The 274961-nt window shown below is 55.8% G+C and overlaps 22 protein-coding genes across 28 annotated transcripts; 10 read left to right on the top strand and 12 right to left on the bottom strand.

Annotated features, from left to right (window-relative positions):
* Positions 1-10773: 10773 nt before the first annotated feature.
* Positions 10774-16362, bottom strand: LOC309435377 (uncharacterized protein; the record flags this gene model as incomplete). Its single annotated transcript, XM_082043552.1, has 8 exons — positions 10774-10778; positions 12171-13679; positions 13838-13945; positions 14600-14726; positions 15399-15560; positions 15611-15653; positions 15773-15959; positions 16347-16362. 8 exons carry the CDS (start codon positions 16360-16362, stop codon positions 10774-10776), a joined length of 2157 nt encoding a protein of 718 aa, XP_081899678.1.
* A 9126-nt stretch (positions 16363-25488) lies between these two features.
* On the bottom strand, positions 25489-27849 carry LOC309435383 (uncharacterized protein; the record flags this gene model as incomplete). Its single annotated transcript, XM_082043564.1, has 3 exons — positions 25489-26885; positions 27062-27169; positions 27816-27849. 3 exons carry the CDS (start codon positions 27847-27849, stop codon positions 25489-25491), a joined length of 1539 nt encoding a protein of 512 aa, XP_081899690.1.
* A 10845-nt stretch (positions 27850-38694) lies between these two features.
* Positions 38695-53950, bottom strand: LOC309435392 (uncharacterized protein; the record flags this gene model as incomplete). The annotated part of the gene is given in 7 exon segments (XM_082043576.1): positions 38695-39880; positions 39882-40710; positions 40888-40995; positions 41655-41781; positions 42661-42703; positions 42823-43009; positions 53917-53950. Coding segments are annotated over 7 exon segments (2145 nt in total). The 3' UTR covers positions 38695-39063.
* A 690-nt stretch (positions 53951-54640) lies between these two features.
* LOC309444280 (uncharacterized protein) lies at positions 54641-58566 on the bottom strand. The gene is made up of 4 exons (XM_082061959.1): positions 58410-58566; positions 57611-57737; positions 56853-56960; positions 54641-56694 (listed from the first exon to the last, which is right to left on the bottom strand). Exons 2-4 carry the CDS (start codon positions 57735-57737, stop codon positions 55127-55129), a joined length of 1803 nt encoding a protein of 600 aa, XP_081918085.1. The 5' UTR covers positions 58410-58566; the 3' UTR covers positions 54641-55126.
* A 5072-nt stretch (positions 58567-63638) lies between these two features.
* On the top strand, positions 63639-71460 carry LOC309435399 (uncharacterized protein). The gene is given in 7 exon segments (XM_082043589.1): positions 63639-63824; positions 64090-64923; positions 64927-65143; positions 69215-69384; positions 69648-70503; positions 70825-70863; positions 70968-71460. Coding segments are annotated over 6 exon segments (2130 nt in total). The 5' UTR covers positions 63639-63824; positions 64090-64158; the 3' UTR covers positions 71051-71460.
* An 876-nt stretch (positions 71461-72336) lies between these two features.
* Positions 72337-74551, bottom strand: IL18BP (interleukin 18 binding protein). Its single transcript, XM_082070639.1, has 5 exons — positions 74514-74551; positions 73618-73686; positions 73387-73452; positions 72913-73042; positions 72337-72767 (listed from the first exon to the last, which is right to left on the bottom strand). Exons 1-5 carry the CDS (start codon positions 74533-74535, stop codon positions 72581-72583), a joined length of 474 nt encoding a protein of 157 aa, XP_081926765.1. The 5' UTR covers positions 74536-74551; the 3' UTR covers positions 72337-72580.
* Positions 74552-77530: 2979 nt separating this feature from the next.
* On the bottom strand, positions 77531-95081 carry RNF121 (ring finger protein 121). Of its 2 annotated transcripts, none has more exons than XM_082059868.1 (9): positions 95004-95081; positions 89976-90013; positions 87372-87513; positions 86369-86523; positions 85149-85256; positions 84210-84330; positions 82602-82735; positions 78996-79097; positions 77531-77892 (listed from the first exon to the last, which is right to left on the bottom strand). In XM_082059868.1, exons 1-9 carry the CDS (start codon positions 95058-95060, stop codon positions 77772-77774), a joined length of 978 nt encoding a protein of 325 aa, XP_081915994.1. In that variant the 5' UTR covers positions 95061-95081; the 3' UTR covers positions 77531-77771. The 2 variants fall into 2 exon arrangements, with proteins under 2 accessions (XP_081915994.1, XP_081915995.1); XM_082059869.1 differs by lacking the exon at positions 95004-95081 and adding an exon at positions 90599-90724.
* Positions 95082-95513: 432 nt separating this feature from the next.
* XNDC1N (XRCC1 N-terminal domain containing 1, N-terminal like) lies at positions 95514-105075 on the top strand. Of its 5 annotated transcripts, none has more exons than XM_082043293.1 (11): positions 95514-95652; positions 97198-97299; positions 97499-97637; positions 97731-97886; positions 98572-98735; positions 98901-98977; positions 99078-99280; positions 99675-99759; positions 100451-100581; positions 100947-101142; positions 104683-104839. In XM_082043293.1, the coding sequence occupies exons 2-11, from the start codon at positions 97255-97257 to the stop codon at positions 104702-104704; spliced, it is 1218 nt and encodes a 405-aa protein (XP_081899419.1). In that variant the 5' UTR covers positions 95514-95652; positions 97198-97254; the 3' UTR covers positions 104705-104839. The 5 variants fall into 5 exon arrangements, with proteins under 5 accessions (XP_081899419.1, XP_081899423.1, XP_081899421.1 ...); XM_082043295.1 differs by having other exon boundaries at positions 95516-95669; XM_082043296.1 differs by having other exon boundaries at positions 95516-95652; positions 97213-97299.
* NUMA1 (nuclear mitotic apparatus protein 1) lies at positions 101891-125352 on the bottom strand. Its single transcript, XM_082043292.1, has 25 exons — positions 125189-125352; positions 123375-123447; positions 122943-123031; positions 121726-121805; positions 120988-121070; positions 120827-120907; positions 120285-120369; positions 119771-119903; positions 118544-118692; positions 115973-116090; positions 115242-115359; positions 114207-114347; positions 113905-114027; positions 109970-113149; positions 109327-109368; positions 108284-108544; positions 107964-108182; positions 106837-106994; positions 106537-106753; positions 105471-105753; positions 105253-105389; positions 104524-104694; positions 103650-103751; positions 103406-103576; positions 101891-102067 (listed from the first exon to the last, which is right to left on the bottom strand). The coding sequence occupies exons 2-25, from the start codon at positions 123414-123416 to the stop codon at positions 102032-102034; spliced, it is 6219 nt and encodes a 2072-aa protein (XP_081899418.1). The 5' UTR covers positions 123417-123447; positions 125189-125352; the 3' UTR covers positions 101891-102031.
* Positions 125353-126171: 819 nt separating this feature from the next.
* LRRC51 (leucine rich repeat containing 51) lies at positions 126172-163810 on the top strand. 2 transcript variants are annotated; one of them, XM_082075989.1, is made up of 6 exons: positions 126172-126236; positions 126714-126808; positions 128048-128235; positions 128318-128466; positions 128546-128692; positions 163796-163810. In XM_082075989.1, coding segments are annotated over exons 2-6 (561 nt in total). In that variant the 5' UTR covers positions 126172-126236; positions 126714-126732; the 3' UTR covers positions 163797-163810. The 2 variants fall into 2 exon arrangements, with proteins under 2 accessions (XP_081932115.1, XP_081932114.1); XM_082075988.1 differs by lacking the exon at positions 163796-163810 and having other exon boundaries at positions 128546-128890.
* On the bottom strand, positions 129050-133326 carry LAMTOR1 (late endosomal/lysosomal adaptor, MAPK and MTOR activator 1). Its single transcript, XM_082075990.1, has 5 exons — positions 133181-133326; positions 132001-132143; positions 131324-131401; positions 131106-131232; positions 129050-129597 (listed from the first exon to the last, which is right to left on the bottom strand). The coding sequence occupies exons 1-5, from the start codon at positions 133220-133222 to the stop codon at positions 129505-129507; spliced, it is 483 nt and encodes a 160-aa protein (XP_081932116.1). The 5' UTR covers positions 133223-133326; the 3' UTR covers positions 129050-129504.
* On the top strand, positions 138395-140964 carry LOC309447194 (transmembrane O-methyltransferase homolog; the record flags this gene model as incomplete). The annotated part of the gene is made up of 3 exons (XM_082067589.1): positions 138395-138656; positions 140323-140519; positions 140599-140964. 3 exons carry the CDS (start codon positions 138395-138397, stop codon positions 140962-140964), a joined length of 825 nt encoding a protein of 274 aa, XP_081923715.1.
* Positions 140990-145007, bottom strand: ANAPC15 (anaphase promoting complex subunit 15). Its single transcript, XM_082076297.1, has 4 exons — positions 144777-145007; positions 141541-141600; positions 141276-141413; positions 140990-141197 (listed from the first exon to the last, which is right to left on the bottom strand). Exons 1-4 carry the CDS (start codon positions 144894-144896, stop codon positions 141150-141152), a joined length of 366 nt encoding a protein of 121 aa, XP_081932423.1. The 5' UTR covers positions 144897-145007; the 3' UTR covers positions 140990-141149.
* Positions 146163-154273, top strand: LOC309446513 (folate receptor gamma-like). Its single transcript, XM_082066327.1, has 5 exons — positions 146163-146271; positions 146413-146569; positions 150591-150779; positions 152399-152534; positions 153906-154273. The coding sequence occupies exons 2-5, from the start codon at positions 146417-146419 to the stop codon at positions 154175-154177; spliced, it is 750 nt and encodes a 249-aa protein (XP_081922453.1). The 5' UTR covers positions 146163-146271; positions 146413-146416; the 3' UTR covers positions 154178-154273.
* On the top strand, positions 156438-175617 carry INPPL1 (inositol polyphosphate phosphatase like 1). Its single transcript, XM_082075987.1, has 29 exons — positions 156438-156674; positions 161598-161661; positions 163062-163212; positions 163290-163401; positions 163484-163621; positions 163705-163795; positions 164629-164718; positions 165746-165844; positions 166556-166706; positions 166893-166999; positions 167352-167454; positions 167538-167734; positions 171024-171141; positions 171411-171507; positions 171597-171735; positions 171817-171916; positions 172008-172096; positions 172189-172270; positions 172372-172461; positions 172562-172675; positions 172769-172857; positions 172954-173041; positions 173140-173295; positions 173377-173461; positions 173751-173906; positions 174002-174761; positions 174888-175015; positions 175370-175460; positions 175498-175617. The coding sequence occupies exons 1-28, from the start codon at positions 156493-156495 to the stop codon at positions 175458-175460; spliced, it is 3867 nt and encodes a 1288-aa protein (XP_081932113.1). The 5' UTR covers positions 156438-156492; the 3' UTR covers positions 175498-175617.
* Positions 175618-178930: 3313 nt separating this feature from the next.
* Positions 178931-188832, top strand: LOC309441343 (uncharacterized protein). Its single transcript, XM_082055976.1, has 5 exons — positions 178931-179048; positions 179728-179854; positions 181056-181163; positions 181414-185310; positions 186295-188832. The coding sequence occupies exons 2-4, from the start codon at positions 179728-179730 to the stop codon at positions 182136-182138; spliced, it is 960 nt and encodes a 319-aa protein (XP_081912102.1). The 5' UTR covers positions 178931-179048; the 3' UTR covers positions 182139-185310; positions 186295-188832.
* A 5404-nt stretch (positions 188833-194236) lies between these two features.
* On the bottom strand, positions 194237-199008 carry LOC309438063 (uncharacterized protein). Its single transcript, XM_082048970.1, has 5 exons — positions 198624-199008; positions 198352-198513; positions 197551-197677; positions 197170-197277; positions 194237-196991 (listed from the first exon to the last, which is right to left on the bottom strand). Exons 3-5 carry the CDS (start codon positions 197675-197677, stop codon positions 195691-195693), a joined length of 1536 nt encoding a protein of 511 aa, XP_081905096.1. The 5' UTR covers positions 198352-198513; positions 198624-199008; the 3' UTR covers positions 194237-195690.
* A 7973-nt stretch (positions 199009-206981) lies between these two features.
* Positions 206982-211573, bottom strand: LOC309438041 (uncharacterized protein). The gene is made up of 5 exons (XM_082048949.1): positions 211489-211573; positions 210821-210907; positions 210067-210193; positions 209326-209433; positions 206982-208820 (listed from the first exon to the last, which is right to left on the bottom strand). Exons 3-5 carry the CDS (start codon positions 210191-210193, stop codon positions 207442-207444), a joined length of 1614 nt encoding a protein of 537 aa, XP_081905075.1. The 5' UTR covers positions 210821-210907; positions 211489-211573; the 3' UTR covers positions 206982-207441.
* A 13980-nt stretch (positions 211574-225553) lies between these two features.
* LOC309437809 (uncharacterized protein) lies at positions 225554-229595 on the bottom strand. The gene is made up of 3 exons (XM_082048533.1): positions 229473-229595; positions 228746-228853; positions 225554-228575 (listed from the first exon to the last, which is right to left on the bottom strand). Exons 1-3 carry the CDS (start codon positions 229588-229590, stop codon positions 226018-226020), a joined length of 2784 nt encoding a protein of 927 aa, XP_081904659.1. The 5' UTR covers positions 229591-229595; the 3' UTR covers positions 225554-226017.
* Positions 229596-242250: 12655 nt separating this feature from the next.
* LOC309438074 (uncharacterized protein) lies at positions 242251-271226 on the top strand. Its single transcript, XM_082048981.1, has 6 exons — positions 242251-242387; positions 242568-242666; positions 243292-243418; positions 244039-244146; positions 244316-245692; positions 270850-271226. The coding sequence occupies exons 3-5, from the start codon at positions 243292-243294 to the stop codon at positions 245608-245610; spliced, it is 1530 nt and encodes a 509-aa protein (XP_081905107.1). The 5' UTR covers positions 242251-242387; positions 242568-242666; the 3' UTR covers positions 245611-245692; positions 270850-271226.
* LOC309444419 (uncharacterized protein) lies at positions 254349-260389 on the top strand. Its single transcript, XM_082062212.1, has 4 exons — positions 254349-254433; positions 255059-255185; positions 255812-255919; positions 256422-260389. Exons 2-4 carry the CDS (start codon positions 255059-255061, stop codon positions 257720-257722), a joined length of 1536 nt encoding a protein of 511 aa, XP_081918338.1. The 5' UTR covers positions 254349-254433; the 3' UTR covers positions 257723-260389.
* On the top strand, positions 266431-271226 carry LOC309435410 (uncharacterized protein; the record flags this gene model as incomplete). Its single annotated transcript, XM_082043602.1, has 5 exons — positions 266431-266487; positions 266598-266759; positions 267424-267550; positions 268155-268262; positions 268445-271226. 5 exons carry the CDS (start codon positions 266431-266433, stop codon positions 270763-270765), a joined length of 2775 nt encoding a protein of 924 aa, XP_081899728.1. The 3' UTR covers positions 270766-271226.
* Positions 271227-274961: the final 3735 nt, after the last annotated feature.

Here is a 274961-nt window from a genome sequence, read left to right on the forward strand (position 1 = left end):
CACAGACTCTAGAGAGGAATTTACCAGCCCTCCAAAGCTGGGAAACTTCTTACGCTGCCCCCAGGAACTGAGCTCTGGGACAGGTGGTGGGTATATTTTAGATGGTTCACTGAAAACTAGCAGGGGGATCTGCTGATAACTTTCCCTCTTGACCTTTTCAAAACCCTGGTCACTTTCCTGGTAGACACAGGAGCCAAAAAATCTGCTTTGAATTCCGAAACAGCAGACCAGAGTGGGATTGTCCCCCACAAAAAACAGACGTGGGTTACTGATGTGTTTGAAGACTCCAAGCCCCAGCCCACGGCTCGAGTAAAGCGTTGGCTGCCTGGAGACATCACCCCCACTGAGACCACTGTGATATTGGGAACTCCTACAAATATTCTGGGGTTGGATTTATTGCCAGGGAAAGCCTGGATGGATTCTACAGGTGGGGAATTGAAGTTCCGGTCTCTGGCAGTCATGATGAGGTTTTTGCAAACTGCTCCTGCCATTCCCCCATCCAAATCCATGGATGTGAAACCCTGTCCCCTGGGGCTGCAGGTGAGACAAGGGATTACTGCGGTTATTAGTGAACTGCAGGAACAGGTCCTTACCTCGTTGAAGTCGCAATTTAATTGATGTAAAAACCACCCTGCAGCAAGCAGGGCCCTAAGTCACTACTCTGCCACAAACCCCCTGCGGAGCCTGATCCAGCACCCAGTGACACCTGAGCATCCAGTGATTCCTGAGCACCCTGAGTGCCCCCTCCTGTGAGGGCAAAAAATCATGGACTCCACACAATCCAATATGAATTGAAGTGAAGCCATTTGTTACAGAAACAAGCCTCCTTACATATGCAGTTATTCCTTGATCATGCGTCCATGCTCCAAGCGTGCATTAGCTGATTGGATATTGTCCATGTTCACGAGCTGTTCACGCGCCCGAATCTCACTGCTAATAAGTCTGTTGATTTACATCTCGTTGGGGCCCTGTTATTGTAAAACTGCCTCACTGCCACAGCAGGTCCTGTTTTCAGCTTTCTGAAGTGATCTTGACATTCCATTAGGCCAGGCTAGTTCAGTAACAAATCTCCATCTAATAGAAACCCATCCACACAACAACCTCAAGAAAATCCCTCAAATCCCCCACAATTCCCCCTTTTTGCTTTTGAACCAGCCAGGCCTTGTTTCCAACATGCTGAATCATCTTTGAAATACACTGCAGCATACAACATATGATTAACAACAATGATTACAGTTATATATAATGTAGCTAAGCCTTACATAATGAGATCAAACAACTTCCCACCTATTTCCAATATTTTAAACCATTTGTCAAACCTGAATTCTACTATGGCAATTTTATTAACATGCTGTTTTATTTTGTCTAAAGTACTATGAATAGATTCAGAAGGATCAGACAAGTTAATACAACACATTTTCTCAAATTCTTCGCAAACATGACCTAGAGTTAAAAGATCTATAACTGTGCAACTTTGTAGAGTACCATGCCTAATAGCATCAACATCCACTATTAATTGAGTTGGTATCTCAGAAGTTAGCTTAGCCTGTTTAAAAGACCAAAAGCTTAACTTTGATATGTCTCCTAAAGCTTGGCCAGCTGCTAGACTAGGGAGAAGGAGTGCAGTAGATATTGTGGTAGGAATGTCCCATAATCTTACCTCATTTTTGCATTGACTATCTCAATGTAATATCACCCTTTTGGCTCTCCTGCTGCTTGTTCAAATTGCCATTCTCCACCACCTGCTTGCTAATAGGCTTCTAGACCACCAGGTCTGTGAGCATCTATAGCACTGAATTAGGATCCAGGGTTTACATCTGAAACAGTCCTCACAACTTCTCTCCCTCCTGTCCATCTGCATCCATTGAATCTTTGTTGTCCTTATTCAGCCATGGCTTGACCCATTTCATGGGAATCCACTTCGATCCTTGGCCTGTAACGACACAAGCATAACCTTTTCCACAAGTTATTAATTGATGTGGCCTTTTCCATTGAAACAGACAACAGCAATTAAGAACATTAACTGTGTCCTGGGGTGCTACCTTCTCATTCTCAAAGAAAATTGAAACAATGACCATACCAGCTATGAAAAAGAAAGGTTTCTAACTGCATGAAGAACATTAACTCACTTTCAGTCAAACCAGAACACCAAGCAATATAAAGAATCGGGTGTCCACATAAAATCCTTGGCCGTAAACGGATATAATCCTGTTACGGTCCAACCTGGGAAAACCAAATCCAGAAAGAGTCATTAATTATACCCAGAGTAAGGTTAAGACACAAATGAGGTCAAATGCCTCTTAATTAAGGAAATGATTAAACACTTCTGAAAATGGATTGTTTGTATATTACAGTAAGAAAATAGCGATAGGACAGGGAGAACGAGACAGGAAAGGAGGAAACCTTGCAAGCAGTGGGGATAGATTTGCAAGACACACTCACCACCATGGACGGATCCAGCGGTGTTTTCTCTCTAGTAGGCGGGGTGGTACGTCTCAGGAAGGCAGCTCGTCCCTCACTTACAAAATGACTGACCCTTACATCCCTGAGAGGTACACACGTAATACCTGTCAGTGGTGGGGGTCTCCAGATCGTGCGTACAGTCTTTTACAAGGCATTTGGGGTCTATTTTGGGGTGTTGTTTCCTGGGCATATACTGCCTGGTCCACACATCTGTGCATGCTCTCAGTCCTGGCACACTGGTCCCGTGTGGTACTGTGTGTGCCTCGGCAGGTGAAGGTGATCGCTTGTAGCCAGGTAAGTCCCCTGTTGCCTGGAGCTGGGCAGGTTCCCTGTGGCTTGTGGCCATGCAGGTGTCCAGAAAAAGACGTGACTGTTCAGGACAGAGATATTTAATATAATATATGGTCCCTGACACCACTTTATGGCTCAAAGCTGTTGTTTCTTTTTCCATGGTGGCAGGAAAGTAGTGAAAACAGCTTGGAAAAGAGCTTAATTTTATACAGTCTGTATAACTGTGGCTAAGCCTGGTATAACATCCCCCTGCCGTGAAGGGGCTATAAATAGCATATTTCAAACCATGAATCAAACAGGCAAAGAGTAACAACAATACAATAGCACATAACTATAGCACAGGACCAGGTAGCTGCAGAACACAATACCACGCAGCAGCCCCTCACAGCTCTGTTAGATGCATTAGAATGGGAGCAAATCTTGCGATCTGAATTGGAAGAATATAAGCGGGCAAAATATTAACAGACAAACCTTGATTCTGTTCCAGACATTGAGCCTGTTCTACCAGCCCAGCACAGTGGCTGAGGAACAGGGTCTTAAACTCCTGTATCCACCTAAAGAATTGGAAATTACCCAAGAAGTATCTTATCCCCAGAACAAGCAGGCAACCATGAGGCCGCTCATTAAAACTCTCCGTCTACTGATAACAGCCAAGAGGGGGCAGCTCTGCAAGTTGCCACCCAAACAATACCATTCCCTGTGGCCAACATATCAGAGACTCAGGAGAAATACGGTACCTTAACCCAAGAAACAGAAACAGAACGTGTTTTAACTGGTGCCAATGAAGTTTTGCTCTCAGAGAAGGAAGCACAAGGGTATTGGGAGCCTGGTGTGCTTCTGACTGCTAATGATCAAAGAGAATCGTTAACTCAACGAGCCGCCTATTGGGCAGGGGAGGTGGACCCTTTAGAAAGGGGAGACCCAGTATGCATTGAAACCCCCACTGTAAATCACCGAACTGAAAATTTACAGAAGTCTGCCTGCCTCCAGTGTCACGGAGGCACCCCGAGGTCAATTTAAGGGACAACAGAGTCCAAAACAACTTTTATTGAACCGGTGAGAAACAGGGTTTTAGCACTCCAAAAGTGACTTAAATAAAGGTTCGGATATCAGTTGAGGAAAATTATTAAGGGGCAGCAACTAATACAACAGGCAGTCCACAGTGTGCATGCATGTGGCTTCACTCAAAACAATGCTGGAGCCGTCCCTGAGCCCCGGAGAAGTACGCACTTGCCTAAACACGGTGCGGGATTATTTTTAAACAGATACATGTACTCGTAGTGAGTACGGGAAGTGTACACTCGTGATTGCGCGAGGGTAAATTTATAACACACTCACAATCCTGCGAGGGTTAATTTACTTACACGTGCAAGTGTGCATGGAACCCTACACGTGCTTATGTGGAAGCACGGGAGGAAAATACACTCGTGATTGTGCAAGTGGCTCTCAGCGGCCACTCGCGATTGTGCGAGGAAATAATTTATACACGTGCTCGTATTGAGCACGGAAAGTTACGCGTGCAAGTGTGCACGGCAGGAAAATACACTCGCGATTGTGCAAGGGGCTCTCGGCGGCCACTCGCGATTGTGTGAGAGTAAATTTAAAGTACACATGCTTATGTGGAAGCACGGGAGGAAAATACACTCGCAATTGTGCGAGGGGCTCTCGGCGGCCACTCGCGATTGTGCGAGGATTAATTTTACACGTGCTAATATTGAGCACGGAAAGTTACGCGTGCAAATGTGCACGGAAGGAAAATACACTCGCGATTGTGCGAGGAAAATAATTTAAAGTACACGTGCAAATGTGCACGGAAAATACATGTGCAAATGTGCACGAAAAGTATAAATATAATCGCAATTCCGCGAGAAGTTTTACTCACACCCGTGGCGGCGAGGCAAGCGCAGTCTCCATCCCCGGGGAGGGGGGCTCTCTGCGGCAGCATCTTGCTCGTGCTCCGAGGGACCCACGACAATGGGCGGAGTCTCGACGAGAGTCCCGTTTTTATACTGGCTGATTAGATCTGACTGTAGGCATTCTAGAAGCTTCTCTGCACCCCCACACTGGCTGTGAGTGCCCCTGAAGCTTCCAAACATCCCCCACACTGGCTGCAGGTGCCCAGCGGCTCATGGCACCTCGGCACTCCCTTCTCCTAATGGCCCTGGCCAGGGTGCTCTGGGGCCAAACAAAAGAAGCTGTTGGCCTCAAACAGCAGAGAGAGCGGGAGATGTGCCTACTCCTTCCATACTGAAGGAGGGAGGGGGAGAGAGGGGGGTTTGCATTCTGACACATCCAGTTAATTCACAACACGAGCCTGCTTCCCCAAGAGCTTCCCTGCTGTTGGTAAATGCAGATCCTGCGGGGCTTCCTGACACACTGAAACTGCATGTGACGTGGCTGTGGGACCTTTTGGGGGATGCGCCGTCTCCACGGGGTCGGGGTGTTGTCCCCGGGGTGGTCGAGCTGTGGCTTGTGGGGAGGTGGCTCAGGAGCTTAATTGTGGCAGCATGGGTCTGATGGGGGGAGTCACAAAAACTGCTGTACCCAGAGTGGAACAGCAGGTAAATCAAACTCCTCCCCTAGGTGTCCCAGAGACAAAGAGAAACCTTTTGTGGGCTGAGGGAATAGGGAATCACAGAAAAACAGAATGTTAGGGATTGGAAGGGACCTGGAAAGCTCATCCAGTGCAATCCCCCCATGGAGCAGGAACACCCAGATGAGGTTACACAGGAAGGTGTCCAGGCGGGTTGGAATGTCTGCCGAGAAGGAGACTCCACAACCTCCCTGGGCAGCCTGGGCCAGGCTCTGCCACCCTCACTGGGAAGAAGTTGCTTCTCGTATTCAAGTAGAACCTCCTGTGCTCCAGTTTGCACCCCTTGCCCCTTGTCCTGTCACTGGTTGTCACCAAGAAGAGCCTGGCTCCATCCTCCTGACACTCACATTTTATATATTTGTAAACATTAATAAGGTCCCCCCTCACTCTCCTCTTGTCCAGCTCCAGAGCCCCAGCTCCCTCAGCCTTTCCTCCCACGGGAGATGCTCCACTCCCTTCAGCATCTTGGTGGCTGCGCTGGACTCTCTCCAGCAGTTCCCTGTCCTGCTGGAACTCAGGGGCCACAACTGGACACAATATTCCAGGTGTGGTCTCCCCAGGGCAGAGTAGAGAGGCAGGAGAACCTCTCTGACCTACTGACCACCCCCTTCTCATCCACCCCAGGTACCATTGGCCTTCCTGGCCACAAGGGCCCAGTGCTGGCTCATGGTCACCTTGCTGTCCACCAGGACCCCCAGGTCCCTTTCCCCTACTCTGCTCTCTAATAGGTCATTCCCCAGCTTATACTGGAACCTGGGGTTGTTCCTGCCCAGATACAACACTCTACAGTGGTGTCACCAGCAAACTTGCTGATAGTCACTCTATTCCCTCGTCCAAGTAATTGATGAATATATTGAATAATATATGCCCCAGTACTAACCCCTGAGTCATTGCACTAGATACAGGCCCCCAGCTGGACTCCACCCCATTGACCACAACTCTTTGGTTTCTTACCTGCAGCCAGTTCACAGTCCATCTCACTACCCGGTCATCCAGACCACACTCCCCCAGTTTAGCTGTGAGGATGTTGTGGGAGACTGTGTCAAATCCTTTACTGAAATCAAGGTAGACCACATCCACCACTCTGCCATCATCCATCCACCTCATTATGCCTTCATAAAAGGCTATGAGGGTGGTCAAGCACGACTTCCCCTTGGTGAAGCCATGTTGACTGTCCCTAATGACCCTCTTATCCCTGATATGCCTTGAGGTGGCACCAAGGAGAAGTCATTAAATCAGTTTCCCAGGGATGGAGGTGAGGCTGACCGGTCTATAGTTACCCGGGTCCTCCTTCTTGCCTTTTTTGAAGACTGCAGTGACATTTGCTTTCCTCTAGTCCTCAGGCATCTCTCCCGTTTCCCAAGACTTGGCAAAGATGATGGAGAGCGGTCCAGCAATGACCTCAGCCAGCTCCCTCAGCACCCATGGGTGCATCCCATCCGGACCCATGGATTTATGGATGTCAGGATTGCTTAATTGCTCTGTGACCCAGTCCTCATCAATCCAGGCAAACTCCTCCATTGTCCTGACTTCCTTTGGGCCCTCAGCAGTACGGGGCTCCTCAGGACAGCCCCCGGCAGAGTAGACAGAGACAAAGAAGGCATTCGGTAACTCTGCCTTCTCTGTATCTTCTGTCACCAGGGCACCCACCTCGTTCATCAGTGGGCCTACATCGCGCTGGTGTTAGTTTTATATTCCATGTATTGGAAAAAGCTCTTCCTGTTGTCCTTGACCCCTCTCACCAGGTTTAGTTCTAAGGAGGCCTCAGCTTTTCTAGTTGTCTCCCTACATCCTCTGAAAACAGCCTTATATTCTCCCCAAGTGGTCAGCCCCTCCTTCCATGATCTATAAACTCTCCTCTTCCACTTGAGCTTACCCAGCAGGTCCCTGTTGAACCACACAGAAGGGAATTCCCCAAGATGTAGTAGTTGGGGAATGAAAGGCACTCCATAAAAATGAACTGCTCACTTGGGGGTTATGAAAGCAGAGCCCCGAGCCAGTGGGACAGCAGTTGTCCACGAGACACCCACTATTCCTGAGGGTGGGTAAGAGACCTGCCGCCCCCAGTCAGTGAGCCGGGGGGTGGCCAGTGCGTTCATTTAAAGAGGCTCACAGAAAGTGTTAGGGTGGTCTGCTGATCGCCTTCCCCCTTGAATGCTTTACAATCGATCCACCGCTGCCAGGGTGGTCCAAGACTCAGCCAAAAATGAGTTCAATGGGTTGCCTCCGACTTGTTGCTTTCTGTCCCCATGCCTCTGCTGTTCTTCCAGGGAAAAGGTAAAACAAGGACTCAGGAACCCCGCTCCATGTACTGGACGACCTGCCCTCATGAAACTACCCACCATTGGCACTGTACCCCTCGTTTTAAAGACAACAATGAACATTTATGCATGGAAAGCTACTAACACCCATGGGAAAGAGCATCAGATCAGCACTCGGGGAATCACCCCTTCATTTAAAAATAAAAGAAAAAAAAGAGGGGGGAAGTAGAAGTTGCCTTAAAATAATATTGTTATTTTGATGTTTGGGGATTTTTATTTTGTATGTTTGCTTTCTTTTATCTCACAAGAGAGAAATGGTGTGGGGCAAGTGTATATTCATATGTTGCATAGGCCTAGCACTGTTTTTGCTAGTGTGTAACCAGAAATACACCTAATTTAGCTTGGGAATTGAAGCAAGGTTTCATATATATTTGGAACTACTTTTGCAATGATTGGTTTGAGTCTTAAAAATATTAAAAAATCAGGTAAAACAATGATTAAAGAAACACAATGTGGAGAATAATCAAGTCCTCCTCTTCTTGAATATAGAGACAGCGATGGAAAAGTGATGGGACCTTGATTGAATAATTCAAAACTTTGCATCAACTCCTGAGCAATACTACTCGGGGAAAATTGTGCAATCAAACTTGTTGTTAGTACTATAATGTTACCCCAGTTCCTATTCTTTGTATTATAGCACCAAACTGAAGAGCTCTTCCAGGCAATGCAGCCGTAGGACTGGTTTGACAGCTTGAGGCCTGGACCTTGGTTCAGCTCTCTCCTAGAATCATTGGGACTCACAGACTGGGAGAAGTGGCTTTTAGATATTGCTATGATGTTAATTTGTGGTTATTTGCAATTGATGCTTGGCATCGCTATTGTAAAATGCGTGATTGTGCAGCTCCTATCTCCACTAGATGAAAACTACCTAGACAATGTTTGAATTCTATCTCCCTCTTCCCTTTTGTTCTTATCTTTTCTATACTTTATCTGTCATGACCAAATCTCTGCCCTGGGGGGGAGTGCACAATGTTTTCAGCCACAGGCTGGAAAATAAAACTGTCCCATCCCAACAGATGGCATGAGGGACGAGTTAACTCTGAACGCGACACGCGCCCTGACTCAACAGATGAGACCCGGTGTGAGTTAAGTCCAGGTAATTCTGCGCAGTTATGTGAAGTGAATGACAGACAATCACTCCAGGGGTTCAATTCAGTTATGGGTTTTACTAAAAGCACATGCCGGAAATACTAATGACAGTGATTAGTGACTTGACAAAAGTATTTTATGATATCACAGAACTTATCAACACATTAACAGCAAAAGTCCTTCTAAGAGCAATGGATTGGCAAACTCTAGCAGCTATAATGCAAAACTTAACAAGACTGTAACGGCAGAACTTAAAATGATGTTACTCTTATAAATTCAAAACGAAGAGAGAGAAAGAGAGTGAGAGAGAGGGAAGAAAAACTAAGGTATAAGTGAGAGTGAGAGAAAAAGATATCACCACTTACGGAAGGAGAGGCAAAGAAATAGGGATATAAAATGAAAGGAAAGGGGAAAAGGAAAGGCAAAGGGAAAGGCAAAGGCAAAGGGAAAAGGAACGGGAAGGGTGAGGGATCCAGCCACTGTTATGGCTCTGCAGTATGGATGATGAGACTTGTATGATGATGTGTGGCCTTTCGTGTCCCGTGGCGAGGCTGTTGGGGTTTGTAGTTCCTCTGGTGCCTGGTCCGGTTTCCACGGGGCGGAAGAGTCCTCAGGCTGGTGGATTCCCTGCCACTGCTGTTTTAGGTGAGGTTTTTTTATAGCCCTCTTAGTAGAGGAAAGTCTGGGGGAAAAGAGGTGACTGCAAAAGACTGACAAGGCTCAACAAGTCTAGGGCCATGTGGAAGGGTCTCAGCTTTCCCCCTTTGTGTGCCAAGCTGGGCTTATCAGAAGATGGAGCTATGTGCCCTCCAGCACATTCCCCACCTCTGGTATCAGCCAGCTGGCCTGGGGTCTCTTAGCTTGTCATTGACATGTAAACCACAGTTCACCCTATTCTGAATGTGCCACCTCCTGCTACAATGTTTGAGGCATGATTGCTTTCAGCCTTTGACAATCCAGGGCTGGAGGAATTAGTTTTGCCACAATGTTTTGGCCATTATCCTTTTCAGTACATGACACAGGTGCTCCATGGATAAAATGTATAATTTTTTTATGTTATGTGGTGTTATATTGTTGTAACTCCTTCCCTGTTTAATTCATTGAAATATGCCATTTATAGACACTTCACCACAGGGTCATGTTATACCAGGCTGAGCCTGAATCCACAGTTATACAGACTGAATAAAATTACGCTCTTTTCCAAATTTACCTGTTTTTGCTACTCCCCTGCCACCATGGACAAAGCAAAAAGCTTTGAGCCACGGGGTGGTGCCAGGGACCATATTTTGGGTTAAATGTCTCCAAGTTTGTTTGATCCTGTCTCTGCTGTGAACGGCCACATCATTTTCCGCAAACCTGCACGGCCACGACTCACAGAGAACCTGCCCAGCTCCAGGCAACAGGGGACTTGCCTGGCTACAAGCGATCACCTTCCCCTGCCGAGGCACACGCAGTACCACACGGGACCAGCGTGCCGGGACTGAGAGCATGCACAGAAGTGCGGACCGGCCAGTACATGCGATTGCCTGGGTAACAACATCCCAGAATAGCCCCCAAATGCCTTAAAGAAGTCCGTATGACCATGCAATAGCACATGCACAACCCAGAGGCGGCCACCATCAACAGGTATGATGTATGTACTCTCAGGGATGTAAGGGGCAGTCATTCTGAGTGTGGAGAAAGAACTGCCTTCCTGAGACGCAGCGCCTCGCCTGCTACAGAGAAAACGCCGCTGCATCCATCCATGGTGGTGAGTGTCTCTCGCAAATCTATCCCCACTGCTCGCTAGGTTTCCTCCTTTCCTGTCTCCTCCTTCCTGTCCTCACTATTTCCTTATGCTTGATGTGCTCCTTTGACTGACAGCTACTTTTCTACATGCAGTTAGAAAACTTTCTTTTTCATAGCTATCAAGGTTATGATTTGTAAGGTTTGAGGCAGCTGGGAAGGGGGTCATAGATAAGACAGACTTTGACTGACATCCAGACTGATCAATTAGGATATTCCATGTCATTAGCGTCATGCTTCATATTAAAGGACAGTTAGGATCTGACGGCTGGCGGCAGTCAGGATGGAGTTGGGGCAAAGTTGGGACAGACAGGGATGGAGACCCGTTCTGGTTCTGCTCCGTTTTGGGAGATTCTGTTCAGGAGCGTCATCAGTTCAGCTTTTTGCCATCCTGCCGTGTTGCAGTGGCTTCCGGGACTTTCAGCCTTTTGTACCTGTTGATAGTTTGTAGCTGCTTTGTTTTGCTAAAATAGACACAAGTTCAGTGAATGTGAGCAGATCTTTGCAAGACACAGTTGAAGATTTCGGCAAATTTAGCTCTTAGGTAACGCAAATTGGACAGTATAATAAAAGCCACAGAATCTCATAATTCTAAGTGATTCCTTCTATTTAAAATGTATTTATTTAAGCTAAACACCTGATACAGAGCTTCAATGGGGATGATCCAGTGATCTGTGTAAAACTCATGGGATGAGATAAAGGCGGTTTCATAGGACAGAAGAGGAAAGGAATGATGAGAATGATGATGATGATGTAAGAAAGCAAGTGATGCACAACAAAACCACCCACCACCCGCTGACCTATGTCCAGCCTGTCCCTGAGCCACGGTCCCCCCATTCCTCTCCCACCAGTTTCTATACTGGGCATGATACCATATGGTAAGGAACAGCCCTTTGGCCACTTTGGGTCAGCTATCCCGACTGTGCCCCCTCCCAGCTGGCAGGGCACCAGAACCTCAAAAATTCTTGACCGCTCAGCCACAAATCAAAAATCCATGTATCTGCAACATTCTTTTAATTCTCAATCCAAAACACAGCACTATGCCAGCTACTAGGAAGAAAATTAACTCTATCCCTGCAAAAAACAGGACATCCCCCCACAGCCACTCCACAGCAGCCCCAGCGCCCCACGGGCCCCTCAGCAGCAGATTCAGGGGGTGCCGGGCTGCGGAGGCGGCTGCAGGCTGGGGGTGCCGTGGGTGCGCTGGTGAGCCAGCATGAGACTCTCCTTCCAAAACCGCTTCTCACAGACACGTCACTGGAAGGGCTTGGCCTCTGCCGGCCCCCCTCCTGGGGAAGGACCCTCCCTCTTCTGCTGGACATCGTCTGGCACAACCCCTGGGCCCTTGTGCACACACTGGTGTCTCTTGAGGCTCTGCTTCTCCTTAAAGCTCTTGCCACAGTTGGTATAGGTGAAGGGCTTCTCCCCGGTGTGGATGCGCTGATGGATGGTGAGGTCTCCCTTCCTCCTGAAGCTCTTGCCACAGTCAGTGCAGGTGAAGGGCTTCTCCCCGGTGTGGATGCGCTGGTGAGTGATGAGGGTCCACTTCTCCGTAAAGCTCTTGCCACAGTCATTGCAGGTGAAGGGCTTCTCCCCAGTGTGGATGCGCTGGTGGCTGATGAGTCTACATTTCTCCTTAAAGCTCTTGCCACAGTCATTGCAGGTGAAGGGCTTCTCCCCAGTATGGATGAGCTGGTGGATGATGAGGGTCTTCTTCCGCCTGAAGGTCTTGCCACAGTCAGCGCAGGTGAAGGGCTTCTCCCCGGTGTGGATGCGCTGGTGGATGGTGAGTCTACACTTCTCCTTAAAGCTCTTGCCACAGTCAGCGCAGGTGAAGGGCTTCTCCCCGGTGTGGATGCGCTGGTGGATGGTGAGTCTACACTTCTCCTTAAAGCTCTTGCCACAGTCATTGCAGTTGAAGGGCTTCTCCCCAGTATGGATGCGCTGGTGGATGATGAGTCTACACTTCTCCTTAAAGCTCTTGCCACAGTCATTGCAGGTGAAGGGCTTCTCCCCAGTATGGATGAGCTGGTGGCGGATGAGGGTCTTCTTCTGCCTGAAGCTCTTGCCACAGACATTGCAGCTGAACGGCTTCTCGCTGGTGTGGATGCTCTGGTGGCTGATGAGGGTCTTCTTCTGCCTGAAGCTCTGGCCACAGTCATTGCAGCTGAACGGCTTCTCCCCGGTGTGGATGCGCTGGTGCCTTAGCAGGTTCTGCCTCTCAACAAAGCTCTTGCTGCAGTCCGTGCAGGTGAAGGGCTTCTCCCCAGTGTGGATGCGCTGGTGGATGATGAGGCTCTTCTTCTCCCTGAAGCTCTGGCCACAGTCAGTGCAGGTGAAGGGCTTCTCTCCAGTGTGGATGCGCTGGTGCCTTAGAAGGTGCTGCCTGTGGACAAAACTCTTCCTGCAGTCCGTGCAGGCAAAGGGTTTCTGTCCACTATGGATGTGCTGGTGGGTGATGAGTCTCCTTTTCTCCCTGAAGCTTTTGCCACAGTCAGTGCAGGTGAAGGGCTTCTCCCCAGTGTGGATCCGCTGGTGGATGATGAGGCTCTTCTTCACTGTAAAGCTCTTGCCACAGTCATTGCAGGTGAAGGGCTTCTCCCCAGTGTGGATGCGCTGGTGGATGATGACACTCTTCTTCTCCGTAAAGCTCTTGCCACAGTCATTGCAGGTGAAGGGCTTCTCCCCCGTGTGGATGCGCTGGTGGTTGATGAGGGTTGACTTCCTTCTGAAGCTCTTGCCACAGTCACCACAGGCAAGGGGCTTCTCACCTTTGTGCACACGCTGGTGCTTCAGCAGGTGCTGCTTGTAGATGAAGCTCTTGCCACAGACAGTGCAGTGGAAGGGACACTCACACATGCGGCTCCGCACATGGACATCCAGCGACATCTGGTTTTTGAAGCTCTTGTTGCACTTGGGGCACGTCAGATGGCTCTTCTCCAATGGCTGGGGTTCTGGGAGGGAGGAGGGATGGGGGAGTCCCAACTGGACCCCCTGGCTCCCGCCTGGCTGTCCACAGGCTGAGCCCCCCTGACACCTCACGTCAGGGTTTGGCATCCCCGGGAGCAGGGCGGTGGGTTCTGGCAGCCCCTCAGGAACCCGCTCGGTCTCCCTCTGCGTCCCAGGGCTGACGGCTGCTGGGGAGGAGAGACCACGGTCAGTGACAGGATGGTCAGGTGGGACCCCTCCCCATGGGGAGCAGCACGGGTACCCTGCCAGCCCCACACTCTTCCTGCAGCAAGAGGACAGTGCAACCTGAATCCCCCACCACCCCCATGACCCCCCAAATACCCACCTGGCACAGGGCTCTGGTGCCTCTGCTGCTCCCCAGGGGCGTCTGGCACACATGGTGTCTCTTCTCGCTCTATCTTGCAGATGATCTCTGGTTTGACGCTGGCCCAGCCTGTCCGGGGCACAGAGAGAAGCCCCCTCTCCCGCACTGCTGGGACAGCAGCACCGGCCCCCGCACCCACAGCCCCAGCATCCCCCCCACCCCGCTCCTCTCTCCTGTCCCTGCCAGACTGTGGCTTCAGCCCCCACATCCCTGCACCTACAGCCTCCTCTCGCCTCGCCCCGTCACCTCGGCCACTCTCCTGCACACAGGACACCTGGGAACAGCTCAAAGCTGCGCCTGGGAGGTTTAGACTGGATGTGAGGAAGCATTTCTGTACTGAGGGGGTTGTCAAACCCTGGAACAGGCTGCCTGGAAAAGTAGACAATGCCCCAACCCTGTCCCTGATGAGAGTCATTTGGAAAACTCCCTCGACAACATGCTGAAGGGGCTGGGCTGATTCACTAGAAAGACAATAAATGATTCCTCCAACTGAAAGAGCTGTTCCATCCCATCCCATCCCATCCCATCCCATCCCATCCCATCCCATCCCATCCCATTCTCTCTCCCACAACCGGTCTCCACCGCAGGCTGCCTGACAGGGTAAGACCTGCAATTGCAACCACCACATCAGCGCTTGCGCAGCATGTTCAGAGGCTCCAGCTCAGTTAAAGAGCTGAATTCTGGGCACATACCCAGCCCAACATCACCAGAGAGAGCCCTCACCCAGCGAGGCGACCATCTGGTAGTTCTCCAGCATCACCTCCCGGTAGAGCTGCCGCTGACAGCCCGACAGCTTTGCCCACTCCTCGGGGGAGAAGTAGAGCGCCACGTCCTCAAACGTCACCGACATCTGCAGCAAGAAGCACACCCGGCTCAGCACACCCCACCGCATGGTTGCTAAACACCTCTGCTGAAATCCTGCTGCTCCCAGGCTGGGCCCCACTGATACCGGCAGCTCTGGCGTCCTGAGGGCAGTGCCCAGATAGTTTGGAGCATGCCAAGAAACGGAAGGGATAGGACAGAGGGTCAGTCTTGGCACAGCCATGTGGCACAGCAGGGTCACCGGGGGGCTCACTCAGTATGTCCCTGGGCAGGGGGACACCCCACCAACTGTGCTGGAAGAGGAGCAGGGCTGGCAGACTTAGAGGCCAATTTCCCCTCTGCATGCCCGATTAGGAACCCACACTACAGCAGCAGGGACTGTGGCCTGTCCCACACCCATGTCACAAGCCAGATGACCCACCAGGAATGGGCACGGCACCGTGACACAAGGGCTGGCCCGAGGCCTGGCAGCAGGCACGCTCCTGCCTGCCCCTGCCCGTGGTGCGGCTCAGCAGGCAGGAACGGGAGCACCCTGCACCGCACCAGGTCTCAAACCACTTCTCTCCCACACTGTCCCACACCAACTGGAGCTCCAGACCAGCTGCTCCCACAGGTGTTTTCCTGCTGCTGCACCACAGCACCACCCACGGCAATCCCAGCCCGCGGTGTCCCCAGAGCCGGGGCCGTGCCTGACCCCCACCTTGCCGCAGCAGCCTGGAGCCCGGTGCGTCGCTGCTCTCGGCGCGGAGGTGGAGGCCCGTGCAGGTATTGATCCGGGAAGAGGGCGGCGGGATGCTCCGGATTCCACATGAGGAGCCTGTCCCGTCAGCAGCCGCACCAGCACAGCCAGGACAGATGGTCCCTGCAAGCACAACATTTTCACGAATAAGTCAGGGGCACAAATTCACTCACCTGCCCACAGCTGCCTTCCCTGCACCCCGAGCCTCCACAGCTACTGGGGAAAGGACCGACCCAAAGAGCGTCACCCACCAAGTCGGCCGGCTCGCGGTAATGGTGAGAAAGAGCCGTGAAAAGAGGAGTTTTGGAAGCTCCCAGTACCCAAACCTTCCCTACCTGCGCCGGGGCCGCGCCGCCAGCCCCGCACGGACAAAGGCGGCGCCGGGAGCCGCCGGCAGCGTCCGCCCGGGAGGGCCGCCCGCCGCCGGGGCAGCACGGGAGGTGTAGTCCTGCCGCTCCGCCCCGCTCGGCTCGGGGGGGCGGGCACCGGGAGCACCGCTGTGTCCTTGCGGCCCCTGGCCCCCTGAAACAAAGAAATAAACTAATCAGCAAAGACAATTCTGCTGTGAACAGGCATTCTTTATTGACGGTGCTGGGGAACACGGGGAATTATTCTCCAGAAGTGCTCCAACCAATGAATACTCTTGCATTGCTGATATTCACACAATTACTACATATTCATTACAACTTTTGGAAAATTTTTATGTACAATACACCTCTACTAATGAATAACTGATGAAGTTAGTTATCATTGATTCTTACAATACATCTCTGAATTACTATTCAAACATAAGCTAAGCACTAATCTGCACAATGTTTTCCTTAATCTTCTGTCTCCCTCTTGTCTTGCAGAAGGATCTAAAACTTGAAAAAGATCCCTTTGTTTATCAGACGATCAGAAAGCATTTACCGTGTCCATTTACCATGTTTTCCTACAAGGGGATATCAGCCAGAGTGCTGAAGAAAAGAGCACTGGTTTGCAGATGAAACCATCACCTCCAGCAGGAGGTCATGGTAACCCAGGGTAAGCCAGATCTTGACCGCTCCCCATTGATGAATTTTCTAAGATATTTTAAAGCTTGCCTGACGCCAAAAGGATACAGCTGGGCCTCAGGACATTGGTTGTCCCCAGCCAGTGTAGCAGAATATATAAGGCACTCAGCAAAAGAAAACCCTTTTGAGCTCAGAAAGGGGAAGGCAGTGAGTGGTTTATGGTGTTTTGGTGTTTTGGGAGCCCCATTAACAGCTACTCAGAAAGACAGACAAACTGAGCAGGAGGAATTTCAGCCTAATAGCATCAACAGCTGCTATTAATTAAGTTAGGACCTCAGAAATTAGATTAACCTGTTTAAAAGCCCAATAGCTTAACTTTGATATGTCTCCTAAAGCTTGACCAGCTCCTAGATTAGGGAGAAGGAGTGCAGTAGATGCAGTAGATGCTATGGTAGGAACGTCCCATAATCTTACCTCATTTTTGCTTTGACTGTGGCTTAGCCTGGTATAACATCCCCCTGCCGTGAAGGGGCTATAAATAGTGTATTTCAAACCGTGAATCAAACAGGCAAGGAGTAACAACAATACAATAGCACATAACTATAGCACAGGACCAGGTAGCTGCAGAACACAATACCACTCAGCAGCTCCTCACAGCTCTGTTAGATGCATTAGAATGGGAGCAAATCTTGCGATCTGAATTGGAAGAATATAAGCGGGCAAAATATTAACAGACAAATGTTGATTCAGTTCCAGACAGTGAGCCCGGTTTTACCAGCCCAGCACAAGTGGCTGAGGAACAGGGTCTTAAACTCCTGTATCCACCTAAAGAATTGGAAATTACCCAAGAAGTATCTTATCCCCAGAACAAGCAGGCAACCATGAGGCCGCTCATTAAAACTCTCCGTCTACTGATAACAGCCAAGAGGGGGCAGCTCTGCAAGTTGCCACCCAAACAATACCATTCCCTGCGGCCAACTTATCAGAGACTCAGGAGAATTACGGTACCTTAGCCCAAGAAACAGAAACAGAACGTGTTTTAACTGGTGCCAATGAAGTTTTGCTCTCAGAGAAGGAAGCACAAGGGTATTTTGCGCCTGGTGTGCTTCTGACCGCTAATGATCAAAGAGAATTGTTAACTCAACGAGCCGCCTATTGGGCAGGGGAGCTGGACCCTTTAGAAAGGGGAGACCCAGTATGCATTGAAACCCCCACTGTAAATCACCGAACTGAAAATTTACAGAAGTCTGCCTGCCTCCAGTGTCACGGAGGCACCCCGAGGTCAATTTAAGGGACAACAGAGTCCAAAACAACTTTTATTAAACTGGTGAGAAACAGGGTTTTAGCACTCCAAAAGTGACTTAAATAAAGGTTCGGATATCAGTTGAGGAAAATTATTAAGGGGCAGCAACTAATACAGCAGGCGGTCCACAGTGTGCATGCATGTGGCTTCACTCAAAACAATGCCGGAGCCGGCCCTGAGTCCCGGAGAAGTACGCACTTGCCTAAACACGGTGCGGGATTATTTTTAAACAGATACATGTACTCGTAGTGAGTACGGGAAGTGTACACTCGCGATTGCGTGAGGGTAAATTTATAATACACCCACAATCCTGCGAGGGTTAATTTACTTACACATGCAAGTGTGCACGGAATCCTACACGTGCTTATGTGGAAGCACGGGAGGAAAATACACTCTCGATTGTGCAAGGGGCTCTCGGCGGCCACTCGTGATTGTACGAGGAAATAATTTATACACGTGCTCGTATTGAGCACGGAAAGTTACGCGTGCAAGTGTGCACGGCAGGAAAATACACTCGCGATTGTGCGAGGGGCTCTCGGCGGCCACTCGCGATTGTGCGAGAGTAAATTTAAAGTACACGTGCTTATGTGGAAGCATGGGAGGAAAATACACTCGCGATTGTGAGAGGAAAATAATTTAAAGTACACGTGCAAATGTGCACGGAAAATACACTCGCAAATGTGCACAAAAAGTATATATATACTCGTAATTCCACGAGAAGTTTTACTCACACCCGTGGCAGCGAGGCAAGCGGAGTCTCCATCCCCGGGGAGGGGGGCTCTCAGTGGCAGCATCTTGCTCGTGCTCCGAGAGACCCATGACAATGGGCGGAGTCTCGACGAGAGTCCCGTTTTTATACTGGCTGATCAGATCTGACTGTAGGCATTCTAGAAGCTTCTCTGCACCCCCACACTGGCTGTGAGTGCCCCTGAAGCTTCCAAACATCCCCCACACTGGCCGCAGGTGCCCAGCGGCTCACTGGTGCCTCGGCGCTCCCTTCTCCTAATGGCCCTGGCCAGGGTGCTCTGGGGCCAAACAAAAGAAGCTGTTAGCCTCAAGTAGCAGAGAGAAAGGGAGATGTGCCTACTCCTTCCATACTGAAGGAGGGAGTGAGAGGGAGGGGGGGTTGCATTCTGCCACATCCAGTTAATTCACAACACGAGCCTGCTTCCCCAAGAGCTTCCCTGCTGTTGGTAAATGCAGATCCTGCGGGGCTTCCTGACCCACTAAAACTGCATGTGACGTGGCTGTGGGACATTTTGGGGGATGCGTGGTCTCCACAGGGTGGGGATGTTGTCCCCGGGGTGGTCGAGCGGTGGCTTGTGGGGAGGTGGCTCAGGAGCTTAATTGTGGCAGCATGGGTCTGATGGGGGGAGTCACAAAAACTGCTGTACCCAGAGTGGAACAGCAGGTAAATCAAACTCCTCCCCTAGGTGTCCCAGAGACAAAGAGAAACCTTTTGTAGGCTGAGGGAATAGGGAATCACAGAAAAACAGAATGTTAGGGATTGGAAGGGACCTGGAAACTCATCCAGTGCAATCCCCCCATGGAGCAGGAACACCCAGATGAGGTTACACAGGAAGGTGTCCAGGCGGGTTGGAATGTCTGCCGAGGAGACCCCACAACCTCCCTGGGCAGCCTGGGCCAGGCTCTGCTACCCTCACTGGGAAGAAGTTTCTTCTCATATTCAAGTAGAACCTCCTGTGCTCCAGTTTGCACCCCTTGCCCCTTGTCCTGTCACTGGTTGTCACCAAGAAGAGCCTGGCTCCATCCTCCTGACACTCACATTTTATATATTTGTAAACATTAATAAGGTCCCCCCTCACTCTCCTCTTCTCCAAGCTCCAGAGCCCCAGCTCCCTCAGCCTTTCCTCACACGGGAGATGCTCCACTCCCTTTAGCATCTTGGTGGCTGCGCTGGACTCTCTCCAGCAGTTCCCTGTCCTGCTGGAACTCAGGGGCTACAACTGGACACAAGATTCCAGGTGTGGTCTCCCCAGTGCAGAGTAGAGGGGCAGGAGAACCTCTCTGACCTACTGACCACCCCCTTTCTAATCCACCCCAGGTACCATTGGCCTTCCTGGCCACAAGGGCCCAGTGCTGGCTCATGGTCACCCTGCTGTCCCCAGGACCCCCAGGTCCCTTTCCCCTACTCTGCTCTCTAATAGGTCATTCCCCAGCTTATACTGGAAACTCGGGTTGCTCCTGCCCAGATACAAGACTCTACAGTGGTGTCACCAGCAAACTTGCTGATAGTCACTCTATTCCCTCGTCCAAGTAATTGATTAATATATTGAATAATACATGCCCCAGTACTAACCCCTGAGTCACTGCACTAGATACAGGCCCCCAGCTGGACTCCACCCCATTGACCACAACTCTTTGGTTTCTTACCTGCAGCCAGTTCACAGTCCACCTCACTACCCAGTCATCCAGACCACACTTCCCCAGTTTAGCTGTGAGGATGCTGTGGGAGACTGTGTCAAATCCTTTACTGAAATCAAGGTAGACCACATCCACCACTCTGCCATCATCCATCCACCTCATTATGTCTTCATAAAAGGCTATGAGGGTGGTCAAGCACGACTTCCCCTTGGTGAAGCCACGTTGACTGTCCCTAATGACCCTCTTATCCCGGATATGCCTTGAGGTGGCACCAAGGAGAAGTCATTAAATCAGTTTCCCAGGGATGGAGGTGAGGCTGACCGGTCTATAGTTACCCGGGTCCTCCTTCTTGCCTTTTTTGAAGACTGCAGTGACATTTGCTTTCCTCTAGTCCTCAGGCACCTCTCCCGTTTCCCAAGACTTGGCAAAGATGATGGAGAGCGGTCCAGCAATGACCTCAGCCAGCTCCCTCAGCACCCATGGGTGCATCCCATCCGGACCCATGGATTTATGGATGTCAGGATTGCTTAATTGCTCTGTGACCCAGTCCTCATCAACCCAGGCAAACTCCTCCATTGTCCTGACTTCCTTTGGGCCCTCAGCAGTACGGGGCTCCTCAGGATAGCCCCCAGCAGAGTAGACAGAGACAAAGAAGGCATTCGGTAACTCTGCCTTCTCTGTATCTTCTGTCACCAGGGCACCCACCTCATTCATCAGTGGGCCTACATCGCGCTGGTGTTAGTTTTATCTGCCATGTATTGGAAAAAGCTCTTCCTGTTGTCCTTGACCCCTCTCGCCAGGTTTAGTTCTAAGGAGACCTCAGCTTTCCTAGTTGTCTCCCTACATCCTCTGACAACAGCCTTATATTCTCCCCAAGTGGTCAGCCCCTCCTTCCATGATCTATAAACTCTCCTCTTGCACTTGAGCTTACCCAGCAGGTCCCTGTTGAACCACACAGAAGGGAATTCCCCAAGATGTAATAGTTGGGGAATGAAAGGCACTCCATAAAAATGAACTGCTCACTTGGGGGTCATGAAAGCAGAGCCCCGAGCCGGTGGGACAGCAATTGTCCATGAGACGCCCGCTATTCCTGAGGGTGGGTAAGAGACCTGCCGCCCCCAGTCAGTGAGCCGGGGGGCGGCCAGTGCGTTCATTTAAAGAGCCTCACAGAAAGTGTTAAGGTGGTCTGCTGATCGCCTTCCCCATGAATCCTTTACAATCAATCCACCACTGCCAGGGTGGTCCAAGACTCAGCCAAAAATGAGTTCAATGGGTTGCCTCCGACTTGTTGCTTTCTGTCCCCATGCCTCTGCTGTTCTTCCAGGGAAAAGGTAAAACAAGGACTCAGGAACCCCGCTCCATGTACTGGACGACCTGCCCTCATGAAACTACCCACCATTGGCACTGTACCCCTCGTTTTAAAGACAACAATGAACATTTATGCATGGAAAGCTACTAACACCCATGGGAAAGAGCATCAGATCAGCACTCGGTGAATCATCCCTTCATTTAAAAAAAAAAAAAAAAGAAAAAAAAGAGGGGGGAAGTAAAAGTTACCTTTAAATAATATTGTTATTTTGATATGTTTGGGGATTTTTATTTTGTATGTTTGCTTTCTTTTATCTCACAAGAGAGAAATGGTGTGGGGCAAATGTATGTTCATATGTTGCATAGGCCTAGCACTGTTTTTGCTAGTGTGTAACCAGAAATACACCTAATTTAGCTTGGGAATTGAAGCAAGGTCTCATATATATTTGGAACTACTTTTGCAATGATTGGTTTGAGTCTTAAAAATATTAATAAATTAGTTAAAACAAAGAATAAAGAAACACAATGTGGAGAATAATCCAGTCCCCTCTTCTTGAACATAGAGACAGCGATGGAAAAATGATGGGACCTTGATTGAATAATTCAAAACTTTGCATCAACTCCTGAGCAATACTACTCCGGGAAAATTGTGTAACCAAACTTGGTGTTAGTACTATAATGTTACCCCTGTTCCTATTCTTTGTATTATAGCACCAAAGTGAAGAGCTTTTCCAGGCAATGCAGCCGTAGGACTGGCTTGACAGCTTGAGGCCTGGACCTTGGTTCAGCTCTCTCCTAGAATCATTGGGACTCACAGATTGGAGAAAATGGCTTTTAGATATTGCTATGATGTTAATTTGTGGTTTCTTGCATTTGATGCTTGGCATCGCTATTGTAAAATGTGTGATTGTGCAGCTCCTATCTCTACTAGATGAAAACTACCTAGACAATATTTGAAATCTATCTCTCTCTTCCCTTTTGTTCTTATCTTTTCTATACTTTATCTGTCATGACCATATCTCTGCCCTGGGGGGGAGTGCACAATGTTTTCAGCCACAGGGTGGAAAATAAAATTGTCCCATCCCAACAGATGGCATGAGGGACGAGTTAACTCTGAACGTGACACGCGCCCTGACTCACCAGATGAGACCAGGTGTGAGTTAAGTCCAGGTAATTCTGCGCAGTTATGTGAAGTGAATGACAGACAACCACTCCAGGGGTTCGATTCAGTTATGGGTTTTACTAAAAGCACGTGCTGGAAATACTAATGACAGCGATTAATGACTTGACAAAAGTATTTTATGATATGACAGAACTTATCAACACATTAACAGCAAAAGTCCTTCTAAGAGCGATGGATTGGCAAACTCTAGCAGCTATAATGCAAAACTTAACAAGACTGTAACAGCAGAACTTAAAATGATGTTACTCTTATATGTTCAAAAGGAAGAGAGAGAAAGAGAGTGATAGAGAGGGAAGAAAAACTAAGGTATAAGTGAGAGAGAAAGAAAAAGATATCACCACTTATGGAAGGAGAGGCAAAGAAATAGGGATATAAAAGGAAAGGGGAAAAGGAAAGGGAAAGGGAAGGGTGAGGGATCCAGCCGCTCTTACGGCTCCGCAGCATGGATGATGAGACTTGTATGATGATGTGTGGCCTCTGGTGTCCCGTGGTGAGGGTGTTGGGGTTTGTAGTTCCTCTGGTTTCTGGTTCGGTTTCCATGGCAAGGCTGGTGAATGGAAGAGTCCTCAGGCTGGTGGATTCCCTGCCAGTGCTGTTTTAGGTGAGTTTCTTTATAGCCCTCCCAGTAAAGTCTGGGTGAAAAGGGGTTATTGCAAAAGACTGAAAAGGCTCAACAAGTCTAGGGCCATGTGGAAGGGTCTCAGCTTTCCCCCTTTGTGTGCCAAGCTGGGCTTATCAGAAGATGGAGCTATGTGCCCTCCAGCACATTCCCCACCTCTGGTATCAGCCAGCTGGCCTGGGGTCTGTTAGCTTGTCATTGACATGTAAACCACAGTTCACCCTTTTCTGAATGTGCCACCTCCTGCTACAATGTTTGAGGCATGATTGCTTTCAGACTTTGACAATCCTGGGGCTGGAGGAATCACCTGTGCCACAATGTTTTGGCCATTATCCTTTTCAGTACATGACACAGGTGCTCCATGGATAAAATGTATCCTTTTTTTATGTTATGTGGTGTTATATTGTTGTTACTCCTTCCCTGTTTAATTCCTTGAAATCTGCCATTTATAGACACTTCACCACAGGGTGATGTTATACCATGCTGAGCCTGAATCCACAGTTATACAGACCGAATAAAATTACGCTCTTTTCCATACTTACCTGTTTTTGTGACTGTCCTGCCACCATAACAGAGAAGCAAAAAGCTTTGAGCCACGGGGTGGTGCCAGGGACCATATTTTGGGTTAAATGTCTCCAAGTTTGTTTGATCCTGTCTCTGCTGTGAACAGCCACATCATTTTCCACAAACCTGCACGGCCACGACTCACAGAGAACCTGCCCAGCTCCAGGCAACAGGGGACTTGCCTGGCTACAAGCGATCACCTTCCCCTGCCGAGGCACACGCAGTACCACACGGGACCAGCGTGCCGGGACTGAGAGCATGCACAGAAGTGCGGACCGGCCAGTACCTGCGATTGCCTGGGAAACAACATCCCAGAATAGCCCCAAAATGCCTTAAAGAAGTCCGTATAACTATGCAGTACCACATGCGCAACCCAGAGACGCCCAATTTCAAGAGGTATGATGCATGTACTCTCAGGGATGTAAGAGGCGGTCATTCTGAGTGTGGAGAAAGAACTGCCTTCCTGAGACGCAGCGCCTCACCTGCTACAGAGAAAACGCCGCTGCATCCATCCATGGTGGTGAGTGTCTCTCGCAAATCTATCCCCACTGCTCGCTACGTTTCCTCCTTTCCTGTCTCCTCCTTCCTGTCCTCACTATTTCCTTATGCTTGATGTGCTTGTTTGACTGAGAGCTACTTTTCTTCATGCAGTTAGAAAACTTTCTTTTTCAGAGCTACCAAGGTTATGATTTGTAAGGTTTGAGGCAGCTGGGAAGGGGGTCAAAGACAAGACAGACCTTGACTGACATCCAGACTGGTCAATAAGGATATTCTATGTCATTAGCATCATGCTGCATATTAAAGGACAGTCAGGATCTGACGGCTGGTGGCAGAGTCAGGATGGAGTTGTGGCAGAGTTGGGACAGAGACCCATTCTGGTTCTGCTCCGTTTTGGGAGATTCTGTTCAGGAATGTCATCAGTTCAGCCTTTTGCCATCCTGCCGTGTTGCAGGGGCCTCTGGGACTTTCAGCCTTTTGTACCTGCTGATGGTTTGTAGCTGCTTTGTTTTGCTAAAATAGACACAAGTTCAGTGAATGTGAGCAGAACTTTGCAAGACACAGTTGAAGATGTCAGCAAATTTAGCTATTAGGTAATGCAAATTGGACAGTATAATAAAAGTCACAGAATCTCATAATTCTAAGTGATTCCTTCTATTTAAAATGTATTTATTTAAGCTAAACACCTGATACAAAGCTTCAATTGGGCTGATCCAGTGATCTGTGTAAAACTCATGGGATGAGATAAAGGCGGTTTCATAGGATAGAAGAGGAAAGGAATGATGAGAATGATGATGATGATGTAAGAAAGCAAGTGATGCAGAACAAAACCACCCACCACCCACTGACCTATGTCCAGCCTGTCCCTGAGCCACGGTCCCCACATTCCTCTTCCCCCAGTTTCTATACTGGACATGATACCATATGGTAAGGAACAGCCCTTTGGCCACTTTGAGGCAGCTGTCCTGACTGTGCCCCCTCCCAGCTGGCAGGGCACCAGAACCTGAAATATTCTTGACTGCTCAGAAACAACTCAAAAATCCATGTATTTGCAACATTTTTCTCATTCTCAATCCAAAACACAGCACTAAACCAGCTACTAGGAAGAAAACTAATTCTATCCCTGCAAAAAACAGGACATGCCCCCACAGCCACCCCCACACCAGCCCCCAGCGCCCCACAGGCCCCTCAGCAGAGATTCAGGGGGTGCCGGGCTGCGGAGGCGGCTGCAGGCTGGGGGTGCCGTGGGTGCGCTGGTGAGCCAGCATGAGACTCTCCTTCCAAAACCACTTCTCACAGTCACCGCACTGCAAGGGCTTGGCCTCTGCCGGCCCCCCTGCCGGGGAAGGACCCTCCCTCTTCTGCTGGACACCCTCTGGCACAACCCCTGGGCCCTTGTGCACACACTGGTGTCTCCTCAGGTTCTGCTTCTCCCTGAAGCTCTTGCTGCAGTTGGTACAGGTGAAGGGCTTCTCCCCGGTGTGGATGTGCTGATGGCTGGTGAGGTCTCCCTTCCTCCTGAAGCTCTTGCCACAGTCGGTGCAGGCAAAGGGCTTCTCCCCAGTGTGGATGCGCTGGTGGATAGTGAGTCTACACTTCTCCGTAAAGCTCTTGCCACAGTCAGTGCAGCTGAAGGGCTTCTCCCCAGTGTGTGTGTGCTGGTGTCTGATGAGGGTCTTCTTGTGCCTGAAGCTCTTGCCACAGTCATTGCAGCTGAAGGGCTTCTCCGTGGTGTGGGTGTGCTGGTGCCTGATGAGGGTCTTCCTCTCCCTGAAGCTCTTGCCACAGTCAGTGCAGTTGAAGGGCTTCACCCCGGTGTGGATGCGCTGGTGGATGATGAGGGTGTTCTTATGCCTGAAGCTCTTGCCACAGTCATTGCAGCTGAAGGGCTTCTCCCCAGTGTGGATGTGCTGGTGCCTTAGCAGGTTCGCCCTCTGGACAAAGCTCTTGCTGCAGTCCATGCAGGCAAAGGGCTTCTCCCCAGTGTGGATGCGCTGGTGGATGATGAGTCTCCTCTTATCCCTGAAGCTCTGGCCACAGTCAGTGCAGGTCAAGGGCTTCTCCCCAGTGTGCATGCGCTGGTGCCTTAGCAGGTACTGCCTCTCAACAAAGCTCTTGCTGCAGTCTGTGCAGGCAAAGGGCTTCCTCCCCATGTGTATGCACTGGTGGATGATGAGGGTCGACTTCCTTGTGAAGCTCTTGCCACAGTCACCACAGGCAAGGGCATTCTCACCTTTGTGCACACACTGGTGATTCAGCAGGTGCTGCTTGTCGATGAAGCTCTTGCCACAGTCAGTGCAGTGGAAGGGACGTTCACGCATGTGGCTCTGAATGTCAGCAACCAGCGACCACTGTTCTTTGAAGTTCTTGTTGCACTTGGGGCATGTCAGACGGCTCTTCTCTAATGAATGGAGTTCTGGGAGGGAGGAGGGTTGGGGGAGCCCCAGCTGGACCCCCTGGCTCCCACCTGTCTGTCCACAGGCTGAGCCCCCCTGACACCTCACGTCAGGGTTTGGCATCCCCAGGAGCAGGGTGGTGGGTTCTGGCAGCCCCTCAGGAACCCGCTCGGTCTCCCTCTGCGTCCCAGGGCTGACGGCTGCTGGGGAGGAGAGACCACGGTCAGTGACAGGATGGTCAGGTGGAACCCTCCCCATGGGGAGCAGCACAGGTACCCTGCCAGCCCCACACTCTTCCTGGTGCACAAGGATCCTGCAGTAAGAGAACAGTGCAACCTGAACCCCCCACCAGCCCCATGACCCCCCAGATACCCACCCGGCACAGGGCTCTGGTGCCTCTGCTGCTCCCCAGGGGCGTCTGGCACACAGGGTGTCTCTTCTCGCTCCATCTTGCAGATGATCTCTGGTTTGACGTTGGCCCAGCCTGTCCGGGGCACAGAGAGAAGCCCCCTCTCCCGCACTGCCGGGACAGCAGCACCGGCCCCCGCACCCACAGCCCCAGCATCCCCCCCACCCCGCTCCTCTCTCCTGTCCCTGCCAGGCTGCGGCTTCAGCCCCCACATCCCTGCACCTACAGCCTCCTCTCGCCTCGCCCCGTCACCTCGGCCACTCTCCTGCACACAGGACACCTGGGAACAGCTCAAAGCTGCGCCTGGGAGGTTTAGACTGGACGTGAGGCAGCATTTCTGTACTGAGGGGGTGGTCAAACCCTGGAACAGGCTTCCTGGAAAAGTAGACAATGCCCCAAGCCTGTCCCTCTTTGAGAGACATTTGGACAACGCCCTCGACAACATGCTGAAGGGGCTGGGCTGATTGACTAGATGGATATTGAAGGATTCCTCCAAGTGAAACAGGCTGTCCCATCCCATCCCATCCCATCCCATCCCATCCCATCCCATCCCATTCTCTCTCCCACAACCGCTCTCCACAGGAGGCTGCCTGGCAGGGTAAGACCTGCAATTGCAAGTGCTACATCAGCGCTTGGGTAGCACGTTCAGGGGCTCCAGCTCAGGTAAAGAGCTGAATTCCGGGCACATCCCCCAGCCAACATCACCAGAGAGAGTCCTCACCCAGCGAGGCGACCATCTGGTAGTTCTCCAGCATCACCTCCTGGTAGAGCTGCCGCTGACAGCCCGACAGCTTTGCCCACTCCTCGGGGGAGAAGTAGAGCGCCACGTCCTCAAACGTCACCGACATCTGCAGCAAGAAGCACACCCGGCTCAGCACACCCCACCGCATGCTTGCTAAACACCTCTGCCAAAATCCTGCTGCTGCCAGGCTGGGCCCCACTGGTACCGGCAGCTCTGGCGTCCTGAGGGCAGTGCCCGGACAGTTTGGAGCATGCCAAGAAAGGGAAGGGATAGGACAGAGGGTCAGTCTTGGCACAGCCGTGTGGCAGAGCAGGGTCACCGGGGGCTCACTCAGTATGTCCCTGGGCAGGGGGACACCCCACCAGCTGTGCTAGAAGAGGAGCAGGGCTGGCAGACTTAGAGGCCAATTTCCCCTCTGCATGCCCGATTAGGAACCCACACTACAGCAGCAGGGACTGTGGCCTGTCCCACACCCACGCCACAAGCCAGATCACCCACTAGGAACGGGCACAGCACCGTGACAAAAGGGCTGGCCCGAGGCCACTTCTCTCCCACATCACTTCACATCAACTGGGACCCCAGACCGGCTTCTCCCACAGGTGTTTTCCTGCTGCTGCACCACAGCACCACCCATGGCAATCCCAGCCCGTGGTGTCCCTAGAGCCGGGGCCGTGCCGGACCCCCACCTTGCCGCAGCAGCCTGGAGCCCGGCGCGTCGCTGCTCTCGGCGCGGAGATGGAGGCCCGTGCAGGTATTGATCCGGGAGGAGGGAGGCAGGATGCTCCGGATTCCACACGAGGAGCCTGTCCCGTCACCAGCCGCACCAGCACAGCCAGGACAGATGGTCCCTGCAAGCATAACATTTTCATTAAAAATCAGGGGCACAAGTTCACTCACCTGCCCACAGCTGCCTTCCCTGCATCCCGAGCCTCCACATTTACTGGGAAAAGGACCGACCCAAAGAGCGTCACCCACCAAGTCGGCCGGCTCGCGGTAATGGTGAGAAAGAGCCGTGAAAAGAGGAGTTTTGGAAGCTCCCAGTACCCAAACCTTCCCTACCTGCGCCGGGGCCGCGCCGCCAGCCCCGCACGGACAAAGGCGGCGCCGGGAGCCGCCGGCAGCGTCCGCCCGGGAGGGCCGCCCGCCGCCGGGGCAGCACGGGAGGTGTAGTCCTGCCGCTCCGCCCCGCTCGGCTCGGGGGGGCGGGCACCGGGAGCACCGCTGTGTCCTTGCGGCCCCTGGCCCCCTGAAACAAAGAAATAAACTAATCAGCAAAGGCAATTCTACTGTTAACAGGCATTCTTTATTGACGGTGCTGGGGAACACGGGGAATTATTCTCCAGAAGTGCTCCAACCAATGAATACTCTTGCATTGCTTATATTCACACAATTACTACATATTCATTACAACTTTTGGAAAATTTTGATGTACAATACACCTCTACTAATAAATAACTGATGAAGTTAGTTACCATTGATTCTTACAATACATCTCTTAATTACTATTCAAACATAAGCTAAGCACTTCGCTTCTGCACAATGTTTTCCTTAATCTTCTGTCTCCCTCTTGTCATGCAGAAGGATCTAAACCTTGAAAAAGATCCCTTTGTTTAGCAGATGATCAGAAAGCATTTACCGTGTCCATTTACCATGTTTTCCTACAAGGGGATATCAGCCAGAGTGCTGAAGAAAAGAGCACTGATTTGCAGATGAAACCATCATCTCCAGCAGGAGGTCATGGTAACCCAGGATAAGCCAGATCTTGACCGCTCCCCATTGATGAATTTTCTAAGATATTATAAAGCTTGCCCGATGCCAAAAGGATACAGCTGGGCCTCAGGACATTGGTTGTCCCCAGCCAGTGTAGCAGAATATATAAGGCACTTAGCAAAAGAAAACCCTTCTGAGCTCAGAAAAGGGGAAGGCAGTGAGTGGTTTATGGTGTTTTGGGAGCCCCATTAACAGCTACTCAGAAAGACAGACAAACTGAGCAGGAGGAACTTCAGCCTCTGCAAGAGTTAGTTAAATCACTGCAAATGGAACTGGAAGCAGAATGGTTGAAGCAGTGACAAGCTGAGAAATCGTTAGCTGATGAGAAACTGATGCCAGCAACCTTGGAGGGCAGCCTGCAGGGCGATTTTGCAAGAGAACAGGAGTTGAAGTTGGAACTGGCTGGGGAGGAGGAGGATGTGGAGAGCAAGCCAGTGTCCCTGACCCAGAGACTGGCAAACTGGGCCACAGGGCTCCAGTCCTTGGAGAGAGGAGACCCCCTCCCCATTCCCACCTCTGGGCTAAGGCAGCTCACCAGGAGTATACAGAAGGCCACCTGCCTCCACCTGACGAACGACAAGTGTTTGGCTCCTCACCAGCCCTCTCCAATGCTGTTGTTTGCTAACCCAGCTAGGATGACCCCCTTGATTAGAGGATTACCGGACTAATTAAAAAATATAATTAGAGCTGGTACATGGGGTTTGTTGGGAATGGGGTGAAGGCTCAAGCAGTGGTCCGCAGAGATAGAGGATAAAATTCCTTGCCCCCAAGATAGAGCATTGAGAAATGGATTGTGGAAGGGAGGTCTGGATAAAGGTGTTCCCCAGGAATGAATGGATGCCAACCCCTCCCCAGCTGACAGCTCCTTGTGAAGATTTGGAAACCAGTAGATAAAAGTCAGCCAAGAAAGGAAAACAGCCCTATGGACACTGTACCTCAGAGATGGGCTGTTCCACAGACTCTAGAGAGGAATTTACCAGCCCTCCAAAGCTGGGAAACTTCTTACACTGCCCCCAGGAACTGAGCTCTGGGACAGGCGGTGGGTATATTTTAGATGGTTCACTGAAAACTAGCAGGGGGATCTGCTGATACTTTCCCTCTTGACCTTTTCAAAACCCTGGTCACTTTCCTGGTAGACACAGGAGCCAAAAAATCTGCTTTGAATTCCGAAACAGCAGACCAGAGTGGGATTGTCCCCCACAAAAAGCAGACGTGGGTTACTGATGTGTTTGGATGGTCCAAGCCACAGCCCAGAGCTCGAGTAAAGCATTGGCTACCTGGAGACATCACCCCCACTGAGACCACTGTGATATTGGGAACTCCTACAAATATTCTGGGCTTGGATTTGTTGCCAGGGAAAGCCTGGATGGATTCTACAGGTGGGGAATTGAAGTTCGGGTCTCTGGCAGTCATGATAAGGCTCCTGCCCTTTCCCCATCCAAAACCATGGATGTGAAACCCTGTCCCCTGGGGCTGCAGGTGAGGGAAGGGATTACTCCGGTTATAAGTGAACTGCAGGAACAGGTCCTTACCTCGTTGATGACACAATTTAACTGATGTAAAAACCACCCTGCAGCAAGCAGGGCCCTAAGTCACTCCTCTGCCACAAACCCCCTGCGGAGCCCGACCCAGCACCCAGTGACACCTGAGCATCCAGTGACACCTGAGCACCCTGAGTGCCCCCTCCTGTGAGGGCGAAAAATCATGGACTCCACACAATCCAATATGAATTCAAGCAAAGTCATTTATTACAGAAACAAGCCACCTTACATATGCACTTATTCCTTGATCATGCGTCCATGCTCCAAGCGTGCATTAGCTGATTGGATATTGTCCATGTTCACGAGCTGTTCACACGCCCGAATCTCACTGCTAATAGGTCTGTTGATTTACATCTTGTTGGGGCCCTGTTATTGTAGAACTGCCTCACTCCCACAGCAGGTCCTGTTTTCAGCTTTCTGAAGTGACCTTGACATTCCATTAGGCCAGGCTAGTTCAGTAACAAATCTCCATCTAATAGAAACCCATCCACACAACAACCTCAAGAAAATCCCTCAAATCCCCCACAATTCCCCCTTTTTGCTTTTGAACCAGCCAGGCCTTGTTTCCAACACGCTGAATCATCTTTGAAATATACTGCAGCATACAACATATGATGAACAACAATGATTACAGTTACATATAATGTAGCTAAGCCTTACATAATAAGATCAAACAACTGCCCATCTATTTCCAAGCTTTTAAACTATTTGTCAAACCTTAATTCTACTATGACAGTCTTATTAACGTGCTGTTTTATTTTGTCTAAAGTACTATGAATAGATTCAGAAGGATCAGACAAGTTAATACAACACATTTTGTCAAATCCTTCACCACCATGCCCTAGTATTACAAGTAAGAGATCTATAACTGCACATCTTTGTAGAGTAGTATGCCTAGTAGCATCAACATCTGCTATTAATTGAGGTAGTTTCTCAGAAGTTAGCTTAGCCTGTTTAAAAGACCAATAGCTTAACTTTGATATGTCTCCTAAAGCTTGACCAGCTGCTAGACTAGGGAGAAGGAGTGCAGTAGATACTAGGGTAGGAATGTCCCATAATCTTACCTCATTTTTGCATTGACTGTCTCAGTGTAATATCGCCCTTTTGGCTCTCCTGCTGCTTGTTCAAATTGCCATTCTCCACCACCTGCTTGCTAATAGGCTTCTAGACCACCAGGTCTGTGAGCATCTATAGCACTGAATTAGGATCCAGGGTTTACATCTGAAACAGTCCTCACAACTTCTCTCCCCCCTGTCCATCTGCATCCGTTGAATCTTTGTTGTCTTTATTCAGCCATGGCTTGACCCATTTCCCGGGAATCCACTTCATCCTTAGCCTGTAACGACACAGCATAACCTTTTCCCCAGGTTATCAGTTGATGTGGCCTTTTCCATTGAAACAGACAACAGCAATTAAGAACACTAACTGTGTCCTGGGGTGCTACCTTCTCATTCTCAAAGAAAATTGAAACAATGACCATGCTAGCTATGAAAAAGAAAGGTTTCTAACTGCATGAAGAACATTAACTCACTTCCAGTCAAACCAGAACACCAAGCAATATAAAGAATTGGGTGTCCACAGAAAATCCTTGGCTGTAAACGGATATAATCCTGTTACGGTCCAGCCTGGGAAACCCAAATCCAGAAAGAGTCATTAATTATACCCAGAGTAAGGTTAAGACACAAATGAGGTCAAATGCCTCTTAATTAAGGAAATGATTAAACACTTCTGAAAATGGATTGTCTGTATTTTACAGTAAGAAAATAGCGATAGGACAGGGAGAAGGAGACAGGAAAGGAGGAAACCTTGCAAGCAGTGGGGATAGATTTGCAAGACACACTCACCACCATGGACGGATCCAGCGGTGTTTTCTCTCTAGTAGGCGGGGTGGTGCATCTCAGAAAGGCAGCTCGTCCCTCACTTACAAAATGACTGACCCTTACATCCCTGAGAGGTACACACGTAATACCTGTCAGTGGTGGGGGTCTCCAGATCGTGCGTACAGTCTTTTATAAGGCATTTTGGGGCTAGTTTGGGATGTTGTTTCCTGGGCATATACTGCCTGGTCCACACATCCATGCATACTCTCAGTCCTGGCACACTGGTCCCGTGTAGTACTGTGTGTGCCTCGGCAGGTGAAGGTGATCATTTGTAGCCAGGTAAGTCCCCTGTTGCCTGGAGCTGGGCAGGTTCCCTGTGGCTTGTGGCCATGCAGGTGTCCAGAAAATGACGTGACTGTTCAGGACACAGACATTTAATTTAGTACACGGTCCCTGACACCACCCTATGGCTCAAAGCTTGTTGTTTCTTTTTCCATGGTGGCAGGAAAGTAGTGAAAACAGCTTGGAAAAGAGCTTAATTTTATACAGCCTGTACAACTGTGGCTCAGCCTGGTACAATATCCCCCTGCCATGCAGGGGCTATAAATGGCATATTTCAAACAGTGAATCAAACAGGCAAAGAGTAACAAGAATACAACAGCACATAACTCATTAAAAAGTGTGTTTAACTCTTGGAGCACCTGGAAGCCAAGAGGAAGGATTGACTTCCCAGCTCTTCCACGTTTGGACAGGAACACAGTCTAGCTGTCATATTCCCATCATGATTTGCTTGACAACTTGACCATTGTCATCTATCTTCAAACAACAATTAAAATCCTTTGGTTTACTACAGACTCGCCCTTTTTCAACTGACAGGTAATTGAATACCACCGGGTAACTGAGAACCACGCCATGTTGGAAAATCGCTATTAACATCTGTGTGGCTTGATCTGAGAGCCACTGCAGAGAAGGAGCAGCCTGTTCCAGGCTCTGGCACCCTCACTGGCAAGAAGTTCCTTCTCAAATTTAAGTGGAACCTCTTGTGTTCCAGTTGGAATCCAGTACCCCTTGTCTTACCATTGGTTGTCACCGAGGAGAGCCTGGCTCCATCCTCCTGACACACCCATTTTATATATTTGTAAACATTAATAAGGTCCCCCCTCAGTCTCCTCCAAGCTCCAGAGACCCAGGTCCCTCAGGCTTTCCTCACATGGGAGATGCTCCACTCCCTCCAGCATCTTGGTGGCTGCGCTGGACTCTCTCCAGCAGTTCCCTGTCCTGCTGGAACTGAGGGGCCACAACTGGACACAATATTCCAGGTGTGGTCTCCCCAGGGCAGAGTAGAGGGGCAGGAGAACCTCTCTGACCTACTGACCACCCCCCTTCTCATCCACCCCAGGTACCATTGGCCTTCCTGGCCACAAGGGCCCAGTGCTGGCTCATGGTCACCCTGCTGTCCCCAAGACCCCCATGTCCCTTTCCCCTACACTGCTCTCCAACAGGTTATTCCCCAACTTATACTGGAACCTGGGGTTGTTCCTGCCCAGATACAAGACTCTACAGTGGTGTCACCAGCAAACTTGCTGAGAGTCACTCTATTCTCTCATCCAAGTAATTGATGAATATATTGAATAATATATGCCCCAGTACTAACCCCTGAGTCACTGCACTAGATACAGGTCCCCAGCTGGACTCCACCCCATTGACCACAACTCTTTGGTTTCTTACCTGCAGCCAGTTCACAGTCCACCTCACTACCCGATCATCCAGACCACACTCCCGCAGTTTAGATGTGAGGATGCTGTGGAAAACTGTGTCAAATCCTTTACTGAAATCAAGATAGAGCACTCTGCCATCATCCATCCACCTCATTATGTCTTCATAAAAGGCTATGAGGTTGGTCAAGCACAACTACCCCTTGGTGCAGCCATGTTGACTGTCCCTAATGACCCTCTTATCCCTGATATGCCTTGAGATGGCACCAAGGAGAAGTCGTTCCATCACCTTTCCAGGGATGGAGGTGAGGCTGACCCGTCTATAGTTACCTGGGTCCTCCTTCTTGCCCTTTTTGAAGACTGCAGTGACATTTGCTTTCCTCCAGTCCTCAGGCACCTCTCCCGTTTCCCAAGACTTGGCAAAGATGATGGAGAGCGGTCCAGCAGTGACCTCAGCCAGCTCCCTCAACACCCATGGGTGCATCCCATCCGGACCCATGGATTTATGGGTGTCAGGATTGCTTAATTGCTCTGTGAGCCAGTCCTCATCAACGCAGGCAAACTCCTCCATTGTCCTGCCTTCCTCTGGGCCCTCAGCGCTACGGGATCCTCAGGACAGCCCCCGGCAGAGTAGGCAGAGACAAAGGCGGCGTTCAGTAACTCTGCCTTCTCTGTATCTTCTGCCACCAGGGCACCCACCTCGTTCATCAGTGGGCCTACATTGCCTCTGGTGTTAGTTTTATCTGCCATGTATTGGAAAAAGCTCTTCCTGTTGTCCTTGACCCCTCTCACCAGGTACAATTCTAAGGAGGCCTAATGCATGGAAAGCTACTGACACCCATGGGAAAGAGCATCAGATCAGCACTCGGGGAATCACCCCTTAATTAAAAAAAAAAAAAAGATAGAAAAAAAAAAGGGGGGGAAGTAAAAGTTGCCTTATAGTAATATTGTTATTTTGATATGTTTGGGCATTTTTATTTTGTATGTTTGCTTTCTTTTATCTCACAAGAGAGAAATGGTGTGGGGCAAATGTATATTCATATGTTGCATAGGGCTAACACTGTTTTTGCTAGTGTGTAACCAGAAATACACCTAATTTACCTTGGGAATTGAAGCAAGGTTTCATATATATTTGGAACTACATTTGAAATGATTGGTTTGAGTCATAAAAATATTAGAAAATTAGTTAAAACAAAGAATAAAGAAACACAATGTGGAGAATAATCCAGTCCCCTCTTCTTGAACATAGAGACAGAGATGGAAAAATGATGGGACATTGACTGAATAATTCAAAACTTTGCATCAACTCCTGAGCAATACTACTCGGGGAAAATCGTGTAATCAAACTTGTTGTTAGTACTATAATTGGACCCCAGTTCCTATTCTTTGTATTATAGCACCAAAGTGCATTCCAGGCAATGATGCCGTAGGACTGGTTTGACAGCTTGAGGCCTGGACCTTGGTTCAGCTCTCTCCTAGAATCATTGGGACTCACAGATTGGGGAAAATGGCTTTTAGATATTGCTATGATGTTAATTTGTGGTTTCTTGCATTTGATGCTTGGCATCGCTATTGTAAAATGTGTGATTGTGCAGCTCCTATCTCCACGAGATGAAAACTACCTAGACAATGTTTGAAATCTATCTCCCTCTTCCCTTTTGTTCTTATCTTTTCTATACTTTATCTGTCATGACCAAATCTCTGCCCTGGGGGGGAGTGCACAGTGTTTTCAGCCACAGGGTGGAAAATAAAACTGTCCCATCCCAACAGGCGGCACGAGGGACGAGTTAACTCTGAACGCGACAGGTGGAGAGGAGAGGAGAGGAGAGGAGAGGAGAGGAGAGGAGAGGAGAGGAGAGGAGAGGAGAGGAGAGGAGAGGAGAGGAGAGGAGAGGAGAGGAGAGGGATCCAGCCACTCTTACGGCTCTGCAGCATGGATGATGAGACTTGTGTGATGATGTATGGCCTCTGGTGTCCCATGGTGAGGCTGTTGGGGTTTGTAGTTCCTCCGGTGCCTGGTCTGGTTTCCTCGGCAAGGCTGGTGGGCGGAAGAGTCCTCAGGCTGGTGGATTCCCTGCCAGTGCTGTTTTAGGTGAGTTTTTTTATAGTCCGAATAGAGGAAAGTCTCGGGGCAGAAGGGGTGATTGCAAAAGACTGAAAGGCTCAACAAGTCTAAGGCCACGTCAAAGGGTCTCAGCTTTCCCCCTTTGTGTGCCAAGCTGGGCTTCTCAGAAGATGGAGCTATGTGCCCTCCAGCACATTCCCCACCTCTGGTATCTGCCAGCTGGCCTGGGGTCTCTTAGCTTGTCATTGACATGTAAACCACAGTTCACCCTATTCTGACTGTGCCACCTCCTGCTACAATGTTTGAGGCATGATTGCTTTCAGCCTTTGACAATACAGGGCTGGAGGAATTAGTTTTGCCACAATGTTTTGGCCATTATCCTTTTCAGTACATGACACAGGTGCTCCATGGATTAAATGTGTTCTTTTTTTATGTTATGTGGTGTTCTATTGTTGTTACTCCTTCCCTGTTTAATTCATTGAAATATGCCATTTATAGACGCTTCACCGCAGGGTCATGTTATACCAGGCTGAGCCTGAATCCACAGTTATACAGACCGAATAAAATTACACTCTTTTCCATACTTACCTGTTTTTGCTACTCCCCTGCCACCATAACAGAGAAGCAACAAGCTTTGAGCCACGGGGTGGTGCCAGGGGCCATATTTTGGGTTAAATGTCTCCAAGTTTGTTTGATCCTGTCTCTGCTGTGAACGGCCACATCATTTTCCGCAAACCTGCACGGCCACGACTCACAGAGAACCTGCCCAGCTCCAGGCAACAGGGGACTTGCCTGGCTACAAGCGATCACCTTCCCCTGCCGAGGCACACGCAGTACCACACGGGACCAGCGTGCCGGGACCGAGAACATGCACAGAAGTGCGGACCGGCCAGGACATGCGATTGCCTGGGATACAACATCCCAGAATAGCCCCAAAATGCCTTAAAGAAGTCCGTATGACCATGCAATAGCACATGCGCAACCCAGAGATGCCCACCATCAACAGGTATGATGTATGCACTCTCAGAGGTGTAAGGGGCGGTCATTCTGAGTGTGGAGAAAGAACTGCCTTCCTGAGATGCAGCGCCTCACCTGCTACAGAGAAAACGCCGCTGGATCCATCCATGGTGGTGAGTGTCTCTCGCAAATCTATCCCCACTGCTCGCTAGGTTTCCTCCTTTCCTGTCTCCTCCTTCCTGTCCTCACTATTTCCTTATGCTTGATGTGCTCCTTTGACTGACAGCTACTTTTCTTCATGCAGTTAGAAAACTTTCTTTTTCATGGCTATCAAGGTTATGATTTGTAAGGTTTGAGGCAGCTGGGAAGGGGGTCATAGATAAGACAGACCTTGACTCACGTCCAGACTGATCAATAAGGATATTCCATGTCATTAGCATCATGCTTCATATTAAAGGACAGTCAGGATCTGACGGCTGGCGGCAGTCAGGATGGAGTTGGGGCAGTGTTGGGACAGACAGGGACAGAGACCCATTCTGGTTCTGCTCCGTTTTGGGAGATTCTGTTCAGGAGCGTCATCAGTTCAGCCTTTTGCCATCCTGCCGTGTTGCAGTGGCCTCTGGGACTTTCAGCCTTTTGTGCCTGTTGATGGTTTGTAGCTGCTTTGTTTTGCTAAAATAGACACAAGTTCAGTGAATGTGAGCAGAACTTTGCAAGACACAGTTCAAGATTTCAGCAAATTTAGGTACTAGGTAATGCAAATTGGACAGTATAATAAAAGTCACAGAATCTCATAATTCTAAGTGATTCATTCTATTTAAAATGTATTTATTTAAGCTAAACACCTGATACAAAGCTTCAATTGGGCTGATCCAGTGATCCATGTAAAACTCATGGGATGAGATAAAGGCGGTTTCATAGGATAGAGGAGGAAAGGAATGATGACAATGATGATGATGATGTAAGAAAGCAAGTGATGCACAACAAAACCACCCACCACCCACTGACCTGTGTCCAGCCCGTCCCTGAGCCACGGTCCCCACATTCCTCTTCCCCCAGTTTCTATACTGGACATGATACCATATGGTAAGGAACAGCCCTTTGGCCACTTTGTGGCAGCTGTCCTGACTGTGCCCCCTCCCAGCTGGTAGGGCACCACAACCTGAATAGTCCTTGACTGCTCAGCAACACCTCCCAACATCTGTGTATTAGCAAAATTTTTCTCATCCTCAATACAAAACACAGCACTAAACAAGTTACTAGGAAGAAAATTAACTCTATCCCTGCAAAAAAAAGGACATGCCCCGACAGCCACTCCACAGCAGCCCCCAGCGCCCCACGGGCCCCTCAGCAGCAGATTCAGGGGGTGCCGGGCTGCGGAGGCGGCTGCAGGCTGGGGGTGCCGTGGGTGCGCTGGTGAGCCAGCATGAGCCTCTCCTTCCAAAACCGCTTCTCGCAGACACCGCACTGGACGGGCTTGGCTTCTGCCTGCCCCCCTGCTGGGGAAGGACCCTCCCTCTTCTGCTGGACACCCTCTGGCACAACCCCTGGGCCCTTGTGCACCGGCTGGTGTCTCTTGAGATTCTGCTTCTCCCTGAAGCTCTTGCCACAGTTGGTGCAGGTGAAGGGCTTCTCTGCGGTGTGGATGCGCTGGTGAGTGATGAGGGTCTTCTTCTGCCTGAAGCTCTTGCCACAGTCATTGCAGGTGAAGGGCTTCTCCCCAGTGTGGACATGCTGGTGGATGATGAGACTACACTTGTCCTTAAAGCTCTTGCCACAGTCATTGCAGCTGACGGGCTTCTCCGCAGTGTGGATGCGCTGATAGATGGTGAGGTCTCCCTTACTCCTTAAGTTCTTGCCACAGTCACTGCAAGTGAAGGGCTTGTCCCTGGTGTGGATGTGCTGGTGAGTGATGAGGGTCCGCTTCTCCTTAAAGCTCTTGCCACAGTCGGTGCAGGCAAAGGGCTTCTCCCCAGTGTGGATGCGCTGGTGAGTGATGAGGTTCCGCTTCTCCTTAAAGCTCTTGCCACACTCAGTGCAGTTGAAGGGCTTCTCCCCAGTGTGGATGCGCTGGTGGATGATGAGGGTGTTCCTATGCCTGAAGCTCTTGCCACAGTCAGTGCAGGTGAAGGGCTTCTCCCCAGTGTGGATGCGCTGGTGGATGATGAGACTACTTGTCCTTAAAGCTCTTGCCACAGTCATTGCAGCTGAAGGGCTTCTCCCCGGTGTGGATGCGCTGGTGGATGATGAGTTTACACTTGTCCTTAAAGCTCTTGCCACAGTCAGTGCAATTGAAGGGCTTCTCCCCGGTATGGATGCGCTGGTGGATGATGAGGGTGTTCTTCCGGCTGAAGCTCTTGCCACAGTCAGTGCAGTTGAAGGGCTTTTCTCCGGTGTGGATGCGCTGGTGGCTGATGAGTGTACGCTTCTCCCTAAAGCTCTTGCCACAGTCAGTGCAGTTGAAGGGCTCCTCCCCAGTGTGGGTGCGCTGGTGCCTTAGCAGGTTCTGCCTGTTGACAAAGCTCTTGCTGCAGTCCGTGCAGGCAAAGGGCTTCTCCTTAGTGTGGATGCGCTGGTGGATGATGAGGGTCCACTTCTCTTTGAAGCTCTTGCCACAGTCACCACAGGCAAGGGGATTCTCACCTTTGTGCACACGCTGGTGCTTCAACAGGTTCTGCTTGTAGATGAAGCTCTTGCCACAGACAGTGCAGTGGAAGGGACGCTCACACATGCGGCTCCGCACATGGACATCCAGCGACATCTGGTTTTTGAAGCTCTTGTTGCACTCGGGGCATGTCAGACGGCTCTTCTCCAATGGCTGGGATTCTGGGAGGGAGGAGGGGTGGGCGAGCCCCAACCGGACCGCCTGGCTCCTGCCTGGCTGTCCGCAGGCTGAGCCCCTCTGACACCTCACGTCAGGGTTTGGCATCCCCGGGAGCAGGGCGGTGGGTTCTGGCAGCCCCTCAGGAACCCGCTCGGTCACCCTCTGTGTCCCAGGGCTGACGGCTGCTCGGGAGGAGAGACCACGGTCAGTGACAGGATGGTCAGGTGGGACCCCTCCCCATGGGGAGCAGCACGGGTACCTTGCCAGCCCCACACTCTTCCTGGTAGATGGGGAACCTGCAGCAAGAGGACAGTGCAACCTGAACCCCCCACCAGCCCCATGACCCCCCAAATACCCACCTGGCACAGGGCTCTGGTGCCTCTGCTGCTCCCCAGGGGTGTCTGGCACACATGGTGTCTCTTCTCGCTCCATCGTGCAGATGATCTCTGGTTTGACGGTGGCCCAGCCTGTCCGGGGCACAGAGAGAAGCCCCCTCTCCCGCACTGCCGGGACAGCAGCACCGGCCCCCGCACCCACAGCCCCAGCATCCCCCCCACCCCGCTCCTCTCTCCTGTCCCTGCCAGGCTGCGGCTTCAGCCCCCACATCCCTGCACCTACAGCCTCCTCTCGCCTCGACCCGTCACCTCGGCCACTCTCCTGCACACAGGACACCTGGGAACAGCTCAAAGCTGCGCCTGGGAGGTTTAGACTGGATGTGAGGAAGCATTTCTGTACTGAGGGGGTGGTCAAACCCTGGAACAGGCTGCCTGGAAAAGTAGACAATGCCCCAAGCCTCACCCTGTTTGAGACACATTTGGACAATGACCTCCACAACATGCTGAAGGGGCTGGGCTGATTGACTAGATGGATATTGAAGGATTCCTCCAACTGAAATAGCTGTTCAATCCCATCCCATCCCATCCCATCCCATCCCATCCCATCCCATCCCATCCCATCCCATTCTCTCTCCCAGAACCGCTCTCCACAGGAGGCTGCCTGGCAGGGTAAGACCTGCAATTGCAACTACCACATCAGCGCTTGCGCAGCATGTTCAGGGGCTGCAGCTCAGTCAAAGAGGTGAATTCTGGCACAATCCCAGCTCAACATCACCAAAGAGAGTCCTCACCCAGCGAGGCGACCATCTGGTAGTTCTCCAGCATCACCTCCCGGTAGAGCTGCCGCTGACAGCCCGACAGCTTTGCCCACTCCTCGGGGGAGAAGTAGAGCGCCACGTCCTCAAACGTCACCGACATCTGCAGCAAGAAGCACACCCGGCTCAGCACACCCCACCGCATGGTTGCTAAACACCTCTGCCGAAATCGTGCTGCTGCCAGGCTGGACCCCACTGGTACCGGCAGCTCTGGCGTCCTGAGGGCAGTGCCCAGATAGTTTGGAGCATGCCAAGAAAGGGAAGGGATAGTTCAGAGGGTCAGTCTTGGCACAGCCATGTGGCACAGCAGGGTCACCGGGGGCTCACTCAGTATGTCCCTGGGCAGGGGGACACCCCACCAGCTGTGCTGGAAGAGGAGCAGGGCTGGCAGACTTAGAGGCCAATTTCCCCTCTGCATGCCCGATTAGGAACCCACACTACAGCAGCAGGGGCTGTGCCCTGTCCCACACCCACGTCACAAGCCAGATCACCCACCACGAACGGGCACAGCACCGTGACACAAGGGCTGGCCCGAGGCCTGGCAGCAGGCACGCTCCTGCCTGCCCCTGCCCGTGGTGCGGCTCAGCGGGCAGGAACGGGAGCACCCTGCACCGCACCAGGTGTCAATACACTTCTCTCCCACACTGTCCCACACCAACTGGAGCTCCAGATCGGCTGCTCCCACGGGTGTTTTCCTTCTGCTGCACCACAGCAACCACAGCAATCCCAGCCCGCGGTGTCCCCAGAGCCGGGGCCGTGCCTGACCCCCACCTTGCCGCAGCAGCCTGGAGCCCGGCGCGTCGCTGCTCTCGGCGCGGAGATGGAGGCCCGTGCAGGTATTGATCCGGGAAGAAGGAGGCGGGATGCTCCGGATTCCACACGAGGTGCCTGTCCCGTCACCAGCCGCACCAGCACAGCCAGGACAGATGGTCCCTGCAAGCACAACATTTTCATGAAGAATCAGGGGCACAAGTTCACTCACCTGCCCACAGCTGCCTTCCCTGCACCCCGAGCCTCCACAGCTACTGGGGAAAGGACCGACCCAAAGAGCGTCACCCACCAAGTCCGCCGGCTCGCGGTAATGATGAGAAAGAGCCGTGAAAAGAGGAGTTTTGGAAGCTCCCAGTACCCAAACCTTCCCTACCTGCGCCGGGGCCGCGCCGCCAGCCCCGCACGGACAAAGGCGGCGCCGGGAGCCGCCGGCAGCGTCCGCCCGGGAGGGCCGCCCGCCGCCGGGGCAGCACGGGAGGTGTAGTCCTGCCGCTCCGCCCCGCTCGGCTCGGGGGGGCGGGCACCGGGAGCACCGCTGTGTCCTTGCGGCCCCTGGCCCCCTGAAACAAAGAAATGAACCAATCAGCAAAGGCAATTCTACTGTGAACAGGCATTCTTTATTGACGGTGCTGGGGAACACGGGGAATTATTCTCCAGAAGTGCTCCAACCAATGAATACTCTTGCATTGCTTATATTCACACAATTACTACATATTCATTACAAGTTCTGGAAAATGTTGACGTACAATACACCTCTACTAATAAATAACTGATGAAGTTAGTTATCATTGATTCTTACAATACATCTCTTAATAACTATTCAAACACAAGCTGAGCACTTCGCTTCTGCACAATGTTTTCCTTAATCTTCTTTCTCCCTCTTGTCATGCAGAAGGATCTAAAACTTGAAAAAGATCCCTTTGTTTAGCAGATGATCAGAAGGCATTTACCATGTGCATTGATTAGTGATGGGTATGTCCTTTGTAACTTCTCACAGTATGCATTAATTTAGCAGCTTCTCTTCAGGACAGGACACTTGAATTGCGATCAGAAGTGGGATACTCGTTGAGAAGCGGTAAAGAGGTTTCCTACTGTTAGCAATCAGGACACATAACCACGGGCGTAGTTATATGCGGTGCTTTATTTCAGCGCTGGGAAACCAGGGGTTCGCACCCAAAGCTGGCTTCGACCACTGATTCGAACTCCACTACATTTATACAGTTTGGTTACATACATATTCATTAGACTTACAACGTGTATACTGCATATTCATTAGGTTACACAATTATTTCACAATATGAGTTACAACACCTTGGAACTATCCTAAGCATGCGCAGTGTCCTCTGGTGGTCGTTTTGGGGGTCTTCAGGATGAAGTAAGTAGTCTTCATCACTAGTGTACTTTTCACCTTTCATCACAGCACATGCGCACTCTTCACAAAATTATATAAATTCTTGGATGATAGTAAATGTACCTTCTCAGCACATCCTATCTTCTCGAGATAAGATAAGTACTAACTTTTAGTTCTCTAAAATATGAAACTCATATACAACCTGCATAGTTTTTAAGATAAGGTAAGAATCTTGGATACAGTTTACGAAGCAAAATGCAGCTAACTATAACACTACAAGGGGATATCAGCCAGAGTGCTAAAGAAAAGAGCACTGATTTGCAAATGAAACCGTCACCTCCAGCAGGAGGTCATAGTAACCCAGGGTAAGCCAGATCTTGACCGCTCCCCATTGATAATTTTCTAAGATATTATAAAGCTTGCCTGACGCCAAAAGGATACAGCTGGGCCTCAGGACATTGGTTGTCCCCAGCCAGTGTAGCAGAATGTATAAGGCACTTAGCAAAAGAAAACCCTTTTGAGCTCAGAAAAGGGGAAGGCAGTGAGTGGTTTATGGTGTTTTGGGAGCCCCATTAACAGCTACTCAGAAAGACAGACAAACTGAGCAGGAGGAATTTCAGCCTCTGCAAGAGTTAGTTAAATCACTGCAAATGGAACTGGAAGCAGAATGGTTGAAGCAGTGACAAGCTGAGAAATCGTTAGCTGATGAGAAACTGATGCCAGCAACCTTGGAGGGCAGCCTGCAGGGCGATTTTGCAAGAGAACAGGAGTTGAAGTTGGAACTGGCTGGGGATGAGAAGGATGTGGAGAGCAAGCCAGTGTCCCTGACCCAGGGACTGGCAAACTGGGCCACAGGGCTCCAGTCCTTGGAGAGGGGAGACCCCCTCCCCATTCCCACCTCTGGGCTAAGGCAGCTCACCAGGAGTATACAGAAGGCCACCTGCCTCCACCTGATGAACGACAAGTGTTTGGTTCCTCACCAGCCCCCTCCAATGCTGTTGTTTGCTAACCCAGCTAGGATGACCCCCTTGATTAGAGGATTACCCGACTCATTAAAACCCTGTGCTGTACAGATCCAAGACTGACTGAGAGCCACTCCAGTGGGGTGGGGTGGTGGGCAGGCAGATGAGGTCTCACTTGGGGAGAGATTGCACGAGAATTTTTAATTACAGCTGGTACATGGTGTTTGTTGGGAATGGGATGAAGGCTCAAGCAGTGGTCCGCAGAGCACAGACAGAGGAGAAAATTCCACACCCCCAAGATACAGCATTGAGAAATGGATTGTGGAAGGGAGGTCTGGATAAAGCTGTTCTCCATGGAAGGGGGTCTGGATAAAGGTGTTCCCCAGGAATGAATGGATGCCAACCCCTCCCCAGCTGACAGCTCCTTGTGAAGATTTGGAAACCAGTAGATAAAAGTCAGCCAGGAAAGGAAAACACCCCTATGGCCCCTTTACCTCAGAGATGGGCTGTTCCCACAGACTCTAGAGAGGAATTTACCAGCCCTCCAAAGTTGGCAAACTTCTTACGCTGTTCCCAGTAACTGAGCTCTGGGACAGGCAGTGGGTATATCTTAGATGGTTCCCTGAAAACTAGCAGGGGGATCTGCTGATAACTTTCTCTCTGGAGTTTTTCAAAACCCTGGTCACTTTCCTGGTAGACGCAGGAGCCAAAAAATCTGCTTTAAATTCCAAAACAGCAGACCAGAGTGCGATTGTCCCCCACAAAAAACAGACGTGGGTTACTGATGTGTTTGGATGGTCCAAGCCCCAGCCCAGAGCTCGAGTAAAGCATTGGCTACCTGGAGACATCACCCCCACTGAGACCACTGTGATACTGGGAACTCCTGCAAATATTCTGGGCTTGGATTTATTGCCAGGGAAAGCCTGGATGGATTTGGCAGGTGGAGAATTGAAGTTCGGGTCTCTGGCAGTCATGATGAGGTTTTTGCAAACTGCTCCTGCCCTTTCCCCATCCAAAACCATGGATGTGAAACCCTGTCCCCTGGGGCTGCAGGTGAGAGAAGGGATTACTCTGGTTATTAGTGAACTGCAGGAACAGGTCCTTACCTCGCTGAAGTCGCAATTTAATCGATGTAAAAACCACCCTGCAGGAAGCAGGGCCCTAAGTCACTCCTCTGCCACAAACCCCCTGCGGAGCCTGATCCAGCACCCAGTGACACCTGAGCATCCAGTGATTCCTGAGCACCCTGAGTGCCCCCTCCTGTGAGGGCGAAAAATCATGGACTCCACACAATCCAATATGAATTCAAGTGAAGTCATTTATTACAGAAACAAGCCTCATTATATATGCAGTTATTCCTTGATCATGCGTCCATGCTCCAAACGTGCATTAGCTGATTGGATATTGTCTATGTTCACGAGCTGTTCACACGCCCGAATCTCACTGCTAATAGGTCTGTTGATTTACATCTGGTTGGGGCCCAATTATTGTAGAACTGCCTCACTCCCACAGCAGGTCCTGTTTTCAGCTTTCTGAAGTGATCTTGACATTCCATTAGGCCAGGCTAGTTCAGTAACAAATCTTCATCTAATAGAAACCCATCCACACAACAACCTCAAGAAAATCCCTCAAATCTCCCACAATTCCCCCTTTCTGCTCTTGAACCAGTCAGGCCTGGTTTCCAACACGCTGAATCATCTTTGAAATACACTGCAGCATACAACATATGATTAACAACAATGATTACAGTTATATATAATGTAGCTAAGCCTTACATAATAAGATCAAACAACTTCCCACCTATTTCCAAGCTTTTAAACCATTTGTGAAACCTGAATTCTACTATGGCAATCTTATTAACGTGCTGTTTTATTTTGTCTAAAGTACTATGAATAGATTCAGAAGGATCAGACAAGTTAATACAACACATTTTCTCAAATTCTTCGCAAACATGACCTAGAGTTAAAAGATCTATAACTGTGCAACTTTGTAGAGTACCATGCCTAATAGCATCAACATCCACTATTAATTGAGTTGGTATCTCAGAAGTTAGCTTAGCCTGTTTAAAAGACCAAAAGTTTAACTTTGATATGTCTCCTAAAGCTTGGCCAGCTGCTAGACTAGGGAGAAGGAGTGCGTTAGATATTGTGGTAGGAATGTCCCATAATCTTACCTCATTTTTGCATTGACTATCTCAATGTAATATCACCCTTTTGGCTCTCCTGCTGCTTGTTCAAATTGCCATTCTCCACCACCTGCTTGCTAATGGGCTTCTAGACCCCCAGGTCTGTGAGCATCTATAGCACTGAATTAGGATCCAGGGTTTACATCTGAAACAGTCCTCACAACTTCTCTCCCTCCTGTCCGTCTGCATCCATTGAATCTTTGTTGTCCTTATTCAGCTATGGCTTGACCCATTTCATGGGAATCCACTTCGATCCTTGGCCTGTAACGACACAAGCATAACCTTTTCCACAAGTTATTAATTGATGTGGCCTTTTCCATTGAAACAGACAACAGCAATTAAGAACATTAACTGTGTCCTGGGGTGCTACCTTCTCATTCTCAAAGAAAATTGAAACAATGACCATGCCAGCTATGAAAAAGAAAGGTTTCTAACTGCATGAAGAACATTAACTCACTTTCAGTCAAACCAGAACACCAAGCAATATAAAGAATTGGGTGTCCACATAAAATCCCTGGCCGTAAACGGATATAATCCTGTTACGGTCCAACTTGGGAAAACCAAATCCAGAATGAGTCATTAATTATACCCAGAGTAAGGTTAAGACACAAATGAGGTCAAATGCCTCTTAATTAAGGAAATGATTAAACACTTCTGAAAATGGATTGTCTGTATTTTACAGTAAGAAAATAGCGATAGGACAGGGAGAAGGAGACAGGAAAGGAGGAAACCTTGCAAGCAGTGGGGATAGATTTGCAAGACACACTCACCACCATGGACGGATCCAGCGGTGTTTTCTCTCTAGTAGGCGGGGTGGTGCGTCTCAGAAAGGCAGCTCGTCCATCACTCACAAAATAACTGACCCTTACATCCCTGAGAGGTACACACGTAATACCTGTCAGTGGTGGGGGTCTCCAGATCGTGCGTACAGTCTTTTATAAGGCATTTGGGGTCTATTTTGGGGTGTTGTTTCCTGGGCATATACTGCCTGGTCCACACATCTGTGCATGCTCTCAGTCCTGGCACACTGGTCCCGTGTAGTACTGTGTGTGCCTCGGCAGGGGAAGGTGATCATTTGTAGCCAGGTAAGTCCCCTGTTGCCTGGAGCTGGGCACGTTCCCTGTGGCTTGTGGCCATGCAGGTGTCCAGAAAAAGACGTGACTGTTCAGGACAGAGATATTTAATATAATATATGGTCCCTGACATCACTTTATGGCTCAAAGCTGTTGTTTCTTTTTCCATGGTGGCAGGAAAGTAGTGAAAACAGCTTGGAAAAGAGCTTAATTTTATACAGTCTGTATAACTGTGGCTAAGCCTGGTATAACATCCCCCTGCTGTGAAGGGGCTATAAATAGGATATTTCAAACCATGAATCAAACAGGCAAGGAGGAACAACAATACAATAGCACATAACTATAGCACAGGACCAGGTAGCTGCAGAACACAATACCACTCAGCAGCTCCTCACAGCTCTGTTAGATGCATTAGAATGGGAGCAAATCTTGCACTCTGAATTGAAAGAATATAAGCGGGCAAAATATTAACAGACAAACCTTGATTCTGTTCCAGACAGTGAGCCTGTTCTACCAGCCCAGCACAAGTGGCTGAGGAACAGGGTCTTAAACTCCTGTATCCACCTAAAGAATTGGAAATTACCCAAGAAGTATCTTATCCCCAGAACAAGCAGGCAACCATGAGGCCGCTCATTAAAACTCTCCGTCTACTGATAACAGTCAAGAGGGGGCAGCTCTGCAAGTTGCCACCCAAACAATACCATTCCCTGTGGCCAACATATCAGAGACTCAGGAGAAATACGGTACCTTAACCCAAGAAACAGAAACAGAACGTGTTTTAACTGGTGCCAATGAAGTTTTGCTCTCAGAGAAGGAAGCACAAGGGTATTTTGCGCCTGGTGTGCTTCTGACTGCTAATGATCAAAGAGAATCGTTAACTCAACGAGCCGCCTATTGGGCAGGGGAGCTGGACCCTTTAGAAAGGGGAGACCCAGTATGCATTGAAACCCCCACTGTAAATCACCGAACTGAAAAGTTACAGAAGTCTGCCTGCCTCCAGTTAATTCACAACACGAGCCTGCTTCCCCAAGATCTTCCCTGCTGTTGGTAAATGCAGATCCTGCGGGGCTTCCTGACCCACTGAAACTGCTTGTGACGTGGCTGTGGGACCTTTTGGGGGATGCGCTGTCTCCACGGGGTGGGGGTGTTGTCCCCGGGGTGGTCGAGCTGTGGCTTGTGGGGAGGTGGCTCAGGAGCTTAATTGTGGCAGCATGGGTCTGATGGGGGGAGTCACAAAAACAAAAACTGCTGTACCCAGAGTGGAACAGCAGGTAAATCAAACTCCTCCCCTAGGTGTCCCGGAGACAAAGAGAAACATTTTGTGGGCTGAGGGAATAGAGAATCACAGAAAAAGCAGAATGTTAGGGATTGGAAGGGACCTGGAAAGCTCATCCAGTGCAATCCCCCCATGGAGCAGGAACACCCAGATGAGGTTACACAGGAAGGTGTCCAGGCGGGTTGGAATGTCTGCACAGAAGGAGACTCCACAACCCCCTGGGCAGCCTGGGCCAGGCTCTGGCACCCTCACTGGCAAGAAGTTGCTTCTCGTATTCAAGTAGAACCTCTTGTGTTCCAGTTTGCACCCATTGCCCCTTGTCCTGCCACTGGTAGTCACCAGGAAGAGCCTGGCTCCATCCTCCTGACACTCACATTTTATATATTTGTAAACATTAATGAGGTCTCCCCTCAGTCTCCTCTTCTCTAACTCCGGAGCCCCAGCTCCCTCAGCCTTTCCTCACACGGGAGATGCTCCACTCCCTTCAGCATCTTGGTGGCTGCGCTGGACACTCACCAGCAGTTCCCTGTCCTTCTGGAACTGAGGGGCCACAACTGGACACAAGATTCCAGATGTGGTCTCCCCAGGGCAGTGTAGAGGGGCAGGAGAACCTCTCTGACCTACTGACCACCCCCTTCTAACCCACCCCAGGTACCATTGGCCTTCCCGTCCACAAGGGCCCAGTGCTGGCTCAGGCTCATCCTGCTGTCCCCAGGACCCCCAGGTCCCTTTCCCCTACTCTGCTCTCCAACAGGTCATTCCCCAACTTATACTGGAACCTGGGGTTGTTCCTGCCCAGATACAAGACTCTACACTTGCCCTTGTTCTATTTCATTAAATTACTCCCCGCCCAGCTCTCCAGCCTGTCCAGGTCTCTGATGGCAGCACAGCTTCCAGTGTCACCACTCCTCCCAGCTTGGTGTCACCAGCAAACTTGCTGAGAGTCTCTTTGTTCCCTCATCCAAGTCATTGATGAATATATTGAATAATATCGGCCCCAGCACTGCCCCCTGAGGCACTGCACTAGATCCAGGCCTCAACTGGACTCTGCCCCATTGACCACAACTCTTTGGTTTCTTTCCTTCAGCCAGTTCACAGTCCACCTCACTAACCGATCATCCAGACTGCACTCCCTCAGTTTAGCTGTGAGGATGCTGTGGAAGACTGTGACAAATCCTTTATTGAAATCAAGATAGTCCACATACACTACTCTGCTGTCATCCATCCACCTCATTATGTCTTCATAAAAGGCTATGAGGTTGGTCAAGCACGACTTCCCCTTGGTGCAGCCATGTTGACTGTCCCTAATGACCCTCTTATACCTGATATGCCTTGAGATGGCACCAAGGAGAAGTCGTTAAATCAGTTTCCCAGGGATGGAGGTGAGGCTGACCCGTCTATAGTTACCCGGATCCTCCTTCTTGCCCTTCTGAAGACTGGAGTGACATTTGATTTCCTCCAGTCCTCAGGCACCTCTCCCGTTTCCCAAGTCTTGGCAAAGATGTTGGAGAGCGGTCCAGCAATGACCTCAGCCAGCTCCCTCAGCACCCATGGGTGCATCCCATCCAGACCCATGGATTTACGGTGTCAGGATTGCTTAATTGCTCTGTGACCCAGTCCTCATCAACCCAGGCAAGCTCCTCCATTGTCCTGCCTTCCTCTGGGCCCTCAGCGGTAAGAGGCTCCTCAGGACAGACCCCGGCAGAGTAGACACAGACAAAGAAGGCGTTCAGTAACTCTGCCTTCTCTGTATCTTCTGTCACCAGGGCACCCACCTCCTTCATCAGTGGGCCTACATTGCCTCTGGTGTTAGTTTTATCTGCCATGTATTGGAAAAAGCTCTTCCTGTTGTTCTTGACCCCTCTCACCAGGTTTAATTCTAAGGAGGCCTTATGCATGGAAAGCTACTGACACCCATGGGAACGAGCATCAGATCAGCACTCGGGGAATCACCCCTTAATTAAAAAAAAAAAAAATAGAAAAAAAAGAGGGGAGAAGTAAAAGTTGCCTTATAGTTATATTGTTATTTTGATATGTTTGGGCATTTTTATTTTGTATGTTTGCTTTCTTTTATCTTACAAGAGAGAAATGGTGTGGGGCAAGTGTATATTCATATGTTGCATAGGGCTAACACTGTTTTTGCTAGTGTGTAACCAGAAATACACCTAATTTACCTTGGGAATTGAAGCAAGGTTTCATATATATATTTGGAACTAAATTTGAAATGATTGGTTTTAGTCTTAAAAGTATTAGAAAATTAGTTAAAACAAAGAATAAAGAAACACAATGTGGAGAATAATCCAGTCCTCTCTTCTTGAACATAGAGACGGCGATGGAAAAATGATGGGACCTTGACTGAATAATTCAAAACTTTGCATCAACTCCTGAGCAATACTACTTGGGGAAAATTGTGTAATCAAACTTGGTGTTAGTACTATAGTGTTACCCCTGTTCCTATTCTTTGTATTGTAGCACCAAAGTGAAGAGCTTTTCCAGGCAATGCAGCCATAGGACTGGTTTGACAGCTTGAGGCCTGGACCTTGGTTCAGCTCTCTCCTAGAATCATTGGGACTCACAGATTGGGGAAAATGGCTTTTAGATATTGCTATGATGTTAATTTGTGGTTTCTTGCATTTGATGCTTGGCATCGCTATTGTAAAATGTGTGATTGTGTGGCTCCTATCTCCACTAGATGTAAACTACCTAGACAATGTTTGAAATCTATCTCCCTCTTCCCTTTTGTTCTTATCTTTTCTATACTTTATCTGTCATGACCAAATCTCTGCCCTGGGGGGGAGTGCACAATGTTTTCAGCCACAGGCTGGAAAATAAAACTGTCCCGTCCCAACAGATGGCGTGAGGGACGAGTTAACTCTGAACGTGACACGCGCCCTGACTCACCAGATGAGACCAGGTGTGAGTTAAGTCCAGGTAATTCTGCGCAGTTATGTGAAGTGAATGACAGACAATCACTCCAGGGGTCCAATTCAGTTATGGGTTTTACTAAAAGCATGTGCCTGAAATTCTAATGACAGCGATTAGTGACTTGACAAAAGTATTTTATGATATCACAGAACTTATCAACACATTAACAGCAAAAGTCCTTCTAAGAGCGATGGATTGGCAAACTCTAGCAGCTATAATACAAAACTTAAGAAGACTGTAACGGCAGAACTTAAAATGATGTTACTCTTATAAATTCAAAACGAAGAGGGAGAAAGAGAGTGAGAGAGAGGGAAGAAAAACTAAGGTATAAGTGAGAGTGAGAGAAAAAGATATCACCACTTAGGGAAGGAGAGGCAAAGAAATAGGGATATAAAATGAAAGGAAAGGGGAAAAGGAAAGGCAAAGGGAAAGGTGAGGGATCCAGCCGCTCTTATGGCTCCGCAGCATGGATGATGAGACTTGTATGATGATGTATGGCCTTTGGTGTCCCGTGGTGACGCTGTTGGGGTTTGTAGTTCCTCCGGTGCCTGGTCCGGTTTCCACGGCAAGTCTGGTGGGTGGAAGAGTCCTCAGGCTGGTGGATTCCCTGCCAGTGCTGTTTTAGGTGAGTTTTTTTATAGCCCTCCCAGTAGAGGAAAGTCTGGGGGAAAAGGGGTGACTGCAAAAGACTGAAAAGGCTCAACAAGTCTAGGGTCATGTCAAAGGGTCTCAGCTTTCCCCCTTTGTGTGCCAAGCTGGGCTTATCAGAAGATGGAGCTATGTGCCCTCCAGCACATTCCCCACCTCTGGTATCAGCCAGCTGGCCTGGGGTCTGTTAGCTTGTCATCAATATGCAAACCACAGTTCACCCTATACTGAATGTGCCACCTCCTGCTACAATGTTTGAGGCATGATTCCTTTTAGCCTTTGACAATCCTGGGGATGGAGGAATTGGTTTCGCCACAATGTTTTGGCCATTATCCTTTTCAGTACATGACACAAGTGCTCCATGGATAAAATGTATTCTTTTTTTATGTAATGTGGTGTTATATTGTTGTTACTCCTTCCCTGTTTAATTCATTGAAATATGCCATTTATAGACACTTCACCACAGGGTCATGTTATACCAGGCTGAGCCTGAATCCACAGTTATACAGACTGAATAAAATTACGCTCTTTTCCATACTTACCTGTTTTTGCGACTCTCCTGCCACCATGGACAAAGAAGCAAAAAGCTTTGAGCCACAGGGTGGTGCCAGGGACCATAGTTTTGGTTAAATGTCTAAAAGTTTGTTTGATCCTGTCTCTGCCGTGAACGACCACATCATTTTCCGCAAACCTGCACGGCCACGACTCACAGAGAACCTGCCCAGCTCCAGGCAACAGGGGACTTGCCTGGCTACAAGCGATCACCTTCCCCTGCCGAGGCACACGCAGTACCACACGGGACCAGCGTGCCGGGACCGAGAACATGCACAGAAGTGCGGACCGGCCAGGACATGCGATTGCCTGGGATACAACATCCCAGAATAGCCCCAAAATGCCTTAAAGAAGTCCGTATGACCAGGCAGGAGCACATGCGCAACCCAGAGACACCCACCATCAACAGGTATGATGTATGTACTCTCAGGTATGTAAGGGGCGGTCATTCTGAGTGTGGAGAAAGAACTGCCTTCCTGAGACGCAGCGCCTCACCTGCTACAGAGAAAACGCCGCTGGATGCATCCATGGTGGTGAGTGTCTCTCGCAAATCTATCCCCACTGCTCGCTACGTTTCCTCCTTTCCTGTCCTCACTATTTCCTTATGCTTGATGTGCTCCTTTGACTGACAGCTACTTTTCTTCATGCAATTAGAAAACTTTCTTTTTCATAGCTATCAAGGTTATGATTTGTAAGGTTTGAGGCAGCTGGGAAGGGGGTCATAGATAAGACAGACCTTGACTGACGTCCAGACTGATCAATAAGGATATTCCATGTCATTAGCGTCATGCTTCATATTAAAGGACAGTCAGGATCTGACGGCTGGCAGCAGAGTCAGGATGGAGTTGGGGCAGAGTTGGGACAGACAGGGACTGAGACCCATTCTGGTTCTGCTCCGTTTTGGGAGATTCTGTTCAGGAATGTCATCAGTTCAGCCTTTTGCCATCCTGCCGTGTTGCAGTGGCCTCTGGGACTTTCAGCCTTTTGTGCCTGTTGATGGTTTGTAGCTGCTTTGTTTTGCTAAAATAGACACAAGTTCAGTGAATGTGAGCAGAACTTTGCAAGACACAGTTGAAGATTTCAGCAAATTTAGGTATTAGGTAATGCAAATTGGACAGTATAATAAAAGTCACAGAATCTCATAATTCTAAGTGATTCCTTCTATTTAAAATGTATTTATTTAAGCTAAACACCTGATACAAAGCTTCAATTGGGCTGATCCAGTGATGTGTGTAAAACTCAGGGGATGAGATAAAGGCGGTTTCATAGACAGAAGAGGAAAGGAATGATGAGAATGATGATGATGATGTAAGAAAGCAAGTGATGCACAACAAAACCACCCACCACCCGCTGACCTGTGTCCAGCCCGTCCCTGAGCCGCGGTCCCCTCATTCCTCTTTCCCTAGTTTCTATACTGGACATGATACCATATGGTAAGGAACAGCCCTTTGGCCATTTTGGGTCAGCTGTCCCGACTGTGCCCCCTCCCAGCTGGCAGGGCACCAGAACCTCAAAAATTCTTGACTGCTCAGCAACAACTCAAAAATCCATGTATTTGCAACATTCTTCTCATTCTCAATCCAAAACACAGCACTATGCCAGCTACTAGGAAGAAAATTAATTCTATCCCTGCAAAAAACAGGACATGCCCCCACAGCCACTCCACAGCAGCCCCCAGCGCCCCACAGGCCCCTCAGCAGCAGATTCAGGGGGTGCCGGGCTGCGGAGGCGGCTGCAGGCTGGGGGTGCCGTGGGTGCGCTGGTGAGCCAGCATGAGCCTCTCCTTCCAAAACCGCTTCTCGCAGACACCGCACTGGAAGGGCTTGGCCTCTGCCGGCCCCCCTGCTGGGGAAGGACCCTCCCTCTTCTGCTGGACACCCTCTGGCACAACCCCTGGGCCCTTGTGCACACACTGGTGTCTCTTGAGGTTCTGCTTCTCCTTAAAGTTCTTGCCACAGTTGGTATAGGTGAAGGTCTTCTCCCCGGTGTGGATGTGCTGATGGATGGTGAGGTCTCCCTTCCTCCTGAAGCTCTTGCCACAGTCAGTGCAGGTGAAGGGCTTCTCCCCGGTGTGGATGCGCTGGTGAGTGATGAGGGTCCACTTCTCCGTAAAGCTCTTGCCACAGTCATTGCAGTTGAAGGGCTTCTCCCCAGTATGGATGAGCTGGTGGATGATGAGGGTCTTCTTCTGCCTGAAGGTCTTGCCACAGTCAGTGCAGGTGAAGGGCTTTTCCCCGGTGTGGATGCGCTGGTGGCTGATGAGTCTACACTTCTCCTTAAATCTCTTGCCACAGTCAGTGCAGCTGAAGGGCTTCTCCCCAGTATGGATGAGCTGGTGGCTGATGAGGGTCTTCTTCTGCCTGAAGCTCTTGCCACAGACATTGCAGCTGAACGGCTTCTCGCTGGTGTGGATGCTCTGGTGGCTGATGAGGGTCTTCTTCTGCCTGAAGCTCTTGCCACAATCATTGCAGCTGAACGGCTTCTCCGCGGTGTGGATGCGCTGGTGCCTTAGCAGGTACTTCCTCTCAACAAAGCTCTTGCGGCAGTCCGTGCAGGTGAAGGGCTTCTCCCCAGTGTGGATGCGCTGGTGGATGATGAGGCTCTTCTTCTCCCTGAAGCTCTGGCCACAGTCAGTGCAGGTGAAGGGCTTCTCTCCAGTGTGGATGCTCTGGTGCCTTAGAAGGTGCTGCCTGTGGACAAAACTCTTCCTGCAGTCCGTGCAGGCAAAGGGTTTCTGTCCACTATGGATGTGCTGGTGGGTGATGAGTCTCCTCTTCTCCCTGAAGCACTTGCCACAGTCAGTGCAGGTGAAGGGCTTCTCCACAGTGTGGATGCGCTGGTGGTTGATGAGGGTCGACTTCCTTCTGAAGCTCTTGCCACAGTCACCACAGGCAAGGGGCTTCTCACCTTTGTGCACACGCTGGTGCTTCAGCAGGTGTTGCTTGTAGATGAAGCTCTTGCCACAGTCAGTGCAGTGGAAGGGACACTCACACAAGCGGCTCTGCACATGGACATCCAGCGACATCTGGTTTTTGAAGCTCTTGTTGCATTCGGGGCATGTCAGATGGCTCTTCTCCAATGGCTGGGGTTCTGGAAGGGAGGAGAGATGGGGGAGCCCCAACTGGACCCCCTGGCTCCCCCCTGGCTGTCCACAGGCTGAGCCCCCCTGACACCTCACGTCAGGGTTTGGCATCCCCGGGAGCAGGGCGGTGGGTTCTGGCAGCCCCTCAGGAACCCGCTCGGTCTCCCTCTGCGTCCCAGGGCTGACGGCTGCTGGGGAGGAGAGACCACGGTCAGTGACAGGATGGTCAGGTGGGACCCCTCCCCATGGGGAGCAGCACGGATACCCTGCCAGCCCCACACTCTTCCTGCAGCAAGAGGACAGTGCAACCTGAATCCCCCACCAGCCCCATGACCCCCCAAATACCCACCTGGCATAGGGCTCTGGTGCCTCTGCTGCTCCCCAGGGGCGTCTGGCACACACGGTGTCTCTTCTCGCTCCATCTTGCAGATGATCTCTGGTTTGACGTTGGCCCAGCCTGTCCGGGGCACAGAGAGAAGCCCCCTCTCCCGCACTGCCGGGACAGCAGCACCGGCCCCCGCACCCACAGCCCCAGCATCCCCCCCACCCCGCTCCTCTCTCCTGTCCCTGCCAGGCTGCGGCTTCAGCCCCCACATCCCTGCACCTACAGCCTCCTCTCGCCTCGCCCCGTCACCTCGGCCACTCTCCTGCACACAGGACACCTGGGAACAGCTCAAAGCTGCGCCTGGGAGGTTTCGACTGGACACGACGAAGCATTTCTGTACTGAGGGGGTGGTCAAACCCTGGAACAGGCTGCCTGGAAAAGTAGACAATGCCCCAAGCCTGTCCCTGTTTGAGAGGCATTTGGACAACTCCCTCGACAACATGCTGAAGGGGCTGGGCTGATTCACTAGATAGACATTGAACGATTCCTCCAACTGAAAGAGCTGTTCCATCCCATCCCATCCCATCCCATCCCATCCCATCCCATCCCATCCCATTCTCTCTCCCACAACCGGTCTCCACCGCAGACTGCCTGACAGGGTAAGACCTGCAATTGCAACCACCACATCAGCGCTTGGGCAGCATGTTCAGAGGCTCCAGCTCAGTTAAAGAGCTGAATTCCGGGCACATCCCCAGCCCAACATCACCAGAGAGAGCCCTCACCCAGCAAGGCGACCATCTGGTAGTTCTCCAGCATCACCTCCTGGTAGAGCTGCCGCTGACAGCCCGACAGCTTTGCCCACTCCTCGGGGGAGAAGTAGAGCGCCACGTCCTCAAACGTCACCGACATCTGCAGCAAGAAGCACACCCGGCTCAGCACACCCCACCGCATGGTTGCTAAACACCTCTCCCAAAATCCTGCTGCTGCCAGGCTGGGCCCCACTGGTACCGGCAGCTCTGGCGTCCTGAGGGCAGTGCACGGACAGTTTGGAGCATGCCAAGAAAGGGAAGGGATAGGACAGAGGGTCAGTCTTGGCACAGCCGTGTGGCACAGCAGGGTCACCAGGGGGCTCACTCAGTATGTCCCTGGGCAGGGGGACACCCCACCAGCTGTGCTGGAAGAGGAGCAGGGCTGGCAGACTTAGAGGCCAATTTCCCCTCTGCATGCCCGATTAGGAACCCACACTACAGCAGCAGGGACTGTGCCCTGTCCCACACCCACGCCACAAGCCAGATCACCCACCAGGACCGGACACAGCACCGTGACACAAGGGCTGGCCCGAGGCCTGGCAGCAGGCACGCTCCTGCCTGCCCCTGCCCGTGGTGCGGCTCAGCGGGCAGGAACGGGAGCACCCTGCACCGCACCGGGTCTCAATACACTTCTCTCCCACACTGTCCCACACCAACTGGAGCTCCAGATCGGCTGCTCCCACAGGTGTTTTCCTTCTGCTGCACCACAGCAACAACCACAGCAATCCCAGCCTGTGGTGTCCCCAGAGCCGGGGCCGTGCCTGACCCCCACCTTGCCGCAGCAGCCTGGAGCCCGGCGCGTCGCTGCTCTCGGCGCGGAGATGGAGGCCCGTGCAGGTATTGATCCGGGAAGAGGGAGGCGGGATGCTCTGGATTCCACACGAGGTGCCTGTCCCGTCACCAGCCGCACCAACACAGCCAGGACAGATGGTCCCTGCAAGCACAACATTTTCATGAAGAATCAGGGGCACAAGTTCACTCACCTGCCCACAGCTGCCTTCCCTGCACCCCGAGCCTTCACAGCTACTGGGAAAAGGACCGACCCAAAGAGCATCGCCCACCAACCCGGCCAGCTCGGGCCAAAGCCGAGAAAGGGCCGCGAGAAAAAGGGATACTGGAAGCTCCCGAGTACCCAAATCTTGCTCCGGTGCCCCACAAGGGCAGCAGGAACATGTGCGGGCGTGTCCCGGAGGTCTGAGCACCCGGCCCGGCCCCAGCCCAGCCCTTCCCAGCGCCGGGGCCGCCAGGGCCGGATCCAGGGGAGCCCGGGCGGCTGGGACACGGAGCAGCGTGTCCGCGTTGCACGGGGGCCACGGGGCGAGCCGGGGAAAGGCCGGAGCGCCGGGGGGAGCCGGGCCCTAAGGGGAGTGCGGGGGGGTCCGGCAGGGCTGGGGGGCGGCCGGCGGAGGGGAGAGCACGGGAGAGCCCGTCGGGGCCGGGGTCCCCTCCGCCGGGACCCCGCGGGCCAGCAGCGCCCATCCCCGTGCCGCGGGCCCGCCGCCCGCCGCCCCTACCTGCGCCGGGGCCGCGCCGCCAGCCCCGCACGGACAAAGGCGGCGCCGGGAACCGCCGGCAGCGTCCGCCCGGGAGGGCCGCCCGCCGCCGGGGCAGCACGGGAGGTGTAGTCCTGCCGCTCCGAACACAGTCATTTTATCATTGGCTCGGACCTGTTTATTAATAATCTTAAATCCTTTTCTAGTGCCTCTGGACAAGGCCCCTACTCGCCAAGTTAGATTTTCTTTCAACATTGGCTTTTCCAGAGCCATTAGTCCTGGTAACAGAAAACTTTGTAATCCCTGACTCAGCTGTACTGCAGTGGATGTTCCTGACCACGTACCCCTGTTACTGGCTGTCTCGGTACAATGAGCTGCTGAGTTTATCCTGCAGCCAAAGAGCTTGTGCAGCACAACACAGGCCTGAAGTTTAAATTCAGGCTTTACAGCACAGGCCTGGGCTTTCAATCCCTATGCAATTCCCATTAACTGAGCAACAGCCATTCCTTCAGTCCCACCTACTTTTTATCAGTTTCTTATGGGGGTCAATGAACAACATATTAAACATCAGTCTATTATTTTCTGCATTTCCTGCATCCAAATCAGTCCATATTCTAGCAGTTTTTAAATACAGCCTCTCCCCACTTCACATCCATCACAGTATTTAGTTTTCTTTCTCATATCTCCAGCTAAGGCATAAATTCCAGGTGATTCAGAGCTTAGCAACTTACATTATTTTCTGGTCTCAAAATTATTGCGTAATGATAAGAACAATTTAACGTAGACTACTGTACTTCATCTCATTTTTCCAAGCTTCTGCAGAACAACATTAATTGCAATATAGTACTATAACTTAGAATCCCATATTCAGACCTGTGGCAGCATGCAAACCCCCCTCTCTCCCCCTCCTTCCTTCAATATGGAAGGAGTAGGCATGTCTCCCTCTCTCTCTGCTGTTTGAGGCCAACAGCTTCTTTTGTTTGGCCCCAGAGCTCCTTGCCAGGACCATTAGGAGAAGGGAGAAGGTGCCAGGGAGCCACTGGGCACCCGCGACCAGTGTGGGGGATATTTGGAGGCTTCAGGGGCACCCACAGCCAGTGTGGGGGTGCAGAGAAGCTCCTGGAGTGCCCACAGTCACATCTGATCAGCCAATATAAAAACAGGACTCTCGTCGAGACTCTGCCCTCTTGTGGCAGGTCTCTCGGAGCACGAGTGTAATAGACTTAATGATATATTTGTTAATCAAACCGTTCTAAATGGATATGTTATCAGTGGCTGTGAAAGCCGAGCATGTAACATGATATTAGTACATGCTGCTACTAAACAATGCAACCTGTGTGTAGTCTTTGTAAAAAACTTGTTCCACAGATACCCATAAAAGCCTAATTTAGTGTACCCTGCAGAACATTCAGTAGGAGACTGACAGCGATAAGGGCCCAGTTGCATCCTCGTGTGAACGAGATAACGGGGTCTTCAGCACAAAGCGGGAGGAAAACCAGCTCAAGCTGTTGGAGTCTTGGCCAAACCCAGCGTGCTAGGCCAAAGAAAAGACGTGCACGACAAGATGGACTGCAGCCTTCATCCAAAAGACCCCCGCCCGCGACCACCCGGAGACACTGCGCAGGCGCAACAGGAAAGAGCCAAAGGTGAAGACTATAGATATAATTCCTTGGAACTCATTTGAATAAGAACGGCCTTTTCGAGGCAAAAGTTATGAATATGTATAGGCGTTCCTGGAACAACCATGAGTACGTAATCCTTTACCACATTTAACCAAGCTTGCTGCTACTGGAAAGCGCGCCGTGGTGGAGCGCAGACTCCCCGGCCGCCCAATGCTGTTTTACCCGCTTGCCGCAATAAATTCTAAGCAATTTATTCCGACGAGTGCGTGCTATTGATCGTGATCGTCTATAACAACGAGCGAGATGCTGCCACTGAGAGCCCCCCCAGGATGGAGACTCCGCTTGCCTTGCTGTCACATGTGTGAGTAAAACTAACCCTTGCAGGATTGTGAGTGTATCTACTTTCTGTGCACATTCCCACGTGTGTTTATCCTTCCTGTGCACATTTGCACGCGTACTTCCCGTGCTCAATACAAGCACGTGTAAAATTAATCCTCGCATAATTTTCCTCCCGTGCTTCCACATAAGCACGTGTAATATTCCGTGCACGTTTGCACGTGTATTTCTCCTCGCAGGTTTGCGAGTGTACCATAAGTTTACCCTCGCAGAATCGCGAGTGTACACTTTCCATACTCAATACGAGTACGTGTATCCCTTTAAAATAATCCCACACCGTGTTCAGGCAAGTGTGGACTCTTCCCGGACTCAGGGGTGGCTCCGGCATTGTTTTTGGTGAAGCCATGTGTATGGAATCTGTGGACCACCTGTTGTATTAGTTGCTGCCCCTTAATAATTTTCCTCAACTGATAACCGAACCTGTATTTAAGTCACTTTTGGAGTGCTAAAACCCTGTTTCTCACCAGTTTAATAAATTGTTTTGGACCCTCTTGTCCCTTAAACTAACCTCGGGGTGCCTCGGGGACAAGGCCGTTTTTCCTCATTATCCATTTTTTACAAAGACCACAATCGAGTACGATATCATTTCAAACTTTCTTTTATCAGAAGAGGATCCCGCCACAAATTTACTCTAATGATGTGTAAGGATGCATCCTAAGGGGGATTGAGATGCTATTTCAGTAGAGGAATCGGTTCCCATTTTATAATTATCTCCCCAAATCAATTTGTTTTGGTACCTAATACAAATATGCAAAGAAATACCAAGCCTGTATACACTCAGCTCAAGTTCATCAATTCCTTCGCGTCTACGTGTAGCGGGTCTCTCCGAACATGGTCCTCAATGGAGCCGACTTACATGGAGACTTATTCAGAATACCAAGTGCATGCAACCAAATTTAAACATGCAAACCAAACACTGAGCTCAAATATGCAAACCAAACACTGAGCTCAAATATGCAAAATAAACACTGAGATCATATATGCAAACCAAATATTGCGCTCAAATATGGCCGAATGCCAAGTTCAAATATGCAAAGCAGTGCCCCATCTGGGTCGCCACAACCGTTGTCCTAAAACCGGGTTCTTTACCTGCTGTGCATACAAAAGAGCCGAGTTTAGCACACAGAGACGAGATGTTGTTTATTACTGAGTCGTGCAAGTCTGGGTGCTGGAACAAAGCCAACATACCAGCAAGAAAAGTAACAGCCGTTCTACACAAATTCTCGTTACTCCTCAGGAGCTAATTGGATACATACTTCCATATTGCATTGCATGATCCTTTTAGCATATAATGAGTAATATTCAGCCAAAGGACGCTTTATTCAACACTCTTGAGATATGCGTTGAAGCAAGATTCAACTAATTGTGTTGGCTTCCAAATGTCTAAAGCTGCAAGGTCTGTAGCGTCTGTAGTTCATGCTGAAGCGTTTCGCAAGTCCCTCTTTGTCAGACTCACCTAAACCTGGCAGGATTGACGTGTCATTGGATTAGCAATTGCAGACAGGATTCATTCTTTTGAGTGGTAATGACAACAATACGACAAATGTAATCCTTCCCCAGAGGTGATAAACAGAACCGCAGGGAGTACACAGGGCATGTAAAAATTCACCTATCCCAGCCATGTGAGTAAACGGAGCAACACTGTGACCAGCAACAACTTAACTAACGTAGTAAGTGTGTATTTTAGCACAATCCGGACAGATCTGTTCTTATCCCAATCCTTCCTGCCCCATGTTGGGCACCAAAAAGGACTGTGGTGCTCTAACCCCAGCCCGTCCCCAGCTGGCGACTGCAACCATGTGCTGCTCACTCATCCCTCTCCCACCTCTGATGGGATGAGGAGGAGAATCGTGAAACAAAAGGCAAACTTTGCTGGTTTGCACCAAAAAACCTCCCTGTCCTGTCCCAGACAGCAGCTCATGCTTGAAAGACAATAGCACTGAACTGCACGGCTCCAGAAAACTAAAGAGCACCCAGTCCCACCATGACTCCCCAGCAGCAAGTGAACAAGTTCAACCCCCCCAGCCACCCCCCAGCTCTAAACTGAGAATGATGCTGTATGGTGCTGAATGTCCCTTTGGGTAGTTTTGGGTCATCTGTCCTGGCTGTGTTGTCCCCCCAGCTTTCGGTGGGAATTAACCCTGTCCTGGCTGATACAGTACCCGTCAGAGAGGCTTCTCTTTAGAGCATGTGCATGTGGATCATCATTCCTGTGCCATCATATCATAACATCTTCAACTGGTACATCGAACCAGCACTTTCTTAAATATGTTCTCGGAGCGCCGATTGATCTTGGATTACACAAACTACCTCCACTTCCAGGGGTTTCTGCCCTTTGGTTTTGGTCTGTCACTTGGTTTCAGTTTCCATTGCAAATTAACGTTGCTTTAAGCTTATCATTTGCTTGGAGTCATTTTCAGTGGTGCCCAACGCCCCCCGCACTGTGCTGCAAGATAAGAGGGGGCAGCGGCTGCTCTGGGTGGGGGACAGTAAAAATAACCATGAGGATGGAGGTGGGGGCTGGATCTGGGCCCGAGTGATCCCGGCCGAGGCTGCTATAAAAAGAAAGAGCAGCCGCTTCTCGCCTCTCCTGCCAGCAGCGGGTGGGTGCCGAGGGGCTGGGTGCCGAGGGGCTGGGGAGCAGCACCCCAACCCCACACCCACCGCAGGACACAGGTAACACTTCCTGCTGGGGCTCCAGGGGGGGTTCATTCCATGGGTGGGAGGACACCACAGACCTGCGGGATGCCGGGGCCAGGGACACTTGCGTGTTGTCAGGGTTTAATGCAAGTAACGGGGTTGGAGGTCTCGGCCGGCACCGGGAGCTGTGCTGGGGATGAAACTCCGTGTGTGTTCCCTGAGCCCAGGGTGCTGCTTTTTGAATCCCCCGGCCCCACCGCCCTCCCTGAACTGACCATGCTCTCAATCCCCACCTCCCCAGCTGCTCGCAGAGGAACCGGCAGCTTCCCTGTGGCAGCTGGTGACGTCCCGTGGGGTGGCTCTGCTCACCATGGAGTATCTGGTGTTGGGCTTGGTGCTGCTGGCCGGGACATTGACTGCCGGCAGCCCCCTGCACCGGCGAGACCTTGGCCCCATCCAGGAGGTGGCACTGGACATGGCCCCCAACTCCTTCGACGACCAGTACCGGGGCTGCAGCTGCATGATGGAGGAGGAGCTGGAGGAGCTCAACCGCACCGAGTTCACCAGCAACAGCGTCTATGCCAATGCCTGGACCATCGCTGCAGCCGAATGGCAGAACCGGCAGGGCCACGTCCCCCAGACGCCGACGCTGCGGCCGGAGCTCGCCATCGCCCTCCTGGCGTACACCCAGGAGGGCCCCCTGTTCAAGGAGTTCAACGCGGCCGTGCGCCAGGCCGGGCGCTCCCGCGAGGAATACCTGCGCAACTTCCACTTCAAGGTGCTGCATTTCCTGCTGACCGAGGCCGTGCGCTGCCTGCGGGACACCCGGCACCACCAATGCCACCGCGTCTACCGAGGTGTCCGGCGCATCCGCTTCACCGCCCGCAGAGGGCAGTCCGTCCGCTTCGGCCAATTCACCTCCACCTCCCTCAGCCACGAGTGCACCAAGATCTTTGGCCAGGACACCGTCTTCTGCATGGAGACCTGCTACGGCGCCCTCATCAGGAACTTCTCCTCCTTCCCCGGGGAGGAGGAGGTCCTCATCCCGCCCTTCGAGAGCTTTGAGGTCACCAACGTCACCTGCAACGGGAGCACAGCCCTCATCCACCTCCGCTCCCAGGCTGCAAACAGCACCTAAAACTGCGAGTTCGAGTTCGTGAAAGGTGACGTCCCCGCGGGACGGTCCCTCGCTGCCACCGGGGTGCAGAGGATGGGGAGGCGGGGGGGCGGCCTCAGCCTACCAGCTCTGCCGGGAAAGAGCGATGGTGGGGAGGGCAATGGGGGTGATCTTGGCCTCGGGTGTGCCTGCTTGCAATGGGGAGCTTTGGCGGCACAGCACGGCATGGCAGAGTATGGTGAGGCGTGGCATGGCACAATATGGCACCGCACTGCCTGGCACAGCACGCACAGCTGCTCGGGGTGAGGAGCCGCACGGTGCATCAGCCGTGCAGACAGAGCTGGTTTCCTTTGCAGACAGGAGATGCCGGAGCCAGCCGTGCTTCTTCAGCGCAGGTGAGCCGAGAGCCCTCACTGCAGATGGGGAGGGTGACCCCGACCAGGTCCCCTGTTCCCCACCCCCCCGGCTGCCTCTGACTCCCCCTCTCTTGCATCCCCAGGCTGGAGCATCCCCAGGGACCCCCCACATCTCTGGGGGCTCCTCCTGGCAGCCGTGGCCCTGGCGGCTGCTGGGGGTCCCTGAGCCACGACGCCACCGCTGCCACCGCCCCACGGCGAGGACAAGGAGTCGGGAGCCACCGGCTTCACGGACACGGCGGGACAGGACGGGACAGCAGGAGGGGCTGGGGACACGGGAACAGCCCCTCTGCGGGGTCCAGCGCAGTGGCCACCCGGGCCCAGCTCAGCCCTGCCACGGTGCCACCAGCCCCGGGACGCGCCGGCAGCCCCAGGACACGGGCAGGGACTGGATGAGGCGTTTGGCAGCACCAGGACGGGGGCTTTGGGTGCAGTTGAGTGGGGGGCCTGTGAGGGGCTGTCCCAGGGCTGGGGGCTGATGGGGACCGGGGGGATACAGCAGGGCTGCTTTTCGGGGTGTCCCTGTCCAGCGCTCACCTTTCCCTGGCTCCCAGAGGAATAAAGACTCGTTGTGGGAGCGCGGTGTCTCTGGGGGTTTCTGTGGCTCCCTCGGCTGGAGGGCTGCAGCTGGGGTCTCCTCCAGCCCCCCTGCACATTGACAGCCCTCCCACATCCAAAGCATCTTGCAGAGCAATGCCCTTGCCCCGGTCCTGCTTAAAGGATCTGGGGGGGTTCTCCTCCTGGCATTTGTTCCCCTGCCTGTGCCATGGCTGCCTGTGGCCTGGGAAGGGAGTCACAGCCCCCCCAGCAGAATCACAGAACCCCAGAGTGTCAGGGGTTGGAAGGGACTTGGAAAGCTCATCCAGTGCAATCCCCCCATGGAGCAGGAACACCCAGATGAGGTTACACAGGAAGGTGTCCAGGCGGGTTGGAATGTCTGCAGAGAAGGAGACTCCACAACCTCCCTGGGCAGCCTGGGCCAGGCTCTGCCACCCTCACCGGGAGCAAGTTTCTTCTCATATTTAAGTGGAACCTCCTGTGTTCCAGTTTGCACCCATTACCCCTTGTCCTACCGTTGGTTGTCAAGCACCCCAAGGACAAGCCAAGTAGGGGGCTGCCCCATGGAGCAGCACGTGGGGGTCGGCAGCACTGCACTGGGGTCAGGCCTGACTCCCTCGGTTCCAGAAGAGGACAAGATGGACCCAGCTCTCCAGGGGTCCCCGCACCGCAGGGCTCCTCCTCACCCCCCTCCAGGACAGGGCGCAACCATGGGTCAGGTGTCCCCGGGGCAGGACCAGGGCTGCAGCGGCTCTGCAGCCCCTCACCAGCCAGGGAGGGGGTCAGGGTCAGATCCTGCCCTCCGTGGGCACCAGAGCCCCCTCCTCCCTCCCCACTACACGGGTGCCCTCTGCACATTTGCTCGCGTACTTCCCGTCCTCAGTACAAGCACGTGTAAAATTAATCCTCGCATAACTTTCCTCCCGTGCTTCCACATAAGCACATGTAATATTCCGTGCACATTTGCACGTGTATTTCTCCTCACAGGTTTGCGAGTGTACTATAAGTTTACCCTCGCAGAATCGCGAGTGTACACTTTCCATACTCAATACGAGTACGTGTATCCCTTTAAAATAATCCCACACCGTGTTCAGGCAAGTGTGGACTCTTCCCGGACTCAGGGGTGGCTTCGGCATTGTTTTTGGTGAAGCCATGTGTATGGAATCTGTGGACCACCTGTTGTATTAGTTGCTGCCCCTTAATAATTTTCCTCAACTGATAACCGAACCTGTATTTAAGTCACTTTTGGAGTGCTAAAACCCTGTTTCTCACCAGTTTAATAAATTGTTTTGGACCCTCTTGTCCCTTAAACTAACCTCGGGGTGCCTCGGGGACAAGGCCGTTTTTCCTCATTATCCATTTTTTACAAAGACCACAATCGAGTACGATATCATTTCAAACTTTCTTTTATCAGAAGAGGATCCCGCCACAAATTTACTCTAATGATGTGTAAGGATGCATCCTAAGGGGGATTGAGATGCTATTTCAGTAGAGGAATCGGTTCCCATTTTATAATTATCTCCCCAAATCAATTTGTTTTGGTACCTAATACAAATATGCAAAGAAATACCAAGCCTGTATACACTCAGCTCAAGTTCATCAATTCCTTCGCGTCTACGTGTAGCGGGTCTCTCCGAACATGGTCCTCAATGGAGCCGACTTACATGGAGACTTATTCAGAATACCAAGTGCATGCAACCAAATTCAAACATGCAAACCAAACACTGAGCTCAAATATGCAAACCAAACACTGAGCTCAAATATGCAAAATAAACACTGAGATCATATATGCAAACCAAATATTGCGCTCAAATATGGCCGAATGCCAAGTTCAAATATGCAAAGCAGTGCCCCATCTGGGTCGCCACAACCGTTGTCCTAAAACCGGGTTCTTTACCTGCTGTGCATACAAAAGAGCCGAGTTTAGCACACAGAGACGAGATGTTGTTTATTACTGAGTCGTGCAAGTCTGGGTGCTGGAACAAAGCCAACATACCAGCAAGAAAAGTAACAACCGTTCTACACAAAATCTCGTTACTCCTCAGGAGCTAATTGGATACATACTGCCATATTGCATTGCATGATCCTTTTAGCATATAATGAGTAATATTCAGCTAAAGGACACTTTATTCAACAGTCTTGAGATATGTGTTGAAGCAAGATTCAACTAATTGTGTTGGCTTCCAAATGTCTAAAGCTGCAAGGTCTGTAGTGTCCGTAGTTCATGCTGAAGCGTTTCGCAAGTCCCTCTTTGTCAGACTGACCTAAGCCTGGCAGGATTGACGTGTCATTGGATTAGCAATTGCAGACAGGATTCATTCTTTTGAGTGGTAATGACAACAATACGACAAATGTAATCCTTCCCCAGAGGTGATAAACAGAACCGCAGGGAGTACACAGGGCATGTAAAAATTCACCTATCCCAGCCATGTGAGTAAACGGAGCAACACTGTGATCAGCAACAACTTAACTAACGTAGTAAGTGTGTATTTTAGCACAATCCGGACAGATCTGTTCTTATCCCAACCCTTCCTGCCCCATGTTGGGCACCAAAAAGGACTGTGGTGCTCTAACCCCAGCCCGTCCCCAGCTGGCGACTGCAACCATGTGCTGCTCACTCATCCCTCTCCCACCTCTGATGGGATGAGGAGGAGAATCGTGAAACAAAAGGCAAACTTTGCTGGTTTGCACCAAAAAACCTCCCTGTCCTGTCCCAGACAGCAGCTCATGCTTGAAAGACAATAGCACTGAACTGCACGGCTCCAGAAAACTAAAGAGCACCCAGTCCCAACATGACTCCCCAGCAGCAAGTGAGCAAGTTCAACCCCCCCAGCCACCCCCCAGCTCTAAACTGAGAATGATGCTGTATGGTGTTGAATGTCCCTTTGGGTAGTTTTGGGTCATCTGTCCTGGCTGTGTTGTCCCCCCAGCTTTCGGTGGGAATTAACCCTGTCCTGGCTGACCCAGCACAGCACCCTTGACGGAGAGAAGCTTCTCTTTAGAGCATGTGCATGTGGATCATCATTCGTGTGCCATCATATCATAACAACATCCTCAACTGGTACATCGAACCAGCACTTTCTTAAATATGTTCTCGGAGCGCCGATTGATCTTGGATTACACAAACTACCTCCACTTCCAGGGGTTTCTGCCCTTTGGTTTTGGTCTGTCGCTTGGTTTCAGTTTCCATTGCAAATTAAAGTTGCTTTAAGCTTATCATTTGCTTGGAGTCATTTTCAGTGGTGCCCAACGCCCCCCGCACTGTGCTGCAAGATAAGAGGGGGCAGCGGCTGCTCTGGGTGCTCCGGGCGGGGGACAGTAAAAATAACCGTGAGGATGGAGGTGGGGGCTGGATCTGGGCCCGAGTGATCCCGGCCGAGGCTGCTATAAAAAGAAAGAGCAGCTGCTTCTCGCCTCTCCTGCCAGCAGCGGGTGGGTGCCGAGGGGCTGGGTGCCGAGGGGCTGGGGAGCAGCACCCCAACCCCACACCCACCGCAGGGCACAGGTAACACTTCCTGCTGGGGCTCCTGGGAGTTCATTCCGTGGGTGGGAGGACACCACAGACCTGCGGGATGCCGGGGCCAGGGACACTTGCGTGTTGTCAGGGTTTAATGCAAGTAACGGGGTTGGGGGTCTCGGCCGGCACCGGGAGCTGTGCTGGGGATGAAACTCCGTGTGTGTTCCCTGAGCCCAGGGTGCTGCTTTTTGAACCCCCCGGCCCCACCGCTCTCCCTGAACTGACCCTGCTCTCAATCCCCACCTCCCCAGCCGCTCGCAGAGGAACCGGCAGCTTCCCTGTGGCAGCTGGTGACGTCCCGTGGGGCGGCTCTGCTCACCATGGAGTATCTGGTGCTGGGCTTGGCGCTGCTGGCCGGGACATTGACTGCCGGCAGCCCCCTGCACCGGCGAGACCTTGGCCCCATCCAGGAGGTGGCACTGGACATGGCCCCCAACTCCTTCGACGACCAGTACCGGGGCTGCGGCCGCATGATGGAGGAGGAGCTGGAGGAGCTCAACCGCACCGAGTTCACCAACAACAGCATCTATGCCAATGCCTGGACCATTGCTGCCGCTGAATGGCGGAACCGGCAGGGCCGCGTCCCCCAGATGCCGACGCTGCGGCCGGAGCTCGCCATCGCCCTCCTGGCATACACCCAGCAGGGCCCCCTGTACCGGGCGTTCAACGCGGCCGTGCGCCAGGCCGGGCGCTCCCGCGAGGAATACCTGCGCAACTTCCACTTCAAGGTGCTGCATTTCCTGCTGACCGAGGCTGTGCGCTCCCTGCGGGACACCCGGCACCACCAATGCCACCGCGTCTACCGAGGTGTCCAGGGCATCCGCTTCACCGCCCGCAGCTGGCAGTCCGTCCGCTTCGGCCACTTCGCCTCCGCCTCCCTCAGGTATGAGAGCACCCAGAACTTCGGCCAGGACACCTTCTTCTCCATGGAGACCTGCTACGGTGTCCCCATCAGGGACTTCTCCTCCTTTCCCGAGGAGGAGGAGGTCCTCATCCCGCCCTTCGAGAGCTTTGAGGTCACCAGCGTCACCCGCAATGGGAGCAGAGCCCTCATCCACCTCCGCTCCCAGGCTGCAAACAGCACCTACAACTGCGAGCTCGTGAAAGGTGACGTCCCCGCGGGACGGTCCCTCGCTGCCACCGGGGTGCAGAGGATGGGGAGGGGGGGGGGGCGGCCTCAGCCTACCAGCTCTGCCGGGAAAGAGCGATGGTGGGGAGGGCAATGGGGGTGATCTTGGCCTCGGGTGTGCCTGCTTGCAATGGGGAGCTTTGGCGGCACAGCACGGCATGGCACGGCATGGCACAGTATGGTGAGGCGTGGCATGGCACAATATGGCACCGCACTGCCTGGCACAGCACGCACAGCTGCTCGGGGTGAGGAGCCGCACGGTGCAGCAGCCGTGCAGACAGAGCTGGTTTCCTTTGCAGACAGGAGATGCCGGAGCCAACCGTGCTTCTTCAGCGCAGGTGAGCCGAGAGCCCTCACTGCAGATGGGGAGGGTGACCCCGACCAGGTCCCCTGTTCCCCACCCCCCCGGCTGCCTCTGACTCCCCCTCTCTTGCATCCCCAGGCTGGAGCATCCCCAGGGACCCCCCACATCTCTGGGGGCTCCTCCTGGCAGCCGTGGCCCTGGCGGCTGCTGGGGGTCCCTGAGCCGCGACGCCACCGCTGCCACCGCCCCACGGCGAGGACAAGGAGTCGGGAGCCACCGGCTTCACGGACACGGCGGGACAGGACGGGACAGCAGGAGGGGCTGGGGACACGGAAACAGCCCCTCTGCGGGGTCCAGCACGGTGGCCGCAAGCCCAGCTCAGCCCTGCCACGGTGCCACCAGCCCCGGGACGCGCCCGCAGCCCCAGGACACGGGCAGGGACTGGATGAGGCGTTTGGCAGCACCAGGACGGGGGCTTTGGGATGCAGTTGAGTGGGGGGTCTGTGAGGGGCCGTCCCAGGGCTGGGGGCTGATGGGGACCGGGGGGATACAGCAGGGCTGCTCTTCGGGGTGTCCCTGTCCAGCGCTCACCTTTCCCTGGCTCCCAGAGGAATAAAGACTCGCTGTGGGAGCGCGGTGTCTCTGGGGGTTTCTATGGCTCCCTCGGCTGGAGGGCTGCAGCTGGGGTCTCCTCCAGCCCCCCTGCACATTGCCAGCCCTCCCACATCCAAAGCATCTTGCAGAGCAATGCCCTTGCCCCGGTCCTGCTTAAAGGGTCTGGGGGGGTTCTCCTCCTGGCATTTGTTCCCCTGCCTGTCCCATGGCTGCCTGTGGCCTGGGAAGGGAGTCACAGCCCCCCCAGCAGAATCACAGAACCCCAGAATGTCAGGGGTTGGAAGGGCCCTGGAAAGCTCATCCAGTGCAATCCCCCCATGGAGCAGGAACACCCAGATGAGGTTACACAGGAAGGTGTCCAGGCGGGTTGGAATGTCTGCAGAGAAGGAGACTCCACAACCTCCCTGGGCAGCCTGGGCCAGGCTCTGCCACCCTCACCGGGAACACGTTTCTTCTCATATTTAAGTGGAACCTCCTGTGTTCCAGTTTGCACCCATTGCCCCTTGTCCTACCGCTGGTTGTCAAGCACCCCAAGGACAAGCCAAGTATGGGGCTGCCCCATGGAGCAGCACGTGGGGGTCAGCAGCACTGCACTGGGGTCAGGCCTGACTCCCTCAGTTGCAGAAGAGGACAAGATGGACCCAGCTCTCCAGGGGTCCCCGCACCGCAGGGCTCCTCCTCACCCCCTCCAGGACCGGGCGCAACCATGGGTCAGGTGTCCCCGGGGCAGGACCAGGGCTGCAGCGGCTCTGCAGCCCCTCACCAGGCAGGGAGGGGGTCAGGGACGGATCCTGCCCTCCATGAGCACCAGAGCCCCCTCCTCTCTCCCCACTACACGGGTGCCCTGTGCATCCAGGGGCAGCTCCGTCCCCAGGAGGCGGGTGACACCGGGCAGCCTTCATGTGCTTTAATAAACCCTGGGGCTGTGGGCAGGTCCTGGGGCCAACCGGGGCAGCATTCCCGGCTCAGCTTGTGGCGTCAGGAGCCCCAAGCACAGCGGGGCCAGCACACGTGGGGCCATGCGGACCCCATGGCGAGGCACGGAGAGGCGCCCCCACGGAGGCGTCACGGCCCCACGCCGCAGCGCGGGGCCACGCGAGCTGGGACTTGCACGAGTCACGAGTTGCTTCCCGGTCTCAGCCCAGTCCCCCGCTCGCGGCAGAGCTGGGGGCCGGTGCCGGGGGCACCCACCGCACCGCCTTGGTGTCCATGCCGAGGGGGCTGAGCACCACGCAGGTGTAGTTGGTGCGCAGGTGCTGGGTGCTGAAGGAGCTGAAGCGCAGGTCACGGAGCAGGGTCACCCCCGAGCCCCGCGGCTCCTCCCTGCGGACCCAGCGGGGACCCGTCAGTGCCCACCCCCAGCTCCACCACAACCCCCGGGCTGGGGGACCCGGGGTCCCTGCCCCAGGCGGGGGCTGCCAGCCCCGCTGCACCCCTGGAGCCCCCTGACCCTGTACTCAGTACTCACAGCACTGTCCCCTCGCTCACGGCCCCGTCCCGGTGCAGCTTCTCCACGAAGGAGCCGTTTCCCAGCCAGTAGAGCAGCGTGAACTCGGGGAGGTCGCTCACCGCCTCACACGAAACCGTCACCTTCTCGCCTGGAGCCGAGGAGACCAGGGGTCTCGGGGGCTGCGAGAGTCCCCGGTACCACCTCCAGGCCAGGGGGTGTTCCCCTATCTCACCAGCACCCCAAAATCTTGGCTTGTGGGTGGAGGATGCACCCTGTACATCCACAGGGGCTGCCAGGGTCCCCGGTGCCGCCCCGAGGCCAGGGGATGTTCCCCCATCTCACCCACGCCCCAAAATCTTGGCTTGTGGGTGAAAGATGCACCCCGTACATCTGCAGGTGCTGCCCCCTTCCCGTGCCTCCCCCTGGCTGGGGGTGCCACTGCAGCCCCCCCACATCCCCAGGCCACCTTTGCGACACCCTGGGGTCACTCACCCAGGCGGGGGGGCTCTGCCGACAGCCGCAGGACGGTGATGTGGGGGGGCTGCAGGGCCGTGGCACCTGGAGGAACAGAGTGGGGTGAGGTGGGGGGACAAGTGCTGCCCCCTCCCCTGAGACCCCACATCTCTGGGGTGGGCAGCAGAGCAGGGTCCCACAGAGGTGATGGGGCACAGCTCATCATGGGGAGCTGGTCCTGCCCCACCGCCCCCAGCAGCCCCCACTTACCCATGTGGGGGGACAGCAGAGCCCAGCAGAGCAGGGGCAGGAGGACTCGGGCCGCAGCTCCTGGGTGTCCTGTGGGCAGCACTGGGGCTCAGCGCTGGGCACAGCGGGATGCTCTCCCAAGACTGGAATGGTCCCATCCCCCCAGCATCCCCCAAACCGGGGACTGTCCCCCCCAGCATCCTCCCAAGCCTGGGACTGGACCCCCAGCATCCCCCAGCCTGGGTTGGTCCTGTCCCCCCATCATCCCCCAAACCTTGGATGGTCCTGTCCCCCCATCATCCCCCAAACCTGGGATGGTCCTGAGCCTCCAGCATCCCCCAAACCTGGGATGGTCCTGAGCCCCCAGCATCCCCCAAACCTGGGATGGTCCTGAGCCCCCAGCATCCCCCAAACCTGGGATGGTCCTGAGCCCCCAGCATCCCCCAAACCTGGGATGGTCCTGTCCCCCCAGCATCCTCCAAAACTGGGACTGTCCCATTCAATATCCCCCGAGCCCAGGACTGTCCCCTCAGCGTCCTCCCAGCGTCCCCCAAGCCGGGGATGGTCCCATTTCCCCAACATCCCCTAAAGCTGAGACTGTCCCCTTCAGCATCCCCTGAATTCAAACTGTACCCTCCCCGCCCCAGTTTCCCCCAAGCCTGGGATGGTCCTGACCCCCCAGTACCCCCAAGTCCAGGACTTTCCACTCCCCAGCCTGGGATGGTTCTGCCCCCCAGCATCCCCGGACCCAGGACTGTCCCCCCCAGCATCCCCTCCCCAGGATCCCCACCCCAGCATCCCCCGAGCCCCTGCCCGGGGTCCCCCAAAAGTCCCAGCTGGTGCCCCCCAAGGCTGCCCCGACCCCCTCCCTCCCCGGAGAGCCGGGTCCCCCCACCCCGGTCCCTGGGTGACCGTACGGGCGGGACGCGGTGCTGCCATGGTGCGGCGACACTCGGGCCGGCGGCGCTTTATGGGGCGGCCCGAGGGGGCGGGAGCGTCGTGACTCACCGGGCCCCGCCCCCTGGCCCCGCCCCGGCCCCTGCGTGTCTGTGGGTCCCGTGTCCCTTGATCCCCCGTGGACGTGCCAAGTGTCCCCGTGTCCCCCCGCCCTGCTCTTTCCCATGCCCCGGGGCTGTGTCCCACCTTCCCTCGGGTCCCCATGTCCCCCAGGGCTGGTTGTCCCACAGCCACTCCAGAAGCAGCCTCCATGTCCCACCCACCCGTGGGCACCCCAGGGATACACCCCGTGTCCATGGTGTGAGGCGCTGAGCCAGGTGGTGGCACAGGTCTTGGGGACAGTCCCCAGGGCTGGTGGCAGCAGCAGCGAGCTGGGGGCTTCGGGGCCAGTGCGGGGGGACACAGGGACACGTCAGGGGGGTGAGGTGGGTGAAGGCCCCCTGGGACTGAGCACCCATGTGAGGCAGGGGGCGCCCTGGGTGCCCATGGTGTCCCCAGGGTGTCCCAGCCCTGGCTGCTCAGGGTGTCCCTGGGGTGTCCCAGCTCCTAGTACTTGGGGGTGTCCCTGGGGTGTCCCAGCCCTGGGTGCCTAGGGTGCCCCTGGGGTGTCCCAGCTCTCAGTGCTTGGGGGTGTCCCTGGGGTGTCCCAGCCCTGGGTGCCCATGGTGTCCCCAGGGTGGCCCAGCCCTGTGTGCTCAGGGACATTCCTGGGGTGTCCCACCCCTGGGTGCTCATGGATGTCCCTGGGGTGTCCCAGCCCTGGTTGCTCAGGGTGTCCCCAAGGTGTCCCAGCCCTGGGTGCTCATGGTGTCCCCAGGGTGTCCCAGCCCTGGCTGCTTAGGGTGTCCCTGGGCTGTCCCAGCTCTCAGTGCTTGGGGGTGACCCTGGGGTGTCCCAGCCCTGGCTGCTCAGGATGTCCCTGGGGTGTCCCAGCCCTGGATGCTCAGGATGTCCCCAGGGTGTCTCAACCCTGGGTGCTCAGGGTGTCCCTGGGGTGTCAGCCCTGGCTGCTCAGGATGTCCCCAGGGTGCCTCAACCCTGGGTGCTCAGGGTGTCCCTAGGGTGTCCCAGCTCTCAGTGCTTGGGGGTGTCCCTGGGGTGTCCCAGCCCTGGCTGCTCAGGATGTCCCTGGGGTGTCCCAGCCCTGGATGCTCAGGATGTCCCCAGGGTGTCTCAACCCTGGCTGCTCATGGTGTCCCCAGGGTGTCCCAGCCCTGGGTGCTCAGGGTGTCCCTGGGGTGTCCCAGCCCTGGGTGCTCAGGATGTCCCCAGGGTGTCTCAACCCTGGGTGCTCATGGTGTCCCTGGGGTGTCACAGCTCTCAGTGCTTGGGGGTGTCCCTGGGGTGTCCCAGCCCTGGGTGCTCATGGATGTCCTTGGGGTGTCCCAGCCCTGGGTGCCTAGGGTGTCCCTGGGGTGTCCCAGCTCTTAGTGCTTGGAGGTGTCCCTGGGGTGTCCCAGCCCTGGGTGCTCAGGGATGTCCCCAGGGTGCCCCAGCTGGGACAGAACCCCAGCTCCTCGCTGGCCTCCCCATCTCCAGGGGATGAAGGTGAGAAACCCCCCATGGGCCCCTCCAGTGCATCGCTCCAGCGCTTGACCAATGTGGGCAGAGGGACCCCAGAGCCCCCTCCCCATGGCGCAGTCCCCCCCAAGAGCCAGCCCAGGGCGGCGGGGGCTGAGCAGGAGAGCCAAGGGTCTGGGGGACACACCGGGGTCAGGCTGCGAAGCCATCGCAAGCCCCTTGGCCACCTCCGTCCCAGCACGGCCGGGCCAGGAGCCGCCCCCACATCCCCATGGGCACAGGCCCAAGGCACCACCTGAAAAAAAGCCCCTAAAACCCCAGCGAGGCTCCCGGTGGTTGTTATCGACGCTTCCCAGAAGGGCAGGACCGCGGCGGGGAAAGGGGTTATCGCCGGGACCTCTCGGAGCGCGACCCGTCCCCTTCCACCTGCCGGCTTGGGGACAGCGGCCGTGTCCCCACCGCAGGGCATCCCCCGCTCTCCCACATCCCCGAACCCAGAAAACCCAACCACAGGGTGAAACAGGTGGGCAGGGGACACAGGGAGGGTGCTTTGTCCCCAGCCCGGGACAGGGAAAAGACGATCAAGAAAAACCCTCGGCCACGTCTCCGTTTCCAGGACTCTATTTCTGTGTTTGGCACGACATCGCCGCGTGGTTTCACCCGCAGGAAAAGCAGCCGGGCGCGGCGGGTCCCCCCGGCTGACGCAGCCGCCGCCACTTCCCAAATCCCCCACGCGCCGGGAACGGGGGGACGCGGCCTCATGTCCCCTCGCCAGAGCCCGGCACCCTCAGGGGACACGGCTGGGAAATGCAAGTCCCCGCCAGCCAAAAAACACCCCGGCCTCTCCATGGGGTCAGGGACTTTGTCCCCAGATGTTGTCACAGGCTGTGCCCGCCCGCTGCCAAAAACCGAGCTCAAGGCCCCTCGCGCCGGAGGGACGGAGCCTCGGCAACGCTGGCGCAACGCCGGGGCGGGGAAATGCCAGCGCAGCCCGTGCCCTTCGCTCCGTCCCTGTCATCAGTGCCAAAGGAGCAAATCCGGCGAGGTGTCCCCGAGCTGCGGGACGGGGTCAATGTGCTTTCAGGCTGCTCTCGATGTACCGTCACCAAAAAGGGCGCAGGGAAAGGGCACCCGCTGGCCGCCGAGCCGCGGCACCGGGCACCGGCGCCATCCGCCGGGGAGGGACATAGGAAAGACAGGAGGGTACAAGTGTCACCCGAGGCAGCGCCCCCGTCCCGGCTCAGGAGAGCGCTCGGTGCCCCCGTCCCCTGGCGCTGGGCTCCGGCGCCCCGGGCAGCCCAACCCTGTCCCTGCTGCCCCGTGTCCCCTCCTCGCCTCGGCCCCTCTCCCTGTCACCTTCCCCGGCAGAAGGGGGAGATGGAGACGACCCCCCAGCCAAAACCTCGGCCGGCCGGGGGGAGGGAAACGGGACAAGCGTCTCTTGTCATCTGCAATAGAAAGTTTTAAATATGTTCATTAAAATAATTGCTTTTTCTTTTTTTTTTTTTTTTAAAAAAAACCAAACAAAATAGCCTCCCCCAGCCCTATGGGGAGAGGGGCCCCTCCCTCAGCCCCCCCAACGCCACGGTCCTCGGGGGCGGCCGAGGTGCTGAGAGGTGACGGAAGAAAAGCCAGCGTCCCCCGCTGCTGTCCCCTGCCCGGGGACGTGTCCTCTGGCGGCTCCCCAGCGCCTGCCCTTACTCCAGCCCCAGGATGTAGTTGATGCCCTGGACCAGGCCGATGATCACCGGCTGCCAGGCCACCAGGTACCGCAGCCAGTCCAGCAGCTGCCCGTACATGACGTGAGGCCTCTCCCAGCTGGGCAGGAAAGAGTTAAAGAGCCACGGGGACCACCGAGGAGCCACCCGAAGATGCTGGGGGACTGGGAATCTCCTGCCCCTCTGCTCTGCCCTGGGGAGACCACACCTGGAATATTGTGTCCGGTTGTGGCCCCTCAGTTCCAGCAGGACAGGGAACTGCTGCAGAGAGTCCAGCGCAGCCACCAAGATGCTGCAGGGAGTGGAGCATCTCCCGTGTGAGGAAAGGCTGAGGGAGCTGGGGCTCTGGAGCTGGACAAGAGGACACTGAGGGGGGACTCATTCATGGGATCAATATGGAAAGGGGGAGTGTCAGGAGGATGGAGCCAGGCTCTTCTGGTGACAACCTGTGACAGGACAAGGGGCAATGGGTTCAAACTGGAACACAGGAGGTTCCACTTAAATATGAGAAGAAACTTGTTCCCGGTGAAGGTGCCAGAGTGTGGCCCAGGCTGCCCAGGGAGGTTGTGGAGTCTCCTTCTGTGCAGACATTCCAACCCGCCTGGACACCTTCCTGTGGAACCTCATCCGGGTGTTCCTGCTCCATGGGGGGATTGCACTGGATGAGCTTTCCCGGTCCCTTCAACCCCTGCCACTCTGGGGCTGTGTGACACGGTGCTGGCGCTCCGCAGTGGCCGGCGAGGGCTGGTTGCACCAGGCTCACCTCGACCAGGGGGGATCTGGGGTGACAACAGGTGTCCCGCAGGACACAAGCTCCCGGTGTCACCATCTCCCCCTCCCGCAGGATGGACACGGAGCTGAGACCCCCACACACCGCGCAGGCTCTGCGGAGACTTGTGATCCCCACGGGAGCGTCTCGAGGTGGAAAAGCCAAACCTGGGGCTTGCGTCACCAACCGTGGCGACGAGGGGGACGGGGCGACAGTGTGGGGGGGCTGAGCCCTCCCATCACCGGGGGAAACACCTGTGAACATCTGTATCTCTCACCCAGAACTGGAGCAGCCTCGGTGGAGTGCACGGCCTCCCAGCTCCGTGCCAGGTGACGTGCCCTGCTCAGGGACAGGTTCACCGGGTCTCCGGCATCTCCCGGGCACGGCCGCACGCTCTAACCCCTGTTCCCCGCTTTGCCGACGAGAAAGGATACGGGTTACTGAACATCCGCTTGAGATCCACCTTCTCCTTGCAGTAGGGACACGTCTGCTTCTTCCCGACGATGCACCAGCCACGGATGCAGAACTCGTGAAACCTGGCGAGCAGCGCGTTAAGGGGAAACTGCCTCAGGCTGGACACAACCCAGCATGGAGAAAACCATCGAGCTTAAAAAAAGTCACCCCCATGCCACAGTGCCGGGGACAGAAACCATCCCCGCTGCGCGAGGGTGGCCACGTTGTGCAACGCTTTCCTAGAAGGTGCAGAACCTTCCAGGCACAGAGGAAGGGGATGGTGGGGCGGCCGAGGCGTCACGGGGGCTGTGACCAACACCCATGGGACACAAACCCTTCAGCGACGGGGCCCGGCGCACGCGGTCACACCGCAGGCGGGTTACACCAATGTGGCTTCAGGGAAGCTCCTGGATGCGAGCTCAGCGCCGGATGGATGCGTCCGGCTGCGAAACACCGCGGCTTGGAGCACCGGGAAGGTTTGTCCGAGCTCTGCAACCCGCCCGTGTTACCAAAGGCTCCTGCAAAGGCTTCTTGGGGGTTAACGATGCGTTTGAGGAGTTTCTCCCAGGGTCTGACTCCTGGGTGATGAGGATTCACCCGCCCCAAGAAGTCACAAGGAAACACGCGGCGGTTCCACCCCACGGCACAGCCCTGGGGTGAGGCGAGTGACAGGGGATCCCACGCACAAAGGTGTCACGGAGGCAACAGAAACTCCCCCAGGCGACGGCTCTGCTGCCCACACCGGGTTAATGAGCCACCGATCCCCCTCCCCAGAGTCGCCACAGGGTGGGTGACAACGGGGACAGGTCCATTGCTGGGGCCAGGCCAGCGGAAACCTCGCCAAAACAGTTTAAATTTAGCCGACGGGTTCTGCCAGTGTGACATTTGCTCAGGCCCCAGTTTGGAAACCACCTCGCTGGTGGTAACTCGAGTGGTGCTGGAGGACACCCCAGCACTGCCGCTGAGTCACCCCTGGAAACCCCCCAGCCTGGTCCCAGCCCAGCAGCCCCAGGGCTTTCGGTTTCACCACCAAGGGCTCATCCGGCAGCTCATGGGAGGGCTGAGCGGTTCCAGAGCACCAGGAACCACACGGTGTGGTGGGGGAGTTTGGGGAAGGAGGAAGCTGCCGGGCTGCGGCTGGAGCAGGCAGGACGGGCACAGACACACACACACAGACACCGTGTCCCACAGCATCCGCACAGCTGAACTGAGGGAGTGGGTCTGGACGATCGGGTAGTGAGGTGACTGTGAACTGGCTGAAGGGAAGAAGCCAGAGAGTCGTGGTCAATGGGGCAGAGTCCAGTTGAGGCCTGGATCTAGTGCAGTGCCTCAGGGGGCAGTGCTGGGGCCGGTGTTATTCAATATATTCATCAATGACTTGGATGAGGGAATAGAGTGACTGTCAGCAAGTTTGCTGGTGACACCAAGCTGGGAGCAGTGGTGACACTGGAAGCTGTGCTGCCATCAGAGACCTGGACAGGCTGGAGAGCTGGGCGGGGAGAAATGTAATGAAATAGAACAAGGGCAAGTGTAGAGTCTTGAATCTGGGCAGAACAACCCCAGGTTCCAGTGTAAGTTGGGGAATGACCTGTTGGAGAGCAGTGTAGGGGAAAGGGACCTGGGGGTCCTGGGGACAGCAGGGTGACCATGAGCCAGCACTGGGCCCTTGTGGCCAGGAAGCCAATGGGACCTGGGGTGGGTTAGAAGGGGGTGGTCAGTAGGTCAGAGAGGTTCTCCTGCCCCTCTGCTCTGCCCCGGGGAGACCACACCTGGAATATTGTGTCCAGTTGTGGCCCCTCAGTTCCAGCAGGACAGGGAACTGCTGGAGAGAGTCCAGCACAGCCACCAAGATGCTGGAGGGAGTGGAGCATCTCCCGTGTGAGGAAAGGCTGAGGGAGCTGGGGCTCTGGAGCTGGACAAGAGGACACTGAGGGGGGACTCATTCATGGGGATCAATATGGAAAGGGTGAGTGTCAGGAGGATGGAGCCAGGCTCTTCTGGTGACAACCTGTGACAGGACAAGGGGTAATGGGTACAAACTGAAACACAAGAGGTTCCACTTAAATTTGAGAAGAAACTTCTTCATGGTGAGGGTGGCAGAGCCTGGCCCAGGCTGCCCAGGGGGGTTGTGGAGTCTCCTTCTGTGCAGACATTCCAACCCGCCTGGACACCTTCCTGTGTAACCTCATCTGGGTGTTCCTGCTCCATGGGGGGATTGCACTGGATGAGCTTTCCAGGGCCCTTCAACCCTGACACTCTGGGACTCCGTGACACAGGCAGCGTGAGAGCAGGGGGCTGGTTTTTGAGGGATGTTCCGTGGGGCTGGTGGGGATTTCCCCCTGAGCAAGGCTCTTGGTCAGGACCCACAGCACTGGGGCTGGTGTGACACAGGCAGTGCACGTCAGCTGGACCAGGGACACTTCATAGAATCACGGAATCATTTGGGTTGGAAAAGCCCCTCAAGATCATCAAGTCCAACCATTTCCCACCCCATCCCTGCCCCATGTCCTGAGAACCTCATGTCCATCTGTCCAACCCTCCAGGGATGGTGACTCCAGCACTGCCCTGGGCAGCCTGTTCCAATGCCCCACAGCCCTTTGGGGAAGAAATTGTTCCCCACATCCAACCTCAACCTCCCCTGGCGCAACTTGAGGCCGTTTCCTCTGCTCCTGGCGCTTGTTCCTGGGGAGCAGAGCCCGACCCCCCTGGCTCCAAGCTCCTTTCAGGCAGTTCAGAGATCAGAAGGTCTCCCCTCAGCTCCTGTTCTCCAGCTGAACCCCTCAGGTCCCTCAGCCGCTCCCATCACACTTGTGCTCCAGCCCCTCACCAGCTCCGTTCCCTTCTCTCCACTCGCTCCAGCATCTCAAGGCCTTTTTTGGCGTGAGGGGCCCAGAATTCCCACCAGGATTGGCGGTTTGTCCTCCCCAGGTCCCAGCACAGGGACGGTCACTGCCCTGGTGCCGCTGGCCACACCACTGCTGGTACCAGCCAGGATGCTGGTGGCCTCTTGGCCACCTGGGCACACGCTGGCTCATGTTCAGCCGCTGGCACCAACACCCCCAGGGCCTTTTCCAGCCACTGTTCCCCATCCTGCAGCGTCCATGGGGTTGGTGCGACCCAGTGCAGGACCCGCCACTTGGCCTTGGTGAACCTCAGACAATTGGCCTCAGCACAAAGATCCAGCCGGGCCGGATCCCTTTCTTGAGCCTTCCAACCCTCATGCCTCACCACACATCACCAGAGCTGGCACAGCGGCAAACACCGGGCAGGCAGGTTCCAGCAGATTTGGCAAAGGCAGCCGCAAAGTGCAGCTCTACAGCAGCACGGCCAGAGCCGAGGGGGGAGCTGGGGCGGGGAAGGAAGAGGAAACAACCGCTTGTAACACACACGGAGGCGGCGAGGAAGTGATTTCAGGGACACGCGGGACGTGGCTTCTCTCCGTGCCAGGTCAGCGATGACACAGGCTGGGATCATGTGCGGCATCAGCAGGACAGCGCCGGGACGGGCGTTTTGGGGAAGCTGTGGGGCAGGAGCTCTGGCCGGCAGAGCCAGTAAGGCGAGAGGCTGGCGCCGGAGGAGAAGGATACACGTGGTTGCAGGAGAGGCGGTAGGTGTTCTCGATGATTCCCTCCTCGTTGACGTCCACTAAGATCTGCTGGCCGCAGACGGCGCAGACGCTGTCGGAGAGGTGCTTGGTGGGCATCCCCGAGGCGCTGTAGAACTGAGCGAGGGCAGAGCAGAGGGAGAGCGGTGACAGCGGGGGGCACACGCGTCCCGCCCCCGCAGCATCATGGCTAAGCTTTAAGCAGGGCTGGGGTCAGCGCCTGAGGAGTCCAGCCCCAGCCTTTTGGGCTTAAAAACCTCGTTAACAGGTCCGGCTGCGGGAAACAACTACAACAGGACAGGGAGCTGCTCAGTGACGTGGTGGCCCATCAGACCCCAGCCCCACACGTCCCCTCCCCACGCCGTGGACCTCCCCGCTCTGCTCCCCTGTGGGGCTGGTGCACCGTGGGGACGAGAGCAGGACAAGCTGGAGTTCACAGATCTGAGCCAAGATGACAATTTGGGGCTGGCAGGGGCAGCGAATACAGCGTGAGCCCCCACTCCCTGAGGCTGGGACAGAGCAGCTGTCCCCCCAACCATTTCAGAGCCAGCTGGCTCAGCACTGGCCCGACGCAGCGCACGGGGGTGCGGGTGTGCCCGCACGCAGCTCTGGTGCCACACGATCCAGGGACAGCCACAAGCCCCAGGTCACTCCTGCCGTGTCCCAGGTCCCACAGCCAGGCTGGGAGACAGATAATCATCAAGTATCTTGAGTTGGAAGGGACCCATTAGGATCATCGAGTCATAGAATCATGGAATCATTTTGGTTGGAAAAGCCCCAAAAGATCATCAAGTCTAATCGTTCCCCAGCCCTGTCCCTGCCCCATGTCCTGAGAACCTCATGTCCGTCTGTCCAACCCTCCAGGGATGGTGACTCCAGCACTGCCCTGGGCAGCCTGTTCCAATGCCCCACAGCCCTTTGGGGAAGAAATTGTTCCCCACATCCAACCTCAACCTCCCCTGGCGCAACTTGAGGCCGTTTCCTCTGCTCCTGGCGCTTGTTCCTGGGGAGCAGAGCCCGACCCCCCTGGCTCCAAGCTCCTTTCAGGCAGTTCAGAGATCAGAAGGTCTCCCCTCAGCTCCTGTTCTCCAGCTGAACCCCCCAGGTCCCTCAGCCGCTCCATCACACTTGTGCTCCAGCCCCTCCTCAGCTCCGTTCCCTTCTCTCTACTCGCTCCAGCACCTCAAGGCCTTTCTTGGTGTGAGGGGCCCAAAACTGACCCCAGGATTCGAGGTGAACACAGTATTTGGCATTTTTAAATGCCCACGTAGAGAACTATTTGTCAAGCAGGTGGAGGGGCTGAGCAGATCCTTCCACTCCTCGTTTTTTGTGCTTCCGGGGGTGAGGGGGTGCCCAGGGACACTTTGCTCTTAAGGAACAATTTCAGAGCAACTTGTAACGTCAGAAACCTCCCAGCGCAGAGATCACACAGCGAGGGAGGCAGCAGCCTCGGGGATCCCCCCCTCAAGCGGGGGTTGATGCACCTTTCTATATGGGCGTCACAAAAGCTTCTGCTTCGAGTGACACAGTTCAGACCCCCCCAAAAGAGGGGGCAGGACCCTGCCCGGGGGCCGGCGCAGCGGTAACTCACCCCGATCGTGGAGGCCATGTAATCCGCACACATCTCGGCAAAGTCCCGCTCCAGCACCCCATAGTAAAGGCCGTAGAAGAGGAGGGAGATGCCAAAATCCATCGCATCTTCTGGCTTGATTCTACAATAGAAGAGCCCAAACGACATCAAGAGGGGTTTTTTTTGGGGGGTGACACAGCCCACAGCATTAACCCTGTCACGGGAGTGGCCACCGAGGCAGTGGACGCGCGTCACCAGGAAGTGCCACGCACAGAGGTTCTTTGGGGTACCTGACCAGCCCAACCCTGTCCCCCCTTCGGGGACACTTCACCTCAGGTGTCCATAAGCAGTGTTTGATGGGAAACGTGGGTGTCACACCCCAGGTGTCCGATACTCGGTGCCCATCGCCCCCACCAGCCCCTGGAATGAGCAGCTGCAGTTGGACTGGGTGACCTTTGAAGGTCCATTCCAACCCAAACTATTCTGTGATCTCTCCAACCCCCTCACACACCAGCCCAGCTCCCAGTACGCGCCCAGTTAACACTTCCACGTCTCCGCAGGCAGCTGCCACCTCTGCTCATTGTTCTAGAGAAGGAATCAACGTCTCTAACCATGGGCCAGGGTCCTCTGCGGCCACAGCGGTCCCGGCTGCTCAGTACAGGTAACTCCATTGGGGTAGCAAAGAAAACCGTGGCTGTTCCTTGGCTGGACATGCATGGAGCGAGCGGGCTGCCCACATGGCTGAACTGGAACTGGGGCTCTCCAGCCACCCCAACCAGTTTAGGGACCAGCATCTGACCCGGGATCCTCCCAGCAGCGAGAGGACACCCCAAGAGTCTCTTTGGCCTCATTAATTAGCTCACTAAGACAATTGTTTTTCCAGAGGGGGAGCCAAGCCCTTATTCCACATGGTGTGTTACATCCCCCGCCCTGTGAGTTGAACCCAAAAGATTCACTCACCTGAATAAGAAGTTAAGACCGAAGAGTGTGAACATCACCGCCACGTACCCCACGATCCCAGTGGCATAGCTGATCTTGTATATTAGTAGAAACCATTTATAAACCAGTCTGGAAAGAATTAAAATAATTTAACTACTTTGGCCTGAATGAAACCACACCAAGCACCTCAAGAGTTTTACTTTTCAAACGCGGGTGTTGTTTGCAGACACTTCACCTGCCCAAACACGTGGGCAACAATGCTTTAAATTTCGAATCAAGCTACGGATCTGCTGCCACTGTGGGCTGAACATGGTCTTGACTTTCAAACTAGAAACCTCAGGATCTTTGTGCTGAGGCCAGTTGGCTGAGGGGCAACAAGGCCAAGTGCCGGGTCCTGCGCTGGGGTCACACCAACCCCATGGACGCTGCAGGATGGGGAACAGCAGCTGGAAAAGGCCCTGGGGGTGTTGGTGACAATGGCTGAACATGAGCCAGCGTGTGCCCAGGTGGCCAAGAGGCCACCAGCATCCTGGCTGGTACCAGCACTGGAGTGGCCAGCGGGACCAGGGCAGTGACCGTCCCTGTGCTGGGACCTGGGGAGGCCAAACCGCCAACCCTGGGGGTGATTCGGGGACCTGGGGGTTCAGCTGGAGAACAGGAGCTGAGGGGAGACCTTCTGGTCTCTGAACTGCCTGAAAGGAGCTTGGAGCCAGGGGGGTCGGGCTCTGCTCCCCAGGAACAAGCGCCAGGAGCAGAGGAAACGGCCTCAAGTTGCACCAGGGGAGGTTGAGGTTGGATGTGGGGAACAATTTCTTCCCCAAAGGGCTGTGGGGCATTGGAACAGGCTGCCCAGGGCAGTGCTGGAGTCACCATCCCTGGAGGGTTGGACAGACGGACATGAGGTTCTCAGGACATGGGGCAGGGACAGGGGTGGGGAACAATTGGACTTGATGAGCTTGAGGGTCTCTTCCAACCAAAATGATCAGCTGATCTCCAAAAAGCCGTGTTTCTCAGCACAAACGCCCCCGGTGAGGCCTCCAGCCTACGTGCTCTCTGCCCCTCCACCATCCGCTCGGGCGCCACGTGCACCGGGCTCACACCCCCCCAGAGCGCAGCGCTGCCTCAATTATGTGCTGAAGTACAAAGTTTAAGCCCACGATTCGCGGCAACGAAACTGGAAAGAGCTGCTTGTAATGGTTACCCCGGGGCTGAGGAGGTTTCCCAGAAACACCGGTACGAACCTGGGCGTTGTCTGTACCAGAGGTTTGCGAGTTGCCCTGAAGGTGACAAAAGCTGTGACCGCCGAGAAGAGCACCCAGATCACCAGGAACCGCCACCAGTTCAGCTTGATGGTGAAATACAGAGGCACTACCCACATCTGGAAGAGCGTCACCATCTGCAGGAACAGGCAAACACATTCGGGTTAAAGTTCACTGAGCGTTAGTTACAGGGATTGCCTGGAAAGGTTCGTTACGAGAAGGAAGCCAGAGGGCGGCTGGGTCGGGTGAAATCACAGGCCCTGGGTGGCAGCTCCACTCACTGGGCTGCAGGAACCATCAGACCCAGGGTCCTGGCAGCAAGAAGCCCCCGTCGCTTCTGACAATTCACCCACGAAATGCAGCTTCCCTGTGACTTTCCTGAGGAAAAGAAGCTGCGGGGAGACCTTAGTGCGGCCTTTCTGGACTGAAAAGGGGCCCATAAGAAAGATGGGGACAGATTTTTGAGCAGGGCCTGTTGTGACAGGACAAGGGGTGATGGGTTAAACTAAAGGAGGGAGATTCAGGCTGGATATAAGGAATTGTTGGCCCTGAGGGTGGTGAGAGCCTGGCCCAGGTTGGCCAGAGAGGTGGTGGATGAACCATCCCTGGAGACATCCCAGGCCAGGCTGGACGGGGCTCTGAGCACCCTGAGCTGGTGAAGATGTCCCTGCTCATGGCAGGGCTGGGATTAGATGACCTTTGAACGTCCCACCAACACAAACCTGCGATTCCACCCTCAGGACAACACCCGGGAGCTGTGTGTCCCATCCCCCGGTGTCAAAGCACTATGTAAAACCCAGTTACCAGCATCGCTTATAACAGAAAACATCTCCAAGGGCAGCCACCCTCATCCCCAAGCACTGTTGGGAGGCATCTCAACATCAGATGAGATGAGAACAACAGGAACACGCTTCTCTTCAGCTAAAAGCCTCCGCTAAATCAGCATCCAGCCTCGGAGAAGAACCGGCCGCAGCGGGACACTTACATTGTAGGAGCGCGGGTGCCGCTGTTTCCACTGGACCAGCAGCAGCTGTGCCACCACCAGCGTGGCGATGAGGATGAGGACCATCTCGGCGTGCATGGCCTCGTGCCCGCGGTGCTTGGCGTGCATCCGCGCGTGCTCCACCCTGCAACGACGGGGACACGGCGGCTGAAGGACGCGCTGGCAAACACCTCGGCACGGGGGACACCAGGAGGGAGCGTCGTGGAGATGGGGACCGCATGGCAATCCAGAGGAGAGAAAGGACAAGAGGTCCATAGGTGGATCCTCAGCCAACACAGTGCCCAGAGAAGCTGAGAAGCTTCTGGACTGTGTCATAACGGCCACAGCCAGATCCAACTGGGCTGTGAAATGGGGTCTCCAGCAAAGCCCCACTTGGAGTGGCCTTCTGGGAGCAGTGGGGCTGTGGACAAAGCCCCCCTTGGATTGGGACCCTATCTAAGGAGACTTCCCAAGACTGGGAGACCTCACCTGCTCCTCGGGGAGTGATTTTCCTCCTGGATATACCCTTGGGTGAGCCCTTGCCCCCCAGACCAAGTGATTATTTCTCCTGGTTTCTTATGTCTCCTAGTTCTGGGTTTTGTGGGTCAACACATTGTGGATGTTCATTATTCTTACGTGGCCATATAATCATAATAATATCCTCAACTAGTACCTGAATCTGTGTTTTACAATGTTGTCGGAGCGCTAAATAATTTGGATAAACCCCGTTTCCAGTTGGTTTCTTGGCTAAAACGTTCTGGTTAGAAAAAAGCCCATTTGGAGCTTGTTCCCTGTCCGAATTGACTTTGGAGATGTGTCCATGACACTGAGAGCAGCTCATTTCTCAACCATGAAAGCTGAGGCTACACCAAGCCCATCCCGGCGCGAGCGAGGTGGTGATACCTCACGGACCTGGAGCAGCCAGCGTGGCGCACACCTTCACATCGCTCACCCGGCAGCTCACCACGGCAACACCATCATCTTCACCGGGTGAGGAACTGGCCGGATGGTGGCACCCAGAGAGTAACGCACAATGGCTCCATGTCTGGATGGACACTGGTAACAAGCAGTGTCCCTCAGGGGGCTGGACTGGGACCAGTACTGTTTAACACCTTCAGCAGTGACATAGTGGGATTGAGTGCACCCTCAGCAGATGTGTGGGTGACACCAAGGTGAGTGGTGCAGGTGACACACCTGAGGGACGGGATCCATCCAGAGGGACCTGGACACACCGGAGAAGTGGGGCCATGAGAACATCATGAGGTTCAACAAGGGCAAGTGCAAGGTCCTGCACCTGGGTCGGGGTAACACCCGGTGTCAATCCAGGCTGGATGGAGGGATGGGGGGCAGCCCTGAGGTGAAGGACTTGGGGGTGCTGGTGGATGAGAGACTGACTGAGGGCCGGCAACGTGCGCTTGCAGCCCAGAAACCACCCGTGTCCTGGGCTGCATCCCCAGCAGCGTGAGCAGCAGGTTTGGGGGATCCTGCCCCTCCGCCCCGCTCTGTGAGACCCCCCTGCAGTGCTGGTCCAGCTCTGGGTCCTCAGCACAGGACACACATGGAGCTGCTGGAGAGGGGCCAGAGGAGCCACAGGAATGACCTGAGGCTGGAACAGCTCTGCTGGGGGACAGGCTGAGAGAGTTGGGGTGTTCAGCTGGAGAACAGAAGTTCCAGGGAGACCTTAGTGTGGCCTTTCCGGACTGAAAAGGGGCCCATAAGAAAGATGGGGACAGACTTTTGAGCAGGGCCTGTTGTGACAGGACAAGGGGTGATGGGTTAAACTAAAGGAGGGAGATTGAGGCTGGATATAAGGAATTGTTGCCCTGAGGGTGGTGAGAGCCTGGCCCAGGTTGGCCAGAGAGGTGGTGGATGAACCATCCCTGGAGACATCCCAGGCCAGGCTGGACGGGGCTCTGAGCAACCTGAGCTGGTGAAGATGTCCCTGCTCATGGCAGGGCTGGGATTAGATGACCTGTGAATGTCCCTCTAACCCAAACCATTCTGTGATTCTATGACCACGATCGAGCACCAATGCTCGACATCAAACCCTCAGCCCATTTCTGGAGCCACCAGCACCAATCCTGCGTCTCGCCCAGCACAGGAGAGGATGGAAGGGGTGGGGGGGTCACAGTTTACAGCCAGAAAAACCCACAATTCCCAGGAAAACGCTTTGTTCTGCACTGGGCAACCCCATTTACATCCTGGAACGAGGGATTTCCACACCAATGCGCTACAGGCTCCTGGGGTTTCTTTGCAGTTCACGTTGTTTAACCAAAAACCGAAGCAGAATTAAGACTGTTACATCCTCACATCTCGTTCTTAAGCTCGAGTTTGTGGAAAATTTAAGCTAGAGGAAGTTAGTTCCTGGTCTTAAGTTTGAGTTGTGTGTGGGGCGGATATCCAAATCTAACAAACACACCAAATTCTCTGATCTTAAGTCATCCTGTATAATTTAATCCTGAGAGAAGACTGGCCTTAGTGTGTTTTTCAACAAGTGTCTGGCTGAAATTGGGTTGGCAAAGGGAAAGGAAGGAATATTTAGTATGTAGTTTAAAAGAAGAAAATAAATAGTATTGTGTTTTGAGACAGGTCACCCCCCAGACTCACCTCCATCTCTCCTCCGGGGACAAGTGCGAAAGGTCAACCTGAGGAGAAAACAAATAACACTAAAGAAATCAAGCGCTGAGGTTTGGGAGCAGCAGCACCAGCCTAAAATGGATCATTTATTTATTTCGCCCTCCCCAAAGGGTGCAGATGCTGGTTTACGCCCCACACGAGCGAGGTTGTGCTGCCTGTTAGCACCGAGACGTCACCCGGCTCCTTCATGTCCCGGTGACACCCCATCTGTGCCAACAGTGGTGGTGGGGCCATCCCGTCAGAGCTTTAAGAAAGGAAATAATGGGTTCTGAACCTTTCAACGCCAAACCCCCTGACGTGCCCGTGGTGACACCGCAGCGTCCCCCTGCTCCTCCGGCACCCTTATCCCCTGCATTTTAGCGCCACCAAGGCTCTGCGCGATGTCCACAAGAGGAATTGCTTTAAATCCACGTTCCCAACCCAGCTGGGCATCCCCGGGCTTGCAGGGATGATCCCAGCGCACGTCTGGAACACGACAGAGAGCCCCAAATCCCAACAGGCTGCAGGACGGCATCTGCACAGCAACAAACCAGCGCCAAAAAGAAATCTGCAGAAGGAATCATGGAAGAAGAAAGATTCAGGGCTTGCTTTACTGATGCGGGTGGAAGTTTCTGCTGAGTGTTCAGGACGGTCTCCATCTGAGAGGTCCAAGGGACAGAAAGAGGCGGGCGAAGTGATTTCAAAGCTCCTCTGCGAACATCTGCTCAGCTCAGCTTGCGATCCCCCTGCACAGGCTGAGCTGTGGAATCACAGAATCATTTTGGGTGGAAAAGCCCCTCATGATCATCAAGTCCAACCCACCCCTGGCACTGCCCCATGTCCTGAGAACCTCATCTTCACGTCCAGCCCTCCAGGGATGGTGACTCCAGCACTGCCCTGGGCAGCCTGTTCCAATGCCCCACAGCCCTTTGGGGGAGAAATTGTTCCCAGATCCAACCTCAACCTCCCCTGGCGCAACTTGAGGCCGTTTCCTCTCGTCCTGCTCATGGCAGGGCTTGGACTAGATGTGCTTAGAAGGTCCCTAAACCCAAACCATTCTCTGATTCTGCAACAGAACCTCCAGCATCTCGCCTGGGGCTGCGCACACCAACACCGAAACCCCCAAACACCTGCGCCCCGTGTTTGCCAGCAAGCAGGCACTGAGCTGTAAGAAGAAACATCCAAACCAGGTCACAGCAAGGACGTTGTTATCGCAGCAAAGACATTGTTATCACGGTTTCCTGTGCACACCGGAGACACGTTCCACCTCACCCTGGGTACGGAGCCGCGGGCTCAGCTCCAACCTCCACCCTGTCGACAGTGCAGCAGATCCCTCGGGGCTGTTCCCCAAATTGGCTTCTTGCAGCATCGCACCCTCCACACTGCTTAATTATCCCTCGGTGGTGCTTAATTATCCCCCTGGGTGACGAGGCAGGGAAAGACGTGCGCGGCAGCGAGCCGTCCGCCCGCGGTGACACATCTGCTGCGGTCCCCGAGGCCTTGAGATGCAAAACCCAGAGCTGTGAAAATCCCCGTTGGCGCCGCTGGTTGGTGACGATCCGACGGCGGCTCTGAGAAACGTGCTCGGACAGCCTGAGCTCCCCTGTTCCCAAAGCTTCCACGTCCCGATTCATCGGCTCGGCCGCCGCGCTCCCTTCAAAACCTCAGCCAAACAATTTGTAGGTAGGACAGCAGCTCTGATAAGCGGTAAAAAATTAAAGGTGTTCTCGAGTCAGCGCTGGTGGATGCTGAGAAACCCCTCACTTCTCAGCCCAGCTCAGCTCCGGCGCCGCTCTGTCCCACCACGAGCTCTGCGCTGTCACCCAGGGGCTCCCCCTCGGCCCCAGTTTCCATCATGTCCTCGCTGAACGAGGACGCTTTACAGTCCAGCGCCTTCGATTATCACTTATTTTCTCCCCTGTGCTGTGGTTTCTGGTCTCTCCTCCCCCACGCTGGCTCGTCACCCGCCGAGGTGACACTTCCCTTCAGCGTCTTCCCAAATCTCCCAATTCTCCCAGCAAATGCTGAGGAAATCCCGCCGACACGTCACCAAGACGAGCATGTCCCCATAGCTGCAAGAATCCACAGCCTCGGGCACGATTTTCCCTCGATCGCAAGGACGGAGCTTCACCGCATTCCCCGGAGCTTCAAGTTCTTGAAATCACTTTATTAAGGGAGGCCGGGACGCGCCAGGCAGGAGGTCAGAGACAATGTGATGCCTGTTCAGATGTGACTTGGCAGAGCTGGACCTTCCACTTAACCCCTGTTGGATCCACACGCTCCCTTACCGAAAAAACTGAGCTTTGCTTCTAAAACTGAACAGCTGCGGCGAATCCGAGCGCCAGAAGTGACGCCAGGAAGCACCTGCTCTCACCACCAAGCGTTGCCTCTGCTTCTAGTTCGGGTTTTTGAACATTTTAACACCCAGTTTTTGGGGCCTTTTCTATTCCTGTCAGTGAAACTGAAGAGCTCTGCTTTTAAATCTCCTGTTACCAGCCCTCTGGCTCCTCTGGAATCCACGAACCACTCAAAACCCCAGTTTGCTCTGGGCGATGACCAGGAGAAAGTGGATATTTGTGACTAAAGTTTAATTCAGACACGATATCACGGCCTTTGGGAGAAAGTTGCGCCGCTCCCCGGTTTTCAGCAGAGGCTGGTGGCCCAAAGCCACCACGAATTCACGATCCCCATCACCGTGATGGTTGAAAGAATCATCTCCCTCTAGGAAAATGCAAAAGTTGCAGTTATATATAATAAAAATCCTGCTAATTGCCCGTTTTTGCAGTTCAGAAGCAGGGAGAGAGGAGGACGGGTCCCAGCTGTGAGCCGCCTGTAATCTCCTTACACTCTAAATCCGGGAAGGGAGGAAGAACGGGGCGAGGACGGACAATAAGCAGCTCCTGATTATTTTTCGTGTCGTGCAGCTCCGCGGTGTTTCGGGCGTCAAAAACGACATTATCCACCATCTGCTACGCACGGTGCTGGGCATAAAAACTGAGGATCCGGATGCTGGGACCTGATTGCATCTTCCCCGCAGCCCAAACTTCAGGATTTGTTTCATGTTGCTCATGAGGAACAACCTGGAACATTTGGAAGATAAATCTCCAGAGAGCTGAAAGTCCGGCCGCTCACCCGAGGCAGATTTTGAAGAGATGGGTCCTTTAGTGAACATTTTGCAACCTCAATTCCTCGTTTCTTCTGCTCGTAAAAGAGCGTAGGGAGCAGAGCAGCCCCGACTGATCAACGCTTCGGTAATTGTCAATAAAACCTCCGACGGCCGCCCGAGTTCCACGCAGGCAGAGCTGAAGCTGCGCAATTCTCGGCATTGGTCCAGCGAAACATTAATAAACCGCTTTCCAGATCCCCGCCGTTAACAGCTCGTTAGCGAGGAGGCTGCTGAGATCTCAGGATAACACAACAATACAGATTTTGTCCCGGCTGATGTGGGTTTTGCAGGGATAAAGCGCACGCCGCCTCATCCGCTGCCTCCTCACGCCGCCCCCTCAGCCAACCCACTGAAAACCAGGAATTTTGCTTTTGAGAAGCCACATCCTCCACATTTTTACAGGGAAGAGGTTTCCCACCCACCGCAGCCCCTGAACGAAGGTGCTCGCGAGTGGAAGAGTTCAAAGCCACCACTGAATATCTTAAAATATAACAAAGTGCGACTCGAGATGGACTAGGTTGTGGTTTCAGACGCCTGGTCAGCGGATTTGAGGCTGAATCCTCCAATTTGAGGCTGAATCCTCCCGCTTGAAGCCGAACCCTCCTGTGGCCCCGCTGTACCCGCTTTTCGGCAGCAGCACACGGCGCGGGGCGGACACACCAGCTCTCACCGGGTGGATGGACTCTCCTCGCTCGGCCACATGCGCAGGACGCTCCGCGGCTCCATCCCGCCGGCAAACTCCCCAAATCCCACCTGTCGCACCTGAGGATTTTTAAGCCAAACTGCTAATTCTGGAGGAAAAGCGCTGAGAACCGCCAAGCCACTGACCGTCTCGTTGCTCCCATGGCGCTGCCAGCTCCGCCAAGCAGAAGCGATTTCCCAAATTTGCCGATTTTAGGGTATCAGGAGAAGCTCAGGAGCACGAGGCAGAGGTGACAGCAAAGCCCAGGACAGCGGTGCCGGTCCAGTGGCACCGGCCACGCAGAAGCCGGGTCCCTGCTCCCAATTCCAGCTTTCCGAGCGGATTTTTCTTCCTGCTTTATAATTTTTCATCTCCAGGAGCACGGGAATGGCCAGAGCTTCGCTTAAAGCCCTTTACCTCACACAACTTCAGTTCCCCAAGGGCAACAAGCGCCGCTAATTACTAATAATCTCAGCGTGGTGACGGGCACAGCGCAGTGACAGGACGTTCCCTGTGCAGCTCCCGTACTCCCCAAATCCCCCCCAGCTCCTGTGCGGCTTTTCCAGCCACCAGTTTGACAATCAGGGAATTAACAAAGAGTGGAAATAATTCCCCGGCGCCGAAGGACCCGGGGGGTGTATCCAGGACCCCCCCCCGTAGCTGCCCCAGCGTTGGGGACTCGGCAAAGTCCTTCAAGGGGCTTGTCCTCCCCCCGGTGCTCAACACCCCGCACAGCTGAACCCTCCATTTCCCCAAAGGCTGTTCCTGAGCCCCCCACCATCACCCGCTCTGACCCCGCCAGGCAGTTCCCCCGCTCTCCCCCCAGCCCCAGGGGACCCCCCAAGTCCCTGCACCAAGAGCCCAAACGCCCCCAGACCACTCACCCCAACACTCCCCACACTCTTTTGCCCCAAAGTCCTACGAGACCCAGTGCCCCAGACTCCCACCCGCCAGCCCAGGGACCCCCAGAGCCCCTCAGGGACCCTCAGAGCCCCCCAGGGACCCTCAGAGCCCCCCAGAGCCCCAGTGCTCTGAGGGGCCACCCCGGACCCCCCGCCTCTCCCCGGCCCGGCGCCCCCAGATCCCCCTAGCAAAACCCCCGACTCCGCTCCGGCGCCCCCCGCCCCACAGCCGCCCCTTCCCTCCTCGTCTCCCCCATGGGCCCCGTTACCTCCTCCACATCGTGTTCGACGGGGCCTCCAACCTCCACTTCCAGCACCGCCGCCATCTTGCCCCCCCCCCCCCCCGGCCCCCGGGCGGCCAACTCCTTCCGCCAGCGTCAACCAATCGCCGGCTACGCCGCCGAGGTCTCGGCCAATCGCTAGGCGCGGCGCTTGCTCCAGCACCAATCAGAAGAGAGGAGGGGAGGGACAGCCGTCAGGAGCGCCGCTTGAGGCGGGAGGACGGGGCGAGCTGTCACGGCCCAGGGATCATCTGCCGTTTACCAGTTGCGGAGCAGGAAGCACAGTCGCGGTTACCACGGCTGCCTTGCACCGCGGGGCCGCGAGCGTGAACGCTGGAGGGCCGCGGGTGTGAACGCTGCGGGGCCGCCGCCTCCTTCCCCCCATCCCTTCCTGCAGCCGCTTCACGCTGTTTCAGAGGGAGCGCACATGGCAGACGCTCCCTTAGCCCAGGCGGTGACGCGGCGCTGCCGGAGGACTACGTGTCCCATCATGCACCGCGGCGGAGCGCCGCGCCGGGGGCTCGAACCGGGGGCTCGAACGCGGGGCGGGAGCAGGATCAGGGACCAGGGACCTGAACCGAGGGCCTGGACCCGAGCCGGGGGTCGGGAACGGGGGCGCTGAAGCGAGGAGGGAGAGGTGAGCAGCCCGCGGAGGTCAGGGGTCAGAGGTCACGCGGTTTGGGCGGGAGATTCAGGCGGCGGCTTCGCGATCGGTGAACGGGGTGAACGGGGCTGTGGGGGGCGGCTGTGGGGCGGACTGGGAGCTGCGGGGGGTGAGTGGGACTGGGGGGGGGGGGGCACCGGGGATGGGACGGGGGGGGGGGTGGGGAAGTTGTGGGGACACGGGGGGGGTCACAGAATCCCAGAGTGTCAGGGGGTGAAGGGCCCTCAAAGCTCATCCAGGTCAATCCCCCCATGGAGCAGGAACACCCAGATGAGGTTACACAGGAAGGTGTCCAGGCGGGTTGGAATGTCTGCACAGAAGGAGACTCCACAACCTCCCTGGGCAGCCTGGGCCAGGCTCTGCCACCCTCACCAGGAACAAGTTTCTCCTCATATTCAAGTGGAACCTCCTGTGTTCCAGTTTGAACCCATTGCCCCTTGTCCTGTCACTGGTTGTCACCAGAAGAGCCTGGCTCCATCCTCCTGACACTCCCCCTTTCCATATTGATCCCCAGGAATGAGTCCCCCCTCAGTCTCCTCTTGTCCAGCTCCAGAGCCCCAGCTCCCTCAGCCTTTCCTCACACGGGAGATGCTCCACTCCCTCCAGCATCTTGGTGGCTGCGCTGGACTCTCTGCAGCAGTTCCCTGTCCTGCTGGAACTGAGGGGCCACAACTGGACACAATATTCCAGGTGTGGTCTCCCCAGGGCAGAGCAGAGGGGCAGGAGAACCTCTCTGACCTACTGACCACCCCCTTCTAACCCACCCCAGGTCCCATTGGCTTCCTGGCCACAAGGGCCCAGTGCTGGCTCATGGTCACCCTGCTGTCCCCAGGACCCCCAGGTCCCTTTCCCCTACTCTGCTCTCTAACAGGTGATTCCCCAACTTATACTGGAACCTGGGGTTGTTCCTGCCCAGATTGAAGACTCTACACTTGCCCTTGTTCTAGTTCATTACATTTCTCCCCGCCCAACTCTCCAGCCTGTCCAGGTCTCTGATGGCAGCACAGCTTCCAGTGTCACCACTCCTCCCAGCTTGGTGTCACCAGCAAACTTGCTGACAGTCACTCTATTCCCTCGGCCAAATAATTGATGAATATATTGAATAACACCGGCCCCAGCACTGCCCCTGAGGCACTGCACTAGATCCAGGCCTCAACTGGACTCTGCCCCATTGACCACGACTCTGTGGCTTCTTCCCTTCAGCCAGTTCACAGTCACCTCACTACCCGTCATCCAGACCCACTCCCTCAGTTCAGCAGCGAGGATGCTGTGGGACACTGTGTCAAATGCTTTCCCGAATGCTTTACTGCTTACTGGATTGTGAGGCAGTTGTGGGGGCTCTTACTGTGGGAAAACAGGCGCGGGGGGGGGAATTGCTGGGATGGGGCTGGGGGCTCTGGGGTGACTGGCTGGGACTGCTGAGGTGGGTGGGATGGAGCTGGGAGGCTGCAGAGGGGCTGGGGGGGGTGAGTGGGGCTGGGAGGGGCAGAGGCTTCAACCAACCCCTTATTCCCCCAGGGATCCATCGCACAGGCTGCTCAGTCCCAGCAAAGTGTCATCCCCGGGGGATCCCCGATGGCCCCGGTTAAAATCAGCTACATCGTGTCCTTCTCCTCGCAGGTCTCGGGGTGTTTCCTCCAGGGTGGGGGGGCTTTGCAAAGCACAAGTGTCAGGCACAGCCTCATTAGGCAATGCCTGAAGGGCACTAATTACTGCAGATGGGTACAAATTACCTGCAATTTTTGTTATTTCTGGGGGGTCGCTGGCACAAGATGAAGGTGGTTATGGGGGGTGATGATGTCTCTGCTGTCCCACGCAGGACCCCAAGTTCCCAGTGGAGAATTTGCTGCGGGAGGACGAGCCCCGGCCCTGGCTCTGCTGCCCCCGCGACCGCAGCGGGCGGCTGCACGTGGAGCTGCAGCTGGAGCGGGTGAGTCCCATCGGCTACGTGGACATCGGTACGTGCGTCCCCTTCCTGTCCCCTGGCGGGGCTGTCCCCTGGACAGGGGTCAACAGCCCCCAAACCTCCTGTCCCTCCTGCTTTACCGCAGGGAACTGTGGCTGCGCCTTCCTGCAGATCGAGGTGGGACGTTCCTCGTGGCCGTGTGACCGGCCCTTCCTCACCCTCCTGCCCAGCGTCGTGCTGATGACGCCGGCCCAGTCCAAACTGGGCCAGAACCGCTGCGGGGTCCGGATGTTCAAGGAAGGTAAAGAGCGGAAGGGAAGAGGCCCGGGTGCCTGATGGAAGGGGATGGGGGGACAGGGATCACGGGTGTCCTGGAGCAGCTCCGCTCAGGACAAGAAAGGCCTTGAGATGCTGGAGTGAGTTGAGAGAAGGGAACGGAGCTGGTGAGGGGCTGGAGCACAAGTGTGATGGGAGCGGCTGAGGGACCTGGGGGGTTCAGCTGGAGAACAGGAGCTGAGGGGAGACCTTCTGATCTCTGAACTGCCTGAAAGGAGCTTGGAGCCAGGGGGGGTCGGGCTCTGCTCCCCAGGAACAAGCGCCAGGAGCAGAGGAAACGGCCTCAAGTTGCGCCAGGGGAGGTTGAGGTTGGATGTGGGAACAATTTCTTGCCCAAAGGGCTGTGGGGCATTGGAACAGGCTGCCCAGGGCAGTGCTGGAGTCACCATCCCTGGAGGGTTGGACAGACGGACATGTGGTTCTCAGGACATGGGGCAGTGCCGGGGGTGGGGAATGGTTGGACTTGATGGTCTGTAGGGGCTTTTCCACCCAAAATGATTCCGTGATTCTGTGCCCCCTTGTCCTGGCCTCTCCCGTGCCCTTAACCCCCCAAGGTTGTCACCTTGTCCTGCTTCTGGAGGGGGGACGGTGGCTCTGGGTGACAAGTGGGGGCAGCGCCACGACGCTGGTCCCCACTCTGCCCCCCCCAGCGGATTTCCTGGCGCCGGCGCTGGGTCAGCAGTGGGACCGGCTGCGACTCACGGGCAGCCAACCCTTCAGCAAGCACGGCAGGTTTGGGCTCTCCTTCATCCGGGTGCGCACGCCGCTGGACCCCCCGCACCCCCCACCGCCCCCCCAGCACCCGCCACCCCCGGTAGGTGCCTTGTGTCACCGGGGAACCCGCTGGGATGCCCGGTGACAGGGTTTCTCCTCTGCCACCACCACTTGTGCCCCAGCTGGGCAGAATCAGGGCTTGCATGCAGGGTGGGGGGCACAGGGAGCTTCTCCCCATTCCCAGGACCCCCCACTTGTCCTACAGGAAGACACTGACCCTGTGGACGCTCCCTGGCGCTCCAGCCCTGCTTTTCGTCGGACTTTCTATCCAGAACCGCGCTCGTACGTACCCGGGCTGGTCCGTTTCTGTCCCCTCACTGTGCAGCCGGGCCTGGGGCCACTTGTCCCCGAGCACAGGGACTGACGGTCTCTCTGTCCCCAGGAGCTGCGGGGAGGAGCAGCAGCTGAGGAGCCGCCTGCAGCAGCTGGAGCCAGGCGCCCGGAGCCCCGTGTGTCTCAGCCGCCCGGCGCAGATGGTGCTGTCGGCGGCGCGGAGCCGGGCACGGAGACCCAGAACCAGCCCAGGAGCGCCGGGGAGACACCGGGAGCTGCCGGCTGGGGACCTGGGAGGCCCCGCGGTGCCAGGTGAGCCGGAGCAGCCGGTGTGGGGCACGTTGTGGTGCAAAGAGCCTTCACGTTGTTGGTACATGTACCCCAAAACCAGCCCGAGGGGTCTTGTCCTGAGGGCTCTGCCCGTGTCTGCAGGGACCCCCGTTCCCCATCCTGGCCCCGTTGACCGTCCTTGGGACACGTCACCCTCCTCGTGGCGTGAGAGACGTGTGATGGTCAATCTCACAGCTGCCCTGGTTGCTGTCACCCACTTACTGGTCACACTGGGGCAGCAGGAGGCAGCGGTCACCAGTTTGTGTCACACGGGTGTTTTCCTGCCCGCAAATGACACCAGTTCAGGTGTCACCCGGCCCCTTCCATCATGAGATCCGGGTGCGGGGAGGAATCGCTCCCTGTCCCTGTTCCCCAGGGTCCGTGCAGGATGACGTCCCCGCAGCCCAGAGAGCCCACGGGCAGCCGGAGCGCAGGCAGCGAGTGCGCGAACCAGCAAGCAGGTAAATCCCGCTGTCCCCGCGTTCTCCTGCCCCCACCCCAGCCCGTACCAGCACTGGGGTGGCCAGCAGGCCCAGGGCAGTGACCGTCCCTGTGCTGGGACCTGGGGAGGCCAAACCACCAATCCTGGGGGCAATTTTGCACCCCTCATGCCAAGAAAGGCCTTGAGGTGCTGGAGCGAGTGGAGAGAAAGGAACGGAGCTGGTGAGGGGCTGGAGCACAAGTGTGATGGAGCGGCTGAGGGACCTGGGGGGTTCAGCTGGAGAACAGGAGCTGAGGGGAGACCTTCTGATCTCTGAACTGCCTGAAAGGAGCTTGGAGCCAGGGGGGGTCGGGCTCTGCTCCCCAGGAACAAGCGCCAGGAGCAGAGGAAACGGCCTCAAGTTGTGCCAGGGGAGGTTGAGGTTGGATGTGGGGAACAATTTCTTGCCCAAAGGGCTGTGGGGCATTGGAACAGACTGCCCAGGGCAGTGCTGGAGTCACCATCCCTGGAGGGCTGGACAGACGGACAGGAGGTTCTCAGGACATGGGGCAGGGTCGGGGTGGTTAATGGTTGGACTCGATGGCCTGGAGTGGCTTTTCCAACCCAAATGATTCTGGGATTGCTCCAAGTCCTTCCTGCCCGTGGGGCTGCTCCTTCGCTCCTCGGGTGGGACACAGGACACAGCCCCAAGCTCAAATCCTCCTCTCCAGGTCTCCGCTCGCCGGTTCCACATCAGGAGGAAAAGCCAGAACCTGCAGCCCCCGAGAGAGACGGGCCGGGCCGGGTGACAGGGGAGGGGACAGCGGTCGCGGGGACACGGGCATCTGCCCCCTCTGCTCAGGTGGGTGCTCAGCCCCGGGTGCCAACTGGCTGCAGACACAGGGGTGGGCAGGACACGGTACTTGGGCACAGCATGGGGTGTCTGTCTGTCCATCCGTCAGCTCAACGCTGCTCTCTGCTGTGGCTGGGAGGGACAAGGGGACAGTGACAGACAGGGACAGCGGTGGCTCCCGCCGCACGTGTTGAACCCCAGATTTTTTGGAGGAGAAGCAGCGGTGGCCTCGGAGCTGGGCCATTGCTCCTGTGCCAAGCAGGGATGTCACAGCACGTCACCGGCTGCCACGCGAACCTTCGGGGAGGGTGGGAGCCTAAACCCTGCGCTCCCTGGGGAAGCGGGGACACCTGTGTCACCTCCCCTTCCCACAGGTCGCTTCAGCCTGGAGCTGCTGCCCACACACGCTGCCGGCTGCGGGGAGGAAGAGCCTGAGGTGGCCCAGCCTTTGTCCCCACCAGGGGGGTCCTGGGTGTCCTGTCCCCTCTGCCAGCTGCTCTTTGCCGCAGCCGAGGTGGAGCGACATGCCAGCACCTGCGGGGAGGGGACACCGGGGACCTACTGGCTGGGGTAGGACTGTGGGGACAGCAGAGGGGACAGGGACACAAGGGACCCCGTCCTACTGGCTGGGTAGGACTGTGGGGACAGCAGAGGGGACAGGGACACAAGGGACCCCGTCCTACTGGCTGGGTAGGACTGCGGGGACAGCAGAGGGGACAGGGACACAAGGGACCCCGTCCTACTGGCTGGGGTAGGGCTGAGGGGACAAACCCCCATCACAGGACGCTGAAACCACAGGTTTCGGTGACACCAGAGCGGAGCAGAGGGACGGTGGCCCTGGTAAAGCCATGACAAGGCTGATGTGGGGACAGAGGAGCCAGTGCTGTCCCCAGGGCTGTGACACTGGGAGTTGCCGTTGAAGACAAATAAAGGAGAAAAGTAGGAAAATGAGAGAAAAGTCCCCTGGGGCTGCGCAGGGCTGTGCTGAGTCCCCGGTGGGACAGCTGGAGTGACAAGAGGAAGGTGACACTTTTCCTCCCCTCAGGACCCAGTTGCGGTCCCTGGTTGTCACCACAGTGTGTCCCCTGGGTGCAGGATTGAGCCAGGACCCCCAGAGCAGGAGAAAAATACAATTTATTTACAAGTAGAAACACTTTAAAAATGTCACCGTCCCCCCCACGCTGTCCCCAGGGGCTTCCAGGATGCTCCATCCCCCATGTCCCCATCCTGGGGGGCTGCAGGATCGGGACCCCCCACCCCAGGTGCAGATGCTGGAGGTGCCCCCATAGCCCAGGGACAGCAGTGGGACACAGGGCAGTGTCACACGGGGAAGGTGGCCCCGGCTGTGTCCCCCCAAGCAGGGCTGGTGGACCCTGGGGGGACAGGGAGAGGTGGGGGGACAGGGAGGAGCACAGGCTGGGGACAGGGGACACTTCGCCCTCCCCAGGTTGAGGCCACCTCAGACTTTTGTGTCCTTGACTGATCGGCGACTGGGCTGGAAGGGACAGAGCAGAGAGGGGACAGCGGTGAGTGTCACCAACCCCCTCCCAAAGCCCTGGCGGGGGAACGGTTCCCATGCTGGGACCCCCCCACAGTGCTGCTGGGACAAGGCCACCCCCCCGTGACAACAGGGGCATGTCCCCCCCATTCTCCCCAAGATCCCAGGGCAGGGGGTCAGGGCACTGGGGTGACAATGTGCATCCCCTCATGTCCCTCCCACCCCATAGGGGGCTCAGGTACCAGGTTTGGGTGCCCTGGGGGGAGCTTGGGGGCTGTGGGGTGGGGGGCAGTGACAGGTTTGGGTGCCCTGGGGGTGTCTTGAGGGGGGGGAAGGGGCAGGTGACATGTGTGGGTGCCCTGGGGGGTTTGGGTGCCAAGGGGGAGTCTGGGGGTGGTGGGTGCTGGGTTTGGGTGCTCTGGGGGGGTTCATGGGCCATGGAGGGGAGAGTAAGCAGGTGACACATTTAGGTGCCCTAGGGGGGTTTGGATGACAAGTTTGGGTGCCCTGGGGGTGTCCAGGGGAGACAGGTGACAGGTTTGGGTGCCCTGGGGGGGTTTGGGGGCAGGTGACATGTTTGGGTGCCATGGGGAGGTTTGGGTGCCATGGAGGGTGGGGGGGTGACAGGTTTGGGTGCCCTGTAGCAATATCGGGGTGTGGGGTGCAGGTGAGAGGTTTGGGTGCGCTGGGGGGGGTTTAGGGGTGCAGGTGACACGTTTGGGTGCCATGGAGAGGTTTGGGTGCCACGGAGGATGCGGGGGTGATAGGTTTGGGTGCCCTGTAGCAATATGGGGGTGTGGGGTACAGGTGACAGGTTTGGGTGCCCTGGGGGGGTTTAGGGGTGCAGGTGACACGTTTGGGTGCCATGGGGAGGTTTGGGTGCCATGGAGGGTCGGGGGGGTGACAGGTTTGGGTGCCCTGGGGGAGTTTAGGGGTGCAGGTGACACGTTTGGGTGCCATGGAGGGTGGGGGGGTGACAGGTTTGGGTGCCCTGTAGCAATATGGGGGTGTGGGGTGCAGGTGAGAGCTTTGGGTGCCCTGGGGGGGTTTAGGGGTGCAGGTGACACGTTTGGGTGCCATGGGGAGGTTTGGGTGCCATGGAAGGTGGGGGGGGTGAGAGGTTTGGGTGCCCTGGGGGGGTTTAGGGGTGCAGGTGACACGTTTGGGTGCCATGGAGGGTGGGGGGGTGACAGGTTTTGGTGCCCTGTAGCAATATGGGGGTGTGGGGTGCAGGTGAGAGCTTTGGGTGCGCTGGGGGGGTTTAGGGGTGCAGGTGAGAGGTTTGGGTGCCCTAGGAGGGCTCTGGGGGCCGCGGGGGGGCGGCAGCGTCCCTACCTTGCCCTTGGGGGACTTGGCGCTGGCGATGCGGGGGGAGCGGCGGGCGCCGCCGCCGCGGGGGGTGCCCTTGGGGGTGCTTTTCCGCCCGGCCGCCCGGCGCAGGAGGCTGTTCCCCAGCTTCTTGGGGGTGTTGAGGATGCTGAACGCCAGCGACTGGCGCTTGTCGACCTGCAGGGACAGCGTGAGCTGGGGGGGCAGGACGGGGGGGTCCCGACCCCCCCAGTTTTTCCCACATCCGCACCTGCTTGGCCGGGGGCTGCACTTGGCTCCTGCGGACGAGCTGGGAGCTGCGCCGCTCGCGCGGGGTCTGCGGCCGCGGGAAGCAGCTGGTTGGCTTCTTGGACTGGAAAAGAGGGGACAAAAGGGGACAGTGAGCCCTGCGGTCACCCCCCGGGGGGGGCTGGGGACATGGAGGGGCTGCAGGGAGACAGAGCAGAGGGGACAGCGGTGAGTGTCACCAACCCCCTCCCAAAGCCCTGGGGGGGGAAGGGTTCCCATGCTGGGACCCCCCCCACAGTGCTGCTGGGACAAGGCCACCTCCCCGTGACAACAGGGGCGTGTCCCCCCCATTCTCCCCAAGATCCCAGGGCAGGGGGTCAGGGCACTGGGGTGACAATGTGCATCCCCTCATGTCCCTCCCACCCCATAGGGGGCTCAGGTACAAGGTTTGGGTGCCCTGGGGGAGCTTGGGGGCTGTGGGGTGGGGGGCAGTGACAGGTTTGGGTGCCCTGGGGTGGGGGGTGGGGCAGGGAGGGGCAGGTGACATGTGTGGGTGCCCTGGGGGGTTTGGGTGCCAAGGGGGAGTCTGGGGGGTTGTGGGTGCTGGGTTTGGGTGCTCTGGGAGGGGTCATGGGCCATGGAGGGGAGAGTAAGCAGGTGACACATTTAGGTGCCCTAGGGGGGTTTGGATGACAAGTTTGGGTGCCCTGAGGTGTCCAGGGGAGACAGGTGACAGGTTTGGGTGTCCTGGGGGGGTTTGGGGGCAGGTGACATGTTTGGGTGCCATGGGGAGGTTTGGGTGCCCCTCCTGCCAGCTCTGTCCCCAAGGCCCCCAGCAGCCACCTCAACACCTAGAGAACATCTGTATGTGTCCCCACCAGTGTCCCCAGACTCACCTCGGGGGTGTCGGGGCCCTGATGGGACTCGTCCGAGAGGCGTTTGCGCTGCTGGCGGGTGGTGATGCCGGCGCCGACGGGGCCGGGCTGCATGCTGGCGCGGCGCAGCGTCTCCTCGGGGTCCCCCGTCTTCATCTCCTCGTCCGTGATGGTCCCCAGGATGTTGGAGGGCTGGGGGTGACACAGAGGAGTTGGCACCGACGCTCCCATGCGCCGATGAACCCCGAACCCCAACGCTGGGAGCTGGGGAATCACAAGAGTGGCCTGAGCTTGAAGCACCCACAGGATCATCGGGTCCAACGTCTGTCCCCGCACAGGACACCCCGCAGGTCACCCCGTGTGTCTGGGGACGGTGTCCAGTCTCTTGTTGAACACTGGGGGCCGTGACACCTCCCCGGGGAGCCTGTTCAGAGTCCAGCACCTCTGGGGGAAGAACCTTTTCCTCATGTCCCACTGACCCCCCCTGGCACATCTCCTACTATTATCTGCCAGAAAACATCATTTTACACACCTGCACGATCGCTCTATTTTTATAATACAGAAATTAAGCCTAATTTTTGAATCAATGTTTCCCCACAAGCCTTCACTTCCCACGAGAACACAACAGAATCGGTGGCTTCTCCTGGGAGGACAACCAACCCCTGTCGCTTTGCTCAGCAAAACCACCGAGATGCTTTGAGCAGGATCGATTTGAAGCTCCGTTTGGGGTGTTTCATTCGGAAGCCTTACCCGGCTCTCCAGGGGGTAGCAGGTTTTGAGGTGGGGGGGGCAGGCGCGGTTCCGCTGCTGCAGCTCCGCGATGCGGTTCCAGTCGTCCAGCTGCTCCGGCTCGTCCTGGCACGTCCCCAGGTAGAAGCTGCTCCGGCCTAAACCCAAAGGAGAGTTCAGGGGGTGTCCTGGGGGTGGAATTAACCCCCAGACCCGCCCCCCCGGCTGCCCCCACGCACCGAGGCTGGAGCTGCTGCCGCCCCCCTGCAAGCGCCGCAGGGAGCTGCGGGTGACCGGCCGGTAGCCGGGGAGCCCCAGCAGCGCCGAATTGCTGGGGGGGTCCTGGGGGGAGGAGGTTTCCAGCTTGACCAGGGACTCCTGGGAGGAGAAGCTGGCGAGGGAGCGGGTGGAGGCGGCCGAGCGCAGGCGGCTCCTGCCGGGGTCGGCGTTGGGGGGCGGAGGCGCCAGGAGGCTGCGGAAGGAGATGTCGGCGCTGGAGGGTTCCTCGGTCTTGGCTTGTTTCTGGGGGGGGAATCCAGAGATGGTCAATCACAGCTGGTTTGGGTTGGAAGGGATGTTCCCAGCTCCCCCAGTGCCCCCCCTGCCATGAGCAGGGACATCTGCACCAGCTCAGGGTGCTCAGAGCCCCGTCCAGCCTGGCCTGGGATGTCTCCAGGGATGGTTCAGCCACCACCTCTCTGGCCAACCTGGGCCAGGCTCTCACCACCCTCAGGGCAACAATTCCTTATATCCAGCCTCAATCTCCCTCCTTTAGTTTAAACCATCACCCCTTGTCCTGTCACAACAGGTCCTGCTCAAAAGTCTGTCCCCATCTTTCTTCTCAGCCCCTTTTAAGTCCGCACTAAGGTCTCCCTGGAGCTTCTGTTCTCCAGCTGAACACCCCAACTCTCTCAGCCTGTCCCCCAGCAGAGCTGTTCCAGCCTCGGGTCATTCCTGGGGCTGCTCTGGCCCCTCTCCAGCAGCTCCATGTGTGTCCTGTGCTGAGGACCCAGAGCTGGACCAGCACTGCAGGGGGGTCTCACAGAGCGGGGCAGAGGGGCAGGATCCCCCAAACCTGCTGCTCACGCTGCTGGGGATGCAGCCCAGGCCACGGGTGGTTTCTGGGCTGTGAGCGCACATGGCAGCTCATGTCCCATCTTTCACCCCCCAGCACCCCCAAGTCCTTCTCCTCAGCGCTGCTCCCCACCCCTCCATCCAGCTGGGTTAATCCCGGTGGTTACCCCGACCCACGTGCAGGACCTTGTGCCCCACGGATCCCTCCCTGCCCCACGGCCGGGCGCTCACTTTGGTCATGGTGATGTTGATGGTGGTGCGGCGCCGCGCCGAGCGGGTTTTGCAGCCGGAGTCGAGCGAGACGTCGCCCAGGGAGCCGGCGCTGCTCTCCAGCCGCGACCGCGTCCGGCTGGGGATGGGGGTGAAGTAGAGGCTCTCCAGGGACTCCACCTTGCGCGGCAGCTGCTGCGACGCCACCGACGTCTCCAACCGCGACCGACCGGCCTTCCTGCAGAGACGGGCGGCGCTGACGCCGGGGTTCTGCGGCGCCGGCAGCAGGACGGGCTCTGCCGAGCCGCGCGGGGACGGTACCTGGTGGAGTTGAGCGGCTGCGCGTCGTCCATGCTGAGGTCCAGGCTGTCGGCGCTGAGGTCCGCGGGGTTCTGGCCGAAAGTCTCCTGGCCCTTCAGCGTGTCCGGCGTCACCTGGAACTTGCCAAGATCCCGAAGCTGCCGATTGGCAAATTCGACCTGGATGGGAAGCGGGGAGGATGGGAGAGCGTGGCCAGCAGGTTGTCCTGCCCCTCTGCCCTGGTGAGACCCCATCTGCAGAACTGGGGCCAGCTCTGGGCTCCCCAGTTTAAGAATCACAGAATCACTTTGGTTGGAAAAGCCCCTCAAGATCATCAAGTCCAACTGTTCCCCACCCCTGTCCCTGCCCCATGTCCTGAGAACCTCATGTCCGTCTGTCCAGCCCTCCAGGGATGGTGACTCCAGCACTGCCCTGGGCAGCCTGTTCCAATGCCCCACAGCCCTTTGGGGAAGAAATTGTTCCCCACATCCAACCTCAACCTCCCCTGATGCAACTTGAGGCCGTTTCCTCTGCTCCTGGCGCTTGTTCCTGGGGAGCAGAGCCCGACCCCCCTGGCTCCAAGCTCCTTTCAGGTAGGACAAGGAGTCACTGGAGAGAGTCCAGGGAGGGACACAAAGATGCTGAGGGGTCTGGAGCATCTTTGTGATGAGGAGACACTGAGAGAGCTGGGGCTGTTGAGCTGGAGAAGAGAAGCTGAGAGGGATGTGATCAATGGATCAATATGTCAGGGTGGGTGTCAGAGGATGGACCAGACTCTGTTCAGTGGTGCCCAACGCCAGGGTGAGGGGCAACGGGCACAGACTGAAACACAGGAGGCTCCATCTGAACATGAGCAGAACCTTGTGTGCTGGGAGGTGCCAGAGCCTGGCCCAGGCTGCCCAGAGCGGGTGTGGAGTCTCCTTCTGTGAGACATTCAAACCCCCTGGGATCCTGTGTGATCTGCTGTGGTGACCCTGTGTGATCTACTCTGGTGACCCTGCGTTAGCAGGTGGGTTGGACCGGATGATCTCCAGAGGTTGGACAGGATGATCTCCCCAACCATCCTGTGATTCTGTGATCCTCTCAGCAAGCCAGTGGTGATGAGGAGGAGGAGGAGGAGGAAGAGGCTGAAGCTCCGTCACACCCACCTGAGCCTCCAGGCTGCGGACCTGGCTGCTGAGGTTCCTGCAGCTCAGCTCCGACTCCTTGGCCTGCAGGACGCTCCGCTCCAGCTCCTTGGCCAACCTCTCCGACTCGCTCCGCAGCTCCGCGTTCTCCTTCTGCAGCTGCTCCATGGCCTTCAGCTTCTCCGCCAGGTCCTGGTTCTGCTGCTTCTTTGCGTCATAGTGAGTTTTTGCCTTTTCCATCTGGGATGGCAGAGAGAAAACCCATCAGGCTTCCCTGTGACACGCTGCCTGGAAGGATGGGGACGTCGGGGACACTGGGGACATGCCAGCCCCCACCATACCTGGCCTTTGTAGTGCTCGGCCGCTTGCTCCTTCTGGGCGAGCTGCGCCTGCAGCTCCGTCACCTTGTCCTGCTGCCGGGTGGCTTCTGCCTGCAGCTCCTGCGGGCAGGAAAGGGACCGGCTCAAGGTCACACACACGCCCCCTGGAAGCCACCAAGGGCTCAGCCCTCCCGGTTTTTGGTCCCTATTTACCTTAACTCGCTGCTGCTGGCTGCGCGTGGCTTTCTCGTGCTGGGTCAGCTTTTTATTCAGCTCCTCCACCTGGAAGGACACGGCTGCGTCACCACAAAATCAGACAAGCGTTTTGGTTGGAAAAGCCCCTCAAGCTCATTGAGTCCAACCATAACCCACCCCTGTCCCTGCCCCATGTCCTGAGAACCTCATGTCCGTCTGTCCAGCCCTCCAGGGCTGGTGACTCCAGCACTGCCCTGGGCAGCCTGTTCCAATGCCCCACAGCCCTTTGGGCAAGAAACTGTTCCCCAGATCCAACCTCAACCTCCTTCTCCAGCCCCTCACCAGCTCCGTTCCCTTTTCTCCACTCGCTCCAGCACCTCAAGGCCTTTCTTGGTGTGAGGAGCCCAAAACTGCCCCCAGGATTGGCGGTTTGGCCTCCCCATATCCCAGCACAGGGACGGTCGCTGCCCTGGTCCCGCTGGCCACACCAGTGCTGGTACCAGCCAGGATGCTGGTGGCCTCTTGGCCACCTGGGCACACGCTGGCTCATGTTCAGCCGCTGTTGAACCAGCTCTGGGTACAAGACTCCCATCTACAACCGTCCCATGGAGGAGCACGTCCCCCCTTGATGATCCTCACGGGGTACTTCCAGCTCAGGACATTCTATGATTCTACAAGCTGGCAGGTTTGGGCCCCAGTTCCCACTTCCCAGGTCAAAGGTTCAAGCCCAGAGACCCAGAGCCACACGCCCTGCAACTCGGTCCCCAATGCAAACGGTTCAGGAGACAATAGTGGCTCTGGTGGCACGGGGCAGCACACGGGGCTGCGCGCTGTCACTGATGAAGCAGCCAGCACGTTGCATGAGTTACCTGCTTGGTTTGCTCTTTCTGAAATACCTCCAGCTGCTCCACCTGCCAACACAAAACACAGAAGTGAACATGTGGATGGTCTGGGAAAGGCTGTTTGGGGAGTGTGTCCCAGACCCCCATTCCCGGGCTGAGCAGGAGGATGAGGATTCAGGGGTGTGGAGGAGACTAAAAGGGAACGGAGCTGGTGAGGGGCTGGAGCACAAGTGTGATGGAGCGGCTGAGGGACCTGGGGGGTTCAGCTGGAGAACAGGAGCTGAGGGGAGACCTTCTGAGCTCTGAACTGCCTGAAAGGAGCTTGGAGCCAGGGGGGGTCGGGCTCTGCTCCCCAGGAACAAGCGCCAGGAGCAGAGGAAACGGCCTCAAGTTGCGCCAGGGGAGGTTGAGGTTGGATGTGGGGAACAATTTCTTCCCCAAAGGGCTGTGGGGCATTGGAACAGGCTGCCCAGGGCAGTGCTGGAGTCACCATCCCTGGAGGGTTGGACAGACGGACATGAGGTTCTCAGGACATGGGGCAGGGACAGGAGTGGAGAACAGTTGGACTCAATCTTGAGGGGCTTTTCAACCGCAATGATTTTGTGATTCTAAGGAATCCCCTTTTCCTGGAGAACCCCCCACCCACCAGGGAGGTCACTGGAGCCCCCACCTGCGCCGTCAGCCTCTGCCTCTCCTCCAGCAGCTTCTTCCTCTCCTCCAGCGCCGCCGCTTTGCTGCTCTCCTGCTCGCTCCTCATCGCCTCCAGCTTCCGCGCCGCCTCCTCGGCCTCTTGCCGGCTGCCGGCCACCAGCTCCTCCGACGCCGCCCGCAGCCGCTCCATCTCCCGCGCGTGTCTCTCCCTGGCCTGGCCCAGCTCCGCTTCCAAGCGCTGCTGCCCGCGGCTGCGGCTCTCGCCGAGCCCCCGGTTCTCCTCCGCCAGCCGCGCGTTGGCTTGCTGCAGCCCCGCCAGCCGCGCCGCCTGCTCCGCCGCCTCCGCCTGCAGCCGCTGCACCGCCTGCTCCTGCTCGGCCGATCGCTCCCGCAGCGCCGGCAGCTCGGCCGCCTCCAGCTTGGCTCGCGCCAGCTCCGCTTGCAGGGCGGCCAGGGTTTTCCCCCGCTGCTCCAGGTCCTGCCGGTGCTGGCTCTCCAGGGAGGCGCGCTCGGCTTGCAGCTGCTGGTAAAGCAGCTTGAGCGCCGGCAGCTCAGCAGCGAGCGCCTGGGCAGCGCCGAGCTCCTGCTGCAGCGCGGCCAGGAGCTGCTCCTTCTGCAGACACTTGTCCTGGCAGATCTTCGCCTCCTGGCGCAGCTCGTCCTCCCGCTGGCTCTGGCAATGCCGGTCCCTTTTCAGAGCCTCGATGGCCAAGCGCTGCTTCTCCATCTCCTCCTGGCACCGCTGCACCTCCACCTTCATCAGCGAGCACCTCTCGGCCGCGCGGGAGGCGGCGGTGGCCATCTCCGTCTGCAGCACCCGCAGCCTCTCCTCCAGCTTCTTGCTCTTCTCCGACTCGGCCAGGATCAGGCGCTTCAGCTCCTTGCTCTCCCCTTCCTTCTCCGTCACCTGCCGGTGCAGGATGGAAACCTCGTGCTCCAGGCTGCCGATCAGGCTGTTCTTCCTCTCCAGCTCCTGGACGCACTGGGACACTTGCTCCTTCCAGTTCTCCTCGGAGCGGCCCTTCTCCTGCGCGGCGGAGCGGAGGGACGCCAGCTCCTTCTCGGTGGCGGCCGCAGCGCTTTTGCTCTGGCTCAGCTCCCTGCCCTTCTCCTGCAGCTCCTTCCGCAGGGCGTCCACGGTGGCGTCGTGCAGAGCCTGCGTCGACCTCGAGGCTTCCAGAAGCTTCTGCAGCTCCACCACCTTCTCCTTCTGCTGGGCCACGTCCCTCCTTGAGCCCTCCAGCTCCGCTCGCTCCACCAGCGCCGCCTCGGCCGCCGCTCGCTCGCGGGCGGCCATGGCCTCCTGCTGCTCCCTGCACTTCTGCTCCAGCCCCTCCACTCGCAACCGCAGCGCCTGCATCTCCTTCAGCTTCTCGGGGGGAAGGTCCCGGTTCGAGCCGGGTTCCTGCTCCCTGGGATGGGTTTTCTTCTCCGAGCTTTTGACGGACGCATCCTTTGAGCAGGTGGCTTGGACGCCGTCCCTTTCCCGCGGCTCGTTGTCCACCTTGGCCGCGGCGAGCTCTCCTTTCAGCTTGCTGACCGTCTTCTGCAGGTCCCTCAGCTCCTCGCCCTGTGAGACGTTTTTCCGCCGCAGCTCCTCCATCTCCCCGTCCTTCTCCTCCAGCAGCTCCCGGGACCGTTCCAGCTCCTCCCGGTGCGCCGACCGCTCCACCCTCTGCTCATTGAGGGAGTTTTGTAGCTTCACCTCCAGCTCCGCCTTGCGGGCTCGCTCGGCGGCACAATCCGCCTTGGCCCGCTCCACCTCCTGCCGCAAGCGCTCGGCTTCCTCCTCCCAGCGCGCCAGGTCCTGCTGGTGCTCCCGCAGCGTCTCCTCCAGCCGGGCGCCCAGCAGCGTCACCTCCCCGGACAACTTCTTCATCTCCACCTCCACCTCCAGCTCCCGCTGCCGGCCGGTGGCGGCCGCCCGGGAGAGCTCGGCCTCCGCGTTCCGCAGCCGTTCCGCGGCGGCTTCCAGCTCCTTGGATTTGAGCTTTTCCTGGGAGAGCTGCTGGGAGAGCCCCTCCAGCGCCTCGGCAGCTCGCCGGGCATCGGCCTCCAGCCCGGCCACGCGCTGGGCTGCGGCCTGCTCGGTGATGGCCACCTTCTCCCGCAGCGAGGACACCTCGGCCCTCAGCTTCTGCTCCTCGCCCTCCTTCTCCTTCGCCCGCGCCCGGGCGCTGGACAGGTCGGCCTGGAGAGCGGCCAGCTTCTCCAGGTGCTCCACGGCCAGGCGTTCTGCCCGCGTCTCCAGCGCCACCGCCTTCTCCTGTTCGGCTCGCAGCTGCTGGCAGACCCGGCCGTGCTCCCGGCTCAGCGCCCGCATCTCCTCCTCCAGCCGCCCACGTTCGCCGTCCTCCCCTCGGGCGGCGGCGGAGGCTCCGGTCGCTTTCTCCCCGCTCTCCTCCAGCGCCCGGCGCTCGGCCGGCTCCTCGCCCCGCTCCCGCTGCTGCCTCTCCGCCTCCAGCTCGGCGATCCTGGCCAGGCTGCTCTCCAGGCTTTCGGCCGCTCGCCTCTTCTCATCCTCCAGGATCCCCTCGGTATTCCGCAGGGATTCCTCCAGGAAGAGCAGTCGCTCTTGCAGGCGCGTGTTCTCCCGCGCCAGCTTCTCCCTGTCGGCCAGCCTCTGCTGGCTGTCGCGCAGCCTGCCCTCCAGCTCCCGCAGCCGCGCTCGCAGCTCCTCCGCCGCTCCCTGCTGCTGCTGCTGGGCCCCCAGCTCCAGGATCCTGCCCTCCAGCTCGCTCACCTTGTGGCTCAGCTCGGCCTTCTCCTCCGCCCAGGCGGCCTGGCCGGCGTCGCGGGCCTGCGCCACGGCCTGCAGCTGGCTGCTCAGGGCCGCGTTGGCCTCCCCGAGCTGCTGGAGCTGCTGCAGGGCTGAATCTCTCTCCCGCAGCGTCTTCTCGTGCTGGGCGTCGAGGGCGGCCAGCCGCTCGGCCTCCGCCGCGTGCCTGGCCGCCGCCTCGGCCTCCCGCGCCCGCAGGTCCTGCTGCAGCTTCTCCTGGGCCCGCTGGCTCTCGGAGAGGGAGCTCTGGAGGTTGGCGACGAGGTTGCCCAGCTGCTGCTTCTCTTCCTCGAAGCGGCCGCGTTCGGATTGCAGGGCTGCCTCTCGCTGCTGCTTCTCCTCCTCCAGCTGCAGGACAGTGGCCTGGAGCTCAGCCCCTTTTGCAGTGAGGCCGGACACCTCCTGCTTCAGCTCCTCCAGCTGCCAGAGAGAAGAATCACAGAATAATTTGTGTTGAAGGGACCTTAAAGCTCCCCCAGTGTCCTCCCTGCCATGAGCAGGGACATCTTCACCAGCTCAGGTTGCTCAGAGCCCCATCCAGCCTGGCCTGGGATGTCTCAGGGATGGTTCAGCCACCACCTCTCTGGCCAACCTGGGCCAGGCTCTCACCACCCTCAGGGCAACAATTTCTCCCTCATGTCCAGCCTGAATCTCCCTCCTTTAGTTTAAGCCATCACCCCTTGTCCTATCACAACAGGCCCTGAAAAGTCTGTCCCCATCTTCCTTATCGGCCCATTTTAAGTACAGAAAGAATCCCAGAATGTCAGGGATTGGAAGGGACCTCAAAGATCATCCAGTCCAATCCCCTCGTTGGAGCAGGAAAGGATGTAATAAGGTCTCCCTGGAGTCTTCTCTTTGGAAGGGGGGGAAACAAAACACACACCCCCTCAGGTGTTACTTGAGCTGTATCCAACAGCTTCACCTTCCCCCCCAGCACACCCCACTTTCCCCTCAGCTTTGTGCCGTCCCACCCCCCGCGACCAAATGCCTTTTCTCACCATGCAGGAGCTGCCCCATGCTGGGGTACCAGTAGCTCCCCGGGAGCCGTATTCCCAAATTTGGCACAAAAGGGGCTCCCACGGAGCACTCAGCCCCACAACCCCCACCCAACAGCAGAGAGCAGCTGGCTCTGCCCCACACGGCTTTGCCGGCACCCCCTGCAGACCCAGCCGTACCTTCAGGACGTCCCCCATGACCTCTCCCTTCTCCTGGGCGCTGCTGTCCCCCAGTTTGGCCAGTTGATCATCCAGCAGAGAAATCTTCCCCCGGAGAATCTCCACCATCTCTTCCGAGCATTTCTAGGGACAGAAATGGGTTGACAGAACACGACGTGAGGCGAGGGAACCCCTGGTTTAATCAACGCTGAGCTTTGTTTCGGGGTTTCCCTCCTCGCTGCAGGGACAGCAGCCGGCACGTCCCCCAGCCCGGAGGCTGCGGGTGCAGCAGAGCAGGGGACACCCCGGCGGGACCCCCTCACCTTCTCGTGCAGGGCGGCGCGCAGCTCGCTCTCCAGCTGCCCCTGCTTCTCCTGCGCCTGCGCCAGGGCCGCGTTGTGCTCCTCCGACAGCTCATTCAGGGCCTCCTGCAGCTGCACCAAGTGGCTGCCGATCTCCCGCAGCTGAGGAGGGAACAAAACAACGTTCCTGAGGAGGGACAGAGGGTGCCCTTGCCGGGGCACCACCCACAGACATACAGGCAGCTCCACCCAGCGCCTATTTGTACCACCAGGATTTCCCTTCAATCAGGATCTGGAGCCCAAAACAGGCTCAGTCAAGGGGTCAAGGTCACACTAGGACGGCGGCAGAGCCGAGTGTTGGTGACAATGGCTGAACATGAGCCAGCATGTGCCCAGGTGGCCAAGAGGCCACCAGCATCCTGGCTGGTACCAGCACTGGTGTGGCCAGCGGGACCAGGGCAGTGACCGTCCCTGTGCTGGGACCTGGGGAGGCCAAACCGCCAATCCTGGGGGCAGTTTTGGAACCCTCACAACAAGAAAGGCCTTGAGGTGCTGGAGCAAGTGGAGAGAAGGGAACGGAGCTGGTGAGGGGCTGGAGCACAATGTGATGGGAGCGGCTGAGGGACCTGGGGGGTTCAGCTGGAGAACAGGAGCTGAGGGGAGACCTTCTGATCTCTGAACTGCCTGAAAGGAGCTTGGAGCCAGGGGGGTCGGGCTCTGCTCCCCAGGAACAAGCGCCAGGAGCAGAGGAAACGGCCTCAAGTTGCATCAGGGGAGGTTGAGGTTGGATCTGGGAACAATTTCTTCCCCAAAGGGCTGTGGGGCATTGGAACAGGCTGCCCAGGGCAGTGCTGGAGTCACCATCCCTGGAGGGCTGGACAGACGGACATGAGGTTCTCAGGACACGGGGCAGGGACAGGGCTCAAGTAACAGGTGGACTTGATGACCTTGAATGGCTTTTCCAACCAAAATGATTCTGTGATCAAAATCTCCTCCCTGGCTCCCACCACAAATCACCGGGCTGTGGGGACACGCGGAGAACAGAGTGTCCCGTACCTTGAAGGAAAGGTCCCCGTTCTCCTCGGAGAGCTGGTTGATTTTTCGGTCCATTTGGCCTTTCTCAGTCTTCAGGTCCTGGCACTGCCTGAGGGCCTCGTGCAAGCGCAGCATCAGGCTGGGGGAGAGGAGGTCGTTATGTTGTGGCTTAGCAGGGCACAAAGCAATGTGGGCAGGGACATCGCTGGGGACCAATGCTCCTGGATATGGCTGGGGAAATTCAGGTTTCAAGGCATCTCTGCACCGTGGTGAGAAACCACCATAAGATGGGGACAGACTTTTGAGCAGGGCCTGTTGTGACAGGACAAGGGATGAGGGTTTTAAACTAAAGGAGGGATATTGAGGCTGGATATAAGGAATTGTTGCCCTGAGGGTGGTGAGAGCCTGGCCCGTGTTGGCCAGAGAGGTGGTGGATGAACCATCCCTGGAGACATCCCAGGCCAGGCTGGACGGGGCTCTGAGCACCCTGAGCTGGTGAAGATGTCCCTGCTCATGGCAGGGGGGGCACTGGGGAGCTGGGAAGGTCCTTCAACCCAAACCATCCTGCAACTCCCTGACTGCTGAAGCCACCACCTCCCTGGGTGCAGAGGAGATGACGCAGAAGACGAGAAGGTTTGTCCTCACCCCCGTTTTGCGCTTTGCTGGGGAAGAGGCAACACGGAGCGCGGGGATGCGGGAGCGACCGGGACCAGCCCGGCAGGAGGGCATGGACGTCCCCCACCATCCATTACCTCTCGTTCTTCTCCCGCAGCTCCTCCATTTCCTTGGGCTCCAGCTGGTCGGCTGCTTGCTTCTCGTTGAGCAGAGTCAAGCGCTCGATCCGCTGCTGCATCATGGTGATCTGAGCCTCTGGAGAGGGTGGAACAGAGAAAGGGCCCGTTACGAGCTTTTTATGTCACCTGAACGCCCCAAAACAGCCCAGCACAGGACGTGTGTCCTTCTCCCGAGGGAATAGAGTGACTATCAGCAAGTTTGCTGGTGACACCAAGCTGGGAGGAGTGGCTGACACTGGAAGCTGTGCTGCCATCAGAGACCTGGACAGGCTGGAGAGTTGGGCGGGGAGAAATGTAATGAAATAGAACAAGGGCAAGTGTAGAGTCTTGAATCTGGGCAGGAACAGCCCCAGGTTCCAGTGTAAGTTGGGGAATGACCTGTTGGAGAGCAGTGTAGGGGAAAGGGACCTGGGGGTCCTGGGGACAGCAGGGTGACCATGAGCCAGCACTGGGCCCTTGTGGCCAGGAAGCCAATGGGACCTGGGGTGGGTTAGAAGGGGGTGGTCAGTGGGTCAGAGAGGTTCTCCTGCCCCTCTGCTCTGCCCTGGGGAGACCACACCTGGAATATTGTGTCCAGTTGTGGCCCCTCAGTTCCAGCAGGACAGGGAACTGCTGGAGAGAGTCCAGCGCAGCCACCAAGATGCTGGAGGGAGTGGAGCATCTCCCGTGTGAGGAAAGGCTGAGGGAGCTGGGGCTCTGGAGCTGGACAAGAGGACACTGAGGGGGGACTCATTCATGGGGATCAATATGGAAAGGGGGAGTGTCAGGAGGATGGAGCCAGGCTCTTCTGGTGACAACCAGTGACAGGACAAGGTGCAATGGGTTCAAACTGGAACACAAGAGGTTCCACTTAAATATGAGAAGCAACTTGTTCCTGGTGAGGGTGGCAGAGCCTGGCCCAGGCTGCCCAGGGAGGTTGTGGAGTCTCCTTCTGTGCAGACATTCCAACCCGCCTGGACACCTTCCTGTGTAACCTCATCTGGGTGTTCCTGCTCCATGGGGGGATTGCACTGGATGAGCTTTCCAGGTCCCTTCAACCCCTGACATTCTGGGACTCTGTGGTAAGCAGCCACTGCACAGAAACCCCCCACAGCAGGACAGGTAGAGCTGGGCTGCTCACACGGGTGCTGCTTCGGCCACAACTTTTGTTGTCCGGGATGTATAAGGGAATACGAGAGGGAAGAAGGAACCTGCAGGCTCCTCCACACACGTTTGGGAAATCCCCGGGGTGCAAAACATTTGAGATGCGGATGGCAAGACGCCTACGTCTGCCAGCCTGCGCCAACTCGTTTTGCAGAAGGACCAACAGGCATCTCCAAGGTGTTAAAACAGCGTCGGAGCTGCCTCGGCTCCCATCAGCGGGGATTTCTGCTTCATGCTTCAGTCTGGATTAATGGGAAAGGTCCCCTTTGCCCAGCATGGAGGGAGGGGCAGCAAACCCCAAGCTGCCCTGTCTGCTCTGGAAAGCAGAAATGCCTAAAAGCCACAAGCTTTGTTCACCCGGGGTCCGTCAGGATGGACCGTGCACGAGCACAGTGACAGCGGGGCCAAAATCAATGATTTGGATGAGGGAACAGAGTGACTATCAGCAAGTTTGCTGGTGACACCAAGCTGGGAGGAATGGTGACACTGGAAGCTGTGCTGCCATCAGAGACCTGGACAGGCTGGAGAGCTGGGCGGGGAGAAATGTAATGAAATAGAACAAGGGCAAGTGTAGAGTCTTGAATCTGGGCAGGAACAACCCCAGGTTCCACTGTAAGTTGGGGAACGACCTATTGGAGAGCAGTGTAGGGGAAAGGGACCTGGGGGTCCTGGGGACAGCAGGGTGACCATGAGCCAGCACTGGGCCCTTGTGGCCAGGAAGCCAATGGGACCTGGGGTGGGTTAGAAGGGGGTGGTCAGTAGGTCAGAGAGGTTCTCCTGCCCCTCTGCTCTGCCCTGGGGAGACCACACCTGGAATCTTGTGTCCAGTTGTGGCCCCTCAGTTCCAGCAGGACAGGGAACTGCTGGAGAGAGTCCAGCGCAGCCACCAAGATGCTGGAGGGAGTGGAGCATCTCCCGTGTGAGGAAAGGCTGAGGGAGCTGGGGCTCTGGAGCTGGACAAGAGGACACTGAGGGGGGACTCATTCATGGGGATCAATATGGAAAGGGGGAGTGTCAGGAGGATGGAGCCAGGCTCTTCTGGTGACAACCAGTGACAGGACAAGGGGCAATGGCTGCAAACTGGAACACAGGACGTTCCACTTAAATTTGAGAAGGAACTTCTTCTCAGTGAGGGTGTCAGAGCCTGGCCCAGGCTGCCCAGGGAGGTTGTGGAGTCTCCTTCTGTGCAGACATTCCAACCCGCCTGGACACCTTCCTGTGTAACCTCAGCTGGGTGTTCCTGCTCCATGGGGGGATTGCACTGGATGAGCTTTCCAGGTCCCTTCAACCCCTGACATTCTGGGGTTCTGTCAAAATCACAACAAAAATCACCAAAACCAGATGAGGTCCCACCCTACGCCCCAGGACGTCCCGTTAGCAACTGACCCTTCTCGGCGATGAGCTTGCGGTTCTCTGCCAGCTCCACCTCCAGCTCGTCCCGGTTCTCCCTCTCCGCAGCCAACTGCTTCTTCAGGCGGCGCAGCTGGAACTGGGGGGTCTGCATGACGTCCCCCATGGGCGAGGCGGGCGGCATGCTGCGGACAGGCAGGCAGCTCCGTCATCCCCAGCCCTGCCGGACCCGCTCTGATCCCCCTCATCCTGGTTTAAGTTCCCCCCAAGGTCTTGGTTTAGGTTGGACATTAGGAAAAGGTTCTTCACCCAGAGGTGCTGGACACTGAACAGGCTCCCCAGGGAGGTGTCACAGCCCCAACCTCACAGTGTTCAAGAAGTGCAAGTAATTTCAATATAATTTACTAATTTCTCTCAAGAAAGAGTATTCAAAGTCCTTGTAGAGAGTGGAACCGGGATGGCACTAGAAAATACATTTGAAGTCCTGTACCTTGTGGAAACCAACCAAAGTGCCTTTGCCTCTAAGTGAAGTTTCCAGGTGTCATCTCCAGCACCTCCTCCCCTGGATTACCTACACTAGACAGCCAGATCGCAGCCTCTAAATACTTGTCCAAATGAGGACAAACTATAACGCACAATACGGACTTAAATCAGAGTCAAGTTTCTGATTCACAGCCTATGATATTGTGCACATCACTGTTCTTTATGTAGTACCTTTCACATCACTTAAAACTGAAACACTGCACGGTGTGAGCTGCGGGGTGTCCTGTGCAGGGACAGCACTTGGACTCCGTGACCTTTGTGGGTCCCAACTCAGGACATTGTGCGATTCTTTGATCTCGGAGGCAGGTTCAGAGCAATAAATGACACCTTGTCACCGCTCTCCTCACCCACACCAACCCCTGAGCATCTGACGTACAAACCTGCGCCGGTCCCAGGGCGAAACATCCGTCTCCCCTCATGCCAAAGCTGGGGTTCCACCGCAGAGCCCCCCACAACACAAACCTGCTCCCCCAAACCCACCCTGGCCACGAGAAGAGCACGGGCCGCTCTGGGAAGTGCTGGTGCTCGTTAGGCTGAAACGAGCTGGGCTACAAGGAGCTAATTACAACCCGAATCACTCCAGCGCTGCACAGCTGCGTCAACAGGACAGGGGGACCCCGTTGAGTCACCGTGCATCCCGGTGACACCTCCAGCTGCCAAAAGCTGCCCTGTCTGTACCCCCCACCCATCCCTTCAGTCGTGGTGAGGCTGAGCACGTACTTGTTGGAGCGGGAGGAAGAGGAGGAGGAGGAGGCGATCTTCTGCAGCTCCAGGAAACGCACCTTGCACTTCTGCGGTGCGGGGAGCAGCGGGGACGGCTCCTCGGAGCTGCTGCCGGACGAGCACGGCGGCGCTGGGGATGGAAACGAGAGAGAAGCCGGTCGCGATCTTTACATCAATACCAGGTTTAGCGGACGGAATCCCTAATGCGCACGGAACCGCAGATTCCACCGGGATGGATCAGCCCGGAAAGCTGTAAACTGCCTCGCGGCCCCATCCCGCCGGCTCCCGACTCTCCGCTCCCACCGTGATGCTTTGGGAGCCGGGGAAGCTGCATTTCGGCAGCATGTGGCACAAAACCGAGCTGGCACTTGGACATTGATACAGCAAACCTGTCAGTCTGACTGGGTGCGAACTGGTGCTGGCGAGGAGAACACGGTGCCTGACGCTCGGCCAGACAAGGCGTGGGATGTTAGCGGTGCCGCAGCGGAGGCAGCCGGGCTCCAGCGCTCACCTTTCTGCTGCAGAAACTTCTCCAGGTTCTCATACAGGCTCTCCTCATTGTCCAGCACAAATTTGAGGATCGACGCCAGCTCAACCTGTGCCCAAAGAGCAGAATAACAGAATCATTCGGGTTGGAAAAGCCCCTCAGGATCATCGAGTCCAACCGCTCCCCACATCAGCACTGCCCCATGTCCTGAGAACCTCCTGTCCGTCTGTCCAGCCCTCCAGGGATGGTGACTCCAGCACTGCCCTGCGCAGCCTGTTCCAATGCCCCACAGCCCTTTGGGGAAGAAATTGTTCCCACATCCAACCTCAACCTCCCCTGGCGCAACTTGAGGCCGTTTCCTCTGCTCCTGCCGCTTGTTCCTGGGGAGCAGAGCCCGACCCCCCTGGCTCCAAGCTCCTTTCAGGCAGTTCAGAGATCAGAAGGTCTCCCCTCAGCTCCTGTTCTCCAGCTGAACCCCCCAGGTCCCTCAGCCGCTCCATCACACTTGTGCTCCAGCCCCTCACCAGCTCCATTCCCTCCTCTCCAGCACCCCCAGACGTGGTTACCTGGGTGTCGTAATCAAACTCGTTCCAGTCCGCGGGGCTCCTGCAGCTCATGGACGTGTGATACAGGAGCAGCACGGCCACCTGAAACAAACCAAGCGAGCGTCACCACCCCCAGGTCGCTCATCGCCACATCGGCCGGGAGTAAAACCCGCCCCGCTCACCTTGGCCAGCGCCAGCTCCTCTCCCTCCAGGAGTTTCTGCGCCGACACCAGGTTCTCGGTGGCCGATTTGTGCTTGCAGTGCTCTGCAAAACGAAATCACAGCCTGACCGAATGCAAACGATGTATTTTTGTTGTATTGTTATAACAATATGCTTCTAACATTATCAAATAATCGTAACAAATAGGAGATCATTGTTTATCGCTACGACTTACGGTGGCTCCTGCTTGGCAATAAGTATCAACAAGCGTTTAAAAGAACACAAAACAAATTAAAAACACACCAAAAAACGCCCACAAAACAGGGACAGGAGTTGGACTCAATGATCCCTATGGGTCCTTTCCAGCTCAGGACATTCTATGCAATGTGTGTCAAAGGATTCCCCGTCATACAGGAGCCCCCACCACCCCAAGGTGACACTGTGGTGTGTCCCCAAGGGGAGGAAGCGCCCAGCGGGCTCAGCCTTTGCCATGAACACCAACAGGGCTTTTTTGTCCTCCCTCCCTGGAAATTTAACCCCCTGCCTCCCTCTCAGCATCTCCCTGCACCTTTCGCTCCTCGGGCGCCAAGCGTGTCCCACCTATAGCGAGCGGTCCAGGAGAGACCGAGCCGAAACACCAGAGGAGTCCTGTTTGCCCCCCCAGGATAAAGGGTTTACCAGCAGGATTAGGGCCAGGGGACACCGAGCAGGGCCAGGGGACACCGAGCAGGGCCAGGGGACACCGAGCAGGGGCTCTTACTCTGCAGAAAGCCGCGGATGAAGGAGATTCTCTCCGGTAGCGGCTGCTCCAGCACCGACTCCCCCTCCTCGCTCCTGTGGCTGGAGAAGAGCAGGGGGTGCGTTAACACTCGGCCGAGGGGTTAAACGTGACAGAGCTGACCGAGCAAGGGGCTGGACCTTGGGCAGCAAAGCGTCACTACATGGGAGACCCCATGGGAGACCCCCCGCTCCCCACTCGGAGCCCAGGCTGGGTTTTTGGGGGGGGTTGAAGCTGCGGTTTGTTGCTCCCGTTCCAGATCTTCCTCCCCAGCCGCCAGCTCAAAAGGAGCCCGTGCGCCTCAAACCTGCGCTCGACCGGCGCCTCTTTGGGCCCTTTGGTTACTCCCGGGGTGTCCAAAGTGGCGACTCAGCCGGCACGAGGATCTTCTCATCCTCACGGGTTTCCCAGCTCGTTCCCGGTGCTGTCGGGAGCTCCCGCCCCACTTACCGAGCTCGGTCAGGCCCGTTTGGTGAGCACACGCCGCCGGTGATCCCGGCTTATCCGAGCCGGAGCACAGACCCAGGAGGAGATTAACCAGCTCTGACTAAATACACATCGGGTGCGGGCGGCTCCTTCCTCCCCACCCACCGCGGGCAGATCCCGGCTCTCGTTAACACCGCGCAGGGGGTAATTAGAGCAGCCGGGCTCCCACCAGGAGCTTTGGACGGCAACGCCGCGCTCGGAGCCCAGCGCCAGCCTCGCGCCTCCCAATTAGCCTCGCCGGCTCGTTAGCGACGCGGAGCAGAGCGCGCTGGGTCTCGGCTCCGACGCTCGTTACGGTTCAAAGGTTTTAATCGCCATCGGGAGGGATTCCTCCCAGCCCCGCGTTCCTCCAGCCCTGCCTGCCCGTGCGATGGAGCAATCAGGCCCCGTCTTTCTAATTGGCCCATTTTAAGTCTGGAAAAGCCACACTAAGGTCTCCCCGGAGCTGAACACCCCAACTCTCTCAGCCTGTCCCCCAGCAGAGCTGTTCCAGACTCACATCATTGCCGTGACGCTCCAGAGCGGAGCAAAGGGGCCGAATCCCCCCCCTCGATGGACTTGCCCACACAGGGCGGCCCAAAAGGCTCCTCGGCCCGTCCCCGGCGGGTTTACACGCCAAGGAGCCGCGGGGCGAGGGCGCAAACCGCGGGATTCACCGGAGCTTCAGAGACGCGGCGCCGGCTCTGCCGGAGGAGGAACATCCCCAAACTCACATTTTGTTGATGATCCTGATGAAGACGCTACAGTCCTGGAGCTGCGCCAGGTCATGGAGGGGGTCGGTACAGACCTGTGTGCTGTTCACCTATAAATGGGGGTCAGAAGAGACGGTCAGAAGCCAATGTCACCCCGCGCCGTGTCACCCGTGACCTCCCCATCCCGGCAAGGGACAACCGACCCTTCCGACAGCCCCTCCCCAGACCCAACAGCCCCTTTCTGGTCCCACCGCCGGCTCCCGCGCTGTTCCGGCATTTCTGGTTACTCCAGAGGAACGGGGAGCAAAGCGGCTCCCGCAAACACCCCGGAACAGCAGGGATGCGGCTGCCCCACTGCAAACCCCGGTATCGTGTCCCCAAGGAGCTTCCAGTGACAGCACCGGCCGGGACCGCCCGTGTGGAACATCCCACCAGGGGAAAAAGAGACTTTACCCAAGCGAGCAGAGCCGCGGCTCTCGCGCCGTGAAGAGGCATCTTGGCAAGGCTGCCAGGTCACCGCCCGGACCTAGAAACGCCGACGACGGGGCGAATAAATTCAAAAATGCACAAAAATTAAGGCAAAACATCCTAATTAGGTTAATATAGAGCTCGCACGCAGCGCCGGGCGCTCGTGTCCATGGAGAGAGGATGCGTCCTGCTGGTTTTCAGCCACGTCCCCTCCCGCAGCGCCCGGGATGCTCCCCTGGACAAACCAGCTGCTCAAGCGCCCCTGTCCCCTCCAAACTTGGCTTTATAGTTTAATAGAAATGTAGAGGTTTGGCTCCTCAGGACCCCGCTCAGCCCCTGTGCAGCATCCCGGTGGGTCCGTCCACCGGGTCACAAAACAACCAGTTGTGGTTCAGGTTGTGCCAAACCATGGGGATCCCCAGCCTGTGCGCCCACTGGGGATGGTGTTTCCCCAGCACCGGCATCCCGGGAAAACCCAGAGAACCACGAGCAAAATATTGAGACACAGCGCGGTTAAAGCGGCAAAATCTGGGACATATGGGGCCACCGTGCTGAGAACCGCGGTGTCCCCGCCACAGCAGGAACGAGCCCCCGGCGCCGCGGGGAGAAGCGGCCGCAGATCCCACCCTTGGGGAGCAGAAGGGACCGGGGACCAGCGGTAAACAAGCACCAAACTGGGCAGGAACAACCAGCTGAGTGTGGCGGGAGAAAGGGGGGGGGGAGCTCCCACGGAGCCCACGGGGGGGGGATTTAAAAAATAGAAAGAAAAATAACAATTTGGGGTGCCGGGGGCTGCGCTCCCGCAGCTGCGCGGTCACCGAAACGCGGCTGGGACAGGAGCCGCCACGTCCCCCCCACGGCGACCTCGGCCTCCCGGTGCCACCCCGGTGATCCGGGAGCGGAGGTGGGGGCCAAAATCACCCAAAATAGCCCCGCTGGGGAGGGGGCTCCTCCTCGCACCCCCATCGCTCCGGGCCGAGACGCAGCCGACCCCGGGAGCACCGGTGCGATGGTTCCCGACCCCGGGAGCACCGGTGCGATGGTTCGGGGGGACGCGGAGCCCCCGCTGGATCTTGGGGGGGATGGATCCTGCCTCCAGTTTGGCTCCAAACCCGCCCCGCGCCCCCGCGGTCGCGGGGTGCACCCCAAAATTCCACCCGAAAACTCGGGGCGCGCCAGCCCCGCGTCCCGGGGGTGGGACGGGACGGGACCCGCTCCTGCGTCACCGGCGCGATCGGTGACAACAACACCGCCCCCCCCGCTCGGATCCGGGAGGGGAGACCCGGGTGGGGGGCGCTGGTTGGGGGGCCGAGCCCGGTGTGGGTCCCGGCCATGGCGCTGCCCTTTGCCGCGCCCCCCCCGCGGCCAAACGCGGCGTTACGCAAGCTCCGGAGCTCCCGTGGCCCGGTGCCCGCGGCCCCCCCGGGACGGGACAGGACATGGGGGGGGGGGTCACGCTGCGGGAAGCACCCAAACGTGGGTGGGGTGGGGGGCTGACCCACAGGAGCCCCCCAGCGCGGGAAGGAGGAGGAGGCGGGGACTTGGGGGGGGGGGAGACACGGCGGCCACCCCGAGCGGGAGCGCCCGGATGTTGGCAAAACCCAACGGGGCCGCCCCGCGTCCCGGCGCCGGGAGGGGGGGGGGGTGTCGCGTCTTGGGGGGGTCGGTGGACACCGGAGGGGCAGCGAGGGGCTGGGGGGGGGGGGGAGGGCGAGGGGGCGGCGAGGTTGGCCACCCCCCCCCCCTTCAAAAAAACAAACAAGGAAGAAAGGGGATCAAAGTCTTTGTTCGGGTCTTACCGGGGGCGCTCGGCGGCGCTCGGGGCGGGGGGGGGGCGCGGTTCAAGGGGCCATGAGCGGCGGGGTGGGGGGAAAGCGCACAAAAGAAAAGTTGTTGTGGCCGCGGCGGGGCTGGCGGAGCGACGCTCGGTTCCCGTTCGTTCCCCTTCCTGGCCCCGGGCCACCCCCACGTCACCGCGCCGGGGCCGCGCAAGTTAAAGGCGCAACGGCACCGAAAGGCGCTGCTGCCGGGGGGGGCACCGGGATGAGCCCCCCCCCCCCCCCCAAACCCGGTCGTGGGGGCGATCGCTGCTGTCGCCCCGCCGCTCCCTGCGACCCACGGGGTCCCGGCGGGGTGCGACCCCCCCCACGGCTGCTACCCAAAAATTCCGCCCCCCACCCGCAAGATTCGTGGGGACCGGACCCACCGCTGGGGCTGCGGGACCCTCGACTGCACCCGGGACCTCCCCGCTGTCACCGGGGGGGGTCGCTCGTCCCTCGGGGACTCTCCCCGGGGCGCTGGGGTCGCCCCGAGCCCGGCCAGGGCGGGGGGGGGGCGGGGAAGGGGATTTTAAACGGCCCCGGCGGCAGCAGAAGCGCCCGTGGAGCCGGGGGGGCGGACGCGGCCCCCGGGCGCTGCAAAGCGCCGGGAAGCGAACGGGGGCGCCCGGGAGGCCCCGCGCTGGGTCCGTTCCCCCCCCACGCTGCTGTGCCCGGTGCGGGGTCGGCTGGGGGGGGGGGGGACAGACCCCACCTCACCCCCGCCCCCCGGTGTCCCCGCCCCGTGGTCCCGACCGACCCCCGACCCCCGACCCCCGACCCCCTCGTACCGTGTCCGGGGCCGCCCCCCCGCGGGCCGTTCCGCCGCCCGGATTCAAACGGCTTGTCCCGCCCCCGCCGCTTCCCCATTGGTCGCCGGCGGGGTGGGGCGCGTCACGTGGCGAGGAGGACGAAGGGAAACTACCAATCCCGGCGGCCCCTTCAAGGCGCGCGGGTCTCGCGAGAGCGGTGGGAGCGGGTTGCCGTGGCAACGGGGGAGACGCGAGTGGGGAGGGGGCGGTGGCGGAAGGTACCGGGACACGGGGGGGTCCTGGGGGAACACAGGGAGGGGACGGGAAGGGTCTTGGGGGACATAGGGACACGCGGGGAGGGGGCGGAAAGGGTCTGGGGGACACAGCGACACGCGTTGGGGGGGAGACAAGGAGTCCTGAGGTGATACAGGGATACGGGGGGTGTGGGGGGCAAGGAGAGGGGGTCCCGGGAGACACCCGTGGGGAACACAGGTGGGGGCCCAGGAGAGAGGGTGCCTGGTGGGGGGGACACACACGTGTGGGGCCAAAAGAGAAGGGTGGGGGGTCCTGGACGACATAGGGACACGTATGGGGGTCCAGAGGAGGGGGCTCCTGGAGGTGTAATGGGACACGCGTGGGGCCGCGGGGAGGGGGTCGCTGTGGGGTGTATGGGGGGGGGGGGGCGGGTGGGAAGGACCCAAAAGCCCACAGTGGGGTGGGGGGGGTGGGCACTGGGGTCCCGCTCTGCCCCACAGCACTGGGGGGGCCAGGGAGATGCCGGCCTGGGAGGAGCAGCCCGAGCTGGGCCCCCCCCTCGACTTCTCCTTCTGCAACATCAGCACCATCGAGGGTGGGTGCGGCCAGACCCCCCTTCACCCGTGGGACCCTGTGCCCCAAATGGGACCCCCCATGACCTCACTCCCCCCATGGGACCCCCGCCATAAGACCCCCCCTCCCTCAGGACCCCCACTCCCCCTGTTGGAGACCTCCCTCGCATAGGACCCTGCTTCTCCGCCGTGGGACCCCCCACCATGGGACACTCCCCCCCCACCCCCATGACCCCCCTCCACCTGCGAGACCCATCCATGGGACCCTGGTCCCCCCCAAAACCCCCCCACAGGACCCCATTTCCCCTATGGGATCCCCCCACCAGACCCCACCATGGGACCCTGCCCCCCCGCCACGGGACACCCCCCTCCTATGACCCCAGTCCCTCTGAGGGCTCCCCCACCTGACCCTTCTGCCCCTGGGGAATCCCCCTCCCCGCTAGAGACCACCCCCATTTGAGCCCCTGCTCCCCGCCGTGAGACCCCCCCCACCATGGGACACCCCTCCCAACCCGGACCCCACTCCCAAGTGCGACCCCTCCATGGCACCCCACTCCCACTAGTGACACCCCCCCCACACACGACCCTATTCCTCCCATGGGACCCCCCCAGGACCTGCACTCCTCAACTGGGACCCCCCATGGAACCAGCGCCCCCCGTGAGACCCATCCCCCCTCCATGGGACCCCAACTCTCCCCAAGGGACCCTCCCACAGGACACCCCCCACATGGGACTCTCCCCGCCCCCCCCCCAGAATTCCTGCTCCCCAAGTGGGACCCTGCCATGCACCGCCCCCCCCCCCACATCACCCCATGCGCCAAGTGGGAACCCCCCCATGGCCCTCCACTCCCACTGGTGACCTCCCCCACACGACCCCATTCCTCCTATGGGACCCCCCCATAGGACCTGCACTCCCCAAATGGGACCCCCCCTGCCAAAACCAGCACCCTTGTGAGACCCACCCCCACATCCATAGGACCCCACTCTCCCCATGGGACCCCCCCCCACGGGACACCCCCCCATCCCACAACCCCACACCCGCCATGGGACTCTTCCCCCTCCACCAGAATTCCTGCTCCCCAAGTGGGAACCCCCCCCCATGGCCCCCCAATCCCCCCCCCCCACACCATGCGACCCCCATTCCCGCATGACTCCATTTCTCCCATGGGACCCCCCCACAGGACCTGCACTCCCCAACTGGGGACCCCCCCCATTCCAGAACCAGCACCCCCCCACCCATGGGACCCCCTGTCTCCCCCCAGATCTCCTGCAGACTCAGCCCCGTTCTGGCCCCGTGCCCCCCCGGCTGCCCCCCCCGGCCTTGCGCCTCAACAACAACCAGCTGGGGGGGCTGGGGGAGCTGCCCCCCACCCTGCGGGGGCTGCGCCTGGACCCCGCGCTGCTGCGCTGGCTCGACCTCTCCTTCAACCGCCTCCAGCGCATCCACCCGGTATGGGGCCCTGCCTCAGTTTCCCCACCCTGCCGGGGGGGTCCTAGGGTCCCCAGCTGATTTTGGGGGGGGGGTCCCACAGGTGCTGAGCACCCTGGGGGCCCTGCAGAGCCTGCAGCTGCACGGGAATGACATCGGGGAGCTGGGCGAGGTGGACAAATTGGGGGTCCTGCCCCAGCTGCGCCGCCTCACCCTGCATGGGAACCCCATGGAGGAGCTCAGGGGTTACAGGTAACCCCCCCACGCCCCCTCCGGGAGACTTCGGGGACCCCTGTACCTCACTGAACCTCATTCCACCCCCCCCGCAAAGGAGCTACGTGTTGTCCCAGCTGTCACATCTCACCTCCCTGGACTTCAGCGCGGTGACAAAACAGGACCGCGAGGACGCGGCCATCGCCCAGCGTGGCAAGAAGAAAGGGGGGGCCCCAGGATGCAGAGCGGCCCCCCAGGCTCCCTAGTGAGGTAGGGACACAGTGACACCCCCAGGGTTGAGAGAGCTGGGGGACGCAGGAGGGGACTGAAGTCCCCAGGGTGTCACCAGCCCTGAGCCGCCTGTTTGGGGAGGGGTCGTGGAACCTGCGTCCCCCCCCATGTCACTCCTTGCACAGGGGAACAAAGTGGAAAGGGGACAAGGCGCAACATGGAAAGAGCAGCACCCAGAGCCCCCCCCCGAGCTGCGGGTCTTTGTCCCGAGAGCTGTCCCCAAACAAGGCGCATTCATCCCCAAAATCCCCGTCACCCCCCCCCCCCACCCCGAGGAGGGAACAGGGGGACGTGTCACCCCCCCAATGCATCCAGGACAGAGGAGACGGGCGCCGGCTGAACGTGGATTTATCTACTGTGGCCAAAAATAATAATTAAAAGAAAAAACCAAACCCAGCCAAATAAAGGTTCAAACATGTAAAAATGGGGGGGGGGGGGACAGTGACAGAAGCCACCGGGTCCCCCCGCAGTGTCACTGCCTGTGCTGGGGCCTCACCGTGCCGGCGTTCCCTTTGTGCCATCCTGGCGAGACGCAGCGTCATGTGTGTCCCCCCACCACGCACCCCCACCCCCCCACCCGCCCCCCAGGAGGGAGAGGAAGGTCCCGGGGGGGGACACGCCGGTGACAAGCGTGGTAGCGATTAGTAGCAAACGGGTCATCTGTACAAGTTCCATCGCGGTGCCGTGAGGAGGCGAAATAAAGACCAAAAAGAGGGGAAACAAAACCCAAAACAACAAACCAGAACCCCCCCCCAAAATGGTGCAGCGGGGGGGTGGGGGGGGCGCTCAGGGGATGCCAAACTGTACAACCAGTTCTTCTTTGGCGTCGACGCGGATCTGGGAGAGGGCGCTGAAGGCGTAGGCAGCGATCCGGGACACCTGCGGGCGCCAAAACCCGGCCGGGGGGGTCGGTACGTCCCGTGGGTGAACCCCCCCAGGGTGGGCGCTGAACCCCGTGACTCCACGGGGAGCAGCAACTGGGCTGGGGGGCCGGGGAGACCCCCCCAAACGCAGCCGGGAGTGAATTCGGCCCTGGCAGGCAGGGAAGGGGCAGCGGCAGCTGCTGCCTGCGCGGGGCAGCGGATCTGCGGGGCGACGCTGCCTGCGCTGCCCCACAGCCCCCCCACTGCCCCACGGCCCCCCCGCTGCCCGAGGATCCTGTGTGGGGCACGGAGCTGCTGCCTGCACTGCCTGCACCTACCGCCCATGCTGCCTGCACTTGCTGCCCGCGCTGCCTGGATCTACTGCTTGTGCTGCCTGCGCTGCCTGCATCCACTGCCTGCACCCACTGCCTGCGCTGCCTGTACCTACCGCCCATGCTGCCTGCACCTGCTGTCTGCACTGCCTGGATCTACTGCCTGTGCTGCCTGCATCCACTGCCTGCGCTGCCTGCACCTGCTGCCTGCGCTGCCTGCACCTACTGCCCATGCTGCCTGCACCTGCTGCCCATGCTGCCTGCACCTGCTGCCCATGCTGCCTGCACCTGCTGCCTGTGCTGCATCCACTGCCTGTGCTGCCTGCATCCACTGCCTGCATCCACTGCCTGTGCTGCCTGCACTGCCTGCATCCACTGCCTGTATCCACTGCCTGCATCCACTGCCTGCACCGCCTGCATCCACTGCCTGTGCTGCCTGCACTGCCTGCATCCACTGCCTGTGCTGCCTGCATCCGCTGCCTGCATCCGCTGCCTGTGCTGCCTGCACCCGCTGCCTGCGCTGCCTGTACCTACCGCCCATGCTGCCTGCACTTGCTGCCTGTACTGCCTGCATCCACTGCCTGTGCTGCCTGCACCTGCTGCCTGCACTGCCTACACCTACCACCCATGCTGCCTGTGCCTGCTGCCTGTGCTGCCTGCACTGCCTGTGCCCACTGCCTGCACCCACTGCCTGTGCCCACTGCATTCACCTGCTGCCTGGCACTGCCTACACTACCTGCATCTGCTGCCTGCGCTGCCTGCACCTGCTGCATTCACCCGCTGCCTGCACCTGCTGCATTCACCCGCTGCCTGCGCTGCCTGCACCCCTGACTCGGCTTTGCTTTCATGACTAACAAATCCCCACGGTGCCACCTGGAGCTCCGGATCTTTCCGCGTTGGCTACACCATCCCCCACCGGCACCGGGACCCCTCCCTGCCCACAGCACCCTGGCACAACCGCGGCATCCCCACAGTGTCCCCACTGCCCTGGCATGGTCACCGTGTGTCCACGGTGTCCCCACAGCACCCCCACTCCCCCAGCACGGCTGCGCTGAGCCAAGGACAGTGGGAGCAGCCGCCAGGGACTCTGGGGCACAGCCAGGCTGCCAAAACCAGCCCCCGGCGAGTGAGGATGTCACCATTGCCCCCCGGGGAACACCGAGGGGACCCCAAGCTGTCCCCAGTCCCTCACCTGCTGCAGGTCTGCGAAGGGGACGGGGTCGCTGGCCAGGACTTGGTGCGGCTGGTTGGTGAGAGACGGCAGCAGCGGCAGCTTCTTCCAGTGCGGCAGCGAGCTGCTCAGCATGGCCAGACGCGTGCTGCCGGGGGACAGCGGTGACAGGTCAGCGCTGGGACGTGGGGACAAGCACCGGGACGCGGGGACGGGCCGGGGAGCGGCGATGGGCCCACCTGTACTGCCGCGCTCGGTCCATGTACTCGTGCTGCTCCATGCCCTGCGAGTCCGCGGCTGACACGTCGATGATGTTGCTGTGGGGACACAAAACAGCGGGTCCGTCTGGGGGTTTGTCACGTCCCCCCTACCCCCGAGGATAAGAAAGGCCTTGAGGTGCTGGAGCGAGCGGAGAGAAGTGAACGGAGCTGGCGAGGGGCTGGAGCACAATGTGATGGAGCGGCTGAGGGACCTGGGGGGTTCAGCTGGAGAACAGGAGCTGAGGGGAGACCTTCTGATCTCTGAACTGCCTGAAAGGAGCTTGGAGCTGGGGGGGTCGGGCTCTGCTCCCCAGGAACAAGCGCCAGGAGCAGAGGAAACGGCCTCAAGTTGCACCAGGGGAGGTTGAGGTTGGATTTAGGAACAATTTCTTCCCCAAAGGGCTGTGGGGCATTGGAACAGGCTGCCCAGGGCAGTGCTGGAGTCACCATCCCTGGAGGGCTGGACAGACGGACATGAGGTTCTCAGGACATGGGGCAGGGACAGGGCTGGGGGACGGTTGGACTCGATCTTGAGGGGCTTTTCCAAACCCCTGCTGACCCCACAGATTCACTTGCTCGCCCCACTCTGCTTCCCCAGCCCCTGCCCCCCAGCCTGGGGGCTCAAACCAGAGCCGGGGGGGCTGTGTAGGGCTTACATGGCGGTTTTGGCGAGGATGGAGGAGAGCATGGCCTGCTCGTCGGTGCGCGCCGAGGGGAGGCTGTGGTAACTCTGCTCAGCGCCGTTCAGCACCTTGGGGGGGGTGGCCGCCGGCTCCAGCAGCCGCTTCGTCTCTTCTTCCTGGGGAGGGGACAAACAGCAAGAGGAGGCTCAGCCCCGGTGTCACCCCAGTCGTGCCCAGACTCCTTTCCCTCAATTCCTCTGTTTTTCCCAACCCCCCAGCGGAATATCCCCAACACACCAGCACCAACCGACCCAAAAACGTAGGGCTAATGGGGACGCACCCATTGCACCCCAAACCCACCTGCCACGGCTTCACCCCCCAAACACCCAGGTGGGCGAACCCCCCCAGTCACTTCCCCCCAAAGAGGAAGCAGAACCACAGGGCACGTCCCCCTCTGCCAGTTCTAGGGGTGCAGAGCCCCCAAATGTCACTCAGGTCCCATTCAGCCCCCTCTGCTGCCCCACAGGGCTGAGCTGTCAGGGACTGACTCCATGGGAGGGACACGGGGATGAAGTTTGGGCGAGACAGGTGACAGCTCCGGTTTTGCAGGAGCCGCTCGGCGGGGACGGTGACGCTGCTGCCCCGGGAAGGAGCCGCTGGCACCGATCCCACCATGGGGGCTGTGGGGTGTCACCCAGGGGGAGAAACGGCAGGAAAAAGGGACATTGAAGAGGTGACGAGCAGGAAAACTCTGGGAGTGGAAATAATAACGATGGCAGGGAGAGGGGGAGCGGTGGGGACGGGGCAGCGGGTTCCTCTGGGGACGGTGACAGCGGCTCCGGAGCCACCGGACCCGGCCGGGGTTCGCGCTGGAGTCCCCGGCGCCCCCGAGGAGCAGCGGGGCCACGGCAAGGCCAGACCCCCCCAAACCCGGGGGGGCACCGGCACGACCGGGAGGCGGCGGCTCCGCTGCTGCTGTCACGGGGCGGCCGGGACTCCTGGAGGCGCTGCCTGGGGAGGAGCGGGGGGGGTGTCCCGGGAACAGCCACCCCGGGAGGGGAACGGGGGGGGAACGTCGCGTCTCCAGCACGGCGGGGCCGCGGCCTACGGGACAGGCCGGCGCGTACCGGGAACGGGCCGCACCCCCCGCCCCCCCAGCCCGCGGCCCCGCTCCCCGCCGGCCCCGGGCTCCCCGCGGCGGCCCCGGGCGCACCTGGTCGGAGGCCTCGGCCTCGCTGCTGTAGCAGCAGCCCATGGCGAGCGGCGGCCCCGGCGCTGTCCGGGAGGGGCCCGGCCGCCCCGCTCACGTGACGGGGGAGCCGGGGGGGGGCGGAGTCACCGCCCCGCCGGCCTCGTGATCCGCCGTCACGTGGCTCGGCGGAAAGAGCCAATGGGGAAGGAGAAGTGGGCGGTGCCGTAGCGTGGCGGGCGACCAATCAGCGCGCGGGGAGGGGGGGGGGGGGTTGCGCGCGGGGGCGCGCGGCTTTGTTGGGCGCGGGCTCGCGCGCGGGCGGTGTCACGCGGCCGTGGGCGACGCGCGCGCGTGACGGGGCGCCGGTCACGTGGGCGCCGGCACGCGCCGCCCCTCCCCGCGCGCGCCTGTGTGTGTGTGCGCGTGGCGCCGGGGAGGGGGGGGCGGAGCGCGGGGCGGCGCGTGCGCGCGGGTGTCGCTCCCGTGACCCCCCAGTGACCCCCCCCCCCCGGTGCCCCCAGTTCCCCCAGTGCCGCCCAGTAACCCCTGGTGCCCCCCCAGTGTTCCCCAATGTCCCCCCTGGTGCCCCCCAGTGCTCCCCAATGTCCCCCCCAGTGTCCCCCAGTGCTCCCCAATGGCCCCCCAGGGCTCCCATTGCTCCCAGTTCCCCCAGTAACTCCCCCAGTGCTCCCCAATGGCCCCCCCAGTGCTCCCAGTTCTCCCATTGCTCCCAGTGACCCCCACCCCCGGTGCCCCCAGTTTCCCCAGTGCCCCCCAGTAACCCCCTGGTGCCCCCCCAGTGCTCCACAATGTCCCCCCCAGTGTCCCCCAGTGCTTCCCAATGCCCCCCCCCAGTGCTCCCATTGCTCCCAGTTCCCCCAGTAACTCCCCCAGTGCCCCCCAGTGCTCCCCAATGGCCCCCCCAGTGCTCCCAGTTCTCCCAGTAACTCCCCCAGTGCCCCCCAGTGCTCCTCAATGGCCCCCCCAGTGCTCCCAGTTCTCCCAGTAACTCCCCCAGTGCCCCCCGGTGCTCCCCAATGGCCCCCCCAGTGCTCCCAGTGCTCCCAGTTCTCCCAGTAACTCCCCCCAGTGTCCCCCAGTGCTCCCCAATGGCCCCCCCAGTGCTCCCAGTTCTCCCATCGCTCCCAGTTCCCCCAGTAACTCCCCCAGTGGCCCCCAGTGAACCCCCAGTCCCAGTATGGGGACCCCAGTTTCAGTATGGGGACCCCAGTTCTAGTATCAGACCCCAGCCCCAGTATGGGGACCCCAGTCCCATATCACAGTATGTGATACCCCAGTTCCAGTACCAGCCCCCAGTCCCAGTATCAGACCCCAGTCCCAGTTGGGACCCCAGTCCCAGTAGGGGAACCCCAGCCCCAGTATGGGGACCCCAGTCCCAGTATGGGGACCCCAGTCCCAGTATCACACCCCAGCCCCAGTATGGGGACCCCAGTTCCAGTATCACACCCCAGCCCCAGTATGGGGACCCCAGTTCCAGTATGGGAACCCCAGTTCCAGTATCAGACCCCAGTCCCAGTATGGGGACCCCAGTTCCAGTATGGGAACCCCAGTTCCAGTATCAGACCCCAGTCCCAGTATGGGGACCCCAGTTCTAGTATCAGACCCCAGTTCCAGTATGGGGACCCCAGTTCTAGTATCAGACCCCAGTCCCAGTATGGGGACCCCAGTTCTAGTATCAGACCCCAGCCCCAGTATGGGGACCCCAGTCCCAGTATCAGACCCCAGTTCCAGTATGGGGACCCCAGTCCCAGTATGGGGACCCCAGTTCCAGTATGGGAACCCCAGTTCCAGTATCAGACCCCAGTCCCAGTATGGGGACCCCAGTTCCAGTATGGGAACCCCAGTTCCAGTATCAGACCCCAGTCCCAGTATGGGGACCCCAGTTCCAGTATGGGAACCCCAGTTCCAGTATCAGACCCCAGTCCCAGTATGGGGACCCCAGTTCTAGTATCAGACCCCAGCCCCAGTATGGGGACCCCAGTCCCAGTATCAGACCCCAGTTCCAGTATGGGGACCCCAGTCCCAGTATGGGGACCCCAGTTCCAGTATGGGAACCCCAGTTCCAGTATCAGACCCCAGTCCCAGTATGGGGACCCCAGTCCCAGTATCAGACCCCAGTTCCAGTATGGGGACCCCAGTTCCAGTATGGGGACCCCAGCCCCAGTATCAGCCCCCATTATCAGCCCCCCGTCCCTGTACAGGGACCCCCCTCCCCACTTCCCCGCCCCCGTTGGTAACTGGTCCCCAGTAACCGGAGCCGCTGCAGCCGCGGTGCCACCATCAATAATTGAGCGGCAGCGCCGGGGCTGCCGGCCCAGCGGCCTCTGCCTGACTCCGGGTCTGGGTCCTGAGTCCTGGGTCCTCAGTCCTGCTCCCTGGATCCTGCCTGAGTCCTGAGTCCTGGATCTTGAGTCCTGGATCCTGCCCGAGTCCTGATCCCATGTACTGGATACCGATCCTGACTGTGTCCTGATCCTGCCTGTGTCCTGGATCCTGAGTCCTGGATTCTGAATCCTGATCCTGCCTGAGTCCTGTGTCCTGCACCCTGCCTGCAGCCTGCCTGAGTCCTGATCCTGAGTCCTGGTCCAGAGTCCTGATCCTGTGTCCTGATCCTGCCTGAGTCCTGGATCCTGATCCTGCCTGCGTCCTGGATCCTGATCCTGCTTGAGTCCTGGATCCCGAGTCCTGGATCCTGAGTCCTGGATCCTGCCTGAGTCCTGGATCTTGAGTCCTGGATCCTGATCCTGCCTGAATCTTGGATCCTGATCCTGCTTGAGTCCTGGATCCTGAATCCTGGATTCTGAGTCCTGATCCTGCCTGAGTCTTGGACCCTGAGTCCTGGATCTCGAGTCCTGGATCTCAAGTCCTGATCCTGCCTGAGTCCTGGAGCTTGAGTCCTGATCCTGCCTGAGTCCTGGATCCTGAGTCCTGATCCTGAGTCCTGATCCTGCCTGTGTCCTGGATCCTGATCCTGCTTGAGTCCTGGATCCTGAGTCCTGGATTCTGAGTCCTGATCCTGCCTGAGTCCTGTGTCCTGCACCCTGCCTGAGTCCTGATCCTGAGTCCTGATCCTGAGTCCTGATCCTGCCTGAGTCCTGGATCCTGAGTCCTAGATACTGTTGGAGTCCTGATCCTGAGTCCTGATCCTGCCTGTGTCCTGGATCCTGTGTCCTGATCCTGCCTGAGTCCTGGATCCTGAGTCCTAGATACTGTTGGAGTCCTGATTCTGAGTCCTGGATCCTGCATCCTGAGTCCTGGATCCTGCATCCTGAGTCCTGGATCCTGCCGGAGTCCTCATTCTGAGTCCTGGATCCTGATCCTGCTTGAGTCCTGGATCTTGAGTCCTGGATCCTGATCTCTGCCTGAGTCCTGATCCTGAGTCCTGATCCAGAGTCCTGATCCTGCCTGATTCCTGATCCTGCCTGAGTCCTGGATCTTGAGTCCTGATCCTGCCTAGTCCTGGATCCTGATCCTGCCTGTGTCCTGGATCCTGAATCCTGGATCCTGATCCTGCCTGTGTCCTGGATCCTGAGTCCTGGATTCTGAATCCTGATCCTGCCTGAGTCCTGTGTCCTGCACCCTGCCTGAGTCCTGATCCTGAGTCCTGATCCTGAGTCCTGATCCTGAGTCCTGATCCTGCCTGAGTCCTGGATCCTGAGTCCTGATCCCGATCCTCCCTGAGTCCTGGATCCTGATCCTCCCTGAGTCCTGGATCCCGAGTCCTGATCCTGCCTGAGTCCTGATTCTGAGTCCTGGATCCTGATCCTGCCTGTGTTCTGGATCCTGATCCTGCTTGAGTCCTGCATCCTGAGTCCTGGATCCTGTGTCCTGATCCTGCCTGTGTCCTGGATCCTGAATCTGGAGTCCTGGATCCTGCCTGAGTCCTGATCCTGAGTCCTGGATCCTGATCCTGCCTGAGTCCTGTGTCCTGCACCCTGCCTGAGTCCTGATCCTGCCTGAGTCCTGATTCTGAATCCTGGATCCTGATCTCTGCCAGAGTCCTGGATCCTGAGTCCTGATCCTGCCTGAGTCCTGGATCCCGTTCCTGCTTGAGTCCTGGATCCTGATCCTGCCTGAGTCCTCATTCTGAGTCCTGGATCCTGATCCTGCCTGAATCTTGGATCCTGATCCTGCTTGAGTCCTGCATCCTGGATTCTGAGTCCTGATCCTGCCTGAGTCCTGGATCTTGAGTCCTGATCCTGCCTGAGTCCTGGATCCTGAGTCCTGGATCCTGAGTCCTGGATTCTGAGTCCTGATCCTGCCTGACTCCTGTGTCCTGCACCCTGCCTGCAGCCTGCCTGAGTCCTGATCCTGAGTCCTGATCCTGAGTCCTGATCCTGATCCTGCCTGAGTCCTGATTCTGAATCCTGGATCCTGATCCTGCCTGAATCTTGGATCCTGATCCTGCTTGAGTCCTGGATCCTGAATCCTGGATTCTGAGTCCTGATCCCGCCTGAGTCCTGGATCTTGAGTCCTGATCCTGCCTGAGTCCTGGGTCCTGATCCTGCCTGTGTCCTGGATCCTGAGTCCTGATCCTGATCCTGATCCCCCCTGCACTCTGCCCGTTCCCGTTCCCTCAGGTGGGTGCCACCCGGCTCTGTCCCCTCGGTGTGCCCGGGGACCCCCAACAGTGCAGGGTGCGGGTGCAGGTTTTGGGGTGCAGGATATGGGATGCACACTTTGGGTGCATGTTTGTGGGTGCAGGTGTTGGGGTGCGGGGGCGTGGCACAGGTTTTGAGGTGCACATTTTGGGTTGCAGGTTTTGGGGCACAGTTTTTGGGGTGCAGGGTGTGGGGTGCTGGTTTTGGGGTGCAGTGTGTGGGTGCAGATTGTGGGGTGTAGATTTTGGGGTGCATGGTTATGAGGTGCACATTTTGAAGCACAGATTTTGGGTCCAGATTTGGGGGTGCAGCTTTTGGGGTGCATGTTGAGGTGTGCAGGGCGCACATTCTGGGGCGCAGCTTTTTGGGCGCATGTTTTTGGGTGCACGCTTTGGGGTGCTGAACGCGGGGCGCAGATTTTGGGGTGCAGCGCGCGGGTCACAGATTTTTTGGGCGCATATTTTCTGCCGTAGGGTGTGTGGTGCAGAATTTGCACCACGGGGCCAGCAAAACCAAGGGCTGCGCCGGGGCTGTGCCGGACGGTTCCCTCTGCGCCACCCCCTTCCAGCTCGTGCCGCACGTGTCCCCAACACACCAGCTCCCCAGGGGAGCCATGGTGTCCCCGGCCATCGCTCTGGCCTTCGTCCCGCTGCTCCTCACCCTCCTGCTGCGCTACCGGCACTACCTGGCGCTGCTGTACCGCGCGGTGCTGCGGCTCTGGCTGCGCGACCGCCTGAGCGGCGTCCCCCGCGAGCACCGCGCCTTCCAGTACCTGCTGGCGCACGCCGTGCCCGGCGACCCCCGGCACGTCCTCAGCACCTTCGACCGCTGGAGCTGCCGCCACGAGCACCTGAGCTGCGTGGGGCCCGTCAAAGGTGAGAGTGGTCTATGGCACGGCTGCGGCGCCACCGGTGAGGCCGTGGCGCTGGCGGTGTGGTCGTGGCGTCAGCGGCGTGGTCGTGGCGTCGTTGGCACGGCTATGGCACTGTTGGCGTGGACGTGGTGTCATTGGCATGGCCACAGCAGCAATGGGAAAGCTGTGGTGCAATTTATTTGGCTATGGCATTGTTGGTATGGCCGTGGTATCATCGGCACAGCCCTGACGCTATTGGTGTGGCCATGGCACTGCTGGCATGGCCATGGCACTGTTGGTATGGCCATGGCGTGGCTGGCATGGTCATGGCGCCATCGGCACAGCCATGGCACTGTTGGCATGGCCACAGCAGCAATGGTAAAGCTGTGGTGCAATTGATTTGGCTATGGCACTGTTGGTATGGCCGTGGTATCATTGGCACAGCCGTGGCACTATTGGCACAGCCCGGACACCATTGGTGTGGCCATGGCACTGCTGGCATGGCCATGGCACTGTTGGTATGGCCATGGCGTGGTTGGCATGGTCATGGCACTCTTGGTGTGGCCACGGCACTATTGGCATGGCAGTGGCATGGCTGGCATGGCCATGGTATCATTGGCACGGCCACAGCACCACCAGCACAGCCATGGCACCATTGGTATGGCCACGACACTGTTGGCATGGCCGTGGCACTGTTGAGATGGCCATGACGCCACTGGTGTGGCCATGGCACTGCCGGCACGGCTGTGGCATCATTGGCATGACCACGGCACCAATAGCACGACTGTGGCACCACCACCTCAGCCATGGCACTGCTGGTGTGGCCATGGTACCATGGGCACAGCAGTGACATTGCTGGCATGGCCACAGCACCACTGGCACAGCTGTGGCACTGTTGGTGTGGCCATGGTGCTGCTGATATGACCGTGGCATGGTTGGCATGGTCACGGTGCCATCGGCACAGCCATGGCACTGCTGGTGTGGCCACTGCACCAATGGCACAGCCATGGTACTGCTGGCGTGGCCATGGCATCATTGACACAGCTGTGGCACCGCTGGCACAGCCATGGCATCGTTGGCACGGCCATGGCACTGTTGGTATGGCCACAGTATAATTGACGCAGCGGTGTCGCCGTTAACATTGCTGGCACGGCTGTGCCGGTGTTGATACGGCCGTGACACCATCAGCACAGCCATGGTGTCATTGGCACCACTGCAGCTCTGTTGACCTGGCCATGACACCATTGCCGAGGCCCCAGTACCGCTGGCATGACCATAGCATGGTCATGACACCATTAGCGCCAGCCATAGCATCACTGGCACAGCTGTGGCAGCACCAGCATGGCCATGGCACCATTGACACCGCCGTGACACCATTGGTGCGGCCACGGCACTGCTGGCATCACCACAGCACTGCTGGCACAGGCTCAGTGTCACCAGCACAGCTGTGGCACCGGCGGTGTGGCCATCACATCGTAGGCACAGCCGCGGTCACAGCACCAGATCAGGACTTTGTGCCCCCAAGTGCCAGGGGGACACAGGGGGACAAGGGAGCTCTGGCGCAACCGTTCCCCTCCATCCTGCCCCTCTTGGCGCCAGGGACCCCCCCGGGGAGGGGGGACATGGGGAGGGGGTGACACGGCCCCCAGCGTCCCCGCTTTGTCCCTGAGGACTCGGTGGCCCCGCAGGGCGGATCGTGGAGCGGCTGCTGGCGGAGCGGGCGCCGCGGCGGGTGCTGGAGCTGGGCACCCACCTCGGCTACGGCGCGGTGCTGCTGGCGGCGGGGCTGCCGCCGGGCGCCCGGCTCTACACCGTGGCGGTGGAACCGCGCCACGGCGCCGTGGCCGAGAAGGTGATCCGGCTGGCCGGCTTCGACGAGCGCACGGTGAGTACCGCGGCAGGGGGGGGGACACACCGGGGTGGGGGGACCCCGATATGGTGACGCTGAGCAGGATCCGGTGCAGGTGGAGCTGATCGTGGGCCCCACGGACGCGGTGATCCCGCGGCTGCGGCAGCACCACGGCCTGGCCCAGGTGGATTTTGTCTTCATGGATCACCGCAAGTGCTGGTACCTGCGGGACCTGCGGCTGCTGGAGACTCACCGGCTGCTGGCGCCGGGGGCCACCGTCCTGGCTGACAACGTCCTGTTCCCCGGCGCGCCCCATTTCCTGCAATACGCCAAAACCTGCGGCCGGTACCGCTGCCGCCTGCACCGCGCCAGCCTCGAGTACTTCCCCGCCATCCCCGACGGCATCGCCGAGCTGCGCTATGCCGGGGATGGCGACCCGGCGCCCGGCGGGGACACCGGGGTGCACCGGGGCCCCCATTAAACGGGGTGCGTGGGGCCTTGCGCCCGTTTCTGAAAAATTGAGTTTATTAAGAAAATACACCACATGCTTCCCCAGCATCGCTCTGCACCCCCCCGCAGCTTCACCCCACGCCCCCCCCGGCACCAAAACGCTCCCCGGGGGTTTCGGCACCATTAGGGGGGCTCAGGCTCCCCCAAACCTCCAGCTCAGATCATCCACTGGTCCTGGTCCTGCTCTGCCCCCTCCATGTCCACCTGCGGCAGGGAAACGTTTGAGCCCCCCCAAAGCAGAGTGGGGATGTGGGGGGACGCGTCCCCCCCGCCCAAATTTACCTCGTTAATCTCCCCGTCGTCAGGCGACTCGTTATAATCGTTCATCTCGTCCATGTCCTGCATGTCCTCATCGTCCTCTGAGTCCTCCTCGCTGTCCTCGTCATCCTCATCATCCTCCTCCTCCTCCTCGTCGTAATGCTGTGGGGACAACAGCTCCAGCGCCTCGCCTGGGGGACACGGGGGGGATGTGACCCCCACAGTGTCCCCCCCACTTCCGACAGGGCTGGGGGACACCCCTGTCCCCTCCATGCGGCGCCAAACCCACCTCGGATGCCGGTTTCCCAATGGGCACCAGGTTGTTGTCCTTCTCAGCAATGCTCTGGAGCTGGGGGGGGTAAACAGGGAGAAAAATGGGGGTCAAGGGGGGGTTGAGCATCCTGACCCCCTCCAGTGCTTCCTGCTGGCAAACTGAGCCCAAACATAATGGTTTTGGGTTTTTACACCAAAAGTATAACCCAAACTTGACGCATCTGTTCAGCCAGATGAGCACAAGCGCTGCCGGTAATTAAAGCTCAATTAAGACCCTCCCCCAAAACAAGGGGACTCAGACCCACCCAAGCGCCGGGGGTTTAATTACTGATTGGAATGATTTTATTGAATTGCAATAATTTAATCACCTAGATACTTTAAAAACAAATCAAATAAATCATTGAAACGCATGGGATTTTGCCACATATTCAGGGCTGTGGTGCCCAAGCACAGAGTAGAAACTGCTGCCCGCCTCCCTATGGAGGTTCATTAATTAACGAGGAGCTGCTCAAGGAGCCTGGAGCCAGCAGCAGGACAAGTGAAAAGGTGATATTAGTTCAGGGTAACTTCTTTCCCTCCTGAATGAGCATGAGAGAGGAGAAGCAAATAGAAATGATTGTCCAGCCTGGCCTGGGATGTCTCCAGGGATGGTTCATCCACCACCTCTCTGGCCAGCCCGGGCCAGGCTCTCACCACCCTCAGGGCAACAATTCCTTATATCCAGCCTCAATCTCCCTCCTTTAGTTTAAACCATCACCCCTTGTCCTGTCACAACAGGCCCTGCTCAAAAGTCTGTCCCCATCTTTCTCAGACCCCAGTGCAGGACCATTCCAGTTTAAGCAACACTGTGTCTAAGTTAACTTAGGCTTCTACTGGAAACTTATACGTTCACTTACATAGAGCTGTTGTCATCACTTAAAAGAATGAACCCTGTCTGCAATCGCTAATCTAAAGATACGTAAATCCTCTCAGTTTTAGGTCGGTCTGCTCATATAACAAAGAAAAGAGTGACTCGCAAAACTACACAAGTTGTCGTCACAAACTGGTCACAAACTACAGGCACCGCTGCCCTTGCAGCTTTAGACATTCGGAGCCAACACGATGAGCTGAGTTTTGCTTCAACACACATCTCCAGACTGTTGGATGAAGTGTCCTGTAGCTGAATGTTGCTCGTTATATGCTAAAATGATTATGAAATGCAATATGCGAATGTGTAACCAACTGGCTCTCTAGGACTGCCCTGAGGAGGGCTACGATTCTGTATATAACGCCCGTTCCTTCTCTTGCTGGGGTGCTGGCTTTATTCCAGCATCCGGACTTGCACGATTCTGTAATAAACAACATCTCGTCTCTGTGTGTTAACTTTGGCTCGTTTCTATGCACACTGGGTAAAGAACCGTGTTTTGGGGATAACAGAGCTGCTCAGCAAGGCCAAGTGCAAGGTCCTGCACCTGGGGGTCGAGAAGAAAGATGGGGACAGGCTTTTGAGCAGGACCTGTTGTGACAGGACAAGGGGTGATGGGTTAAACTAAAGGAGGGAGATTGAGGCTGGATATGAGAAATTGTTGCCCTGAGGGTGGTGAGAGCCTGGCCCAGGTTGGCCAGAGAGGTGGTGGCTGAACCATCCCTGGAGACATCCCAGGCCAGGCTGGACGGGGCTCTGAGCAACCTGAGCTAGTGACGATGTCCCTGCTCATGGCAGGGGGTTGGAATAGATCATCTTAGGGTCCTTTTCAACACAACCCCTTCCGTGATTCTGTGATTAAGGAGTGGGAGGAGCAGAAAGACGGACTATTCTATCACCAAACCCGTGTGAGATGCTGTTCCCAGCAGACACAGCCAAGGGTCACCTTGCTGCACGAGTTATGTCACAGCCCCCGGGACGTTCCATCTCGCTCTCCCACACTACATAGCCTGTTGATTAGAAGTTGAAAGAATTGCTTGGAAATCAATTTTAATCTTGGGTGACCCCTCAATCGCAGAATATCCTGAGCTGGTAGGACCCACAGATCACGGAGTCCAACTGCTGTCCCTGCACAGGACACCCCACAGGTCACCCCATGTGTCTGAGGACATTGTCCAGTCTCTCTTGAACACTGTCAGGCTGGGGCTGTGACACCTCCCTGGGGAGCCTGTTCAGAGTCCAGCACCTCTGCGGGAAGAACGTTTGCCTCATGTCCCATTGACCCTCCCCTGGTTGTCTCCAGCCTCGTAACCAAAGTGCCGGGAGATTCCTCAGGGGTGGGATCTGCTGAGCAGCTCCTGGGACAGGAAACATCCCTCTGGGCCTGGGGAGACCACACCTGGAATCTTGTGTCCAGTTGTGGCCCCTCAGTTCCAGCAGGACAGGGAACTGCTGGAGAGAGTCCAGCGCAGCCACCGAGATGCTGGAGGGAGTGGAGCATCTCCCGTGTGAGGAGAGGCTGAGGGAGCTGGGGCTCTGGAGCTGGACAAGAGGACACTGAGGGGGGACTCGTTCCTGGGGATCAATATGGAAAGGGGGAGTGTCAGGAGGATGGAGCCAGGCTCTTCTGGTGACAACCAGTGACAGGACAAGGGGCAATGGGTGCAAACTGGAACACAGGAGGTTCCACTTAAATTTGAGAAGAAACTTGTTCCTGGCGAGGGTGGCAGAGCCTGGCCCAGGCTGCCCAGGGAGGTTGTGGAGTCTCCTTCTGTGCAGACATTCCAACCCGCCTGGACACCTTCCTGTGTAACCTCAGCTGGGTGTTCCTGCTCCATGGGGGGATTGCACTGGATGAGCTTTCCAGGGCCCTTCAACCCCTGACATTCTGGGGTTCTGTGGTCTGGCTGAACCAGGGGGAATGTGCTCCACCATGGGCGGGTTGTAGATGGGAGTCTTGTACCCAGAGCTGGTTCAACAGCGGCTGAACATGACCCAGGTGTGCCCAGGTGGCCAAGAGGCCACCAGCATCCTGGCTGGTACCAGCACTGGTGTGGCCAGCAGGCCCAGGGCAGTGACCGTCCCTGTGCTGGGACCTGGGGAGGCCAAACCGCCAACCCTGGGGGCAGTTTTGGACCTGGGGGGTTCAGCTGGAGAACAGGAGCTGAGGGGAGACCTTCTGATCTCTGAACTGCCTGAAAGGAGCTTGGAGCCAGGGGGGTCGGGCTCCGCTCCCCAGGAACAAGCGCCAGGAGCAGAGGAAACGGCCTCAAGTCGCGCCGGGGGAGGTTGAGGTTGGATCTGGGAACAATTCGCTGCCGCCGGTTCCCCGTTCCCTCCCCGCTTACCCAGGCCTGGTGCTGCTGCTCCTGCTGCTGCAGTTCGGTCTCGTCCACGCACGGCCGGTCGAGGTTGAACCACAGGGACTCGGTGACGCGCGGCAGCAGCGACGGGAACAGCGTGGACATGGCGGGGGGGACGGGACACGGCGGGACCGGGACGCACCGGGACGCGGACACGGCGGGACCGGCCGGGCCGCGCCGACCCGGAAGTGGGAGACGCCCCGCCCTGCGCGGAGTGGAGACCACGCCCACAAGGACGAGGAGGGGAAAAGGGGCGTGGCCCGGGGAGGGGCGGGTCGGCGCGGCCTGATTGACAGCTGGAGGTGTCCGCCCCCTCCGCTTGGACCCCCCGGAATCTGTGACCCTCCCCGGGCACATCTGTGGCTCGTGGGCATCTGTGACCCCCCCACAGGCATCTGCGACCCTAATTGGGGGGTACCTTCCCCCCCCAGGGCATCTGTGACACCCCCAGGCATCTGTGACCCCCCCCCAGGGCATCTGTGACCCCAGTTTGGGGGGTACGTGTCCCCCCCGGGCATCTGTGACTCCCCCGGGTACATCTGTGACTCGGGGGGGGGGGGGGCTGTGACCCCCCCAGGAGCATCTGTGACCCGTGGGGTATCGTTGATTCAAACAGGGGGGTATCTGTGACCCCCCCCCACACAGAGAATCTGTGACCCCCCCCGGGACATCTGTGAGCCCAACTCGGGCGGTATCTGTCCCCCGCAGGGCAGCTGTGACCCCCAGGGGCATATCTGTCCCCCTGCATCATGTGTCACCCCAGGGGTACCTGTCCCTCCCCACTGGGGGTATCTGTGACCACAATAGGGTATCAGTGACCCAAATTGGGGGGGTACTTGCACCCCCTCAGGGCAGCTGTGACCCATGGGGCATCAATGACCCCAATGGGGGGGTATCTATGACCCCCCCCCCCCTCTCCAGAGCATCTGTGATGCCCCCAGGGACATCTGTGACCCCCTGGGGTATGTGTGACCTCAATGGGGGGTCAACCTGTCCCCCCCCCCCAGGCAGCTGTGACACCCCCGGGGGTTCTTGTGGGGGGGTCTGTGACCCCCATGGGGTATCTGCTCCCTCCCCGCCTCATCTGTCACCCCTGGGGTACCTGCCACCCCCCCGGGGGTATGTGTGACCCATGGGGTATCTGTGACCCCAATGGGGGGGATCCTGTCCCCCCCAGGGACATCTCTTACCCACTGGAGTGTCCCCCCCACTGGTGTCAGGGCCCGGTGCCACCTCCCCGCCGTGTCCCCCCCGGCAGGAGGGGCGGACAAACACCCACGAGTGGATTTTGGCCGCCGCTCCCCCCAGCCCGGCGCTGGGGGAGGGATCCTGGCTCCATGCGGTGCTGGGGGGGGGACAATCCCGGGCCTTGTCCCCTCCTCGGCGGCCAGTGACGTGCCCTGCTCAGTGGCCAAGGGCTGGGCCGCCCGTGACCTTCGCCACCAGCCACGCTCCCCCCCGGCACCCAGGACCCCCCAAGGTAGGAGCCAGACCCCCCCAGGGCCGGCGGTGACAATGTGACACCGCCGTGCGCCGCCACGTGCGCCACGGGGACTTTGTCCCCAGCGTGTTCCTCGGGGTGCCGCCGCGGTGACCCCCCCACGCCGCCGCGGTTCGGCAGGGCCATGGCGGCCGCGCGGGTGCTGCTGGCGCTGCTGGCCTGGCCGGGCACCGGCGCTGTCACCGGCGCGGGGACGGGGGACTCGCTGCTCAACGTCTGCATGGACGCCAAGCACCACAAGACAGAGCCAGGGCCCGAGGGACAGCTCTACGGGCAGGTATTGTCATTGTCACCCCCCTGCACGCACCCATGTCACCCGTCGGGGGGTCACTGCGGGGTCCCCTGCCTGTCACCTGCTGCCACCTCCCTGCGTTGTCACCCCGGGGGTCCCTCTGCTCTGTTACATGCTGCCACCTCCCTCTGGGGTGTCCCCAGGGGGTCCCTCTGCCCTGTCACCTGCTGCCACCTCCTTGCGTTGTCACCCGGGGGTCCCTCTGCCCTGTCACCTGCTGCCACCTCCCTGTGTTGTCACCCGGGGTCCCTCTGCTCTGTCACCTGCTGCCACCTCCCTGTGTTGTCACCCGGGGTCCCTCTGCTCTGTCACCTGCTGCCACCTCCCTGTGTTGTCACCCGGGGTCCCTCTGCTCTGTCACCTGCTGCCACCTCCCTGTGTTGTCACCCGGGGTCCCTCTGCTCTGTCACATGCTGCCACCTCCCTGTGGTGTCACCCAGGGGTCCCTCTGCCCTGTCACATGCTGCAACCTCCCTGCATTGTCACCCGGAGGTCCCTGCTGCCACCTCCCTGTGGTGTCACCCAGGGGTCCCTCTGCCCTGTCACCTGCTGCCACCTCCCTGTGGTGTCACCCGGGGATCCCTCTGCCCTGTCACCTGCTGCCACCTCCCTGTGGTGCCCCCAGGGGGTCCCTCTGCCCTGTCACCTGCTGCCACCTCCCTGTGGTGTCACCAGGGGGTCCCTCTGCCCTGTCACCTGCTGCCACCTCCCTGTGGTGTCACCAAGGGGTCCCTCTGCCCTGTCACCTGCTGCCACCTCCCTGTGGTGTCACCAAGGGGTCCCTCTGCCCTGTCACCTGCTGCCACCTCCCTGTGGTGTCCCCAGGGGGTTCCTCTGCCCTGTCACCTGCTGCCACCTCCCTGTGGTGTCACCAAGGGGGTCCCTCTGCCCTGTCACCTGCTGCCACCTCCCTGCGTTGTCACCCGGGGGTCCCTCTGCCCTGTCACCTGCTGCCACCTCCCTGTGGTGTCACCAATGGGTCCCTCTGCCCTGTCACATGCTGCCACCTCCCTGTGGTGTCACCAAGGGGTTCCTCTGCCCTGTCACATGCTGCCACCTCCCTGTGGTGTCACCAAGGGGTCCCTCTGCCCTGTCACCTGCTGCCACCTCCCTGTGGTGTCACCCAGGGGTCCCTCTGCTCTGTTACCTGCTGCCACCTCCCTGCGTTGTCACCCAGGGGTCCCTCTGCTTTGTCACATGGTGCCACCTCCCTGTGGTGTCACCAAGGGGTCCCTCTGCCCTGTCACCTGCTGCCACCTTCCCATGGGGCCACTGGGGGGTCCCTGTGCTCCATCACCCACCCTGTGGTCACTAAGGGGTCCCTCTGCTCTGTCACCCAGTGCCACCTCCCTGTGGTGTTACCTGGGGTTCCCACTCCCTGTCACCTCGTGCCACCTCCCCGTGGGGTCACCGAGGGCGTCCCTCTGCCCTGTCACGTGCTGCCACCTCCCTCTGGGGTGTCACCGGAGGGTTCATCTGCCCTGTCACCCGGTGCCACCTCCCTGTAGGGTCCCTCTGCCCTGTCAGTGTCCCTCTGCCATGTCACATGCTGCCACCTTCCTGTGGTGTCACCTGGGGGGTCACTCTGCTCTGCCACCTGGTGCCACCTCCCCGTTGGGTCCCTCTGCCCCATGAGGGTCCCTCTGCCCCATCACCCAGTGCCACCCACCCATGGGATCCATCTGCCCTGTCACCTGCTGCCGCCTCCCCGTGGGGTCACCAGGGTGTCCCTCTGCCCTGTCACCTGCTGCCACCTCTCCGTGGGGTCCCTCTGCCCCGTCAGGGTCCCACTGCCCTGTCACCTGCTGTGGTGTCACCAAGGGGTCCCTCTGCCCTGTCACCTGCTGCCACCTCCCTGTGGTGTCACCAGGGGGTCCCTCTGCCCTGTCACCTGCTGCCACCTCCCTGTGGTGTCTCCAAGGGGTCCCTCTGCCCTGTCACCTGCTGCCACCTCCCTGTGGTGTCACCCGGGGATCCCTCTGCCCTGTCACCTGCTGCCACCTCCCTGTGGTGTCCCCAGGGGGTCCCTCTGCCCTGTCACATGCTGCCACCTCCCTGTGGTGTCACCCAGGGGGTTCCTCTGCCCTGTCACCTGCTGCCACCTCCCTGTGGTGTCCCCAGGGGGTCCCTCTGCCCTGTCACCTGCTGCCACCTCCCTGCATTGTCAGCTGGGGGTCCCTCTGCCCTGTCACCTGCTGCCACCTCCCTGTGGTGTCCCCAGTGGGTCCCTCTGCCCTGTCACCTGCTGCCACCTCCCTGTGGTGTCACCAAGGGGTCCCTCTGCCCTGTCACCTGCTGCCACCTCCCTGTGGTGTCCCCAGGGGGTCCCTCTGCCCTGCCACCTGCTGCCACCTCCCTGCGTTGTCACCCGGGGGTCCCTCTGCCCTGTCACCTGCTGCCACCTCCCTGTGGTGTCCCCAGGGGGTCCCTCTGCCCTGTCACCTGCTGCCACCTCCCCGTGGGATCACCAAGGGGTCCCTCTGCCCTGTCACATGCTGCCACCTCCCTGCATTGTCACCCGGAGGTCCCTGCTGCCACCTCCCTGTGGTGTCACCCAGGGGTCCCTCTGCTCTGTTACCTGCTGCCACCTCCCTGCGGTGTCACCCAGGGGTCCCTCTGCTTTGTCACATGGTGCCACCTCCCTGTGGTGTCACCAGGGGGTCCCTCTGCCCTGTCACCTGCTGCCACCTTCCCATGGGGCCACTGGGGGGTCCCTGTGCTCCATCACCCACCCTGTGGTCACTAAGGGGTCCCTCTGCTCTGTCACCCAGTGCCACCTCTCTGTGGTGTTACCTGGGGTTCCCACTCCCTGTCACCTCATGCCACCTCCCCGCAGGGTCACCGAGGGCGTCCCTCTGCCCTGTCACGTGCTGCCACCTCCCTCTGGGGTGTCACCGGAGGGTTCATCTGCCCTGTCACCCGGTGCCACCTCCCCATGAGGTCACTGGAGGTTCCCTCTGCCTTGTCACTCACTGTAGTATCACCGGGGCGGGCGGGGGTCCCTCTGCCCTGTCACCCAATGCCACCTCCCTCGGGGTTACTGGAGGGTTCAACTGCCCTGTCACCTGCTGCCACCTCCCTGTAGGGTCCCTCTGCCCTGTCAGTGTCCCTCTGCCCTGTCACATGCTGCCACCTTCCTGTGGTGTCGCCAGGGGGTCCCTCTGCCATGTCACATGCTGCCACCTTCCTGTGCTGTCCCCTGGGGGGTCCCTCTGCCCTGTCACCTGGTGCCACCTCCCCGTTGGGTCCCTCTGCCCCATAAGGGTCCCTCTGCCCCATCACCCAGTGCCACCTACCCATGGGATCCATCTGCCCCGTCACCTGCTGCCGCCTCCCCGTGGTGTCACCAGGGTGTCCCTCTGCCCTGTCACCTGCTGCCACCTCCTCATGGGGTCCCTCTGCCCTGTCAGGGTCCCTCTGCCCTGTCACCTGCTGTGGTGTCACCAAGGGGTCCCTCTGCCCCATCACCTGCTGCCACCTCCCCATGGTGTCAGCTGGGGGGTCCCTCTCCCCTGTCACCCACTGCCACCTCCCTGTGGTGTCACCGAGAGGTCCCTCTGCCCTGTCACCTGCTGCCACCTCCCCATGGTGTCAGCTGGGGGGTCCCTCTCCCCTGTCACCCACTGCCACCTCCCTGTGGTGTCACCGAGAGGTCCCTCTGCCCTGTCACCTGCTGCCACCTCCCCATGGTGTCAGCTGGGGGGTCCCTCTCCCCTGTCACCCGCTGCCACCTCCCTGTGGAGTCACTGGAGGGGTCCCTCTGTCCCATTCCTTGGTGTCACCTTCCTGTGGGGACCCTCTGCTCCATGAGCCACTGTGGGGTCACCAGAGCGGTCCCTCTGCCCTGTCACCTGCTGCCACCTCCCTGTGGGTTCCATCTGCCTCATTACCTGGTGCCACTTCTCCATGGGGTCACTGGGGGGCGTCCGTCTGCCCCATCACCCACCGTGAGGCCAGCGGGGGGTCCCTGTGCCCTGCCACCTGCTGTCACCTCCTGTCCCCGCAGTGTTCCCCGTGGCGGGACAACGCGTGCTGCACGGCCAACACCAGCCTGGAGGCCCATCGGGACCAGTCCTACCTGTACAACTTCAACTGGGACCATTGCGGGGCCATGTCCCCGAAGTGCAAGCGTCACTTCATCCAGGACACGTGTCTGTACGAGTGTGACCCCAACCTGGGGCCGTGGATTGACCAGGTGGGGCTCACTGGGTGAACTGGGATGGACTGGGATGGGCTGGGGTTGATTGCGATGGAGTGGGATGAATTGTGATGAACTAGGCTGCACTGGGATGGACTGGGCTGAACTGGGATGGACTGGGATGAAATGGGCTGGATGGGAATGAATTGGACTGGACTAGGATGGACTGGGCTGCACTAGGCTGAACTGGGCTGCACTGGAATGAAATGGGCTGGACTGGGATGAACTGGACTGGACTAGGACGGACTGGACTGGACTGGGGTGAACTGGGCTGCACTGGGATGAACTGGGCTGGACTGGGCTGCACTGGGCTGGACTGGGATGAACTGGGATGGACTGGGATGGGAAGTACTGGCCTGGACTGGGCTGCACTGGGATGAACTGGGCTGGACTGGACTGGGAAGAAGTGGGATGGACTGAGCTGCACTGGGATGAACTGGACTGGGCTGAACTAGGATGGACTGGGCTGCACTGGGATGAACTGGACTGGATTAGGATGGACTGGTGTGCATTGGGGTGAACTGGGATGGACTGGGATAGTCTGGCCTGGATTAGGGTGAACTGGGCTGCACTGGGATGGACTGGGCTGCACTGGGATGGACTGGGATGAACTGCAATGGACTGGGATGGGAAGTACTGGCCTGGACTGGGCTTCACTGGGATGAACTGGGCTGGACTGGACTGGGCTGAACTGGGATGGATTGGGCTGCACTGGGATGAACTGGACTGGACTAGGATGGACTGGTGTGCATTGGGGTGAACTGGGATTGACTGGGATGGTCTGGCCTGGATTAGGGCGAACTGGGCTGCACTGCAATGGACTGGGATGGTCTGGAATGAACTGGACTGGACTAGGATGGACTGGGCTGGATTGGGGTGAACTGGGCTGCACTGGGCTGCACTGGCATGAACTGGGATGGACTGGGATGGGAAGTACTGGGCTGGACTGGGCTGAACTGGACTGCACTGGGCTCGACTGAGCTACACTGGGATGAACTAGGCTGGACTGGACTGGACTGGACTAGGATGGCCTGGGCTGGACTGGAATCAACTGGCCTGCACTGGGCTGCACCGGGATGAACTGAGCTGGACTGGGATGAACTGGGATGGACTGGGATGGGAAGTACTGGCCTGGATTGGCTGCACTGGGATGAACTGGGCTGGACTGGACTGGGAAGAAGTGGGATGGACTGGGCTGCACCGGGATGAACTGGACTGGACTAGGATGGACTGGTGTGCATTGGGGTGAACTGGGATGGACTGGGATGGTCTGGCCTGGATTGGGACAAACTGGGCTGCACTGGGATGGACTGGGATGGACTGGGATGGACTGGGATGGGAAGTACTGGCCTGGACTGGGCTGCACTGGGATGAACTGGACTGGACTAGGATGGACTGGTGTGCATTGGGGTGAACTGGGATGGACTGGGATGGCCTGGGTTTGATTGGGATGAACTGGGCTGCACTGGGCTGCACTGGGATGAACTGGGCTGGACTAGGAAGTACTGGGATGGACTGGGCTGAACTGGGCTGCACTGGGATGAAATGGGATGGCCTGGTGTGCACTGGTGTGCACTGGTGTGCACCGGTGTGCGCTGGGCCGTGTCCCCGGGCAGTCGGACACCAGCTGGCGCCGGGAGCGCATCCTGCACGTGCCGCTGTGCCGCGAGGACTGCGAGCAGTGGTGGGACGACTGCCAGGACAGCGCCACCTGCAAGGCCAACTGGCACAAGGGCTGGAACTGGACCTCAGGTCAGCGGGGGGCACGGGGTCACCCCCGCCTCGGGGTCACCCCCACCTCGGGGACACCCCACCTCAGGGACACCCCCACCTCGGGGACACCCCCACCTCGGGGACACCCCGCTTTGGGGACAGACCCCCGTGTGTCCCCAGTCACTCCCTGTCCCCCCCCCCACTGGCTGTTAGCGGGATGAGGGTCACCATGGGATGCACTGGGATGAACTGGGCTGGACTGGGATGAACTGGGCTGGACTGGGCTGGACTGGGCTGGACTGGGCTGCACTGGGATGAACTGGGCTGAACTGGGCTGCACTGGGATGAACTGGGATGAACTGGGCTGCACTGGGATGAACTGAGCTGGACTTGGATGAACTAGGCTGGACTGGGCTGGACTGGGATGAACTGGGCTGAACTGGGCTGCAGTGGGATGAACTGGGATGAACTGGGCTGGACTGGGCTGGACTAGGAAGTACTGGGATGGACTGGGCTGAACTGGGCTGCACTGGGATGAACTGGGCTGAACTGGGCTGGACTGGGAAGTACTTGGATGGACTGGGCTGAACTGGGCTGGACAGTGTGTCCCCAGTTACCCCCCCATGTTGCTGCAGGGGAGGTGGCTGCGTGTCCCCCCAGCTGGATGTGTTTGGTCTGGGGGGGCTGGGGGTCCCTATGGGGTAGGGGATAACAGGGGGGGCTCTGGCAGTTGGGTGGGGGCCCCCCCAAGATTAAAAGGGACCCATCTGGACCCTGACAAGCCCCCCACACCAGGGAATGCCACCCCTATCCCACCCCCCCCCTCTTCTCCCACCCCCACTGGCTGTGAGTCTGAGGGGCGTGGGGTGATGGGGGGTGATGCAGCTGGGGGGGGTCCTCCCAATGTCACCCCCCCCCCCCAACAAAGTCAGCAGGAGCCACCAGGACCCCAATAACCCCCCTACACCCCAGGCAATGCCACCCCCCATACAAAAAACACGCCCCCCTCCCTGCTGGCTGTGAGTGGGGCTGGGGGGGTCCCCATGGGGTGGGGGGTGACAGGGGGTTCTAGCAGCGGGCTGGGGGCCCCCCCCAATGTCAACACAACAAGGTCAGTCCCTCAGGGTTAAGAGGGACCCACTGGGACCCCAATAACCCCCCACCCACGCTGGTTAACTCCACCCCCTATCCCCAAAACACCCCCCACCCCCTTCTCCTGTTTGTGAGTCTGGGGGGGCCAAGGGTCCCCATGGGGTGGGGGGTGACAGGGGGTGCTGGCAGTTGGGGGCCCCCCAGTGCCAATTCTCCTGGATAAAGTCAGCAGGACCCACCAGCACCCCAATAACCCCCCCAGCCCAAGCAATGTCACCTCCTATTCTAAAATAGACACCCCCCCCCCCATCCCCGCAGGCACCAACCAGTGTCCCCACGGCGCCATGTGCCAGAAGTTCAAGTTCGTGTTCCCCACCCCGGCCGACCTGTGCGAGGGGCTCTGGTCGCACTCCTACCGCTACACCCAGCACCGGCGCGGCTCCGGCCGCTGCATCCAGATGTGGTTCGACCCCGCGCTGGGGAACCCCAACGTCGCCGTCGCCCGTTTCTACGCCCTCGGTGCCGCCCCCCCAGTGCTGCCCCCCCTCCTGCTGGCCCTACTGCCCCCCGCCCTCCTGGGCCTGCTCTGAGCCCTGTCCCCAAGTGTCACCGGCCGCTGTCGCCCGCCCTGCGTGTGGCTGGTCAATAAACGCTCCTGCCCAGCCAGGTGTTGGGGGGCTGCGGGGTTGGGGGGGATCTATGTTTTGCCATACGGACCCAGCGGTGTGTGGTATCGTCCCCCCCTGGACCCACACACCCAACAAAGTGGGGGTATGGGGGTCTCCCCGCTGCTGGGACCCCCTCCCCATGGCTTTTGGGGAGTCATGGCTTTGTGTGTCCCATGTGGGGTGCCCTGTCTTGGGGGGGATGTGGGGTGCACTGTCCCCGGGGGAGAATAACATGGGCTGTCCTGTGGTGTGGGGGGGTTTGGGGTTGCACTGTCCCCGGGGGAGAATAACATGGGCTGTCCTGTGGTGTGGGGGGGATTTGGGGTTCACTGCCCTGAGGTGGGGGAATAACATGGGGTGCCCTGTGGTGTGGGGGGGATGTGGGGTTCACTGCCCCGAGGTGGGGGAATAACATGGGGTGCCCTGTGGCGTGGGGGGATTTGGGGTGCACTGCCCCGAGGTGGGGGAATAACATGGGGTGTCCTGTGGCGTGGGGGGGATTTGGGGTTCACTGTCCCCGGGGGAGAATAACATGGGCTGTCCTGTGGTGTGGGGGGGATTTGGGGTTCATTGCCCTGAGGTGGGGGAATAACATGGGGTGCCCTGTGGTGTGGGGGGGATTTGGGGTTCACTGCCCCGAGGTCGGGGAATAACATGGGGTGCCCTGTGGCATGGGGGGGGGGTTGGGTTGCACTGTCCCCGGGGGAGAATAACATGGGGTGCCCTGTGGCGTGGGGGGGATTTGGGGTTCACTGCCCCGAGGTCGGGGAATAACATGGGGTGCCCTGTGGCGTGGGGGGGGGGTTGGGTTGCACTGTCCCCGGGGGAGAATAACATGGGGTGCCCTGTGGCGTGGGGGGGATTTGGGGTTCACTGCCCCGAGGTCGGGGAATAACATGGGGTGCCCTGTGGCGTGGGGGGGGGGGTGGGTTGCACTGTTCCTGGGGGAGAATAACATGGGATGCCCTGTGGCGTGGGGGGGATTTGGGGTGCACTGCCCCGAGGCAGGGGGAGGGATATGCCCCGGGGTGGGGATTTGGGGTGCCATGCCCCGGGGGTGACACAACATGGGGTGTCCTGTCCGGGAGGGGGTGACAGATGTAGGGTGCACCGTCCCGGGGAGGGAAAACATGGGGTGCCCTGTCCTATGGGGGGATATGGGGTGCACTGTCCCGGGGTGGGGTGCTCCCTGCCTCCCGGTGTCACCGGTCCCCTCGATGTGCCACGTCCCCTCGGTGCCACAACCCCCCAGTGCCCGAGCCCCGAAACTGGTGCCAGCCGGTGTCCCCCGTCTCCTCGATGTCACCCGTCCCCGCGATGTGCCACATCCCCCCAGTGCTGCCTGACCCCCGGTGTCCCCCGTGCCACCCGTCTCCCCGGTGACCCCATCGCCCTGGTGTCACCCGTCCCCCCAGTGCTGCCCGACCCCCCGGAGTCCCCCGGTGCTCCCCATCCCCTCCGCGCTCTCCGCCTCCCGGTGCCACCGCCCGTCCCCACGGGGTCCCCGTCCCCCTGTGTCCCCCGCCCCCCCGGTTCGCCACATCCCCCAGTGCTGCCCGTCTCCCCGGTGCTGCTGCCCGCCCCCTGGTGTCGCCCGTCCCTCCGGTGTCCCCGTTCCCCCGTCCCCCCGGTGACCCCATCTCCCCGGTGTCGCCCGTCCCGCCGGTGGTGCCCTACCCACGGGTGTCCCCCGGTGCTCCCCATCCCCTCCGCGTTCTCCGCCTCCCGGTGTCACCGCCCGCCTCTCTGGTGTCCCACGTCCCCCTGGTGTCCTCGTCCCCCTGTGTCCCCCGTCTTCCCGGTGACCCCATCTCCCCGGTGTCAACCGTCTTCCCGGTGCTCCCCATCCCCTTCGCGCTCTCCGCCTCTCGGTGCCACCACCCGTCCCCCTGTGTCCCCCGTCTCCCCGGTGACCCCATCTCCCCGGTGTCCCCGGTCCCCCCAGTGCTGCCCGACTCCCCGGTGTCCCGCGACCCCTCGGTGTCCCCCGGTGCTCCCCATCTCCTCCGCGCCTTCCGCCTCCCGGTGCCACCGCCCGTCCCCACGGTGTCCCCCGTCCCCCCGTTTCGCCACATCCCCCAGCGCTGTCCGTCCCCCCGGTGCCTCTGCCCGCCCCCCCCCATTCTCCCCGCCCCGTCCCGGTTGCTGCCCGCCCCCCCCGGTGCCCCCGCCCCCCCGGTGCTGCCCCCGCCCGCCCAGCGCCGGAGCGCGGCCCCGCGGCGCGGCCCCGGCGGAGCATGGCGGGCACGGGGGCCGCGGGGGGCGCCGGGGGGGGCGCGGGGGGGCCGGTGCCGCTGTGGTACCACCGGGACCTGAGCCGGGCGGCGGCCGAGGAGCAGCTGGCCCGGGCGGGGCGGGACGGCAGCTTCCTGGTGCGGGACAGCGAGAGCGTGGCGGGGGCCTACGCGCTGTGTCTGCTGTGAGTGGGGGGACACGGCGGGGGACACGGGCTGGGGCTGCTGGGAGTGGGGGGGACACGGGGGGACGCGCGATGTGGTTGCTCCGAGTTTGGGGAACACGGGAGGGACACGGGCTGGGGCTGCTGGGAGTTAGAGGGACACTGGGGGGACACTCGATGTGGCTGCTGGGAGGCGGGGGGGACACGGGGGGACGCGCGATGTGGCTGCTGGGAGTGGGGGGCACACGGGGGGAACACGCGATGTGGCTGCCGCGAGTGGGGGCAACATGGGGGTCACGGGCTGGGGCTGCTGGGAGTTAGAGGGACACTGGGGGGACACTCGATGTGGCTGCTGGGAGTGGGGGGACACGGGTGGGACACGCTATGTGGCTGCCGCGAGTGGGGGGCATACGGGCTGGGGCTGCTGGGAGTGGCGGGGACACGGGTGGGACACGCGATGTGGTTGCTCCGAGTTTGGGGAACATGGGGGTCACGGGCTGGGGCTGCTGGGAGTTAGAGGGACACTGGGGGGGACGCTCGGTGTGTCTGCTGGGAGGAGGGGGACACGGGGGGACACGCGATGTGGCTGCTGTGAGTGGGGGGCACACGGGCTGGGGCTGCTGGGAGTTGGGGGGACACGCACTGTGTTTGCTGTGAGTGGGAGGGACACGGGGGGAACACGGGCTGTGTCTGCTGGGAGTGGGGGGACACGGAGGGAACATGCGGTGTGTCTGTTGGGAGTACAGGGGACACGGGAGGACATGAGAGGGACACGGGCTGGGGCTGCGATGTGGCTGCCGCGAGTGGGGGCGACACGGGCTGTGTCTGCTGTGAGTGGGTGGGACGTGGGGAGGACAGGAGATGTGTCTGCTCTGAGTGGGGGGGACACGAGGGGGACACGGGCTGGGGCTATTGGGAGTGCGGGGGACACGAGGGGACACTCTGTTGGGAGTGGGGGGGGGCACGGGGAGAACACGAGATGTTTGTGCTGGGAGTGGGGGGAGACACCGGGGGGGGGACACGCAATGTGTCTGCTCTGAGTGGGGTGAACACAGGGGGGACAGGGGCTGGGGGTGCTGTGAGTGTTGGGGACACGGGGGGACACGCAGTGTGTCTGCTGGGAGTGGGGAGGACATGGGGGGGACATGGGCTGGGGCTGCTGGGCGTGGGGAGCATGGCGGGGGGGTGGTCAGGCCAGCACTGGGGAATATGTGGGGGTCACCAGGGGGGAGTCCATGGGGACACTGGAGAGAATCTGGGGTTGAGGGGGTTTGGGGGAGAACTGGGGGCTGTGAGGGGGGCTGGGGGGACACCGGAGGGATTCTGGGGGGGATCCAGGGGGGTACCAGTGAGTCCAAGGGGGCAGCGGGGGCTCTGGGAAATCACCAATGGAGGTACCAGGGGGTGCATCAGGGTGGGGGGCACTGGGAGAAACACCAGGGGGTTACTGGGAGGGTCCGGGGGGGCACTGGAGGAGGATCTGGGGGAGCACTGGGGAACACGGGTGGGGTGTCCAGGGGAGCACCGGGTGGGGGGGGTCGCTGACACCCAGAGGGCAACAGGCACAGGGGGGGACCCAACCCGAGGGGGACACACCAGATATGGGGGTCACTGGCACCATGTGGGGGACCTGGCCCTGGGAGGGGGCTGGGGCAGAGTTGGGAGTGGGCGGGTGGGGGTCTGGGGGGGGTCAGCACCCTCTCCAGGCTGGGGGGAACTGGGCACCATAAATAGGGGTGCACTGGGAGGCTGCGGCAAGAGGAGAACTGGGGGGACACTGTGGGGGGGACAGGCACTGCGGCGCGCAGGGCTGGCTTTGGGGGGGCTGGGGCTCCCACTCTGTGGGCTCTGTGACGTTGGGGACTGTCCCTGAGCGTCCCCATGGTGCTGGGGGGCCGTGCCCTCATGTCTAGGGGCGTCCCAGCCCCTGGGGTGCGGGACAGCATGGGGGACAGCTCAGTGCCCATGGGTCATGCCGGGGGGGCTCGGTGGCTCCAGTGGGTGCGACAGCCCCTGGGGTCCCTGGGTGCTGCCCCCCCACCCGGCTGCCATGCTGGCTCTGGGGCTGAGCGCACGGTGGCACCGGGGTGGCAGCCCGGCTGTCACTGTGCAGCGGAGCCCCGGTCACCCCACCGTGCCCTGGGCCTCGCCGTCACCTCACCGTCACCTCACCGTCACCTCGGCGTGTTGCCGGGGTGCTGCCGGGCTGTGCCGCCGGCTGCGCTCGGGGCCGGCTGCCTGCGCCAGCGCCGCGGCCTTGATGTGGTTGCGGGGTGAGGGCACCTCGAAATGAGGCTTTTCCGCTCCCCGAGAGCCCGTGGGCGCCGGCAGCCGCACGCCGGCCTGCCCTGGCCCGGGGCTGTGCCGTGTGCCGTGTGCCGTGCCGGTGCAGGGCGTGCGGCCTCCTGCCTTGTGCAGATTGGGTTGCATGGCGTGGCCGTGGTCACCGGCTCCTCGCCGCGACGCCAGGGTGGCGAACGGGATGAGCAGCGCCTTGCCCGTGCCGGTACCGGCACCGGCAGGGCTGGTGGGTGGCAGGGGGGGTCTTGGTGCAGATGCCGGAGTGCAAGGGGGGTCTGGGAGCAGCGGCTCCCCACACCTGGCCTGGTGCTGGCCATGGCAACATGGCGTCCCCATGGGGACACCGGGATCTGTCCGTCCCGGTTGTGGCTTCTCGCCGGCTCCGGTCCCCTCTGCCACCTCCGGCTCCTCGTGGCCGCACCGACGGCCGGGCCCCCAGCGCGGCACAGCGCCCGGCACGGGGTGCCATGGCGGGCAGCTGAGGGCCGGGGGGTCCCTGCCCGGGCGGTGGGCAGGACGGTGCCGCCGAACAGCCGCCGCGCTGGCGTGGGGGCGAGCGGGGCTGCCGGATCCGCCGCCGTCGGGGCCTAAAAATAACTGCGGGGGCAGGAGGAGGAAAGGGAACCGCCGGGATCCCGGCAGCGCCGGCTTCCGTTAACCCTCCCGCCGACACGCCGGCCCTGGGCAGCGCTGGTGGCACCGTGGGGATGGTCCCCGTGCGGTGGGGGTGCGGGGGCCCCCGTTGTGCCACGGTGGAGCTGGGGGGGCCCCGGCGCTTGCCGGCCGCCGCGTTCCCACATAATGGCTCTTTGTGCCAGCAGCCCCGGCCCCTGGGGATCACCCGCCAAAACAGACGCCATGAGTGGCCACCGGGGGTCACCCGGTGGGAGGGAACCCTTGCAGCGCCCCCCCCAGCCCCGTACCAACCCCATGGGGCCCCCTGGTTACCCATAGAGACCCCCGTATGCCCACCCCCTCACAATGGGGTTCTTCTTCTGGGTCCCCCCAGTTGGGGCTCCCGGTGTTGACCCTACCCTGGGGTTCCCCATGTGCCCCCCTCCACCCCCCTATAGGGGTTCCTGCTATGGAGACCCTGACTGTGCTTTGGGGCTCCCCATAGAGACCCCTTGTGACCCCCCTTTCCCAGCCGGGGGTCTCTATGTACCCCACCACCCCCTGACACCAGTTTGGGGTTTTCCATGTTGACCCCCTCATTCCCCCAGGATTCCTTTGAGTTGGAGACCCCCCAGACCCCTCAGCGGGGGTTTCCCATAGGGACCCCCATACCACCCCACCCTGGAGAGGGTTTTCCATGTAACCCCCCAGAGAGGGATCCCATTCAGCCCCCCCCCCAAATTGGTGGGTTCCCTGTGACCCCTGTGGGGGGGTGCTGGGGTGTCATGGTGGGGGGCCGTCTCATGTCCATAGGCGGGGGGGCAGAAGTGGGGGACCCCCTTTCTGGAGGTGGGGGGAGGATGCTCGTGCTGTGCCCCCCCCTTCGCTGTGGGGTGATGAGGATGTGACACTGGGGGACCTGGCACCATGGGGAGTGGGTTGGCACCAGGGGACCCAGAAGTGTGGGGTGGCACTGGGGGACCTGGCATTGCAGGGAGTGGGGTGGCACTGGGGGGCCCAGAACTGTGGGTGACATTAGGGGGACCTGGCACTGTGAGGTGGCACTGGGGAATGTGGCACTATGGGAAGTGGGGTGGCACCAAGGGACCTGCCACTGTGGGGGTGGCATCGAAGGACTCAACACATGAGGTGGCACCAGGGGACTTGGCACTGGAGGGCATAGCACCCTCTCTGGGGACATGGGCATGGTGACAGGGGGACACTGCCTGGCCCCGCTCCCCCAGCCCCATGGTGAGGTGCCACCAGAGCAGGGGACACTGCAGCCGAGCTGCCAGGTGTCTCTGGCGCGGTGACAACCCCTGTGTTCCCGGTGACCTCTGCGAGTGCCATGGCCGGGGGCCAGCCTGGGAGCCACCGTCCCCAGCACATCAGGGAGAGGGTCCCTGGCTTCCAGTGTCCCTCAGATGGGGAGGGGACATGCGGGGGATCCCTGTCCTGCCCCCCGCACCCGCTGGCATCCGTACCCCATCTCTCAGCGCCGCTCGTCACCCCCTGCCCCGGGATCGTGTCCCTGGTTCCTGTCAGCTTCCAGTGACAAATCAATTGCTTCCTGGCCTCCCCGCTGCCAGCTCCTGCCTGCTCCTGCCTGCTCCTGCCTGCTCCTGCCTGCTCCTGCCTGCACCGCGGGCAGGGGATGGCAGCGCCAGCACGGGGACGGGCAGCGGGGCCAGGATGTGTGACATGTGAGCCCATGCTCCCATGCTGGGGCTCAGCCTGGGGACACGGGGGTGTCAATTGGGGGGTCCCCCTTGGAGAAGGTCACTCTGGGACCCCCAGTGCCCACCCTGACCCCCAGGTCCCCTCCTGCCAGCGTTGTCCCTGTGGGAGCCGGGCTGAGACCTGGTGGCTCGTCACATGCCACAGCCCACGGTGACACCAAAGCAGCTTCTCCCTGCGGATGCTCGTTCCCAGCTAATGACAGGGGGGCCATGTCCCTGGTGTCCCCGGGTGGCTGTGCAGGCAGGTGGGGGGGATGCTGTCCCCCCCTGACATCCCCCATGCCCGCAGGTTCCAGAAGCACGTCCACACCTACCGCATCCTGCCCGACGACGAGGACTTCCTGGCCGTGCAGGTGGGCACAGCCCCCCCACCACACTGTCACCCGCCCGGCTCTTTGGGGACACCCCCAAGGCTGGGGGTTGGGGGGGGCGCAGCAGAGTGATCCCAGTGCAGGACGTGGGGTGCCGGGACCCCGCAACCTCCACCCTGCTCCTGCTGGCTGGATGCAGTGCCCCATGTCCAGCCCCTCACCTCCCAACTGTGCTGGGGTTGCGGGGGGCTCCCTGTCCCCCCCACCTCACCCCGGGGGGCTGGTTCGGCCGCGGCACCGTGCGGTGAGCGTGCCCGGCTCTTTGGCACGGCCGCTGTCCTGGCGCGGTGCCACCGGCGTGCCCGGCTGTTGGCGTAGCCGGCATCTCCCCGCCAGGGCCCATCTTGGCCGCCGCCGCCGGGTATTTTTAGAGGAACAGAAGCCTCTTTGTGCTGGTCGTGCCGAGGAGGGGGGGGGGCAGGAAAAAGCCGCCCCCGGGAGGGAGGAGGCTGAGGGATGGCGGCTGCTGCCCGCAGCTGCCTGCGCCCTGCCCGCAGCTGCCTGGCAGCCACAGCCCCGGGGGGCTCAGCCTTGGGGCTGGGGGGGCAGCCCCCCATCCTGCCTGGGCGTCCCTCAGCCAGGGGGGTCCCTTCATGGGGGGGTCTGGGTGCAGGGGGTTCCCTGCGCTGGGGGAGAGCCCTGCATTGGGGGTTCCTTGCACTGGGGGGGTTATTGCATTGGGGGATCCTGGCATTGGGGAGTCCCTACACTGGGGGAGGGGGGTGGTCCTAGCATTGGGGGAGTTGCTGCATTGAGGGGTTCCCTAATTTTGGGGATACCTACATGGAGATTGTCACTGCACTGGGAAGGGGGGGTCCCAGCATTGAGAGAGTCCCTGCATTGGGGTGGGTCCTTGCAGTGGGTGGGTCCCTGAACAGAGGATCCCTACATTGCGGGGGTCCCTGCATTGGGTGGGTCCCTGCGTTTTGGGGGTCCCTGCATTGGGAGGTCTCTGCATTGGGGGAGTCCCTGCATTGGGTGGGTCCCTGCGTTTTGGGGGTCCCTGCATTGGGTGGTCTCTGCATTGGGGATTCCCTGCACAAGGGGTCCCTGCATTGGTGGGGGGTTTGTGTGTAGAGGGGATCCCTGAACTGGGGGTTCCCTGCACTGGGGGGATCTCTGCATGGGGAGTTCCCTGCACTGGGGGAGTCCCTGCATTGAGGGGGTCCCCGCATTGGGTGCATGCCTGTACAGGGGATCCCTACATTTGGGGGGTCTCTGCACTGGGGGAGTCCCTGCATTGAGGGGGTCCCTGCATTGGGTGGTACCTGCATGTGGGGGGGGTTCCTGTGTTTTGGGGGTCCCTGCATTGGGGGGTTCCTGCACTGGGGGGGTGTGGCTGACCCCACCAGCAGGTGCTGATGTCCCCGTGTCCCCCCCAGACGTCACAGGGGGTGCAGGTTCGCCGCTTCAAGACGCTGAGCGAGCTGATCGCCCTGTACCTGCAGCCCAACCAGGGGCTGGTCTGCACCCTCCTCTTCCCCGTCGAGAGGGACAAGGACAAGGACCCCGCCGAGGACAGGGACTACTCAGGTACAGCGGGGTCACAGCTGGGACCCCCGATCCCAGGGGGGCACATGGGACTGACCCCCCGCATCGCCCCGTTGCAGATGGAGAGGACGAGAAGCCGCCGTTGCCGCCGCGTTCCGGCTCCACCAGCATCTCCAGCAGCTCAGGGGGGCTCAGCCCCACGGGGCTGGGGCCAGAGGGGGGCGCAGAGAGGTGAGACGCTGCCCCCCCGCATGTCCCCTGCCTGTCCCTGCCAGCTCCTCATCCCCTGGGTGTCGTGTGTCCCCCCCGGCAGCACCAATGGGCTGAGCAGCATCTCCCACGAGTACCTGAGGAGCAGCTACACGCTGGACCTGGAGGCGGTGAAGGGGGGGGCCAGCAGCCTCCCCCACCTCAACAAAACCCTCGTCGCCTCCTGCAAACGGCTGCACAGGTGGGTACCAGACACCGGGAGGGACAGACGGACGGACAGACAGGGCTTAGCCCCCCCCCATTTCTCCTGTGTTCCCCCCACAGCGAGGTGGACAAGGTGCTGGGGGGGCTGGAGATCCTGGCCAAGGTGTTTGACCAGCAGAGCCCCCCCATGGTGTCCAAGATCTTGCAGCAGGTGAGGGGGACAAAGGGACATGTGGTGGTGACATCCCCATCCCCAACCCGGGGACTGGCCCCACCGACCCACCATGGGGACACTGCGGGGGGTCCTGCCCCTCCAGGGGGGTGGGGTTAATCTGAGGGTCCCAGGTTTTGGAGGGTCCTGCCCCTCTGTGGGTCTGGGGTGGCTCCAGGAGTCCCATCCTGCCCCATCCCAAAATGCTGGGGGGATCTTGCCTGCCCGGGGGTCCCATCATACCCCATCTCATGGTGCTGAGGGGTCCTGCCCTAATGGAGGGGTGAGAATAATATGGGGGTCCCATTCTGCCCTGTCTGACTTTTGGGGGGTCCTGCCGCTCCGGGGCTCTGGGATGGCTCCAGGGGTCCCATCCGAAAGTGGGTCTTGCCCCTCTGGTGGATCTGGGGTTCCCATCCTACCCCGTCTCGTGGTCCTGGGGTGGTCCTGCCCCTCTTGGGGGGTGGGATTAATATGGGGTCCCATTCTGCCCTATCCCACAGTTTTAGGGGTCCTGCCCCTCTGGTGGATCTCAGGGTCCCATCTTGCCCCACCTCATGGTGCTGGGGGGGTCCTACCCCTTGGGGTTGCTGGGGAGGATCTGGGGGTCCCATTTTGCTCTGTCCCATAGTTCTGGGGGTTCCTGGCCCTCCAGAGGGGTGGGATTAATCTGGGGGTCCCATCCTGCCCCATCCAACACTTCTCGGGGGGGGGGGATCCTGCCCCTCTGGGGGTCTGGGATGTGGGGGTCCCATCCTGCCCCATCTCACGGTGCGGGGGGGTTGGGGTGGCTGCGGGGGTCCCATGCGGTGCGGTGACATGTGGGGTGTCAGGCGGGGGGGCAGAGCGGGGAGCAGGAGCTGGAGCAGCTGGTGCTGAAGCTCTCGGTGCTGAAGGATTTCCTGGCCAGCATTGAGAAGAAGGTGGGGCTGGGGGCGGGTACGGGGGGGCATCCCCTTGTGGGGGGGTCTGTGCTGGGGTACGGCTGGGGGGGGCAAAGGAACTGCCTGGGGGACACAGGGGGACTCCATGGGTGGGGGGGTTGATGGACCTGGGGGGCTGATGGGGCTGGGGGGGGCTGATAGGGCTGGGGGAGCTGATGAGGCTGATGGGGCTGAGGGGCTGATGAGATTGATGGGGTTGGGGAGCTGAGGGGGCTAGGGGGGTTGATGGGGGTGGGGGGCTGATTGGGGGGGCTGATGAAGCTGAGGGGGCTGATGGGACTGGAGGGGCTGGGGGGTTGTTGAGACTGGGGGGGCTGATGGGGCTGGGGGGGCTGGTGGGCCTGGGGGGCTGACTGGGGGAGCTAATGTGGCTGAGGGGTTGGTGGGCATGGGGGGTTGATTGGGGGGGCTGATGGGGCTGGGGGGGTTGATGGGGCTGGGGGGTTGATGGGGCTGGGGGGTTGATGGGGCTGGGGGGGTTGATGGGGCTGAGGGGCTGATGGGGCTGGGGGGTTGATGGGGCTGGGGGGTTGATGGGGCTGGGGGGCTGATGAGGCTGGGGGTTGATGGGCCTGGGGGGTTGATTGGGGGGCTGATGAAGCTGATGGGGTTGATGGGGCTGGGGGGGCTGATGGGGCTGGGGGGTTGATGAGGCTGATGGGGCTGGGAGGGTTGATGAGGCTGATGGGGCTGGGGAGTTGATGAGGCTGGGGGGCTGATGGGCCTGGGGGGCTGATGGGCCTGGGGGCTGATTGGGGGAGCTAATGGGGCTGGGGGCTGATGGGCCTGGGGGGTTGATTGCGGGGGCCTGATGGGACTGGAGGGGCTGATGGGGCTGGGGGAGCTGGTGGGCCTGGGGGGTTGATTGGGGGGGCTGATGAAGCTGATGGGGCTGGGGCGTTGATGAAGCTGATGAGGCTGGGAGGCTGATGGGGCTGGGGGGGTTGCTGGGCCTGGGGGGCTGATTTGGGTGACTGCGGTGACGCCAATGCCACCGCCCCCCCAGGCGCTGAAGGCCCTGCAGGAGATGAGCTCGGCTGCCCCTCCCGCTCCCCCCCAGCCCCTCTCCCGCAAGGCCAAGTGCATCCCAGTGCAGACCTTCGAGGTGGGTCCCGCTGTCCCCCCCACGGCAGAAAGTTCCCCCCAGGGGTGGGGATCAGCACCTCCTGTCACACCCAGGGCACAAACCTCTCGGGGTTCCTGGTGGTGGTGGGGATGGACTGGGTGTTGGTGGGGGCTGGATGCCAGGGGGTTGGGGTGTTGGGGGGTTGGATGCAAGGGGGTCAGGGTTCTGGGGGGGCTGGGTGTTGGGGGGCTGGATGCCAGGGGGGGTGGTTGCCAGGGGAGCAGGTGATGGGGGCCCTGGGGGTGGGGTTGCCTGGGGGTCAGGGTGCTGGAGAGTCAGGGTTCTGGGGGGGCTGGGTGCAGGGTGGTGGGTGCATGGGGGTTGGAATGCCTGGAATTGGGGTGCTGGGGAGTCAGGGTGCCAGGGGAGCTGGGTGCCAGGGGGTTGGGTGCCTGCAGTTTGGGGTACCGGGGTTTGGGGTGCTGGGTGTTGAGGTTCTGGGGGGTGTGGGGGGGGTGGGGTGCTGAGGGGTTGGGGTGCTGGGTGCAGGGGTAGTGGGCGCAGAGCTGACAGGTGACAGGGTTCTGGGTGACAGCGGATCATAGTGTCAGGGTAACTGGAATCCTGGGTTTTGGGGACTCGGGTGTCAGGGGGCTGGGGACACCGTGTGTCGGGGGGTTGGGGTGCTGGGCGGGCTGGCTGCTGTGTTATGGGGTGTCCCCCCCACCCAATCCCCCGCCGTCCCCCCAGGTGAAGCTGGACGTCACCCTGGGGGACCTGACCAAGCTGGGGAAGTCGCAGAAGCAGACGCTGAGCGTGGACGTGGAGGGGGGGCGGCTGGTGGTGCTGCGGCGGCAGCGGGACGCCCAGGAGGACTGGAACACCTTCACCCACGACAAGAGTGCGTGGGGGGCACTGGGGGGTCCCCACACCCCGGGGCTGGCGCCTGGTGACAGCTCTGCGCTGGGGGTGGGAGCAGCTGGGTGTCCCCATCCTGGGTGCGTCCCCACCCTGCGTGGGCGGTCACGGTGCCCAACCAGACCCCGACATCCCCCAAATGCCACTTGTCCCTGTCCTCCCCCCATAGTCCGGCAGCTGATCAAGTCGCAGCGGGTGCAGAACAAACTGGGCATCGTTTTTGAGAAGGAAAAGGACAAAACGCAACGGAAAGATTTCGTTTTCGTCAGTGCGCGGGTGGGTCCTGCTCTGCTGGGGCGGGGGGGAGCAGGATTTGACCCCTGGTCCCCTGTGGGGGTATGGGGACGGGTGCTGGGGGTGTCCCTGGGGTGGTCCCTGCACGAGGAGGGACACAGGTGGGGACTGTGCCTTGTCACCGAGGCTTGGGGACAGCTGGGTCCCTGTTTTTCACCCTGGAGGGGGCAGCCTGTGGGTCCCAGGACAGCTTTTGGGTCCCAGGACAGCCTGTCCCTGTCCCCATGCTGGGGTGATGCTGAGTTGTGGGGGCCAGGGGAGAATTGGGGGGGGCTGATGGGGCTGGGGGCACCATGGGGACCCCCTGCTGACTGTGTGTGTTGTCCCCCCCCAGAAGCGCGAGGCGTTCTGCCAGCTCCTGCAGCTGATGAAGAACAAACATTCCCAGCAGGATGAACCTGACATGATCAACATCTTCATCGGCACCTGGAATATGGGTCAGCGGAGCCGGGGGGTCCGTCTGGAGTGGGGGGGTGAGCCCTTGGGCCCCCCATTGACTGTGCCGCTCCCCCCGCTGCAGGCAGCGTGCCCCCCCCAAAAAACATCACGTCGTGGTTCACCTGCAAGGGGCTGGGCAAGACGCTGGACGAGGTGACGGTCGCCATTCCCCACGACATCTACGTCTTCGGCAGCCAGGAGAACTCGCTGGGGGACAGGGAGTGGGTCGATGTCCTCCGCGCCGCGCTCAGGGACGTCACCGAGGTCGAGTACCGCCCGGTAGGAACCTGGGGAGTGGTCTTGGGGGGCTGTGGGATTCTGATGTTGGTGGGATGGAGATGGGTGATGCTCAAGGTCTCTCCTGGGACGGCTGTGGCGATGCTGTGTGTTTTGGGGTGGGATCATCAAATCATTTTGGTTGGAAAAACTCCTCGAGATCATCGAGTCCAACTGTTCCCCCACCCCTGGCACTGTCCTATGTCCTGAGAACCTCATGTCCGTCTGTCCAACCCTCCAGGATGGTGACTCCAGCACTGCCCTGGGCAGCCTGTTCCAATGCCCCACAGCCCTTTGGGGAAGAAATTGTTCCCACATCCAACCTCAACCTCCCCTGGCGCAACTTGAGGCCGTTTCCTCTGCTCCTGGCGCTTGTTCCTGGGGAGCAGAGCCCGACCCCCCTGGCTCCAAGCTCCTTTCAGGCAGTTCAGAGATCAGAAGGTCTCCCCTCAGCTCCTGTTCTCCATCTGAACCCCCCAGGTCCCTCAGCCGCTCCATCACACTTGTGCTCCAGCCCCTCACCAGCTCCGTTCCCTTCTCTCCACTCGCTCCAGCACCTCAAGGCCTTTCTTAGAATCACAGAATCACTTGGGTTGGAAGGGACCCTCAAGATCCTCAGGTCCAACCATAAGATGCTGAGAGCTGTGCACAGCACAGACCCGCCATAAAGACATGCCGTGGATGGTTTGGAGCAGGGACTGGAGCTGTGTATTTAGTTGGTGCACATTTAAGAAGCCTCTGGAGAACATCATTAAGGGGTCACACAAGATTAAAATCAACTTGCATTCAAGCAATTATTTTGAATTCCAATCAACAAGCGATGTAGTGTGGGAGAGCGAGATGGAACGTCCCGGGGGCTGTGACATAACTCGTGCAGCAAGGTGACCCTTGGCTGTGTCTGCTGGGAACAGCATCTCACACGGGTTTGGTGATAGAATAGTCCGTCTTTCCCCTCCTCCCACCCCTTAATCACAGAATCATGGAAGGGGTTGTGTTGAAAAGGGCCCTAAAGATGATCTATTCCAACCCCTGCCATGAGCAGGGACATCGTCACCAGCTCAGGGTGCTCAGAGCCCCGTCCAGCCTGGCCTGGGATGTCTCCAGGGATGGTTCAGCCACCACCTCTCTGGCCAACCTGGGCCAGGCTCTCACCACCCTCAGGGACAACAATTCCTCATATCCAGCCTCAATCTCCCTCCTTTAGTTTAACCCATCACCCCTTGTCCTGTCACAACAGGTCCTGCTCAAAAGCCTGTCCCCATCTTTCTTCTCGCCCCCCAGGTGCAGGACCTTGCACTTGGCCTTGTTGAGCAGCTCTGTTATCCCCAAAACACGGTTCTTTACCCAGTGTGCATAGAAACGAGCCAAAGTTAACACACAGAGACGAGATGTTGTTTATTACAGAATCGTGCAAGTCCGGATGCTGGAATAAAGCCAGCACCCCAGCAAGAGAAGGAACGGGCGTTATATACAGAATCGTAGCCCTCCTCAGGGCAGTCCTAGAGAGCCAGTTGGTTACACATTCGCATATTGCATTTCATAATCATTTTAGCGTATAACGAGCAACATTCAGCTACAGGACACTTCATCCGACAGTCTGGAGATGTGTGTTGAAGCAAAACTCAGCTCATCGTGTTGGCTCCGAATGTCTAAAGCTGCAAGGGCAGCGGTGCCTGTAGTTTGTGACCAGTTTGTGACGACAACTTGTGTAGTTTTGCAGGTCACTCTTTTCTTTGTTATATGAGCAGACCGACCTAAAACTGAGAGGATTTACGTATCTTTAGATTAGCGATTGCAGACTGGATTCATTCTTTTAAGTGATGACAACAGCTCTCTGTAAGTGAACGTTTAAGTTTCCAGTAGAAGCCTAAGTTAACTTAGACACAGTGTTGCTTAAACTGGAATGGTCCTGCACTGGGGTCTGAGAAAGATGGGGACAGACTTTTGAGCAGGGCCTGTTGTGACAGGACAAGGGGTGATGGTTTAAACTAAAGGAGGGAGATTCAGGCCGGACATGAGGAAGAAATTGTTGCCCTGAGGGTGGTGAGAGCCTGGCCCAGGTTGGCCAGAGAGGTGGTGGATGAACCATCCCTGGAGACATCCCAGGCCAGGCTGGACGGGGCTCTGAGCAACCTGAGCTGGTGAAGATGTCCCTGCTCATGGCAGGGCTGGGATTAGATCATCTTTAAGGTCCTTTCCAACTCAAACCCTTCTGTGATTCCATGATTCTATGAAGATGGTCAGGCATAGGAGCAGGAATGTGAAGATGGGGGAATTTTCTCCCTTGAATGTATTTAAAGCTCACCTGCGCAAGTCCTCAAGCAACCTAAGTTGACCTCAAGGTATTTTTAGGAGGCAAAGTTATGAACAGCCTGTGCTTGGTTTGCCAGTTTTAGACCTGGGATACTTTAATGGTCACTTATGAGCCACCCCTAATGTGACCAGACTTCAAAGGCTCTTCCCAGAGCAAAATAAATTCCCACTCACAGTGAGTGAGGCACAGTTACTCCAATGATGTTTATTTGGCTCTCCTCTGTCATGCTCATTTCAGAAGGGAAAAAAGTTACCGTGAGCAAACGTCACCTTTTTACTTGTCCTTTTTTGTGGCTTGAGGGTCCCAGAACTGCCCCAGGATTGGCGGTTTGGCCTCCCCAGGTCCCAGCACAGGGACGGTCACTGCCCTGGTCCCATTGGCCACCCCAGTGCTGGTCCCAGCCAGGATGCTGGTGGCCGCTTGGCCACCTGGGCACACGCTGGCTCATGTTCAGCCGCTGCCACCAACACCCCCAGGGCCTTTTCCAGCCGCTGTTCCCCAGCTGCAGCGTCCATGGGGTTGGTGTGACCCAGCGCAGGACCCGCCACTTGGCCTTGTTGCCCCTCAGACCATTGGCCTCAGCCCATGGATCCAGCCGGGCAGATCCTCTGTAGAACTGCCCACCCTGCAGCACATCAACACTGCACCCAACTCGGTGTCATCTGCAAAGTACTGAGGGTGCACTCCATCCCCTCATCCAGATCATGGATAAAGAGATTAAACTGGAACCGGTACTGAGCCCTGGGGACACCACTCGACACCAGCTGGATGTGCCTCCATTCCCCATAACTCCCTGGGCCCAACCACCCCTCTGGTTCTTCACCCTGTCGCATGGGTGCTGGTGGCAGGGGGGGAACAGCCCTTTGGGGTGAAGGGGGGGGCTTCCGAACCAGCCACCCCCATGGGATGGGGACACGCTCCCGGTGTGTCCCAGCAGAGGTGGGGAGTCTGACGGGGGGTGTCACGGTGGCCCCGCAGGTGGCCATGCAGTCCCTGTGGAACATCAAGGTGGTGGTGCTGGTGAAGCCGGAGCACGAGAACCGCATCAGCCACGTGGGCACCTCCAGCGTCAAGACGGGGATCGCCAACACCCTGGGTAGGGGTCACCGGGCGTTGGGGGGCGGACATGTGGCTCATGGGGGACAGGGACAGGTGAGGGGGGGTCCCAGTGTGTGTGTTGCACAAGGAGGGGGCTGGGTCTGCATTGCACGAGGAGGGGTCTGGGCACGTGCTGACATCCCAGACACAGCACCGGTGGGGACTGTGCCCTGTCACCAGGGCTTGGGGCAGCTGGGTCCCATCCACCACCACAGGGGGCAGCATGTGGGTCCCAGGGCATCCCCCAGCCTGTCCGTGTCCCCGCAGGGAACAAGGGCGCCGTGGGCGTCTCCTTCATGTTCAACGGCACCTCCTTCGGCTTTGTCAACTGCCACCTCACCTCCGGCAGCGAGAAGACAGCACGGTGAGCACCATCATGCTAACACGAGCCCGCTCCTGCCACCTCTGTCCCCATCCTCGTGACACCCATGTCCCCCTCCCTTCCCTGGGCAGGAGGAACCAGAACTACCTGGACATCCTGCGCCTGCTCTCGCTGGGGGACAAGCAGCTCAGCTCCTTCGACATCTCCCTCCGCTTCACCCACCTCTTCTGGTTCGGGGACCTCAATTATCGCCTGGACATGGACATCCAGGTGAGGGGGATGGGAGTGGGGTGTGTGGGGAGGCTGTGGGTGTGTGTCCCCCGGCCCTGTGCCAGCCCCTCTGTCCCCCAGGAGATCCTCAACTACATCAGCCGCAAGGAGCTGGAGCCGCTGCTCAAGGTGGATCAGCTCAACCTGGAGAAGGAGAAGCACAAGGTCTTCCTGCGCTTTGGTGAGGGCTGGGGGTGCTCCGGAGGGGCCTGGGGGGGGAAGCCCCCACTGCTGGGACTGTCCTGACCCCCTCTTCACTGCTGTGGGTGCAGGCGAGGAAGAGATCACCTTCCCCCCCACCTACCGCTACGAGCGGGGCTCTCGGGACACGTACGTCTGGCACAAGCAGAAGCCCACAGGGGTAAGTGTTGGTTGGTTTGGGGCTGGAGGGGGGGGATGTGACACCCCAGCCTGACCCCCCCTCTGCCACCTCACTCCCCCCATCCCCACCAGGTCCGCACCAACGTGCCGTCCTGGTGTGACCGCATCCTATGGAAGTCCTACCCCGAGACTCACGTCAACTGCAACGCCTACGGTGAGCTGCGCGTCCCCATCTCACCCCAGGACACCGTGTTCCCCCCTGGGACACTGTGGCCCCCACCCCACCTGACCCCCTCCCATCCCATCTGGCCGCAGGATGCACAGACGACATCGTCACCAGCGACCACTCGCCCGTCTTCGGCTCCTTCGAGGTGGGGGTGACGTCCCAGTTCGTCTCCAAAAAAGGTGCCTGTGCCCAAGGGGACACCCGGCTGCCCTCCCCGTGGGTCCCACCTCGAGGTGGGGGGTGCTGGGGGGCGTCCCTGAGCCTCCCCTCTCCCTGGAGGGCTCTCCAAGTCCTCCGAGCAGGCATACATCGAGTTTGAGAGCATCGAGGCCATTGTGAAGACGTCCAGCCGCACCAAGTTCTTCATCGAGTTTTATTCCACGTGCCTGGAAGGTGAGGGCTGGCACAGCGGCGGGGGGGTCTGGGGGTTGCTCAGTGAGGTCCCAAGGGTTGATGGTGTCGTGCCATGTCCCACAACCCCCCCAGAGTTCAAGAAGAGCTTTGAGAACGACAGCCAGAGCAGCGACAACATCAACTTCCTCAAGGTGCAATGGTCGTCCCGGCAGCTGCCCACGGTGAGGAGGGGCCGGGGGCAGGAAGGGCTGGTGCTGGGGGGGGGCTGCTGGCAGGGAGACCCCCCCAGTGCCATCATCCCGTCCCCTCGCCCACAGCTGAAGCCCATCCTCTCCGAGATCGAGTACCTGCAGGACCAGCACCTCCTGCTCACCGTCAAATCCCTCGACGGCTATGAGTCTTATGGTGAGTGGTTGTGCCCAGGGGGCTCGGGGGGGTCCTGGGTGGGGGTCACTCGGGGATACGGACCCCCGATTCCCCCCCACCCCGGCTGCTGCCCCCAGGGGAGTGCGTCATCGCCCTGAAGTCCATGATCGGCAGCACGGCGCAGCAGTTCCTCACCTACCTGGCACACCGGGGCGAGGAGACGGGCAACATCCGCGGCTCCATGAGGGTCCGGGTGCCCGCCGAGCGCTTGGGCACCCGCGAGAGGCTCTATGGTGAGACCCCCCCCCGACCCTGGGGGTCAGGACAGCGGGGATGGGGCCCCCCCACACCACTGAGCCCCCGTCCCCTCACAGAGTGGATCAGCGTTGATAAGGACGAGACGGCAGCTGGCAAAGGGAAGGTGCCACTGGGTGCCAGAGCCAACCAGGACAGTGCCAAGTACGGGGTACAGGGCTGGGGGGGATGTGGGGGGACTGGGGGTCCCAGGACAGCGGGGCTTGGAGGCCTTGGGCACCTCCCAGTGCTGTGGTAACACAGGCATCGCTCCGAGCATCTCTCCAGGATGGTGACGTGGTTGGGGACAGTCCCGGTGCTGGTTCTGCCACGTGGGTTGGGGACAGGGGACCCAGTGCCTCCGAAAGTGGCATTGGCCCCGTCCCCGGTGGGGGCCGAGCCCTGTCCAGGGAGGCTGAGCCCCACGGGACCCCCAACACTTCTTGTCACCCAGGTCAGTGGCGCGGAAGCCCCCCGGTGCCGAGCCGCCCCCCGCCACCCCGACAAAGCTCCCAGAGGAGCCCGAGAAGGGCAGCACCGCGCCAGCCCCCCGGCCGCCCCCCGCCGCCCCCCACCGCAGCACCACCAGAGACGAGGCCACCTCGAGCCGGTGAGGGAGACATGGGGGTGGAGCTGGGGGGGACACTCACCGTCTCCCCGTCCCCCCACAGCTGGGGGTGCCACGCTCACCCCCTGTGCCCGCAGGTGCAGGGCGGAGGTGACGGCGGAACCGGTGGCAGCGGGGGGGCCGCTGAAAAACAGCTTCAACAACCCAGCCTACTACGTGCTGGAGGGGGTTCCACACCAGCTGCTGGCACCGGGGGACCCCGGCAAACCGCCCCCCGCCAAGGTCAAGGTGCAGCTGCCGGTGCCCGAGCGGCGCCGGCACCCCTCGGCTGGGCAGCGCCGCGGTGACGAGAGCTCCTCGGACGAGGACACCGGGACCCTCAACCTGCCCCCCCCCGATTTCCCCCCACCGCCGCTGCCGCGGGAGCTGGAGCTGGCCCCCCCCAACCCCTTCTACGGCAGCATCAAGGAGCTGCCGGCACCCTATGGGCGCGAGGAGCCCAAACCGCGGCTGAGCCCCGGGGCTGCCGCATGCGGCGAGTCCCCCCCTGCACCCAAACTGCACCCGCGGCCCCCCCCGGCTGCCGGCGCTGCATTTGGGCTGGAGGGGCCCGGTGGGACCCCCGCTGCCGGGGGGCTGCCTGCAGCTGGGGGGCTGCCCGTGGCGGGGGGGCTGCTGGACGACCGCTCCTGCTCGGTGCTGCAGATGGCCAAGACGCTGAGCGAGGTGGATTACGGCGGCGAGAAGGGGCGGGTGGCCCCCCCGCCTCAACCGCTGCTGGCCAAGGGGGGGCGGATGGAGCTGCCCTCCCGCTGCCTGCCCCCCGACTACGGCCACCCCCTCGCCTTCCCCCCCCACTCCATCCGGGAGAGCATCCAGGAGGACCTGGCTGAGGAGGTGGGTGCTTCGGGGGGTTCAGGGTGCCCGCACCCCCTGCCCCATCCTGCTGCTCCAGCAGGGGGGTGCCACGCGGGGGGTCCCCGGGTGGGGCGCAGGGCTGACGGTGCGGGCGGTACCATGCAGGCGCTGTGCCCGGCGACCCGTGGCGTGGGCACCGTGCCCGGCGTGGGCGAGTGGCTGCGGGCGCTGGGGCTGGAGCGGTACGAGGAGGGGCTGGTGCGCAACGGCTGGGATGACCTGGAGTTCCTCAGGTGAGCAGCACCTCTCCCAGGAACCCTCTTACTACCCCACCCAGGAACCCCCTTACTACCCCCCCCCCACCCCGTGCCCGACCTGGTGGGTCCACGTCCTCCCTGGAGGAGTCACAGTGATGCCTGGTTGGGGGCACTGTGCTATGGGGACACCCCTGTGGGTGCTGTTCCCCACAGCACTGGGGGGGTCCCCACTGCCCCCCAGGGCCATGTAGCGCTTTAGTAGGGGTGAGGAGAAGGGGGGGTGGGCACCCAGCAACCCAAGCAGGGGCTCCTGCACCCATTGACCAGATGCAGCCCTGGGGTTCCCAACTGGGGTCAGCGAGCCCAATGGCCGTGTCCCCCCCTCCCCAGTGACATCACGGAGGAGGACCTGGAGGAGGCCGGTGTGCGGGACCCCGGCCACAAGCGCGTCCTCTTGGAGAGCCTCCAGCTCCGCAAATAGCTGCGACCGAGCATCCCGCGGCCGAGCATCCCGCATCCCGCGGCCGAGCATCCCGCATCCCGCGGCCGAGCATCCCGCATCCTGCCATCACCAGCAGCTGGCGGGAGCACCGGGACGCGGGGTGCTGGGTAACAGCGGGTGGGGGGAGGACTGGGGGGGTACAGGGGGGTGGTGGGTCCTGGTCAGACAATTTCAGGGGGATGGTCCCAGCCAAAGGGGCCTCCCCTCATTTTTAAGTTATTTTTTATTTATTGAGAGAAGGGATCGAGCATATGTCTTGTGGGTGTGTGTGGGGGGGGTCCTGCAGTCCAGGGGAGGGTTTTGGGGTGAGTCCCAGGAAAAGCCAGCTCCTACTGCCGCCCCTCGCAGCCAGGGAGGAAGAGGAGGAGGAGGAAGCTCGGAGCAAAGTTGTGTTTCAACAAAGTGCCTCTGCGATGCCCGGCTGGTGCTGGGATGGGATGGGATGGGATGGGATGGGATGGGATGGGATGGGATGGGATGGGATGGGATGGGATGGGATGGGATGGGATGGGGGGGCTCTGGCAGCCCCCATGCACAACACTAGGCAGCGCTTTGGGTGCCCGTCCCCCACCCTGGGGATCCCATCCCCACTTGGGTCATCCCACCACCGCAGAACCGGGTCAGTGCCTTCACCCACTGCCCCCCCGCCACCATCAGTGCCTCTGGGGTGTCCCCCCACACTCCCAGTTTGCCCATTTTAGGTACTTGCTGGATCCGTCCCCTCCTGGGCTGTGTCACCCTTGGTGCCAGTGGGCCCGGCACAGGCTCCCCCATGGGTGCTCAGCCCCCAGCCTCACCAAGTGCCCTTTCAGGGGGGTCCCCAGGGCAGAGGGCCCCAGGGTGGGGGTCCCCCAGCTGTGCCTTCCCCCCACTTCCCTGCTGGAGTGAACTCCCCATCCCCATGGGTCACCCCCAAGGGGTGATGGGGGGGTTGATGCTCAGTCCGGCTCCTCGGATCCCCAAGACGCCCAGTGCTCCCCAGTCACCCTGTCTGGGCCCCATTGCTGCCGCTGCTCTGGCTGAGATGAAGGAAGGGCAGGACACCCCCCGGCAGCCCCCCGCAATCTCCACCCCGTTTGCTAACGGGGCCTTTGGTGTGAAATTAATCCTACTAAAAGTGCCGTCATGTGCTGCCCTGTATTTTGGTGGTTTTGTGTGAAATCATAAGCTATTTCATGTTTAATGGAATGGTCATTGTCAACATCTCATCATGGTAAAGGGAGCCGGGGGGGGGGTGGTGGTGGAGTCGTGGGAAGGGGTGGGAGGAGAAACCAAAACAATGAACCGTGTCCCCGTGTGGTCCGGGACGCTCCAGGCTGCCAGTGGTAGCAATCAGGACACATAACCACGGACGTAGTTATATGCGGTGCTTTTATTTCAGTGCTGGGAAACCAGGGGTTCGCACCCAAAGCTGGTTCCGACAACTGATTCAAACTACACTATATTTATACAAGTTGATCACATACATATTCATTACAATTTTTGACAACCATTAACATATTCCACACCTATTCTAACACAAACTGTCTATCTAAGCGATGCTAAGTAACATTCGCATGTTTATCAGTTGTTTCTCAGTTACCTGTTTTAAAGAATGGGTCATAAATCTATGTCAATTTGAAGAATAGGGTATGGTTATATAAGACTATGCTTGAATGCACCTCTACTTGGACACAGCCTGAAAAACTTCAAAGTAAGGTAAAACCTTGCATACAGCATCCTGGACACCATCCTTGTTATAAATGAAGACGAGTTTTTGAGCTAATCAGTTAATTTTATTAAGCAAGCGAATTTAAAGCAAGCGGTAATTAGGCAAAACAGCGCTGGGTGACCGGGGGAACTCGGTTCCGCCAACGGCACAAACACTCAGCTTTCCGTATGTGCTTTTATATGTTATTCACTCGTTCACGCGCTGGGACACCTTGACGAATTAACCCCTGGTTGGCTAGTTGACAATGTCCACGCGCTACCGGGCGCTTTGTTATCTGATGCACCATCTGGGCGCTCTGTCATCCGGTGCACTATCCAGGTGCTCTGCAACATCCGGGCACTTTGTTATCAGTTGCACCATCCGGGCGTTCTGTTATCCGGTTTCCTCCAGATGTTGACCTAATTACTATTACAAAGTTCTACAAAACATCATCAATCTTGCACAAGCGTAGTTATTGCTTACAACAATATGCATAATATGATTGAATCCTACTCGATTTGCTCAACAATAACAATTTTGACCATCACTTATTACAATCCACAAAACCAAACACAGAAGAACCTTGGATACAGTTTACAAAAGTTAGTTCAACTGTAACACCAGTACTGGTCCAGCACAGTGGGGACCCGGTCCCCTGTCCCCTCCTCGAGGACAGGGCGGTGTGTTGGGCGCTTGTGCTGCCCCGTTTGGAACACCAGTACCCGACCCACCCTCCGGACCCAATCTATCCCCGGAGCACGGACATCGCCCCTCCCCGAGACCTCCTGCGGGCGTGACCCAGCACCCCAGTGATACCACAGCACCCCGACTGACACCCCTACATGTCCCGCCGTGTCTCGGTGCCCCGAGCCCAGGACTCCATTTCCAAGGGACCCGTGTGGCCAGGGGTGGCGGGCAGGGCCAGGGGCCGCAAGGACACAGCGGTGCTCCCGGTGCCCGCCCCCCCGAGCCGAGCGGGGCGGAGCGGCAGGACTACACCTCCCGTGCTGCCCCGGCGGCGGGCGGCCCTCCCGGGCTGACGCTGCCGGCGGCTCCCGGCGCCGCCTTTGTCCGTGCGGGGCTGGCGGCGCGGCCCCGGCGCAGGTAGGGGCGGCGGGCCCGCGGCACGGGGATGGGCGCTGCTGGCCCGCGGGGTCCCGGCGCTCCCCGGCCGCGGGCATCCCCCGCCGGGCGGCCCCGGGACGGGACCCCGGCCCCGACGGCCTCTCCCGTGCTCTCCCCTCCGCCGGCCGCCCCCCAGCCCTGCCGGACCCCCCCGCACTCCCCTTAGGGCCCGGCTCCCCCCGGCGCTCCGGCCTTTCCCCGGCTCGCCCCGTGGCCCCCGTGCAACGCGGACACGCTGCTCCGTGTCCCAGCCGCCCGGGCCCCCCTGGATCCGGCCCTGGCGGCCCCGGCGCTGGGAAGGGCTGGGCTGGGGCCGGGCCGGGTGCTCAGACCCCCGGGACACCCCGCACATCTTCCTGCTGCCCTTGTGGGGCACCGGAGGAAGATTTGGGTACTCGGGAGCTTCCAAAACCCCCTTTTTCTCGTGGCTCTTTCTTGCGTTTACTGCAAGATGGCCGGGTCGCTGGGCAACGTTCTTTGGGTCGGTCCTTTTCCCGGTAGCTGTGAAGGCTCGGGGTGCAGGGAAGGCAGCTGTGGGCAGGTGAGTGAACTTGTGCCCCTGATTCTTCATGAAAATGTTGTGCTTGCAGGGACCATCTGTCCTGGCTGTGCTGGTGCGGCTTGTGACGGGACAGGCACCTCGTGTGGAATCCGGAGCATCCCGCCTCCCTCTTCCCGGATCAATACCTGCACGGGCCTCCATCTCCGCGCCGAGAGCAGCGACGCGCCGGGCTCCAGGCTGCTGCGGCAAGGTGGGGGTCAGGCACGGCCCCGGCTCTGGGGACACCATGGGCTGGGATTGCCATGGGTGGTGCTGTGTGCAGCAGTGTCAGCAAAACACCTGTGGGACCATGTGGGGTGGGGGTCCCTTGGTGTGGAATGTTGTGGGACAGAAGTGTTTTGAGCCCCGCTGCGGTGCAGCGTGCTCCCGTTCCTGCCCGCTGAGCCGCACCACGGGCAGGGGCAGGCAGGAGCGTGCCTGCTGCCAGGCCTCGGGCCAGCCCTTGTGTCACGGTGCTGTGTCCGGTCCTGGTGGGTGATCTGGCTTGTGGGATGGGTGTGAGACAGGGCACAGTCTCCACTGCTCCTGCGTGGGTCCCTAATCTGGCATGAACAGGGGAAACCTGCCTGTAAGCCTGCCAGCCCTGCCCCTCTCCTGGCACAGCTGGTGGGGTGTCCCCAACCCAGGGACCTGCTCAGAGAGCCCCCAATGCTGCAGTAACCATGCTGTGCTGCCTGGCTGTGCCCACACCGCCCCTCTGCCCTCGCCCTTCCCTTGCACAGGATGCTCTGAGCATTCCCAGCACTGCCTACAGGTTGCCAGAGCCCCCGGTGCCAGCGGGGCCCTGCCCGGCAGGGGCTGGATTTTGGGAGAGGTGTTTAGCAACCATGCGGTGGGGTGTGCTGAGCCGGGTGTGCTTCTTGCTGCAGATGTCGGTGACGTTTGAGGACGTGGCGCTCTACTTCTCCCCCGAGGAGTGGGCAAAGCTGTCGGGCTGTCAGCGGCAGCTCTACCGGGAGGTGATGCTGGAGAACTACCAGATGGTCGCCTCGCTGGGTGAGGACTCTCTGGAACCTCGGAACTAGGATCAAGAGGGAATTAACACTTGTAACTGAGCTGGAGTTCTTGAAAAGGAAAATCCAGCTCTGCCTGATTGCTGATGTAGCTTTTGTAATTGCAGGTTTTAACCTGTTTGGCAGCCCCTAGTGTAGAGTGTTCCTGGGAGAGAAAATGGGATGGGATGGGATGGGATGGGATGGGATGGAATAGCCCATTTGAAATGGAAGGGACTTACAATGCTCATCTAGTCCAGCTGCGTGACCACTTCAGGGCTGACCACAAACTGCAGCGTGTTGTTACAGGCATTGTCCAAATGCCTCTCAAACAGGGACAGGCTTGGGGCATTGACCACCTGTGCAGGAAACGTGTTCCCTGATTTGACCACCCCCTCAGTACAGAAATGCTTCCTCACATCCAGTCTAAACCTCCCAGGCGCAGCTTTGAGCTGTTCCCAGGTGTCCTGTGTGCAGGAGAGTGGCCGAGGTGACGGGGGCGAGGCGAGAGTGTTAGCATTCAAGGACACATAACCACGGACGTAGTTATATGCGGTGCTTTATTTCAGCGCTGGGAAACCAGGGGTTCGCACCCAAAGCTGGTTCCGACCACTGATTTGAACTCTACTACATTTATACAGTTTGGTTACATACATATTCATTAGAATTACAACGTGTATACTGCATATTCATTAGGTTACACAATTATTTCACAATATCAGTTGCAACACCTTGGAATGACCCTAAGTATGCACAGTGTCCTCTGGTGGTCGTTTTGGGGGTCTTCAGGATGAAGTAAGTAGTCTTCATCACTGGTGTACTTTTCACCTTTCATCACAGCACATGCGCACTCTTCACAAAATTATAAAAATTCTTGGATGATAGCAAATGTACCTTCTCAGCACATCTTATCCTCTCAAGATAAGATAAGTACTAACTTTTAGTTCTCTAAAATATGAAACTCATATACAACCTGCATAGTTTTTAAGATAAGGTAAGAATCTTGGATACAGTTTACAAAGCAAAATGTAGCTAACCATAACAAGAGGAGGCTGTAGGTGCAGGGATGTGGGGGCTGAAGCTGCATCCTGGCAGGGACAGGAGAGAGGAGCGGGGTGGGGGGGATGCTGGGGCTGTGGGTGCGGGGGCCGGTGCTGCTGTCCCGGCAGTGCGGGAGAGGGGGCTTCTCTCTGTGCCCCGGACAGGCTGGGCCACCGTCAAACCAGAGATCATCTGCAAGATGGAGCGAGAAGAGACACCGTGCGTGCCAGAGCCTCCCAGGAAGCGGCAGAGGCACCAGAGCCCTGTGCCAGGTGGGTATTGGGGAGCATGGGGGGTTCACTTTCCCTTGCCCCAGATGCTCCGTGTACCAGGAAGTGGGGGGTCTGGCGGGTTGCCTGAGGTGCTCCCCATGGGCCAGGACCCCACCTGCCCATGCTGTCCCTGGCAGTGACCCCAGCCTGTCTTCCCCAGGATCCGTTGGCCCCAGGACCCAGAGGGTGGCCAATGGTGTTCCCGAGGGTGGGAGTCAGTTCAAATGTTCTCATCTTCACTGCCTCCCAGACTTTCAGCCGCTGGAGAGGAGCCCCCCCACATGCCACAATCACAACAAAAGCTTCGAGAGCCAGACGGTGCCGGATTTCCACGTGCGGAGCCACATGCGTGAGCATCCCTTTCAGTGCACTGACTGTGGCAAGAGCTTCGCAGGGAAGGAGGACCTGCTCAAGCACCAGCGTGTGCACACTGGTGAGAAGCCCTTCATCTGCAGTCACTGCGGCCAGTGCTTCACGCAGGGAAGCCACCTGAAGAGGCACCAGCGCGTCCACACCGGTGAGAAGCCCTTCACCTGCACCTACTGTGGCAAGAGATTCTGCCAGAACAGCGTCCTGATATTACACCAGCGCATCCACACCGGGGAGAAGCCCTTCACCTGCACCGACTGCGGCAAGAGCTTCATCCGTAAGGATTACCTGGTGTGCCACAGGCTTGAGCACACGGGGGAGAAGCCCTTCATCTGCAGCCACTGCGGCAAGAGCTACAAGGAGAAGAAACTACTGCTGACCCATGAGCGCCTTCACACCGGGGAACGTCCCTTCATCTGCACCCAGTGTCTCAAAACCTTCAGGGACAAGAGGACCCTCACCATCCACGAGCGCATCCACACTGGGGAGAAGCCCTACAGCTGCAGCGAGTGCGGGAAGACCTTCCGGCAGAAGCACCAGCAGAACAGCCACCTGCAGCGGGTGCACCGGCGTCGGATGGCTCTGCGAGCGGGCGACCAGTCTTAGAGGGAGGAGCCAAAATGGAGAACCACATCCCAGCGTGGTCCAGGACCCTCCAGGCTGGCTTTACCGCTGTCCCTATGACACAGGGACCTAACTTACTAACTAACTAGCTAACAAAGAGTTAACCACGTAGCAATTACCTAGCTTAGAGCTTTGTGTAACTTAATGTATGAGAAACGGGCTTGCTGACGACTTCACAAAGATAAAAACCCAGCTGCGTCCTTGGGTGGATGAGTGTAGGAGTCAGTCCGAAGAACAGTATTTGCCTCAACATTGCTATCAGGGACTTGGAGAGATACCAAGAAACAAATGTCCTGAGAGAAAGATCTGCGTGATATAGGGAGTCTCTGATACCTGGGACTACAGGTAACAATAGCTGCTGTCCAGAAGATGGATTTCACCTGCTGCCTCAGCCAAACTTGCCCAACCTCCTCCCTGTTACTAAGGCCAACAAAGAGGAGCATGCGCAGGGGCTTGCAGAGGGTATTGAGGTCACCAGCGGACAAGTAAGAGACCCCTGAACACGAGGCGGCGCAGGCGCAGACAGGTTCTGGCAAGCGAAGCGGGGACTATTTGGGTCTGTGCAGTTAACTCTGGATCATGAAACGAAGGTGGAGATTGGCCTCAATCCATGGGAGAGAGGAGGGGTGAGGCGCTGTTGCTTGGCATAAAAGAGGGTTCCTAACCGAACCTCGGAGAGATCTCCCCACAGATCATGATGGAGGACCAGCAGCATGCTGTTCGGGACCTGGGACCATAGGGACACCTTTGGACCTATGCTGGTAGCTATAATCCTCTTTCCTCCCCTTTTCTTTCCTTTTTCTTCACTGTCTCTACCACGTGCCGCTTTATGGGCAAAATAGTAAAGTTACACTGTTTGGTTGAATTATAACCCCTTGGCATTTCGGTTGCCTTAATTTTGCGCTTCAAGATCAAGGTAAAAGAACCGTCCTGAGTCCACCGAATGGATCGTGACAATGAGATAATGGGAGTCTTGAGAACAAAAGAAGAAGATAATCCAGCTGTAACCAGCTCACCAGTTTGAGCCTCAGCCAGCTCAGCATACCAGGCCAGAGGTAAAGGTTTGCAGCGAGGTAGACTGCAGCCTTCATCCAAAAGACCCCGGCCCACGACCACCAGGACGCACTGCACAGGCGCAACCAGGAGGAGCTGAAGGTGGAGACTATGGAAATGATTTCCCAGAACTCATTGTAATAAGAACCGCCTTCTTGGGGACACATTATGAATATGTATAGGCATTCCTAGAATTTTAATGAATATGTAATACTTTTCAGCATTTAACCAAGTTCGTGGCTGCTGGGGATTTGCACACGTTTTTGGTGGAATTATCCCATGTGCCCAGCGCTGAGGACCTTCTTTATAACCTCACGGGTCGTGAAGTTCATTCCACACGTCACCTAAAACAGGGTCCTTTACCTGGAGTGCATGCAGATGAGCAACATTGTGCACACAGAGGTGAGAGGAGTGGCTGATATGCCAGAAGGCTGTGCTGCCATCCAGAGACCTGGACAGGTTGGGCAGGGAAATATTTAATGAACTAGAACAAGGGCAAGTGTAGAGTCTTGAATCTGGGCAGGAACAACCCCAAGTTCCAGTATAAGTTGGGGAATGACCTGTTGGAGAGCAGTGTAGGGGAAAGGGACCTGGGGGTCCTGGGGACAGCAGGGTGACCATGAGCCAGCACTGGGCCCTTGTGGCCAGGAAGCCAATGGGACCTGGGGTGGGTTAGAAGGGGGTGGTCAGTAGGTCAGAGAGGTTCTCCTGCCCCTCTGCTCTGCCCTGGGGAGACCACACCTGGAATATTGTGTCCAGTTGTGGCCCCTGAGTTCCAGCAGGACAGGGAACTGCTGGAGAGAGTCCAGCGCAGCCACCAAGATGCTGCAGGGAGTGGAGCATCTCCCGTGTGAGGAAAGGCTGAGGGAGCTGGGCCTCTGGAGCTGGACAAGAGGACACTGAGGGGGGACTCATTCCTGGGGATCAATATGGAAAGGGGGAGTGTCAGGAGGATGGAGCCAGGCTCTTCTCAGTGACAACCAGTGATAGGACAAGGGGTAATGGGTTCAAACTGAAACACAAAAGGTTCCACTCTATATTTGAGAAGAAACTTGTTCCTGGTGAGGGTGGCAGAGCCTGGCCCAGGCTGCCCAGGGGGGTTGTGGAGTCTCCTTCTCTGCAGACATTCCAACCCCCTGGACACCTTCCTGTGTAACCTCATCTGGGTGTTCCTGCTCCATGGGGGGATTGCACTGGATGAGCTTTCCAGGGCCCTTCCAACCCCTGACATTCTGGGATTCTGTGATATTTATTTTATTACAGAGCTGTACTGGTACCGAAAAGTCAGCAGTAAAACTCTTTAATACCATTCTGAGAGTTCTAAAAAGCAGGCATTCTTTATTGGAGTGTGCTGGGCACTTGGGTCCATCTAATCGAGCACGCCTATCACTTAAGCTTCCCAGTATTTATTACACATACTGATTACATATTAATTAGTTTCTACCGCTTAGCTTATGCATTAAACATAGGATTTTTACATAGTTACACCTCTTATCAGAAGTCCTTTTTTGGTATTTGAGGGTCTTCAAAGGGGGTCTCTGGTAGTCTTCTTTGTCTGATGCCCCTGAAGTTGTAGATGGCCAGTCCTTGACCTCATTCTTGACCATGCACGTTGTTATCTTGTTGCACCCCAAAAGTCATGTAGTTCTGCTTTATCTTTTTAATGGGTGCTAAGAACATGTTTGCTTAGGTTGTACTATGTCTAGTTTCTGCATGCGTATTGTTCCTTAAAGATTAACGGTTTCCTGCTTCAGTGTTTCTGCCAGTACAAGTCTTAATGCTAGATCAAATAGAATGCCAGCAACACAAAAGTCTCAGTCATTTATACAAAAATTTATTACTGTACACACACCCTCAGTGCAGGCCAGTAGGGCTGATTGGTTACAATATTTGCATGCAAGTTATCTAGTACTATTCTTAACGTGCATGTTCAGTGAGTAGGGGTCTTTCCCTGGAGTGCGGGAGAGGGGGCTTCTCTCTGTGCCCTGGACAGGCTGGGCCACCGACAAACCAGAGATCATCTGCAAGATGGAGCGAGAAGAGACACCGTGTGTGCCAGACGACCCTGGGGAGCGGCAGAGGCACCAGAGCCCTGTGCCAGGTGGGTACCAGGAGTCTCTGTGGGGTTTTTGGGAGTTCAGGGGGTACTGTCTCTTGCCTCAGGTGCTCTGCTGCCAGGAAGGGTGGGGGGGGTTGGCAGGGTGCCTGTCTCACTCCCCATGGAGAGGGGTCCTATGATCCCGTCCTGTCCCCAGCAGCGACCATCACAGAATCACAGAATCGACTGGGTTGGAAAAGACCTCCGAGATCATCAAGTCCAACCCTTGATCCAACTCCAGTCCATTGACTAGATCATGGCACTAAGTGCCAATCTCAGCTTAAAAACCTCCAGGGCCAGTGAGTCCAGCACCTCCCTGGGCAGCCATTCCAATGCCTGACCACTCTCTCTGCAAAGAATTGCTTCCTAATACCCAGCCTAAATTTAAGTTGAAGCCCATGCCCTCTTGTCCTATTGCTGACTGCCTGGGAGAAGAGCCCAATCCCCACCTGGCTAGAACTGCCCTTCAGGTAGTTCTAGAGAGTGCTGAGCTCAGCTCTGAGCCTCCTCTTCTCCAGACTAAACAAGCCCAGCTCCCTCAGCCTCTCCCCATAGGGCTTGTGCTCAAGTCCCTTCCCCAGTCTTGTTGCTCTTCTCTGGCCCCGCTCCAGCACTTCAATCTCTTTCCTGGCCTGAGGGGCCCAGAACTGAACACAATACTCCAGGTGTGGCCTCCCCAATGCAGAGCACAGGGGAAGGGTCACTGCCCTTGTCCTGCTGACCACGCTGGTTTGGATCCAGGACAGGATCCCTTCAAAGTCCAACAGAGAATGGAGGTTTTCCTTGCCCCTCCTTTTGTTATTAACATATTTAAAGAAGGACTTTTTATTATCCCTAACAGAATTGGCCAAATTAACTTCAAATTGCACTTGTGTTTCCTTGATTTTTTTTCTGCACGATCTAGCTATTTTCATAAATTCTTCATAAGTAGCCAGCCCTTTTTTTCCACAGTCGATAAATACTCTTTTTATTTCTGATTTCCTTCAGAATCTCCCTGTTTAGCCAAGCCGGTTGTCTTCCCCGCCGGCTAGCCTTTCGGCACACTGGCCTCTCCTCCCCAGCAACTGCCAGCCCCAGGTCACAGAGAGAGGCAGAGGATGTCCCTGAGGGTGGGAGCTGGGGGATCCAGTTGAGGCGCCCTCATCCACGGCCCCTCCCAGCCCCCCAGCAGCAGGAGAAGAGCCGCCCCACGTGCCCTGAGTGCAACAAGAGCTTTGGGAAGCAGGCGACGCTAAATGTCCACATGCGGAGCCATACAGGCGAGAAGCCCTACACCTGCTGCCGCTGCGGCCAGTGCTTCAGGCACCATAGCTACCTGAAGAAGCACCAGCGCATCCAAACTGGTGAGAAGCCCTTCACCTGCACTGACTGCGACAAGAGCTTCAGCCGTAAGAATTACCTGGTGAGTTACAGGCGTGAGCACAGCGGGGAGAAGCCCTTCATCTGCAGCCACTGCGGCAAGAGCTAAACGGAGAAGAAGACTTTCATCATCCATAAGTGCCTCCACACCAGGGAGTGTCCTCCCGTCTGCACCCAGTGTCCCAAGACCTTCAGAGACAAGAGGATCCTCACCATCCATGAGCGCATCCACACTGAGGAGAAGCCCTACAAGTGCAGTGAGTGCAGGCAGACCTTCCGGCAGAAGTACCACCTGAACATCCACCAGCAGCGGGTGCACCAGGGTCCATGGGTGGTGCAGGTGGGTGACCAGTGAGAGAGGGAGGGTCCATCCCCAGTGTGGCAGGATGCAAACCCCCCTCTCTCCCCTTCCCTCCTTCAGTATGGAAGGAGTAGGCACATCTCCCTCTCTCTCTGCTGTTTGAGGCCAACAGCTTCTTTTGTTTGGCCCCAGAGGCCCCTGGCCAGGGCCATTAGGAGAAGGGAGTGCCGAGGCGCCAGGGAGCCGCTGGGCACCTGCGGCCAGTGTGGGGGATGTTTGGAGGCTTCAGGGGCACCCACAGCCAGTGTGGGGTGCAGAGAAGCTTCTAGAGTGCCCACAGTCAGATCTGATCAGCCAATATAAAAATGGGATTCTCGTCGAGACTCCGCCCATTGTCGCGGGTCTCTTGGAGCACGAGCAAGATTCTGCCACCGAGAGCTCCCCCCAGGATGGAGACTCAGCTTGCCTCGCCGCCACGGGTGTGAGTAAAACTTCTCGCAGAATTGCGAGTATATTTATACTTTCCGTGCACATATGCACGTGTAACTTTCCATGCTCAATACGCGCACGTGTAAAAATTATTTCCTCGCACAATTGCGAGTGTATTTTCTTTCTGTGCACATTTGCATGTGTAACTTTCCGTGCACATTTGCACGCTTACTTTCCGTGCTTAATACAAGCACGTGTACTTTCCGTGCACATTTGCACATGTAACTTTCTGTGCTCAATATGAGCACGTGTATAAATTATTTCCTTGCACAATCTCGAGTGTATTTTCCTCCCGTGCTTCCACATAAGCATGTGTAATATTCCGTGCACATTTGCACATGTAAGTAAATTAACCCTCGCAGGATTGCAAGTGTATTATAAATTAATCCACGCAGAATCGCGAGTGTACACTTCCCGTACTCACTACGAGTACGTGTATCTCTTTAAAAATAATCCCACACCGTGTTCAGGCAAGTGCGTACTTCTCCGGGACTCAGGGATGGCTCCAGCATTGTTTTGGGTGAAGCCATGTGCATGCACTCTGTGGACCGCCTGTTGTATTAGTTGCTGCCTCCTTAATAATTTTCCTCAACTGATATCCGAACCTGTATTTAAGTCACTTTTGGAGTGCTAAAACCCTGTTTCTCACCAGTTTAATAAAAGTTGTTTTGGACCCTGTTGTCCCTTAAACTAACCTCGGGGTGCCTCCGGGACACCCAACGCAGACACAGACAGGGGCCAAGCCCTTCCAGTGCGGTGTCTGCGAGAAGCGGTTTTGGAAGGAGAGGCTCATGCTGGCTCACCAGCGCACCCACGGCACCCCCAGTCTGCAGCCGCCTCCGCAGCCCGGCACCCCCTGAATCTGCTGCTGAGGGGCCCGTGGGGCGCTGGGAGCTGGTGTGGGGTGGCTGTGTGGGGATGTCGTGGTTTTGTTTGGGTCAGAGTTAATATTCTTCCTACTAGCTGGTATAGTGCTGTGTTTTGGATTGAAGATGAGAAGAATGTTGCTAATACGCAGATGTTTTAGTTGTTGCTGAGCAGTCAAGGACTTTTGATCTTCTGGTGCCCTGCCAGCTGGGAGGGGGCACAGCCGGGACAGCTGCCCCAAAGTGGCCAAAGGGCTGTTCCTTACCATATGGTATCATGCCCAGTATAGAAACTGGGGGGACTTGGCTGGGGGCACTGCAGCTCAGGGACAGGCAGTGTCAGACATCGGTCAGTGGGTGGTGAGGAATTGTGTTGTGCATCACTTTTTTGTATATTCTTACATCATCATCATTGTAATTATTCCTTTCCTCTTCTATTAAACTGCCTTAATCTCAACCCATGAGTTTTACACATGTCACCGGATGAGCCCAATTTAAGTTTAATGTTAATCATTTAGCCTAAAAATAAAAAGTTTTAAATAGAATGAAGCCATTAGATGTATAATGTTGTGTGAGTTTTAGTGTACTGTCTGCTTCGTGTTACCTTGTAGCTAAATTTGCGGACATCTTAAACTGTGTGTTGTAAAGATCTGCTCATATTCAACCAACTTGTGTCTACTTGAGCAAAACAAAGCAGCTACAAACTGTCAGCAGAACCTGCATGTTTTATAAGGCCTGTTTTGTACCTCATAGAGCAAAACAGGATCCACTTGAGTCAAGTAATGTCATCAAGGCCAGCATGAAGTGGCTATGGACTATCAACAATGTCTGCAGCAACAGAAGATAAGGGCTGGTCTGAAGACAATGAAAGGATCCAATATGAAGAAAACCGTAGGGAGAAATATATCTATTGGACTGGATCATCATGTGAGCGACAGGTAAATAGTCCATGTAGGACTTGTATGCTGGGCTCGGCAGCTCTGCAAAGGCAGCCAGCTCCAGCTGACCCTGCTCCTGGACCACTCCATTCTATTGTTTATTTCTATGAGCTTTGATGCCTGAGAGGTTGCTTCATGAGACCTGGGATCCAGACTTAGGAGCGACCTGGCACCAGGCCCTGGAGGGGAGGTGAGCAGGTTGAGATGCAGAATGATGACACTTGGATTTCCCAGCCAAGTGATATAAAGAATCAGGTGTGGACATATACTCCTTTGGCCATAAACTCAAATAATCCCTTACCCTCTGTGTCTCTTAGACATGTACAGTTGATCAAGTCTGTGTCTGAGTTTGGATCCAGCAGCACCTGGACTCCTCTCTCAGAAGGAGTTTAGAGAGCAAGAGGTTCCATTCTGAACCTCCTGATTCAACAGGAGGGCCTCCCTCTACCCTTTCACATCTCCCATCCCTGTATAAATCACTCTAAAACAACTTTCACCCGATTCTCCTTGGCATATTTCCCCCATGGAGGAAGTATTAGAGTGAGCGTTGTCATCAAACTGTGTTACTTTATTTTCTTTAAGTGATGTGAACGCTGCTCTGTCGCAAGCAGGACCCTGAATCACTGTTCTGTGACAAATTGGCGTAGTCGGCAGGATGGCAGGTGATAGCACTGAATTCAGACCCATGGGGTGAGTCCGAGTTCCAAATTCTTAGAAGAATGAGCTTGTGATAACTGGCACAACAGGGAAGATGTGGAAGAACAGCTAAAAGTGGCCAGGGGCCATATAAAGGATGGAAAGGGAAAAGGAAAGATTTGCAAAATGTTGGGCACCTTCCTAGAAGCTACTTGTCAGGAGAGGAAAACCCTAAATAGAGAAAAACAAGATCTGAGGGAGCAAATAGAAGGTAGGAAAGCTACCGAGTGATTATTGTCCTTGGAAACTGAGCAGCTGCAGAAACAATTACAAGAAAAAAAAAAAAAAAAAGATAAAACCCAGAAATTTGAGGAAAAGAGGAATCCCGGTGTATGGCAGATGCACTCAACCCCAGCCAAACCAGCAGCAGTTTGGTCCAGGCTCCAGAGGAGGGAAGGGCCTGAGCTGTAACCAGGCCAAGAGCTCCCTCCAGGAGACCCACAAGAAGCAGAACAGCACAGTGAACACCAGTGGCTTGTGGGTGCAGGGAGTCTCGTGCAGACTTTTCCTACTTTGTGCAATTTGAGTATGATTCAACCGCTTCATTCTACAAATACAACAGCCTGAATGAGCCACTTTGAGCTCTCCCTGCTAAATAAGTGAGCTGTGTGGCAACGGTTTTACTACTCCCAGGTCAGTGGATGAGTCCAATTCAGGTTCAATATTAGTCATTTAGCTTAAGTAGATGCACACCAAATGTAATGGATTATTTAGAGATATAAGGCTATATGATTTTTAATATACTCTTTGATTCATGTTACTTAGTAGACTAGATTTGCCGAAGTTTTAAACTCGTATTTATTAAAAGCAACTGCAGGCTACACTAAACGCCTGCAAGATAAAGTCTAGCTTGCATTTTGATGGGAAAAATGGAACTGACTGGGAAAACAATGGTCCAAGGCTAACACAGACACATCACAGACATCTGCATAGGGGGGGCCTATTTTGCACATCGCCAAGAAGAAAGGATTTATCCAGACAAAACGGCACCTGCAAAGATACGGACCAAAACCAATGTCTACAAATGAACAAAACAAAGGTCCATGTGGAATCAGGGTAAAAGGGTCCAATGGGGAGCAAAGGACCTGATGGTGAAATTTTGCTATTGAACTGGATCTTGGTGTGAATGGTCTGTAAAGATATAAATGTTTGTAGTTCTCTGTGCTTGGGCAGACCTCTGCACAGGTACCCAGCTTGAGCCAGCCCTTAGGCTATTTTACTCTATTAAATTTTTTTTTCTGAGAATTTTGTTTCCTGAAAGTTTGCTTTGCATGTGGTTACTGGTCTCCCCGAAAGTTTGTCTCTGGAGCTCTAAGTACAGGCTCTGGAATGTACGGTTGTCAGGGATAGAAGAATCCCGAACATTTGCATCGTGACGGATATAAACCTCGCCTGAAATTTTGTCTCTGGAGCTCCAAGACACAGCCCCTGGAGCAAACAGTTATCAGGGAAAGAAGATGCCTGAAAGTTTCCTTCGTGAATGGATGCAGGCACCTGGAGAGAAGGTAAGCAGCATTTGGCTTGGTATATCTCCCCTATGCAGTAAATAACAGAGTGAACCTGCCACCGAACTCTTTAAGGTCGTGCTTCTCTTTAAGAAACCTAAACATTGTTCTGCAGCAAGCAGAACCCTAAATTATTCCCTGTGACACTGGTAACAGCTTCGGGAGGAGGTGTCCAGGCTGAGGAGTACCAGGGAAGCAGAGGAGGAGATTGACTGGTGGAATTGCACTCTACCACCCCTGAGACAGGTACAGAAGCCCACCATGGCACAAGAAACAAGGGACCCCCTACTCTCAGGCCACCAGGCAGAAGGAAGAGACCCAGGACATGGGGGAGAACGGGAGCAGGTTAATGCTCCAGGCAGCAGGCGAATACACCTTCAGCCTGCCCTGCCTTCTCAGGTGCCCGTACACAAGAGGTATGAGGCCCTGGAAATGGATGGGCAGACAATCGGTGATGCGGACAAAAGCCCTTCTGGAATGGAAGAGTTGTCTAGGCAACCTACCCCCTGCATCAAAACCACTCTTGTTAAGACCAAAAGCGGGTAGTTCCCCCCTTTCTGAGAGGAACAGAGGGTCCAATATGCCAACCAGACCCAACCCACAGCAAAGTCTGCTGCCTCCCTGGGGCCAGGGCAAGAGATGTTACTGGAAAACTCCTTAGGCTGGTAAGGTTCTCAGGCTGTTACCCATTTTTGGTTCTCCATGTCAGCAGCAAAGAGATAGCTCGAAGCCCTGGTCTACAGAACCATGACTGTGAGAATGATAAACTCCCAGCCAACCCCCAAATTGTGCAGGATTTACTGTTTCAGCAAGATGGGACCTTAAGGGATTCATCTGAGGGTACTTAAAGAGACAACTGATGTCATAGAGAGACCTCTCTCCTTGATTTTTCAACACTCTTGGGAATGTGGAGAGTTCCCAGTTGACTGGAAGCTGGCGAACATCCCAGTCTTCAAGAAGTGCAAGAGCAATGACCCCGGTAACTGCAGGCCTGCCAGTCTCACTTCTGTACCTGGCAAAATGATGGAGAAGATTATCCTGGGAGGTACTGAACTCTGGTCAACAGCAAGTTGAACAAGAGCCAACAGGGTGTCCTGGCAGCCAAGAGGGTCAACCCTCTGCTGGGTGCATCCAACACAGCATGGCCAGCCAAGCAAGGAGGGGATTGTCCTGCTCTGCTCTGCACTGGTGCCACCACATCTGGAGCATTCACTGTGTGCAGGGCTGGGGACACAGGATAAAAAGGAGATAAAGCTACCAGAGAGGGGGTAGAGGAGGCCATTAAGTTGGTGAAGGTTTGGAGGGGAAGCCGTATGAGGAGCAGCTGAAGTCCCTGGGTTTGTTCAGCTGGAGCAGAGCAGACTGAGGACAGAGCTCATGGGGCTGCAGGTTCCTCAGCAGGAGCAGGAGGGTCAGGGCTGAGCTCTTCTCTCTGCTGAACAGAGACAGAACCCCAGGGAACAGCAGGAAGACGTGGCAGGGGACGGTCAGGTTGGACTTGAGGAAAAGGTTCAAGAAGAGTTTGGACAATGCCCTCAGAAACATGGTAGAAATTTTGGCGTTGTCCTACGTGGGGACAAGAGTTGGACTCGATGATCCTTCTGGGTCCCTTCCAGCTCTGCACATTCTATGATTTTGTTTCAGTTTCACTGGGTTTTCTGCCATATTTTTCTTGAAAATTTGCCAGTTGCACCAGATCCCAGGGAGTGTTTTGCCAATGATACCACGCAGCACCACCCTGAGGTACTCAAGACCGTCCTAATGATACGTCTGACTTCATATTCAGAAAGGTCTGAGATAGACAAGAGTGATAGTCCTGCGGTTCACTGTCATGAGGGTCACCCTGTATATTTCCATCCCATTATTCAGGGGACACAATTAGTTTCCACATCTGTAGAATATCAGGGGCAAAATGAGCCCGCGTAAATATAATTTCCATCTTTCCCTCCATTTCTGGGTTTTATCTTTTTCTTCCTGTAGCTATTTCTGCAGCTGCTCAGTTTCCAAGGACAGTAATCACTCAGGAGCTTTCTTACCTTCTATTTGCTCCCTCAGATCTCGTTTTTCTCTATTTAGGGTTTTCCTCTCCTGACACGTGGCTTCTAGGCAGGTGTGTAACATTTTGCAAATCATTCCTTTTCCCTTTCCATCCTTTATATATGGCCCCTGGCCACTTTTAGCTGTTCTTCCACATCTTCCCCGTTGTGCCAGTTATCGCGAGCTCATTCTTCTAAGAATTTGGAACTCGGACTCACCCCATGGCTCTGAATTCAGCAATATCACCTGCCATCCTGCTGACTACGTCAATTTGTCACAGAACAGTGATTCAGGGTCCTGCTTGCTGCAGAGTGGCGTTCACATCACTTAAAGAAAATAAAGTAACACAGTTTGATGACAATGCTCACTCTAGTACTTCCTGCATAGGGGAAATATGCCAAGGAGAATCAGGTGAAAGTTGTTTTAGAGTGATTTATACAGGGACAGGAGATGTGAAAGGGTAGAGAGAGGCCCTCCTGTTGAATCAGGAGATTCAGAATGGAACCTCTTGCTCTCTAAACTCCTTCTGAGAGAGGAATCCAGGTGCAGCTGGATCTAAATGTAGTCCCAGACTTGATCAACTGTACATGTCTAAGAGACACGTAGAAGGTAAAGGGAAAACACGTAAGGGATTATTTGAGCTAATGGCCAAAGTATTCTATGTGCTCACCTGATTCTTCATATAGCTTGGCTGGGATTTCCAAGTGCAGTGAATGAGGCATGGACTCTCAGTAAGGGTCGCGGAGAGACATTTATTATAAACTCAGGCTTTCATTTATACTTCGTATGGTGCTTACTCAAGCACTTGATGATTTGCTTAGTTAGCCATTACATAAGTGATATATTTTGTGTTTCCAAAGTTACTGCCATACATGCTTTTTAATCTATCACACACTATTCCCCTGTCCTTAATGTATGTGTTCCTTCCTTTTTTCTATCACGTAGCATACAGTCCCACTGCTTGTTCTCACACTCGCCGACTCTTGTGGTTTCTCACAGGACTGATCTCAGCGTACTGCCACATCCATGTTTCATCCTGTATCTCAACCTGCTCACCTCCAAGTCACTCTGAAGTCTGGATCCCATGTCTCTTGAAGCAACCTCTCAGGCATCAAAGCTTGTAAAAATAAACAGTTGAATGGAGTGGTCCAGCAGCAGGGTCAGTTCGAGCTGGGTGCCTTCACAGAGCTGCTGAGCCCAGCATTCAAGTCCCTGAGTAATTATACCCTCACAGTATATATCATTATACCTGCCCCTCATGTGATGTTCCCATCCAATACTAATATTTGAGTCTGGGGTCTTCTTGATTCTCACTGGATCCTTACACTGTCTTCAGTCAGACCCTTATCTTCTTTTGCTTCAGATGTCATTGATAGTGCATAGCAACTTCGTGCCAGCCTTGAAGATATTATTGGCCTCAGGTGGGTCCTGTTTTGCTCTACAACGTGCAAAACAGCCATATCATGCAGGTGGTGTTGATGGTTTGTAGCCGCTTTGTTTTGCTCAAGTAGACACAAGTCTGGTGCATATAAGCAGAACTTTACAACACACAGTTTAAGATGTCAGCACATTTAGCTACTAAGAAACGTGAAGCAGATAGTATACTAAAAATAAAACAATCTTACAATTCTAAGTGATCCATGCTATTAAAAATGTACTTATTTAAGTTAAATGATTAACATAAAACTTAAATTTGGCTCATCCAGTGATGTGTGTAAAACTCGTGGGTTGAAATGAAGACAGTTTAATAGGATAGAAGAGAAAAAGAATAATGACAACGATGATGATGTAAGAACATACAAAATAAGTGATGCACAACACAATTGCTCACCACTTGCTGACTGATGCCCATCCCGTCTCTGAGCTGTGGTGCCCCTGGCCAAGTCCTCCCCGTTTCTATACTGAGCATGACCTCATATGGTAAGGAACAGCCCTTTGGCCACTTTGTTTCAGCTGTCCCGGCTGTGCCCCCTCGCAGCTGGCAGGGCACCAGAACCTGAATAGTCCTTGACTGCTCAGCAACAACTCCAAACATCTGTGTATTAGCAACATTATTCTCATTCTTGATACAAAACAGCACAATGCTAGCTAGTAGGAAGAATATTAACTGTATCCCAGCCAAAACCAGGACATCCCCCCACAGCCACCATCAAAACAGCCCCCAGTGCCCCACGGGCGCTTCAAGAGCAGATTCAGGGGGTGCTGGGCTGCGGAGGCGGCTGCAGGCTGGGGGTGCCGTGGGTGCGCTGGTGAGCCAGCATGAGCCTCTCCTTCCAAAACCGCTTCTCGCAGACACCGCACTGGAAGGGCTTGGCCTCTGCCTGCCCCCCGACCAGGGACAGACCCCCTTTTTCCCACTGGTTGGCCTCTGGCACCACCCCTGGGCCATGGTGCACCTGCTGGTGGGTCTTCAGGTGGTGTTTCTGTCTGAAGGCCTTGCCACACACGTCACACTTATAGGGCTTCTCCCCAGTGTGGATGCGTTCATGGATGGTGAGGTACCTCTTGTCATTGAAGGCCTTGGGGCAGTGGGTGCAGGTGAAGGGCATCTCCCTGGTGTGAATGCGCTCATGGACAGTGAGGGTCTCCCTACGACTGAAGCTCTTGCCGCAGTCAGTGCAGGTGAAGGGCTTCTCCCTGGTGTGGACACGCTGGTGCTTCAGCAGGTTTGACCTGCTGACAAAGCTCTTGCCACAGTCAGTGCAGGTGAAGGGCTTTTCCCCGGTGTGGACACGCTGGTGGATGATGAGCTCCTTCTTATCCCTGAAGCTCTTTCCACAGTCGCTGCAGACAAACATCTTCTCCCCAGTGTGGATGAGCTGGTGCCTCAGCAGTTGCTGCCTCTGGGTAAAGCTCTTGCTGCAGTCGGTGCAGGTGAAGGGACGCTCCCCTGTGTGGATGCGCTGGTGGATGACAAGTTTCTTCTTCTCCCTGAAGCTCTTGCCACACTTGCTGCAGGTGAAGGGCTTCTCCCCAGTGTGGATGCGCTGGTGACCCCGCAAGTGCTGCCTCTGGACAAAGCTCTTGCCACAGTCAGTGCAGGTGAAGGGACGCTCCCCTGTGTGGATGCGCTGGTGGCTGATGAAGTTCGTCCTCTCCCTGAAGCTCTTGCCGCAGACGGTACAGCTGAAGGGCTTCTCCGCGGTGTGGATGCGCTGGTGGTTCACCAGCACATTCTTGAAGCGGAAGCTCTTGCCACAGTCAGTGCAGGTGAAGGGCTTCTCCCCAGTGTGGACACGCTGGTGCCTCAGCAGACTCTGCCTGCTGACAAAGCTCTTGCCGCAGTCGCTGCAGGCAAAGGGCTTCTCCCCGCTGCGCACACGCTGGTGAGTCAGCAGGTTCTGCTTGTAGATGTAGCTCTTGTCGCAGAGAGTGCAGTGGAAGGGACGCTCACGTATGTGGCTCCACACATGGGCATCCAGTGCTGTCTGGCTCTTGAAGCTCTTGTTGCACTTGGGGCACGTGGCGGGGCTCTTCTCCAATGAATGGGCGGCTAGGAGTCGGGGGGAGACGTGGGTGCCCCAACTGCCCAACTGATCCCCCTTTCTCCTGCCCAGCTGGTCACAGGCTGCCCCACCAGCCCCCCACCCTTCCTGGTGCATGGACCACCTAGGAAAAGGGGATGGTGCCACTTGAACCCCACACACCTCTGCCAGACCCTTGGTACTCACCTGGCACAGAGGTCTGGTGCCTCTGCTGCCCCCCAGCGGGGTCCGGCAAGCATAGAGTCTCTTCTTGCTCCATCCTGCAGATGATCTCTGGTTTGACGTTGGCCCAGCCTGTCCGGGGTACAGAGAGAAGCGCCTTCTCCCGCACTGCCGGGACAGCAGCACCGGCCCCCGCACCCACAGCCCCAGCATCCCCCCCACCCCGCTCCTCTCTCCTTCTCCTGCCAGTCTGCCTGGCAGGGTAAAAGCTGCTACCGCAACCACTATGTCAGCGCTCAGACAGCAATGGCGACAGCTGGATTTTCCTTTTAAAGAGCTCCAGCTCAGTTAAAGGTCCAAATTCCAGCTTGACCCCAGCCCAACATCACCAGAGAGAGTCCTCACCCAGTGAGGAAACCATCTGGTAGTTCTCCAGCATCACCTCCCGGTAGAGCTGCCGCTGACAGCCCGACAGCTTTGCCCACTCCTCGGGGGAGAAGTAGAGTGCCACGTCCTCAAACGTCACCGACATCTGCAGCAAGAAGCACACCTGGCTCAGCACACCCCACCGCATGGTTGCTAAACACCTCTGCCTAAATCCTGCCCCTGCCGAGCAGGGCCCCGCTGGCACTGGAGGCTCTGGCATCCCGAAGACAACCCCAGGAAATCTTGGAGCATCCTGTGCAAGGGAAGGGTGAAGGCAGAGGGGCGGTGGCACAGCCAAGCAGCACAGCATGGTCACTGTGGTACACAGGGGGCTGCGTCAGCAGGTGCCTGGGTGACACTCCACCGCTGTGCCAGCAGTGGGGCAGAGCTGGCAGGCTTAGAGGCAGGTTTCCCCTGCTCGTACCAATTAGGGACCCACGCCAGAACACTGGGGACTGTGCCCTGTCCCCACACCCATCCCACATGCCAGATCACCCACCAGGGCCGGGCACAGCACCGTGACACAAGGGCTGGCCCGAGGCCTGGCAGCAGGCACGCTCCTGCCTGCCCCTGCCCGTGGTGCGGCTCAGCGGGCAGGAACGGGAGCACCCTGCACCGCACCGGGTCTCAAAACACTTCCCTCTCCCACCAACTGTACCAACCAGACTCCCAACCCAGCTGGTCTCTCGGGTGTTTTGCTGACGCTGCTGCACCATGGAACCAACCACGGCAACCCCAGCCCACGGTGTCCCCAGAGCCGGGGTCGTGCCTGACCCCCACCTTGCTGCAGCAGCCTGGATCCCGGCGCGTCGCTGCTCTCGGCGCGGAGATGGAGGCCCGTGCAGGTATTGATCCGGGAAGAGGGAGGCGGGATGCTCCGGATTCCACTCGAGGTGCCTGTCCCGTCACCAGCCGCACCAGCACAGCCAGGACAGATGGTCCCTGCAAGCACAACATTTCCATGAAGAAATCAGGGGCACCAGTTCACTCACCTGCCCACAGCTGCCTTCCCTGCACCCCGAGCCTTCACAGCTACTGGGAAAAGGACAGACCAAGGGACCCAAGCAGCTTGGGGCAAAGGTGAGAAAGAGCCACGAGAAAAAGGGGGTTTTGGAAGCTCCCAAGCACCGAAATCCTCCTCCAGTGCTCCACAAGTGCCCTTCCCAGCGCCGGGGCCGCCAGGGCCGGATCCAGGGGGGCCCGGGCGGCTGGGACACGGAGCAGCGTGTCCGCGTTGCACGGGGGCCACGGGGCGAGCCGGGGAAAGGCCGGAGCGCCGGGGGGAGCCGGGCCCTAAGGGGAGTGCGGGGGGGTCCGGCAGGGCTGGGGGGCAGCCGGCGGAGGGGAGAGCACGGGAGAGGCCGTCGGGGCCGGGGTCCCCTCCGCCGGGACCCCGCGGGCCAGCAGCGCCCATCCCCGTGCCGCGGGCCCGCCGCCCGCCGCCCCTACCTGCGCCGGGGCCGCGCCGCCAGCCCCGCACGGACAAAGGCGGCGCCGGGAGCCGCCGGCAGCGTCCGCCCGGGAGGGCCGCCCGCCGCCGGGGCAGCACGGGAGGTGTAGTCCTGCCGCTCCGCCCCGCTCGGCTCGCGGGGGCGGGCACCGGGAGCACCGCTGTGTCCTTGCGGCCCCTGGCCCTGCCCGCCACCCCTGGCCACGCGGGTCCCCTGCAAATGGAGTCCTGGGCTCGGGGCACCGAGACACGGCGGGACACGCCGGCTGGTGGGGACAGGCCAGGTGGCTGTTGGCAAACATTCCTTTGCCTTGTCTACTCGGACGGGTCCCATCTCCCCCTCCCAGGTCAGCAAAATTAGACCTATGCAATGCAACAGCTACAGATCATTTAGAACAGAAAGATGGGGATTGGTTGAAAGGCATCCCCTAACTCTTGGAAGAGACACTAATTGACACACCACAATTACAGGCAGGATTGGTTTCTGAAATTCTGAGGCAGCCAACAGACCTTGCGTATCAAGCTGTGATAAAGGTGCCTGAAACCGACAAAGCAGCCAAATCATTTACAACTATTAATCAGGATCCCAATGAGAATTACAAGCAATTTATTGATCCTCTTCAAGAAGCCATCAATAAGCAGGTTGAAAACTTAGAAGCTAAGGACACGCTGGCGTTGAAATTAGCAGTAGAGAATGCTAATGTTTGCTGTCAACGTGTTATCTGCGGGTGTTGCAGTACATATTACGTGTTTCTGTGTATTGCCTCTCTGAAAATCAAGCCGCTTGTCAGGAATGTGAGTTAATTGTTTTACTGGTTGTTGTTAGAATTGTTTCTTTGTCGTGTGTGGCAGAATGCAACCCCCCTCTCTCCCCCATCTCTGCCCCCTCTCTCCTCCATCTCTGCCCCCTCTCTCCTCCTCCTTTCTTCAGTTTGGAAGGAGTAGGCAGGTCTCCCTCTTTCTCTGCTGTTTGAGGCCAACAGCTTCTTTTGTTTGGCCCCAGAGCACCCTGGCCAGGGCCATTAGGAGAAGGGAGTGCCAAGGAGCCAGTGAGCCGCGGGGCACTCACAGCCAGTGTGGGGGATGTTTGGAAGCTTCAGGGGCACCCACACCAGTGTGGGGTGCAGAGAAGCTTCTAGAGTGCCCACAGTCAGATCTGATCAGCCAGTATAAAAACGGGACTCTCGTCGAGACTCCGCCCATTGTCGTGGGTCCCTCGGAGCACGAGCAAGATGCTGCCGCTGAGAGCCCCCCTCCCTGGGATGGAGACTCCGCTTGCCTCGCCGCCACGGGTGTGAGTAAAACTTCTCACGGAATTGCGAGTATATTTATACTTTTCGTGCACATTTGCACATGTATTTTCCATGCACATTTGCACGTGTACTTTAAATTATTTCCTCGCACAATCGCGAGTGTATTTTCCTTCCGTGTACATTTGCACGCGTAACTTTCTGTGCCCAATACGAGCACGTGTATAAATTATTTCCTTGCACAATCGCGAGTGGCCACCGAGAGCCCCTCGCACAATCGCGAGTGTATTTTCCTCCCGTGCTTCCACATAAGCACGTGTAGGATTCCGTGCACACTTGCACGTGTAAGTAAATTAACCCTCGCAGGATTGTGGGTGTATTATAAATCTACCCTCGCGGAATCGCGAGTGTACACTTCCCGTACTCACTACGCGTACATGTATCTCTTCAAAAATAATCCCGCACCGTGTTTAGGCAAGTGTGTACTTCTCCGGGACTCAGGGACGGCTTTGGCATTGTTTTGGTGAAGCCATGTGCATGCACACTGTGGACCGCCTGCTGTATTAGTTGCTGCCTCTTAATAATTTTCCTCAACTAATATCCGAACCTTTATTTAAGTCACTTTTGGAGTGCTAAAACCCTGTTTCTCACCGGTTTGATAAAAGTTGTTTTGGACTCTGTTGTCCCTTAAATTAACCTTGGGGTGCCTCCGTGACATGGTGTAATTACTCCGCAAAACCTTCTCCCCACTTTTCCCACTCGCGCTGCAGGCAGCCCTGTGCTTCCCCCTCGGTTTTTACTTATGAGATGGGGTCAGAAACGACTGTCTTCAGTCGTGTTCCTAAGAAAGCGGTATTGCTAGGTGTTTTGAGACATAAAAAAGCACTTGGAAATACGAGGAAGTAAGATCTTGTGAAATGTTATGATCGATGGTGGCTGCTGTGTCAGTGAGATGAATGGGAAAAGTGGCTGGAGGATAGAACCTTGAAGTATAACACTGTGTTTCAATTCATGTTGGTTTTAAGGCGAGAAGAGCAGGACAAAATAAATCTCTACCAGAGATCGTTAGATCATTACAGGCAGTTTCACAGGTGGGACGGTTTGAACTTCAGCAAGCTGAGAGAGAATTAACTGATAACACACAGGTCACAGGAAACTTGCTGAAGTCTGCAAGATACTTTCCTCATTAACCTGTTTTCTTTGTGGGTGTCTGTCTAAGCATGTTGCAGTTCTAGTAGGTCTTTGTTGTGTGGTATGGTGATTTCACAGACTGCTAAATGAGAATCCATGGACTTCAAATGTGCATTTTGTGATAATACAGAAGATCATGAGTAATTTAGTTCTTTACTGCGTGAATGTGATGATAAGATTTTGTGTGTAGTAGCTGTTATTTTTCTTTCTAGCTTTATTCCGGCATTCAGACTTGCGCAGCTCTGTGATAGGCTGGGTCTCATCTCGGTGTACTAAACTTGGCTCTTTTGTATGCACAGTAGGTAAAGAACTCTTTTTTTGGGATAACAGTTGCAGCGCCCCAGATGAGACGCTAATCAAAGCCTTGCCCAGCCCAGCTTGCTAGGGCAGCGGGGGCGGGTGCCGATGGGGCTCCAGCCGCACTGACCTGTTTTGTCAGGAGACCCAGCGGTGCCTCCACCTGGCTGAGCAGTGAGCGGCCCAAAGGTGCAATGCTAAAATCGAGATATTGTCTTGATTTAGTGTAACTGTGATCTATCTGCATATTTGAACTTGGTGTTTGGTTGCATACCTGAGCTCAGTATTTTAGTTTGCATATATATGTATTTGGTACCAAAAGAATTTTGTTTGGGGTGATAATCACAAAATGGGAACTGGTTCCACTGCTAAAATACCACCTTGCTCCCCCTTAGGATGCATCCTTATACAACAGAGTTATTGCTCATATTGTTATCTAATAATTTTGAGACCAGAAAAGAATTTAAGTTGTTAAACATTGATTTGCATTGAATTTATGTGCTAGTTGGAGGTATGGGAAAGAAAACTAAATGCTACGATGGATGTGAACTTGGATGAGGTTGTATTTAAAAGTTGCTAGAATATGAACTGATTTGGATTTAGGAGAGTGGAATAATGGATTGACGTTTAATATGCTGGCTTTTGACATCTATAAATTTTAAAAGGTAAATGAAGCTAAGGAATGTAACTATTGCTGAGCTACTTGGAATTGCATATAAAGTGTATTATGGTTGGAATGAAATGGGAAAACAAAAAAGCAAAATATCCCAGGCCTGTGTCGAGCTGCAAGATAAACTCGGCTCATTGTAACTGAGGAGTTTGCCAGAGCCTCCTACTTCATACCAGCGATTACACCGGCTGCGTGGCCTTGGTACATCTGAACTGCAGCAAGAAGAGAAAGAAAAGCAAATGGAAAAGCCTGGCTGCCCTCTTTTAAAGCGGTGAAAGGGGGGGGTTCTCTCTGCAGCGATGTTGTAATACTAAATGGAGAAGCCTGGGGGTGAAATTTAAAGGCATCCCCAGCAGATCCGTAGTTCTAATGAAAATGGGAAATTAAAGTAAAAATTTATTAATAGACTTATTCTGTGGTAACTGGTTGTAAGAGACTTCTTAGTAAATTCACCGTGATTGTTTTTGAGGTCATGGGAGAGAATGAAAGAAATGCCGTTGTTTGAGATGGATCTGCTTGGATGGTGCAGATCTGCTTGCTGCAAGTGAGAAACTTCCAAGGAAATTTTGGAAGCGAACACTACACTGATAGAACTGAAACAGGACTTTGGTCCGGTAAGAGAAAACAATATCCAATAAATATGATGGCCAAAATGGAGTTAGAAACTTGGATGAATAAATTTATGACAACCTTACAAGCTAACTGTATTCAATTGGACTTGCAGATTTGTCTTTTTATAGCTACAACACAGAAACAACCTGTGGCTATTGTGGGACAGTATGATGAGAATGCTAACAGACTGATATACCGATTGTTACTCTGATCAAGAAAATGTAGGAATGAATTTAAGTCTTAATAGGCCATGATCCTTTTGTCATATATGTGCCATTTGTGAAATTTAATTCTGTTTTTTTTTTTTTTTTATTTGCAATCTATGTCCTTGTAAATTGCACTAGCTGGTTTTCTTAACAGCGCAGCTTTTGGCATGCCTAAATGTAAATTGATGCAGAACCTGCAAGTCTTTAACATCAGGTCACAGACCATACTTGTATCTGGTCTGATCCTACATACTTGCACAGTTTTTGTTGGTGGTTCTGGGCAGTCTCATAAAGCTGTAGTGGTCTGACGTGAAGATAACGATTGGCATCATTCTGTAAAAATTATTGAAGGTTCAACCCAATTAGCAGAACTTGGTGCAGCTTTACATTACTTAGAGCTGTTTAAGGAGGAACGTCTAAATTTGATTTGTGATTTTGAGTACGTAGCCAAGGTCCAACACACGTATCTTATTCCGAACTTGTTTGCTTGTTTTTATGTTTAAAAAAAAAAAAACAAACAAACCAAAAAGGAGGAGAAGTAGGGGAAACACCACAAAACCAATTGTCAAAAGCACTGTATGTGATGAAACACTTTGCAAGTATGACCCAAAACCATGCTAAATCAGAAAGAACCTACATTACTTATGGTCAAATCACTAGTTAGTGGTCAATGGAAAAGGCCACATCAATTAATAACTTGTGGAAAAGGTTATGCTTGTGTCATTACAGGCCAAGGATCGAAGTGGATTCCCATGAAATGGGTCAAGCCATGGCTGAATAAAGACAACAAAGATTCAACGGAAGCAGATGGACAGGAGGGAGACAAGTTGTGAGGACTGTTTCAGATGTAAACCCTGGATCCTAATTCAGTGTTATAGATGCTCACAGACCTGGTGGTCTAGAAGTCTATGAGCAAGCAGGTAGTGTACCTTCTGTGGAGAATGGCAATATGAGCAAACATCAGGAGAGCCAAAAGGGCGATATTACACTGAGATAGTCAATGCAAAAATGAGGTAAGATTATGGGATGTTCCTACCATAGTATCTACTGCACTCTTTCTCCCTAGTCTAGCAGCTGGCCAAGCTTTAGGACACATATCAAAGTTAAGCTATTGGTCTTTTAAACAGGCTAATCTAACTTCTGAGATGCTAACTCAATTAATAGGAGATGCTGATGCTATTAGGCATACTACTCTACAAAATCATGCAGTTATAGATCTCTTACTTTTAACAGTAGGTCACGGTTGTGAAGAATTTGAGAGAATGTGTTGTATTCACTTGTCTGATCCTTCGGAATCTATTCATAGTACTTTAGGCAAACTAAAACAGCACGTTAGCACGTTACTAAGATTGTCATAGTAGAGTTAGGGTTTGACAAATGATTTAAAAGCCTGGGAATAGGTGCGTAGTTGTTTGATCTTATTAAGTAAGGCTCAACTGCATTATATGGAATCGTAATTATGTTGTTAATGATGTGATTGTATGTTGCAGTGTATTTCAAAGATGATTCAGCGTGTTGTAAACAAGGCCTGGCTGGTTCAAGAACAAAAAGGGGGAGTTGTGGGAGATTTGAGGGATTTTTCTTGAAGTTAATGCGTGGATAGGTTTCTATTAGATGGAGATTTGTTATTAAACTAGTCAGGCTCAAAAGAATTTCAAGGCCACCTTGGAAAGCTGAAAACACGATGTAAATCAACAGACCTATTAGCAGTGAGACTCAGGCGGTGGACGGCTCGTGAACACGGACAATAACCAATCAGCTAATGCACGCGTGGAGCGTGGACGTGTGATCAGGAAAGAACTGCCTATATAAGGAGGCTTGTTTCTGTAATAAATGGCTTTGCTTGAATTCATATTGGATTGTGTGGAGTCCATGTTTTTTCACCCTCGCACAGATCAAACATATTCATTACATATCTGGGAAGTGCTTTACATATGTATTACATTTCTTGGAACCACTAACCATATGCAGATGTCTCTAGCACCTGCACAGAGCAGTGAGTTGGTGGTCTTTCGAGGGTTATGGGAGGAAGTAAGGAGTCTTCATCACATTGTCCTTTCAATGAACTCAAGTCCTGGGCATGCACAGCTCTTTTGCTACTCTACTTGGAACCTCATGGTCATGCTGAACCAGTTCCTACACTAGTTGGTCACAGTATTAGAGTATCACAGTATGTTTGGGATTGGAAGGGACCTCAAAAGATCATCTAGTCCAATCCCCCTGCTGGAGCAGGAACACCCAGGTGAGGTCGCACAGGAACATGTCCAGGCGGGTTTTGAATGTCTCCAGAGAAGGAGATTCCACAGCCTCTCTGGGTAGCCTGTTCCAGGCTCTGTCACCCTTACTGAGAAGAAGTTTTTTCTCAAATTTAAGTGGAACCTCTTGTGTTCCAGCTTGACCCCATTACCCCTTGTCCTATCATTGTTTGCCACCGAGAATAGCCTGGCTCCATCCTCGTGGCACTAACCCTTTATATATTTATAAACATTAATAAGGTCACCCCTCAGTCTCCTCCTCTCCAAACTAAACATACCCACCTCCCTCAGCCTTTCCTCATAAGGGAGGTGCTCCACGCCCTTAATCATCTTTGTTGCCCTACGCTGGACCCTCTCCAGCAGTTCCCTGTCCGTCTTGAACTGAGGGGCCCAGAACTGGACACAATATTCCAGATGTGGTCTCACCAGGGCAGAGTAGAGGGGAAGGAGAACTTCTCTCGATCTACTAACCACCCCATTTCTAACACACCCCAGGATGCCATTGGCCTTCCTGGCCACAAGGGCACAGTGCTGGCTCGTGGTCATCCTGTTGTCCACCAGGACTCCCAGGTCCCTTTCCCCTACACTGCTCTCTAATATGTAATTTCCCAACCTATACTGGAACCTGGGGTTGTTCCTGCCCAGCTGCAGGACTCTACACTTGCCCTTGTTAAATTTCATTAGGTTATTCCCCGCCCAACTCTCCAGCCTGTCCAGGTCCCGCTGGATGGCAGCACAGCCTCTGGCGTGTCAGCCACTCCTCCCAGCTTAGTGTCATCAGCAAACTTGCTGATTGTACACTCTATTCCCTCGTCTAAACCGTTAATGAATATATTGAATAATATTGGCCCCAGTACTGCCCCCTGAGGCACTCCACTAGATACTGGCCTCCAACTAGACTCCGCACCATTGACTACCACTCTCTGGCTTCTCTCCTTAAGCCAGTTTGCAACCCACCTCACTACTCTATTGTCTAGACCACACATCCTCAGTTTAGCTGTGAGGATGCTGTGGGAGACTGTGTCAAAGGCTTTACTGAAGTCAAGGTAGACCACATCCACCGCTCTGCTATCATCCATCCACCTTGTTACATTCTCATAAAAGCCTATGAGGTTGGTCAAGCGTGACTTACCCTTGGTAAAGCCATGCTGACTGCCCCTAATAACCCTCTTATCCTTGATATGCCTTGAGATGGCACCAAGGATAAGCTGTTCCATTACTTTCCCAGGGACAGAGGTGAGGCTGACCGGTCTATAATTACCTGGGTCCTCTTTCTTGCCCTTTCTGAAGACTGGAGTGACATTTGCTTTCCTCCAATGCTCGGGCACCTCTCCCGTTTCCCAAGACTTGGCAAAGATGTTGGAGAGCTTATACTTCTAAGTGATTCATTCCATTTGAAACATATTTCTTGAAGCTAAATGACTGATACAAAACACAAATTGGGCTCATCCAGTGATCTGAGTAACAGCCGTGGGTTGAAATAAAGACAGTTTAATAGTACAGAAGAGGAAAAGAATGATGAGAATGCAAATGATGTAAGAATATACAAAACAAGTGATACACAACACAATTGCTCACCACACGTGGACTGATGCCCAGCCCGTCCCTGAGCTGTGGTGCCCCAGGCCCACTGCCCCCAGTTTCTGTACTGACCATGACATCAGATGGTAAGGAACAGCCCTGTGGCCACTTTGGGGCAGCTGTCCCGGCTGTGCCCCCTCCCAGCTGGCAGGGCACCAGAAGATGAAAAGTCCTTGACTGCTCAGCATCAAACAAAACATTCGTGTATTAGAAACATTCTTCTCATTTTCATTCCAAAACACAGCACTAAACCAGCTACTCAGAAAAACATTGACTCTGTCCCAAACAAAACCAGGACATCCCCCCACAGCCACCCCTGCAGCAGCCCCCAGACCCCACGGGCCCCTCAGCAGCAGATTCAGGGGGTGCCGGGCTGCGGAGGCGGATGCAGGCTGGGGGTGCCGTGGGTGCGCTGGTGAGCCAGCATGAGCCTCTCCTTCCAAAACCGCTTCTCGCAGACACCGCACTGGAAGGGCTTGGCCTCTGCCGGCCCCCCTGCTGGGGAAGGACCCTCCCTCTTCTGCTGGACACCCTCTGGCACAAGCCCTGGGCCCTTGTGCACACACTGGTGTCTCAACAGCTTCCACTTCTGCCTAAAGCTCTTGCCACAGTCAGTGCAGCTCAAGGGCTTCTCCTCGGTGTGGATGTGCTTGTGCCCAAGCAGGTTGCTCTTCTGCCTAAAGCTCTTACCGCACTGGGTGCAGCTGAAGGGCTTCTCCCCGGTGTGGATGCGCTGGTGCCCAAGCAGGCTGCTCTTGTGGCTGAAGCTCTTACCGCACTGGGTGCAGGTGAAGGGCTTCTCCCCCGTGTGGATGCGCTGGTGGATGATGAGGTACTGTTTTACTGTGAAGCTCTTGCCACAGTCAGTGCAGGTGAAGGGCTTCTCCCCAGTGTGGATGCGCTGGTGTCTCAGCAGGTTGCTGTTCTGGCTGAAGCTGTTACCGCACTTGGTGCAGGTGAGTGGCTTCTCCCTGGTGTGGATGCGCTGGTGGTTGTTGAGTGTCTTCTTCCCACTGAAGCACTTGCCACAGTCAGTGCAGGTGAAGGGCTTCTCCCCAGTGTGGATGCGCTGGTGGATGATGAGGGTCTTCTTCTCAATGAAGCTTTTGCCACAGTCAGTGCAGGTGAAGGGCTTCTCCCCGGTGTGGATGTGCTGGTGAATCAGGAGGCTGTTCTTGTGGCTGAAGCTCTTACCGCACTGGGTGCAGGTGAAGGGCTTCTCCCCTGTGTGGATGCGCTGGTGGATAACGAGTGTCTGCTTTACTGTGAAGCTCTTGCCACAGTTGGTACAGGCGAAGGGCTTCTGCCCGGTGTGGATGCGCTGGTGACTCAGCAGGTTGCTCTTGTGTCTGAAGCTCTTACTGCACTCGGTGCAGGTGAAGGGCTTCTCCCCAGTGTGGATGCGCTGGTGACTCAGCAGGTGGCTCTTGTGTCTGAAGCTATTACTGCACTCGGTGCATCTGAAGGGCTTCTCCCCAGTGTGGATGCGCTGGTGACTCAAGAGGCTGCTCTTCTCTCTGAAGCTCTTACTGCAGTCGGTGCAGGCAAAGGGCTTCTCCCCAGTGTGGATGCGCTGGTGGATGATGAGATAGCTCTTGGTGCTGAAGCTCTTGCCACAGTCAGTGCAGCTGAAGGGCTTCTCCCCACTGTGAATGTGCTGGTGACTCAGCAGGTGCTGCCTCTGGACAAAGCTCCTGACTGCCTTGACCTCCCTCTGGGTCCCGGGGCCAACAGCTGCTGGGGAGGAGAAATCGGGGTCACTGCCACCGACATCATGGGCATGTTGGACACCTCCCCATGGGGAGCAGCAAGGGCACCCTGCCAGCCCCCCACCCTTCCAGTTGCATGGATCACCCGGGGTGTAGTGGCAGAGCCCCCACCCTGCTCCGGGGGGATGAGGTTGTCACCAGCCTGGCTGGGAGGTGAATCCAGAGACAAAAGAAACTAAAGGAGCACCATTAGAAGGTAACAATGAGTGAGCAATCGCCGGACACACACGTGCAGAGCGCCTGGAAAGTACATGCAGCCTATCACGTTATTGTATAGCACAAGTTACAACCAATCACATTGTTGTAAGGCGCGTGGACAGGGCAGCTTTGCTATAAAGCTAGCCCGGTAAGACAGTAAAACGAACTCTGTGAACATCACATTGGTGTGTCAGGTTCCGTGTCTTGCATGGAAAAAGCAACACCGGGGCAAGGGGACAGTGCAACCTGAACCCCCCCTGACCCTGGGTACCCACCTGGCACAGGTGTCTGGTGCCTCTGCTGCTCCCGAGGGGGCTCTGGCACACACGGTGTCTCTTCTCGCTCTATCTTGCAGATGATCTCTGGTTTAATGTTGGTCCAGCCTGTCCGGGGCACAGAGAGAGGCCCCCTCTCCCGCACTGCCGGGACAGCAGCACCGGCCCCCGCACCCACAGCCCCAGCATCCCCCCCACCCCGCTCCTCTCTCCTGTCCCTGCCAGGCTGCGGCTTCAGCCCCCACATCCCTGCACCTACAGCCTCCTCTCGCCTCGCCCCCGTCACCTCGGCCACTCTCCTGCACACAGGACACCTGGGAACAGCTCAAAGCTGCGCCTGGGAGGTTTAGACTGGACATGAAGAAGCATTTCTGTACTGAGGGGGTGGTCAAACCCAGGAACAGGCTGCCTGGAGAGGCAGTCGATGCCCCAAGCCTCTCCCTGTTTGAGAGGCATTTGGACAACGCCCTTAACAAGATGCTGCAGCTTGTGGTCAGCCCTGAAGTGGTCACACAGTTGGACTAGATGAGCACTGTAAGTCACTTCCATCTCAAATGGGCTATTCCACCCCATCCCATTTTCTCTCAGGAACACTCTCCACAGGAGGCTGCCTGGCAGGGTCAAACCTGCAATTGCAACCACCATGTCAACTCTTGGACAGCCCTTTCAATGGCTCCAGCTCACTTAAAGAGATGAATTCTTACTTGACCCCAGCCCAACATCACCAGAGCGTGTCCTCACCCAGCAAGGCGACCATCTGGTAGTTCTCCAGCATCACCTCCCGGTAGAGCTGCCGCTGACAGCCCGACAGCTTTGCCCACTCCTCGGGGGAGAAGTAGAGCGCCACGTCCTCAAACGTCACCGACATCTGCAGCAAGAAGCACACCCGGCTCAGCACACCCCACCGCATGGTTGCTAAACACCTCTGCCAAAATCCTGCCAATACCGGGTAGGGCCCCACTGGCACTGGGAGCAACGTGAGAGCAGCGCTGGGAGAGCTACGAGCCTCCTGTGCAAGGGAAGGGCGAGGGCAGGGGGGCGGTGTTGGCACAGCCATGTGACACAACAGGGTCACCGCAGCAGAAGGGGCTTTCTCAGCAGGTCCCTGGGTTGGGGACACCCCACCAGCTGTGCCAGCAGAGGGGCAGGGCTGGCAGGCTTACAGGCAGGTTTCCCCTGCTCGTGCCAGATTAGGGACCCATGCCAGAGCAGTGGGGACTGTCCCCTGTCCCAAACCCATCTCACAAACCAGATCACCCACCAGGACCGGTCACAGCACAGTGACACCCTGCCCATGGTGCGGCTCAGCGGGCAGGAACGGGAGCACCCTGCACCACACCAGGTCTCAAAACACATCTTGCCCACACCTCCTGTACCAACCGGACTCCCAACCCAGTGGGTCCCATGGGTGTTTTGCCACTGCTGCACCATGGAACCAACCACGGCAATCCCAGCACATGGTGTCCCCAGAGCCAGTGCCGTGCCTGACCCCCACCTTGCCGCAGCAGCCTGGAGCCCGGCACGTCACTGCTCTTGGTGCGGAGATGGAGGCCCGTCCAGGGGCAGCAAGGACAGATGGTCCCTGTAAGCACAAGAATTTCATGAAGAAATCAGGGGCACAAGTTCACTCACCTGCCCACAGCTGCCTTCCCTGCACCCCGAGCCTTCACAGCTACTGGGAAAAGGACCGACCCAAAGACCTTTGCCCACCGACCCGGCCATCTTGCAGTAAAGGCAAGAAAGAGCCACGAGAAAAAGGGGGTTTTGGAAGCTCCCGAGTACCCAAATCTTCCTCCGGTGCCCCACAAGGGCAGCAGGAACATGTGCGGGGTGTCCTGGGGGTCTGAGCACCCGGCCCGGCCCCAGCCCAGCCCTTCCCAGCGCCGGGGCCGCCAGGGCCGGATCCAGGGGGGCCCGGGCGGCTGGGACACGGAGCAGCGTGTCCGCGTTGCACGGGGGCCACGGGGCGAGCCGGGGAAAGGCCGGAGCGCCGGGGGGAGCCGGGCCCTAAGGGGAGTGCGGGGGGGTCCGGCAGGGCTGGGGGGCGGCCGGCGGAGGGGAGAGCACGGGAGAGGCCGTCGGGGCCGGGGTCCCCTCCGCCGGGACCCCGCGGGCCAGCAGCGCCCATCCCCGTGCCGCGGGCCCGCCGCCCGCCGCCCCTACCTGCGCCGGGGCCGCGCCGCCAGCCCCGCACGGACAAAGGCGGCGCCGGGAGCCGCCGGCAGCGTCCGCCCGGGAGGGCCGCCCGCCGCCGGGGCAGCACGGGAGGTGTAGTCCTGCCGCTCCGCCCCGCTCGGCTCGGGGGGGCGGGCACCGGGAGCACCGCTGTGTCCTTGCGGCCCCTGGCCCTGCCCGCCCCCCCTGGCCACACGGGTCCCCTGCAAATGGAGTCCTGGGCTCGGGGGCACCGAGACACGGCGGGACACGCCGGCTGGTGGGGACAGGCCGGGTGGCTGTTGGCAAACATTCCTTTGCCTTGTCTACTCGGACGGGTCCCATCTCCCCCTCCCAGGTCAGCAAAATTAGACCTATGCAATGCAACAGCTGTAGATCATTTAGGACAGAAAGATGGGGATTTGTTGAAAGGCATCCCCCAGCTCTTGGAAGAGACACTAATTGACACACCACAATTACAGGCACGATTGGTTTCTGAAATCCTGAGGCAGTAAACGGACTTTGCATATGAAGCTATGATAAAGGTGCCAGAAACCGACAAATCAGCCAAATCATTTACAAGTATTAATCAGGATCCCAATGAGAATTACATGCAATTTATTGACCCTCTTCAAGAAGCCATCAATAAGCAGGTTGAAAACTTAGAAGCTAAGGACGCACTGGTGATGAAATTAGCAGTAGACAATGCTAATGTTTGCTGTCAATGTGTTACCTGTGTGTTTTACAGTACATATTACGTGCTTCTGTGTATTGCCTCTCTGAAAATCAAGCCGCTTGTCAGGAATGTGAGTTAATTGTATTACTGGTTGTTGTTAGAATTGTTTCCTTGTGGTGTAATTACTCCGCAAAACCTTCTCCCCACTTTTCCCACTCGCGCTGCAAGCAGCCCTGTGCTTCCCCCCTCCCTCCCTCTTCTCATGGTTTTTACTTATGAGATGGGGTCGGAAACGACTGTTTTCAGTCGTGTTCCTAAGAAATCGGTATTGGGAGGTGTTTTAAAACGTAGGAAAGCACATGGAAATATGAGGAAGGAAGATCTTGTGACATATTATGATCGATGGTGGCTGCTGTGTCAGTGAGATGAATGGGAAAAGTGGCCGGAGGATAGAAACTTGAAGTATAACGCTAATCAAAGCCTTGCCCAGCCCAGCTTGCTAGGGCAGCGGGGGCGGGTGCCCATGGGGCTCCAGCCGCCCTGACCTGTTTTGTCAGGAGACCCAGCGGTGCCTCCACCTGGCTGAGCTGTGAGTGGCCCAAAGGTGCAATGCTAAAATCGAGATATTGTCTTGATTTAGTGTAACTGTGATCTATCTGCATATTTGAACTCGGTGTTTGGTTGCATATCTGAGCTCAGTATTTTAGTTTGCATATATATGTATTTGGTACCAAAAGAATTTTGTTTGGGGTGATAATCACAAAATGGGAACTGGTTCCACTGCTAAAATACCACCTTGCTCCCCCTTAGGATGCATCCTTATTGTCGCGGTTGAGACGGACAAACGACATGGACCAAGTTCTTTCAAGATGAAAGTAATAGGTGTAATTTATTGCTACAAGTGCATTTTTATACAATTCTACCAGTTCATGTGTCCCTCCACCATTGGTCACAAATTACAACACTAATATCTCATTGGTTAATTTTGCTATCATCCTTGTTATTCTTCTATCCCCTTCTGTCTCACGGGTATATCTCTCCTTTCTCACGGGTACAAGTCCGTACCTCCGGATACTCCTTTACTCCCTTCCTTCTCAAGGGTAAACCTTAATATCTTCAAGGCTGATTTCTACCCCCATATTTTCTGTCAAGGACTCCGCAGACCCGCTGAAGTTTCCCACAATTCCCCCTTTTTTTATTTATGCTAAAAATGCTGCCCTCATTGTCTGCTGCAGGGCCCTTTGCAGCAGAGAAATCATGCATGGCAACATTAGTAACACAACCACAACAATCATCAAAATGATCAGTCCTGTTTTCACTACTGATAACAACCATCCTAAAAACCCTCAATCACTAAGCAATTTATTTAACAAATCTCATCAAAATTTTTCACACCCATGTCCTTGAGCTAATAACAAAAAGTCTATCGCAGCTCTACTCTGCCGTGTGGCATGTCTTACAGAATCTACATCTAACAAAAGTCCACTTAAAGCCTTTTAAATTCTGTTAGTTTGCTTAACTAGCCAGCATCCTAATTTTCTAAAATATTTAAAGCTTTTAGCTGTGCCAACACCAGATACGAGAGATCCTAAAACCCTTAACCTTGATCCCCAAAAATCTACATTATCATCACATTTTGACTCATATACATGCAAAAAGTGGGGGTTTTTTTGTGGGTTTTTTTTTTTTTTTTCTTTCTTGCTCTTCTGTGATCTATTATCATAGATACATTGGGCGTTAAGAGAGTTAATAGTCCCAAAATACACAGTCCTCCAACAGCATTAGAAGGAATTCCTGGTCAGGCTCTATCTCCACAGATCAAGAATACACCATACAGGAGGTTTTGGGGTCGCTGTCCCACATTATCAATGACATTCCTTGTATTCTTCTGTGAGGCATTACACCATCGAGTTTCATTTCTATAGTCACCAGTGGCAGCATTAACATTTTGCAGTTTTATCCATTCATGCTTTAGCATATTGTCCTGGCACTTTTCACAAACCAGCTGGATACAAGCATCCATGGGCATAGATCCCAGCAATTCCAGTTCCTGTGGTTCAATGTCTATTTCCGGGAGACAGTTAATCCAAAGTGCCATGGTAGTATTATTACAGTTGGTTGCAATGCCTTTGCATCGACCACTACTTGAAACAGTTGTGTGATGCTGCTGTAGTCATCAAGGGGGATGCCAACCAAGCATGTGTGGAACGGGTTTTCCGGAGATGCCATAGCCAGGCATATGGAGTCCTGGTCAGTCATGTTGGCTAAAGTACTCCACATGTTAGTCTTTGTCTGTGCAGGCATCCAAAACACAGCAGCTGCAACAATCATTGTCAGGAAGATGACACAGGTTTCACGTTTCGTGCCAGCAACCATTGCGGCCCTTGATCTGTAAAGACACAAGCAGAGCCTTTCCCCCAGGTTATCAATTGATGTAGCCTTTTCCATTGACCATTAACTAGTGATTTGGCCATAACTAATGTAGGTTCTTTCTGATTTAGCATGGTTTTGGGTCATACTTGCAAAGTATTTCATCACATACAATGCTTTTGACAATTGGTTTTGTGGTGTTTTCCCTACTTCTCCCCCCTTTTTGTTTTAAAAAAGAACAAAACCAAAACAAAAAACACAGTTCAGAAGCAGATACGTGCATTGGACCTTGACTACTTACTCAGAATCACAAATCAAATTTAGAGGTTACTCCTTTAAAAAGCTCTAAATAATGTAAAGCTGTGCCAAGTTCTGCTAATTGGGTTGAACCTTCAATAATTTTTACAGAATGATGCCAATTGTTATCTTCACACCAAACCACTACAGCTTTATGAGACTTCCCAGAACCATCAACAAATACTTTGCAAGTATGTAAGATCAGACCAAATACAAGTATGGCCTATGACCTGATGTTAAAGACTTGCAGGTTCTGCAGCAATTTACATTTTACATTTATGAATGCCAAAAGCTGTGCTGTTAAGAAAACCAGCTAGTGCAATTTATAAAGACATAGATTACAAATAAAAAATCAAAATTAAATTTCACAAATGGTACATATATGACAAAAGGATCATGGCCTATTGAAACTTAAATTCATTCCCTGCTTTTCTTGATCAGAGGAACAATTGGTATATAACAGTCGGTATATCAGTTTGCTAGCAACCTCATCATACTGTCCCCAATAGCCACAGGTTGTTTCTGTGTTGTAGCTATAAATAGACAAATCTGCAAGTCCAATTGAATGCAGTCAGCCTGTAAGGTTGTCATAAATTTATTCCTTAAAATTTCCAACTCCATTTTGGTTGTCATATTTATTGGATACTGTTTTCCCTTACCAGATCGAAGTCCTGTTTCAGATCAATCAGTGTAGTATTTGCTTTATCGAAACATTGGCTGTTAATACTAGTGGAGATACAGGATTTGAAATTTCCTTGGAGATTTCTCACTTGCAGCAAGCAGATCTGCTCCATCCCAGCAGCTTCTTGTAGGCCATGCAACTAAACAGAATTCTCAGAAAACGTTATTTGAGCTTACAATTTACTTAACAAATCTTAACCTAAGAGAAGTATAGGAGTTTCTAACAACTATAAGAATTCATGTATTTAAACTTTGTTCCAAATTTGGCATTCCATTGGTCTCAAAAATTGACCTTTCTTTCGTTCTCTCTCATGACCTCAAAAACTAGCATGGTGAATTTACTAAGAAGTCACTTACAACTAATTACCACAGAATAAGTCTATTAACAAATTTTTTGTTTAATGTTCCAGTTCCATCAGAACTATGGATCCACTGGTGATGCCTTTAAATTTCACCCTCAGACTCCTTCACGCAGTATTACAGCTCTCTAGCCGTAACATTGCTTGAGGGAGGGGCGTGGGGGGGAATAAGACTTCCCTCTCGCCCCCATCTGAGATGGCAAGACGTCCAGCCCAGCATGAAAACACATCAGTTCGATCTCCACACTAAACTGATCTGGCTCCACTCCACACGCAAATCAGTACCAGTCTGACCCAGAGAAGCAGTGAACACTGTGACCCCCCAAAGCTGACCAGTGTGAAAAGACTGACTTCAGCAAGGAGGTAAAATTATGAGCTCTTTTCCCCAGATGTGCCAAAACCTAGGAAACAAGACAGAAGCAAAAATAAACAACACCAACAACCCCTGATTCAAAGCTGAGGAGCAACACAGTGCCACAACAAAAATGGATGACAATACTTCAGGGAAAAAAAAAAAAAAAAAAGGACAGAGCAGGGGGAGTAAAGCCCCCTTTTTTCTGCTTAGCAGCGGGAAAACAGGTTTTTTCCTTTTTTTTTTTTTTTTCTTTCTTCTTCTTTCTCTTCTCGCCGCAGTTCAGATATAGTCAAGGTCACGCAGCTGGTATAATCACTGGTACGAAGTGGGAGGCTCTGGCAAACTCCTCAGTTACAATGAGCTGCACACAGGCCTGGGATATTTTGCTCTTTTGTTTTCCCATTTCATTCCAGCCATAATACACTTTATATGCAGTTTCAAGTAGCTCAGCAATAGTTACATTCCTTAGCTCCATTTACCTTTTACAATTTAGAGATGTCAAAAAAACAGTATAAACCAGTATAATAAACATCAATCCATTAGTCTATTTTCCTAGATCTAAATCAGTTAATATTCTAGCAACTTTTAAATTCAACCTCTTCCAAATTCACATCTATCATAGCATTTTAACAATTTAAATGCTTTTCTAACAATATAAGCAATTACTCTAATGTGTAAGGATGCATCCTAAGGGGGAGCAAGGTGGAATTTTAGCAGTGGAACCGGTTCCCATTTTGGAATTATCTCCCCAAACAAGATTCTTTTGGTACCAAATATGAATATGCAAACTAAAATACTGAGCTCAGATATGAAAACCATATACCAAGTTCAAATATGCAGATGGATCACAGTTACACCAATTTAAGACAATATCTCAATTTTTGCATTGCACCTTTGGGCCGCTTACTGCTCAGCCAGGTGGAGGTACCTCTGGGTCTCCCTGACAAAATAGGTCAGCGCGCGCTGGAGCCCATCGGTACTCGCCCCCCTGCCGTCTCAGCGAGCTGAACTGGGCAAGGCCTTGTTTTTTGTTTTTTGTTTTTTTTTTTTTTTTAGTGTCTCATCTGGTGCGCTACAGCTGTTATTCCAAAACCAGGGTTTTTTACATGATGTACATACGGAAAAACCAAATTCAGCACAGCGAGATGAGACACAGCCTGTGACAGAGTTGCGCAAGTCTGAATGCCGGAATAAAGGTAGCATGCTAGAGAGAAAAAAATAACAGCTACTACACACAAAATTTTATCATCACATTCACTCAGTAAAGAACTAAATTACTCATGATCTTCTGAATTATCACAAAACGCACATTTTGAGTCAATGAATTCTCATGATTTAACAGACTGTGAACTTATCGTACCATATAACAAAGACCTACTAAAATTGCAACATGCTTAAACCGATACCCACAAAGAAAACAGGTTAATGAGGAAGGCATCTTGCAGACTCTAACAAGTTTGCTGTGACCTGTGTGTTATCAGTTAACTCTCTCTCAGCTTGTTGACGTTCAAACTGTTCCAGCTGTAAAACTGTCTGTAATGATCTAATGATCTCTTGTAGAGACTTATTTTGTCCTGATCTTCTCACCTTAAAAACAACATTAATTGCAACAAAATTCTATTCTCCAGACAGTTTTCCCAATCATTTAACTTAAAGAGCAGCGAACACTGATTTCAATATTTAACAAGATCTTCCTTCCTTATAATTCCGAGTGCTTTCCTAAGTTTTAAAACACCTCCCAATACTGATTTTTCAGGAACACAACTGAAAACAATTATTCCTGACCCCATCTTGCAAGTAAAAACCTTGAGAAGGGGGAGGGAGGGAGGGCTGCTGTTTGCAGCACGACTGGGAAAAATGGGGAGAGAGTTTTACGGTGCACTTAAAAACAACTAGTAAAACAATTAACTCACATTCCTAACAAGCTGCTTGATTTTCAGAGAGGCAATACACAGAAACACATAATATGTACTGTAAAACTTGCAGATAACATGTTGATAGCAAACATTAGCATTCTCTACTGCTAATTTCAACACCAATGCTTCCTTAGCTTCTAAGTTTTCAACCTGCTTATTGATGGCCTCTTGAAGATGGTCCATAAATTGCATGTAATTCTCACTGGGACCCTGATTAACAGTTGCAAATGATTTGGCTGCATTGTTGGTTTCAGGCACCTTTATCATAGCTTGATATGCGAGGTCTGTTGACTGCCACAGGATTTCAGAAAGTTATCATGCCTGTAGTTGTGGTGTGTCAACTAGTGTCTCCTCCAGAAACGCACAGGGTCCTGTGGTTTAACTGTAATCGAAACTGGGGGTAAATCCCAGCTTTTTGGTAAGTTCGGTTTACGCTCTGAAACTCTACCCTCACCCTCAGGAATTCAGTGCGGGTGGGAGGAGGGGGCAGGTTGGAGGGACCCAAATCTGTAGGAATTACGTTATTTGGCTCAGTCTGGCTCACCACCGGGGGGTCCTCCCCACCTAAATCTCCAGGCAAGGGGGGATAGGAAAAAAAAAAAAAAAAAATGTCCATTTTTTTCTTCCGCGACTGATAGCGGCGGGGCAGAGGGTTGAGCTGTGATTAATGGCGGTGACGCAGACGGCGGAACTGCGGTTGATGATGGTAGAGGAGAGGTTCGAGCCGTGATCGATGACAGCGGAGCAGTCGGCCGAACGCACTGCTCTGACCGCTGCTCTGACCGGTGCTCCGAGGGCCCCTCCCGAGACGATGCACAACCCAACACTGTTTTTTCATGTGAGTCTTTCATAGCTTTTGTCTGATCTCGGGGCCACACATATGTACGCTCCTCCTTTACTCCTTTTAACCTTCCAAGAAGGTGCCGCGGATTCTTATCCGTGTCAGCGAATATGGACTTGGGCGGTTTTGACGAGTCTTTAGTAATAGGGGGGGTCAGAGTAATACTTAATCTTGCTTTTTCCTCTGAGTCTGGCCCTGGAGAACCAGAAAGACCATCCCCCTCCACCGCCTCTGCCTGTTGCTGTTTTAACTCTTTCAGAGTATCTAATAACAAGCGCCACATTGTTAACAGTTCAGTTGCTTCCTTGGACCCTTGGGTAGCACTGTCAAACAGTTTATCTCCCAAGTCCATCCATTGTGACACACTAAATGCTGTCACAGGATTAACCTCTAAACCTTGTGCTTTGCCCCATAGTAACATTTTTCTTAAAGTCAGTTCTGGGAGGCTAACACCATGCTTCTTCAGAAGCAGCTTCTATGTGGATAATATAGTACCCTCTTCTTTAGATAAGTTTCAGCCCCCCTGTTCCCGGTAGCTCACCTACTCCTTAGCGAGGTGTCTTTTCAACGATCCGGATCTTCGGCAGCTCTGCGCGGCTGCTCTCATCAGCTGTACCGGGCTCCGTCTCCACAGCTCTTCTTCGGCTGTTCACAGCTTCACGCTGTCACCTTGTTAGGCGAGATCCTCTTCAGGCAGGATCACGTCGGGGTCACCATATGTCGCGGTTGAGACGGACAAACGACATGGACCAAGTTCTTTCAAGATGAAAGTAATAGGTGTAATTTATTGCTACAAGTGCATTTTTATACAATTCTACCAGTTCATGTGTCCCTCCACCATTGGTCACAAATTACAACACTAATATCTCATTGGTTAATTTTGCTATCATCCTTGTTATTCTTCTATCCCCTTCTGTCTCACGGGTATATCTCTCCTTTCTCACGGGTACAAGTCCGTACCTCCGGATACTCCTTTACTCCCTTCCTTCTCAAGGGTAAACCTTAATATCTTCAAGGCTGATTTCTACCCCCATATTTTCTGTCAAGGACTCCGCAGACCCGCTGAAGTTTCCCACACCTTATACAACAGAGTTATTGCTCATATTGTTATCTAATAATTTTGAGACCAGAAAAGAATTTAAGTTGTTAAACTTTGATTTGCATTGAATTTATGCGCTAGTTGGAGGTATGGGAAAGAAAACTAAATGCTATGATGGATGTGAACTTGGATGAGGTTGTATTTAAAAGCTGCTAGAATATGAACGGATTTGGATTTAGGAGAGTGGAATAATGGATTGACGTTTAATATGCTGGCTTTTGACATTGTCGAGGGCTAAGATTGCGGGGTGACAATAAAACCCTGGCAGATGTATTGTTAACCTCCTCTCCCCCCCCTGCTTTCCCCTTTTTCTCCTCCCTCTCCCCCCTTCCACTCAGCACAGGCGATCGGGAGGGAAAGAAGGACAGAGAGAAGAGAGTTGGAAAAAATTAAAGATGTTTTACTAATGCTACTAATAAGAATAGAGAAAATAATACAAAATATACAAAACCAATCTTGAAAGTCTCAGCAACTGCAGAGCCGGCACCCAAAGTCCTGGACTGGACTCTGCAGCCAAGCGGAGCTGGATTCAGTCTCTCACTAGGCCTCAGTTCGCAGGGACGACTAGCAAGGTCCTCTCCTAATGTCGGCCATAAGGAAAAAAAGGGACGAGATCCTTGTGATCTCCCACTTTTATATGAAGTATTCACGTGAATGGAATGTTATACACAGTTGGTCAGTTTCTTAGTCAGTTGTTTCTCGTCGCCCCTCTCGCGAGATGTCCATCCATGCTAATCAATAAGTTTGCATTCCATTGCTAGGTTTACCAAAACACGTGTCTGGTTCTCCAGGAAAATGCAGTTAATATGAAGGCTTTAGCTGACAGGCAAAATTCACTGAAAGAGAAAACTGTTTTTTAAGAAAACCAGGACAGACATCTATAAATTTTAAAAGATAAATGAAGCTAAGGAATGTGACTATTGCTGAGCTACTTGGAATTGCATATAAAGTGTATTATGGTTGGAATGAAATGGGAAAACAAAAAAGCAAAATATCCCAGGCCTGTGTCGAGCTGCAAGATAAACTCGGCTCATTGTAACTGAGGAGTTTGCCAGAGCCTCCTACTTCATACCAGCGATTACACCGACTGCGTGGCCTTGGTACATCTGAACTGCAGCAAGAAGAGAAAGAAAAACAAATGGAAAAACCTGGCTGCCCGCTTTTAAAGCGGTGAAAGGGGGGGTTTCTCTCCCCCCACTGCAGCGATGTTGTAATACTAAATGGAGAAGCCTGGGGGTGAAATTTAAAGGCATTCCTAGAAGATCTGTAGTTCTAATGAAACTAGAAAATTACAGTAAATATTTATTAATAGACTTATTCTGTGGTAACTGGTTGTAAGAGACTTCTTAGTAAATTCACCGTGATTGTTTTTGAAGTCATGGGAGAGAACGATAGAAATGCCGTTGTTTGAGATGGATCTGCTTGGATGGTGCAGATCTGCTTGCTGCAAGTGAGAAACTTCCAAGGAAATTTTGAATGCTGTATTTCCACTAGTATGAACAGTCAGTGTTTTGATAAAGCAAACACTACACTGATAGAACTGAAACAGGACTTTAGTCCGGTAAGAGAAAACAATATCCAATAAATATGATGGCCAAAATGGAGTTAGAAACTTGGATGAATAAATTTATGACAACCTTACAAGCTAACCGTATTCAATTGGACTTGCAGATTTGTCTTTTTATAGCTACAACACAGAAACAACCTGTGGCTATTGTGGGACAGTATGATGAGAATGCTAACAGACTGATATACCGATTGTTACTCTGATCAAGAAAATGTAGGAATGAATTTAAGTCTTAATAGGCCATGATCCTTTTGTCATATATGTGCCATTTGTGAAATTTAATTCTGAATTTTTTTTTTTTATTTGTAATCTATGTCCTTGTAAATTGCACTAGCTGGTTTTCTTAACAGCACAGCTTTTGGCATGCCTAAATGTAAATTGATGCAGAACCTGCAAGTCTTTAACATCAGGTCACAGACCATACTTGTATCTGGTCTGATCCTACATGCTTGCACAGTTTTGTTGGTGGTTCTGGGCAGTCTCATAAAGCTGTAGTGGTCTGACGTGAAGATAACGATTGGCATCATTCTGTAAAAATTATTGAAGGTTCAACCCAATTAGCAGAACTTGGTGCAGCTTTACATTACTTAGAGCTGTTTAAGGAGGAACGTCTAAATTTGATTTGTGATTTTGAATATGTAGTCAAGGTCCAACGCACGTATCTGATTCCGAACTTGTTTGTTTATTTTTGTTTATGTTTTTTTAAATAAAACAAAAAGGGGGAGAAGTAGGGGAAACACCACAAAACCAATTGTCAAAAGCACCGTATGTGATGAAACACTTTGCAAGTATGACCCAAAACCATGCTAAATCAGAAAGAACCTACATTACTTATGGTCAAATCACCAGTTAATGGTCAATGGAAAAGGCCACATCAATTAATAACTTGTGGAAAAGGTTATGCTTGTGTCATTACAGGCCAAGGATCGAAGTGGATTCCCATGAAATGGGTCAAGCCATGGCTGAATAAAGACAACAAAGATTCAACGGATGCAGATGGACAGGAGGGAGAGAAGTTGTGAGGACTGTTTCAGATGTAAACCGTGGATCCTAATTCAGTGTTATAGATGCTCACAGACCTGGTGGTCTAGAAGTCTACTAGCAAGCAGGTGGTGTACCTTCTGTGGAGAATGGCAATATGAGCAAACATCAGGAGAGCCAAAAGGGCGATATTACACTGAGATAGTCAATGCAAAAATGAGGTAAAATTATGGGACGTTCCTACCATAGTATCTACTGCACTCTTTCTCCCTAGTCTGGCAGCTGGCCAAGCTTTAGGAGACATATCAACGTTAAGCTATTGGTCTTTTAAACAGGCTAATCTAACTTCTGAGATGCTAACTCAGTTAATAGTAGCAGTTGATGCTATTAGGCATACTACTCTACAAAATCACGCAGTTATAGATCTCTTACTTTTAACAGTAGGTCACGGTTGTGAAGAATTTGAGAGAATGTGTTGTATTCACTTGTCTGATCCTTCGGAATCTATTCATAGTACTTTAGACAAACTAAAACAGCACGTTACTAAGATTGTCATAGTAGAATTAGGGTTTGACAAATGATTTAAAAGCCTGGGAATAGGTGGGTAGTTGTTTGATCTTATTAAGTAAGGCTCAACTGCATTATATGTAATTGTAATTATGTTGTTAATGATGTGATTGTATGTTGCAGTGTATTTCAAAGATGATTCAGTGTGTTGTAAACAAGGCCTGGCTGGTTCAAGAACAAAAAGGGGGAGCTGTGAGAGATTTGAGGGATTTTCTTGAAGTTAATGCGTGGATGGGTTTCTATTACATGGAGATTTGTTATTAAACTAGTCAGGCTCAAAAGAATTTCAAGGCCACCTTGGAAAGCTGAAAACACGATGTAAATCAACAGACCTATTAGCAGTGAGACTCGGGTGGTGGACAGCTCGTGAACACGGACAATAACCAATCAGCTAATGCACGCGTGGAGCGTGGACGTGTGATCAGGAAAGAACTGCATATATAAGGAGGCTTGTTTCTGTAATAAATGGCTTTGCTTGAATTCATATTGGATTGTGTGGAGTCCATGTTTTTTCACCCTCGCACAGATCAAACATATTCATTACATATCTGGGAAGTGCTTTACATATGTATTACATTTCTTGGAACCACTAACCATATGCAGATGTCTCTAGCACCTGCACAGAGCAGTCAGTTGGTGGTCTTTCGAGGGTTATGGGAGGAAGTAAGGAGTCTTCATCACATTGTCCTTTCAATGAACTCAAGTCCTGGGCATGCACACCTCTTTTGCTATTCTACTTGGAACCTCATGGTCATGCTGAACCAGTTCCTACACTAGTTGGTCACAGTATTAGAGTATCACAGTATGTTTGGGATTGGAAGGGACCTCAAAAGATCATCTAGTCCAATCCCCCTGCTAGAGCACGAACACCCAGGTGAGGTCGCACAGGAACATGTCCAGGCGGGTTTTGAATGTCTCCAGAGAAGGAGATTCCACAGCCTCTCTGGGTAGCCTGTTCCAGTGCTCTATCACCCTTACTGAGAAGGAGTTTTTTTCTCAAATTTAAGTGGAACCTCTTGTGTTCCATCTTGATCCCATTACCCCTTGTCCTATCATTGTTTGCCACCGAGAATAGCCTGGCTCCATCCTCGTGGCACTAACCCTTTATATATTTATAAACATTAATAAGGTCACCCCTCAGTCTCCTCCTCTCCAAACTAAACATACCCACCTCCCTCAGCCTTTCCTCATAAGGGAGGTGCTCCACGCCCTTAATCATCTTTGTTGCCCTACGCTGGACCCTCTCCAGCAGTTCCCTGTCCGTCTTGAACTGAGGGGCCCAGAACTGGACACAATATTCCAGATGTGGTCTCACCAGGGCAGAGTAGAGGGGAAGGAGAACTTCTCTCGATCTACTAACCACCCCATTTCTAATACACCCCAGGATGCCATTGGCCTTCCTGGCCACAAGGGCACAGTGCTGGCTCGTGGTCATCCTGTTGTGCACCAGGACTCCCAGGTCCCTTTCCCCTACACTGCTCTCTAATATGTAATTTCCCAACCTATACTGGAACCTGGGGTTGATCCTGCCCAGGTGCAGGACTCTACACTTGCCCTTGTTAAATTTCATTAGGTTATTCCCCGCCCAACTCTCCAGCCTGTCCAGGTCCCGCTGGATGGCAGCACAGCCCTCTGGCGTGTCAGCCACTCCTCCCAGCTTAGTGTCATCAGCAAACTTGCTGATCGTACACTCTATTCCCTCGTCTAAACCGTTAATGAATATATTGAATAATATTGGCCCCAGTACTGACCCCCGAGGCACTCCACTAGATACTGGCCTCCAACTAGACTCCGCACCATTGACTACCACTCTCTGGCTTCTCTCCTTAAGCCAGTTTGCAACCCACCTCACTACTCTATTTTCTAGACCACATGTCCTCAACTTAGCTGTGAGGATGCTGTGGGAGACTGTGTCAAAGGCTTTACTGAAGTCAAGGTAGACCACATCCACCGCTCTGCCATCATCCATCCACCTTGTTACATTCTCATAAAAGCCTATGAGGTTGGTCAAGCGTGACTTACCCTTGGTAAAGCCATGCTGACTGCCCCTAATAACCCTCTTATCCTTGATATGCCTTGAGATGGCACCAAGGATAAGCTGTTCCATTACTTTCCCAGGGACAGAGGTGAGGCTGACCGGTCTATAATTACCCGGGTCCTCTTTCTTGCCCTTTTTGAAGACTGGAGTGACATTTGCTTTCCTCCAATGCTCGGGCACCTCTCCCGTTTCCCAAGACTTGGCAAAGATGATGGAGAGCTTATACTTCTAAGTGATTCATTCCATTTGGAACATATTTCTTGAAGCTAAATGACTGATACAAAACACAAATTGGGCTCATCCAGTGATCTGAGTAACACCCGTGGGTTGAAATAAAGACAGTTTAATAGTACAGAAGAGGAAAAGAATAGTGAGAATACAAATGATGTAAGAATATACAAAACAAGTGATACACAACACAATTGCTCACCACACGTGGACTGATGCCCAGACCGTCCCTGAGCTGTGGTGCCCCAGGCCCATTGCACCCGGTTTCTGTACTGACCATGACATCAGATGGTAAGGAACAGCCCTGTGGCCACTTTGGGGCAGCTGTCCCGGCTGTGCCCCCTCCCAGCTGGCAGGGCACCAGAAGATGAAAAGTCCTTGACTGCTCAGCATCAAACAAAACATTCGTGTATTAGAAACATTCTTCTCATTTTCATTCCAAAACACAGCACTAAACCAGCTACTCAGAAAAACATTGACTCTGTCCCAAACAAAACCAGGACATCCCCCCACAGCCACCCCTGCAGCAGCCCCCAGACCCCAAAGGCCCCTCAGCAGCAGATTCAGGGGGTGCCGGGCTGCGGAGGCGGCTGCAGGCTGGGGGTGCCGTGGGTGCGCTGGTGAGCCAGCATGAGACTCTCCTTCCAAAACCGCTTCTCGCAGACACCGCACTGGAAGGGCTTGGCCTCTGCCGGCCCCCCTGCTGGGGAAGGACCCTCCCTCTTCTGCTGGACAACCTCCAGCACAATATCTGGGTCCTTCGGCACACACTGGTGTCTCAACAGCTTCCACTTCCGCGTAAAGCTCTTGCCACAGTCAGTGCAGCTGAAGGGCTTCTCCCCAGTGTGGATACGCTGGTGACTCAGCAGGTTCTGCCTCTTGACAAAGCTCTTGCCACAGTCAGTGCAGCTGAAGGGCTTCTCCCCGGTGTGGATGCGCTGGTGCCCAAGCAGGCTACTCTTCTGCCTAAAGCTCTTACCGCACTGGGTGCAGGTGAAGGGCTTCTCCCCGGTGTGGATGCTCTGGTGCCCAAGCAGGCTCCTCTTGTGGCTGAAGCTCTTACCGCACTGGGTGCAGGTGAAGGGCTTCTCCCCGGTGTGGATCTGCTGGTGCTCAAGCAGGTTGCTCTTCTGCCTAAAGCTCTTACCACACTGGGTGCAGGTGAAGGGCTTCTCCCCAGTGTGGATGCGCTGGTGGATGATGAGGTACTGCTTTGATGTGAAGCTCTTGCCACAGTCAGTGCAGGTGAAGGGCTTCTCCCCAGTGTGGATGCGCTGGTGTCTCAGCAGGTGGCTGCTCTGGCTGAAGCTCTTACCGCACTTGGTGCAGGCGAGCGGCTTCTTCCTGGTGTGGATGCGCTGGTGCACAAGCAGGTTGCTCTTCTGCCTAAAGCTCTTACCGCACTGGGTGCACGTGAAGGGCTTCTCCCCCGTGTGGATGCGCTGGTGGATGATGAGGTACTGCTTTACTGTGAAGCTCTTGCCACAGTCAGTGCAGGTGAAGAGCTTCTCCCCAGTGTGGATGCGCTGGTGTCTCAGCAGGTAGCTCTTCTGGCTGAAGCTCTTACCGCACTTGGTGCAGGTGAGCGGCTTCTTCCTGGTGTGGATGCGCTGGTGGTTGTGGAGTTTCTTCTTCTCACTAAAGCACTTGCCACAGTCAGTGCAGCTGAAGGGCTTCTCCCCGGTGTGGATGCGTTGGTGGAGGATGAGGGTCTTCTTCTCACTGAAGCTTTTGCCACAGTCAGTGCAGGTGAAGGGCTTCTCCCCAGTGTGGATGCGCTGGTGTCTCAGCAGGTTGCTGTTCAAGCTGAAGCTCTTACCACACTTGGTGCAGGTGAGCGGCTTCTCCCCCGTGTGGATGTGCTGGTGAATCAGGAGGCTGTTCTTGTGGCTGAAGCTCTTACCGCACTCGGTGCAGGTGAAGGGCTTCTCCCCGGTGTGGATGCGCTGGTGGGTAATGAGTGCCTGCTTTACTGTGAAGCTCTTGCCACAGTCGTTGCAGGTGAAGGGCTTCTCCCCGGTGTGGATGCGCTGGTGGATGATTAGGGTTGTCTTCTCACGGAAGCTTTTGCCACACTCGGTGCAGGTGAAGGGCTTCTCCCCAGTGTGGATGCGCTGGTGGATGATTAGGGTTGTCTTCTCACGGAAGCTTTTGCCACACGCGGTGCAGGTGAAGGGCTTCTCCCCAGTGTGGATGCTCTGGTGCCCAAGCAGGCTGCTCTTCCGGATGAAGTTCTTACCGCACTTGGTGCAGGTGAAGGGCTTCTCCCCGGTGTGGATGCGCTGGTGGATGATGAGTTTCTTCTTCTCCATGAAGCTCATGCCACAGTCAGTGCAGCTGAAGGGCTTCTCCCCGGTGTGGATGCGTTGGTGGAGGATGAGGGAGTTCTTCTCACTGAAGCTTTTGCCACAGTCAGTGCAGGTGAAGGGCTTCTCCCCAGTGTGGATGCGCTGGTGTCTCAGCAGCTTGCTGTTCTCGCTGAAGCTCTTACCACACTTGGTGCAGGTGAGCGGCTTCTCCCCGGTGTGGATGTGCTGGTGAATCAGGAGGCTGTTCTTGTGGCTGAAGCTCTTACCGCACTGGGTGCAGGTGAAGGGCTTCTCCCCAGTGTGGATGCGCTGATGGGTAATGAGTGCCTGCTTTACTGTGAAGCTCTTGCCACAGTCGTTGCAGGTAAAAGGCTTCTCCCCGGTGTGGATGCGCTGGTGGATGATGAGTTTGTTCTTCTCCCTGAAGCTCTTGCCACAGCCAGTGCAGGTGAAGGGCTTCTCTCCAGTGTGGATGCTCTGGTGCCCAAGCAGGCTGCTCTTCTTGATGAAGCTCTTACCACACTCTTTGCAGGTGAAGGGCTTCTCCCCAGTGTGGATGCGCTGGTGGATGATTAGATACCTCTTGGTGCTGAAGCTCTTGCCGCAGTCAGTGCAGCTGGTTAAGGGCTTCTTTCCAGTGTGGATGCGCTGGTGGATGATGAGTTTCTTCTTCTCCATGAAGCTCATGCCACAGTCAGTGCAGCTGAAGGGCTTCTCCCCACTGTGAATGTGCTGGTCATTCAGCAGGTGCTGCCTCTGGACAAAGCTCCTGACTCCCTTGACCTCCCTCTGGGTCCCGGGGCCAACAGCTGCTGGGGAGATGAAAACAGGGTCACTGCCACCGACATCATGGGCATGTTGGACACCTCCCCATGGGGAGCAGCAAGGGCACCCTGCCAGCCCCCCACCCTTGCAGTTGCATGGATCAACCAGGGCAAGGAGACAGTGCAACCTTGATCTCCCCCCGACCCGGGGTACCTACCTGGCACAGGGCTCTGGTGCCTCTGCTGCTCCCCGGGGGGCTCTGGCATGCACGGTGTCTCTTCTTGCTCCATCTTGCAGATGATCTCTGGTTTGACGGTGGCCCAGCCTGTCCGGGGCACAGAGAGAGGCCCCCTCTCCCGCACTGCCGGGACAGCAGCACCGGCCCCCGCACCCACAGCCCCAGCATCCCCCCCACCCCGCTCCTCTCTCCTGTCCCTGCCAGGCTGCGGCTTCAGCCCACACATCCCTGCACCTACAGCCTCCTCTCGCCTCGACCCGTCACCTCGGCCACTCTCCTGCAGTCAGGACACCTGGGAACAGCTCAAAGCTGCGCCTGGGAGGTTTAGACTGGATGTGAGGAAGCATTTCTGTACTGAGGGGGTGGTCAAACCCAGGAACAGGCTGCCTGGAGAGGCAGTCGATGCCCCAAGCCTCTCCCTGTCTGAGAGGCATTTGGACAACACGCTGCAGCTTGTGGTCAGCCCTGAAGTGGTCACACAGTTGGACTAGATGAGCACTGTAAGTCACTTCCATCTCAAATGGGCTATTCCTTCCCATCCCATTTTCTCTCAGGAGCACTCCCCGCCGAGGCTGCTGGCAGGGTAAAACCTGCAATTGCAACCACCATGTCAACTCTTGGACAGCCCTTTCAATGGCTCCAGCTCACTTAAAGAGATGAATTCCGGGCACATCCCCAGCCCAACATCACCAGAGAGTGTCCTCACCCAGCGAGGCGACCATCTGGTAGTTCTCCAGCATCACCTCCTGGTAGAGCTGCCGCTGACAGCCCGACAGCTTTGCCCACTCCTCGGGGGAGAAGTAGAGCGCCACGTCCTCAAACATCACCGACATCTGCAGCAAGAAGCACACCCGGCTCAGCACACCCCACCGCATGGTTGCTAAACACCTCTGCCAAAATTTTGCCAATACCGGGTAGGGCCCCACTGGCACTGGGAGCAACGTGAGAGCAGCGCTGGGAGAGCTCCGAGCCTCCTGTGCAAGGGAAGGGCGAGGGCAGAGGGGCGGTGTTGGCAGAGCCATGTGACACAACAGGGTCACCGCAGCACAGAGGGCTCTCTCAGCAGGTCCTGGGTTGGGGACACCCCACCAGCTGTGCCAGCAGAGGGGCAGGGCTGGCAGGCTTACAGGCAGGTTTCCCCTGCCCGTGCCAATTAGGGTCCCACACCAGAGCAGTGGGAACTGTGCCCTGTCCCCAACCCATCTCACAAGCCAGATCACCCACCAGGACCGGACACAGCACTGTGACACAAGGGCTGGCCCGAGGCCTGGCAGGAGGCACGCTCCTGCCTGCCCCTGCCCGTGGTGCGGCTCAGCGGGCAGGAACGGGAGCACCCTGCACCGCACCGGGTCTCAAAACACTTCTCTCTCACACCTCCTGTACCAACCGGACTCCCAACCCAGCGGGTCCCACAGGTGTTTTGCCACTGCTGCACCACAGCACCACCCATGGCAATCCCAGCCCGTGGTGTCCCCAGAGCCGGGGCCGTGCCTGACCCCCACCTTGCCGCAGCAGCCTGGAGCCCGGCGCGTCGCTGCTCTCGGCGCGGAGATGGAGGCCCGTGCAGGTATTGATCCGGAAAGAGGGAGGCAGGATGCTCCGGATTCCACACGAGGTGCCTGTCCCGTCACCAGCCGCACCAACACAGCCAGGACAGATGGTTCCTGCAAGCACAACATTGTCCTGAAGAAATCACACACACAAGTTCACTCACCTGCCCACAGCTGCCTTCCCTGCACCCCGAGCCTCCACAGCTACTGGGAAAAGGACCGACCCAAAGACCTTTGCCCACCGACCCGGCCATCTTGCATTAAAGGGAAGAAAGAGCCACGAGACAAAGGGGATTTTGGAAGCTCCCGAGTACCCAAATCTTCCTCCGGTGCCCCACAAGGGCAGCAGCAGGATGTGCTGGGGGTCCCGGTGGTCTGAGCACGCGGCCTGGCCCCAGCCCCGCACGGACAAACGCGGCGCCGGAAGCCGCCGGCAGCGTCCGCCCGGGAGGGCCGCCCGCCGCCGGGGCAGCACGGGAGGTGTAGTCCTGCCGCTCCGCCCCGCTCGGCTCGGGGGGGCGGGCACCGGGAGCACCGCTGTGTCCTTGCGGCCCCTGGCCCTGCCCGCCACCCCTGGTCTCTCCTTCTCCATACTCCATGCAGCTTTTTTCCTTGCCACTCCTCATTGTCCTTTGGAGCTTCGATTCAATCCACGTGTAATGAGTCCACCCTTTCTCAGCTGCTCGTACTGCTATCTTGGTGATCAACAGAACTTGAAATGCTCCTTCCCAAACTGGCTTAAGCTTAGTTTCTTTCCAGGATTTGACCAGGGCCCAGTTTCCAGGCTGAAACTCGTCAGCTGCAGATCCTAAAGGCAGCGTTTGTGCTGGAATCCCTTGGTGCCCAAGAGAAGAAAGAAAAGAAGACAACCCGAGTATACCGGTTTTGAGAAACACATCCTTAGTTCCAAACTGAGGGGTTCCATCCGTTATTTAATTTGTTCTAGAATCACTGTTGCTACTGCTGCCGCCGTGGCAGCGCTCGAAGGGAAATCTTCTCCCCAACCAGTAAGATGATCAAACGCTAGTAAGTTTTTAATCCACCCAACCGCAGGTAATGCTGTGAAATCAAGTCCAATATTTTGGAAGGGTCATAAACTCGGACTCCGCCCTCCTGCAGGTTGCTTTCTAAGTGCCTTTTTATTTACTTTTTTACAATCCGCACATCATTCACGAATTTGCTTGGCTATGGTGTAAATTCCAGGACATCCGTATTTTCGTAACACTATGTCACTCATGACTTGTGTTCCCCGTTAACTCTCCTGATGTAAAATTGCTAACACCTCCCTCATGGTTTGCTTATTTCACATTTCTCTACCATCTGGGAGTACCCATTTCCCATTCTGTTCCCTGGCTCCTAATTCTTGGAGGACTTCTTTTTATTTTTCCTTGAAAACTGGAATTTCTTGCGGGGCCAGGACCTGGGGCGCCGGATAACTTATAGTTATTGCTTCAGGTTTTAAGGCTGTTTCTCAGGCCATTTCATCTGCTAACCAATTTCCCCTGACACAAAAGGAGTTTTCCCTCTCATGTCAATTAACAGGTTCTACAGCCACTTCTATTGGTGACATCAGATTACATAACACTTGTCCAACTGGTTCTTCATGAACCAATTCTTTCTCTGTGCTATTAATTAGACCCCGTCCTTCCCAGATTTCCCCAAAGGTGTGCACTACTCCAAATGCATATCTAGAATCATTACAGATGGTACCTTCTTTTCCTTTTAACATTCACAGTGCCTGATGGAGAGCATACAGCTCGCATGTCTAAGCTGACCCGTTATTAGGCAACCTTCCCATTTCCCTTCTTTCAGCACTGGCACCTTCAGTGGTGGCACACCCATTGTGTCTTTTCCCTGAACTACCCTTGAAGACCCATCTATGAAGAGGTGCAGCCCATTGTCAGCTCTCCATAGGAAAGCAGCAGGGTTTAATTTCCTGCCACAAATAGGAGTTTATTCATAATTCTCTCTCCTTTCCCCTGCTACCCCATTTGTTACAAGTGTGTCTTCGGTCTAAGATCTTTTTAGGGTGATATTTAAAAGGGATAGGGTAGCTTCCTGTGGGGGACTACGGTGGGTCCATGGATTCCCTGACAGGGGGCATGGGAACAGAAATCAGGCTTGAAGATATTCACGCCTACCCATGAGAAAGATGGGAATAAAGGAGTATCCGGAGAGGGTAAGGATGTACCCGTGAGAGAGAAGGGAGTAAAAGAATAACACTGATGATAGCAAAAACAGCCAATGAGATGTTACTGCTGTAACTTGTAACCAGTAGTGAAGAGACACATGAATTGGTAAAACTGTATAACAATGCACTTGTGGTAATAAATGGCATCTACTGCTTTAATCCTGGAAGAACCTAGTCTATGTCATTTGTTTCAACCACGACATATGGTGACCCCAACGTGATCCTGTATGAAGAGGATCTCGCATGAAGAAGAGACAGCGGTGAAGCTGTGACAAGCGAAGACAAGCTGTGGACATGAGCCCGGTACAGCTGATAGAGCAGCAGGGGGGAGCTGCCGAAGATCTGGACCCTTGAAAAGACACCACACCAAGAGCTGATGAGCTACCGGGAACAGGAGGGGTGGAACTTATCTGAAGAAGAGGGTATTGTATTATCTACATGGAAACTGCTTCTGAAGAAGCAGGGTGTTAGCCTTCTGCAATTGACTTTGTGAAGGATGTTACTATGGGGCAAAGCACTACTGAAAGATTCCCCAGCACCGCTCAAGTCCATGTTATCTGATGACTTGGATGAGGGTGAAGGTCCGCAGTTTTTTCTTGAAGAGTTAAAAGGAAAAGGAGTATGTGTACGTGTTGTCCCGAGATCAGATAAAAATCATGAAAGACTCAAGCAAAATTAGACCTATGCAATGCAACAGCTATAGATCATTTAGGACAGAAAGATGGGGATTTGTTGAAAGGCATCCCCCAACTCTTGGAAGAGACACAAATTGACACACCACAATTACAGGTAGGATTGGTTTCTGAAATCCTGAGGCAGTCAACAGACCTTGCATATCAAGCTGTGATAAAGGTGCTAGAAACCGACAAAGCAGCCAAATCATTTACAACTATTAATCAGGGTCCCAATGAGAATTACAATAAATTTATTGACCATCTTCAAGAAGCCATCAATAAGCAGGTTGAAAACTTAAAGGCTAAGGATACACTGGCGTTGAAATTAGTAGTAGCCAATGCTACTGTTTGCTGTCAATGTGTTATCTGCGGGTGTTACAGTACATATTTGTGGGTTGTCTAAATTCATATGATGTGAATTGATCTATAACATAGTCTTATATACATATAATAGGTTAGCTAGTCTGTTGTAAGAGTAGGCCTTGGTAACAGTGGGAATGCCCTGTAGTGGAAAAACCCGACGTGATGAAGCCAAGGACAAGAAACAAAGGACTTACAGTGAAAACCAGGTGTCTTCTCCTTGCAACAGAGTATATCTTATGACCATGAAACTAGCAACTATTAGCAACTATTAGCGATGGGAATGTAGCTTGTAAAATCTTCTCAGCCGAACTAACTTTGCAAAATGTAACTAATCAGTATGTAACACGTAAGCCTTAGACTATATAAATGTCTCGCCTCTGATCAATAAATTGGATATCTTGCTTGCATCAAGTCGTGTCCCCGTCTCTTAGTCGCGGCAAATGGTGACCCCGACGTGATAACGTGATGCGTGATCGTCTGTGACAGGATCGCAGGTCCATTAACCGCCTGCCTGGTGGCAGCCCAGGGCGAGGTGGCCGGCCGCGACATCCCGCAGCCGCAGAACTTGGGAACGAGCTGCTGAAAGGAAGCAGGACAAGCCGGCCGGCAAATCAATCCCTCCGTCTGGAACGAGAGGTGAGCCGCTGCGGGAAAGATGGGGAATCAGGAGAGTTCCCCCGAAAGAGACGTTTATGAGCACATGAAAACTCTGCTTAATAAGCAGGGAAAAGGAGCTCTTTCAGGACAAGATCTTAAATTAATCCCAAAATGGGTGCAAGTTACGGTCCCTATGGTGACTGCCTCCTCAATTTTTACGCTTGAACTTTGGGACAATATAGAGCAGAGGGAATGGAATGGAGTTAGCGGTGGAAATCATGGGACTGCCTTAAAAGACCTTGGGGCTGAACGATCTGCTGCTGCTGGAATTTTTGCAGCGTTGCAGCCTGATAAGTATCCTGAAAGTTGCTGTGAAGTTTACCCGGCTTGTGTCTGTGATACCCTCCCTACTCCATCCCCTGCTGTACTGTCGGCGCCCCCGATGGCTCAGCAGTCCGGGGCGGGGGGAGGAAAAATGCCGAGCGGGTGGCCTCCTGTACCATCGTCCAGAGGATTGGAGTCGGACAACTTACTCAAAGACCCTGTGAAAGCTGAGAATGCTAAAGTCGTAAACGAGTGTACTATCAGTCCTTTTACCAATTTTACCAGTTTGCTTTTACTGTTTTTTAACCCTCTAACCCCTACGAAAGAGCAGAGGGAGTCACCGGATGAGAACTGGGCAAAGGAACTCTGTGAAAGGTAACAGCTATAGATCATTAGAGACACTAATTGAAACACCGTAATCAGGGTCCCAATGAGACTTACACGCAATTTATTGACCATCTTCAAGAGGCCATCAGTAAGCAGGTTGAAAACTTGGAAGCTGAGGAAGCATTGGTGTTTCAATTAGCAGTAGAGAATGCTAATGTTTGCTATCAACATGTTATTTGCGAGTTTTACAGTACATATTGTGTGTTTCTGTGTATTGCCTCTCTGAAAATCAAGCGGCTTGTCAGGAATGTGAGTTAACTGTTTTCAAGCAGACCTGTGCGTTTCCACCCCCCCCCCCCCCCCCCTTCTTCCCTCCCTCCCTCTTCTCAAGGTTTTTACTTGCAAGATGGGGTTAGGAATAATTGTTTTCAGCTGTGTTCCTAAAAAAATCAGTATTGCGAGGTGTTTTAAAACTTGGGAAAGCACTCGGAATTATAAGGAAGGAAGATCTTGTTAAATATTGAAATCAGTGTTTGCTGCTGTATGAGTTAAATGATTAGGGAAAGTGTCCGGAGGATAGAATCTTGTTGCAACTAATGTTGTTTTTGAGGCCAGCAGAGCGGGACAAAATGAATCCCTGCAAGAGATCATTAAATCATCTCAGACAGCTGAGAGACTTAACTGATAACACACAAGTCGCGAAACTTGTTAAAGTCTGCAAGGTTCTTTCCTCATTAACCTGTGTTCTTTGTGGGTATCTGTTTAAGTATGTTGCAATTTTGGTAGGTCTGTGCTATATAGTATGATAAGTTCGTACTCTGTTAAATCGTGATAATCCGTTGACTCAAAATGTGCATTTTGTGATGGTTCGGAAGATCATGAGTGATTTGGTTCCTTGCTGCATGAATGTGATCGTAAAAATTTTGCGTGTAGTAGCTGTTGTTTTTCTCTCTAGCATGCTAGCTTTATTCCAATATCCAGACTTGCGCAACTCTGTGACAGGCTGTCTCTCATCTCGGTACACTAAATTTGGCTTTTTCATATGCACATCAAGTAAAGAATCCAGGTTTTGGATTAACAGTTATAGCGCACCAGATGAGACACTGAAAACAAAACAAAGCAAAAAGGAAGCCTTGCCCGGTTCAGCTCATTGCGATGGCGGGGGGGCGAGTACTGATGGGCTCCGGCGCCGCTGACCTGTTTTGTCAGGGAGACCCAGAGGTACCTCCACCTGCCTGAGCAGTGAGCGGCTCAAAGGTGCAATGCAAAAATTGAGATATTGTCTTAAATTAGTGTGACTATAATCTATCTGCATATTTGACCTGGGTATTTGGTTTTCACATCTGAGCTCAGTATTTTGGTTTGCATATTCATATTTGGTACCAAAAGAATATTTTCTGGGGAGATAATTACAAAATGGGAACCGGTTCCACTGCTAAAATTCCACCTTGCTCCCCCTTTAGGATGCATCCTTACACCTTGGAGCAATTGCTTATATTGTTAGAAAAGTATTTAAATTGTTAAAATGCTATGATAGATGTGAATTTAGAAGAGGTTGTATTTAAAAGTTGCTAGAATATTAACTGATTTAGATTTAGGAAAATAGAGTAATGGATTGAGGTTTATTATACTGGTTTATACTGTTTTTGACATGTCTAATTGTAAAAGGTAAATAGAGCTAAGGAATGTGTACCTGAGAAGTTTCCCAGAGCCTCCTTCTACATCACTGCGCTCACCCCAAGTAGTAGAGCAGTTACTGCAAGAGATTAACAATTATCTATGGGACACATTGTACCCTCTACAAGTCCCTGGAATTCACCTGTTTTTGTTATTAAAAAACAAACTGGCAAGTGGCGCTTGCTCCATGACTTGAGAAAAATTAATGACGCTATGGAAAACATGGGAGCCCTGCAACCTGGGCTACCGTCACCTACTATGACCCCTCGAGATTGGCATTTAACTATCATAGATCTCAAAGATTGCTTTTTCAACATTCCATTGCATCCAGACGATGCTCCTAAATTTGCTTTTTCGGTCCCTAGCGTCAACATGCAAGCTCCTTTGCAAAGATACCAGTGGGTTGTGCTACCACAGGGAATGAAAAATAGTCCCACAATATGCCAATGGTATGTGGCCAAAATACTTAGTCCTGTCAGAACTGAAGTACCTGCTGCATTGTTATATCATTATATGGATGACATTCTAGTGGCAGCACAATACTATGAAGTTATGGAGAAAGCTGTAGCCCTTGTCATGGCTGCTGTAAAATCAGCAGACCTCTGTATTGCGCCAGAAAAAATCCAAAAAGTGCCACCTTGGAAATACCTAGGATGGCGTATAAGGGCTCAGACTATTACTCCGCAACCTTTACAAATACAGGCAAATGTAAAAAATTTACATGACGTGCAAAAACTGTTAGGAACAATCAATTGGGTCAGACCATTGCTAGGAATCACTAATACAGATCTCAGCCTCTTATTCGAAATGCTTAAAGGAAGCTCGGACTTAAACGCTCCACGAAGTCTCAGTCCTGAGGCCATAGCTTCCTTGCATAAAGCTGCAGCAGCGATTACCTCCAGACAAGCACATCGATGGGAACCAGAATTGCCTTTTCAATTAATCATCCTTAACCCTGCTCGACAGCCTCATGCACTTATTTTCCAATGGGACTGCCAGAAAACGGACCCCTTACTAATCATTGAATGGATCTTTTTGCCTAACCAAGCCACAAAGACTATCTCAACACAGCATGAGATGTTTGCATCTTTAATCATCAGAGCTCGACAGCGATTACTTACCCTGGCAGGCACAGACTTTAGCCTTATATGTATGCCAGTAACAAGTGTTTACCTGCAATGGTTACATCAACAATCAGATGCACTAGGCATAGCTCTAACTGGCTATGCAGGCCAACTCACTTGTCATCCGCCTTCTCACAAACTGTTAGGCATTGACTTTCACCTTTTACCCATTCCAAAGCGGAGTGACCAACCTTTACAGGCTCTTACTGTTTTTACAGATGGCTCTGGGAGATCTCACAAGTCGGTTATCCTTTGGTGGAATGGCCAATACCAACGATGGGAATCTGATATCGAAACTGTTCAGGGTTCTCCTCAAATAGTGGAATTATCCGCAGTTGTTCGAGTTTTTCGTAAATGGTCTGTTCCTCTTAACATAATTACTGATTCTGCTTATGTTGCAGGAATTGTTAGCCGAGCCGAAGCTTCTGTATTACGAGATGTTTCTCACCCGGCACTGTTTAACTTGTTACAGGAACTTATCTTTCTATTGGACTCTCGTCTTCACCCTTATTTCATTATGCATGTTAGGTCTCACACTTCCTTACCAGGTTTTATCGCGGAAGGAAACCGGCAAGCTGATATGCTGACGTTGCCAGTACAGGTATTACCAGACCGTATCGCACAAGCTAAACTTAGTCATTCTTTTTTCCACCAAAATGCTGGAGGCCTAAAACGACAGTTTAACCTTACCTCACAACAAGCCAATAATATTATTGCAGTGTGTCCTGATTGTCAAAGACACTCTTTTCCTTCCATAGCAGGAGGAGTTAACCCCAGAGGTTTACAGAGTCTTCAACTCTGGCAAACAGATGTTACTCATTTTGCCGAATTTGGTCGTTTAAAGTTTATTCATTGCTCTGTTGATACATTTTCGGGAATGTTATTTGCCTCCTGTCATACAGGAGAAAAAGCACGCGATGTGCAAAAACACCTAATGCGCGCTTTTGCCACTTTAGGGGTACCCTCTCAAATTAAAACAGACAATGGTCCCGCATATGTGTCTCAAGTTTTAACAATCTTTTTTGCTTTTTGGGGAATTTCTCACGTTACAGGTATCCCTCATTCCCCCACGGGTCAAGCTCTGATAGAACGCTCTCACCAAACCTTAAAACGCTTATTATTAAAACAAAAAGGGGGAATAGGGACTGCTACGCCAGAGGAGCGAATACAGAAAGCTTTGTACGTTTTTAACTTTTTGAATTGTTCCTTATTAGATAGCAATCCTCCGGTAGTTCGCCATTTTAGCACAAATAACCTTTTTGAACCCAGAGTGAAACCGCCGGTTTTGATCCGGGACCCAGAAACAGGTATGATAATGGGACCCTATCCCCTTGTCACATGGGGAAGAGGCTATGCTTGTGTTTCCACAGAAAGAGGCCCTCGCTGGATCCCGGCGAAAAACGTGAGACCTTACTGAGAGGCGCTGCAACAGTCTCCTGCTGACGATGATCCGGCTCTAGAGCTGGGAAGTGATGCCAACGGCTCCTACTGATGACATCACTTCAGGACGTGGACAAGTGCGATCTTCAATGCCCTCACTGTGGACTGTGCAACCCCTGGATCCTTAGAATTTGTGCAGACTGTGAAAAGCTACAGTGGGTTAATAGATGTCGTGTAGGGCGATGGTGTAATGATTGTTTACTTGCTCACTTTAGGATTTTGCAAAATCTGTTGGTAGATACTGGAATTGAGGGTGAAAGGTCTCATTCTTACCAGACAAAGTCGGAAGAATGGCACAGATATATCGCTAAACGATCAGACAATATCCTTTGGAGAACTATTGAGTGTGCCAAATTTGTTCCGGTACCTCAAATTTGGGAAGTAAGCCCCGATAAGTGGGAAGAAACAAAAAAGAAGTGTTTAAAAAAGAGAAACAGAAGGAAGAATAAGAACTTGCAAACATGGGCAAAGTGTTAGTCTCTTTGTCATTTATCATAGGTATAGGCTTTTGCTTTGATTTGCATCATGTTGACCCTCGCACTAACGTATGGCTTACCTGGGCAAATCGCACTGGGACTACAGATTTTTGTTTATCCTTAGCACAAGTAGGCGATCCCTTTAGAACATGCTTAATAGGCTATCCGTACTTAGACCCGCAAGATTTTGTAGGATTTGTAAATACCTCTTCTTTGGAGAATGAACTTAATCACACGTATTATTCCTGGCATGAGCAAAAAGACTCTTATGGAGACTATGAAGCGGTAGGATGTTATAAGGAAAATGACTGGCCAGCACAAAGGGGAGCTCTTTATCAGAGAAGACTGATTGAATTGCTTAATATTTCTAGCCCTTTGCCGGTACAAGAGCTGCAGTTATGGGGCTCTTTTCCACCCTTGACAGGCTGGGCTGATGTTAGTCGATGGAAAAACTGTTCTTTCTTTACCCCTAAGGTACTTCCGGTCAATGGAACTGGAGTGATTGAATTTGGGGACCTTCTTGAGAGCTACTTGATACGGGAAGGTGATCCAGAAACACTACAAAGATTAATTTCATACCAAAATGTATCAGGTGCTTCATTCCATTGGAATGTGTCACGCAATATGGGTTCCACGTACATTGGTAAAACTTTTACGGGACAAGTGAAGCTACCTGAGGGATATTTCTTAATTTGTGGAGATAGAGCATGGCCAGGAATCCCCTACAAGCCAATAGGAGGTCCTTGTTATATTGGGAAGCTTACTTTATTTGCACCCCATATGAGAGACCTCTTTCACTCTTCTACTATCCCGTCTTCCCGAAGAAAAAGGTCGTTACACCAATTAGGTCCAGATTGTGACGACCAAGTCAACCTAGGGTCTTTAGGATCTACTGTAGCCTTATCCTTCTTTTTACCTGGAGGAATGGCTGCGAGCAATTGGAACAAGATTAAAAGACTAGCCTGTTGGGCTGTAAAAGAATTTAACACAACCTCTGATATTCTTTCAGGCCTAGCCAATGATGTAGATAGCTTACAACATGCAGTTTTACAAAATCGTGCAGCTATCGATTTTCTCTTGTTAGCTCATGGACATGGCTGCCAGGAATTTGAAGGGATGTGCTGTATGAATTTGTCTGATCATTCGAAAAGTGTCCATAGGCAGATTGAAGAATTGCGGGACCGAGTACATCTTGTTACAGTAAGAACAGACGGGTTTGACAGCTGGTTGGCTTCTTGGGGTATTACAGGATGGATGAAAGATTTGCTCAAACAGGGAGTTTCTATTCTTTTAATAATTTGTGTGCTGTTAATAATGATTCCGTGTGTGTTGCAGTGCCTTCAGAAATCGATAACTGCTTCAATGAATAAGATCTTCCTTGTACAGCAACAGGGCTTCGCAAAAACCCCCAGTGCTGAAATGTTGGTGAAGCAAGATGTCCTGGAATTAGTCGGACGTCGACCCTGGGAAGAGTCAGATGATTGAAAACAAAAAGGGGGAGATGTGGGTTGTCTAAATTCATATGATGTGAATTGATCTATAACATAGTCTTATATACATATAATAGGTTAGCTAGTCTGTTGTAAGAGTAGGCCTTGGTAACAGTGGGAATGCCCTGTAGTGGAAAAACCCAACGTGATGAAGCCAAGGACAAGAAACAAAGGACTTACAGTGAAAACCAGGTGTCTTCTCCTTGCAACAGAGTATATCTTATGACCATGAAACTAGCAACTATTAGCAACTATTAGCGATGGGAATGTAGCTTGTAAAATCTTCTCAGCCGAACTAACTTTGCAAAATGTAACTAATCAGTATGTAACACGTAAGCCTTAGACTATATAAATGTCTCGCCTCTGATCAATAAATTGGATATCTTGCTTGCATCAAGTCGTGTCCCCGTCTCTTAGTCGCGGCACATATTACGTGCTTCTGTGTATTGCCTCTCTGAAAATCAAGCCGCTTGTCAGGAATGTGAGTTAATTGTTTTACTGGTTGTTGTTAGAATTGTTTCTTTGTGGTGTAAGTACACCGTAAAACCTTCTTCCCACTTTTCCCACTCGTGCTGCAAGCAGCCCTGTGCTTCCCTCCCCCCTCCCTCTTCTTTACTTACGAGATGGGGTCTGAAATGACTGTTTTCAGTCGTGCTCCTAAGAAGTCGATATTGGGAGGTGTTTTAAAACATAGGAAAGCGCTTGGAAATATGAGGAAGGAAGATCTTGTGAAATATTATAATCGATGGTGGCAGCTGTGTCAGTGAGATGAATGGGAAAAGTGGCTGGAGGATAGAACCTTGAAGTATGACAATTTGTTGCAATTAATGCAGAGCCGAGCGGGGCGGAGCGGCAGGACTACACCTCCCGTGCTGCCCCGGCGGCGGGCGGCCCTCCCGGGCGGACGCTGCCGGCGGCTCCCGGCGCCGCCTTTGTCCGTGCGGGGCTGGCGGCGCGGCCCCGGCGCAGGTAGGGGCGGCGGGCGGCGGGCCCGCGGCACGGGGATGGGCGCTGCTGGCCCGCGGGGTCCCGGCGCTCCCCGGCCGCGGGCATCCCCCGCCGGGCGGCCCCGGGACGGGACCCCGGCCCCGACGGCCTCTCCCGTGCTCTCCCTTCCGCCGGCCGCCCCCCAGCCCTGCCGGACCCCCCCGCACTCCCCTTAGGGCCCGGCTCCCCCCGGCGCTCCGGCCTTTCCCCGGCTCGCCCCGTGGCCCCCGTGCAACGCGGACACGCTGCTCCGTGTCCCAGCCGCCCGGGCTCCCCTGGATCCGGCCCTGGCGGCCCCGGCGCTGGGAAGGGCTGGGCTGGGGCCGGGCCGGGTGCTCAGACCCCCAGGACACCCCGCACATCTTCCTGCTGCCCTTGTGGGGCACCGGAGCAAGATTTGGGTACTCGGGAGCTTTCAATACCCCCCTTTTCTTCTTGCCTTTACTGCAACATGGCTGGGTCGGTGGGTGACGCTCTTTGGGTCGGTCCTTTTCCCAGTAGCTGTGGAGGCTCGGGGTGCAGGGAAGGCAGGTGAGTGAACTTGTGCCCCTGATTTCTTCATTAAATTCTTGTGCTTCCAGGAACCATCTGTCCTCGCTGCGCCTGGATAGATACTTGCACGGGCCTCCATCTCCCCGCCGAGAGCAGCGACGCACCGGGCTCCAGGCTGCTGCGGCAAGGTGGGGGTCAGGCACGGCTCCTCTCTCTGTACACCACAGGCTGGGATTACCGTGGTTGGTTCCATGGTGCAGCTGCGGCAAAACACCAATGGGACCCGCTGGGTTGGGAGACTGGTTGGTACAGGAGGTGTGGGAGAGAAGTGTTTTGAGACCCGGTGTGGTGCAGGGTGCTCCCGTTCCTGCCCGCTGAGCCGCACCACAGGCAGGGTGTCACGGTGCTGTGCCTGGTCCTGGTGGGTGATCTGGTTTGTGAGATGGTTTGGGGACAGGGCACAGTCCCCACTGCTCTGGCGTGGGTCCCTAATTGGCACGGGCAGGGAAATCCTGCCTGTAAGCCTGCCAGCCCTGCCCCTCTGCTGGCACAGCTGGTGGGGTGTCCCCAACCCAGCGACCTGCTGAGAGAGCCCCCTGTGCTGCGGTGACCCTGTTGTGTCACATGGCTGTGCCAACACCGCCCCTCTGCCCTCGCCCTTCCCTTGCACAGGAGGCTCGTAGCTCTCCCAGCGCTGCTCTCACGTTGCTCCCAGTGCCAGCGGGGCCCTACCCGGTATTGGCAGGATTTCGGCAGAGGTGTTTAGCAACCATGCGGTGGGGTGTGCTGATCCGGGTGTGCTTCTTGCTGCAGATGTTGGTGACGTTTGAGGACGTGGCGCTCTACTTCTCCCCCGAGGAGTGGGCAAAGCTGTCGGGCTGTCAGCAGCAGCTCTACCGGGAGGTGATGCTGGAGAACTACCAGATGGTTGCCTCGCTGGGTGAGGACTCTCTCTGGTGATGTTGGGCTGGGGTCAAGTAAGAATTCATCTCTTTAAGTGAGCTGGAGCCATTGAGAGGGCTGTCCAAGAGTTGACGTGGTGGTTGCAATTGCAGGTTTACCCTGCCAGGCAGCCTCCTGTGGGGAGTGTTTCTGAGAGAAAATGGGATGGGGTGGAATAGCCCATTTGAGATGGAAGTGACTTACAGTGCTCATCTAGACCAACTGTGTGACCACTTCAGGGCTGACCACAAGCTGCAGCGTGTTGTCCAAATGCCTCTCAAACAGGGAGAGGCTTGGGGCATCGACTGCCTCTCCAGGCAGCCTGTTCCAGGGTTTGACCACCCCCTCAGTACAGAAATGCTTCCTCATGTCCAGTCTAAACCTCCCAGGCGCAGCTTTGAGCTGTTCCCAGGTGTCCTGTGTGCAGGAGAGTGGCCGAGGTGACGGGGGCGAGGCGAGAGGAGGCTGTAGGTGCAGGGATGTGGGGGCTGAAGCCGCAGCCTGGCAGGGACAGGAGAGAGGAGCGGGGTGGGGGGGATGCTGGGGCTGTGGGTGCGGGGGCCGGTGCTGCTGTCCCGGCAGTGCGGGAGAGGGGGCTTCTCTCTGTGCCCCGGACAGGCTGGGCCAACGTTAAGCCAGAGATCATCTGCACGATAGAGCGAGAAGAGACACCGTGCGTGCCAGAGCCCCTTCAGGAGCAGCAGAGGCACCAGAGCCCTGTGCCAGGTGGGTATCGAGGGTCACGGGGGTTCAAAGTTGCACCCTACTCTTGCTGAGGGTGATCCATGCAACTGCAAGTGTGGGGGGCTGGCAGGGTGCCCTTGCTGCTCCCCATGGGGAGGTGTCCAACATGCACATGATGTCAGTGGCAGTGACCCCGTTTTCTCCTCCCCAGCAGCTGTTGGCCCCGGGACCCAGAGGGAGGTCAAGGGAGTCAGGAGCTTTGTCCAGAGGCAGCAGCTGCTGAGTCACCAGCACATTCACAGTGGGGAGAAGCCCTTCAGCTGCACCGACTGTGGCATGAGCTTCAGGGAGAAGAAGACCCTCGTCATCCACCACCGCATCCACACCGGGGAGAAGCCATTCACCTGCACCGAGTGTGGCAAAAGCTTCCGTGAGAAGAAGACTCTCATCATCCACCAACGCATCCACACCGGGGAGAAGCCTTTTACCTGCAATGACTGTGCCAAGAGCTTCACAGCAAAGAAGAACCTCATGAAACACCAGCGCATCCACACCGGGGAGAAGCCCTTCACCTGCCGTGACTGTGGCAAGAGCTTCTCAGAGAAGAAAAACCTCATCATCCACCAGCGCATCCACACTGGGGAGAAGCCCTTCACCTGCAATGACTGTGGCAAGAGCTTCAGGGAGAAGCAGAAACTCATCATGCACCAGCGCATCCATACTGGGGAGAAGCTGTTCGCCTGCACTGAGTGCGGTAAGAGGTTCAGCCACAAAAACAGCCTCCTGATTCACCAGCACATTCACACTGAGGAGAAGCCCTTCACCTGCACCGAGTGCGGCAAGAGCTTCACAGGAAAGCATGCCCTCATCATCCACCAGCGCATCCAAACCGGGGAGAAGCCCTTCACCTGCACCGAGTGCGGTAAGAGCTTCAGCCGGAGGAGAAGCCTGCTTGAGCACCAGAGCATCCACACCGGGGTGAAGCCCTTCACCTGCACCGAGTGCGGTAAGAGCTTCAGCCGGAGGAGAAGCCTGCTTGAGCACCAGAGCATCCACACTGGTGAGAAGCCCTTCACCTGCACCGAGTGCGGTAAGAGCTTCAGACAGAAGAGCAGCCTGCTTGGGCACCAGAGCATCCACACTGGTGAGAAGCCCTTCACCTGCACTGACTGCGGCAAGAGCTTCAGGGTAAAGTGGACCCTCATCATCCACCAGCGTATCCACACCGGGGAGGAGCCCTACAAGTGTTGCAAGTGCGGCAAGACCTTCAAGCAGAAGTGTCACCTGAAGGGACACCAATGTGTGCCGAAGGAGCCAGATATTGTGCTGGAGGGTGTCCAGCAGAAGAGGGAGGGTGCTTCCCCAGCAGGGGGGCCGGCAGAGGCCAAGCCCTTCCAGTGCGGTGTTTGCGAGAAGCGGTTTTGGAAGGAGAGGCTCCTGCTGGCTCACCAGCGCACCCACGGCACCCCCAGCCTGCAGCCGCCTCCGCAGCCTGGCACCCCCTGAATATTCTGCTGAGGGGCCTGTGGGGTCTGGGGGCTGCTGTGGGGTGGCTGTGTGGGGATGTCCTGGTTTTGTGTTGGTCAGAGTTAATATTCTTCCAAGTAGCTGGTTTAGTGCTGTGTTTTGGAACTAGAATGAGAAGAATGTACATCTAATATACAGATGTTTTGTTTGATACTGGGCAGTCGAGAACTTTTTGAATGAATCACTTAGAAGTATTAGACACTGTGATTTTTAGTATACTATCTACTTTGCATTAGTTAGTAGCTAATTTTGCTGAAATCTCTTAACTGTGTTTTGTCAAGTTCTGCTCATATTCAACAACCTTGTGCCTACTGGAGGAAAGCAAAGCAGCCACAGAACATCAACGTTCACAGAAGGCTGAAAGGCTCGGAGGCCCCTGCAACACGGCAGGATGACAAAAGGCTGAAAGGGTTGCGGTTGAGATGAACGAACAACATAGACCAAGTTCTTCCAGGATGAAAGTAGTAGATGCCATTTATTGCCACAAGTGCATTTTTATACAGTTTTACCAATTCTTGTGTTTCTTCACTATTGGTTACAAGTTACAGCAGTCACATCTCATTGGGTAGTTTTGTTATCATCAACCTTACTCTTTCACTCCCTTCTCTCTCACGGGTACATCCTTAACATCTCCGGATACTCCTTTACTCCTGTCTTTCTCATGGGTAGGCCTTAATATCTTCAAGGCTAATCTCTGTTCCCACACCCTCTGTCAGGGAATCCAAGGACCCACCATAGTCCCCCACAGCTGCTCTGAGGCTGGACCAGGGTCTGGACGTCCAGGGATGGCCCATCAAGTGCAGGAGCTCCCACCAGCACTGTCTGTTGGAAAATACAAGTTTTGTCCAGTCTGTGTCTTTCCTCTTCTCATCTCCACCTTCCCTCAATGTCTTTTATTTCTGCCTTGCCGGCTTCTGTGCTTCCTTGTCCTGATGTCTGACTCTCTTTGGACTCCTGTTTTGCACAGGAGCTGCAGATTTTGCCATCAAACATTCCTTGGAAAAAGCAAAGGACAAGCTTGGCAGCCAACCCCCGCATTGCTATGTTCTGCACCCCTGAGCAGGAAACACAGGCAGAAGCACACAACTCTGAATGTCATGGAGGAGGGCACATCTTGGGACCATTTATTCCAAGGGCCTGCTCAATAAGGTTGCCCTGGATTACGTTGCTGAGTTGAATTTTTCCTATCTCCAAGGCGGAGTGGGTGGCAGGTGGCCGGGCTGCCTTCCTGGAGCAGGTGCCTGGGGGTGGCTGAGAACTTCCCCTGGGAAAGTGACCTGCCTGCAGCGCCAGCGAGGCCCGAAGGACACGGCCATGGCGCTGGGCAGCTGGCTAAGGGCAGCCTGCAAGGAAGGGGGTCTGGGGAAGGTGCTGCCAACCCTCTGGGAGAGGACAAACCTCTGGGCCTGGCCCCTGATGCTGCCCCTCGAGAAAGGGAGAAGAAGTGGAGGAAGCCAACAAACAAGTGTGGAATCTCCCAGTGCAGAAATGAATGGCAACTTTATAGTGCCGGTGCAGAGGGATCACGGCCAGCACTCCGGGACCGTGCACGGCTGGTCCCACGGCGTCGTCGGGGCCGGCTGTAGGGATTTTGGGCCTGACGCTGCAAGCGGGAGCGGCCTCGTGTTCACACAGGCCCAGGGGACTGGGAGTGTTTGCCACTCTCCTGCTCTGTGGAGCTACTGGAAGACCCCGAAGACTCCTGGCTAGCAGTGCTGGGGCTGTTGGTTTCCACTTCCACGGAGCTCTGGGATGGCCCCAATGCCTCCTGGCTAGCAGTGCTGGGGCTGCTGGTCTCAGGTACTCGGCAGGCAGATGGCCTCTGCACTTCCTGGCTGGGGGTGCTGCTCTGAGCACTCGGGGATGGCCCACGGTTGGCCCCACGGTGACATCTGGGCCGGCTGTAAGGATTTTGTGCCCGACGCTGCAAGCGGGAGCGGCCTCCTGTTCGCACAGGCCCCGGGGGGCTGGAGCAGCCGTTGCTCTCAAGCTCTGGGGAGGTGCCGGAAGACCCCAATGGCAGCTGGCTGGTGGTGCTGGGGCTGCTGGTTTCCTCTGCCAGGGAGCTGTGGGACAGCCCCAGCGCCTCCAGGCTGGCAGGGCTGGGGCTGCTGGACTCGGGTATTGCGGACAGGTGTGATGGCCCCAGAACCACCTGGCCGTGGGTGCTGCTCTCAGCACTTGGTGTTGGTGTGCCGCTCCTCTCACGGTGTCTTCTGGGCTGGCTGTACAGATTTTGGGCCCGACGTTGCAACCGGGAGAGGTCTCTTGTTCGCACGGGCCCAATGGATCTGGAACATTCTCCATTCTCAGGCTCTGGGGAACCGTGGGAAGATCCTGATGGCAGCTGGCTGGTGGTGCTGGGACTGCCATTTTCCAGTTCCACAGAGCTGTGGGATGGCCCCAGTTCCACCTGGACGGCTGTGCTGGGGCTGCCGGTGTCTAATCCCAAGGAGCCATCAGTTGGCTCCGATGCTGCCTGGCTGTCCGGGCTGGGGCTGCTGGTCTCCACTGCTGGGGCTCCAGAGGAGAGACCCGATGCTTCCTGGCTGCCTGTGCTGGGGCTGCTGGTCTCCAGTGCCAGGGAGCTGTGGGATGGCCCTGATCCTGCCTGGCTGGTGGTGCTGAAGCTGCTGGTCTCTGGTGCTGGAGATCGAAGAGACGGCCCTGATGCTGCCTGGCTGGCAGTGCTGGGGCTGGCGAGCTCTGAGCTGGCACTGGAGGCTGTAAGGGAAAGCAAGAAGGTCAAGGGCACGGCCCCCCAGGCCTGAGGCAGGATCGGCCAGAGCGGGGCCCCAGCCCTCCTGGAGCAGAGAGGCTCTGCCTAGCCCAGCCGGTGCCCCAGTGCCAGGCTCTGCCTGGCCCCAGCCCCGGGGCACCCGCGTGCTTTGCCTCTCACCAGTGCCCAGGCCAGCACAGCTGTCACACTCCCAGAGGGCCCCACTGGTCCTCAAGCCAAAGCAGCCTCTGTGGGTGCCCTTGGCGGCGCAGGAGCGGCACAGGAGCAGTTGCCAGGGCCTTGGGAAGCAAAGGGGTTCATGGCTCTGTAGACAAAGTGACTGCAGCACAGGCTTGTCCAACAGAGCTCTTGTTCGCAGTCCTTCTGCTTTGAGCCCTTGGCGAGACAGAGATCCCACGCAGAGCCCCAGGGTGCAGCTTGGGCAACTTACCCCTGTCCCTCTCTGTGCTCCCTGCCTTGGGGACAAAGGCACTCCCTGGCATCACAGCGGCTGTGCCTGTCACCGAGGTCTGCATATGCATTGTTGTTCTCCCACAATGGCATTCTGATGGAGAAAGGAAAATGGATGAGCCCCTGCTGGCCCTGCATAAGGCAGGTGCAGGACGTCCCTGCTCTTCTTTCCCCCCTGTCCTGTTTCCAGTTCCTCCATGAGGCTGAAGCCCCGACTCACGGGACAGCAGATGGCCAGGACTGCTGGGGCAGTCCCTCCATGGCACAGCTTGCACCCCCCTGTCCTGTGAGCCAGGCAGAAGGACACCGACCTGAGGGGGACTCGGATCCCCAGGGTGAGCATTTCTGGGACAAAACGAGCCTTATCTCGACAGAGAGGGCACTGGAAACAAGAAATGCCAGCACCCGTAGCCTGTCCCTGCAGGAGAAACACAAGGGGTGTGAGTGAGGCCCTGGTGCTGCTGAGCCCTGCGGTGCCCCGGGGCCGAGGGAACGGCTCCCACCTGGATGCAGCCCTGGTGGAACCAGGCGTGTTGGCACGCCGGGCACACCATGGTGCCGTAGGACGGTCTGTCCTCCACAGGCTCCAGGCAGATGAGGCAGGCGCTGTTCTCCGGAGCTGCCTGCGGTTCCTGCTGGGGACGGTGCTCCCAGCAGTAGGACCTGGGGGCAGGAGGAAAGGGATGGGCGAGGTGAGAAGTGCTGGGTCCTTCCCCGAGGCTGGTGAGGAGGGCACAGGAGGTACCTGTAGTGAGGAAGGAACTGGGTGACGCATCCACCCTCCAAGGCGCAGGGGAAATGGAAGCTGCTGTTGCAGCCTGTCTCCCGGCAGGTGATGGTGGCCCCGCTCTCGCTGCAGACGAAGCAGTCCTGAAAGGGCAGAGCAGCCCCTGTCAGCTGCAGCCTCAGGGCGCCACCGCCAGCCCCGCAGCTCCCGACAGGGCCCAGGACGTGGCCGCTGCTTGTCACACCCCGCAGCTCTGCCTGGCAGACGTGGCTCCTGTGCTGGAGTCTCTGCGGAGCTGCTGGGACTGTTGTCCCAGAGCTGGTGGGAAGGTGTGGCAGATGTCCCCACACCACACCCGAAAAGCACCAGGAACTTCTAGACCAATGGATGACTATGGTTATGCACACACCCCTTGGTCGAGAGACAGCACCCTTGATCAAGGAAAAATGCTTTGGTTGAGAGAAGTTTCTGGACCACTACCATAAATGACCACAACTCAGATTCAGCTTAGGGAACCCCCTTTAAGTTGGTGTTCTCAGAGCAGCAGCTCTGCAGTTGAAGACTCTCCTCCTTAGACTGGGACACCATGTAAGGAAGATTCCTTTAAGAATGAGACCCCTCACTGGCAAGCGATCTTCTGGGTTCCCTGGACAGTTCTCTCATATGAGTGGAAAGATTCACATAACTCTGTCAGAGTGCTGAATATTTTGGGGTAAACCCTGTTTCTCATTGGTTTCTGCTAAACAGTTCTGGTTGGAATATAGACTGTTTGGAGCTTATCACCTATCTAAATTATGTTTTGGGGTGCCTCCATGACAGAAGGGCTGGGATTTACTTCTCAGGGTCTGGGGCAGGCTCCTGCAAACATCTCCTGGCACAAATCTCCCTGTTCCGGTCAGGTCCTCACCTTCTGCGCTGCCTGCTCCACTATATGACGAATGTCCTCAGGGAGAAATCCCATGAGTCCATTATCGTTGGGCTGACGCTGAAAAAGCTCGTTGGCAAAAAAATGCAGAAGAGAAAAGACGAGGAGCTGATGAGGAGAGTGTGTCCGGGACTGCCTGGAGGGAGCAGCTGGAGGGAGCCCCAGAATAACTCACCAGGCAATACAAATGGGCACAGAGCCCTTGTGCCTCCAGGATGAGCCCGCAGAGCTTCGGGTCAGTGTCTGCCCTGCGACACAGCAGGCAGGCTGCAGGGGAGAGAGCAAATGCCACAGGCATGGGCACCTCTGCGGGGTGGGGGAAGCGTCCCTGAGGGGTTGTCCCCAAGGGGCTGCTCTGTCCCTGCCTGGCTGATGGGCAGGGCTGGAGGCCATGGGGACCAAGGGGTCATTGTGGGCACTGGGGTCCCAGCAGGTGCCCACAGCCCAACCTGGGCCCCACTTGCTGAGGAGAGGAGGCACCCTGGCCCAGAGAGGCTCAGAGTTCCTGCCCCCTGCCACCGCTCTCGGCCCCGCACCGGCTGCCCCGACAGCCCCTGTGCCGGGCTGCGGGAGGGATGCTTTGCTCTCACCCCGCTCCATCGAGTCAGGGAAGTTTCTTCTTCCTTGCTGATAAGCCACTATGGCAACAGTGGGTGTTTGGAGAGTCTCTGTCCCAGCAGCGCTGAGCTGTCTCCTCCAAATGCTCCTCTGCTACCTCTGCGGGAGAAGCCAGGTGCAGGTGGGCTTGCAGCACAGCCCAGAGCCCCGAGGTGTGGGGCCCCCTCCTGCCTCAGCAGCCCCGTCCCTGCCCTGCCCTCTCCTCACCTCGCCAGTTCACACTGACACGCGGCCTGAGCCCAGCGCTCCTTTTTATGGGCTTGGTCCCGCGGGTCACAGTGGCCACCGTGACAGCAGCACCGCTGCCCTGCCTGCACACGAATACGGGCGGGGTCACCCTTGGCCACATGTCACCCACTCTGAGACGGCCACCGCCTCACAGAGGTGTGTGTGAAGGGCCGAGACGGGGCCCGGGCCCTTGGCACCCACATAACCGGGTTGGCTGCTCCTGCGGCAAGTGCACCTGCCACCCACTGTGCCTTGGAGATAAAAAACATCCAACTCGGCAACGTAATCCAGGGCAACCTTCTTGAGCGGGCCCTTGGAATAAATGGTCCCAAAACGTGCCTTCCTCCATGACATCCAGAGCGGTTTGCCTGTGTTTCCTGCTCAGGGGTGCAGAATACAGCAATAGGGGGGTTGGCTGCCAGACTTGTCCTTTGCTTTTTCCAAGGAATGTTTGATGGCAAAATCCGCAGCTCCTGTGCAAAACAGGAGTCCAAAGAGAGTCAGACATCAGGGCGAGGAAGCACAGCAGCTGGAGAGGGAGAAATCAAAGACATTGAGAGAAGCACTTCCCAGATATGTAATGAATATGTTTGATCTGTGCAAGGGTGAAAAATCATGGACTCCACACAATCCAATATGAATTCAAGCGAAGCCATTTATTACAGAAACAAGCCTCCTTATATATGCAGTTCTTTCCTGATCACACATCCATGCTCCACGCATGCATTAGTGTTCATGAGCTGTCCATGTGCCTGAGTCTCACTGCTAATAGGTCTGTTGATTTACATCGTGTTTTCAGCTTTCCAAGGTGGCCTTGAAATTCTTTTGGGCCTGACTAGTTTAATAACAAATCTCCATCTAATAGAAACCCATCCACACATTAACTTCAAGAAAATCCCTCAAATCTCCCACAACTCCCCCTTTTTGTTCTTGAACGAGCCAGCCCTTGTTTCAACACGCTGAATCATCTTTGAAATACACTGCAACATACAATCACATCACTAACAACATAATTACAATTACATATAATGCAGTTGAGCCTTACTTAATAAGATCAAACAACTACCCACCTATTCCCAGGCTTTTAAACCATTTGTCAAACCCTAATTCTACTATGACAATCTTAGTAACGTACTGTTTTAGTTTGTCTAAAGTACTATGAATAGATTCCGAAGGATCAGACAAGTGAATACAACACATTCTCTCAAATTCTTCACAACCCTGACCTACTGTTAAAAGTAAGAGATCTATAACTGCGTGATTTTGTAGAGTAGTATGCCTAATAGCATCAACTGCTACTATTAACTGAGTTAGCATCTCAGAAGTTAGATTAGCCTGTTTAAAAGACCAATAGCTTAACTTTGATATGTCTCCTAAAGCTTGGCCAGCTGCCAGACTAGGGAGAAAGAGTGCAGTAGACACTATGGTAGGAACGTCCCATAATTTTACCTCATTTTTGCATTGACTGTCTCAGTGTAATATCGCCCTTTTGGCTCTCCTGATGTTTGCTCAAATTGCCATTCTCCACAGAACGTACACCACCTGCTTGCTAATAGGCTTCTAGACCACCAGGTCTGTGAGCATCTATAACACTGAATTAGGATCCACGGTTTACATCTGAAACAGTCCTCACAACCTGTCTCCCTCCTGTCCATCTGCATCTGTTGAATCTTTGTTGCCTTCATTCAGCCATGGCTTCACCCGTTTCACGGGAATCCACTTCGATCCTTGGCCTGTAATGACACAAGCATAACCTTTTCCACAAGTTATTAATTGATGTGGCCTTTTCCATTGACCATTAACTAGTGATTTGACCATAAGTAATGAAGGTTCTTTCTGATTTAGCATGGTTTTGGGTCATACTTGCAAAGTGTTTCATCACATACGGTGCTTCTGACAATTGGTTTCAGGCACCTTTATCATAGCTTGATATGCAAGGTCCGTTGACTGCCTCAGGATTTCAGAAACCAATCGTGCCTGTAATTGTGGTGTGTCAATTAGTGTCTCTTCCAAGAGCTGGGGGATGCCTTTCAACAAATCCCCATCTTTCTGTCCTAAATGAGCTACAGCTGTTGCATTGCATAGGTCTAATTTTGCTGACTTGCGAGGGGGAGATGGGACCCGTCCGAGTAGGCAAAGGAATGTTTGCCAACAGCCACCCGGCCTGTCCCCACCAGCCGGCGTGTCCCGCCGTGTCTCGGTGCCCCCGAGCCCAGGACTCCATTTGCAGGGGACCCGTGTGGCCAGGGGTGGCGGGCAGGGCCAGGGGCCGCAAGGACACAGCGGTGCTCCCGGTGCCCGCCCCCCCGAGCCGAGCGGGGCGGAGCGGCAGGACTACACCTCCCGTGCTGCCCCGGCGGCGGGCGGCCCTCCCGGGCTGACGCTGCCGGCGGCTCCCGGCGCCGCCTTTGTCCGTGCGGGGCTGGCGGCGCGGCCCCGGCGCAGGTAGGGGCGGCGGGCGGCGGGCCCGCGGCACGGGGATGGGCGCTGCTGGCCCGCGGGGTCCCGCCGGAGGGGACCCCGGCCCCGACGGCCGCTCCCGTGCTCTCACCTCCGCCGGCCGCCCCCCAGCCCTGCCGGACCCCCCCGCACTCCCCTTAGGGCCCGGCTCCCCCCGGCGCTCCGGCCTTTCCCCGGCTCGCCCCGTGGCCCCCGTGCAACGCGGACACGCTGCTCCGTGTCCCAGCCGCCCGGGCCCCCTGGATCCGGCCCTGGCGGCCCCGGCGCTGGGAAGGGCTGGGCTGGGGCCGGGCCGGGTGCTCAGACCCCCGGGACACCCCGCACATCTTCCTGCTGCCCTTGTGGGGCACCGGAGCAAGATTTGGGTACTCGGGAGCTTCCAAAACCCCCCTTTTCTTCTTGCCTTTACTGCAACATGGCTGGGTCGGTGGGCGACGCTCCTTGGGTCGGTTCTTTTCCCAGTAGCTGTGGAGGCTCGGGGTGCAGGGAAGGCAGCTGTGAGCAGGTGAGTGAACTTGTGCCCCTGATTTCTTCATTAAATTCTTGTGCTTGCAGGGACCATCTGTCCTCGCTGCGCCTGGATAGATACTTGCACGGGCCTCCATCTCCCCGCCAAGAGCAGCGACGCACCGGGCTCCAGGCTGCTGCGGCAAGGTGGGGGTCAGGCACGACCCCAGCTCTGGGGACACCACGGGCTGGGATTACCGTGGTTGGTTCCATGGTGCAGCTGCGGCAAAACACCCATGGGACCCGCTGGGTTGGGAGTCCGGTTGGTACAGGAGGTGTGGGAGAGAAGTGTTTTGAGACCCAGTGTGGTGCAGGGTGCTCCCGTTCCTGCCCGCTGAGCCGCACCACAGGCAGGGTGTCACGGTGCTGTGCCTGGTCCTGGTGGGTGATGTGGTTTGTGAGATGGGTTGGGGACAGGGCACAGTTCCCACTGCTCTGGGTGGGTCCCTAATTGGGATGGGCAGGGGAAACCTGCCTGTAAGCCTGCCAGCCCTGCCCCTCTTCTGGCACAGCTGGTGGGGTGTCCCCAACCCAGGGACCTGCTGAGAGAGCTCCCTGTGCTGCGGTGACCCTGTTGTGTCACATGGCTGTGCCAACACCGCCCCTCTGCCCTCGCACTTCCCTTGCACAGGAGGCTCGTAGCTCTCCCAGCGCTGCTGTCACGTTGCTCCCAGTGCCAGCAGGGCCCTACCCGGTATTGGCAGGATTTCGGCAGAGGTGTTTAGCAACCATGCGGTGGGGTGTGCTGAGCCGGGTGTGCTTCTTGCTGCAGATGTCGGTGACGTTTGAGGACGTGGCGCTCTACTTCTCCCCCGAGGAGTGGGCAAAGCTGTCGGGCTGTCAGCGGCAGCTCTACCAGGAGGTGATGCTGGAGAACTACCAGATGGTCGCCTCGCTGGGTGAGGACTCTCTCTGGTGATGTTGGGCTGGGGTCAAGTAAGAATTCATCTCTTTAAGTGAGCTGGAGCCATTGAAAGGGCTGTCCAAGAGTTGACGTGGTGGTTGCAATTGCAGGTTTGACCCTGCCAGGCAGCCTCCTGTGGAGAGTGTTCCTGAGAGAAAATGGGATGGGATGGGATGGAATAGCCCATTTGAGATGGAAGTGACGTACAATGCTCATCTAGTCCAACTGTGTGACCACTTCAGGGCTGACCACAAGCTGCAGTGTGTTGTCCAAATGCCTCTCAAACAGGGACAGGCTTGGGGCATCGACTGCCTCTCCAGGCAGCCTGTTCCAGGGTTTGACCACCCCCTCAGTACAGAAATGCTTCCTCACATTCAGTCTAAACCTCCCAGGCGCAGCTTTGAGCTGTTCCCAGGTGTCCTGTGTGCAGGAGAGTGGCCGAGGTGACGGGGGCGAGGCGAGAGGAGGCTGTAGGTGCAGGGATGTGGGGGCTGAAGCCGCAGCCTGGCAGGGACAGGAGAGAGGAGCGGGGTGGGGGGGATGCTGGGGCTGTGGGTGCGGGGGCCGGTGCTGCTGTCCCGGCAGTGCGGGAGAGGGGGCTTCTCTCTGTGCCTCGGACAGGCTGGGCCACCGTCAAACCAGAGATCATCTGCAAGATGGAGCGAGAAGAGACACCGTGCGTGCCAGAGCCCCCTCGGGAGCAGCAGACGGACCAGACACCTGTGCCAGGTGGGTCCCCAGAGGGGGTTCAGGTTGCACTGTCCCCTTGCCCCGGTGTTGCTTTTTCCATGCAAGACACGGAACCTGACACACCAATGTGATGTTCACAGAGTTCGCTTTATTGTCTGACCGGGCTAGCTTTATAGCAAAGCTGCCCTGTCCACACGCCTTACAACAATGTGATTGGTTGTAACTCGTGCTATACAATAACGTGACAGGCTGCATGTACTTTCCAGGCGCTCTGCATGCGTGTGTCCGGCGATTGCTCACTCATTGTTACCTTCTAATGGTGCTCCTTTAGTTTCTTTTGTCTCTGGATTCACCTCCCAGCCAGGCTGGTGACAACCTCATCCCCCCGGAGCAGGGTGGGGGCTCTGCCACTACACCCTGGTTGATCCATGCAACTGGAAGGGTGGGGGGCTGGCAGGGTGCCCTTGCTGCTCCCCATGGGGAGGTGTCCAACATGCACATGATGTCCATGGCAGTGACCCCGATTTCTCCTCCCCAGCAGCTGTTGGCCCCGGGATCCAGAGGGAGGTCAAGGGAGTCAGGAGCTTTGTCCAGAGGCAGCAGCTGCTGAGTCACCAGCACATTCACAGTGGGGAGAAGCCCTTCAGCTGCACCGACTGTGGCAAGAGCTTCAGCACCAAGAGGTATCTAATAATCCACCAGCGCATCCACACTGGGGAGAAGCCCTTCACCTGCACCGAGTGCGTCAAGATCTTCATACACAAGAACAGCCTCCTGAGGCACCAGCGCATCCACACCGGAGAGAAGCCCTTCACCTGCACTGACTGTGGTAAGAGCTTCAGGGAGAAGAAGACCCTCATCATCCACCAGCGCATCCACACCGGGGAGAAGCCCTTCACCTGCACTGACTGTGGCAAGAGCTTCGTGGAGAAGAAAAAACTCGTCATCCACCAGCGCATCCACACTGGGGAGAAGCCCCTCACGTGCCCTGACTGTGGTAAGAGCTTCAGGGAGAAGACGACCCTCATCATCCACCAGCGCATCCACACTGGGGAGAAGCCCTTCACCTGCACTGACTGTGGCAAGAGCTTCATGGAGAAGAACAATCTCGTCATCCACCAGCGCATCCACACTGGGGAGAAGCCCTTCACCTGCACTGACTGTGGCAAGAGCTTCAGCGCCAAGAGTTATCTAATCATCCACCAGCGCATCCACACTGGGGAGAAGCCCTTCACCTGCACCGACTGTGGCAAGAGCTTCAGCACGAAGAGGTATCTAATCATCCACCAGCGCATCCACACTGGGGAGAAGCCCTTTGCCTGCACTGAGTGCGGTAAGAGCTTCATACACAAGAACAGCCTCCTGAGGCACCAGCGCATCCACACCGGGGAGAAGCCGTTCACCTGCACTGACTGTGGTAAGAGCTTCAGGGAGAAGAAGACCCTCATCATCCACCAGCGCATCCACACTGGGGAGAAGCCCTTCACCTGCACTGACTGTGGTAAGAGCTTCAGGGAGAAGAAGACCCTCATCATCCACCAGCGCATCCACACTGGGGAGAAGCCCTTCACCTGCACTGACTGTGGCAAGTGCTTCAGTGAGAAGAAGAAACGCAACAACCACCAGCATATCCACAGCAGGAAGAAGCTGCCCGCCTGCACCGAGTGTGGTAAGAGCTTCAGCCAGAACAGCAACCTGCTGAGACACCAGCGCATCCACACTGGGGAGAAGCCCTTCACCTGCACTGACTGTGGCAAGAGCTTCACAGTAAAGCAGGCCCTCATCATCCACCAGCGCATCCACACGGGGGAGAAGCCCTTCACCTGCACTCAGTGCGATTAGAGCTTCAGCCACAAGAGCAGCCTGCTTGGACACCAGAGCACCAGAGCATCCACAGCGGGGAGAAGCCCTTCAGCTGCACCGACTGTGGCAAGAGCTTTAGGCGGAAGTGGAACCTCTTGGGACACCAGTGTGTGCACAAGGGCCCAGGGTTGGTTCTGGAGGGTGTACAGCAGAAGAGGGAGGGTCCTTCCCCAGCAGGGGGGCAGGCAGAGGCCAAGCCCTTCCAGTGCGGTGTCTGCGAGAAGCGGTTTTGGAAGGAGAGTCTCATGCTGGCTCACCAGCGCACCCACGGCACCCCCAGCCTGCAGCCGCCTCCGCAGCCTGGCACCCCCTGAATCTGCTGCTGAGGGGCCTGTGGGGTCTGGGGGCTGCTGCGGGGGTGGCTGTGGGGGGATGTCCTGGTTTTGTTTGGGACAGAGTCAATGTTTTTCTGAGTAGCTGGTTTAGTGCTATGTTTTGGAATGAAAATGAGACGAATGTTTCTAATATACAGATGTTTTGTTTGATACTGGGCAGTCGAGGACTTTTTGAATTAATCACTTAGAAGTATAAGACACTCTGATTTTTAGTATACTGTCTACTTTGCATTAGTTAGTAGCTGAAATCCCTGTGTATTTTAAAGTTCTGCTCATATTCAACAAACTTGCACTTGAGGAAAGCAAAGCAGCTACAGGACATCAACGTTCACAAAAGGCTGAAAGGTTTCTTCTCGGTGGCAAATAATGATAGGACAAGGGGTAATGGGATCAAGCTGGAACACAAGAGGTTCCACTTATATTTGAGAAAAAACCTTTTCTCAGTACAGGTGACAGAGCACTGGAACAGGCTGCCCAGGGAGGTTGTGGAGTCTCCTTCTCTGGAGACATTTAGAACCCGCCTGGACATGTTCCTGTACGACCTCACCAGGGCGTTCCTGCTCCAGCAGGGGGATTGGACTGCATGATCTTTTGAGGTCCCTTCCAATCCCAAACATACTGTGTAATGCTGTGTGATAAGACTGTGTGATTTTTAGTATACTGTCTACTTTGCATTAGTTAGTAGCTAAATTTGCTGAAATCCCTAACTGTGTGTTGTCAAGTTCTGCTCATATTCAACAACCTTGTGCCTACTGGAGGAAAGCAAAGCAGCTACAGAACATCAACGTTCACAAAAGGCTGAAAGGCTCAGAGGCCCCTGCAACACGGCAGGATGGCCAAAGGCTGAACGGATGACACTCCCAAACAGAACTCCCCGAAACGGAGCAGAACCAGAATGGGTCTCTGTCCCTGTCTGTCCCAACTCTGCCCCAGCTCCATCCTGACTCTGTCACCAGCCGTCAGATCGCGAGTCTCCAAATACGAAACATGATGCTGATGGCATGGAAGATCCTTATTGATCGGTCTGGATGTCCACTCTATGGCGAGCTCGGCAGGCCCAGTGATCTTCTCCCAGGGCTGAACTGACCAGCGCCTGCGTCCCCGCTTGTGTTACCTCTGCGAGGGAGCTGAGGGGCTACTTCAGAGATCCCCCGGTCGAGAGGGAACTAAGAGAAAACTTGCTCTTTGCAAATGCATTCGTGGCCTCTGGCTCTTCTTGTAACATGCCTGCGCTTGTGCACACACCACACAGAGCTTCTTGATGGATAACACAACGATACGTTATCAGAGGTGTGTCACAGTTACTTTTTAGCATTTTCTCCTTCATTAGTCCAACAAAGGATGTTTTTTCTCCACACATTGCAGGTCCAGCATCAGTCGTTAGCCCCCGCAGCTGTTCCCATGGTAATTTATGATTACTTGTGGACTTCTCCTCCACATCAAGTATGTCCTTCCCTGTTGTCTTCCGTGAACGGCAATGACATCCAAGAGCTCCCTGTGACAGACAAGTCTGCCTTGACACCTCTTATACAAACGGATAGATGCGCTGTGTCTGCGTTGTCTGTGCTTTCATCAACGGGTAATGAAAAAGCCAGATCACCGCACGCCTCTTCGTCCAGCTGTGTTGTCAGACTTCCTGCCTGTTCCGTAACACGGTTTGCCGTGGTGTTTCTTGACAAACTGACTTTTGCAAAAGTGTGTATTTGATGGGGGCACTCCTGCTCACACACCTTTAGCGTGCACTGCTTCAAAAATGCACCCTCTGGAAAGCACTTGGAAGCTCCAGCGATTTCTTTGGCCACAACCAAGCTAGCTTTCACTGTTACATCATTTTTGGCTACAGCTCTGGTCATCATATTCTGCTCTGATTGCAGTCTGCCTTGCAATTCTTGCACCAGTTGTTGTTGTTGTTGTTGAAGGCTAAATTTAGCATATTTAGTTCCGTGTTAGGTCTCAAAATGCTGACGTGCATTGCACTAGTTTATCACCAACGCTGTCTCATAACACAAAAGGCATACTGTGTTTTCCCCTTGAAACACAAACACACATTTGCATTCCCATCTATCATTAACCTGTCTTCCTTCTGCATTGATCTTTCTGTTACAGGACATTTTGGTGGTTAGGATTGTACTACCAAAGATGGTATGGTGCACCACCGAAGTAAAAGACCAAGATGCCCTTTAGGACCAGGTTAAATAATACTCAGGCCCTCTCCCACAGGCTCAGCGTTCCTTCAAACCTCCTTCCCCATACAGCAGAGGTGGCCGTATCCATGGAAGACAATGTAGAATTCAGGAGTGGGATCCTGGCTGCTGGTTATAAATAAAAATTATCTTTTTACAGGTACTTTTTAATAATGAGACGTAATTGCTGAAGTTCATCAATCTGGCTGATTTATTTAAAAATTAAATGTTTGCCTAGTTGAGGGAACCTCTTTCCCGCTACTGCTCCCCCAGTCCCTCCGCATAATTCTTGTCTGTCTTTTCTTTCAGTGCCCCAAGGCAGTTACTCGTGTCCCACATCACTCTCACCTCTTACTCTTCTTACACTCTCCTGTAGTTGCGGACACTGCCAAGGTTATTGGTGAATTTTGCGTGTCCCATAAGTGAGAGGGGCGTATTTGCCAAGAGGGGCAGACAGCACGGGTGACCAAAACTGACCAACTAAGTATTCCATCCCATACACATCATACACCCAATAGAAGTGGGAGATTATGAGGGTCTCGCTCTCTTCAACCATGCTCGGAATCTGAAGAGGACCCTGCCTGTTGTACCTGCGATCCAAGGCCCGGTTCCAGATGCTGCATCCCTGAATCCAGTTCCGGTTTGCTGCGGAGTCCAGCCCAGGACATCCGGGTGCTGCCCTGCAGCTGCTGGAGCAACGCCAGCTCCGCCGGGCAACGCTGCCCTACCCGGGAAACCAAAGATTGGGTTTGTATATTTTGTATGATCCCTTGTGGGGGGTCTGTCACGTGGGCACCCTGAGGTTAGTTTAAGGGACAAGAGGGTCCAAAACAATTTTTATTAAACCGGTGAGAAACAGGGTTTTAGCACTCCAAAAGTGATTTAAATACAGGTTCGGATATCAGTTGAGGAAAATTATTAAGGGGCAGCAACTGATACAACAGGAGGTCCACAGAGTGCATGCACGTGGCTTCACCAAAAACAATGACGGAGCCACCCCTGAGTCCGGGAAGAGTCCACACTTGCCTGAACACGGTGTGGGATTATTTTAAAGGGATACACGTACCCGTCGTGAGTACGGGAAGCGTACACTCGCGATTCTGCGAGGGTAAATTTATAGTACACTTGCAATCGTGCGAGGAGAAATACACGTGCAAATGTGCACGGAATATTACACGTGCTTATGTGGAAGCACGGGAGGAAAATACACTCGTGAATCTGCGAGGATTAATATTTACACGTGCTTGTATTGAGCATGGAAAGTACACGTGCAAATGTGCACGGAAAGTAGATACACTCGCAATCCTGCGAGGGTTAAATTTACTTACACGCGTGGCGGTGAGGCAAGCGGAGTCTCCGTCCCGGGGTGGGGGCCGTGGCTCCTGGCAGCAGCAGCTCAGCTCATAACTCCAGGAGATCATGCGTAAGGCCACACGTCTCGACGAGAATCCCGTTTTTTTTATAGCCTGATCAGATGTGACTGTGGGCACTCCAGAAGCTTCTCTGCACCCCCACACTGGCTGTGAGTGCCCCTGAAGCCTCCAAACACCCCCCACACTTTCTGCAGGTGCCCAGCGGCTCCCTGGCACCTCGGCACTCCCTTCTCCTAATGGCCCTGGCCGGGGGGCTCTGGGGCCAAACAAAAGAAGCTGTTGGCCTCAAACAGCAGAGAGAGAGGGAGATGTGTTTACTCCTTCCATATCGAAGGGGGGAGGGGGAGATGGGGTTTGCATTCTGCCACAGGGTCCATTCATCTTTTCCCCACTTTTGGCCAGCGTCACTTCTTAGAGCAGTATCAAACTTATTAATGGATCTCTTATTTCATGTTAGATCATCACAGAGCTGGACACTCAGACCGTTATCATTAGCTCCAGGGAGCAGGAAAATCAAGGGACAGATTACTCTGATATAACATTCCCCAGTCCATGTTGCTGCTAATGAATTGTATGCATATTGGCCACAAATGTACTAATGACCCTTTAAAGCTCAGGTACCATTCTCAAACAGACCTGTGGGGATTAACGGGTTCTGCAGGTAAGTTGAGTTGGCCCCTCCTAATGGAGTGGATTGTGGTATGGTCCGATTTGGGGCAAAATCTGTGGCTTTGCAAAGCCAGGCACCCATCTCAGATTTCCATTTACCTTTAATGCTAATCTTATATTTCCAGCCATAAATTGCTGTCTGCTCAAATGAGGACCAATAAAAGGCTCCCCGAGCCCCTTGCCCTGTCCCAAATGTAGGGGGGCTCTTCTGAAGGGTGCTGGCACTGCTCGCAGCAGAGATGCAGAGGCAGTTCTCTCGAGTAACCAGCCAGCCTCTGGCTTGGGATTCTCAGTAAAGATCTTTAGCCCCAGTGTGTTGCCTTTTGAGATCTAATCATTCTAATAACATTTCCCAGTATTCTGACTCAGGGTCGTTCCATAGGGGAGCAAGTCTGGCCGACTCATCTGCTTTGCTCTTTCATCGGCTGGCAGGAGTCTCATTCTTCTGATGGGAAGCGACTCATACTTGCAAAGTGTTTCATCACAAGGCAAATTTGGGCTGCACCACTTAGATATAAGTGATTCATCACATACAATGCTTTTGACAATTGGTTTTGTGGTGTTTTCCCTACTTCTCACCCTTTTTGTTAAAAAAAAAAAAAGAAAAAACAAAAACAAAAAAACAGTTCAGAATCAGATACATGTGTTGGACCTTGACTATGTACTCAAAATCACAAATCAAATTTAGAGGTTCCTCCTTAAAAAGCTCTAAGTAATGTAAAGCTGCACCAAGTTCTGCTAACTGGGTTGAACCTTCAATAATTTTTACAGAATGATGCCAATCGTTATCTTCACGTCAGACACTACAGCTTTATGAGACTGCCCAGAACCATCAACAAAAACTGTGCAAGTATGTAGGATCAGACGAGATACAAGTATGGTCTGTGACCTGATGTTAAAGACTTGCAGGTTCTGCAGCAATTTACATTTAGGCATGCCAAAAGCTGTGCTGTTAAGAAAACCAGCTAGTGCAATTTACAAGGACATAGATTACAAAGAAAAAAAATCAAAACTAAATTTCACAAATGGCACATATATGACAAAAGGATCATGGCCTATTAAGACTTAAATTCATTCCCTGCATTTCTTGATCAGAGTAACAATTGGTATATCAGTCTGCTAGCAATCTCATCATACTGTCCCACAATAGCCACAGGTTGTTTCTATGTCGTAGCTATAAAAAGACAAATCTGCAAATTCAATCGAATGCAGTCAGCCTGTAAGGTTGTCATAAATTTATTCCTCAAAGTTTCTAACTCCATCTTGGCTGACATGTTTGTTGGATATTGTTTTCCCTTACCGGATCGAATCTCTGTTTCAGTTCTATCAGTGTAGTGTTTGCTTTATCGAAACATTGGCTGTTAATACTAGTGGAAATACAGCATTCGAAATACCAAGTTCACATCCATCATAGCATTTAGGATTTGTTTCTGGTCTTTGTTAGTTTGTTTTTGTTTTTGTTTTGTTGTTGTTGTTGTTTTGTTTTGTTTTCTTCTGTTTTTTGTGGGATTCTTTGTGTGCGTGTGGTTTTGTTTGTTTGTTTGTTTCAATGTGAATCAGAGTTTAACAATTTAAGTTCTTTTCTGGTCTCAAAATTAGCAAGTTATCTTCCAGTACCAAACTTCACCCATTTTTTTCCAAAGTTCTGCAGAACAACATTAATTGCAATATGGCACTAAACCCCAGAATTCCAGATTTAAGCTACATTCGAGTACAGTGTCGTTTCAAGTTTTCTTTTATCAGAATATTTCCCCAAAAGTAACTCAAATGTGTAAGGATGCATCCTAAGGGGGAGCAAGGTGGTATTTTAGCAGCGGAACCGGTTCCCATTTTGTGATTATCACCCAAACAAAATTCTTTTGGTACCAAATACATATATATGCAAACTAAAATACTGAGCTCAGATATGCAACCAAACACCAAGTTCAAATATGCAGATAGATCACAGTTACACTAATTCAAGACAACATCTCGATTTTAGCATTGCACCTTTGGGCCGCTCACTGCTCAGCAGGTGGAGGCACCGCTGGGTCTCCTGACAAAACAGGTCAGTGCGGCTGGAGCCCCATGGGCACCCGCCCCCGATGCCCTAGCAAGCTGGGCTGGGCAAGGCTTTGATTAGCGTCTCATCTGGGGCGCTGCAACTGTTATCCCAAAAACAGGGTTCCTTACCTACTGTGCACACAAAAGAGCCAAGTTTAGTACACCGAGATGAGACACAGCCTATCACAGAGCTGCACAAGGCTGAATGCTGGAATAAAGCTAGAAAGAAAAATAACAGCTACTACACACAAAAATTTTACCATCAGATTCACGCAGTAAAGAAATAATTACTCCTGATCTTCTGAATTATCACAAAATGCACATTTGAAGTCCACGGACTCTCATTATTTAACAGTCTGTGAAATCACCATACCACACAACAAACACCTACCAGAACTGCAACATGCTTAGACAGATACCTACAAACAGGTTAATGAGGAAAGTATCTTGCAGGCTTCAGCAAGTTTCCTGTGACCTGTGTTATCAGTTAATTCTCTCTCAGCTTGTTGAAGTTCAAACCGTCCCACCTGTAAAACTGTCTGTAATGATCTAACGATCTCTTGTAGAGATTTATTTTGTCCTGCTCTTCTCGCCTTAAAAACAACATTAATTGAAACACAGTGTTATACTTCGAAGTTCTATCCTCCAGCCACTTTTCCCATTCACCTAACTCACACAGCAGCCACCATTGACCATAATATTTCACAAGATCTTCCTTCCTCATATTTCCAAGTGTTTTCCTATGTTTTAAAAGACCTCCCAATACCAATTTCTTAAGAACATGACTGAAAACAGTCATTTCCGACCCCATCTTGTAAGTAAAACCCATGAGAAGAGGGAGGGAGGGAGGGAGGGAGAAGCACAGGGCTTGACACGCTCCTGACAAGTGGCTTGATTTTCAGAGAGGCAATACACAGAAGCACGTAATATGTACTGCAACACCCGCAGATAACACGTTGACAGCAAACATTAGCATTCTCTACTGCTAATTTCAACGCCAGTGCGTCCTTAGCTTCTAAGTTTTCAACCTGCTTATTGATAGCTTCTTGAAGATGGTCAATAAATTGCATGTAATTCTCATTGGGACCCTAATTAATACTTGTAAATTATTTGGCTGCTTTGTCGGTTTCAGGCACCTTTATCACAGCTTGATACGCAAGGTCTGTTGGATGCCTCAGAATTTCAGAAACCAATCCTGCCTGTAATTGTGGTGTGTCAATTAGTGTCTCTTCCAAGAGCTGGGGGATGCCTTTCAACCAATCCCCATCTTTCTGTCCTAAATGATCTACAGCTGTTGCATTGCATAGGTCTAATTTTGCTGACCTGGGAGGGGGAGATGGGACCCGTCCGAGTAGACAAGGCAAAGGAATGTTTGCCAACAGCCACCCGGCCTGTCCCCACCAGCCGGCGTGTCCAGCCGTGTCTCGGTGCCCCCGAGCCCAGGACTCCATTTGCATGGGACCCGTGTGGCCACGGGGGGCGGGCAGGGCCAGGGGCCGCAAGGACACAGCGGTGCTCCCGGTGCCCGCCCCCCCGAGCCGAGCGGGGCGGAGCGGCAGGACTACACCTCCCGTGCTGCCCCGGCGGCGGGCGGCCCTCCCGGGCGGACGCTGCCGGCGGCTCCCGGCGCCGCCTTTGTCCGTGCGGGGCTGGCGGCGCGGCCCCGGCGCAGGTAGGGGCGGCGGGCGGCGGGCCCGCGGCACGGGGATGGGCGCTGCTGGCCCGCGGGGTCCCGGCGGAGGGGACCGCGGCCCCGACGGCCTCTCCCGTGCTCTCCCCTCCGCCGGCCGCCCCCCAGCCCTGCCGGACCCCCCCGCACTCCCCTTAGGGCCCGGCTCCCCCCGGCGCTCCGGCCTTTCCCCGGCTCGCCCCGTGGCCCCCGTGCAACGCGGACACGTTGCTCCGTGTCCCAGCCGCCCGGGCCCCCCTGGATCCGGCCCTGGCGGCCCCGGCGCTGGGAAGGGCTGGGCTGGGGCCGGGCCGGGTGCTCAGACCCCCGGGACACCCCGCACATCTTCCTGCTGCCCTTGTGGGGCACCGGAGCAAAATTTGGATACTCGGGAGCTTCCAAAACTCCTCCTTTAATGGCTCTTTCTCACCATTACCGCGAGCCGGCCGACTATGTGGTCGATGCTCTTTGGGTCAGTCCTTTTCCCAGTAGCTGTGAAGGCTCGGGGTGCAGGGAAGGCAGCTGTGAGCAGGTGAGTGAGCTTGTGCCCCTGATTTCTTCATGAAAATGCTGTGCTTGCAGGGACCATCTGTCCTGGCTGTGCTGGTGCGGCTGGTGACGGGACAGGCACCTCGAGTGGAATCCGGAGCATCCCGCCTCCCTCTTCCCGGATCAATACCTGCACGGGCCTCCATCTCCGCGCCGAGAGCAGCGACGCGCCGGGCTCCAGGCTGCTGCGGCAAGGTGGGGGTCAGGCACGGCCCCGGCTCTGGGGTCACCATGGGCTGGGATTGCCATGGGTGGTGCCGTGGGGCAGCAGCAGCAGGAAAACACCCATAGGACCCGCTGGGTTGGGAGTCCACTTGGTAGAGGTGGTGTGGGACAGAAGTGTTTTGAGACCCGGTGCGGTGCAGGGTGCTCCCGTTCCTGCCCGCTGAGCCGCACCACGGGCAGGGGCAGGCAGGAGCGTCCCTGCTGCCAGGCCTTGGGCCAGCCCTTGTGTCACGGTGCTGTGACTGGTCCAGGTGGGTGATCGGGCCTGTGGGATGGGTCAGGGACAGGGCACAGTCCCCACTGCTCTGGTGTGGGTCCACAATCATGCACGAGGAGGGGAAACCTGCCTGTAAGCCTGCCAGCCCTGCGCCACTCCTGGCAGAGCGCATGGGGTATCCTCCAACCCAGGGACCTGCTGAGTGAACCCTCTGTGCCGTGGTGACCCTGCTGTGCCACCTGTTTGTGCCACCGCCAGCCCCTCGTCTTCACCCTTCCAAGATCTCCTGGTGCTTCCCTCAGGATGCCAGAGTCCCCTGTGCCAGCGGAACCCTGTCCAGCAACTGCAGGATATCAGCAGAGGTGTTTAGCAACCATGCGGTGGGGTGTGCTGAGCCGGGTGTGCTTCTTGCTGCAGATGTCGGTGACGTTTGAGGACGTGGCGCTCTACTTCTCCCCCGAGGAGTGGGCAAAGCTGTCGGGCTGTCAGCGGCAGCTCTACCGGGAGGTGATGCTGGAGAACTACCAGATGGTTGCCTCGCTGGGTGAGGACTCTCTCTGGTGATGTTGGACTGGGGTGAAGCCAGAATTCATCTCTTTAAGTGAGCTGGAGCCATTGAAAGGGCTGTCTAAGAGTTGACGTGGTGGTTGCAATTGCTGTTTTTCCTGTGTAGAGTGTTCCTGAGAGAAAATGGGATGGGATGGAATAGCGCATTTGAGATGGAAGTGACTTACAGTGCTCATCTAGTCCAACCATGTGACCACTTCAGGGCTGACCACAAGCTGCAGCGTGTTGTCCAAATGCCTCTCAAACAGGGAGAGGCTTGGGGCGTCGTCTGCCTCTCCAGGCAGCCTGTTCCAGGGTTTGACCACCCCCTCAGTACAGAAATGCTTCCTCATGTCCAGTCTAAGCCTCCCAGGTGCAGCTTTGAGCTGTTCCCAGGTGTCCTGTGTGCAGGAGAGTGGCCGAGGTGACGGGGGCGAGGCGAGAGGAGGCTGTAGGTGCAGGGATGTGGGGGCTGAAGCCGCAGCCTGGCAGGGACAGGAGAGAGGAGCGGGGTGGGGGGGATGCTGGGGCTGTGGGTGCGGGGGCCGGTGCTGCTGTCCCGGCAGTGCGGGAGAGGGGGATTCTCTCTGTGCCTCGGACAGGCTGGGCCAATGTTAAGCCAGAGATCATCTGCAAGATGGAGCGAGAAGAGACACCGTGTGTGCCAGAGCCCCCCGGGGAACAGCAGAGGCACCAGAGCCCTATGCCAGGTGGGTATTGGGGATTTGCGGGGCTGATGGAGAGTTCAGGTTTCACTGTCGTCTTGCCCCAGGCGCTCAGTGCACCAGGAAAAAGGTGAGACTGACGGCGTGCCTGTGCTGTTTCCCATGGGGAGAGTTGTCATGTGTCCATCCTGTCCCCAGCCGTGAACCTGGTCTCTCTTCCCCTGCAGCCATTGTCCCCAGGACTCAGAGGGAGGCTGAGGGTGTCCCCAAGGAGCTGCTGAGACCCACCACCCTGCTCCCGGGAGTGCCAAACCTGGGCAGGAGGTGGCAACAGAGCTCTGCCTGTGACCAGCCAGGCAGGAGCCAGGGGAGCTGGTTGCCATATCCCCACTTCCCCTGCCTCACAGACCACTGGTCATTGGAGAAGAGTCCCCCCACGTGCCCCAAATGCGACAAGATCTTCAAGAGCCAGTCAGTGCTGGATGTCCATGTGTGGAGCAACATGTGTGAGCGTCCCTTCCACTGCACCGACTGTGGCAAGAGCTTCACTTACAGGTCAAGAATGCTGACGCACCAGCTCATCCATACTGGGGAGAAGCCCTTCACCTGCACTGACTGTGGCAAGAGCTTCCGGTCGAAGAGGACCCTCACCATCCACCAGCGCATCCACACAGGGGAGAAGCCCTTCACCTGCACCGACTGTGGCAAGAGTTTTGTCCAGAGGCAGCACCTGACGAGTCATCAGCGCATCCACACTGGAGAGAAACCCTTTGCCTGCAGCAAGTGTGGCAAGAGCTTCAGGTATAGGGAGAACCTGCTCAGACACCATCACATCCACACTGGGGAGAAACCCTTCGCCTGCACCAACTGTGGCAAGAGCTTTGTCCAGAAGCAGCAGCTGCTGAGTCACCAGCGCATCCATAGCGGAGAGAAGCCCTTCACCTGCACCAACTGCAGCAAGAGCTTCCAGTCGAAGAAAACACTCATCATCCACCAGCACATCCACACTGGGGAGAAGCCCTTTGCCTGCACTGTCTGCAGCAAGAGTTTTGTCCAGAGGTCGCAGCTGCTGGGTCACCAGCGCATCCACACTGGGGAGAAGCCCTTCACCTGCACCGACTGCGGCAAGAGTTTTGTCCAGAGGCAGCACCTAATGAGTCATCAGCGCATCCACACTGGAGAGAAACCCTTCACCTGCAGTGAGTGTGGCAAGAGCTTCAGGTATAAAGAGAACCTGCTCAGACATCAGCACATCCACACTGGGGAGAAACCCTTTGCCTGCACCAACTGTGGCAAGAGCTTTGTCCAGAAGCAGCAGCTGCTGTGTCACCAGCGCATCCATAGCGGAGAGAAGCCCTTCACCTGCACCAACTGCAGCAAGAGCTTCCAGTCGAAGAGGACCCTCACTGTCCACCAGCACATCCACACCGGCGAGAAGCCCTTCACCTGCACTGACTGCGGCAAGAGTTTTGTCCAGAGGTCACAGCTGCTGGGTCACCAGCGCATCCACACTGGGGAGAAACCCTTCACCTGTACCGAATGTGGCAAGAGGTTCAGTTACAGCCAGAGCCTGCTGAGGCACCAGCGCATCCACACTGGGGAGAAGCCCTTTGCCTGCACTGATTGTGGCAAGGGTTTTGTCCAGAGGCAGCACCTGATGAGTCACCAGCGCATCCACACTGGAGAGAAACCCTTCGCCTGCAGCAAGTGTGGTAAGAGCTTCAGGTATAGGGAGAACCTGCTCAGACACCATCGCATCCACACTGGGGAGAAACCCTTCGCCTGCACCAACTGTGGCAAGAGCTTTGTCCAGAAGCAGCAGCTGCTGAGTCACCAGCGCATCCACACTGGGGAGAAGCCTTTCACCTGCAGCAAGTGTGGCAAGAGCTTCTGCTACAGGGAGAACCTGGTGAGGCACCAGCGCATCCACAGCGTAGAGAAACCCTTCACGTGCACCAACTGCGGCAAGAGCTTCAGGGAGAAGAAGGCCCTCATCATCCACCAGCGCATCCACACCGGGGAGAAGCCGTTTGTTTGTACCAACTGCAGCAAGAGCTTCTGGCAGAAGAAGAGCCTCATCATCCACCAGCGCATCCACACCGGAGAGAGGCCATTTGTGTGCCTCAAGTGCAGCAAGAGGTTCAGCTACAGGGAGAACCTGCTGAGGCACCAGAGCATCCACACCCGGGAGAAGCCCTTCACCTGCACCCAGTGTGGTAAGAGCTTTAGGGAGAAGAGGTACCTCATCATCCACCAGCGCATCCACACCGGGGAGGAGCCCTACAAGTGCAACGAATGCGGCAAGACCTTCAGGCAGAAGCGGCACCTGAACAGACACCAGCAGGTGCACCAAGACCCAGGGGTTGTGCCAGATGGTGTCCAGCAGAAGAGGGAGGGTCCTTCCCCAGCAGGGGGGCAGGCAGAGGCCAAGCCCTTCCAGTGCGGTGTCTGCGAGAAGCGGTTTTGGAAGGAGAGGGTCATGCTGGCTCACCAGCGCACCCACGGCACCCCCAGCCTGCAGCCGCCTCCGCAGCCCGGCACCCCCTGAATCTGCTGCTGAAGGGCCCGTGTGGCGCTGGGAGCTGCTGTGGGGTGGCTGTGGGGGGATGTCCTGCGTTTTCTTTGGATAGAGTTAATTTTCCTCTTAGTAGCTGATATATTGCTGTGTTTTGGATTGAGAATGAGGAGAATGTTGCTAATATGTGGATATTTGTTGTTGCTGAGTGGTCAAGGACTATTCAGCTTCTGGTGTCCTGCCAGCTGGGAGGGGGCACAGCCGGGACAGCTGCCCCAAAGTGGCCAAAGGGCTCTTCCTTACCATCTGATGTCATGGTCAGTACAGAAACTGGGGGAAGTTGGCCAGGGGCACCACAGCTCAGGGATGGGCTGGACATCAGTCAGCTGGTGGTGAGCAATTGTGTTGTGCATTTCTTGTTTTGTATATTCTTACCTCATCATCTTTCTTGTTATTCCCTTCATCTCTTATCCTATTAAAGAATCTTTATCACATCCCAGGAGTTTTACACACATCACTGGATGAATCTAGTTTAAGTTTTATGTTTATTTTTTAGCTTAAATAAATACATTTTAAACAGAATGATTCACTTAGAAAATAAGGTTGTGTGATTTTTAGTCTACTGTCCACTTCACGTTACTTGGTAGCTACATTTGCTGACATCTTAAACTGTGTGTTGTGAAGTTCCACTCACATTCACCAAACTTGTGTCTACTTGAGTAAAATGAAGCAACTACAAAGCATCAACCTGCACAATAAGGCCTGTTTTTTATCTTATTGAGCAAAACAGGATCCACTTGAGGCAAACAATGTTTTTGAGGCCAGCATGAAGTGGCTACAGACTATCAAAAAAGCCTGCAGCAAAAGAAGATAAGGGTCTGCCTGAAGACAGTGAACGAATCCAATGAGAAGCAAGAAGACCCCAGACTCAAATGTTACTATTGGACTGCATCATCACAAGCGAGGCAGGTATAATTATATATACTATGAGGGTATAATTACCCAGGGACTTGTAGGCTGGCTTCAGCAGCTCTGCAAAGGCACCCAGCTCGAGCCGACCCTGCTGCTGGACCACTCCATTCAACTGTTTATGAGCTTTGATGCCTGAGAGGCTGCTTCAAGAGACCTGGGATCCAGACTCTGGAGCCACCTCATACAAGGCTCCTGGAGGGGAGGTAAGCAGGTTGAGGTGCCAGATGGTGAAACTTTGACTAAATTTGGATCCATCAGCACCTGGACTCCTCTCTGAGAAGGACTTTAGAGAGAAAGGGGTTCCATTCTGTACCTGGTGACTCAACGGGAGGGCCTCCCTCTATCCTCTCACATCTCCTGTCCCTCTCTAAATCACTCTAAAACAATTCTTACCCAATTCTCCTTGGCATATTTCCCCCATGCAGGAAGTACTGGAGTAAACCTTGACATCAAACTCTGTTAAGTTGCATTTTGCTTTAAGTCATCTCAATGTGCTCCGTGGCAAGCAGGACCCAAGCCTGACAGTATTCAAGAAGCGTTTGGATGATGCTCAGACACATGGTGTGAATTTGGGTGTTGTCCTTTGCAGGGACAGGAGTTGGACTCGATGATCCTTGTGGGTCCTTTCCAACTCAAGACTTTCTATGAGTCTATGACGATGGGGCCATTACCCTGGAATTAGACGGCAGGGAAGCCAAGCAGCTGGGATCCCTGTCTAGGGACGGGGCATTGACAAGGCGACTGAGAAAAAGAAACAAGCCCTCAGGCTCTGGAGGTGACTTCTGTCAGATGTGAGGCAAACACAGCCCTTCAAGGGAGATGTGACCTGTCACCCAGGCAAGTGGACCACCATGGAGAAGTATCCAATGTTTGATGGAATTAGCTGTGCTGGAGGTGATTTCTAATGATCCAAATAATGAGGATTTACCAACATCATCCGGATCTGGATCTCACATGCCAGAAGTTTCTACAGAGTGCACTGTTGTCGTATACCAACCCATTGGCAGTGATATCCTGGAGAGAGAAAGTGAGGGGCAAAGTATGGATGAATTGGCCATGAGCTCCAGTGGGGGTCCTGGCCATGGGCAGGTCCTGGCTGCCCAGTTGGCTGCCCAACACTCTTGGAAAAACAGGGAGGGCTCAGTTGTTCAAGTGCCACCAGCTCTTCCCTCACACCGAGACGGGGCTTCGGGAAGGAGCAGAGGGAATCCAGGGAAAAGGAGCTGTCCCCCAACAGAGAGCCCAGGGAGTCCAGAGGGGCCAGCAGGGCCCACAGGGACAGGAGCTCCATGTGTGACACCTCCAGTCTCTCTCTACGCAAGAGAAGGAAAACACTTTGCTGCACCCCGGCCCCTCCGGCGGGACCCGCAGGCAGCACCCCCTCCTCGGCCGGCGGGCAGGGCTGCCCAGCGTGGACAGGGGCAGGGCAGGGGCTGAGGGGCTGCGGCAGGCCCTGGGGGTCTCTCCCAGCACTCACCACGTCTCCAGGGTCAAAGTGGGTTTCTCCACTCCTCCCGCTGCCTGGGGAAGGTACCGAGGGAGCAGATGGAGTGAGGGCCAGCAGCCCCCAGCACCACCCCGGCTGGTCAGGGCCATCTTGAGATAGCGGTGGGTGCTCGTCCTGGACACACACGAGCAGAACTCTGCTTTGTTCTCCACCCTCCTGCAGAACAAACAGTAACAGACATGATGTCTTAACAACCAAAGGCAACTCTGAGCGAGCTCTGTGGGGAGGAACTGCAGCAGCAGCATACACTAGTGCCATGGCTTTATTGTCACCCTGCAATCAAAACTTCGACAGATAATTGGCACCCAATGCGGGGCTGTCGTGGTTTGATCATGGGGAGACAATCAAAACCGTGGCAGATGTTTTCCCTTCACCCTTTTTCCCCCTTCCCCTTTCAGCGCCCCCCCCCCCCCCCCCCCTCCTTCTCACTAGGATTTGGGGAGGACAGGAAAAGAGAAAAGTAAAGGAAAAGAGAATTGGGAAACTTGAAAACGTTTACTAAGACTAGGAAAAACCAACACAGAGAAAAATAACACAGAAACAAATATTGTAAAACCAGTCCTGAAGTCCAGCAGGATCCCACAGTTGAACTGGAAACACAACGAGACCTCAGCCTGCAGGAACAGCAGAATGAAGGAAAGCAGTCCGATGAAAAAGAACCGATGCGCCCAACAGCCGATGCAAAAAGAGAGCAAGCCAGTCCACGTGCTCTGCTTTTATAAGCAGGAAATCGTGAATGGGATGGAATACCCCTATTGGTCAGTTCGTGGCCACATAACTCGGGCCAGTTCCTTCCATTGCTTCCCCCCCCCACTTCAGCCCAAAACATGGGTGGGGGGTTCACAACACCAGGACAAGGGCAAAGAGAAAGGGTTAAAATTTGGCACTAAAAAGGGGTAAATCTGGAGATTTTTGGCTTTCCTACTGCTCTGACATGTGAGGGCGAAAAATCATGGACTCCACACAATCCAATATGAATTCAAGCAAAGCCATTTATTACAGAAACAAGCCTCCTTATATGTGCAGTTCTTTCCTGATCACACGTCCACGCTCCAAGCGTGCATTAGCTGATTGGGTATTGTCCGTGTTCACGAGCTGTCCATGCGCCTGAGTCTCACTGCTAATAGGTCTGTTGATTTACGTTGTGTTTTCAGCTTTCCGAGGTGGCCTTGAAATTCCTTTGTGCCTGCCTAGTTTAGTAACAAATCTCCATCTAATAGAAACCCATCCATACATTAACTTCAAGAAAATCCCTCAAATCTCCCACATGGACGTACCTTTCAATTTTCTTGGTACGGTGTCCTCTCTCAAGAGAGAGGACAGAGGCAGTCCACAAAAAGAGGTTCACTGTGGTTCTTCTTATGTGAGCAGGGAGAAAACATCAACAGGTGGCATGGAAAACCTACCTCAGAACTTCAAGAACGAGTATGTGAGATAGAAGGAAAAACTCCTAGGAAAATGGATGCTCCAGTTTACAAAAGGGGCAGAAGAATCACAGAATCACAGATTCTGATGCTCATCAGAACCTCTAATTCACACCCAGAGACTGTGCAAAACAGAAATTAGAGGTGCCCTGCCTCCAGCCAGGTGGAGGAAAGGGATAACAGAGTTTATTGGACCGTACAAATATGATGGCCTGGTGCAACACACCCCCAGGAGTATAGAGCTTTGGTGGACACTGGTGCTCAGTGCACAATAATTCCTTCAAACTATAAAGGAACGCAATCCGTCAGTATTGTCGGAGTGACTG

Source organism: Streptopelia decaocto (genome assembly GCF_964273445.1).
Source record: "Streptopelia decaocto genome assembly, chromosome: 1".
Classification (NCBI taxonomy): domain Eukaryota; kingdom Metazoa; phylum Chordata; class Aves; order Columbiformes; family Columbidae; genus Streptopelia; species Streptopelia decaocto.

Bases quoted from the DNA above. Each gene is read 5' to 3' on its own strand.
- LOC309444280 (XM_082061959.1), bottom strand. From the start codon at position 57,737: ATGTCGGTGACGTTTGAGGACGTGGCGCTCTACTTCTCCCCCGAGGAG. The intron at 56,961-57,610 runs GTGAGGGCTCTC...TGCCCCGGACAG, and splicing joins CCAGATGGTCGCCTTGCTGG to GCTGGGCCAACGTCAAACCA. The intron at 56,695-56,852 runs GTGGGTATTTGG...TCTCCTCCCCAG, and splicing joins GCACCAGAGCCCTATGCCAG to CAGCCGTCAGCCCTGGGACG.
- IL18BP (XM_082070639.1), bottom strand. From the start codon at position 74,535: ATGGCAGCACCGCGTCCCGCCC. The intron at 73,687-74,513 runs GTACGGTCACCC...TGCTGCCCACAG, and splicing joins GGCAGCACCGCGTCCCGCCC to GACACCCAGGAGCTGCGGCC. The intron at 73,043-73,386 runs GTGAGTGACCCC...CCTCGGCTCCAG, and splicing joins GGCAGAGCCCCCCCGCCTGG to GCGAGAAGGTGACGGTTTCG.
- RNF121 (XM_082059868.1), bottom strand. From the start codon at position 95,060: ATGGCGGCGGTGCTGGAAGTGGAGGTTGGAGGCCCCGTCGAACACGAT. The intron at 90,014-95,003 runs GTAACGGGGCCC...TTTTCTCCTCAG, and splicing joins TCGAACACGATGTGGAGGAG to GTTGACCTTTCGCACTTGTC. The intron at 87,514-89,975 runs GTGAGTCTGGGG...CCGTCGTTGCAG, and splicing joins TCCCCGGAGGAGAGATGGAG to GGTGGAGCACGCGCGGATGC.
- XNDC1N (XM_082043293.1), top strand. From the start codon at position 97,255: ATGGCCCCGGTTAAAATCAGCTACATCGTGTCCTTCTCCTCGCAG. The intron at 97,638-97,730 runs GTACGTGCGTCC...GCTTTACCGCAG, and splicing joins CATCGGCTACGTGGACATCG to GGAACTGTGGCTGCGCCTTC. The intron at 101,143-104,682 runs GTAGGACTGTGG...GATGGTCCCCAG, and splicing joins CCGGGGACCTACTGGCTGGG to GATGTTGGAGGGCTGGGGGT.
- NUMA1 (XM_082043292.1), bottom strand. From the start codon at position 123,416: ATGCCTCTTCACGGCGCGAGAGCCGCGGCTCTGCTCGCTTGG. The intron at 119,904-120,284 runs GTGAGCGCTGGA...TTCCATCCCCAG, and splicing joins GAAGTTTCTGCAGCAGAAAG to CGCCGCCGTGCTCGTCCGGC. The intron at 106,754-106,836 runs GTACCGTCCCCG...CCGTCTCTGCAG, and splicing joins CAGCCGCTCAACTCCACCAG to GAAGGCCGGTCGGTCGCGGT.
- LRRC51 (XM_082075989.1), top strand. From the start codon at position 126,733: ATGCCGGCCTGGGAGGAGCAGCCCGAGCTGGGCCCCCCCCTCGACTTC. The intron at 128,236-128,317 runs GTATGGGGCCCT...GGGGTCCCACAG, and splicing joins GCCTCCAGCGCATCCACCCG to GTGCTGAGCACCCTGGGGGC. The intron at 128,467-128,545 runs GTAACCCCCCCA...CCCCCCGCAAAG, and splicing joins GAGGAGCTCAGGGGTTACAG to GAGCTACGTGTTGTCCCAGC.
- LAMTOR1 (XM_082075990.1), bottom strand. From the start codon at position 133,222: ATGGGCTGCTGCTACAGCAGCGAGGCCGAGGCCTCCGACCAG. The intron at 131,233-131,323 runs GTGGGCCCATCG...GTCCCCCGGCAG, and splicing joins GACCGAGCGCGGCAGTACAG to CACGCGTCTGGCCATGCTGA. The intron at 129,598-131,105 runs GTGAGGGACTGG...TGGCGCCCGCAG, and splicing joins CCTTCGCAGACCTGCAGCAG to GTGTCCCGGATCGCTGCCTA.
- ANAPC15 (XM_082076297.1), bottom strand. From the start codon at position 144,896: ATGTCCACGCTGTTCCCGTCGCTGCTGCCGCGCGTCACCGAGTCCCTG. The intron at 141,414-141,540 runs GTGGGTTTGGCG...TTGTCCCCACAG, and splicing joins TTGGGAAACCGGCATCCGAG to CATTACGACGAGGAGGAGGA. The intron at 141,198-141,275 runs GTAAATTTGGGC...TCCCTGCCGCAG, and splicing joins ACGACGGGGAGATTAACGAG to GTGGACATGGAGGGGGCAGA.
- LOC309446513 (XM_082066327.1), top strand. From the start codon at position 146,417: ATGGCGGCCGCGCGGGTGCTGCTGGCGCTGCTGGCCTGGCCGGGCACC. The intron at 146,570-150,590 runs GTATTGTCATTG...CTGTCCCCGCAG, and splicing joins AGGGACAGCTCTACGGGCAG to TGTTCCCCGTGGCGGGACAA. The intron at 150,780-152,398 runs GTGGGGCTCACT...GTCCCCGGGCAG, and splicing joins TGGGGCCGTGGATTGACCAG to TCGGACACCAGCTGGCGCCG.
- INPPL1 (XM_082075987.1), top strand. From the start codon at position 156,493: ATGGCGGGCACGGGGGCCGCGGGGGGCGCCGGGGGGGGCGCGGGGGGG. The intron at 164,719-165,745 runs GTGGGGCTGGGG...CCGCCCCCCCAG, and splicing joins TGGCCAGCATTGAGAAGAAG to GCGCTGAAGGCCCTGCAGGA. The intron at 171,142-171,410 runs GTAGGGGTCACC...GTGTCCCCGCAG, and splicing joins GGGGATCGCCAACACCCTGG to GGAACAAGGGCGCCGTGGGC.
- LOC309441343 (XM_082055976.1), top strand. From the start codon at position 179,728: ATGTCGGTGACGTTTGAGGACGTGGCGCTCTACTTCTCCCCCGAGGAG. The intron at 179,855-181,055 runs GTGAGGACTCTC...TGCCCCGGACAG, and splicing joins CCAGATGGTCGCCTCGCTGG to GCTGGGCCACCGTCAAACCA. The intron at 181,164-181,413 runs GTGGGTATTGGG...ACTGCCTCCCAG, and splicing joins GCACCAGAGCCCTGTGCCAG to ACTTTCAGCCGCTGGAGAGG.
- LOC309438063 (XM_082048970.1), bottom strand. From the start codon at position 197,677: ATGTCGGTGACGTTTGAGGACGTGGCACTCTACTTCTCCCCCGAGGAG. The intron at 197,278-197,550 runs GTGAGGACTCTC...TACCCCGGACAG, and splicing joins CCAGATGGTTTCCTCACTGG to GCTGGGCCAACGTCAAACCA. The intron at 196,992-197,169 runs GTGAGTACCAAG...CCCGACTCCTAG, and splicing joins GCACCAGACCTCTGTGCCAG to CCGCCCATTCATTGGAGAAG.
- LOC309438041 (XM_082048949.1), bottom strand. From the start codon at position 210,193: ATGTCGGTGACGTTTGAGGACGTGGCGCTCTACTTCTCCCCCGAGGAG. The intron at 209,434-210,066 runs GTGAGGACACGC...TGCCCCGGACAG, and splicing joins CCAGATGGTCGCCTTGCTGG to GCTGGACCAACATTAAACCA. The intron at 208,821-209,325 runs GTGGGTACCCAG...TCTCCTCCCCAG, and splicing joins GCACCAGACACCTGTGCCAG to CAGCTGTTGGCCCCGGGACC.
- LOC309437809 (XM_082048533.1), bottom strand. From the start codon at position 229,590: ATGTTTGAGGACGTGGCGCTCTACTTCTCCCCCGAGGAGTGGGCAAAG. The intron at 228,854-229,472 runs GTGAGGACACTC...TGCCCCGGACAG, and splicing joins CCAGATGGTCGCCTCGCTGG to GCTGGGCCACCGTCAAACCA. The intron at 228,576-228,745 runs GTAGGTACCCCG...TCATCTCCCCAG, and splicing joins GCACCAGAGCCCTGTGCCAG to CAGCTGTTGGCCCCGGGACC.
- LOC309438074 (XM_082048981.1), top strand. From the start codon at position 243,292: ATGTTGGTGACGTTTGAGGACGTGGCGCTCTACTTCTCCCCCGAGGAG. The intron at 243,419-244,038 runs GTGAGGACTCTC...TGCCCCGGACAG, and splicing joins CCAGATGGTTGCCTCGCTGG to GCTGGGCCAACGTTAAGCCA. The intron at 244,147-244,315 runs GTGGGTATCGAG...TCTCCTCCCCAG, and splicing joins GCACCAGAGCCCTGTGCCAG to CAGCTGTTGGCCCCGGGACC.
- LOC309444419 (XM_082062212.1), top strand. From the start codon at position 255,059: ATGTCGGTGACGTTTGAGGACGTGGCGCTCTACTTCTCCCCCGAGGAG. The intron at 255,186-255,811 runs GTGAGGACTCTC...TGCCTCGGACAG, and splicing joins CCAGATGGTCGCCTCGCTGG to GCTGGGCCACCGTCAAACCA. The intron at 255,920-256,421 runs GTGGGTCCCCAG...CCTCCCCAGCAG, and splicing joins GGACCAGACACCTGTGCCAG to CTGTTGGCCCCGGGATCCAG.